At 40.2% G+C, this 288358-nt stretch overlaps 3 protein-coding genes and 1 long non-coding RNA gene across 8 annotated transcripts in view; 3 read left to right on the forward strand and 1 right to left on the reverse strand.

Moving 5' to 3' along the window:
- GUCY2C (guanylate cyclase 2C) overlaps window positions 1–17315 on the forward strand; it is an 81505-nt gene extending 64190 nt beyond the window's left edge. The window contains 8 exon segments of the mRNA XM_032221158.1: window positions 1223–1314; window positions 2141–2299; window positions 3517–3709; window positions 4005–4179; window positions 6396–6418; window positions 6421–6499; window positions 12786–12873; window positions 16617–17315. Of these exon segments, the coding sequence (XP_032077049.1) occupies window positions 1223–1314; window positions 2141–2299; window positions 3517–3709; window positions 4005–4179; window positions 6396–6418; window positions 6421–6499; window positions 12786–12873; window positions 16617–16791 (984 nt within the window). The 3' untranslated portion in view covers window positions 16792–17315.
- Window positions 17316–29969: 12654 nt separating this feature from the next.
- On the forward strand, window positions 29970–62954 carry PLBD1 (phospholipase B domain containing 1). Its single transcript, XM_032221945.1, has 11 exons — window positions 29970–30159; window positions 44130–44349; window positions 45559–45642; window positions 46200–46338; window positions 54660–54821; window positions 56846–56990; window positions 58477–58677; window positions 58774–58914; window positions 59352–59537; window positions 60002–60108; window positions 62702–62954. The coding sequence occupies exons 1-11, from the start codon at window positions 30045–30047 to the stop codon at window positions 62867–62869; spliced, it is 1668 nt and encodes a 555-aa protein (XP_032077836.1). The 5' UTR covers window positions 29970–30044; the 3' UTR covers window positions 62870–62954.
- A 397-nt stretch (window positions 62955–63351) lies between these two features.
- On the reverse strand, window positions 63352–163047 carry ATF7IP (activating transcription factor 7 interacting protein). 5 transcript variants are annotated; one of them, XM_032222115.1, is made up of 15 exons: window positions 162820–163047; window positions 127387–128462; window positions 115636–115716; window positions 113872–114014; window positions 111093–111230; window positions 109615–109680; window positions 107861–107934; window positions 107269–107357; window positions 91662–92309; window positions 89258–89340; window positions 80299–80377; window positions 76714–76875; window positions 68908–69093; window positions 68157–68269; window positions 63352–67575 (listed from the first exon to the last, which is right to left on the reverse strand). In XM_032222115.1, the coding sequence occupies exons 2-15, from the start codon at window positions 128453–128455 to the stop codon at window positions 67159–67161; spliced, it is 3348 nt and encodes a 1115-aa protein (XP_032078006.1). In that variant the 5' UTR covers window positions 128456–128462; window positions 162820–163047; the 3' UTR covers window positions 63352–67158. The 5 variants fall into 5 exon arrangements, with proteins under 5 accessions (XP_032078006.1, XP_032078005.1, XP_032078007.1 ...); XM_032222114.1 differs by lacking the exon at window positions 162820–163047 and adding an exon at window positions 162351–162441; XM_032222116.1 differs by lacking the exon at window positions 162820–163047 and adding an exon at window positions 148045–148310.
- Window positions 163048–204623: 41576 nt separating this feature from the next.
- Window positions 204624–221709, forward strand: LOC116511444. The gene is made up of 3 exons (XR_004255746.1): window positions 204624–204804; window positions 220345–220502; window positions 221603–221709. It is a non-coding gene; the product is annotated as an uncharacterized LOC116511444 (long non-coding RNA).
- Window positions 221710–288358: the final 66649 nt, after the last annotated feature.

Genomic DNA, 288358 nt, shown 5'->3' on the forward strand with positions numbered 1-288358 from the left:
CCTGGTTCCTGCCAGTTCTAACCTCTTCTATAGAAGAGGTTCCACAAATCTACCATGCTGTTTAGAACCGGTTCCAGCTCTCTCCCCCCGCCTGTCCGCACCACGCTTGCCCTGCCCACTGCTCACTGATTGGCTGGCTCACCAATCGCCCTGCCCGCCTCTAAGAGTCCTATCTAAACCTTAAAGTCTTAAAACTGTCAAGTTTGGACATCCCTGGGGGTTTTTTTCTAAAGGGTTAGGGGTGCAAGAGTCTTGTAACTTGACAGCTTTAAGACTTGCACACTTCAATGCCAGAGTTCCTGAGTCAACATGACTGGAGGAGGAATTCTGGGAGTTGAAGTCCACAAGTGTTAAAGCTGTCAAGTTTGAACACCCTTGGGGTTTTTTCTAAAGGGTTAGGGGTGCAAGGGTCTTGTAACTTGACAGCTTTAAGACTTGCGTGCTTCAAATGCTAGAGTTTCTGAGTCAACATTTTGGCTGCTAAGCAAGAGCGTTGTTAAGTGAGTTTCATCACATTTTACAAGTTGACCACGCCTACCCAGTCACATGGCTGGCAAACCACTCCCACTCAATAACATGGCTGGCAAGCCACTCCCACAAGGCAGGCCACACCTACAGAAGAGGTTCTAAAAAAATTTGAAACCCACTACTGGGCTACCCAATTGGAAGGTCAGATCTCCATGGTGTTTCTTTCGTGAGCTTCTGTTTCCTGCAAACGATGAAACAGAGGCTCATGAAAGAAAAAGATCTTACCTCGTGCTGCGCTGCCAGTGTTGGGATGCCCCACTGGCCAGCTGGTCTTCGGGTCTCTGCTGTGCATGCATGCATGTCTGTGCACATGTCCGTGCATATGCATTTTCATGCATGTCTGTGCATGCATGCATTCACGTATGTGTGTGCACCTTTCCATTTGGGCATATGTACACACGCACAGTTTGGGCACTCGGTGTCTAAAAGATTCACCATCATTGCTCTCGTGTCTTAAGATCCAGGAGGAAAGGCAGGCTATGATAAAATAAATTACCATAACTGCTTACTAGTTATTCAGTTTGCAAAGAAAAAGAGTTGGAACTTGAGGAAGTGGTTAATATTTGACACAATAGTTGTGTGCCAGGGAAGGGGAAATGAGTAAACCTTGCCTGAAGGGAAGATGCCATTTTGATATCTTATCATAAAACCCAAAATAGATTAACTAACCTTGGTTTGGATTATGCATTGCCAGATATATTGTCTAGTGAAAAGCTGCTGGGAAGAAGATCCAGAAAAGAGGCCAGATTTTAAGAAAATTGAAACTACTCTAGGTAGGATATTTAGGTAAGAAACTATTACATTAAAGCAAGGTTTTATATAGTAATATGGCAAAATGTACAGGACATGGGCAAAAGTAAATGATAATGTATTTAAAAAGTGTCCATGTATGAAAAGAAAACATGTAGAAGTGAATAAAGGGAAGAGAAATCAAGTAAAATAACACGATTATTTACTGTAAAGGTTAGTGATACAAAAATGCTGTTGGATCATATACTTGTAGGTTGCTCCAGCCAGGTTCTTTTCTTCTCTCTGTCTCTGTCTCTTTTACTCATTCTCTGCAGGTAGCTCACAACCTGCGAACATAATTGGGACTGGAATTTCAGTTGTAAATCATGATGGTCAGAACTCAAGGCACCAATCAGCTTATTGTGATTTCACCCGGTGGCCTCATGTAAATATTAATAGGCGAAAAGAGAGAACACTTAAATCCTGCAGTGTCTCACATAGTAGGCAGGCCCTCTTCTTCCCCAATAATTACTGATTAGAATCAATCCCTCCCTGATTATTCTCTCATTCATATGTTCTCTCTCTCTCTCTCTCTCTCTCTCTCTCTCTCTCTTCTTTCTCTCTCTCTCTCTAAGATATCTAGTGTAGCATTTTAAACCCTTAAATACTAATATTCTTACTTCTTTTTCTTTTAAGACTTATCCACAACTTTTAAAACCATTTCTAGCATGTCATTTTATATCTATTTATAACTATTATTCGGAGGGAGACAATTGGTGGATGTTCCTTTTGATTGTTTAACATTAAAGATTAGATTAATTTCCACAAGTTCTATTTGCTGTTTTCTTGAAAAATATCATTTTTGTTCTTACAATATTCCTAGCAACTACCACAACCAAAACAATGAGAGCTATATGGACACATTGATCCGACGCCTGCAGTTGTATTCGCGAAACCTGGAGCATTTAGTAGAAGAGAGAACCAAGCTGTACAAAGCAGAACGAGATAGAGCTGACAAACTAAATTTCATGCTTCTCCCACGGTGAGTCTTGTCCACCAGGGAATAGTACCTGCAGTATCAACAGAATTCTGCTGATTGAATAATTGTACGCAGATTTATATGTTTCTTTATTTTATTTATTTATTTAGTTTGTCAAACATGAAAAAGATAACAGGTATAAGTATAAACATAAATATGAACACAGTAAATGGGTACGAATAAATGGAGACAGTAGGACAGGTACAGTAGGCATGCTGGTGCGCTTCTGTACACCCTTTACAGACCTCTTAGGAATGGGGTGAGGTCGACAGTAGACAGTCTTAGGTTAAAGTAGTCATTGACAGGTAGGATAGTGTAGCAGATAATTTTGTGTACTATAGTATGTCCAAATACTTAAGGATAAGCTTTAAAATCTATGTTAAATATATTTGTCTTTTCAAAAACTTGTGCAATATTGAACAGCATAAGAGATTTATCTTGTTGTGTCTGGATAGCATGCAAAAATTTCTTCTGCTTCCATGCAAATTCTAGTCCTCTTCAAGAGATACGCAGATACCATTTTCAAAGATCATTCTTCTACAAATAGATACAGTGTTTTCCCCAAAATAAGACAGGGTCTTATTTTCTTTTTACTCACAAAATATGGCTTGGGCCTTATTATGAGGGGAGGGTTGATTGTTTTGGTGTTGCTGGGCAGCTGCTCTCTTCCAAGCAGGCTCCCAAAGAGCCGGGCACAGCATCATGGGCGAATAGCTGTGTTGCGCTGTCGCAGCAGCGCAACACAAAAGCCATGAAGTGACCACGCTCATGAGCAGCCATCCGGCAACCCCCCTTTCCAGACGTGCAGAGTGCCTTTCACTGGCATTTTGAAGGCGCCAAGCCGTGGGACCCGGGTAGCGGCGAACAGGCACTCACACGGCTTGGCAATATCCCTAGGTCAGTGAATGGCGCAGTGAAAGCCTTCTACAAGATATGCACAGCCATTTTGGTGAAGGGGGCGGGGTTTTGGGAGGCTGTATTCAGTGTATAAGATGCACCCAAATTTTCAGCCTCTTTTTTGAGGAAAAAAGTGCGTCTTACACTCCGAAAAATACGGTAATCATATCTCAACAAATTATTTATTTTATTTATTAATCACATTTTTATAGCTGCCTTCTCTTTCAAGGCGATTCAACAAGAGATAAAAGCTGTGACTATCATGCCAGAATTATGTTTGAAATTAATAAGCCTCGCCCTCTTCTCCCCCCCCCTCCCCGCAGGCCTGTGGTAAAATCTTTGAAGGAGACTGGACTTGTGGAGCCAGAATTATTTGAAGAAGTCACCATCTACTTCAGTGACATTGTGGGCTTTACAACCATATGTAAATACAGCACACCTATGGAAGTGGTAGACATGCTGAATGACATCTACAAGAACTTTGACCACATTCTTGATCATCATGATGTTTATAAGGTGATCCGGTTTGAGAACAAAATATAAAATATTACCTTGAGATGAAACAAAAGTAGTGGGGGCAACAGTGCACTAAAAAAGGCAAGAATTATTTTTATCTGTGGCCTTCCCAATTAAAAGGTTTTTCCAAAGTAATACAAAGGAGATACTTTTCTTAAAATTTAAAAATCCATACTCTCATGAAGTTTCACTCTAACAAGTTTCTTCAATCTGGAGTCCTCTAAAAGTGCTCGATTCCTGTGTACGTTTTCCCTAAGCAGATATATCTTGTGATTTTTTTCTCATGTTTCAACAGGTGGAGACTATTGGAGATGCATATATGGTAGTAAGTGGTTTACCAAACAGAAATGGTAACCGTCATGCAGTGGACATTTCCATGATGGCCCTGGATATACTCAGTTTCATGGGGTCATTTGAATTACAACATCTTCCTGGCCTTCCTGTATGGATTCGAATAGGAATTCATTCTGGTATGAGGATTCTATCAAACATTTGATCAAAACAAACAAAGCAAGCAACGATGTTTAATATCATGTTTACGTTTTCCTAAAGTAATAGTGGAAATTATTATAATAATTTAGAAATTATTATAAATTATAATAGTATTATATATTTATCAGGATTTAAAATATTACCTTTAAGGAAATTATCAGTGATGACCAATTATTCAAAAAAGAATATAGTGAATATTATAAAGATAATATCAAGCATAAATAGCTTCCTAATATTATTGATCAATATTTCCTTGTAATTTGTATTTTGTATACACTTGTATACAAAATTCAGAATTTCTGTACTGTTCATGAAAACTGCCCTCAAGAAAGCATTATTAATGAATTATGTTTTAATTAAGCCACCACAGACATTCCGCTCTAAATTCCTCTTCCTCAATATTGTGTAGTTGTTGTTTAGTGCTTTTTATGACATAGATTTGTATTTCTCCCCCTTTAATTTTTTCTAGAAATTCTCTTGTTTTTTGTACCGAATTCAATCTAAACTTCTGTTGTTTAAAAGTAAAGATCCACTTGGTCCTATCAAAATGGTATCTTTTTTCTGTTTAAACTTTTCAGGAAAAAAACTCTTTTATCTTGCTCATTATCTTGATCAAAATTTCTTTAAGTACAATTGCATCTACATTGTTAATCTTCAGTCTGATCTTAGAATGCTGCCTCAAAACATGGTCTTTGGTCTTCTTCCTGAAAAAGTACACAAGAATATCCCTTAATATATTTCTTAATTTTGCAAATGTATTAATCCTTTTTTCACCATGTCCATTCAACAATTCATGTGTGGTCTTTAATTCATGTGCTGTCTTTTGTTCGACATATTCCTTACATTTCTGTTTTTCAGAATTTAATCAGTTGCACCCAACAGTAAAATTTTCTATCTTCTCCTTATTCCAGCCCATCCACTCTTCCTTCAGATATTTTTTTTATAGTGTTTGACCAAATATGTCTTGGATTTCAGTGCAATATTTTTCAGACTGATATACCTCATTATATTATATAATCTCTTGCACAGTCACTACAAATCACTCATATTCTCAATTATCAGCATGATATCATCCGTGAACAAAGCCACATCCACATTTGTGTATGCAAATCTAATATCAGTATAAACATTTCTTAATTATTTACCTATACATACAGTATATTAAATAATCAAGTGACATCACATATCTTTGTTTTACATAGAATAAATTTTCACAGTCAAACAATTCCTAATAATCTACTAAAAAATTAAATAAGCAAGCAAGCAAAGAAACAAACAAACAATAACGGAATAAAGTATTTGTTAATTTTTGCTCAATGCCAGGATATTTCAATCAGCATTCTGCTGAGTATCTTCCCAAGCACATTTATCAAACCAGCGCACCTGAGATTTTCATTCACTCTTGTTGCCTTTTCCTTTATATGAGGGAACAGTGACAACATTCTTCAGTTATCAGGCAGAGATGGAATTTTCACACATCTTAAAAATATTGCATAGTCATTCATCTTTTATCCATCTTTTAACATTTCTCCAATTGCACGATCTATATATGGAGGGAGAGAAAGTATTCTTTACCAATGCTCTCGGTTCATAAAGTGATCAAATCAATCCTGCTACATTCATTCCTTTGTGATATCTTTTCATGAACACACACTAGGAAAATAACAAATACTTTATGGTATCTTAATAACTTAATTGTAGCATAATTTTTGGTTGACGATAGTTCATTCTACTCATATGATTGGTAATTGATTTTGGCATTTTTATACTCTTAACTCATGAGAAACAGTATTAATGATGGGTGTAAACATCCATGAATAAGTACACAACTATGAGTTACAAATATTGATACACGATTGAAGGATTGTAAACAGATTAATTAGACAATATGGCGGGAGGGGTCAAACTCTAATTCATTGAGGGCTGCATCAGGGTTGTGTTTGACCTCCGGGGCCAGGGTGGGCATGGTCAGCATGATGTCATTTGTGTTGGAGGCACCTGTGGTGGCCCGAGCGCTGTGCCAGAGAAAAACGGTCTCCTGCAACCCTCTCCCAGCGAAAATGGAGCTCGGGGGGATGCATACGGCCTTCTCGAGCTCCATTTTCATTGGCAGAGGCACCACGGGTCTTGAGTTTGACACCCCTGCAATATGGACTTACCTTTTCAAAGAATTTCTATTTTATCTTGTGTTCAGGTCCGTGTGCAGCTGGTGTGGCCCTTGGGATGTAAAATGCCCCTGTTACTGCTTGTTTGGAGACACGGTGAACACAGCTTCAAGAATGGAGTCTACAGGATTACGTAAGAACAGAGTTTCTAACTGTACAATACTTTTCAGTCAACTTCAGAATTTTCATATATAAAAACACTTTATCAAGATGATAAAAAGACTTACTATCATCATAGATAGCATGTAATTTTTGTGGATTTAGATACAAGGCACTGCAACATATATAACTCTTACCTACTTGATGGAAATGTACAATACAAATGTCACCATCAAACTTAGCCATTGTCTATACATTGCAGGATGAAGGCCTCTTGGCATGTTTCTAACTAATACAGTCCTGAGCTTTCTTTTGCAATTGGGCCCTGCAAAACTTGCTGAAGTCATCGATCCATTTTGTTTTAGGTCTCTTTTTGCGGATTGCTTTTTATCAAGAGGGATTCATTTTATAGCTTCCTTGGTCCACCTGCCCTCAGTTTTTCTTGCTCTGTAACCAGCCCATTTCCATTTCAATTCTTTTACTCTCTTAATACAATACAATACAATACAATACAATACAATAGCAGAATTGGAAGGGACCTTGGAGGTCTTCTAGTCCAACCCCCTGCCTAGGCAGGAAAACATTTCAGACAAATGGCTATCCAACATCTTCCAGTGTTCCAAGACTTCCAGTGTGGGGCATTCACAATTTCTGGAGGCAAGCTGCTTCCACCTGATTAATTGTTCTAACTGTCAGGAACTTTCTCCTCAGTTCTAAGTTGCTTCTCTCCTTGATTAGTTTTCACCCATTGCTTCTTGTTCTGCCCTCAGGTGCTTTGGAGAAAAGTTTGACTCCCTCTTCTTTGTGGCAACCCCTGAGATATTGGAAGACTGTTCCTCTAGTCCTTCTTTCATTAACTAGACATACATAGTTCCTGCAAACCGTTCCTCATATGTTTTAGTCTCCAGTCCCCTAATCATCTTTGTTGCTCTTCTCTGCATTCTTTCTCTAGAGTCTCCACATCGTTTTTTTACATTGTGACGACATAAAATGGTATTAACACTTCACGTGATCTTGATTCTATCCCTCTGTTTATGTAGCCTAGAACTGTGTTGGCTTTTTTGGCAGCTGCTGCACCATGCTGGCTCATATTTAAATGGCTGTCCAGTAGGACTACAGATCCCTCTCACAGTTACTACTATTGAGGAAGGTACCACCTATACTGTACCTGTGCATTTCGTTTTTCTTGCCTAAATGTAGAACTTTACTCTTTTCACCATTCTATTTCATTTTATTAGATAGTGCCCAATGTTCAAGTTTGTCAAGATCCTTCTGTATCTTAAGCCTGTCTTCTGGAATGTTGGCTATTCCTTCCAGTTTGGTGTCATCTACAAATTTGATGAATTCCCCATTTATTCCCTATCCAAATCATTGATGAAATGTTAAAGTACTGGGCCTAGAACAGAGCCTTGGGATACTCCACTGCATACTTCCCTCCATGTAGATGCAGTTCATTGAGGACTATACATCGAGTGCGGTTGGTCAGCCAGTTACAAATCCATCTGGTGGTGATGCTGTCCAACCCAACATTTTTCTACTTATCTAGTAGTAGGTTATGGTCTACCTTACTATAGAATGCAATAAGATTAGTCTGGCATGATCTGTTTTTGACAAGGCCATGTTGGCTTTTGGCTATTACTTGTTTACTTCTAGGTATTCGCTAATTCGTTGCTTGATTATCTTTTCCAGAATCTTTCCTGGTATTGAAGTCAGGCTGATAGGTCTATAGTTTCCTGGATCTATCGTTTTCCTTTTTTGAAGATGGGAACCACATCAGCTCTTTTCCAGTCCTCTGGCAGTTCCCCGGTGCTCCAGGATCTCTGAGTGGTTCAGTGGTTCTGAGATCTAATCTGCCAGTTCCTTCAGAACCCTGGAGTGTCCGGTCCTGTGATTTGAACTTGTCTAGGGTAGACAGGTGCTCACTTACCATTTTCTTCCTATTTCAATTTGTGTTCCTAATCTGATTTTTGTGGTGGTGTTTTGATAGGTTGGACTGTTTAATCCCTTTGTATAAAGACAGATGCAAAAAATGAGTTAAATAGTTCTGCTTTTTCCCTGTTGCTTGTCACCTTCTTGCCACTTTCTCCCAAGCAATGGACCAATTGTTTCCTTAACCCTTTTCTTGTTTTTAACCATGTTGGAGATGTTAAATATGTTTAACATGGTTTTTTTTTGTTATTTTTTACTTTTGTGGCAAGCCTTTCTTCATTGTGAGCCTTAGCTTTCTCACTTCAATCTTTACATGCTCGGGCTATTTGCTGATATTCTGCCTTAGCTATGTCCCCCTCTTTCCACTTTTATGCTTAACTTTTTTGTCTTTCAATTTGTCAGAGAGTTCTTTATGCAGCCATGCTGGTTCTTTTGGGAGCTGTTTTTCCCCCCCTCATTGGTATTGTGCTAGACTGAGTTTTGTAATCTCATTTTTCAAAATTTCCCAGCTTCTTGAGTTGTTTTCCCCCCCTTGAGGATTTTCATCCATGGAATTCTTCCCAACCCAATGTCTCTCTAAGTTTATTGAAAATAGCTCTCTTAAACCCAAGACTCTAGTTTGACTTGGTTCTACTACTTGTGTTTGATAATATTTGAATCCAATATTGCATGGTCACTGCCCCCAGGGTTTCTATAGCTTCAACACTTCTATCATTCTCTCTGTTAGTGAGAATTAAGTCTAATATGGCGATTCCCCTTGTCCCTTCTCTACTTTTTGGGAAACAAAGTTGTCTGCTAGGTTCGTTAGGAACCTGTTGGACCTTCCACTTGGTGCAGAGTTTGTTTTCCCAGTTGATGTCGGGGTAGTTAAAATCCCCCATTACTATTGTGGTGTGCTTCCTACATACCTTAGTTAGCTGACTAGCAAAAGTTCATCTACTTCCTCTGCTTGGTGGGTGGCCTGTAGTATAGACCTATGGCAATATCGTTCCCCCAACCTTTAATATTGACCCAATGCATTCAAGATAGTTTTCATCATAGTTGTGCTCTATTTCTGTAGAGATGTAGTTATTTCTTATATATAGTGCAACTCCACCCCCTCTTTTATTGGTCTACTTCTTTTAAATAATTTAAATCCTTCTAGCTGTATGTTCCATTTGTGAGTTTCATCCACCAAGTTTCTGTAATGGTTACAATATCGTATCTGCCCTCATTTATTTGAATTTCTAATTCACCCTGTTTATTCCTCATACTCGTGCATTGGTGTATAGACATTTGAGTCCATTTGATTGACCCTGTGTTTACTGTCTACATAACCTGTGTTATGCCTGACTGCCCCTATTTTCTTACTACTTGTATGATTCATGCACATGGTATGGCACTCACTATTAAATGCTTGGTTTGCTTGACAGCAGGAGTGATACTTACTCGCATAACATCTATGTTACATGCACTGATAACCCTATGAGTTTTAGATTGCTGGGGACAGAAATGTTCTATATTAATTAATTCTCTGTCCCCACTGTTCAGTTTAATGTTTATCCAGAAAATCTGTGAATTTAATGCCAAGTAACTCAGTCCCCTTCGTGGATGGTACAAACCATCTCTTTTATACAGTTTTTCATTGGACTAGCTGCAGGCATCATGACTAATAAAACCAAAGCCTTCCTTTTACACCACTCCTTTAGCCACACATTAAACTCTGCTAACACATTGTCCCTTCCCTTTTTGTTCCTTATATACTGGTAAACCTCTGAAAAGAGGTTTGAAAAGCCTACAACCTACACTACTGAGTTCATATCCCAAGCTCTGGAAATCATCTTCACAGAAAATACATCTTTTTGTGACAGATCATTTGTGCTAAGATGTATAATAGCATCAACGTCACAATCCTACTTGCATTCTTGACTATCTTAAGAATATGCCTCTTGTCTCTGCTCGCAGTAGCACCTAGCACCCTGTGATATCTGGGTCCCCATTTCACCTTTCCAAGAAAGTTCTTCATTTTGGACCCACGATCCCCTGCTTATTTGAGTCATCATTATCACAACTACCGTGACCTGTCTCTTTAGTGTCCCCATTAAGGTCAGCAAGGGTGCTATATCTATTATGCTGGGTCACAGCAAATGCTTTGTGTTTATGGCTCACACCCTGCCAGATCCCACGGTTGTCCAGACTGCTCTTCTCCTGCAGGATCTTTTGCGGTAGAGGGGGCTGATAGCGTGGCATTTCCATAGTGTGGAATGGCTTAATTGGGCACCTAATTTCTGCTTGGAGAGCACAGGGGGCTGATAGCGTGGCATTTCCATAGTGTGGAATGGCTTAATTGGGCCCCTAATTTCTGCTTGGAGAGCACAGATTAGAGATTCTAGATACATATTGTATACTTTTGTTTGTTCTCTAATCCATGTGCAGGTTTTTCTATCTTGTCTTGTAATGCTGAGCATGTGTCTTTCTACGGCTCTTTACGCCACTTGTAGTTTTTGTATTGATTGTGAGGTTACTATACATTTTTCACTGGCATATGTTAGAGCAGGTAGCACACACTGATAAAAAAAATTCTCTTCAGGCACAGGGGAAAGTTGTTCTTGAAAATTATATGCCTACCAAGCACATTTAACATGCCGTTCAATTTCCTTTATTGTATCATCTTCACATTGTATTCACTTCAGTACAATAGTGAATAATAATTGGACCTCAAAGACATCCACATTTAGATCTTTCCCCCCAATTTTGGCGGTGCATTTTGTTCGATAGGACCCAATGCTCAAGTCTGTCAAAATCTTGAAGTATATCTTGAATCTTGAGTATATCTTCCAAAGTGTTGGCAATGCTCCTTCCTCAGCTTGGAGTCATCTGCCGATTTGATGAGTTTCTCTTCTATCCCCTCATGTAGATCATTTATGAAGATGTTGAAGATTACCAGACCCAAACAGAACCTTGAGGTATCTCCTGCATGTTCTCTCTACATAGCTGTAGCTCCATTGAGGACTAAACACGGAGTGCATTTGGTCAGCCAACTGCAAATCCATCTGGTGGTGGTTCTATCTCTTCCACATTGTTCTATATTACCAAGAAATAGGCTATAGTCTATTTTGTCAAATGCCTTATTAAACTTTAAGTATACCATATTCACAACATTTCATTGATTGACTAACTTAGTCATTTTATCAAGAAGGCAATAAAGCTTGTCTGGCATGATCTGTTTTTAATAAGCCCATGCTTCCAGTAATCATCTTCTTCTTTTCTAGATGCTCCTAAATCCACTGCTTGATTATCTTTTCCAGGATTTTTCAGGTATTGATGTTAAGCAAATTATTCTATAGTTTTCTCTATCCTTTTTTTGGCCTTTTTTGAAGATTGGCACCACCACCAGCTCTTTTCCAGTCCTCTGGCAGTTCCATGTGCTTCAAGATCTCTGAAAGATTTCATTCAGTGATTCCAAGATCACATTCTGCCAGCTCCTTCAGGACCTTGGGATTTAAAACCATCTGGTCCTTGAGATTTGAAATCATCCAAGCGATAGGTGTCTTATCAATTCCTTGCTAATTTGATCTGCATTCTGCTTTTGTTAGGTTGGGCTACATTTTTCCCTTTTGCTAAAGACAGATGCAAAGAAGAATTAAACAGTTCTGCTTTCTCCCTGCTGCCATCATTTTCTTGCCATTTTCTCCCACTAGTGAATCAACAATTTCCTTGACATATTGAAAATAACTTCTCTCTTTTTTTGCCATTTTTGGCATTTGTTATAAGTCTTAGTTAACTCCATGCCTTCGCCTTCTTGCATATTTGGACTACTTGCTGGTATTCTGCTCTTGTTAAATGCCACTCTTTCACTTTTTTATACTGGTCTATTGTCCTTCAGTTTGCCAGAGAGCTCTTTATGCAACCATGCTTGTCTCTTGTTTTTCTTTCTCCTGGTATTGTTTTTGATGGGGTCTTTATATTTGTTTTTCAGAGTAACCCAAGCATCTCATGCTGTTTTCCCCTCTAGGATTTCCATCCATGGAATCCTTCCTAGTCTCCTAGACTCCTAGGTGTGTTGAAGGTCAGCTCTCTTAAAGTCTAAAACATCAGCCTGACTTTGTTCAGTTACCTGGGCCTGGAATTGTGGTGACTTTTAGTATAAATGTTATATGACCAATAAATACATAAAATCATCAAAGCTAATCCAAATTTATATTAGTATGTTCAGCATTACATATACTTAATTACAATGTTTTTATGAAAACAATGGTGCTTTGCAGATAACTGAATTCTATTGTTTTTCACCATTAAAAAATCAAGAATACTAAATATCAACTGTATAATTTGGCATAACCCAAAACTAATAAACTAATAAAAACTATCTTATAGTTTTTATTGTGGTTGTTTTATATGCTTACTTTTAGCTTTGCGGATTCATGTAAGTGGTTCCACTATTGATATTCTGAAGAGGACAGACTGTCAGTTCCAGTATGAAGAACGAGGAGAAACTATTTGAAGGTAATCTATAACCCATATATTCATAATTTTAAAATCTGTTTACAGTGAAAATTTATTTAAGAGGCTAAATAGCTTTTAAAATATAACTTTATAGGTTCAGTTGTGTCCAAACTACCTTAAAGGTAGGCTTCACTTAACATTCACTCATGCAGTGACCATTTGAAATTACAACAGTGTGGAATGAGAGAGATATTTACGACAGATCCTCATAACTATACCCATTGCAGAGTCCCTGTGGTCACTTGATTGTGATTTGGGTAATTAATGATCAGATCACAAATAGAACATCACAGCATTCCATGATTATATGATCACTTTTGTGACCTTCACTGCCATCTTCTGACAAGCAAAAATCAATTGGGAGGCTGGCAGGAGGTTACAAATGATAATCACGTGACTGTGGGATGCTATAATAACATGGGATTCATGGCAACTAATACTGCTGGAACATTCACTGTAAGTTGGCAAGTCACCTTTCAACTGTAATAACTCAGTGTGGTGCCTTACAACCACGACCTTTAGTGATGTAGTGGCTGGTCCCAGTTATCCTTGGTAAGTGAGGATTATTTGTAATAAATGTATTATATGATCTTGGATTGGGAAATGCATTCCTGATTTGCAGCAGTGAACTTGTGATAATTTTTTGAAGTTTTTTTGGGGGGCTGGGAGGTGAGGGAGGCCATTTATGTTAACATTGAGCAGTTTCACCACCCCAGTGATGTATTTAGCAGACTAAGCATGTGCTTAGGGCATCAGGGCCAAGGTGACACCACAAAGTGAGAAAGAAAAAACACCCAATGAAGATTTGTACAGTATATACAAAGGAGGCGGGGCACCAAGATTTGTCAGTGCTTAGGGCACCTGTGAGCCTTAACCTGCCACTGACCTCCCCCCAGCCCCATTTGCACAGATAGACCCTCCAAGTGGCTTCAAGAGCTCTTAGGGAGAGTGCTAATATCCAGATGACTGCCAAAGAAATATGATACTTTGAACCTCCCTCCCTTCATCCTGCCAGATAAGCTTCTTGGATGAGAAGCAAAATGTCTTCTTCCTCTCAGGAAACAATAGTCCTGTTGCCTTTATGGTGAACATTTTTGCAATTGATTACTTTATAACATAGCATCTTGTCCAAGGCCTTTCCTTTCCTCTCCTTCTTTTAATTGTCATGCTAGCAAATCCTGAGGTTGAATTAATCACAACATGTGTTATATATTTATACATTCAGTGGGTTTAAAATAATTTGCTTTTTTTAAAAAAAAATCATGCAATATAGTAATAACATTAATTATAAATTAATAATTAATTATAATCTTATCATTTCATATTAGGGCAAAGGAACTGAGATTACTCTATTGGCTGACAGGTGGAAGGATCAGCAATAATCTTCCATTGCCTCTTCTGCGTAAGAGGTTTTTTTGTTTTTATTAAAAAGCGTGATATTAACGAGTGTTCAATCAGGGTTGGCTTTTGCATTGTTGATTGATAGTTCTCATTTTCCTTTGAAAAAGGGAGAGAAGAATCTTTTCAGTATATGTTGTTCCTATTTGTTATTTTCTAAGGGTGAGGTGCTTTTGGTGACAGGTTCATGAATTCCCAAACTAACTTTGCCCTCTGCAAGATATAGACACATATAAAAAAGTACATTCTCACTCAAGAAGTGTATATGTGTAGCAGTGGTGGGCAATGTTCCCTCTAATTTTTTTCAGTGTGAGCGGAAAAGTATAGTGTTTTGAGCTGCACAGTTTCATGCCTGAGCACCTAAGAGAGCAACAGTTTGAACTGCTGTCACATTCTGCTGGACATTTGCGCAACATTACAAGCGTCAAGCGCGATTGCGAGTGAGGTGTCAGCCTGATGAATTGCCAGGCATGAAATGTGCCACTCAAACACTATACTTTTCCGCTCACACTGAAAAAAAAAGGCTCTCTGCTCAACTTTTACATTGTTAGACTGGCTAGAGAGAGACATGGCACCAACAGCCGGGGGTCCTGGCATTTTTCAGGCAACCTGTCCTCTCACATTCCTTTGGAATGCAACCCATCACATTTGAATTAATTTTGCAATTATCCTATTAAAAGATAATCCTATTATTCTAAAATATGATTAACTCAATATTAAAAACTGTAAAATATTTAATGCTGATAAATAGCAGTAATTGTTATTTAGTATAATTAAAATCAGTATTGATATATCAAGTATAATATCTATCAAAATTGACAATAAACACTAAATAACATACAAAATTATAATTTGGAATATAAATGTAATATATAATATATAATGCAACATAAATGTAATAAAATAGTTTATCATGAAACTCTCCCCCTTTAAAGTAGTAAGATCAATTAAATAGTCTAGCAAGTTTGGACTATATGCTATATGTTATGTTACTTAAAAATATATATACCTCAGAATCAGATACAACATCTACATCATTTCCCACTGAGTCAATAAAATCATATGCCATGCCAAAACTATTTTACATAAAGATATGAAATTAATCAAGTATTGCATTTATTTTTCAAATGAATGTACAATTTTTTATTATTTAAGTTTTGTACCCCATCTTTTCATCTTCAAGGTATTCAAAGCCAGCTAACAGATTTTTTTTAAATTGAAAATCTACTTAAAAACTGGTGTTAATCTAATAAAGCCTGGCTAAAAGGGAATTATCCTTTTCTAAAACCAAAAAAGAAAGAAGAACTGCGGCAGGATTGTATTCATAGTATTTAACCAATGCATAGCTTTCAAATGTAATCCAAATTATATATCTAAACAACATTATAAATCATTTAAATATCAGAAGATTCGAGCATTGTTTTTTCTGAACCTCTTGGCAGAAAGGATGTGTACTGGCATTTTATGGAATTTAAAATGATTAGTCCATGACACAAATTGTCATGGCACCAATTCCGCCCAAACTTTTTTTTTAAATGTTGTTCAAGACTCCTGTTTAGCTGGAGGGGGTTTCGTTTACGATTCCACGGCCATTCTGCAGAGTACAGAGACTGCAGTCCGTGTCCAGCAAATGACACTGCACGGCAGTGGGAAACTGCTGCACAATGTTTACTTGCCATGTGCGCGGCCTGCACCTTAGAGGGAACAGTGGTGGTGGGTTGCAGGCAGTATGCCCGGTACAGGTGTACCGGAGCCTGCTCGGAGCACCGTGTTCCGTTCCGGTGCTCCAGAGGGCCCGCCCGCCCAAGCTCCTTACTGTGTTTTAAAGCTGTGGGCGCTTCCGCACACATGCATGGCATGTACACGCCTGCACGACGCTCTGCCGAGCAGCTGGAGCATTGCAGAGGCTTGCCGAAGAAGTGTCGTTTCCAGCTACAACGCGCGCGGGGGGCATGTGCTGCATGTGGGTGATGCTGGGGGCCGTTCCAACTGTACTGGTTGGAATGGAATCCGGAACCCACCACTGATGTTTATTATCTTGATGTGTATATGTGTAGAATCCATGTTGTATTCATAAGAGTGGCTTGCCACTGTTTTCTGTTATTATTTGGTTTTATTTCACAATTTCTTCACCATTTCTATAGTCCTGGGATATTCTGATGGGTCTGTCACCCAGATGCCATCCAGGCCTCAACTTGCTATTATAAGATCAACTAGGTGTTGCCACTGCTGTATGAGCTCCCTCTATTCTCTAGCTTTTTAAACAGCCATTTATAGGGATAGAAGTATTGGTGGATAGAAATGTATAGATAATTAAAAATATTTACTGCTATTTCCAGGGAGAATCAGCAGCGTTTGCAGGCTGACTTTGCTGAGATGATAAAGGACTCTTTGCAAAAAAGACCAAAGGGAGATTGCCAGATGCAAAAACATTTCGTGCAGACTAGCTACTGCAAAGACACCCTGGAATATCTGCAGTTGGCTACTACAGGACACTCTGCCACTTCTCTGTAAAACTAAATAGGAACAAGTTAGGAATAAAATGATTTTGTGTTCCCACCATCGCCACCCATTTGCAAGATTGAAGAGAGCAAGACTAGTTAAAAACAAGAATGTTGCTCATCCTTTAAGTATCGTTATATCAGTAACAGTCTGATGTCACCTTTTCAAACTAGCAAGCATTATTTAAAAGACATACAAGTTTTCATCACTAGAGTTTATTTTTTTAATAGAATGTGTTAGTTTGCAACAATGCTTGGCTACCATAGACTAACATGGCTCTCTGTAATATCGTCTGTATTGTATTCGTCTCATTACATAAGTAATTAATAAACTGTGAAAAGATACCCTTTGCTGCATTTCCAACATGCAAATAATTTAATGCAAGCTGCTTCTGCTGACATTATTAGAGCCTTTACTAGTACCCTGCTTTTTGGATGTGCAGGTAGAAAAGGAAGAGACTGTCAACTACCAGTAGTATCTTTTAGACTCAGTACATTGCTTATGGTTATAAAGGAAGAATTTTATCTGTTATTTAAAATCTGTTAAGGCATTTTTTTTGATGATGTATTTGTTCTGTAACGTTTGGGAATGTAACCAATCTGTTTGAAAATGCAATAACACTTTTGGATATGAGTATTTTGTAGAACTTGTTCTTTCCCATGCTACAGATGAAACATGAATATCTATCCCATAACCACACCCCTCTTACTTGCGATATATTCAGCAGGCACACAATTATGTGGATGTTGGCATTTTGTTGCTATCCTATATAGTTTTTCATACATGATTTTATTTTGTATTTTATAACATTAAGATTACTTATGATTATGTACAATTGAGAGTACTTGTTTGGAGGATCATTTGCATGGCAAGAAAACAGGATTCAAATGCTGCAAAGAAAGAAAAAGCCTGTCCTTTTGGGGTCTCCACTAGCAACACAACTGGCAATATGGGTATCACTCTGTTATGCTATGATTTCATTTTCATAGCAGTATTAAGACTGTCTTTTGCTCAAGTATAGTGTTTGAGCAGCACATTTTCATGCCTGAGCACCTGAATTTTTTTTAACCATAATTGCAGATGTGGGGAGGGGGGCAAGGAGGAAAGGGTCCCTTCCCTTTCCCTCAGACCCCCAGGAAGGAAGAAGGGAAGGAGGGGGAGGGAAAGGAAATGGGAAGAAGAAAAGGAAAAGGAAAGGAAATGGAAAAGAAGGAAAGGAAAAAAGGAAAGGAAATGGGAATGAAAGAAGGAATGGAAAAGAGAAAGGAAAGGAAAAATGGAAAAAGAAAATGGAAAAGAAAAGAAACGGAAAGAAAAGGAAAAAGAAAGGAGAAAGAAAGGAAAAAAAGAAGGAAAGAAAAAGGAAATAGGAAAGAAGGAAAGAAAAAGGAAAGGAAAGGGTGGTAACGGAAAGGAAAAGAGAAGAAAGGAAAGGAAAGAGAAAGGAAATGAAAGAAGGAAAGGAAAAAGGAAAGGAAAGGAGAAGAAAGGAAAGGAGGAAGAAAGGAAATGGAAAGGAAGATAGAAGAAGGACAGAAGGGAAAAGGAAAGAGTGGAATGGATTGGTACTGCTCAAAAATGAAGTCTCAAGATCCCATGGACCCCTTTGGCTCAGGCAGTCCAATTCCACACTGCTTCCCTCTCTCCCCAAAATGAAGGGATTGTAGAAAAACTGTGGATCCCAGAATGGGCTTCAGACAATACAATGCCTGAGAAATTCCCAGATGTGCAGAGAAAAGCAGGCTGCAACCAGTAAATCCCGTTTTCCCAGGAAACCGACGGAGCCCCAGAGGACCAATGGGAATTCTTCCTTCGCAGCGTCATCGGTCTCGGGCAGAGTCTTCCTTGATTTCACCAATCACCAGATGGAGGAGAGAGTTCAATGCAGAGAGAGAAGGGAAGGATGGGGGGATATTTTCAGTCACATTTAAAGACATTAAAAAACACTGCGCTGCAGTTTGAAACTTCTGTGCGGTGTTTTATGTTACCTGCGTGGCCGTGCAGGCGCGCAGATTAGAGGGAACATTGATCCTGCTGTTTTGAGGATAGCAACAAAATGTTTTTTAAAGCTGCTTCATGGAACTGCCATTTATTTTTCTGTTACAATCAAATAATAGATTATCCTATGTCAAATAGATAAAATAAAATGGTTGCTACCATCCCACCTGGAAATAATTGTGAAATCCACCAAGTTTTGCCATAGTCTTAAAAATGTATGACATCAGTGTTAGTTGAAGCCAAATACTGTATATATACCAGAATATGAATGTACTTTCTTATTACTTAATTATATGGTGCCACTATAAAACATACACTATATTATATATAAAAGTATTCACTCACCCATCCACATAATCAGAAGCAGTTGTGAGCGAATACTTTTGGCAATATAGTGTATTTTACTTTATATTTTGCTTAAGTTACCCAACAATCTAGCAGGGAAAAAAACTTTTAAATCTGAAAGAATAGTTTAAATACAAAGGAAAGAGTACATAAAGGAAAAAATGAGAGAAAATTATTTATTTATTCATTTATTATCAATACATAGTGTTTCTTCTCAAATACACTGCAGTCCAGAGTTCTGTGAATTATTCATTTTACTTAATTTTGATTCAAATCCATATAGGATGAAGGCTGAGTAATCACACAGTGCAGGATTGACTGTCACTTTTTTTTGATGGGATTAGGTTCAACATGGCCTATAGGAGTCACATATTCTGACTCCAGCATCAGGTAGGGAGCATGTCATATCTGGGTAGGGTCATGACCTGGTAGAGTCTGCATCCAAGGGGAATTTGTTTATTTTGATGATGTTACTGATGAAACAAACAGAAAAGCCATAGTTAAAGTTAGTTATTACTGATTTTCTTAGCACGGGAAAAATAAAATGTCATCCTTAGTTTATTGGTGTACTACTCTCGCCCTTGGCAAGAGCTTCTTGTGGTTTCTTTGTACATGACATAAGAGACTGTTTAAATAGGCAAACATTTACTGTAAATTTTAGATCATAAGGAAGTAACTTGACCTTGCCTGTCAAAAAATAATAATGATAGAACTGCTTGACTTCTTTGGATCAGCTTAAGCTAATGATGGAAAATTACAGAATGATTCTTTTATATAACTCATGATAACAAAGCTCTTGAGAAAACGCCACCTCTGTATTATTCAGAATTTAAAATTGAGTAACTCAGATAATTCAATCAATAGACTTATATGGAGAACTGCAGACATTATTTTGGAGAAGATAGGTGAAGTATGTTAGCAAAACCCTGACTTGACATGGGGAAAACAATAGCATGAGAAAGAAATTTAAATTTAGTCTTGACTCTTTTCAGTGTAAGAGAGATGAAAAGGAACAAGCCACAGGTGGGTTCTAGCCGCCGTTACTGCTGGTTCACTTGTGGCACGCTTTGCGCACTGGATGCATGCATGCACAGTTCAATAGAAATTGTTCTCGCGCATGCGCAGAACTGAAAAACAAGATGGCAGCTGCAACTGCAGCGACTGGGGAACTGGTTTGGAGGCATGGCCAGCCTGGGTCACTGCGGATTCTGCGACCCAGGCCAGCATGCCACTATCGGTTCAGCTGAACCGTTAGGATCAAGCTATTAGGCTTTCAAAATTGGTGATAGCCATTCAAAATAGGCTTCATCAGAAATCAGACTCCACAATTAATACAGGAACTCCATTTTCATTAGCTATTAGTACAGGTAGTCCTCAATTTACAACAGTTAATTTAGTGACTGTTTGAAGTTACAATGGCACTGAAAAAAGGGACTTATGACCATTTTTCATACTTACAGCCTTTGAAGTATCCCTATGGTCACATGATCAAAATTCAGATGGTTGGCAACTGGTTCATATTTATGACGGTTGCAGTATCCAGGATTATGTAATCACCTTTGGCACCTTCTGACAAGCAAAGTCAATGGGGAAGCCAGATTCACTTAACAACCATATTATTAACTTAACAACTTATGTGATTCACTTAACAACTGCGGTGGAAAAGGTCGTAAAATGGGGCAAAATTCACAACTTTTCGCTTAACAATGGAAATTTTGGGTTCAATTGTGGTTGTAAATTGAGGAGAATATTTCTCTAAGATAATCTCTGCAGGTCTCTATAGTTTATCACCACTTAATGGCATAAATATCATATGGTGGCTTAATTTTTGGAATTGAATTATAACCATGCAGCCATTTCTTTTACCATTACCAAAATGTAATTTTGAAGAATTACAAAAAGAGAATTCTTATTAGATTCAATTTTAAAATCCTACACTTTTAGAAACTAGAATAGCTTTAAAATAACTAAAATTGTAAAAATAGAAAGGGAGATCAATCTCAGCCATATCACTTTTGGAAGCTGGCCTACAATGTTTGTTTTGAAAAACACCAGATCTGCCTAAGAAAAATTTGATAAAATTGTAATAGGGAGATCTATCATAACTACAGGAATTTTGCTTAGGAAAGTGATTTACTAAATGCTTTCAAGCCAAGGTTTTGCTTTTATAGTAGCATAGTCTTTATTGTCATTGTACAAAATAAAGGCAACAAAATTGGTTAAACAGCAATTTAACTATAGGGGTTTTTTTACTCATTTTTTAAAATCACACCTAGAAAATGCTTTTCCTTTTCACACTTTGTTGTACTTTTCTGTTATGATTCTATAAGCTGTCTTTAATACTGAAAGGCACATCATCAGAAATTGGTTTAAATATGCTTGAGATAAATACATGTCCATCATTCAACAAAACTAAATAATAATAATAATAATAATAATAATAATATAATAATAATAATAATAATTTTTTAAAATAATTTAATAATAATTCTTTTTCAGCCTGAAAGTCACCGAAAATCAGATGGTCAAGATCTTGTGGGATTTCCGTATACAAACCAACAAAATACTGGCGCATAATACACCAGACATCACACTGGTTGAGAAAAATAAGGTCACAATCATAGACATCGCAATACCAGGTGATAGCAGGGTTGCCGAGAAAGAACATGAAAAAATCGCAAGATACCAGGACTTAAAAATCGAAATTCAACGACTATGGCACAAACCAGCAGTGATAATTCCAGTGGTAATTGGCACACTGGGTGCTATACCAAAAGCACTGGAATTACATTTAAAACAGTTAAAAATTGACAAAATCACCATCAGTCCAATGCAAAAAGCCACACTGCTTGGATCTGCACGCATATTACGAAAATACGTTACGACGTCCTAGGCCCCTGGGTGGGGCCCGACTAGTAACCAATGCCAAATCCGGTGAAATAACTGGCCGCTGTGATACAATTGTATAATAATAATAATAATAATAATAATAATAATAATAATAATAATAATAATAATAGATGCTAGTAACTTAAAGAACATGCATGAGCAACGGCTTAAAACAACAAATCATAGATCGGCTAATCAGCTGCTGTAAAAAAATCGCGCAGACTGATTATAAATTGCGGCACAATTCAGTAGCACAAATGATCCATTGGAATTTGTGCAAAAATTATAATATTAAAACAGCAACAAACTGGTGGGAACATCAGCCTGAAAAAGTCACCGAAAATCAGATGGTCAAGATCTTGTGGGATTTCCGTATACAAACCGACAAAATACTGGCGCATAATACACCAGACATCACACTGGTTGAGAAAAATAAGGTCACAATCATAGACATCGCAATACCAGGTGATAGCAGGGTCGCCGAGAAGGAACATGAAAAAATCGCAAGATACCAGGACTTAAAAATCGAAATTCAACGACTATGGCACAAACCAGCAGTGGTAATTCCAGTGGTAATTGGCACACTGGGTGCTATTCCAAAAGCACTGGAATTACATTTAAAACAGTTAAAAATTGACAAAATCACCATCAGTCAAATGCAAAAAGCCGCACTGCTTGGATCTGCACGCATATTACGAAAATATGTTACGACGTCCTAGGCCCCTGGGTGGGGCCCGACTAGTAACCAATGCCAAATCCGGCGAAACAACTGGCCGCTGTGATACAATTGTACAATAATAATAGATGCTAGTAACTTAAAGAACATGCATGAGCAACGGCTTAAAAACAACAAAATCATAGATTGGCTAATCAGAAGATATAGATTGGATACAAGAAACATCAATGAAGCTGTAGAGATTGTAAAACAGCAGATAACAGCAACAGCTAGAAAAATTGAAAGATATGAGGCACGAATCATCCAATATAAACAAAATCAGCAATTTCGATCAGACCAACGGCGTTTTATCAAAGTCTTAATGTGAATGGTGACACCAAAAGTGAAAAACCAGAAAAACAGGCCACAGTTGAATTCTGGAAAGAATTGTGGGAAAATGCAAAGGACTACAACAAGGAAGCAAAGTGGATACATGACTTTGAGAAAAGCATTGGCAACAAACAAATGCAAGTATTAGAAATAACAACTGAGATGGTCAAAAATCGAGTTAAAAAGGTAAGAATTGGACATCACCTGGAAAGGACCTATTACATGGTTTCTGGCTCAAATATCTGACCAGTTTACATGCAATATTGGCCAGGCAACTGAATGAAATTTTACAAAGGGCCAAATTGATGAATGGTTGACAACTGGAAAAACATACTTGATTCAGAAAGATGCAACTAAAGGAACAACACCTGAAAACTACAGACCAATAACATGCTTGCCAACAACCTTCAAATTACTCACAGGCATTATTGCAGATAACATGATGGATTATTTGGAAACAAACAACATCTTGCCAGTAGAGCAAAAAGGCAACAAAAGAAGGAGCAGGGGCACAAAAGATCAGCTTCTAATTGATAAAATGATATTAGAAAATTGCAAGAACAGAAAAACGAACTTGAATATGGTCTGGATTGATTACAAAAAGGCATTTGACTCACTGCCACATAGTTGGATCATAAAATGCTTAGAAACAACTGGCATTAGCAAAATATTACATCCTTTACTGAAAAGGCGATGAAAGAATGGAGAACTGAGTTAGCAGTAGGGAATGAGAGCTACGGAATGGTTAATATCAAGCGAGGAATTTTCCAGGGTGATTCACTTTCACCTCTTCTCTTATCATCGCAATGATCCCACTATCAGTAATCTTTAAAAAAATGAAATTAGGCTACCAAACAGCCAAAGAAGCTGAAAAAATTTCGCATTTACTATATATGGATGATTTGAAACTCTATGGAAAGTCAGAAATAGAAATCCAATCATTGACAAACACAGTCCGAGTATTCAGCACCGATATTTCAATGCAGTTTGGCATGGAAAAATGCGCCACTGTATCCATAAAAAGGGGCAAAATCACTGCATGTGAGGGAATTGAAATGCCCAATGGCCAATTAATTAAATGCAAAGAAAATGAAGCCTACAAATACTTAGGCATTCTGCAGTTGGATAACATCAAGCATGGAGAAGTAAAAACTATTGTCAGGCGAGAGTACACCAACAGAGTTAGGAAAATTTTGAAATCTAAATTGAATGGTGGAAATACAATCAAGGCTATAATACCTGGGCAATACCAGTTATAAGATACACAGTTGGTATAGTTAACTGGACACAAGCTGATTTGGACCTTTTGGACCGAAAAAACCAGGAAACTAATGACAATGCACTACAGTTTACATCCACGTGGTGTACTGATAGACTATATCTGCCCCGAAAATCAGGTGGCAGAGGATTATTACAAGTGAAGCAAACAGTTGAAGAAGAAAAACATGCACTGGCTGATTATTTAAAAGAAAGTCAAGAACATCTATTAATCGAAGTAAAGAACAAAATCTACTGAAGGCCCAACAGACGAAACAAGAATACAGAAAAGATGTGATAAAATCAAGAATGGAGAGTTGGCAGAACAAAGCACTGCATGGCCAATTTCTGGAAAAAATAAAAGATAAAGTGGACAGTGAACAAACTTGGTTATGGTTAACAACAGGTACATTAAAGAAAGAAACAGAGTCACTAATCCTGGCTGCGCAAGAACAAGCTATCCGCACAAATGCCATTAAGGCCAAAATCGAAAAATCCTCTGATGATGACAAATGCAGACTTTGCAAAGAAGCTGATGAAACTGTTGATCACATCCTCAGCTGCTGTAAAAAAATCACGCAGACTGATTATAAATTGCAGCACAATTCAGTAGCACAAATGATCCATTGGAATTTGTGCAAAAATTATAATATTAAAACAGCAACAAACTGGTGGGAACATCAGCCTGAAAAAGTCACCGAAAATCAGATGGTCAAGATCTTGTGGGATTTCCGTATACAAACCAACAAAATACTGGCGCATAATACACCAGACATCACACTGGTTGAGAAAAATAAGGTCACAATCATAGACATCGCAATACCAGGTGATAGCAGGGTCGCCGAGAAGGAACATGAAAAAATCGCAAGATACCAGGACTTAAAAATCGAAATTCAACGACTATGGCACAAACCAGCAGTGATAATTCCAGTGGTAATTGGCACACTGGGTGCTATACCAAAAGCACTGGAATTACATTTAAAACAGTTAAAAATTGACAAAATCACCATCAGTCCAATGCAAAAAGCCACACTGCTTGGATCTGCACGCATATTACGAAAATACGTTACGACGTCCTAGGCCCCTGGGTGGGGCCCGACTAGTAACCAATGCCAAATCCGGTGAAATAACTGGCCGCTGTGATACAATTGTATAATAATAATAATAATAATAATAATAATAATAATAATAATAATAATAATAATAGATGCTAGTAACTTAAAGAACATGCATGAGCAACGGCTTAAAAACAACAAAATCATAGATCGGCTAATCAGCTGCTGTAAAAAAATCGCGCAGACTGATTATAAATTGCGGCACAATTCAGTAGCACAAATGATCCATTGGAATTTGTGCAAAAATTATAATATTAAAACAGCAACAAACTGGTGGGAACATCAGCCTGAAAAGTCACCGAAAATCAGATGGTCAAGATCTTGTGGGATTTCCGTATACAAACCGACAAAATACTGGCGCATAATACACCAGACATCACACTGGTTGAGAAAAATAAGGTCACAATCATAGACATCGCAATACCAGGTGATAGCAGGGTCGCCGAGAAGGAACATGAAAAAATCGCAAGATACCAGGACTTAAAAATCGAAATTCAACGACTATGGCACAAACCAGCAGTGGTAATTCCAGTGGTAATTGGCACACTGGGTGCTATTCCAAAAGCACTGGAATTACATTTAAAACAGTTAAAAATTGACAAAATCACCATCAGTCAAATGCAAAAAGCCGCACTGCTTGGATCTGCACGCATATTACGAAAATATGTTACGACGTCCTAGGCCCCTGGGTGGGGCCCGACTAGTAACCAATGCCAAATCCAGCGAAACAACTGGCCGCTGTGATACAATTGTACAATAATAATAGATGCTAGTAACTTAAAGAACATGCATGAGCAACGGCTTAAAAACAACAAAATCATAGATTGGCTAATCAGAAGATATAGATTGGATACAAGAAACATCAATGAAGCTGTAGAGATTGTAAAACAGCAGATAACAGCAACAGCTAGAAAAATTGAAAGATATGAGGCACGAATCATCCAATATAAACAAAATCAGCAATTTCGATCAGACCAACGGCGTTTTTATCAAAGTCTTAATGTGAATGGTGACACCAAAAGTGAAAAACCAGAAAAACAGGCCACAGTTGAATTCTGGAAAGAATTGTGGGAAAATGCAAAGGACTACAACAAGGAAGCAAAGTGGATACATGACTTTGAGAAAAGCATTGGCAACAAACAAATGCAAGTATTAGAAATAACAACTGAGATGGTCAAAAATCGAGTTAAAAAGGTAAAGAATTGGACATCACCTGGAAAGGACCTATTACATGGTTTCTGGCTCAAATATCTGACCAGTTTACATGCAATATTGGCCAGGCAACTGAATGAAATTTTACAAAAGGGCCAAATTGATGAATGGTTGACAACTGGAAAAACATACTTGATTCAGAAAGATGCAACTAAAGGAACAACACCTGAAAACTACAGACCAATAACATGCTTGCCAACAACCTTCAAATTACTCACAGGCATTATTGCAGATAACATGATGGATTATTTGGAAACAAACAACATCTTGCCAGTAGAGCAAAAAGGCAACAAAAGAAGGAGCAGGGGCACAAAAGATCAGCTTCTAATTGATAAAATGATATTAGAAAATTGCAAGAACAGAAAAACGAACTTGAATATGGTCTGGATTGATTACAAAAAGGCATTTGACTCACTGCCACATAGTTGGATCATAAAATGCTTAGAAACAACTGGCATTAGCAAAAATATTACATCCTTTACTGAAAAGGCGATGAAAGAATGGAGAACTGAGTTAGCAGTAGGGAATGAGAGCTACGGAATGGTTAATATCAAGCGAGGAATTTTCCAGGGTGATTCACTTTCACCTCTTCTCTTTATCATCGCAATGATCCCACTATCAGTAATCTTTAAAAAAATGAAATTAGGCTACCAAACAGCCAAAGAAGCTGAAAAAATTTCGCATTTACTATATATGGATGATTTGAAACTCTATGGAAAGTCAGAAATAGAAATCCAATCATTGACAAACACAGTCCGAGTATTCAGCACCGATATTTCAATGCAGTTTGGCATGGAAAAATGCGCCACTGTATCCATAAAAAGGGGCAAAATCACTGCATGTGAGGGAATTGAAATGCCCAATGGCCAATTAATTAAATGCAAAGAAAATGAAGCCTACAAATACTTAGGCATTCTGCAGTTGGATAACATCAAGCATGGAGAAGTAAAAACTATTGTCAGGCGAGAGTACACCAACAGAGTTAGGAAAATTTTGAAATCTAAATTGAATGGTGGAAATACAATCAAGGCTATAAATACCTGGGCAATACCAGTTATAAGATACACAGTTGGTATAGTTAACTGGACACAAGCTGATTTGGACCTTTTGGACCGAAAAACCAGGAAACTAATGACAATGCACTACAGTTTACATCCACGTGGTGTACTGATAGACTATATCTGCCCCGAAAATCAGGTGGCAGAGGATTATTACAAGTGAAGCAAACAGTTGAAGAAGAAAAACATGCACTGGCTGATTATTTAAAAGAAAGTCAAGAACATCTATTAATCGAAGTAAAGAACAAAAATCTACTGAAGGCCCAACAGACGAAACAAGAATACAGAAAAGATGTGATAAAATCAAGAATGGAGAGTTGGCAGAACAAAGCACTGCATGGCCAATTTCTGGAAAAAATAAAAGATAAAGTGGACAGTGAACAAACTTGGTTATGGTTAACAACAGGTACATTAAAGAAAGAAACAGAGTCACTAATCCTGGCTGCGCAAGAACAAGCTATCCGCACAAATGCCATTAAGGCCAAAATCGAAAAATCCTCTGATGATGACAAATGCAGACTTTGCAAAGAAGCTGATGAAACTGTTGATCACATCCTCAGCTGCTGTAAAAAAATCACGCAGACTGATTATAAATTGCAGCACAATTCAGTAGCACAAATGATCCATTGGAATTTGTGCAAAAATTATAATATTAAAACAGCAACAAACTGGTGGGAACATCAGCCTGAAAAAGTCACCGAAAATCAGATGGTCAAGATCTTGTGGGATTTCCGTATACAAACCAACAAAATACTGGCGCATAATACACCAGACATCACACTGGTTGAGAAAAATAAGGTCACAATCATAGACATCGCAATACCAGGTGATAGCAGGGTCGCCGAGAAGGAACATGAAAAAATCGCAAGATACCAGGACTTAAAAATCGAAATTCAACGACTATGGCACAAACCAGCAGTGATAATTCCAGTGGTAATTGGCACACTGGGTGCTATACCAAAAGCACTGGAATTACATTTAAAACAGTTAAAAATTGACAAAATCACCATCAGTCAAATGCAAAAAGCCACACTGCTTGGATCTGCACGCATATTACGAAAATACGTTACGACGTCCTAGGCCCCTGGGTGGGGCCCAACTAGTAACCAATGCCAAATCCGGCGAAACAACTGGCCGCTGTGATACAATTGTATAATAATAATAATAATAATAATAATAATAATAATAATAATAATAATAATAATAATAAAAAATTGCAAAAGGAAGCTTTACTTACAACAGCTTACATACTGCGACAATACCTTTAACATCATCAAACATTCACATCTGTCTATCCCAGGTGCTAGAAAAGGACTCAATAGGTGGATAAAAATGCAAAATCCAGTCTGAATACCTGGCTGACTGTGCAACAAACATATTGTAATTAAAAAATAATAAATTAAAAAGAAAACAAAAAATAAAGAGTGCAAAGGACAGATTTGATGGCCACTATGTCTTTTTCCACTGTTTGTTTTCTATGTTTCTAAGTTTGACATATTTCCATGTTTTGTTTACTCAAACATATCCACGAAGAGAAATTTAGGGGGGGAAAGGACCAATTGGCTAAAGAAAAAGGTTCCCCTCGCGCATATGTGCTAGTCGTTCCCGACTCTAGGATGCCGAAGAGCTAGCGCTGTCTGAAGCTGTTTCCGTGGTCACGTGGCCAGCAAGACTAAACGTGGAAGGTGCACGGAATGCTACTACCTTCCCACCAAAGGTGGTTCCTATTTTCCGACTTGCATTTTTACATGCTTTCGAACTGCTAGGTTGGCAGAAGCTGGGACAAGTAACAGGAGCTCACTCTAGCATCCATTAAAACCATTAAAACCCCAATTAGCTAGCATCCATTAAAACTTCTGTATCCCTCAAGATATAGTTGTGTTATGCCCAGACTCCCGTCAAAAGGTTACACCTCCGTATCAGATTACAACACTCCTTGTTGAGTTCAACTTCTGAGGTGTATGGAAGGATGCCATTCCTTGCCGCTGAAATACCAAGCAGACCTGACATTCCTTCCTTTCCAAACCCTAAAGAAAGGGTCGGCCAGGTGTTGAGATTTGCTTATAAATCATTCCGGGGTAATGACTTCCCCTTAAGAGTATGGAGACGTTACAAGGAGGTCAAGACGCCTTACTGTCCTTGGCTTCCTGACACTATAACAACCGCGATAATAATGATGATGGTGATGATAATAATATTGCTCGACAACCGGGCGGAGACCTTTTTCGCTTTCCAATCTACCCCGCCTAAGAGAGGGCGGACCTCTTGTGCCGCCCGGGACAGCGGCCGGGGAAGAGTCGGCAGAATAATCTCGCCCCACTCTCAGACCGCTTCAGAGGACTCGGCATGGTCCCCTTCGGCAGCGCCTCCCCCTCCTCCTCGGACAATCGCAGCCAGCGATGCTGGAGCTGGTACTGGGGGGTACTTTTACTTCTCTGGGCCGTGGCAGAAACTCGAGCAGGTGAGAAGGACGGGACAGGCGGAGAAAAAGCCCTTCTCCCGGCCACTTCGCCGCTGGCCCGGGAAGGGGCTCGGGCTGAGGCTGCCGCGGCAAGAGGCGGCTTTCCAAGGAGGAGGGCGCTTCCCGGGCCCCCTTCCCAGGGTCCCGCCAAGAGAGCGTGAGCCGGGCGCTCGGCAATCCCTGCGTTACAGGCGCCGCCGGGAAGTCTCGCTTTTGCTTTTCCTCTGCTCTGCGCCGTGGAGAAAGAGGGGCGCCTCGGTCCCTTCCTTTCGGATCTCCCCTGGCTTAAGCGAGCCTTTTTTTTTTAAGGCGTCAAAAAGCCCTCCGTTTGGAAATGGCGCACAACGCAAAGAAATCCAGAATTCCTATTCTATATTTCAAAAAGAAACGTATTTTTAAAACAACCAAAATAGAAGAGCACGTGGAACGGAGCTCTTTCGAATTCGCCTTTCAGTCTGTTGGGTTCTTTGGCCTAATGAGCAAAAATAGTAAAAGCAACAGGGAGCAACACTTTTTTGGCATTCTCCTTTTATGAGGGGAATTCTTTGCTGCATATATTATAAAGCCACCTTTCCTAGAATTAAATCCCGAACTGAACTGAAATCAACAATAAGCAGAAATTATTTAGAATTTAGGGACACTTTTTACAAAACAAAAATCATACAACTTTCAGTAAGTCTTCCATCCCTCGTTTATTTTCAAGGGGCAAATACATTCCTGTTCCATTATTGGAAACACTGCTTACAATATGTATAAGATAACTTGTATACAGTACATGGTGTGGATTCCGAAAAAAACTTTGAAAAGTACATTTACATTTGTAAACACAAGGTAGGACTGATCGTCTTCTGATTTGAATATTGTTCTTAAGAAACATCTTGCAAATTAGAAAAGGAAAGCCTGTTGATCCTAAGAATTATTACTGCAATACTAAAAGAGAGGATGTTTTGCGATATATCATGTGACCTTCAGTTTCAGCAAGTATTACAGTAAGGGCTTTGTAGGCTGAAAATATAATTTATAATGAATATGTACAGATATGTTGGCACCATGGAGTAAGAGAGAGTATAAACTTCCATTCTAATGAATGCTGAAATACATAAGAGATAAAATAAATTACCGTGGGAAAATGTTTTGTAACTTTATTTGAATATTCAGCCAGCACATCTGCAGTCAGTAGCCTGGATAGATTAGAGAATAGAATAGAGTGTTTCTCTGCCCATGAATTACTGACTCTTAGGGTTAAGTTTATTTATATTTACTGTATATTTATTTATATTGGTGTCTGAGTGTCAGTTACTTTACTCATATACTGATTTTATCTGTTTTCGTACATGTTTTTATCTTTGGATATAATCCATAAGCAGTTATTTGTGAGCAATCAGCATTGAATCTACTTCCTCACATTCATAGGATTTACTATTAATATGCCTGGAAAACTTACAAATGAAGATGATCATAAGTAACATAATTTTTTTTAATCTGTTGATAAAGCAGTTGAACTGTCCCAGAGTTATGTGATCATTTGTAAGCTTTCCAGCCAGCTTCCAAAAAGAAAAGAAGGGGAGGGGGAGCCAAATTCGTTTAATGACAGCATGTTTTTCTTAACAACTACAGTGATTTGCTTAACAACTATGGCAAAAAAAAAGGTTTAAAATGGGACTAAACTCGCTATAGCTGCGTTTCAATGAAAATTTTGGGCTCAAATATGGTTGTAAGTTGAGGAATACCCATAGATACACCATTGCCAGAAGTAGGAAGGTGTGAAGTGAATTCTCTAAGAGGAGCAACTGAGTAGTACTACCAAAAAGACCATCTATAATTCAGTTGATCCAAAAGGCAAAGAAGGCCCTCTGATAAGGATACTGATGGCTAAGATACATAATATAGACTTTTAAGCATCCTGGCTTAATGGAGTGAAGAATCATTAATGATTTGAATTTGGGCTGAATTTGGACCTAAGGCAGTGTTTCTCAACCTTGGTAACTTTAAAATATGTGGGCCAACTGATTTCTGGGAATTGAAGTTCATATATCTTAAAGTTGCCAAAGCTGAGAAACACTGATATAGGGAATGCCAGGACAGTGGACGAGAATGGTTTAACACTCACTCATAATAGTGTAATAAAAACCATATACTTCTATATCTTTTAAAATAATTTGATGATATAAGTAGATTAAATAATACCTATAAATTATGAACTTCTTCGTTAAGAGTGATTGTAAGATTTGGGGGACAGCTTCTTCTTGGATGAATTACAATCTACAGACGTGTTTTTTAAACTGTTTAAGTTTATTGATTTTTCTCCACTCCTTGACCATGTCACAAGCTGATTTACGATTTTCATCTGATTTGTTTAAAAGTTCTAAAATCAGATAACTTTTCAATTGAAGTAGTTTAGAAAACTTTAGTCTTATCAATGAGTGTCAAAAATGGTATGATAATCAATATGTGACCACTTCCTTTTTTTATGTAATATTCAAAATTTTAATTTCTTCAAATAATCAGAAATTATTTTAAAAATAACTAATTTTACTTTTATCCATATAATTTTATTAAAACCTTTAAGAAAGAAGATTTTTTTAAAAACTAATAGAAATTAATATAAAAAGAGAAAACAAGATCAAAGTGCAAAAACAAAGAAAGAAAATACAAAGAAGTAGGCTCTGGGTTTCTTTACATCAGTTATAAGTACAATTATAAATTATACTACTTGGTTGCAAAATACCTTATTTTTTCCCATAAACTATCCTGACTCATCATCAAAACCATAAATCTTAAGTTCATTTTTTCTGTTCTCACAAAAAGTCTATAAGGGGGTTCTAGTTAGCAATAAATATAGATGTTTTTTCTCTAATTAATAAGTCAATTTGGTTATTTCTGCAACTTCCATCATTTTCACCAACCAAATCTTTCTACCTTTGCACATGTAATAATTTTGGTGAAGTCATATTTAAAAACAAAGTTCCATGACTTTCTCCCAACTTACAAGTTACAATGGCACTGAAAAAAGTGATATGATCATTTTTCACTTATGACTGTTACAGCATTCCCAGAGTCATGTGAATTACCCTATTTTTTGGACTATTAAGATGCACCGTTATTTTGAAGAGGTAAATTTTTTTTAAAAAGTTTTTGCACTCTGCATGCCTCCCAAACCCTAAGCACGCCTCGTTTTTTGCAAAAAAAGGGGGGGCATGCAGAGCTTTGGGAGGCTTGTAGAGTGCTCCTGGGGGTTGGGGGGGGCAAATCCGAGCAAAAACCAGCTCCTTTTTTCACAAAAACGGGCCATTTTGGGGGAGGGAAAGTGCATGCAGAGCCTTGGGAGGCTTGTAGAGTGCTCCTGGGAGCTGGAGGGGCAAAAACAGCCCATTTTTTGCTCATTTCTTTCCCCCCCAGCCGCCAGGAGCACTTTGCAAGCCTCCCAAACCCTCTGCACATCCATTTTTACAAAGGGGGCGGGATTTCAGGAGGCCACAAATGCTGTATTCAGTGTATAAGATGCACCCAGATTTTCACCCTCTTTTTTGAGGGAAAAAGGTACATCTTATACTCCAAAAATACAGTATATTTGAATACTTGACAACTGACTCATATTTATGACTGTTGCAATGTCCTGGGGTCGTGTGATCACCTTTTGCAAATTTCTGACAAGCAAAGTCAATGGGGAAAACAGATTCATTTAACAACTGTTATTAATTTAATAATTGCAGTGATTCACTTAACAAATGTGGTGAGTAAAGTTGTAAAATGGGGCAAGACTCACTTAACAAATTTCACACTTAACAATATAAATTTTGGACTCATTTGTGGTTGTAAGTTGAGGACCAACTGTATTTATCACACTGATTTAGTGTTTGTATTTGAATACAAACTTTAGGACTTTTTTTACAAGTCCACCGAGGATAGTAAAACATTTCTTATTTTCCACTTTTCCAACGTACATTTGTAATTCTTTATACCTTTTAGGGAATTTCTCTGGTGATGTATACCAATACATAACTTTATAAAAAAAATCTTAAGATCATAACATAAAAAGGTAAAGGTAAAGGTTCTCCTCGCATATATGTGTTAGTTTTTCCCAAGTCTAGGGGGTGGTGCTCATCTCCGTTTCAAAGCCGAAGAGCCAGCACTGTCCGAAGATGTCTCCGTGGTCATGTGGCCGGCATGACTAAACGCCGAAGGCGCACGGAACTCTGTTACCTTCCCACCAAAGATGGTCCCTATTTTTTCTACTTGCATTTTTACATGCTTTCGAACTGCTAGGTTGGTAGAAGCTGGGACAAGTAATGGGAACTCACTCCCTTATGTGGCACTAGGGATTCGAACCGCCGACCTTTCTGATCGACAACCTCAGCGTCTTAGCTACCATGTCCCCCAAATATCATAACAAACAGTAATGTAAATTTCAATCTTTTCAACCACATATTTTCCCATTGTTTCAAACACCCAAAGTAGTTGAAATTTGTTGAAATGTTCATGATTAAAATACCTGAGTTTATTTTCAAGAAATAATCAGTTGTACTGTATATCTTAGTACTCTTAAGTTATACTGTTACTTTCTGTATATGTGTTGAGTGATAGATTGGAAAAGAATAGAGATGGATACGAACCCCTTACTGAAAACCACTTTGATATAGTGGTCGAAGCATCTGGCTGAAGTTTTTGAGCTCTTGTCCCAGCTGATACACAAAAGAGGCTGGTGATCCTGGGTCAGTCACTCTCTCTTAGTCCTAAGGAGGAGGTAATGGCAAACCTCTATCGAAAAATCTTGCCAAGAAAACGTCAGGGACTCGTCCAGGCAGTTGCTAGGAGTCAAAGACAAAACAACCCCTTACAGTGAGGAAAGAAAAGAGAATGCTTACTGTAATGTACTGAATCTGCTTTCCATCTGTTACTATTAAATGCTTAGCATTGTAAGTTCCATAATACAATATCAATATGGTTACAAAATATCTGTTGTTTAATTTCCGCAGTGTTAATTACATTTTGTTGGAGTGATGTTATAATAAGGTTGACTAACACAGAAAACACTTTAGTCTTAAAGAGCTAAACCCTTTAGTATGGAAATTGTAAGCCAAGATGCTGACCTTAGCTTCCATGCCATGTAATCAGTCAGCATATGTTCTGCTGGCTCACATATTGTGTTTGTGTAAACTTAATTTCCATGTCTACACATTCCCTTGGCCTTTTGGACTAGTCATTGTTCTCTGTGGATTTGGGACGGTATTGCAAAACCTGATTTTCTTGGTACATTTTCATTTTGATTAAAAAAAAATAACTCCTTGGTTTGTAAAAATACTCTACGCAACATAAAATCTATTGAGAAAAATATAGTGAATTTAAGATAGCAAAGATGGGTTTAAGAATTATGGATGATATGCAGCAAGGAGGGTATGAGTGTATTCCCCATATCTCCTATTTTTTTAAAAAAATTATTTATAAGCAGCTTCAAAATACCACAGCTTTCCAACACTGCATAAAGTGTTAGAAATTAATAATCCTGCATTAAAATACTTTTCAAAAGATGTTAGTCCATCCTGCATGTAGGCAATAGGAGAGGCTGCCAGAGGGGACGAGGAGTTTTATGGCCCCATTCTCTTGTCATTTTTCTTGCACCACATGGCTGATGCCAAAGAGGTGAAGTTGTTGCTGCACCAGTCAACTGCATAGTAGTCAGTGGCACCATGCAAGCACAAAGGTCGAGCTGGACTTGGGTTGCTGCTGCTGGCAAATTTTTGTGGTGCTCATTTATTTGGAAGCACATCTTGTGAATTTTGGGAACATAGGAGAAAAATCAATTCATTCTTTTCACTCTCACTTCATTGGAAAATGCAGCTGAATGTGAAAAGATTTTCCCAGACAAGATGAATTGCTCATTATGAAACTATGCCTGTAGTAAAGATCAAGGTTTGAAATACTGTGGGATTCCCTCCCCCACAAAAAAAGAGAGTCGATGACTTTGCTCTCTGCTATATGTGATTTTTCTTTCCTGACGTACCCTATGTTCCTGATATGAAGTTTTAGATGAGATTAATTAAATACAACAATATTTACAAACAGCTGGGAGGAACCTTGAACAATGTACAGTGCAAGCCCAAGCCTTAAAATTTGTTCCTTGAAGTTTAACACTCAGAAATTATGAAGAAATTATACAACAAGAAAATCAAAGGAAATGGGCATAAGCATAAGCATAGGGGGAAAAAAGAATAAAATATTGAAGAAGAATGCCAGGAGAATTGTAAGCACACTGGTCTTACATTGCCAGAAGAACTCTAAAGGAGAGAGTTTGAATACCTTGAACATTTTCACCAAGAACTAGAAACTTATTCTAAAACAATGGATCAAATAATATCAATGTTCACTATCATTCAGCCATTTTCTTTGATTTTTTTAGAAGAAGAAACACTTAAGAAGTTTTTCCCCACATAAACATTTGTGGGAATTTTTTGTGGTGAAAATATTTTGTGGTCATTATAAAAGAACAAGTGTAGCAGAATAGGTCATTTGGTTTGATACTTTAAAACTGCTAAATATGCATATAAATACTTAACACTATGAAATAAGCTGAAATATATATTGTTAAGGATTTTTCTATGTGCTTGGACTAGAGCCTGCAGTTTTCTTGGCAAGATTCAGGGGTGGCTTACCATTTGCTCCTTCCTAAGGAAAATAATTCCTAGATTTTTTTAAAGTTTGTTTTAAGTAAATATGTACAATAAATATTCACTAATATGTACAATAAATATTCACCAAATAGGACATTTATAATAAATATTCACTATAACAACATCTATTATGTATAACCTTAGTCCCTGAATTTGCCACTAGTAACTAGAAATTTTATGTATGATGAGTTACTAGATATTGTCATATTCTCATGTAGCAGTATTATTCTCTGCCATATATACAGAAATATACAACAATAGTAGTAATGTCATATTTTCAGTTCTACCCACATGCTTACATTACTCTAAACTTTGAAAAGTTCACTGTGATCGCTGCCAATTGTTGGCTGCTCTTCCAGCTAATTCAGGTCTCTAAAATGAGATTCTGGACCGAAGCAGAGGTCAGTCCAGAACCTGATTTGGGGAGAAAAATGGATTCTGTGGCTGAAAAAAACAGAATAACCGCAGAGAACTGTGGGACTAGAGAGGAGGAGCATGTGCCCATCAGAATACAATTACTAGGGTGCCAAGCAGATCCTGCTCGTTAAGGATCACCGACAATAAAATGGCAATATGGTTCAGATTGTACCCACAAACTGTTACATGTTGTTGCCTGCTTAAAGGGAAAGCATTATTTTGACATCAGAACAACTAAGGACAACTTGAAGCTGTCTCAGGTATTTGAGGATAAATTGAAGGCAACATTCATGAAAAATGGCAGAAAAGTTACCAGGGCATGTTTCTGTTCTGACTTAGTGTAATCAGGGAAAGGTCCTGGGAGAGTTCTGAACAGAGGTGGGTTTCACATAATTTTACCACCGATTCGCTGCGTATGGAAACTTCGTGAGCTTGTGCATCTTCTGCACATGTGCTTTGCATACACGATGTGGCTTGCAATCATGCATGCAGCTTAGAAAATGTGGCTAAATAGGACGGCATAGAGCCGGGGCAGGTGGACTGGCCCACCCGCAGGTCGCCCCTACCGGTTCGCCCGAACCGGCTGAATACTACCACTGATTCTGAATAGGGTTGCTAACTTTGGAAGTTGAACGACAAGCACCAGAATTCACCTTTATTCCAATACTGCTTGTTTCTTAACTGTTTAACTAGTAACTCTGAGAGGCAATTACCACTTTCTATCTGGAATTGGTGATCTTGGGGGATCCTTCTTTTAATTTCTGTACACTAAAAAGTAGTTTGACTGGAGAAACTCCATCTTTCTATTCGTTATCATGGACTATCTATATTAGGGCTACTGAGATTTGTGGCAATTCTATAAAAGGGAATATATTATGGAGGACAATTGCAACAGACAAGACAGAAAGGAGAATGTAAAAAAGGCTGAAAATCCCCCAAAATTCTTGTACTTATATAGGACCAGCAGGATGCCTTTAAGTCACAAACTAGATATGAATGTAACATCAAGGGATTATTTCACACCTGTAACATCAAGGGATTATTTCACACCTGTAACATCAAGGGATTACTTCAAACTTGAACCTGTTTAACCAGAATAAGAATAGTGCTAAACTGCAACTCTAGTGGGTACCGGAAAATATAAAGTTCATTGAAGCTATGGAAAAATTTGAGTCCAAAGTATGTTGGGTATCCCTGACTGCTTAGATTTATTGAATTCAGCAAAGGCAGTCAGAGGCATCAATGATGAAATACAAGTTATTGGATAGCAAGCAAAATAAGTTGGAGCCAATGTTGCATTTTATAAACACTTATTTGTGTATCTCAGATTCAAAGGTTTGAAAACTTTTTTGAGATGCATAAAATGTATAAAGCTGTATTTAAAAAATAAAGAACTGTACATTTTTCAACAAACCTAAAATAGTATCTCTGGTTTTTTGTATATTGGCTGTTAATTTTATGGCAGAAATGAAACTAGTAGTTTCATTTGTTCATGTTTTCTGTCTGTGGTTTTGTACTGATTTAAAAACTTTTGCAATAATGATGGGGAAGTGAAATTATTTAGTTCTTCTATTTGAAAGAATCAATTATTAATCATAGAAGCAAAAGTGTTAGGCAGATATAGTTGTATAATAGTATAATATTTTGAAAAAAAATCATAGTTGCACTTGAAAAAAAAAGGAACCTGTTTTCTTTCTGCTTTTTAAATGTGAGATTAGCAGTTCCACTTTTTGCTGGCTTATAATGAAATGGTTTTCTAGGATGTTTTTTCAGCAAAAATTTGAAACGTTTTCCCCCCCAAATGGCTCTGGAACCATATCTCATTTTTTGTTTTTTGTTTGTTATCTTACTCTTCACTGTGTACAGACCTTGAAGATAGTGTAGCCATAGAGGTGAGATAAGATGTACCTTCCAAGGATAGTTTCTCGTTAGATAAATGTGCTTTCAGAAAAGTTAGAGGCCCTGGCAAGCAAGGAAGGCAGCCTCATATGTGGAATCATGCTGAGATGGGGAACAAGTCAGTGGTGGAATTCAAATTTTTTTACTACTGTTTCTGTGGCCGTGGCTTGGTGGGTGTGGTGTGGCTTGGTGGGCCTGGCTTGGTGGGCGTGGCAGGGGAAGGATACTGGAAAATCTACATTTCCAACACACTGTAGGGGAAGGTTACTGCAAAATCCGCATTTCCTCCTGATCAGCTGGGACTCAGGAGGCAGAGAATAGATGGGGGCAGGGCCAGTCAGAGGTGGTATTTACTGGTTCTCCAAACTACTCAAAATTTCCGCTACTGGTATTCCAGAACTGGTCAGAACCTGCTGAAACAAGTAACTGAGTAGGAGGATGATATTTTGAAAGGCTGATTATAATGTATATAACTTATGCTGGTTGCTAGAGGTCTCTGTGGCTCCTTCATCTAACTTCCTATCAGAGATGGAATGAAACAGTTCCAGAGTCTCTTCAGTTAAAGTTTCTTAGAAACTGCCTTTTGTCTGGGGGTTTCCTGCTGGCATTCTCTGCTCAAGAAAATATCTAAGGACATGGCTTAGATATCAACACCCTGGACACAACAGTTTCAAAAAAGCAAAATAAGGATTACTCATGAAAATCCATTGCAGTACAAATAAAGAGTAGCCATGCTGATGTTGTTGAGTAAAATAATTCAAAATCCATGGTGGTGCTATTAGTAGAACTAACCTAAATGCTATAAAAAGTGTGGAAGATTTTGAGTTACCTATAAATCATTGATTGTATACAGCTATGTTTAGTTTTAATAGTAGATATTGAACTAAATTCATGTATGTACTGTTTATCTTCTTATAAGCATTTTATTATTGCAGTAACTTGTTTTTGAAGCTAGGGAGACAAAATCCTCATAATATGAATTTTTAAAAAGAAGTGTATAATGTATTTTATATTTTTAAAACTGAGGGTACTAGTTTGTAAATGTTCAGGCAAATAATTTGGCTTTCACAAAAAATAGAGTAAGATTTAATGTTTAGCTAGATTGAAGTGTTTGTGTAACTTGCATGTAATTATGCAATTTACAGCAAGCATTTCTTTTTAAAAAAAAATTGATTGAATGTTTTTAAAAATAAATGAAGGTATTCAGTTCATCAAAAGCATTAAAGTATTGTATATCTTAAGCTTATTTTTAACCCCCCCCCCCATTTGTTCATTCATTCAGCTATACCAGGGGTGTCAAACTCAAGGCCTAGAGGCCAGATTCGGCCCACAGGGTGCTTAGACCTGGCCCATGGGGCAACCCTGGAAACAGCAAAGGACCAGTCCATGGTGTCAATGCCAGCGAAAATGGAGCTTGGGAGGATGGGCCTTCCAAGCTCTGTTTTCACTGGCAGAGGGTTGCAGGTGGCTATCACAGTCGAAAACAGAGCACAGGAGCCTGTTTTCACTGGAAGGGCGCTCAGGCCGCCATAGGTGCCCCTGACGTCAAGCAGGCCACACCCATCCTGGCCATGCCCTCCCCCGGTAAATACAACTCTAATGTGGCCCTCAATGAAATCGAGTTTGAACCCCTGAGCTTTAATCAAGTGTTTGGTTGAAGTAACAATTCAAATAGATACTAATTATGACAAGGGACATGTATATCAACCTGAGGATTGCAAAGTGTTTATTTGGACCCAACAAAGTTAGTTGGCAGGCTTGTCTCCAATCCTAGGTAACAGGGAAGAGATGAAGCTTACAGAAGCCTATGAAGGAGCTTAGTTAATTTGGTACACTTGACAGATTTTCAGAGATCACCCCAATGAAATGAGAAAGATGAAGCTTCCTCCCTTATCTTCTATCTTGCTGCAGTTATGATCCAGAAAAATAATTCTTCTGGCATTTTGGCTTGAAAAGGCCGACTGTTGAAGCTAAAAAAGGAAGATTTTTTTCATTTGCTTCATTTGGCAATCGAGGAGGTGGTAAACACCTGGACTTTCTTGACCAGTCAGATTTGCCCAAATGATTGACAATAATGAAGGAAATAAAATGTGCTAGATTTTCTAATATTTTTTGTTGTTCTGAGATCAGTAGGAATGATTTTTAAAACCTATATTGTGAAATTTATTACACTGCTTTTAAATTGTCAGTTGCCTGCTATAAGTATTATCCCAAGCTATTCAGGTAAGAATGCTTTTCAATATTGTTTTAGGCTATACTAATTATGATGGGTAGTAAACTAATTATAATGGATAATACAGTAATTATAATGGATTAAGGGTTCTTGCACAATGCTGTTCTCCTGTTCTCCGGTTTCTTGTTCCACCCACAAATTTTAATAGAAGTTTAATGGGATAAACTTGGAATATAAAGGACACCTTTTTAAAAGAGAGATGTTTTCTCCATTCCAATGTATCGAAATATGACGTGTTGTATTAGTTAACTTGTTTTTTGCAAGATGACAGCATTGCTCAAAATAGTGTTGATCTTAACTTTGAAGCAGAGCCCCCATTAAGTTGTATTCCTAAGCAACTAAATCAGGGGTGGTATACACTTATCTTCCCCAGCGGTACGCAAATGTGAGCACGCATGGCCTAAATGGGATGCTGTTGAGCCAGCCCAGCTGGGCGGAGCCTCCCGCAATTTCCACTACTGGTTCGGGCAATCTGGTCTGAACCGGTAGAATACAACCTCTGAACTAAATATATTGAGATGTGATATTGTTTAATACATGGGGTTCATCTATAAAGCATACTCGATAACAGAAAATAAAATAGGTAGGATACAAACAAACAAGGCAGAAGAAAAGTAGTGCCTTATATTTGAAATGAGAAACTTTTCCAAAGAATTCGCCATTCAAAACTTCTTTTAAAAGGGCATAAAAAGATAGAGCACCAGTGCTGGCAAGTGCAGCCAATGTTTCTCAGTCTACAAGTAGTGATGATGCAGTTAGAAGTGTGTTCTTCAAGAGATTTAGTCAGACCTAGCTGTGATGTGGAGGATATTGGATCTGCTCTTTGTAAATGTGCAAAGTCAAACAATAGGCAAGAACATTGTGGTAGGCAGCTTGTTTTAAGAAACCACCTTATTTGTCTTCCTTGTTCATTCTCTGAATAGGATGTTTTTCATACCTTATTAACTAATTGTAATGTTTAAACAGAAAGCTGATGTGTGTGATTTTTCACAATATTTTTATTTGTTTGGTAAAACTGATTGTTTCAAATTAAACTCAACAACAAAGTTTTTCAGAACTATATCCTACTGAGTCTTTATTGCCATGTAAGCATTTCTAGAATTGCTATTGAAAATTTTTATTTGTATTTTTGGGATTTATGCTTTATGACCATGAGCAAGGCCTCTCGGTTCAGGAAGAGGTGCAACTGATGCACTAGATGAATCTGTGCAAAGGATCTCCAAGCCAGAGCTGCCATCTGCTCTTTGAGCAGGAGCTGTGAATCCAGGAGAACTCACAAATTATGCACCAGCTCAGTCTGGGAAGGTGCCACATTGTCCAGAATCAACGATGAAATATCATCTGGACCTGGGTGGGGGCCCCCAAAACCCCATAGCCACTTCATTTTGCCAGGGTTAAATTGAAGTGGTCTCCTCCCCATCCAGGCCTTTATATCCTCCAGACATTCAGCCAGTACCACCACAGTGTCATCTGTCCAGCTAGGGGTAGAGAGATATAATGGGGTATCATCAGCATACTGATGTTATTGGGCCTCATATCAACAGATAACTTCCCCTAGCAATTTCATGTAGATCTTTAAAAGGAGCAGTGAAAAGCTTGAGCCCTGGGACACACCATATTGAGCTCTCCTTTCCTACCAACAGCAACTAGAACCAGCTATGAAGGAAGGAGGAGGCCACTATAGCACAGTGGCCCCACTCATATCCCCTGAAACTGGTACTATAGGATACCATGGCAATTATCTCCAAAGGTTATCAACACATGACAATGCTGTTTCAGTGCTGTGCTTGAACGCAGACTGGAAAGGATCCAGGTAATCTGCTTTATCCAGGACCTTTTGTAACTTTGCATCAGCCACCATATCAACAGGCTTCCCTAAAAAAGAAAAATTGGAGACTGGACATTGTCTAATACTATGGGGTTCAAGGGTGGCCTCTTGAGAAGGAGGTATACCACTGTCCCTTTGGGGAGCAGGTGGTAACATCCTGTCCTGCAAAGAGCCATTAGTCACTGCTTGGATCACATGCTATCTCCTGGGAAGCCTTCTCTAGCCAGGAGGCGCATGGATCCAGAACATAACTGGTTGAGCTCACATCCTCAAGGAACCTATCCACTTCCTCAAGAGCAACTGTCCTACCAGATAACGAGACTCAAACATCCCCCCATCACTTCCACAGGGGTTCCCAGCCACAGTCTAACTCTCAGCAAAGTCTTTGTCTGACAGATGCCAAGAATATTAAAGAACATTCCTCAAAGTGATCCTACCAGGGGTCCCTTAGCTTTTCCTTACCCAGGAGGGACCTGGATACTGGAAATAGGGCTGCCAGCCATCTCCCCACAAACGCAATAAGGGTGGAGAAATAATTGCACTTCACCGCCCTTATTACACATTTTAGCCACAATTCCAATCAGACTTATTGGTCTATAGTTTTTTTTATTCACCTTTTCACCCTTTTTATGTAGGCAGATTATAATGGTGTCTTTCCATCTGACTGGAATACATCCTATATTGTTTATATAAGTGATTTTAAGATTAAATTAGGATGCAACCATCCTCTATTAAGCTGTCAAGTTCAAGACGGAAGACAAGAATGTTGCATGGAAGGAAACAGATTTCTAACTACAAAGACTCTTCCTCTTTATATTTTTTTCATAATCGAGGAATTAGAGTCTATAATTATTTCATAAATCAAGGAATTTGAGTTTTTTATACCATATTTTGATTTTCAATGTTCTTCTTTGTATCCTTACAGATCTCCACTACGCTACTGTATATTGGTTGGAAGCTGAAAAAACTTTCCAAGTTAAGAATGTATTAGACAAGAATGGAGATGCTTATGGCTATTACAATGACACTGTACAATCTACTGGATGGGGGATACTTGAGATCAAAGCAGGCTATGGTAACCAGCCCGTAAGCAATGAAATACTCATGTACGCTGCAGGTTTTTTGGAAGGCTACCTCACTGCTTCGTAAGTAGTTTGATAAACTAAATTGGCATTACTTAATTCAGTGTTTCTCAACCTTGGCCACTTGAAGATGTCTGGACTTCAATTCCCAGAATTCCAGGCATCTTCAAGTGACCAAGGTTGAGAAACACTGGCTTAATTGATTATCTAAAATGTAGGTTGGGCTTTTTGGATTTTTGAAAAACACTCCCTTGTTATTTGGCTTGCTGTAATCACAAGTTCCAAAATATCCTAATTAACCAAACTTTCCTCCAAAACAGAGACATAAATCCATTTTGAGCCATGTTTTTTAAATTTTGCCTTGGAGAAAAATGATGGACAAACCAAATTAATTGTAAACAATTTAGATATGGTGGCAAACCATGATTAGAACAGTAGGAAATAGGATAGGGGACTGTGCATGTGAAAGAAGTAGCTTAGTTACTTATAATATGTACTTTTAATACAGTGCATATTGAGGAAAGATTTATCTCCTGGAACAATAGACAACTATTGTCTATAGATGGACCAGACCAGAAAAAGATTCCATGGAAACCTAAAATTACCTTTTTAAAGATTGACTACAGTAACAGAATCTTGCAAATTTAATTGTGCTTGCCTTTCTCATGTGAATTATAATTTAACAAGGCATTAAGGCAAGTGATGCCTTGACTAAACTTCCCTAAGCTTATTATTATTCTAGATTTACAGGTTGAGAATTTGAGGTCCAAAATTTGAAGGGCGCTATGTTGGACCCAAAGGTACCTTTCCAAAAAAGGCAACAGACTTTGAAAATGTTTTGCTTCTCATTCAAGAAGCTTCTTCAGTTCTAATCGAATTCTAATTCTACTGTAGTTATTCTTCAATTTTTTTTATCTCTATGATATTTTACCTATAGCTTTGAGCAGGCAAACCAAGATTATTGGGCAGAATTAGCATGCTGCTTGTAGCACCAAATGAAAGAAGATTCAAGCTAATTTTAAAAAATATTATAAAAATAACTTGAAATATATAGTTTTAATTTGGATTACTGTGAGTAGGGTGGGGAGCCTGGTTATTGTTATTTTACAAACAGAATGAAATTATGTGCAGTCTTTCTTATTCTTTATATTGGAATATCACAAATGTTACTGTACTAAAGATACAAGTTAAGACATAAAATGTATTGTTGTGTTCATATTGACAAGGCAAGACAAGTGGGCTAAAATAATATTTCCTGCATATTTCTTTCAGACGTATGAGTGACCATGTTGCAAATCTGTATACTCAGATGATTAAGAATTTCATCATTGAACAAAAAGTAAAAGATTTTATGCAGTATGTATTCTATTGTCAAAAATGTTCTCATTCATAAGTAGCAATGAAACAAGTGCTATAATACAGCTTTAAGAATCCCCAGAGTTACTGAATGTTTTACTAAGCTAATTCCACTTGCTCCAATAATACATAATTAAATGAGGATCAGACAAACAGAATTAGCATGACTCTCTGCAAGAATTGAAGCTAAAGCATGTGATATAAGGAAAGGTTATGACATAATAGATTTACCACGTTTCTAAAATGACACAAGCCTTTTTAGTTTTGATGCAGAGTTGACAGTGTCTCCAGCACTTTATGGTCATTATAATTAGCAGAGGAAATGTATCTGTGATGTTTGAAATTATCAAAACTTTTAAACAAAAGAACATGTATTAATATGATTTGTCCTTTGTTCCCTGACTTCATTGTTTAATAGCTTGAGGAGATAATATAATCCTAAATATATTTATTCGCAAGAAAGTCCCACTGAGACATAGAATGGAGCAAACCTTAAGTATAAATCTCAGTAGTTTTGATCAAATATATCTTCTAAACTCAGATTTGTTCCTACATAGGAAACAGGATGAATGGACCAGGCAGCAGATTAAAAATAACAAGGATGACCCCTTCTGGAGAAATGCAGGCTACATTATTGCTCAGTTGGATGGGCTGTACATGGGAAACGTGGAATGGGCTAAACGGCAGAAAAGGACAGTAAGAAGCAATATGTTGTCTTTCCCTTTCAGAAAAGGAAATAGGGTTTAGTTCAAGATTTAAGCTAAGACCAAGTCTTTCCACTTTCTATACAGAATATGTAAAACATCCTTTATGTTGCAGCTGTTCCAGTTGATGTAGAATTTGGTACAGTGTCAGAGTGGAGCATTACTCAGTAATTCTCTAACCATTCAGGAAGCTTAGATAGAAGATGACCGTCTGTCTGCAGTTGCTATACCACACAGGGAAAGTGCTGTCATTATAGCCCTAATTTCAGAATGGGCTGAGTGACCTTCTGAGAGTCAACAGGATGTTGTCATTGTGAATTAGCAGGAGGAGAATTCACTGGATACAAATAGCTTTCACCTTTATTTCTATACTCAAGCACAGCATGACAGTAAAGACATCAGCAACTAAACAAATTTTCTTTTCTTGACTCAGCACTGCAAGAAAATACGGAACCTGAGGCTAATGGAATCAGGGTCAATACCACTTGAAGTGAAAATAGCATTTATCCCCTTTGAATTAATTTCCCTGCGTTAGATCGGGTAAAGGAGGCACAGTAGGCTTCAGTAAACAACAGCTCTTTATTTCAAGTCAAGTAAACATCCGGCTGGGGAATGGTCGGGCAGCATCCCCTTTTAAAGGGATCTGTCAGACCTCTTAGCCAATGAGATTCAACCTCTGTTCCCGCTGGAACAGAGGACCTTGGTGGAAACCTCTTGCAGTCTGTCAGTGGGGGGGGGGGATATCTAACACCCTGGAAATGATTTACAGAAACCGAGAAGAAGGAAAAACATTTCTTGATTTTATCCATAATGTTAATAAAAACATTTTTATGAAGTAAATGTAACATAGTTGAAAAGTATTGGCATCTACTTTTTAAGTTCAAAAAGTAAACCCAAATAATTGCCTGTGTTTTTAATTTAAGATGAACATTTGAGCTAATAGTTCATATTCAAAAGAAGGAAATGCCTATCCTTTTCGCCCTCACTGTATTAGTATGCATCTATCCCCCTTCCTTCCCCCAGCCTTAATTTAGCCTTATTTGTAAGAAAATCAAGAATGATTTGCCAATGATGCCACTGGCAGAAATTTTGTTCAGTGCTAAATACAAATGCAGACATCTTGTAAGTAGAAATGCACTCTTTTTAGTCCCTTATTTGTTAATATTATACATAAAAACCCAATGTTTAAATATGTAGTTTGTTTCATTTTTTCCACTGTGCCAGACAAAATCATGAGAACAGCATTAAATTATACCCTTTACAAATGATGAAAATAGAAACCAGTTAGACAAATAAAAGATTGTATTTATTTTTCCATGTTTTGGACAACTTTTATTGGGCAAAGAAAGCTGCATATTAAAAGATTTTATAATAATTAATATGTTATTTTTTAAACTGTATATCAACAGTCAGATAATGTTTTTTTGTCGAATTTGGATGTAAGTATTTTAGTGATAGATTTTAAGCTGGTAGATTCCTTAAAATAACAAAAATAAGATATTTGAATACTATTTGGATAGTTATGTGTAGATATATTTGGATACTTGTATGTTTACACCCAGCTATTTTGTTTGTTTTTCAATTTTAATATTGCCAAATAAATTAAATTCTCTCTAGCTCGTACTTAAATTAAAAGATATATATTCAACTTTCATATAATTCTTATCCCTGTAAAATGTGTAGAATTTCAATTTTGATCTGTATCTCCAAATTTAAGAAAAAAGCAATTTATTTTTTTCTTTATTACATATGAAGAAAGGATTTGAAATTTTGAATTTTTCAGTGCTGCATAGTGATTTTGACCAGGAAATTTATTTTTATGGTGGATTTATTATATTTTGCAATATTTATAAATGAATTGACAGTTTGCATTTTCTGTTAGGATTTTATGGAAATGAAATAAAAAAGAGGAAGTAAAAAGGATAAATATTGATACTAGTTTATATTATGCTGCACTCTTCATCACTTACATCCTATTCTCTGGCTCTTCTATGATGGAAACTCCTTAATCAGGGAAAACAGGTAGTCCTTGAGTTACACTCAGTGGCTTAACAGTTATTCGAAATTATGGTGGAACCCCAAAAGCTACTTATGTCCCAGACCTGCAGTTATGGTTGGGGCAGCACCCCCATATTCATATGCCCTTACAACAACCACATGGATGCTGCAATGCCACCCTACCTATCCTCTCCCCCATCCTGCCCACTGGGTCTCTGCAGGAATTTCCTTCTCCCACTGGCTCCCTGCTATCCTTAAGCCTGATTCCTACCTACTAGGATCCAGAGACTCCTCCTCACTTACCTTTTCAAGAGCTCTGAAGCCTTCTATAGTATTGGAATGGGTCACTTTGTCACTTGGCCACATGGCTTGATTCTAGAATTGTGCTGCATGGGTGAGAGACAAAGCATTCTGTTTTGCTGTAATGGCAAAATCAGGGTCTGCCTTTCTACTTACGTAAGAATAGGAGACGACACCTTTTCCATTGACCAGAGAAGAAAGGTTTATTATTTATTATTATTATTATTATTGAATGCATTCAAGAGACCAGTAGATTTGCACCTAACTGATCTAATTTAGGTACATTTTGACAGAGGTTTTATACCTTTGAAATGGTTATTACAAATCATATAAACGTCATATAGGCGTGCACTAATACAGGTCATAACTTCTCACCTCAGCACAAAGTTATTTCGGGTAAAATTACAAATATTTAAGGAAAATTACAATACATGATTACAATACATGATTCCCAAACCACAATAGGGAAGTAAAGTAAAGCTAAAAGAGAAGTGAATCTTGGTTACTCATGCAGAAAAAGGAAAATGTCAGAATGCCACCCAGATATATTGCTAAAAATATGGTTAACCTATAGCTTGTTTACAAGATGAACTTTGCCTTGGCATGAGCTGTGCCTATGACTAAGATATTGTGGTTAAGTCTTCTCCTACTTGCGAAAAGCACGCTTCCTGCGTTTCAAGCAAAATAATATGTTCCTTGTTCTTGTTCGTTAGGTGAAAGTGCATAAGCAGAGTTTTTGATTTTTAGGTTTTAGAATTAGACAAAGACAAGTAGCCTGATTAAGTATTCAGGGGTTCAATGATGGACCCCATGCTGTTTCATTCCCCCCTGTTGAAACTTCACCCAATCCTAAGATTATTGTGGAGTTTCATAAGTATCAGGCTCCCTATTGCTTATAAGCCCCACATATTCATGTTCCTCTCCTGTGTGTCCCATTAGCGTTAGGACCTTGGCAGTAGCCCGTTTTTCCACCATGAGAGATAAAGTACTGCTGATAGCACGAACAAAAAGAGGCATAATGCAGGGGATGATTATGCATCCGGCTGCAATCAGGCCAATAAAAGTAATGATAGCTTGCCATCCGGGCAATTTTGACAACCAAGAACTAAAATATGAGGCGAGATTCAATCCTTTCCATTCTTGCCCTGGGAAATGAGTGAGCTGTCTCATTTCCGTAGTCAGCTGTTTAATAACACTCCCAGTTTCATCAATTTGAAGACAACAATTTGATAAGTTGAACTTCCCACATACTCCCCCTTCTCTTGCGAGGAGGTAATCGAGAGCCAATCGATTTTGATATACTGCAGTACGAAGTTTGTCCGTGGCAGTGGAGAGAATATTCAAGGATTTGTCAATTCTCTCCCCAGCCAGGTCCAACACTGCCTGTAATCTCATGATCCTGTTTATCATGTAAATCGGGGTGCGGTATCCCCAAGACCCATCTTCAGCCCATGTGGCTCTTCCATACGTGCATACAATTCTCTCTGAACTCCATGTATCTGATTTCTCATATTCAGTAAGTTCCTTGCAAGGAAAGTTAGAGAAAGCTGTGTTTACCTCTCTTTTCTGACGAATGGGATCAATTGAGTCATATACCGGAATTCCTAACACTTGTCGTGATTGGATAGGTAATAAAAAGAAAGAAGGTTTTATCCATCCAAGAACACAGGATCCCACCCAGTCTGCAGGAAGAATTTCATAGGCAAGTGTGCCACAAATCCAATACATGTTCTCAGGGGCTTCCCATGGGCCATATGAATACTGTGGCTCCTTTAGGTATGGTAAGAGTGAGAGATCAAATTTTGTGGGTTGAGAGAGATTTGATGGCGATGACCACTTGGTATAAGTATCATCCCATTCCCCTAAACAAATTAGATGACCCACAGGATATGATCCATTTCGAGAGAAACAGCTGTGGCCCACCAAATTTGTAGTTAGGGTCCAAACAATACCCGTATGCTGTGTTCGTTGAGCGAGGTTGCCTTTTTGGGTCATATTGTTATATACCTCTGGGGTTGCTTCGAGAGCTTCCCATGGCCACTTTTCTCCCATGTTTGTTCCTCCACAAACAAAGCAATTTTTAACAGTTAAAGCTTTTGCTACTTCCTCAGCCATTTCTACAAACAAATTCACAGTCTTAGGGCTAAGAGGAAGAGGTTCCTCTAATTTCCTAAGGTTATCATATACAGACCATCCTAATGACTTTACCTCCCCTTCCTTCAAAGTTTCCACCCTTATTGTAATGTATGCCAGTGGGTCAGCCCCATCCCCATCAATTCCTATCCCATAACTTTCTTCCTCTGGGTGATCACGGGACACTTCAAAAGCAACTGAGTTTGAATTGTGGAGACTGCGAAAATTGGAAATATATGGACATCCCAGATGAGGAGAAGTAGGATACCCTCCTCCAGTATGTTGACAAACACAATCCCATCCTCTGCACGGGTTTCTTTCATCCATGCGATCTGCACAAGGAGGATACAAATCCCGACTTGGATTCTTACATCCTTGGCAGTAGACATGGGATCGGGGACAGAGATACTTATGATTGTGGTAATAAGTTTGTCTCCATCCCTGACTTCCACAGCTTCTGTAAGCCACCCTATCCATTGCAGCACATACACCAAATGATACGGTGATGGGCTTTTGTCCTTGTTTTAAAGCAGTAACTGTGGTGAGGTGGTAAAGCCGAGATTCCTTGGGGTTGTCAAGTAGGGCCAAGCCGGCCCATACACTGACTTTGATGCGAACTGGAGTGGTTGGCTGATAACAAACAAGCTGGTTCTTCTGAATGCAATAGTTATACATGGTACCGTTAGATACACATGTCTTTTTCTGAGGGGTGCAGTCCACTGGGGCCTGAGTGTGGTAGATCATTGTAACAATGGTACGAGGTCCCACCTTAGCTTTTGTAAGACATGGGCCACACTCAGACTCCTGCCTGGTGAATGTTGATAGATTGAGAAGAAATATGTCCCAAATATGTCCCAAAGGTTGAGTTAATACTGAACGGGTTGCTCCTGTATCTACAAGGAAAGAAACTTCTTTGCCCCCCATGGTGTCGGGGGAACTTATAGGAGCTTTTTCTTCTTTCTCTCCTTTATATCTTATCTGTTCCATGCTAGTAAGTACAGCATCTAATCCCTGCTCAATTCCTTCAATAGGTAACTGGCTTGTGGACCCCCCCGTGCTGGGTGTAGTTCTTCTGGTATAAGTCAGGGACAAGGATTGCGGTGTGACTGGCAAACCGACCCCTCTAGGTGCAACGTATGGAGGGGGTTGTGGCAATTCTTCTGGTGCACTAGCCAAGACTGGTGGTCTCTGCTTAGGACTTTTGGGGTCTGTAACTCTGACAGCCATAAGAATACATTGTTGTTTACATTTCTTTAACCAAGCTGGGGGTTGATTAACTAATTTCTTCCAAACATCTATATATGGAGCCTGAGCTAAGCTCCCTATCTTAGGATCAAACACCAACCTATGGACTTTTAAAACTAAGTGAGGATCAAAGGTACCTATTTCAGGCCACCCAATGTCATATCTGGGCCATTCTAATTCACAAAACCTCCTAAGCTCATGTTTACTCCACACAATTCCATAATCCTAACTCATAAATCCTTCTTTAAAATGCTTTAACATAGAATCCAGAGGAGTCTGACTACTACTTCCTCCACCCATAATTTTCCAAATACTGAATAACACAATTCTTAACACTTTAACCTTTTAAACACATACATATATTCTGGACAGTCCAATTCCCAAAACCTTTATACCTAGCAAGGTGGATCAGACCTCACTCTCCGGTTTAAAAAGAAAAACCGGGTCTTAAATAGAAAGCCCACAATTACTTGCCTGTTTTCTGTGGCTTTCCTCCTCCGGTGCTGGCCAGACTTTTGTTCTCCTTTTTCCTCTGGTTTTCCAAGGCTCTTGAGACCGCTAACCGCCGAGGCTGGTTGCTCCCCTCGCTGCCGGGAAATTCCCTCGGAACAAAAGGTCCGTTTGGCGCCAGAGAGGTTCCTGACCCGATGAGCCCCCAGCCCCCCGGGTTAGGGATCCCAGAGGGTCCCCAAAGACCCTATCGTCTCCTGCCTGGCTCGCCAAGAAATGTAATGGCAAAATCAGGGTCTGCCTTTCTACTTACGTAAGAATAGGAGACGACACCTTTTCCATTGACCAGAGAAGAAAGGTTTATTATTTATTATTATTATTATTATTGAATGCATTCAAGAGACCAGTAGATTTGCACCTAACTGATCTAATTTAGGTACATTTTGACAGAGGTTTTATACCTTTGAAATGGTTATTACAAATCATATAAACGTCATATAGGCGTGCACTAATACAGGTCATAACTTCTCACCTCAGCACAAAGTTATTTCGGGTAAAATTACAAATATTTAAGGAAAATTACAATACATGATTACAATACATGATTCCCAAACCACAATAGGGAAGTAAAGTAAAGCTAAAAGAGAAGTGAATCTTGGTTACTCATGCAGAAAAAGGAAAATGTCAGAATGCCACCCAGATATATTGCTAAAAATATGGTTAACCTATAGCTTGTTTACAAGATGAACTTTGCCTTGGCATGAGCTGTGCCTATGACTAAGATATTGTGGTTAAGTCTTCTCCTACTTGCGAAAAGCACGCTTCCTGCGTTTCAAGCAAAATAATATGTTCCTTGTTCTTGTTCGTTAGGTGAAAGTGCATAAGCAGAGTTTTTGATTTTTAGGTTTTAGAATTAGACAAAGACAAGTAGCCTGATTAAGTATTCAGGGGTTCAATGATGGACCCCATGCTGTTTCATTGCTACTTTAACACAGTTTGCAGAGACTTGAAGAAACTTTCTGCAGCACTGTATAATCCTGCTAAGCAATAAAACAGGGCAGGTATCCTTTGCCTGTATGGCAGAAACTCAGAAGCAACCATCAAAATGGTGGCTGTGAGAGAAACCACTGTTTTTCTGCCTTAACAAGGTTGCAGAAAGCTGCAGAAAGCTTCTGCCGCACTGTGCAAACCCCACGGAAGCAGCAAAACAGAGTGGTTTGTCTTGCATCTCCGTTGTGCAATTCCAGAAGCAGTGGCAATATCAGAATGCAATTCGATTGCTAAAAAAATGGCAACTGCTCCTAGAACCATGCCTTATGGCTGAGGGACAAAATAACCCATTCTGCTTCACTAATTCAGTCCATGTAGGATTTTGGAAACCTCTCAGGCTCTGGAAGCTCTGCTTCCGGAGTCATGTCACATGGCCGCTCAATGAAGCAATCTGTTCCAGTCTGCAAGACCTCATGGACCTTCACTAAGTTTTGGGAAGGCCAAGGCAGGTAGGCCTAGGCCTGTGCAAGGTCTCCAATGGCCTTATTCATCCCTGAGGCACCCTGTGGTCCATTTCATGACCTGCACATTCTTTTAACAATTGCCTTGGGGAGAACAGTGATGGGGGATCATTCAGTGAGATATCCACTTAATGGCCATTGCAATATGCAGCTATAATGAACAGGCTCTGTTTCTGCAGCATTGAGCAATCTTGTTAAGGGCAATTTGTCCCTCGCCTATGTGGCAGAGACTCAGAAGCTCGAGGATTACCTGTATGAGGTTTACCACTTTGAGCTACCAGAATCTGCTGGCAAGAATTCTCTGACTCTACTCATCTGCAGGGGCTGAACCAAGAAAACCCCCTTGCTCATTCATGCTATAGCTCAAGAAACAAATATTGTTTTTTCCTGTATCTGGTTATCTCTAAAGGGGGCCCTAATCAGTAAAGTTGTGTCTGAAAAAAGCATGTCGGGTAAATCAGTAATTTTACATCCGATTTTCTATTTGAACTTTCTTTATGAACTACTATTTCTTAATTTTAATATAAATGTTTGAACTAAAACATCACTGCTCTTAGACGTTCGGTTTTCAGAGTCCCAATTTGAAGGTTGGGCATGGATTATTTCTGCCTGTCATGTGTAACACTGATGTAGATAAAATGGAATCTTAGGCATATTGTTATCTTCTTCATTTCAGCCTCTCACTGCCTTTGAAATTAGTTTCCTAAATGCAGTTGGAGATCTGCTTGACCTCATTCCTTCCTTAACCTCAGACTCAAGAAACAATGATTTACTTTCTATGCCAGAAGTTTCTAGGATGTATCAATGGGATATGGGTCATTGCTCAGCTTTAATCAAGGTGAGAGCAGTAGCATTTTTAAAAAACCTTTTACTTTAGGATTACAAGGACTGATGAAACTGATCACAGCACAATCCAAGCAGTCTACAAATATTAATGCATTGTCAACACAACCTGATTATTCCCCATTATTCCCATTACCTGGGGTTTCAGGAGCACTGCTGTAACCAACTGAATTAGCCTACTCAAAAACATTGATTCCTGTCCTTCAATAGCTTAAAAGTAGCCTAATTCTATTTAATCAGAGGCCTTTCAATTTAATGCAGGATGTGAATCCAACAAGAAATTGAGGGAACCCGTTCTTCACACATTACTAAGTAGCACAAGTATCCATAAAATTTGGATGCATTTTAACACATTGGAATTAAATGGCAGGCACACAGTAAAATACACCTAAGAGATTAAGACATACATTTGTTTTTCAAATGTTTTGGAGCTAGATTCCTGCACTGGGCAAAGGGTTGGACTAGATGTTTATCCAGGTTCCTTCAGTCCTATGATTCTATTATTTCTATAAGCCCTTAGGGTTCAGATGTATAGCAAAGCCCATAAAATTGTTATTTCAATGATGGTTTTTGATGTTTGCTTCTAGTTTTACCCCTGTCTGTTGAATATGCACTGGTGGTTATGCTGTATGCTGTTGTATTATTCTTAATTGTTGTTGGCTACCCAGAACCATTATGATGAGATGGGTCACCTTAAAAATGTAAATAAATAAATAGTTCTGGTTCCATTCCTCTGGACTGGACAGCTTCATAAATTGAGAGTCCATTTGGACTTAAAACTTCTGCTTGCAAGTGGCAGCTGTGACTAGGAAGTCCTTTGCATAATCCCATTTTATGTGTCAATTCCAAACGTTCCCAGATCAGGAGATGCAATTCTCGACTAAACATTTCTAAATTGATTTACATGAGATTGTTTTTGAAAACTACTTGAAAGCTACAACAGTCCAGAATGCAGTAGCTTGAGTCTTATGCGCATTTCTTATTTTCTTCAGATCATACCATCACTGCAAGAGGTGTACTAATCACTCATTGGCTTTGAAGTTTAATTTAAAGTTCTGTTTGGCATTTTAAAGCCCTAAATGACTAATGATCTGGCTATCTTTGAGATTGCCTGCTCCCAGGGGTCTCTGACAGCCTTGCAAGGTAGTTCAGACAGGAAGCAAGTTCAGATGAATTAATTCTACTTTATTGTAAAATTACAGAAGCCGAATCTCGCAAGTCTGAAAATACATTTCTCCCCTGTTGCCTTTACAGTTCAAAAAATTAGGGACGGTCTGAGATGTTTGCCACACCCATATTCCAGCTGCAGACTGACCTGCCTCTTATCTGCTTGGTTGCCTGGCCTGTGTTTCTTCCCCTGTCTCTCAAAGTCATTTTACATACCATTACAGTCTCTGTACAATAAAATATTTTGTTGTAAGCAGCCATCAAGTCCTATATTTGGAAGTGTATGATCAGGGACCCTGTACACATCCTTTTTCAACTGCTATTCTTTTCCTTTAAACAGATCTCCACCTAAGGTTAGATAAGACCACACTTGTACAAAAGAGGTGAGCCTGGTTTGCACCATTGCACCTGCCATCTTGCCAATTTTCTCTCTCTCACACACACACACACATATACACACACACACCAGTTATGGTGTTCTGCTTTCTTCTGTGCAATGAATGCCAAGAAAGCTAACTTGAATAGTTATGACTTTTCAGCTCAATATGTCTGCTGAATACAATAGGGGCCCTCCCTCCATTCTTTCTTTTTTATTCTTATCCAATGGATAGTGTCAGGGGAAAAAACCCTCATTTTTTTTGTCTTTCCCTAAATCCTTAATACTTGCAACACCTTCAAAGTTGTGTAAGGCCAGTTCTTCTATTAATGTTTTAATTCACATTACTAATTGTATGCAGGCTATAAAAATACTAACAATTAATAAAATGATTTTTTTAATGTTAAATTCCATAAAAGAGAAACAAAAGTGATTTGCCTGCTATTTTTAGATAACTAATTCATTCTTTTTCTCAGGTCCTCCCTGGATATGAGAATATCTACTTTGGTCATTCTAGTTGGTTCACATATGCTGCCACTTTGAGAATATATAAACATTGGGACTTCAGAATTATTGACCCACAGACAAAAACAGGACGTGCCTCTTTCAGCAGTTATCCAGGTAATTTAGATGACTGAAACATGCCATGTATGTTTCTTAGTTTGTCTGCAAGCTATAAACATTTCCAATTGGGAGCTCTATTTACACATAAACCCAAAAGATTTCTCCCCGCTCATATTTAGAGTATGTACCATCTTCCATTGACTAGGCTAGCTGAAGATAATCCAACATAGCTCAACAGCACTGCATTCAGAATAGTGTTGTAGAGTTTTATAATGTAATATGAAACTACTTCAACACAGCACAAAAACAGTTACAGATCAATTGTACAGATGTCTACCGTATATACTCGAGTATAGGCCGACCCGAATATAAGCCGAGGCACCTAATTTTACCACAAAAAACTGGAAAAGTTATTGACTCGAGTATAAGCCTAGGTTGGGAAATGCAGCAGCTACCGGTAAATTTCAAAAATAAAAATAGATACCAATAATGTTTTTGAATATTTATTTCAAAGAAAAACAGTAAACTAGCGGTGTATTCAATGAAATACTTCACTCACCTCATGATGCTGATGTCCCGCTGTGATGATGATGTCCCATGCAGCCGCGGGAGCGATGTCCCGCCTCCTATGACACACAGCACAGTGATTCCTATCATTGGATCACTGTACCAGAGGAGGTGGGACATCGCTATGTGGCTGCTTGCCATAACAAGGAGGAGGTGGGACATCGTTGCAGAGCGGCAGGAGGGGGAGGAAGGGGAATCGTAAGACAGCCCTGCATTACATTAGAACGTGAGGAGGGGGGATGGTGCGGTGTGCGCTGCGCGGCAAACTGACACAGAGGGAGAGGAAACTCACAGGGGCACCGGGCCATTCACGAGTGTCACCCAGCGGCATGGCCCCGCCCCTTTTTCTCCTCCATTTCGGGCAAATTTTTCACTGACTCGAGTATAAGCCGAGGCGGCTTTTTTCAGCCCAAAAAGTGGGCTGAAAAACTAGGCTTATACTTGAGTATATACAGTAAATTAGAATTGAATCTTAAGTAATAAAATAAATGATTTTTCTTATGGTGACCCTTATGAGGCAAGGAAAGCTTTTCCCAAGACTAGTTGAAATCAGGGATGAATATGCAGCATTGAAGTCATTTATGCATTGTGTTTTCATCCCAAAAGATTGGACTGGACGTATCTCCAAAAGAATCTGGAATAGATAGATCTATCTTGAGTCCTCCTTCATCCAGTCCAATCCTTTCCAATCCACGTTTCTGGAAGCAATTGTAAAATGCATGACGGATGAACTTTAATCTTTTCACAAATAGGTCTGATTCACCACTTCCAGAGTCTCATTGTTGATAATATATAATTTAGCTGAATTTGGTTGCCTTTTCTTTTATAATCAGTTGATTCTGGTGCTGCTGTTTTTGTAGATTCTTTGTTTTTATCCATTTAATTTCCTTCCTTTGTGGAAATCAAACATTAGAATGAAAAAATATATGAAGGATTTCTTTTTGAATAACAAACTTTTTGAAAATTCTTGTTTCAGGCTTTTTGGTTTCCCTAGATGACTTTTATATACTTGGCAGTGGATTGATTATGTTGCAGACTACAAACAGTGTATTCAACCTTTCTCTTCTTAAACAAGTGGTACCTGAGAGCCTCTTTGCATGGGAGAGAGTCCGTATTGCCAATATGATGGCAGATTCTGGAAAGACCTGGGCCCAAACTTTTGAAAAACAAAATTCTGGTTGGTATATTTGAATGGGAATCTTTTCACCCATGATTCTATGGGGGGGGGGGGAAAGCACAGTTAAGATTTAACTGTTTTCTTACTGACCTCTAGGTACTTACAATAATCAATATATGATACTCGATACAAAAAAGATCAAATTGCGAAGACGCATTGACGATGAGGCACTTTATATCATTGAACAGGTTCCCAATCTTGTAAAATATTCCGATCAAACAGATATTCTCCGTAAAGGTAAATATTTACATAAGAGTTTTTGAATAATGGAATACAGGAGAGGGCCAAAGGTAAATGATCTCAGCTAAAGCTTCCTAATAGAAATTGCAAATAATCTCAACGTTAGTAAGTGCAATTTACCAGGAATTCACAATTTGTATATTTAGAAATTATTGTGTGTGAGAGAGACACTTTAGCACTAAATACAAATTTCCTTTGTGCTACAGATGGTAGACGATGTAAATTCACATTCTTTTGCTGAATTTGAAATTCCTTAAATATTTCACCTTTGCCAAATGTAACCCTTTTATGAAAATTTTCTACCATGCTAGTTTGGCTCACATTCCCTTGAGACGCAGTTTTTTAGAACTTGGTTAATGTTTCATGCAGTTAAAGTTAAGCAATGTACAAAAGCTCCAGCTGAACTCATTCACTGGTAAAGCCTTGTTTCGCAGGATACTGGTCTTCCTACAACATCCCTTTCCATAAAGTAATTTATAATATGAGTGGATATGGAGAATATGTTGAAAAGTATGGTTTGGACTTTTCTTATGAAATGGCCCCAAGAGCAAAAATCTTCCGACGGGACCAAGGAACAGTAACTGATATGAAGTCCATGAAGCGCATCATGAGATATAATAGTATGTCATTTTAAATTTTTCTATTGATTTTTTTAGATTGTGTTCTCTTCCATAATTAAAAAAAGCCCTCATTATCAAACATTTGTTTTGCAATAACAGTATCCGCTCACCTTTCACAATGTTAAACTCTTGGCCATTATCTGTTGAATCTAGTTAAAATAAAGAAATGTTGAGTTTTAAATACATTATATTTTTCGCTACAGTTTTCCAAGTCCATGAGTGACAGGAGCCAAATTTCAATTAGTTATCTTTAAACAAGTTCTCAGAGCAGACCCTCTTTTCTACTCTCTTATTCTAACCTGCTTCATAGATAAAATCCAACTGGGGTGGAAAGAAAATGGCTCCGAGTTTTTTGAAGGAGAGGCAAGAATCAAATGACAGACTTCTGACTCTACAGACACAGAATTAAATCATGGTTAAGCAAGAGCGCGAAAACCTACTTATCCCCTCCCCTTTATTTTCAGATTATAAGAAAGATCCGTACACAAGATACAATCCCTGCAATACCATTTGCTGCCGAGAAGACTTGAAACACAAGTCTCCAGTTCCAGCTGGATGCTATGATTCTAAGGTACACAATCCTAAAGGAATTACCCCACTACAGATACATGTGGGGTGGAGAAAACATTGGCTGATTCACATTATTTGGCATACACAATATTCCCCCCCCTGTACATCATCATACGTCGCTGTAATTACTTGTGCATTCAAATGCAGGTGCCAGCAGCTGCCCAAACGAAGCTACTTTGACAATCATTGATATCATTTTTATCATGCTTCCATTGATAGCAGCTTTGATTTTTTTTTGGAGTTAGTTTACTTTATTGATTAGCCCTTGGGCCATATGAAAGTGCAGAGTTCCAGACACAAATTATTATTAATATCAGATAAGAACAATTTAAAATGGAATTGGAATAAAATATGATTTAGAGTGAAACTGGAATAAAATACGGTTAAAAATGAAATTGGAATAAAATACGGTTAAAAATGAAATTGGAATAAAATACAATAATTTAATATATAAATAACTAAAACATGATCAGATTAGCTTTCATCTAATTAACAGTTAAAAATAAAATGAGAATTCAATGTAAATACTTGTTTTTGTGTTAGGATTGTAAAGTATAGCCATTTCAGAGGCAACTTGAGATCTATTCTAGTTTTGTGCAACAGACCAGTACAGAATGAAATGTTTAATTCTCCCTTTAAGATTGAGGCAAATCTTAGCCAGCCTGGCTAACTGCAACAGGCATTCAGAATTATAGTTTAGCAACCCTTGGAAGAGTCATAGCCACTCCTGCGCTTGAGAAATTAATATTATTTATTTAAGGAATATTATAGTCTCCGTTCTTAACCTGTGTGTGGGTTGCAGGATCCAATCTGAGTCAGTCACCAGGATAAAAGTTTGATTCTCCTAAGCTTCCGGGCTTGTGCTGGAGTTCATTATTGTGGAAACAGCACAAGCCCGAAAAGGAGAATAAACCTTTGTTTCTGGTGATCGACTCAGATTGGATCCTGCAACGTTATCCTGGGATATGTATATTTACTTTCAGTTGTATGTGTAGATTGTTTGATTTTCTGGAAGGAAGATTTAGAAATTCTGAACCCTGACCTGCCATTTTTATGCATCTACTAGCCGATGACCCAGCATTGTCTGGGTATTTATTTATAGGGGGAAAATGTCCAGAACAAACATAATTTCTAATGTTGGATTTTCCCCCTTATCAGAGGGAGCCCCCTTGTGGAGTACTGTGAATCCGTTATCATGGCAACTCTGCTGCGCTGTACAGTAGAAGTCATTTTACAGCAGTACAGTAGAAGTTATTTTAAGGCACAACAGGCTGTATCTTAACAGAACACATACCCTGAGGGTTTTTTGGGGCGTCTTACCCCCCACAATATTTTTTTCCAGAGAGTAAGTCATCTGTGTACCAAGCTTGGTTGAAATTGCTTGAGTCATTCCAGAGTTATGCTGGACATACACAGCCATTTTTATACATATAGAAGATTTTGCAATGGTACAGAAGACTCATACAGGAACAGAACATTGAGATATTTGTAATCACTCACTTTTTACTTCAGGGTGTCAAAAAGAGAAATAGATAATAAGAATTGTGAGGGGAAATGGTGAAAGGAGTTAATTGAAATATGGGCAAAATATGAACAGAAAGGTTGGTCGATCAATTGGTTTATTTAAAGCATTTATATGGCCATCCAACTCAAATAATATGACCTTTAAGTGGCATTTAAAAAAAAGAAAGGAAAAGTCAAAACCAACAAATAGAAAAAACCAACCTGTCTCATTAAAACCATGTAGGCAATAAATGGCAAACACAGCTGAAGTATAGCATAACTCCTATGGATGGGGACCCTATTCATGCTGGCCAAAAGGCTTGCAATGGTTTGCAGGTTCCAGCCAATTTATGCTGAAGAGAGGATTACACCAAAAGGGCCACCGTTGAGAAAGCACCTCTCCAGGGTCTCATAAGATTACATGGTTTCAGGGTAGGGATATGCCCCTCCAATTGCAATGTGTGGGATGGGGAGATATTTTTGGGAGCAGGCCATCTTGGAAATATCTTGGTCCTATGCTAGGAGGGCTTTTATGGGTGATAACCAACAACCTCAATTACACCCAGAAGCCAGCTCGTGGAGCAACAGTGTCACTTAGGTGTCACAAGAGTTTCCATTACTACTACACCACCACAATCAGGATCAATTGTAGGTTCTGGATAGTTTTCAAAGATAATTTTATGTACAGCATACATTACAAGACATCTCACCATGCTTTCATTGCTAGGGAATGTGGCTTAATATTTGATATATAATCTGTTTATAAAATCAGATCAAGACAAAACCTGGATAAATCCAAATTTGTTGTCATGGCTCCTTGTGTGCCAGCTTTCCCTTTTTATTTAGATATCCTTGCTTTACAGAGAATTAAAATACACAAAATCGCACCTCACCAGTATCAAATTTATGTTTCAGTATCTCCATTCTGGATTCACCTTGCTGAATAAAGGGGCCTGGTTTGGGGCATAGGCAATTCAGTTAACATGGTTTGAATTGTCCTGGGCCATTTCTGAATATTTTGCATGTTATATTTGTGAAATATCCATCCCATTTACTTCTCTTACATGACCTTTTTTAAAATTTTTGTATAGGTAGCAGATATCAATATGGCTGCAAAGTTTACAGCCTATGCCGTCAGTGGCCCACCTGTGGAGAAAGGCCTGCCTATCTTCAGCTGGGTTAATTTCAACAAGACGAAGCACCAGGGTCTGCCAGAGTCATACAACTTTGATTTTGTTACTATGAAACCAGTGCTGTGAATCTATATCTGAGCATTTGAACATGTGCAGGAAAATTGTGTTTACATTTTTTTTTGCCATATCAAATAAACAGACCTGGATATACCTTGATTTTACTCTTGGCTTCTTATGAGAAAGATAAAACCTATTATATGCAAGTAAAAATGGGCATAATAGCATATATAACCCTTGGATTTTGTTCATTTTAGATAAATGAACTCTGTGGAGCAAATAGCCTGATTAGGATGATGTATTGCAGATGACTGTTGATTCTAGATGAATTCTGGCAGTGAAATCTGCTTAGTGAGATTTCCAGCAATCTCATGTTCCTAATAGTGTGCTTTGTTGCCTATCTTATCATCTATCACCTTTGCCTGTCTGTCTATCTTGTCTTATATCTATTAGCTCTCTCCCTCCCTTTCGACTATTCTGGACTGTTATTTCCATTTCTTAAACCAAATGCTCTTTTGTTCTTCCAAACTAATCACACAAAACTCAAAAGATTAAAAACCCAGTAGTTTATTTCAAAGTATAAATTTCAGGCGTATCAAGACAAAACCCCACTACAATTAACACGTACAGACACTAGTCTACAATGCATATAAAAGTTAGGAGAACTTGCCACCGTCCTGCTTAAACTGGACTTTTTGGTACAGCCTACATTATTTACATGTTCATCTGTTGAAGAAGAAAAAAACCAGAGTGCAAATTTCTATAAGGAGTTTTGTATAAGTTTATTTTTCAGTGCTTATAAATTACTGATCTGAAGAGTACCTCAGGTTTTGGCTGCCCAGTTGCTTTATTTACAGTTAAAATTTAAACTTAGTCTTAAAATATATTTTCAAGCTAGCACAAGAAGGTAAGAAACCAATCATTCTGCTTTAAAATATAGGTGAGATCCAATAATACTGTAGAACACAATTTGATTTGCATTCTTGCATATTTGTACATTACTCTCAACGTAACCTCTATACTGCTGAAAATATTGTTATCCAATTTTCATATACCCCAAATATGAAGATCTTAAAAACAGCAAGATTTCATTTGCAAAATGAACGACGTTGCCACTGAATGAATGAGAATACTAAAGAAAGTGAAAGATGGCATCAACATAATGTAGCTTCATATTCTGGTTGTAATTCTTTAAGCCAATACTGTGATATTGCAAGTCAAGGGACAAATATAAAACTATTGAAGCACTAATACAATGTAATATGGATTCTAGAGCCATAGAAGTCCTGGACAAGTAGTAGCAATTGATTGGATCAGTCTAACATTGAATGAATGGACTGATTTAATTTATTGTGGTACCCATGTTCTAATTCTAGTGGGTTGTTCTCAGACATTTTGTCACAATTTACCTTGGTCTTTTTATAAATAATTTAAAGAGGCACAGAAATTGCCCAACATGCTGAAAATAGAGATTAATCAGGATGTTTCAGTAAACCTTAAACACAGTGTTTTTGTTCAGAGTTTTTAGGGCATGTATCAGTATCACTGAACATATCCTCTATCATTAAGTTGCTAATATAAAAAGTATGTTGCATCTCTTGCTCTCCACAATCTAAATTCAACCAATTTTTTGTATAAATTGTAATTTGGGGGAAAAAATGAGCAGAAATAAGCTAACAAGAATTCCAGACCGAGATAACAATTTTTTAGTTCGCTTTCAGAATTTATTTCATTTCTTCTGAAAACGAACTTGACTACTATTAGTAGCTGCATTCTCAGTATTAAAGAGCAGAACATTGCTGAAATATATAGTTTCACAGTGAAATCATTCTAGAAAAAAATGTCTAAGCTGGGCCAGTCATACACTGCAATAAAGTAAGTGTGGTAAGAAAAAAAATATCAACATGGTACAATGTAGACAGTGAAATTTTCTTTTCTTCTTTAAGGTCCTTTAAAAAATATCTCTTCTATCCATACTATAACAAGCTCACAGTGGTGAGTGGGATAGTTTCTCAATGAACACACAATAAAAATCCAGCATTAGTCCAGTTTGTTGCCATGCAATCCTGTTTATAGTAGTTTGATAGAAAAAGAATAAAGTTCCCATTATCTGTTGCAAGAACATATTAATTTCTACAGATTCAGATGTCTTTTTTCGGGCAAAGGCAGAGAATTAAGCACAGAATATAAAATATGTGGTTTGCCATTACTTATACATTTGTTTCTGCTTAACTGTATTGCTTTATATAACTTGTGTGGCATGCTCATTCTGTTTTGGAAAATGTAGCATCCTACTCGATCAGCTGCAGTACATAAATCTGAAGGCTAATAACTATCCTCCAAAATGTTAATTTAAGAAGTGCTGAAATTAACATCTGCCATAAACTTACTTGAACACGGAACGAGATCTGATACTGGAAACTGGAACTGAAACTTCTTGAATGTCTTCTTATGCGAAAGTTGTAGGTCCTAGTATCTAAACTCAAAAAAAAAAGTTGCATACCTTATAAAAGTATACTTTCCTCCCAGATGTTCTTAGATCTGACTTTATTATCCAAGTACCAAAAAAAATCTAAGAGAAAGGGCAAGCAACAATATATTGGCTACAAACAATAGGAACTGCCAAATTAAACTGGAGTTCAATGCTTCTTTAAAAAAATAAAAATGGTTTTGTAATTAAATGCTCCTTTCATTGATTTCTGATCCCTTTTTGTTGACTGCCTTTTGCATTTTTCAGCATTCAAATTAAGAGGTGGGCTAAATATACCCCTCCTTCAGTAAATAATAAAAATCCTTTTTGTGACCATTTCAGAGATGGGTTTCTAGCTAACTAGTTGTTTTATTTTCAGATTTTTGAAGGTAATAAGAAAATGTGATAAATTAATATGCCAATTACCAGCTGATTGATTTGAAGAATTCATAATACGGAGAATGAAATTTACCCACTCAAAAATAGTTTCTGACTACAACACGTAGAGACTAGCAAGTTTCCACATTATTCTGAGAAAAATAAGAGACAAATGGCACAAGACTATGGTTTGTCTTTACTGAAATACACCGTCCCACATAAACAGCATTAAGATCTTGTCTTCCTAAGATAGCTTCTGCTTGTGCCTTTTGAACTTTGCATTTCTTTTCCAACCCTATCAATTTCAGAACAGGAAGTAATAGGAAGTGCCAAGCAATGCAGTGAAGAGTTACCACTCACTATTTAATAGGAATTATCAACCAAGAAGATAATGTATGTCCTATTTTTCTCTAGAATACAGTATGGTTATTTCCATGCCAGGTTTAGCTTATTTGTTTTCAGTGGCTGTGAGCTTTGCTGAAATGGAAAAAGTGGAGGATCTATTCCATTGTTTTGACTCAGTGGATATAGAATTTTCATAAAGTTGTTACACAGAATTCTAGGTATTAGTGTGTTTGTTAGGAAAATGACGTTTGTTTTGGCTACCTACCATCTTCTTAAGAACAGCATGATGCGGCTAAACTGTGTGAGTGATAAATCTTCACAGATTAAATTAAATAAGTAATGTAAACATTAGCATGAATTATTGGAAAACCTGGGTATTACTTGTCAGGTGAATCTGCAATAAGAGATTATGACATTCTAGGGTTGGCAAAAGAACAGAATATTGAAAGGATGGCAAAGAAAGAGGAACACAGAAAGTGTGACTGCATTTATTTTGAAATTATTGTTTAAGGCACAAATTAAAATTATTTTTTAAAAAAAGAGAAGGATCATAAAAAGAGAATCAGGAAGCTATTGAAAATGCAAATGAAGTTTTCTAGAAACCTGGCTTTAGTGGTGGGCTTCAAAATACTCCCAAGTTCTGGTGACAAATAGAGTGCAAGCCTGCCTGGAACTTTTTCATTTCAATAAGCAGAACAAGAACTCAAAAACTGACTATAGATAAATGTCTTTGCCCTTTAGGAAGTAGGTTAGATGTCTTGTAAAGTACAATGGGCCACTCTTCTAGGACCAAGCACAATCCTGAATCCAGGCTTCCCACCTAACCTGGCTGTTATACTCTGCGCTTGTGCCAATGTGTGACATTATTGGTGGGCCACATGAAACATGTCAGCCAACTTCCCAAAACTTTCTTACTCACTATTTACTAGGTTCAGTGACTTGTAAGCAAAGGGGCGGAGACTATTTCATCAGAAATACAAGCTGTCTTGCTGGAGGTTATGAATTTATTTCAGTTTTGGTTGTAAGTTTTGTAGTGTATGAAAGAGCTCTCCAAAATAATTCTGCAGAGAAGATTTTACAATGAGTTTCATGCATGAGAACAAACTCAAAACTAGATCAAGCCACAGCCATGGGGCAAGAATGGAAGCTTTCAATGTCTTTAAGTTTAACTGCTTTGGGAAGCAATCACATCTGTTGACTGGGGGTCACAGAATGGTCCAAAACGTCCATAGATGTCTTTAGCACGCACAGCAAAGTAGTATTTGCTGCCAGACACAAACTGAGTAAGTGTGCATGCCATAGGCAGAGGAAGGGCTTTTACTTCCCCAATCTTTTTCCACTGAGAGGGTACAGTGGCACTTGGGTCCTCATGGTATGCATATAGGTGATAGCTATCCACACTAGCACAGCTCCGGTCCACTTCCAAAACACTCCAAGAAAGCACAATGCCATTTTGACTTTGCACTCGGGCGAGCTTCAGGTGTGGCTTCTGAGGCAAAGAATGGTTGGCAGCTTCTGGAGGCAGTCGAGAGGGCTGCTGGGCCTCTGGCAGAGGGGCTGGATGCACAGGCCGCAATGGCTCCTAAGGGAAAGAGAAATGGGGTTGTGAAGGTGGCAAAGAAGTTGCTTCATCATTTCAGAGACTACATGAATTGATCGCTCAATAGTTAATAGTCCTTGTCAAGTGGTAAGGATTTCCCAAAAAATGGGAGCAGTTACCAAAAATGCTGGCTTCAGAAGGAACGAGGAGAGTTCTTACAGAACCACAGATTATTGCAAAAGCAGGGTATTCTAATCTATGCAATTCAAGGCTTTAAAGATTAAAATCAGCATTTTGAATTGTATTGTTCCTACATTTGTCAGAAACTTCTACAGAATGAATAATTTGTGATCCATATGTAGCTCCAGATCTTTTTCTTATGATCTCAGAAATAACCAAATTTTTCTCTTTGATTTCCCCCTCAAACCCCAAACGGGCTCTAACTTTGTCTAGCTCAGTGATATCATCACTTTACTATTTTTTTCTCCAGCTATTAAAGTTTTTCACAGTATTGTCCCCAATTAGTTTTAAAATATTAATGATCCCTGCATAAATACATTTGATCTTCTATGTGGTTGTACCATCTTTTCTAAATATTCATGTTAATCGATAAATGTACTTACTGAATGTACTGGAGGAGGCCGATGATGTACTGTGAGTTGAGGTCCACCAGATCCTAATGTTAACCCACTGTTTACAACATAAGCTGTTGTTTGAGGCACTCGCACGGTTACACCTATAAAAGACATTAGTATCAATCTATTTATGCCTTACTTTTTGGAAAGCTATTATAAACCAGGCTATTTTAATAACATACAGGTAGTCCTTTACTTATGCCTACAATTAGAATTTGATCATTGAACAAAGCGGTTGTGAAGCGAGACGCCATGTAACTGCTTTGCTTAATTACTGCAATCCTGGCATTACTGGTTGTGGTAGTTACGTGATCTTGCAATCCACTAATTATTTTTAAAGAAATCAGACAGGACAACAGAAAAATCTAATTAAAACTCAAGTTGAGTTTATTTTTATTTATTTATTAAATTTATATGCCACCCATTTCACTATCCAAAGAATGAAGTCGCAAAGTGACATGCTAGCACAAAAATATATTGAATATCTATGTTATAAACATTTTAAATGTTTTTGGTTGAACTATTTTTCATGTCAAACATTTATGAAATCAAATTTAACCATACATATCTGTTAGTAAACTATTGAATCAGAAACCAAATTAAAAGTTTAAAAAATTACTACCTTAAAAATTGAGATTTATATTTTCAACATATTTTATGATTATCGTGTTTTTATTAGCAACTGATAATTATGTTTCAGTTCACAGCTTACAAATGTATTTTTGAAAACGCTTCTTACCTGAATTTTGTGGGTTGATTTGCCTTAAACCAGAATTCTGCATAACAGTGGTTCGCATAGGAGTCTGTCCTGATGGTGCAGGAAGAGTAGTATAGACTACTTGATGGTTAGCAGGAGCTCTTGGTACTGGGAGTCTAGCTGTAGCCTGAGTCACTGGGCGATGTGTTACATTCACAGTTGTCTGGGCTAAGAGAGGTAAAATAATAGTAAAAAACTTTTAAAGAAATGGCAGCTATGACTTCACATTGTTGTGCAAATATCTTTAGTCCCATCAAGCAGCATGTGCCTACCCTTGGTCTAAACATCTGGCTGATGTGTGAACAACCATAACAATAACATAGAAAACATATGGAATCAAACCAGTTTAATAGCCCAATCATGTTGGCATTTTAGAATAGGATTTGTTGGTGTGGTTATTTCTACAGCAATCTGCAGTCAATGTAATGATAAAAAATGCTGGTGATTCACAAGTTTCTAACAGTCATAACTTCAATGTTATTCTGTTGTCTTTTTAAGGAAAACACTGTAACATAAGAAATAAACCAATATATTACAATGGTGAAAAAAATCAACAACTATCAACTCTAAATGCAAACATAATTTTTGTTGCAGCATTCTGATTCCCACTGTTATTTCTAGGTTTTGATGGAAAGCCTACCTCTTTATATATGGCTAGAGATATACCTGCTACTTTTCCTTCAATTCTCTCAGTTCAATGAAGCAGTCCTGGAGGTAAAACATTTATCAGAAACAAGTGCAGTATGGCAGAAACTAGATCTGTGATGGCGAACCTCTGGCACACAGAGCCATATTTGCCGGCATGCGAGCCATCAGCTCCAGTCAGCTGATTTTCAGCCTTCTGGAGGGCTGGGGTGGCCGTTTTCACACTTCCCAGGCTTCAGGAAAGCCTCTGGAGCCTGGGGAGGACGAAAAACAGGCCCAATGGGCCAACCAGAAGTTCGGAAATAATCTGTTTCCGGAGGGCCTCCAGGGCGGCGTTTTTCGCCATCCCCAGGTTTCAGGAAAGACTCCATAGTCTGGGGAGGGTGACAAACAGGCCCAATGGGCCAACCGGAAGTTTGGAAACAATCAGTTTCTGGCTTCCAGAGGGCATCGGGGGGGAGGGGAGGCTGTTTTCGCCTTCCCCAAGCTTCAGGAAAGACTCCAGAGCCTGAGGGTGAAAACTCCCCCCCCATGTGGGGGGTCGGGTCACGTATGCATGCACAGGTGGGTGGGGCACATTTCATTGTGGGTGTGGGCACACACAAACGATTTTGGCACGCCTTTACAAAAAGGTTCGCCACACTGAACTAGATGAACTACATTCTGTAAATGTACAACTGTTCATTCAAGGACCACTTGAGAGACAAGTTATTTGTTCATCTTTATCTTAAGAGACAAGTTGTTTATCTTCATCTTAATCTCTGTGAATAAAATATTGTAACTATGTACCAAATACCAAGCTTATTTTAAGTTGTGGTCCTCTTTAGGAGAGAACCAAAGACAATACGTTTCTCTTGAAGGAAACACTTAGTTATATGTGGATTTTCAATTTGTAATGCTGTGTGATCTGTTTATACAGAGGATGTGATAGAGTGGGAACTTTCATTGTCTTGTGCAGGCATCAAAGACTACAAAATGATGGAATGTCTATCAAAAAAGCTAAAGTTCACTAAGATTGTTGTCTTATGTATTTTAATACAAGAGAAGCTCAGGAAAGAAAAGAAGGGATGCTAGGGAGAAAAACAATTTAAGTACAATGTAGATTATGTAGAAATCCTTGTTAGTATTGAGCAGGTGAAGATAACACAGAATCTCTGCAAAGGATTTTCTTGCAGGAAGTACTACTACGATAATAGTTTTTCAATGTTCTTTGACATGGATGTTGTCTTAATTTTCCAGGACAGCAGATCTTCTCAGAGAGGGAGTTGCAAAACCACTTCCCTATAAATCTGCAGAAAAGCTGTGAACCAGGATGGCTTGAGCAACACTCGTGGTATTGTATAGAGCAGCGATGGCTAACCTTTTTGTTCTCGCATGACAAAAGTGCGTGAACGCGATAGCATGCCCACACCCATAACGCAGTGCACGCATGACCCCCCTCCGTGCCCCCTGCCCCTCTGTGCATGCGTGTGTGACCTCCTCGCGCCCCGTTTTGGGCCTAGCAGGCTTCCCTGCAGTCTCCTGGGACCAAAAATGGGCTGCAGGATGGAGCTGTACCCTCTCATGTTTCCCCCCACATGCACACCCGACTCCCCGTCCCACGCATGAGCGTGCATTTTTTTTTGACATCCCCAGGCACAGCATTACATCAAGCAGCTCAGGCCACTCAGGTTTGTCACAGGTGGAAAAGGAGTGTCAGTGACAGGAAGGCCTTTGTCTTTATTGTAGAGGATGGGGTCATATGGCTGCCAAGTGTCCTACGAAGGTGAAACTGCCAGTGGGAAACGCCAAGAAGCCCAGCCTAGAAGGCTTAATAGGTCACGTTCACTGGCAGTGGGCCAGTCTCAGTAATCAAGTAATTAAGCCTTCTGTTGCAATTATCGGGGGCTTAATGAAACCCGGTCCAAAACCATTATCCCTTGGCCCCCAATTTCTGAGTAAGTGGAGAAGTGGCAGGCTAAGATCTTTATGAACCTGAGAGGAGCCTACAATTTAGTGCAAATCTGCAAGGAGAATGGATGAATGGAAAACAGCCTTCTGGCCATTTTCAGTACACGATCATTCGGATTCACCAATGCCCCTGGGGTCTTAATGTACTTTATGGATGATGTGTTCCAGACCTACTGGACCAATTTGGAGTTATATACTGTGACAATCTTTTGATCTACTTCCCACTGCGGAAGGAGCAATGGGACCATGTGCACATGGTGCTACAGTGTCTCTAGGAACACCAGCTTTTCACAAAGCATGAGCATTTACCAATTTGTACTAACCACAATTTACATGATCTGTATCACCAGATCTCTCCAAAGGATGTTGACATGACGTCAGAACCTATGCTCAGACCCCCTGACCCCATGTAATCTTTTGTTGTTGAGACTAACGCATCACATATTGTAGTGGGGGCAGTATGATTGCAAGCTGCTGCACCATATAGAAGCTTATTTCCTTGTGTCTGTTAATCCCATAATTTAAACTCAGTAGAGAAGCCCTACACCATCTGGGATAAAGAGCTTCTAACAATGAAGCTAACCTTTGAATTATGGAGAAATCAACTCAAAGGAACAGCATCAGATTAAAGTCCAGATGGATCATAGAAACTTGGAACATTTAAAGACAGCGCAGAGGCTTAAATATTAAGTTCTAATGGTCACGGTTCTTCATCCGTTTTAACTTTAAGGTAACATATTCCAAGTGAACGTAATCAGCAAGCAGACAGGGTCTCAATGACTATGAATACGCTTGTGCAGATGGTAAGTTCTTGCCTCAGTCTGTCATTCCTGACAAATTTGCAGTTGATCAAGAGCCTGCGGACTGGAGGGCATAGATTTGGGATGAGCAACAGTGAGACCCTTTTATGAAGACACAGTGAAGGGAGTTACACCAGGGGACAGCCTAACCCTTGGTCATGTGAGGACAACACATTCTACTTCTGCAGGTGTGTTTTGTCCCTGCAGGTCCACTACAGGGGCTCTTTCCACATCATGGTCATCACAACCCAGCAACTTTAAGACTCTTCATTTGGTTTTGTGGATCTTTTGGTGCCATAATGTGAAAGGGTATATGGTTTCTTGTGTGGAGTGTTCATAAACCAAAAACAGTACTAGTGCCACTCCCAGATTGTTACAGTCCTTGCCACCCCCTTAGAGGTTCTGGGGCGCTGGTTTGTTTGATTTTATTACAGATTTTCTGGATTCCAAGAGATATACAATGATCTTGATCTTAGTCAATATGCTGACCAAAATAGCCCATTTCATCCCATGCCAGACTTCTGACAACATAGGAAACCATGCAACTATTCATCCAACATATATTTCAGTTACATGGGTTACCCGAGTCATGACAGATCACATGGTTCAGTTCACAGTCCCGTTCTGACAGGCACTGCTCCAGAAAATGGAAGTCCAGGTCTACCTTCTGCCTATCATCCAGAGAAGGATGGATACACAGAACGAATGAATGCAATCCTGGAACAATATTTCTACTGTTTTGTAAGTTTCCAGCAAGACAACTGGTTGGACTTGTTGGCAGTGAATTTGCTTATAACAATTTTCAGCACGCCTCAACGCTTCCTGGCAAATGACAGATTTCAACTGTACCTTTTGTCTCTAGCACTGTTGGACTCTCCTGTAATTGCTGTGATTAGTTTCCTCCAGGAATTGATTACTTTGCACCAAATTGTAAAGCATCAGTTAAACAAGGTGAAGGAGGATTGCAAATGGTTTGCTGACCACCTGTCAACTTGTAAAAAGTATTTTAAAAACTCCACCATCAATGCGTCATCCCATCTTTGGCCGTCAGATTCAGGTTTGGCTATCCACCCAGCATCTGCCTACTTTGTGGCCCTCCAAGGAGTTGGATCACAGTTTCTTGGGCCCCTTTGCCATAGAGGCGGTCATACATCCTGTGGCGTTCCATTTGAAACTACTTCCTTGCCTGTGGGTTCACCCTGTCTTTCACCAATTGTGCAAGTCCCTTCTGTCCTGTGGCACCACTACTTGCACATGTCACATTACAAGATCAGCTGGAATATGAGGTGATGAATATCATGGACTCTTGCTGGTTTCGTGGCCACCTGTAGCACTTGGTTAATGGGCAGGCTATAGCCTTGAAGACTTCTGGGAAGATGCTCCTCACTAAATCCATCAATTCCACACTAAGTACCAACAGCAACTGAACCCACAGTCACCCGGGAAAGAGGGCCATGCAGGGGAGTAGTGTTATGTCTCCACCTGAGATTGGGTCTGATGAGAATGAGCCAGAGCAGAGCCATCAGAAAGGGGTGACATGGGACTTCTGGAGACTATGAAGTGTGCTGTTGTTGACAGGGAGGCACTTCTGGTTAATGTCAGGGAGAGGGATGAGAGTTTGATCAAATGAACAGCTGCCATGCAAGCAGAAGAACAAGAGATTGGCAAGGCATAGTGGCAACAGATTAATTAATGAGGAACAGATGCCACCCCTACCCAATCTGCAGACAAGGCTGAACCATGAGAAGCACAGTGGAGATTAATGAAGCTATGATAAGAAAGCAACCTTGTCCTTAACAAGAAACACTGGCTGGGAATGACTTAAGCTGACAGAGGGGATTGGTTGGTTGTTGGAAACAACTGTTTGCAATTTATTTCATTTGTGCTCTTGACTTCCTCTTGCCTTAAACCTCTTGACTTCCCATTGACTTTGTTGTCCCTTGAACTTGTGGAACTGAGTTTGCCTGTGCTGTGCTTCAAAACTGGAGAGTTGGGGTGATTTACCTGGCTAATGTTTCTCCTGCCCCTATGCCTTAGAAGTAAAGAGGACTGTGGTTTGTTGGAACAGATTTCTGAAGGACTGCACTTGCAACTGGGACCTGGAAATGACAAAGGGGCTTAACCGGTGAAATAAATATGTTGAAACTTGTGTGTGTGTGCGTGTTTGCGCGCATTTTCATGTGTGGACACAGGACACCATATTTCTACACAGAGAATCCATTTCTAGGTTCCTTTGGCGCCGAGGCTAATTTATAGCTATTTATTCAGAGTGAAATGCTCTAGTCCTGGAACTGTACTATGCTCTTTATTTACCACTATCCGCTATAATCACAGGGCCATATTTTGAGCACCAGGCAACTGGATTGTCTTTACAATTGGTTTCAGCATCCTGTGGTCATATGACCATAATCTGCAAGTTTTTTTTTTCATTTGCCAGCAAAAAAAGTCCACTTGGCATTTATAACTATGGTAATTCCTCAATGACTGCCACAAAAAATATTGTAAATTTGGGTTTGGTCATCTGAGTATTTTGACTTACAACTGAAAATCCAGCCCCAATTATGGTCCTAAATTGAAAATTAGCTGTAATGGAAACTGGATACCCCGTATGTTACTAAATTTGTTAGGCAACATCTTCTGAAGAAGTGTGGATGCTGTTTCTTGCTTCACTGATTCAGGAGAAGGGTGCAGATGTTTCACACTATTTTGCAAACTGCCTTAGTCTTTGAGAAGCTCATTATATTTCAAGATAAACTGTATAGAATCAGATATATGACTCGATAGGACATCTGGAAGTAGTTTCTGAGGCTGATCCCATTGATTATGCTTATGTTTACATTGGCCTATGATAAATATCTCACCACTAGAGGCCCTCTAAATCTGTCTTGACCTTTTTTGCTTATCAGTATGCATGTATCTCATTTTGTTTATGGTGTAAGTTACAGTGGTGGCTTTGAAATCATTAAAGGGTTTGTTGTACTTTCTCTGAAGTCAGAAATATTAATTCCACAGCCGTAATGGCAAGCAGGAAAATTGAGAAGGGTGATCATCCAAATTTCTGTAAAACAAGCCAGAACTAGATGAGACAAATTTGCCAGGTAACCTCTGCCTGTACTAAAGTCTGGTAGCGTATAGATTTTTTTTTTACAGCATAACCATTTCTAAGACAGAAAAAGCAAAATGAATGTATGCCTTTCGGAAGTAGGTCTTTGGAAATGACAGGCAACAGTTAAGGTAGGGAAAGCAACATAACAGCTTGCTGGATCTCCAGAATGAACTGGCATGTACATTTTTTAAAAACATCAATGGAAAAGGAAGCTAAAGAAATAAACAGCACAATTTAAAACATAATGGAGCAGGTGAGATATTTCCAAATATACAACTGCTTACAAAAGCACTTTAAAAAGTTTAAAAAGGCCTAGACAAAATGGGCCGAACTCTCAAGACATATTCAATGGGGACCCATGTGTCTCACACAATCTCTGCTACCAAAGATTCTGATTAATTTCTATGCAAGTAGAAACCCTACATATGAGCCATATAGAGATCATAATGAAGCATCCTCTATATCTAGATTCCTAAAATTGCTTACAAAAGATTAAGGTAAGGTAAATGTTCCCCTTGCACATATGTGCTAGTCATTCCCAACTCTAGGGAACAGTGCTCGTCTCCGTTTCAAAGCTGAAGAGCTAGTGCTGTCTCCGTGGTCATGTGGCTGGCATGACTAAACGTTGAAGGTGCACGGAATGCTGTTACCTTCCCACCAAAGGTGGTCCCTATTTTTCTGCTTGCATTTTTACATGCTTTCAAACTGCTAGGTTGGCAGAAGCTGGGACAAGTAACGGGAGCTCACTCCGTTATGTGGCGCTAGAGATTCAACCTTTCTGATCGACAAGTTCAGTGTCTTACAGAAGATTACATCCCCTAAATACTGGTCAGCTAATACATCTGGCCATAGAACTGAATATACAAACAGGAGTGAACAGCTGCTTTCCTTTCCAAGTTACAACTGAGATTTCAGTAGACATGGGTACAGCCTATCTGTCTGCAGTTGATAAAGTTTTATATATATGTGAAGGTTTCTAAATAACCCACAAGTACTATTGATTAAAAGAATTGCAACAATTTACTGTTTTGAAATTTATATTTTTTTATAATGAACTATTAGTCGCTTAAAATCAATGTGAGCATATACTGAAAGCTGTAAAGGATAAAGGTTCTGCATGTTAGAGAAGTTATTCACACTGCACCAATGAAAATCAATAAAGTCTCATCTGACAGGATTAGTGAATTTTTAACAAATCAAGTAAGACCGTTCTTCCTTCCACCTTCAACAAAGATGCTCAACATAAAGCTTTAAAAGCGTTGTTTTTTTTAAAAAAAAAAACATTACCTGTGGGGAGAACATGTATGGTAGCTTGTGAGAGGCCACTTGTTGGCAAACCAGCTTGTTGGAGAGGGGTTGTCTGTACTTGATGCAAGGGGCGAGCAATAGCTGGGACTGATAGGCCCATTCCAGAGTTGTTAGATTGGTTCTGGTTCTGCTTCTTGCCATCTGTTGGAATATAAAGCCAATACAGAAAAAGTATCTGGAAAAATGTCTAGTATTGTTCAAATGCAAGTAGTCTGGAGAATATTTGCCATTCATCTTCAATTTTTTTTGTTTTTTGTTTTAAATAAAGACATATATTCTGATTATTCTGCATAGTTTGTTGGCCTCCATCTTCAATCTTTTATGCCAAACCATTCCCTGTAGTATGAATAATAACTGAGATCAGTCAGGGTTCTCTGACATAACTATTGCCATTCATATTAGATAATGCTATTAATCTTCAGGAATAGAAAAAAGGAGGAGAAATTTGCTAGATGAACAGTCTATGTCTCTTCTTAATGAAAATGGTTGAGACAGCGCTTGGGCTTCAGGCTCCAAAAGGATCCCGGAAGGGATGGATTTTTCTAGACCCAATTCAGTTAGGCTTCAAGCTATGCTTCAGTACAGAATCAGCACTGGTCCCATTTGCTGATGATCTATGACACATCCAGGATGGAGGTAGTGCATTTATCATGCTCTTTGATCTCTCAGTTTATTCTGATGTCATCAATTATGGTATTCTTATGGATTGGCTGAAACATTCGGGAGCAAGGGGTACCATTATGTGGTGGTTCTCCTCCAATTTGTGGCCAACTTCAATTAGTGTCAACAGGCTATGTGGAGAGATCAAGTGCACAATGCCTCACTTGTGGGTTACTGCAGGGCTCAATGGCATTACTCCTTACTAACATTACATGAAACCTCTAGGTAATGCCATATGTCCGTTTTGTGATAATATCTCAACTGTAACTCAATCCCAAGCCAACAAAGTGATTCTGTCAAAGTCCTCTCTTAGTATCGGGAGGCGATGTAGATTTGGGTGAGGAAGAATAAACCCAGGTTCAATCAGGACAAAATCAAATGGCTGCAGATATATATTTGGGCCTTTGGGCCCATCTTTGGACCCTGCTTGAAGAATAGATGACAACTGTGATAAAGATTGCACAGATGTCTTTAGAGTGCTAGCTGTGCCCTTATCTGGAACAGAATGCCTTCAGACAGTTGATCAGCACATTTAGATAGTCACTTGATTACTCTCATGACTTCATTACTGTAATGTTATCTATATGGAACTGCCCTTGAAGACTTCTTGGGAGCTACAGAATTCATTGGCATAAACAACGATGGACATTCCTCATTATGCATATGTGACATTATTGCTTGTACGGTGTGCTAGTTAGAGGTTGGCTTCTAAGTGTGATTCAAGATACTGGTTATCTTCTATTAAGCCCTGTGCATGAACAGGTAGTCCCTGAGGTATGACCACAATTGAGTCCAAAATTTCTCTTGCTAAGTAAGACATTTGTTAAGTGAATTTTGTACCATTTTATGATTTTCTTAAGATTCACTTGTTAAATGAATCACTGCAGTTGCTAAGACAGGAACATGGTTGTTAAAGCCGTTTTCTTTAATATTATACAATACAATACAATAGCAGAGTTGGAAGGGACCTTGGAGGTCTTCTAGTCCAACCCTCTACCTAGGCAGGAAACCCTATACCGTTTCAGACAAATGGCTATCCAACATCTTCTTAAAGACTTTCAGTGTTGGGGCATTCCCAACTTTTGGAGGCAAGCTGTTCCACTGATTAATTGTTCTAACTGTCAGGAAATTTCTCCTCAGTTCTATGTTGCTTCTCTCCTTGATTAGTTTCCACCCATTGCTTCTTGTTCTACCCTCAGGTGCCTTGGAGAATAGTTTTACTCCCTCTTCTTTGTGGCAACCCCTGAGATACTGGAATACTGCTATCATGTCTCCCCTAGTCCTTCTTTCTATTAAACTAGACATACCCAGTTCCTGCAACCGTTCTTCATATGTTTTAGTCTCCAGTCCCCTAATCATCTTTGTTGCTCTTCCTGCACTCTTTCTAGATTCTCCACATCTTTTCTACATCGTGGTGACCAAAACTGAATGCAGTATTCCAATGTGGCCTTACCAAGGCATTATAAAATGGTATTAACACTTCACGTGATCTTGATTCTATCCCTCTGTTTATGCAGCCTAGAACTGTGTTGGCTTTTTTGGCAGCTGCTGCACACTGCTGGCTCATATTTAAATGGTTGTCCACTAGGGCTCCAAGATCCCTTTCACAGTTACTACTGTTGAGCAAGGTACCATCTATACTGTACCTGTGCATTTCGTTTTTGTTGCCTAAATGTAGAACCTTACTCTTTTCACCGTTGAATTTCATTTTATTAGATAGTGCCCAATGTTCAAGTTTGTCAAGATCCTTCTGTATCTTTAGCCAATCTTCTGGAGTGTTGGCTATTCTTGCCAGCTTGCTGTCATCTGCAAATTTGATGAGTTCCCCATTTTTCCCCTCATCCAAATGATATGCATTTCTTACAGATGACTGTTCAACCATTTCTGTATCCATCTAATGGTAGCATAATCCTGTTAATCCTTTGTTACCTTCTCCACTAGACTTTCATGGCACACTTTGTTCAATACACTATGTCCATTGAATTCCTGAACTGTCACTCTATCAAAATTGGTGTTTAGATGACTTGGAATGATTAATTTTTGATAAACCCATGCTGGGTTCTGCCAAACCATATACTCTTTCTCAAATGCCCATGAATCAACTGCTTAATAATTTGTTCAAGGATTTCTTGGAAATAACATCTAGCTGAACAGTCTGAAATTTCCTGAGCTTTCCTTTTCCTCTTTTGGAAGATAGGAACAAACATTGTCCTACTACAGTCTTTTGGTATTATATTTGTTCTCCATGATTTTTCAAAGATAAGAGAAAAGACTTCCACAAGCTTCATGAAGACTCTTGTATAACTTGTTCTTGGATTCTTTAAGTTTGTTCATGATAGCCAGGTGCTCCCTACCTTCTCTTCCTTATCTTGGTTTGCCTCTCCTTCCTTTTGTCTATTGGCCAATTCATAGGAAGCAGGCAGATAATGGCAGATAATCAAGTATGTTTAGTACTTTGAAACTCAGCATCGGAATCTTAAATTGTGTCTAGTAAGCAACTAGTGGCTGGACTTTGTAAAGGCATTATATCATCCCCATACCTTACATTTTTTAAAGTCTGGCTACTAAATTTTACATCAATTGCAACTTCTGCCATTTTTCAAGAGAAAACTCATATAAGAACTCTGCAATAGTAAAAAAAAAATGCTTACTAATATCTTGGGCAAATAAATGTATGAATGCATAAACATTCATGGGCTGCAATAATCAGATGCATTATGTGTTATCATGAAATTTTAAAACTCTAAAACATTGTTTTGAACAATGTTTATGGTAAAATTATTTTAATTAACAAATGTTTACTTTTGATTTTAATAACTTCTGAAATTAATATGTTGCAACATAGCTTATTCTTATTTCCATTAACCAAATCCTATTTTTGGTCAAGTATATTTTTTCACTTACCTTGAGAAGAACCAAAATCTTCATCATCTAATGTGAGATCAATTACTCCAGCTCCAGTACTTCCTGTAACTTTTCCAGTCTGGAAAATGTAAAAAGCAAGCAAACAAACAAAATATTACCCACACCCATTATTTATAATAGGTTTTCAATTCCCTTTTAAGAGTGTTAAAAATGACAAAGTATTCATACAGAGATCCATGGGATTTTAATTACTCTACTGAAATGTACAATTAGTTTTAGTGGAGCTAACTCTAATACAACTAATTTGATGCGACATAATAAAAAATACCTAGATTAAGAACGCTGAACACGTGTAATATTAAGAATTAGAATGCTTTAAAGAAATGTCTATTAAGAACTAGAAAGCCTTGCAAAAACCTTGATTAATAGTGGCATATTTCTAAACAGTAGAAACATAGAAAAGAAAGACCGTTGGCTTACCTGAACGGTCGTTCTCAGGGCATTGCGAAGAGAGCCCAAATGCCGGGGTTAACACAGCCTATCTGCCCTTGGACTGAGTGATGTTTTTCTTGACCACGCCTCCCTTTGCCTGCACATGCTCAATTCGAAAACGAAGGAACCGTCCTGTAATCAATTACAGTCAATACAGCCACATCGTTCAAAATACAAACACCCGGGTGGGTTTGGGCTCTCTTCGCAGTGCCCTGAGAACGACCGTTCAGGTAAGCCAACGGTCTTTCTCCAGTGCACTGCTCAGAGAGCCCAAATGCTGGGACATGCCCAAGCTATTGAGTCCCAGGGTGGGGAAGCGCCGAAGCCTCTGGCATTTCAGCCACTCTTTGTAATACTCTTCTGCCAAAGGAGGCTTCGGCTGAGGCAAAGGTGTCAATCTTATAGTTTCTAATAAAGGCCGTGGGGGAAGCCCAGGTGGCCGCTCTACAAATGTCTAGGATAGAGGCCTGGGTTGCCCAGGCTGCAGACGTTGCAGCGCTCCTGGTGGAGTGAGCGGTGATTCGTCTCGGAGCCGTCTTGCCCTGGTGCTCATATGCCAGTTTGATGCAAGCACGTAGCCAACGTCCCACAGTGTGAGAGGAGACCTTGCGGCCCAGGGACGCAGGGAGGAAGGAGACAAAGAAGCCTCTGACCGGCGGTAGTCCTTTGTTCTCTTTACATACGTGTGCACGGCCCGTCTCACGTCCAGCTTGTGCCACTCACGCTCCTTAGGGTGAGAAGGATGGGGACAGAAGTTGGGCAAAATAAGTTCTTGAGTCCTGTGAAACAGGGAGTTAATTTTCGGAGCAAATGACGGATCAAGTCTCAATATTACTCTGTCCGGGTGAACTACGCACAAATCCTCCCTGACAGAGAGCGCAGCAAGCTCGGCTACCCTGCGAGCGGATGTAATGGCCACCAGGAACGCGGTTTTGATGGTGAGGTAGCGCAGACTGGTCTTTTTCAAAGGCTCAAATGGGGCTTTGGTCAGGGCCTTAAGCACAAATGGAAGATCCCATGACGGATACCGGTGAACAGTTGGAGGGCTGATGTTCGCTGCTCCCTTGAGAAAGCTCTTGATCTGGGGGAGCTGACTCAGCGAGCGAGAGGAGCCCTTTGCCAGGATGGTAGACAACGCTGCAACCTGGCGTCTGAGGGTGCTGACTGCAAGGCCCTTATCCAGACCCTCTTGCAAAAGTCTAGGGTCTGGGGGATCGAGGCTGAGGAGGCCTCTATGTTCCTAGTCTTGCACCACCGTGAGAAGGCGGCCCAGGTGGCATCGTAGATTCTAGTCGTAGAGGGCTTCCTGGACGCTTGGATTGTTCGAATGACCTGGTCAGAGAATTTTTGCTTTCTCAGGAGCTCCCCTTCAAGTGCCAAACGGCTAGCTGCAGCCACTGGGGCTCCGGATGGGTGATGGCCCCCTGGCTGAGGGCAATCTTGTCCCGGGGGATTCTCCAAGGTCTTTGAACTGAGAGGCTGACCAGGTCTGCGTACCAGGGCCTTCTGGGCCAGAAGGGAGCCACCAGAATGAGGTCTGCCTTTTCGGTCAGGAGCTTGTTCACCACTTGAGGGATGAGCGGAAGTGGAGGGAAGGCATACAGAAGTCCCTGAGGCCACGCTGACCTCAGAGCATTGGTTCCCTCCGCCTGGGGCGAGTGGTAGCGACTGAAGAAGCGTGGGAACTGTGTGTTGTTGTGTGTGGCAAACAGGTCTACCTGTGGCTTGCCGAACCTCCTCACGATCTGCTGGAACAGGTCCGGGTGCAGGCGCCACTCCGTGTGGTCGATGCGTTGGCGGCTCAGCCAGTCTGCTTCCCGGTTGCTTACGCCGGAGATGTGATCTGCACTGAGAGAAGCCAGATGACGTTCCGCCCACCTGCCCAGCGCTTCTGCCTCGAGCATGAGGGCCTTGATCGAGTGCCCCCTTGCCGGTTTATGTGCGCTTTTGTCGCCACATTGTCTGTCATCAACAGTACATGAGCCCCTCTTACTAGGGATGCGAACTTTCTCAGCGCTAGGCGAGCTGCCCTCAGTTCCAGCCAATTGATGCTGTGGGCGGCCTCCCTCTGAGTCCATCGGCCTTGGGCTAGGTGGCCCTGACAGTGGGCGCCCCACCCCAGGAGGCTGTCATCCGTGGTGACAACTAGTCTCTCCGGCTCCTTGAACAGGCAGCCCTTCCTGACTGCCTTGGACCTCCACCATGCCAGAGACCGGATCACCTTTTGTGGGAGCCGAACCCGCCTGAGTGAGTTGCTGTTCCTGGCCCTCTGCACTGGCAGCAGAAACCACTGCAGCTCCCTGGCGTGAAGGCGAGCCCAGGGAACCACCCCCAGGCACGAGATCATTATTCCTAGGAGTTGGGACAGCTGAATGATGGGTACCGACCTGGCAAGGCTGCAGTGCTTCACTCTGCGTCTCAGGTTCGACAGCCGGTCTGGCGAAAGAAATACCTGGCAGGAGGTGGAGTTGATGACCGCACCCAGGTGCTGTATACAGGTGGATGGTCGGAACTGGCTCTTCTCCATGTTGACAGAGAAGCCATGGTACTGCAGGGTCTGCACAGTTAGAGAAACATCGCGGTGTGCCTGCTTGGTGGTGAGAGAGTGAATGATTATGTCGTCTAAATAACATTCCAGACGAACCGGTGGTAGGCCTCTTTGAGATCTATTGATGTCAATAGGTCCCCCTCCCTCACACAGCCCAGGATGGAGTGGAGTGACTGCATCTTGAACCTCTTGTAAGCCAGATGCTGATTTAGGCTCTTGAGGTCCAAGATGGCCCTCCACCCCCCTGAACTTTTGGGCACTAGGAAGAGGATCGAATAGAAGCCCCTCCCCTGCTGATCCCTGGGGACTGGCTCTATTGCCTCTATCTCTAGGAGATGGCAGATTTCTGCCCTCATGCGTTCCCTCTTTTCTGGGTTCCTGGGGGTAGGACAGCGGATAAACTTTCTTTGGGGAAAGGATAGGAAGTCCAGGAGAAGGCCCTTGCGAATGGTGTTGAGGACCCACTTGTCCGATGTTATCTCCTCCCACCTGTCGGCATACAGCCGTAGCCGACCCCCGATGGGGGGATCCCTGTGACCGTCACTTTCCCTTACGAAAGGGCCGGGATCCACCACTGTTGTTTCCTCCTCCTCGGAATGGTCTCCGAAAGGAAGACTGGGATTGGTTGGCATGAGCCCCGAAGGATCTGTCTTGGTGCCTATCCCCCCCTGCCTGAAAGGGCCTCTGATAGGAGGAAGGGTGAGAAGATTGCCCTGTTTCCTGGCTCCTGTAGGGTCTCTTACGAAAGGACCCCGCCCCTTTCCAGTCACCCCTTTTAAAGGTTGCCGGAAGGATCTTGCGTTTGTCCTTGGTTTCGGTGACAAACTTGTCCAGGGCCTCTCCAAACAGAAAGCCCCCTTTAAATGGGGCCGATGCCAGCTTCCATTTGGCCTTCATTTCGGCCTGCCAGTGCCTGAGCCATAGGAGGCGTCGGGAGGTGATATTGGAAGCTAGAGCTCTGGAAGAGAATTTTGCTGCTGTCAAGGTGGCATCCGCCGAATACTCGACAGCGGTAATAATCTTGGTTAGCTCATGGCGCCACCTAGATTTCCTGGGCGGGAGTCTGGACCTGAGTTGGCGCAGCCAGAATAGGGTGGCCCTAATAAAAAAGGAGGCAGAGGAGGATGCCTTGATGGCCCAGGCAGACGCCATGTGTGTTTTCTGACATGCCTTTTCTGACCTCTTATCTTCTGCCTTAAGTCCCTCTAGGAGCTCAGCTGGCAGGTTGGAATTGGAAGTCAGAGACACGACTGGGGCATCTACTTCTGGGAATTTGAGGATTTCCTCCATTTTATCTTCTACTGCATGTAGAGTTCTATCCCCCCCACTGGGATTGGTCAGGGTGCCTGGCTGTAGCCACTGGCGCTGTACCGCGTCCATAAATATGTCTGGCACAGGAATAACCTCGGGAGTTTCTACTGTCTCTTTGAACAACCCATGCTTAAGATCCTTGGAAGTGGAAGCCTGAGAGGCCTCAGGTCTGGAAGTGGGGCCTAACTCTGTGGCCGTCATGGCTTTGTGCAAGATAGACTTGAATAATGACGGTTGAAACAGGCCAGAGAATTTTGGCTTGTCAGGGGTGGGGTTTTCGTCTTCGGAAAGGGCGAAAATCTCCCCTTCTTCCTGCTCAGAACTTGATAACCCAGAGTGAGAGGGGCTTGAAGATGGGGAGGAGGATACAGGCTCCTTAGAGGTGGAGGCCCGAGGTTTGCGTTTCTCCTTTGGGGCCTTGCCCTTGCGAGAGCCCTTGCGCTTAATGCCTTCAGCTATCCCATGGGAGATGGCTAAGGCAATTACCTCCCTCATTTCATCCGAGAGAGCAGGACTTCCCCCCCCCCCTTTTTTTCTTTTCTTTTTTTCTTTTGCTTACTGGGCCTGCGCTGGCTAGGCCTGCCTGAGCTGGATCCACCCTTCCCAAAGGGGGAATTCTGGACAGAATCTCATTCCTCTCCGATGGAGGAGCTAGGGGAGTCGGGGTACCCCCAAGATGCTTCAGGAGATGGATCCCTGGATGCATAGTTATCCCCAGACAAGAATTCACTGTCCCCGGGGGATTGGGCCTCATGATCAGGGGAAGCTGACTCCCTGCTGCGACGGTCTGGGCTAGGTTCTGGCTGAAGGGGCCTTGAAACCTCCCTGGGATCCACTGTGGCTCTTGGAGAAGACCTTTCAAGTGAGCCTTTGTGCCCTTTGCCTTTATTTACAGAGGGATCCAGCTTGCAGCACTTGCTGGAGGGCCCCACCTGATCCCCTAAGGCCTCCCTGCATTCCTCAGCCATTTCAGGTCCCCACGAGGCCTGGGAGATAGCTGGAGTTGGGATGGGCACGCGCTGGCCTTTGCAGTCCAAAAGCGCTGGCAGAATCTCCAGGAGGGAAGGGCCGCCTTGGGGTCGGATTTCCTTCCTCCCACCGCCCTCGGTTCCCCGAGACTTAGCTTATTTTCCGGAGGGAGAGACTAGCTGGCTTCCCAGACTAGCCCCCAGCCTCCCCGCGGCGTTCTGCAGTCGTTGAGGGCTCGCTGAGGCTCAGTTGGCTGGCTGGGCTCTTCTTGCTGCCTTGTTCCTCGCACGCTCTGAGCTCTGCCGCTCTGCCCAGTGAGTCGGAGCGATCCAAAATGGCGGGGGGTGCGCACGCAGCCGCTTCCTGCTCTTTCCAGCCCTGAAAGGCGCGCGAAGGCTCCAGCCGTCGCTGCTGTTGCCGGGCAAAATGGAGCAGGCGAGGGAATCCTAGCAATCCGGCTCACCTGCTTTAGAGCCTTCTCAGAGCCTTGCTGGACTTTTCCTCCCCCTGGGACGCCCCTGTTCCAACAGGGAACTTGGTTTATCCCACTAAATGCTCCCTTGCTAGCCAGCCCCCACTGTGCAAGCCTTTTCAACCCCCTGCAGTGCTTGCAATTAGCAACAGCAGGGAAAACCCGGCAGCCCTTCTCTTAAAGCGACGGAAGCCTCACTGGAGGCAAATAGACAGACCTGATGTAGAAGCGTGATTTCCTCTATCTGAGAATTTAAACGTGGTCCAAATTGGGAAACTTTTTCCAGCCTTTCTGCTCTTAGACTGGAGCTCTCCCAAAACAGCCCTAACTCGGGCGGACTGAGTTTTCGAATTGAGCATGTGCAGGCAAAGGGAGGCGTGGTCAAGAAAAACATCACTCAGTCCAAGGGCAGATAGGCTGTGTTAACCCCGGCATTTGGGCTCTCTGAGCAGTGCACTGGAGAATAGCCAATTTAATTTTTGTATTACAGAATACTCCATCTTAATTTTTTTTGTACAATAATAGTTTGGATTAAATGTTTTTAGATGACCATACAGTTCTAAAATATTGTACCTGGTTTGTTACAACTAAAACACAATTTGGTTTGCGGATTCAAAATTAAAAAATTAAGAAAAAGTAATAAATATGTTCATAATACTGTGAGAAGTTGTTTTAGAAAGAATGCTAAATCACTCTATACATCTTAACACATAAAACAGCACATAGCGATGAAAATTTTAAACAAAAATACTTTTCTACAATTACAGTGTCCGTGATCGTTTTGAAAAAAATACAGACATATGCTTATAATAATGAAAATGATTCTAGGTAGAAGAAACTGCATATTTGTTTTTATAAATATTCTTAGCAATCTAAACATTCAGTTATGTGTTATATAGTAAGCTAATCTTCTAAAGAATTATCTAGTTTAAATTTAAGAATAGTCCCTACCACCGACAAAATGACTCAGAATTCAAATTAAATACTTCAACTGCTGTTGTGTATATACCAAAGGTGGGTTGCTCCTAGTACCATATGGTACGCCAGAAGGGGTAGTAAAAATCTGGTATACCAGACAAGACCGGTAGCGATGGTGGCCTGGCCATGCCCCCGTACTCGCGAAAAGAAAGAATATCCCGCCCTCCCAGGAACTGGTCACACCATGCTGGGGAGTTCTGCTGCATGGACACACCCGACAGCAGCAGCGGCAACAGCAATGGCAGAGCACACCCTGCCTTCGGGGAGCCGTTCCCCCAGCCGAATCAATCATGGGCCACCAACCAGCAGCGGGAAAAGGAAGAAAGTGCTCCAGGAGGGCAGGCGGTGCACATGTGCAGCAGCCCCATCTGTTGGTGCCGCTGCGGTTGATTCAGCTGGGCCCCCTGAAGGCAGGATGTGCTCTGCGGCCGCTGCTCTGAGGTACGTCCATACAGGAGAATTCCCCAGCACAGCACAGTACCGGGATGGCAGAGAGCCCAGGCAACCTCTCCCTCCTACCGCTGCCGGCGCATCTTAGGCTGGAGGGGGCTTCAACGCTGCTCTGGCCTCAGCTCCTCTGAAGAAGCCCCTTGCCCGCTTTCTTCTCTTTGAGTAGCAGCTTGCAAAATGGCACTTCTCAAAGAGAAGAAAGTGGGTGCGGGGCTTCTTCAGAGGAGCTGAGGCTGGAGGGGGCTTCGTGGATGCCTCTCCATCACTTCTGCCGCCAGCGTGCCCAAGCAGTGTGCTAAAAATCCTTGGGAATTTGGGGATGCCCTGCCACTGCCACTAGCGTGCTCAAGCCATGCACTAAAACTCCCTACTGCCAGCTCTACAGTCCTTCTTGCCGATGAAAACAACCGGACCGTGCCCCCCCACTGCTACCACCACCAAGTATGGAGAGCTCCAGATTGGGACTTGGCACACAGGGCATTGCTGAAGCTGAAGGGGCTAGCCTTCCTCTCTGCCACCAGCTGTGGGAGGAAGGTAAAGCCAAAGCTTGCCCAGGGAAGAGCTGCCGGCACGAGTGGGTGAGGCTGTAGGGCGAACCTGGCTGGAAGTTGTTTGTAAATCTCCCCAAAAGAGGGAGGGGAGGAAGTTCCGCCGCTGTTCAGGTTGTTCTCACCAAAAATGCAATTTAATGGAGAGTAGAGTAAGATTTTACAGAGGCAAGAAAAAATGTATAGAATAGGTAGTGGCTGGCTCAACTGGAAGTAACTGTGAGACAGAAACATATCAAACAGATCCAACCTAGAAATGAGAAATTTCTTGACAGAATTAAAGAAATGGGATGCCTTCAGAAATTGTGGGTATAAAATCACTAGAGGTTTTTAAGAAGAAATTTGTCCATAATAGTATAGGGTCTCATCTCATACTTCAGCAGGGGTTGGACTAGAAAACCTCCAAGGTCCATTTCAACTGTTATTCTTTATAAATCTCCCCACTCAGTCTTACCAAGAGAATGGTGATAAACAATATTTGGAAATGTACATCAGGCAGTCTTCTGACAGCAAAATCTCATCCTATCAATGGGAGGATGACTTTGAAAATGCATCCCCTCCCACCATAACATGCAAGACAGGCGAGGACTAGCTGGGAGGGGAGGGGCAAGGAGAAGCCAGGGTAGGTGCCCCTCCATGTGAGTGACATCGAGTTAGCCATGCCCACCCAATCACATGACCATACCCACCTAGTTATGCCCACCCAGTCACATGACCAAGACGCTCCCACAACTGTCACACCAACAAAATAGGCACCACCCACAGAATAGATAGTAAATTTCAAACCCACCCCGATCTGAATCTATCAGCTTCCCATATGGACCAGTTAACCCAAATGTTGAATCACCTAGCCTAGCATTTTGAACATAATTTATCAACTGATGTTCCCCGCATAAATGTGGCTCTTGCCAGAGCAGTTGGGAGTCCTCCAACCCCACCTTGGCTAACAAATAGATGGGAACTTTGTAATATTTGAACAACTTTCTAATCGTTACTACTATTATCTGTCGCTTGTATAAAAGAACTGCTAACTGCTCTAGGATTGACGGATTCTGTTGTTCAAAAATTATGTCATATAAATAAATAATAAGGAATAAGTAACATTTACTTTTTATTAATAGCCTGAAATAAAAAGTAAATTATGTGCCCAATTAATTATAACACATGACCTGATTTGTTGAGTGAAAGGAAAATAAAGTAGTCTCCATAAAAACAAACAAACCAGCATACCTGCAATGGCACTTCAGCTGCTTTCTTATTTGCTATATTATCTGCTGGTGGTGGAGGTGGTAACAATCTGGATGTCTGATTCTCTAAGGAGATCAAGGAACAACTTCATTGCATTGCCTTACAAATATACTTTAAAGACATGTAACTATTTTAATAGCAAAATGCAGGAAAAACATTAATTTTCTTCTCCCCCCCCCCTAAAAGATTTGTTTGCTTTTCAATTGAATTGAATTTTACAGCTTATATATTATATTAAAGGTGGGAAAAATTATGAAGTGATTTATTTTGATCTGATTATTTTTACATCTCAAAAACCTGATATTTTAAAGGGATGTGTGCACTTTTTGTATCTACTTTATCTGTTGCAGGTTAAGTGCATGATGCAACAGGCATTCTTTCGTAATGTCTAGAGGCTTCAGCTGATCCTTGATAGAACAGAATGGCTGTGGCTAGGCCACTCTATATTCAGTTTATCTTTGGTCTTGAATGGGGTTACATTATTCCAGACAGACCTAGGGGTTTTCCTGGACTCACAGCTCTTGCTTGAAAAACAGGTGGCAGCTGTGGCTAGGAGGGCCTTTATTCAGCATTGTTTTGTGTGCCAGTTACACACTTTCCTGGATAGGGAGGCTCTCTGATCAGTCATTCATGCCCTGTCCTTTGGACTACTGCAAGAAGCTCTAAATGGAGCTGTCCTTGAAAAGTATCTGAAAGTTTCAGATGGTACAAATGTAGCTGTATAGGCAATTTTAGGCACCCAAAGAAAGGCACATGTGAGACTTTGCTCCACAAACTGCCCTGGGCACCAGTTTGCTTCCAAGTCCAATTCAAGGAGGTGGTACAGCCATCCTTCCATTCTTGACCTCTCGGAAGCTTTCCATACCATTCATCATGGTGTCTTTTTGGGACAATTTATGGAGTTGGAGTGGGTGGAACAATTTTGTACAGGTTCACCTCCCTCCTCCGAGGCCAGGAATGTCATTGTTGATAGAGAGACACAGCCTGCTATAGAGCTCAATGCAGTCTCTGCTCTTTTTTAACATCTACATTCAACTACTTGCCAAGATCATCGATCACCACAGGATAAGGTATCAGTAGTATGCTTATGATACCCAATTATATATCTCCATCCTGGGTGAAATGATTGATGTTGTGGATATTCTTCCACGGTGCCTGGAACCTCTGGGGGCCTGAATGGGGAAAACAGGCTTCAGCTGAACCTAGTAAGACCAAATGGCTATGAGTAGACCTCTATATCCAGGAGTTTATCATCTGTGATCTTGGATAGAGTTGCCCCACCCCAGCCAGACCCGATACTTAATTTCTCATTTCTCTCTCCCCTTTCTCTCATTTATTTCTCTTTTTTTCCTCTTTCTCTCCTTCCATCATTTTCTCATTTCTATATTTTTCTCCCCTTCCCTCTCTCATTTCTCTTTCATTTGCTTTTCTTCTCCCTCCCTCCCTCTTTCTTTCTTTCTTTCTTTCTTTTTCTTTCTTTCTTTCTCTTTCGTCGACATCGTTGTCCCCCCCCCGGCTGGAGCTCACATTTGGCGGGCTGGCCCCACCCTCTCCTCCCAGTCACTCCTTGTGTACCCTGAGAAGGCAAGGGTGATGGCAGGGATGGAGACTTGCTCCAAATGAGAGGGAAGCACCGCTGTACTTGTCTTTCATCTTGCAGAGGCTTCTTCTGGCGCTTCTTAGTGCTGCACGCACCTCAGGCGCTTGGGGAGACAGGAGGCTTGCTCTCTGCCACGAGACGCTGGCCTGGGTCAGTGTGGCCGATGCTCTGTGCTGTAGACGGTGTCCCCTCCTTCTCATTATGACACAGAGCATCGGCCACAGCCAGCCTGGGCTAGCATCTCGGGGCGGAGAGCAAGTTGCGTCTCCTCAAGCAACCGAGGTATGCACAGCACTAAGAAGCCCCAGAAGAGAGGCAAGTACAGGGGCGCTTCCCTCTAGTTCAGAGTGAGTCTCCATCCCTGCCATCACCCTTACCTTCTCAGGGTACGCGACAGGGAGCCACAGCAGGGGGACAAAAGAGCTCCATACGTCTCTGGGGCCGCAGGTTGCCAACACCCAGTCTAGGTGATGAGTCTTCCCTGCCATCGCCTCCACTCTATGGGACATTATTCCCCTGGAGGTCAGACAGACTGCAACTCTCCTGAAAAGACATGGCTCTGCACCCTCACCTGAGAGGTACATAGGCATGGGGCTGGTTAGTCCTTTGAAAGCCCTTCCTTCATCTTTTAATTAATTTTAATCAATTTACCTTTTGAAATTTTTAAAAAATTGTGTTTAAAATACATATACATACACACACATATATACACACATACACATTTGATTAAGATAGGCAGTTTCTAAATATCATATGTAAATACATAAAAAAATGAAAACAACTCACCAATTCTTGGTGTTGTAGTATTTACTTCAGAAGGAGCTGAAGTATTGAAGGCTGATATGGGAATCTTCATCTGTATGGAGTTCCTATTGATGGGAGGAGTATATATTCCTGAAGTATTCACAGTAGCCAAAGCAGTCCTTGTGGCTTGTGCAACAGGATGTGCTGTTGTTACAGCTTGCACTGCAAGAGTTGTCCCTATTGAACAGCCAACACTAGCTGGAGAGTTCCTCTGAATGCTTGAACTGGACACTGAAGGGTTGTTTGGTTTTGCTGAATTAATTGATGATAGAGATAAAGGGGTTTTGGTTAGATTGCCAACATTTGTTTGGCTTTGGACAGGTATAAATTCAACACTGCCAGATTGCTGATTAGTAACCAAGGTTCCTGTGTGACCTTGCAGGAGTTGAGGCTGAGAGGACATTGCAACAGGTACATGCAGGATTACTGGCAAAGACTGAAGTGAAACAGACATTGGCTGTGTATTCCCACCAGCCACTTGGCTGGTACCAACTACTGTTGCAGTGTTAGCTGTGGGAAGAACAGATGTTGTCAAAGAGCCAGATGTAAGGGATGCAGAAGTAACTGGTGTTTGGGGCTTTGGGTGTCCACTGACTGGTATCTGTGGAGTAGCAAGAGAAGCAGCAGACACTATAAAGAGAAAGTAAAAAAAATGAAAATTGAATTTAAATTACAATTTTGTCATAGCAATCAACACCTTTATTGTACTTTTTATTCATATAAAAGCATAGATTTTATTACTATCTGATGTCATCAAAATAAAAAAAAACATAAACCATTATAATAAAAAGACAGTTTTGGGGAAGTATTGCTAAAACCTATTTATTTCAGGCTTAACATGCTGTAAAAAGGTGACAAAGAAAGCAAAAGGTATTTATGAAAATTTCTTTTTAATTTGGTTTTAAAGATATTTTTGAATATAGATTTGCAAGCTGAATAAACCACTGGACATATTTTTTTTCAAAAGTTTTGCTTCCTGAAAAACTTTTTTGTGATTATGACAGACCCTTCAAACTGAACACAAAAATAATTTCAGAGTAACTGTATCATGAAGGAATTTTGAGAAATATGAAATTAACTTTAATAATATAATGTATTTAATTGCCAATTTCCAACATGCTGCATGAGTTCAACAGGGCTAAAAATGTTTTGCTGCTGATTTTCATCGGTACTCAGTGTCTGATGCATCTTGTTGCAGTATCCAACAATAATCACTCTGGGTGGATTTCAGTTGCCTTGTACTGTTTTCAATTGTGGCAATGTCCTGGTGAACTTTTCAACATATTTGTTACTCACTGAACCTAGAATTTTAGTGTGAATGCTGAAGATGAATCTTCAGTGACCTATTGCACTATAAGATATTGTATGTTGTAAGAAGGTTAGTCAACCTGCTGAATGTAGTTTGGTGCACTGTAGCTGCCAAGAAAATTCTCAATGACATCTTTGAATGCTTTTCAAGTGATTTTTTTCTGGCCCCACCCAACAGATCTTTCAACCGTTTGTCATTGATGATGATTCTGATCACTGGACCAAGCGAAATGTCTTCCTTAATCTTGGTCTCAGTTATTCTTGGAGACTTCTGTCTCAAATAACAAAAACTTCACCTTCTTTATTCAAGATTTCTAAAATAGGTTAAATTACATGTTATTTTCATGACAAGCAACCAAAAATATATAAAGATACACTCAAATATGTTCAGGAAGAAAAATCTTTGTTGTCCTGTGGAATTTGCAAGATGTTAAAGAAAGTAAAATATCATGCAGAATCATGGAGAGAGACACAGAGGTAAGATGAACAGTATAGAAATTAGATGAATAAAATAAAAATGTCCCTTATTATTATGTCCCAATACTAGTAAATGAAAACAATACATTTAAACAAGTAAAATCAATTTGATATTTTGAACGAAGCAAGTAAAAAATTACAAATTAAATCAAAATAATAAAAATTGACAAGAATTCCTAACTTAAACAAATCTTTCCTTTATCATCTATCAGAATTTGCTATTTCAAAATTTTAAGACAAACCAAACCTCAGCTGTCTATGTGCAGAATTATAAATCATAAATGGTTTTGAAGTTAGTATAAGACATTTTTTAAAATATGAGGTCATTTTCCATGTGTAAACTAGGAGCATAGTTTACCAGTCTTTTTGAAGGAACTTCAGGGGGAAATGAGTTAACTATTGAAGGTTTGAACAAGAATAAGCTTACTCATAACATGACAGTGCATTTTGTTAAGTCTGCATCTTGTTAGTCTGTATCTGATAGCTTTTGGAAGAGCGACATCTACTGGTGAAATCTGGAATTTTCTTTCCCCTATGGTATACCTCAAGAGAAAATAGAATTTTTGGTGACTATACTAAGGTGACCAGATGTCCCGCTTTTGGTGGGACAGTCACGATTTCGCACAATTTGTCCTATGGCCCACGACGTTCTTAAAAAGTCCCGATTTTTTTTAAAAAAATTATCTTTACCAATGTAAAGAGGCTTCAAGGCTGTGGCAGATATGGGCTGCCAGCGGGTCTTACTGATTTTCTAGGATACATACAAGTTGCCCACTATGTCCTCCATATTCGGGGAGAGACACTTGCTCCCATGTAGCACTATCACGCCGCAGGTTTTCAAAGCCACACTCTTGATTGGCTTGCAAACATCACGAGAGACGGCTTCCGAAGGAGGACAAAAAGCGCTGTAGCTTCGCCTAAAGAATAGCCGTCTCTGTAGGAACGAGAATGTCACTCATCCCGGGAACTTCACAGCCTGTCTCCTAGGACCTACTAGGTGCGGTACGGACAGTATTTTGCACTGGCCACGCTTGGTCCCCAAGCTGTCCCGTGTTCTGCTGGAGCCAGATGGCAGCAGCAACAGCAGGAGAAAGCCTGAGCTTGTCAAGCCACCACGACGAAGAGTCCCGGGAGGAGTCGAGAGCGTTGATAGCGAGCAACTTCCACCTGAGGGAAGGCAAGAAGGCGTGGGGAGGGAGCTCGGGTGGCTGCCACAAGTTTGCTGCAGGGGGGGGGAGAACTATCCCCCACCTCCTTTTTCTCCCCCTCTTCCTCCTTTTTGTCCTTTTCTTAGCAGTAGTATGGAAATTGTCAGTTGCTTTTGGACAATTTTTAATATCCCACTATCCCCCACCACCTCTTCCTCCTTTTTGTCCTTTCTCCTCCTTCCACCCCACAAAGAGAAAGAAAGGGAGAAAGAGGAGGTGGGGAATAGTGGGATCCTTGTTGCTTTCTGAGCTTGGTGCAGCAAGGATCCCACTATTCCCCCCACCTCCTCTCTCTCCCTCTTTCTCCTTTTTGTCCTTTCTCCTCCTTCCCCCCAAAAAGAGAGAGGGAGAAAGAGGAGGTGAGGGGGATAGTGGGATCCTTGCTGCTTTATTTTCTGGATTAATTGGTGGAAATGTGCTCGCATTCATGATCCATTCCTATGACTTCGTATATGTCCTGGAATAAATGTACAATAGTTATTGTTTCTTTTTCCATCATATTTTTTTTACAAAAAAGATGAAAAGGACTGTTGATGGAGCTACCTGGCATTTGGAAGGCAGGATTGCTCAGGTAGTCCTCGACTTATGCATGGTAACTGTGTGACTGTTCAAAGTTATGACAGACCCCTCCCTCCCTCCCAAAAGGTACTTATGACCTAGTTCGAAGTTCTGACGCCTCATGTCTCCCCTGCAGTCACTCCATAACTGATCCACATTTATAGCCATTTGCAGCATCTTGTGGATATATGACTGTGGCTTACATTTTTAAAAATTCTATGCATAATACTTTGAAATGTATTGTGCATAGAATTTTTTAAAATAGTTTTACTTCAATTTATTCTGTGTGGAATTTGAAATGTTTTACTTCAATTTATTCTGTGTGGATTCTTTTTTTAAATTGTCTTAGACTACCGTATTTTCACGCATATAACCCGCGGGTAATGTGCGTTTTTTACCTACACAGCACGCCCCCGCGGGGTATAAAAGTGGGCGGGGTATACGGAAAATATTTTACACAGATTAACTAAAGGGAGAGCTTGGGACCACCACTTTCCTCGTGGCAGTGGGCTGGGATGCAGATCAGCGGGCGCCCTTTGCGCTGGCCTAATGTTTTCCACCCTGACAGAATACTACTATTTCTGAAAGGCAGCCTGTGAGTTTAGCGGATGAACGGCGGAGGCGACGCTCCCGGGATGCCGAGGGAGTTCGAGGAATTGGGAGGCAGCTTTACCTCGGCTCCCCGTTCTCCATCGGGGGCACGTGCAACCAGACTGGAAAGGGCTGGGGAGACTTGGCTCGGCGGCTCGTGCTCCTTTTCTCCCTTTTCCTGCTTGGGTTTCGGGACGCCTTTGTGAAAACCCCGCCCCTGGCTATGGGCGAAGTGACCAGGAAGAAGCAGGAGGCGAGAGGAAGCGCAGGCGGTGCTCGGCAGCCCGGATTCTGCTTCGCCGCCAGTTCAGCAGCTCCTCGCCTTCTCTGGCTTGGAAGTCCAGCAGGAAGGGAAGGGGAGGCGGCGGCTGGCCTGAAAACGGAGCCACAGCCGCGCCGTCACAGCCGCCGCCTTCCTGCCGGACTTCCAAGCCAGAGAAGGCGAGGAGCTGCTGAACTGGCGGCGAAGCAGAATCCGGGCTGCCGAGCACCGCCTGCGCTTCCTCTCGCCTCCTGCTTCTTCCTGGTCGCTTCACCCATAGCCAGGGGCGGGGTTTTCATGAAGGCGTCCCGACAGGAACGGAGGAGAAGGGAAAGTGCTGAGGTCGGGGAAGGGAGGGGAGGCGGGAACGGAGAAAGCCTGGGCGAGCTGGGGAGGGAAAGTGCTGAGATGGTGGAAGGGACGGGAGGCGGGAACGGAGGAGAAAGCCGGGGCGAGCTGGGGAGGGAAAGTGCTGAGATGGTGGAAGGGACGGGAGGCGGGAACGGAGGAGAAAGCCTGGGCGCTGGGGAGGGAAAGTGCTGAGATCGGGAAGGGACGTGCTGTGATTGCGGGTTATATAAGAAGGCGGGGTGTATAAAAACTTTTTTACATAAATCTTGAAAACCTGCGGGTTATTTGCGTGGGCGGGTTATTTGCGTGGGCGGGTTATTTGCGTGGGCGGGTTATTTGCGTGAAAATACGGTATTTAAAAAAGATTCTATCCAAAATAAATTGAATTAAACTATTTTTAAAAATTCTATGCACAATAAATTTCAAACTATTGTGCATAGAATTTTTAAAAGTGGTTTATTTCATTTTATTTTGGATAGAATCTTTTTTTTAATAGTCAGGAGTCATTGATACTGAATTTACACTTTTAATAATAAGGAAGCACATACTGAGTTTCTTTGAAAGAAAATCCAATAATTTAAAAATCCAATAATTTGTTTCCTAGTATAATTTGATTGCTTTTTAGTAACCTATGACTATCACTAAGTGTTGTAGCTTATGATTTTTGATGAATGTATTCTATTTTTTTTTTTTAATATACCCTGAGAGCATATTCACCAAAGACAAATTCCTTGTGTGTCCAATCACACTTGGCTAATAAACTATTCTGCTCTGCTCTGCTCTGCTTTACTCTATTCATTTCTATTTCAATTCTAATAAGGAGTTTAGCTTCTCTCTCTTGAAAATGTAAGCTAGCATAAGGCATTATAATGCAAGCTAGCCTTAGCTTTCAAACAGTTCATTTAGTGACCAAAGTTACAATGGCATTGAAAAAAGTGACTGATGACCATTTTTCACACTTAGCGACCGTTGCAGCATCCTCATGGTCACATGATCAAAATTTTGATGTTTGGCAAGAGATTCGTATTTATGATGGTTTCAATGTCCTGGGGTCATGTAATCTCCTTTTGTGACCTTTTGACAGTCAAATGGGGAAACCAGATTCACTTATGTTACTAACTTATCAGCTGCAGTTATTCACTTAAGAACTGTGGCAAGAAAGATGGTATAATAGGTTTAGTGACCAAAGTTACAATGGGATTGAAAAAAGTGACTGATGACCATTTTTCACACTTAGCGACCATTTTTCACACTTAGCAACCGTTGCAGCATCCTCATGGTCACATGATCAAAATTTTGATGTTTGGCAACAGATCTGTATTTATGATGGTTTCAGTGTCCTGGGGTCATTGTAATCGCCTTTTGTGACCTTTTGACAAAATATAAAAATTTTTATCAACAAACCCCCCCCCCCCCCCCCCCCCCGGTCAATGGTGTCCCTCTTTACCAATCTGAAAATCTGGTCACCTTAGACTATAACCCTTGGATAAGAGAGACCTGACTATAGGGGAACATTGATGTTAATCTTTGGACATTATTAAAAGAAACGATCTGAGAAAGAGAAAGAAGAATTAATGGCCCAAGGGGACTCAGAATATCTATATAATTACTTAATACAGGAGGGTCATATATAAGGTTGAACTTAAATATTAGGAATTAATGTTATAATACTACTATCAAAGAAACATATTGTTATTGTCATTGGGTTTTGTTATTGCTATAAGATTATTAATTTCACTGTTTTAGATATTATTGGTATTAGTATTGACTAATTAAGGAGATGGTTTGATTACAATATATTTAATAATTATAAGGAATTCACTCTTAGAATTGACTCTTAGATTAATAGAATAGATTAATAGCAATATAGAAATACAGGAATAGCATAAGAGTCATATATACATACATATATATCTATATATCTATATCTAAATGTTTTCATAGATTTTCACGGGTATAGGTATGCTGGTCTTGTTGTATTCGGGTCTTTTCCCATGTAAGATTGATACTGTGTTGGCAACGTTTCGGCGAAATCTCACTCGCCATCTTCAGGCTGGTGTTTTCGAAAACACAGCCTGAAGATGGTGAGTGAGACCTTGCCGAAACATTGCCAACACAATATCTATATAGATATCTATATCTATCTATCTGTGACCCGACAAAATAGCGATTGACAAAATAGCACCAACAAAATAGCGCCGATTACACCGCAACGTCATAATTGTGCCGACAACTTTGTGTCGATATAATCGCAACGACAAAAGCGCGACTATTAAAAGATGTAGAAATTTATTATGTTAATAAATAATTTAAAAACTCAGCAGTAAAAGTTTATTATGTCACTAAATAAGTTAAAAATTATGCACTAAAAATTTATTATTAAAAATTATTGTGTCAAATTAATTTAGATGTCAATATTATGACATATGGCACACAGATAGTCCATACGATCACGCCCTGCATATGTAGGAAGAATTGCAGCAAGACGTCTTGATAGTTGCACATATTTAGACTTGTTTGCTGCCTGACTGTTGGTAATTCCGCTCTGTATACGACTGATGGTTTGTTCTGTCACGTCTTGTTCACGACGGAAATGATGAACCAATGTGTAAATGGTTGGATGGTGGCATGCTACAGATGACTGGAATGCATTATGCCACCCCTCGATTGAGTTATTTGTTAGAGGCAAGCCATTAGCAACACGTCCTCGCATGTTCCACATGGTGATAGGAAACAACGGCTTAGCTTGTTGCTTGTGTCTCAAACGGCCAATGTAATTGTCTTCCCAGTAATCATAAACATTCTGAAGATTGTCTGGTTTACTATCATTCAGTTCGTCGAAAGCGGACCCAACATCTTCTGGGGGAACGAAACTCAGTGCAATTAGCATTTTTGAGTACAGTTTAATGTTCTTGTTGTCGCGATACAAATTAGATAAGCCTTCGTTTTGTATACGACGCCATAAGGACTGACCAAGGTGAAACAGACAACCAAGTATGGTAGCATGTGGAAATACAGTTGCCAGTGCATTCATAGTTCCTTGTTCAAAATCAATTAGAATGCTGTCAGGCGCGACAGAAGGTTGCAATTCGATCACTTTGCGGAAAACCCTCTCATAGTCAGCCTGTGTTTTTGTTCTCATGAGCACATATATTAATGGAATTGAGCGATTGTCAATTAAAGCATGTATCGTAAATACTTGTAGAAATATTTCGGGAGCTACCTTGAATGTTCCGTCCATAAACCAGTGTGGATATTGCTCCAACAATTGCAAATTTGCTGCAGTGCCGAACATAAACATTCTGTTTGAGTCTTGATCACCCGAATCCCAGAGAAGAAAATTTTCACAATGTGTTGTCACCTTCATAGTGTCCGGAAGAATAATGTCTTGAACAGAATGTGGCCTAGGATTGGTGACATCAGGCCTCTTCCGTTTACGCTGGCAAGTCCGTTGGCTTGCTGAATACGACGGCAAAAGATGGGCTACTTCCAGCGAGACTCCTGCTGTGCTGCTCACAATAATTTGATGAGGTTTTTCCACACCATTTTCAGCTCGTTCGCGTATAATCGCTTTTATTTTTTCACTTTCATTTTTTGCGGTATCTGGAGCATGCATGTGTTCAGTACTTGCTTGTAACGTCCCGTCTGTTCTCTTCTTAAGTCTGCCGGCACACTCTTTTTTAGTGCATCTCCACGAAGACGATCCATCTTGGTTTAACTTGTCGCGTCGATATCTATATCCTTCATACAGCAGTTGTTGTTTTCCTTTCTGTGACTTAATAATATCCAGGGCTTCAGTATAAGCAAAAGTAATATTCAGTTGGTGAGTGTTGACTGCATTATAATGGGCGTTTTAATATACTTATACGTGTTCTACCAGCACACGATTATGATTAAAGGCACAGCATGCGATTTTGTCAGCGCGCTACTGTCGCAAATCAATTAGCAATTATAACAGCGCGCATTTGTCCATCGCGTTTCTGTTGGCGTGGAAAAGACTTTTACACATTTGTCAGTGAACCCTATCTATCTATCTATCTATCTATCTATCTATCTATCTATCAATCATCTATCTATCTATCTATCTATCTATCTATCTATACAGCGGGGTATAAGATTACATTGTTTGATTTGAAAAGAATTTATTTGCAAATTATGGTGGAAAATAAGTATTTGGTCAATATCAAAAGTTCATCTCAATACTTTGTTATATATCCTTTGCTGGCAATGACAGAGGTCAAACGTTTTCTGTAAGTCTTCACAAAGTTGGCACACACTGTTTCTGGTATGTTGGTCCATTCCTCCATGCAGATCTCCTCTAGAGCAGTGATGTTTTGGGGCTGTCGCTGAGCAACAGTCTTTCAACTCCCTCCAAAGGTTTTCTATGGGGTTGAAATCTGGAGACTGGCTAGGCCACTCCAGGACCTTGAAATGTTTCTTACGAAGCCACTCCTTCGTTGCCCGGGCGGTGTGTTTGGGATCACTGTCATGCTGAAAGACCCAGCCACATTTCATCTTCAATGCCCTTGCTGATGGAAGGAGGTTTGCACTCAAAATCTTACAATACATGGCCTCATTCATTCTTTCCTGTACACAGAACAGTCGTCCTGGTCCCTTTGGAGAGAGACAGCCCCAAAGCATGATGTTGCCACTCCCGTGCTTCACAGTAGGTATGGTGTTCTTTGGATGCAACTCAGCATTCTCTCTCCTCCAAACACGACGAGTTGTGTTTCTACCAAACAGTTCTAACTTTGGTTTCATCTGACCATATGACATTCTCCCAATCCTCTTCTGGATCATCCAAATGTTCTCTAGCAAACTTCAGATGGGCCCGGATATGTACTGGCTTAAGCAGGGGGATACGTCTGGCACTGCAGGATCTGAGTCCCTGGCGGCGTAGTGTGTTACTGATGGTAGCCTTTGTTACGTTGGTCCCAGCTCTCTGCAGGTCATTCACTAGGTCCCCCCATGTGGTTCTGGGATTTTTGCTCACCGTTCTTGTGATCATTTTGACCCCACAGGGTGAGATCTTGCGTGGAGCCCCAGATCAAGGGAGATTATCAGTGGTCTTGTATGCCTTCCATTTTCTAATTATTGCTCCCACATTTGATTTCTTCACACCAAGCTGCTTGCCTATTGCAGATTCAGTCTTCCCAGTCTGGTGCCAGTCTACAATTTTGTTTCTGGTGTCCTTTGACAGCTCTTTGGTCTTCACCATAGTGGAGTTTGGAGTGTGACTGTTTGAGGTTGTGGACAGGTGTCTTTTATACTGCTAACAAGTTCAAACAGGTGCCGTTAATACAGGTAATGAGTGGAGGACAGAGGAGCCTCTTAAAGAAGAAGTTACAGGTCTGTGAGAGCCAGAAACCTTGTTTGTTTGTAGGTGACCAAATACTTATTTTCCACCATAATTTGCAAAAAAATTCTTTCCAAATCAGACAATGTGATTGTCTGGATTTGTTTTCTCATTGTCTCTCATAGTTGAAGTCTTCCTATGATGTCAATTACAGGCCTCTCTCATCTTTTTAAGTGGGAGAACTTGCACAATTAGTGGCTGACTAAATACTTTTTTGCCCCACTGTATACATACATATACATATACATATATACATACATATTGACAAGTCTCTCTCATTCTCTTTTTATCCTATGATAGCAGTTTTCACTTAATATACTAATCTATTGATATATAGATTATAATATGCCTTAATACTTAATACAAAATACTATTATTGAGTAGAGGAAGAGGGAAAAGGAGAGGGAAGACAGGGAGGGGGAAGAAGGCAGAAAAAAAGAAGGAAGCAATGGCTGTGGAAAGTTACAAGTGAGAGAAGAAAGTGGGAATTCTGGAAAATAACTAAATTAGGGATCCAATTCTTTTTAAAAATGACAAGCGTTACAAATCTAATGAAAATTGGCATGGGGAGGAAGCCAGCATCCCAGTTGTTTCTAGCAGCCGCTAGGCCTTTGAACCAAAGATCCCCTGAGGATATGCTCCAGAAAGAAAGATCTAATTCAACCAAGGAGCTTCATATGATATTACTGGTTATGCAAGAGACAATGGCTAAAAATCACGAAGAATTGAAAAAGGATATCAGAGAAATAAGAAATGATACTGGGTAACTAAAGGAAAGGATGCAGAAGATAGATGATAAATTTGAAAAGTTCCAGGAACAGATTAATAGAAACAAACAAAGAATAAATATAATAGAAGGAATGATGGAAAAGGAGGAGGAAAAAATGGAGGAGCTGAGTTCTAAATTGATTCAAGGCAAACAAAGAACTTGCGTTACGGTCCTCACATTAGAATCGGAGAAAGTGGTTCAATTTCTATGCTTTCAGGATGTAAAGGAAGAAAAAGGCAAGGATTTACTGGATATGATGGCAGACCTTATGGCAAAGGCTTTGGGAATAGGAAAGGATGAGATGGCAAGTGAGATCGATGAGACATATGGAATCCAGACAAACTACACAAAAAAGAACAATCTCCCGAGGGTAGTCCATATAAAGTTAGTTAAAAAAGCAATACCCGACGAGGTGCTGAATACAACAAGAGAAGATCCAATAGTATACAATCAATGACAACTAACAGTCCTAAAACAGGTACCAAGGAGAATCAGAGAACTAAGAAGGCCCTATCAATTTTTAACATCTTTCTGAACAAATACGAAATTAACTTCAGATGGTGGATGCCGGAGGGCATACTGGTAACTTGGAGAGATAGAAGATTCAGAATAGACACGGTGGAACAAGCGGAAGATTTCTAGAATAATCTTGTTGGGCAGGAGGATGAGGAAAATGAAGGAGAACAGTTGGGAGCAAGGATGCAAGGATTCAGGGCACAGATAAGAAAAGGAACTAGTGGAGATAAGAAAGGAGAAATAAGTTGTTTTAGAGAAAAAAGGGGAAGAACCAAAAGAAGTGAGAGATAAGGGCAACAAGAAGCACATGACCTAAATACACATAGAATCATGTTGGAAGAAATCAAGATTCTATTATTGAATATCTAACTCGCCCCAGAAAAGGAAAACAACCCTTAATAAACTAAAATGTTTGAATTACAATATAATTGCAATGCAAGAGGTCCACATAATGAAACGACAGATCCAGATCTTGGAATTTCCTAGACTGGGTAAACTTTACTCAGCATTAGCTGATCAAAAGAAAAGAGGAGTAGCCTTATATGTTAAAGACATGATCCAGACTAAACTAACTTATCATGATTAGGACGCGAGAATATTAATTGTATAAATAATGTTAAACCAAAAAAAGGTGTCACTGGTTGTAATATATGCTCTTAATGAAGGTTAGGAAAATTTTTATTATAGATTATATAGCATTATTCGAGAGATGGGAAATGAAAATGTTTATTTAATGGGTGGTTTCAATGCTATAGTTGACTAGAAATAGGACTATAAAAGTGGAAAGAAAAGGAGGTAGGAGAATTTTGCCCAGATCATTCTTCCAAATGGCCAAAAAATTAAATATTTATGATGTATGACGAGAAAGATGTCCAGAGGGAAAGCAATATACCTTCTACTCGAATAGACATGAATCCTGGTCAAGGATAGATATGGGCTGGATGTCGATGGAGCTAATTTCGGAAGTGAAGGAGATAGACATAAAACCCAATTTATGGCCTGACCACAATCCCATGAAGATTATATGGAAAAAACAAAAGGGCAGTTATCATTGGTTATTCAATAGAACTATCCTAAAGGATCAGGAATATATTGAAAGAGTTAATCAGGAATTGAGATTTTTCTTCAAAGAAACTGGCCAGGAGACACATCCATACAAAACCTATGGGATGCACCTAAGGCATTTATAAGAGGGGTCACGATATCGGCTACAGCTAGGAAGAAAAAAATTGAGAATCAAAAAATAAGAGAGTTGAAAGAAAGTTATAGAAATTTAGAGAGTGAACTTCAAAAGAAACCACAAAATAGAAGTATAAAAGGAAGTATGGAATTGATTAAACATAAATTGGCTATATTTGAAAAAGCAAAATTGGCACAGTCTATTAAAAAAGCAAAACAAAATTTCTTTGAGAATGCAAATAAACTGGGGCAGTGGCTATCCTATGGGCCAAGGAAGCAGAAACAAGGGAATTGGATCAATAAATTACAAGATGAAAAAGGCGAGATCTGCTATCAACTAGAGGAAAAGAAAAGGATTACCCAAGAGTTCTATGAACAATTATATAGAGAAAACCAAGACTATACAAAGGAAGGAATACTACAATATCTGGAAAAGTCAGATCTGCCAAAGATAGCAGAGGAAATAAAAGATATGCTCAATGAAGAAATTAAAACATCAGAGATAATTGAGGCCATACAAAGATAAAAGACTAATAAAGCTGCCGGGCCGGATGGACTGCCAGTAAAAATATATAAAGAATTCCAGGGCATGCTTGTTCCAATGCTGTTGGAAGTTTATAATGCTGTGTTGAAAGAGGCGAAGATACTGTTATCAAGGACAGAGGCTAACATTGTATTATTACCTAAGGTGGACACAGATCAGATGTTTATACAAAATTACAGACCAATCTCACTGCTAAATGCAGATTACAAGATTTTTGCTCTAATAATAGCAGAACGGTTGAAAAAATTCCTTATCCACAGAGATCAAAATCCCCCCCTCTCAGAATACAAATTAAAAACAATATGAAAATTATGCTGGACATTCTTGCATATTATGAAGTGCATAATGAAAAACAGGTTGCACTATTTTTTCTCAATGCCCAAAAGGCATTTGATAATGTGAACTGGGAATTTTTGCATTAACAATTGGAACACATGGAATTTGGGGATAAATTTATAAACACAATTAGAGCAATATATACAAATCAAAAAGCCAAAGTAATAATTAATGTTGAATTAACGCAAAGTATAGCAATTCAGAAATGTACAAGACAAGGTTGTCCTCTATCCCGGCTGCTGTTTATATTAATCTTAGAAGTTCTAGCAAGGAATGGATGTAAAGAGGAACAGATAAAGGGACTAGAAATAAAAAAGGATCAATTTAAGCTACAGGCTTTTGTGGACGATCTAGTTTTCGTATTAGAGGATCCTATAAAGTCTGGTATGAAACTCATTGAGGAATTGACCGAGTATGGGAAAGTAGTGGGTTTAAAGATAAATATGACAAAGACTAAAATGCTGGTTAAAAATTTGACATCCAAATTGAAAGAAGAGTTAACGAAGAAATTGGGTATCCAAACTGTCAAAAAAGTTAAATATCTAGGTATACATTTATCTGCAAGGTGTGTCCATCAAAGAATACAACTAAACTAATTTGATCAATAAAACTAAGAAAGACTTAGAAAAGTGGAAAAACCTACAATTGTCCCCGATGGGTAGGATCGCAGTCATAAAAATGAATGTATTACCGAAATTTCTTTTCTTATTTCAGAATATTCCCATTAAATTAGAAAAAGGTTTTTTTAAGGATTTGAATCAATTGGTTTCAAAATTTATTTGGCAGGGAAGAAAACCAAGAATAAAACTCAAAGCTAAGCAAGACACTAAGAAAAAAGGAAGATTTGGCGTACCAGATTGGGAACTTTATTATACTGCAGCCACTCTAATATGGTTAAAAGAATGGATAATGTTGAGAAATAAAAGATTACTCAAATTGGAAGGTCATGACCTCCAAGCAGGATGGCATGCCTTCCTTGGTATGAAAAAGGATCTGCACACAAATATTTCAATAGACACTACATCAGACAGTCCCTTGTTAATATGTAACAAAATTAAACACGACACCCATTTGGCTATCTACGATGGAAGCATACATACACCCAAATTTAATTAATATGCAAAATATAGTTACATATAAAGTTATTGACCAGACGGGGAGATTAAAACTAGATTAGAATTGGCATCACAAGGGGTACAAGTAGAATGGTGGTCCTATTTACAGATACAATCAAGGTTTCCACAGAATAGGAAGAAGGAAGGTATTGCCAAAGATTACACAATATTAGATAAACTTTTGATACAGACAGAAAATAGGTTGATCAAAGTGTTATATAGATTTTTGTTGGAACATAAGCTAGAGGAAGAACATGTCAAAGAAACTATGGTTGCCTGGCCGAAAAAATTCAATTATAATGTGGAATTGGCTAAGTGGGAAAAATTTTGGATACTTAATCAGAAACTTACAATGACTACGGCGTATAAAGAAAATCTTTATAAGTTGTTCTACAGATGGCATCTCCTAGGTATAATACCGGAAGGGTTTAAGAAAGATACACTTTATCTAATTATACATGTACTAACTGTGGCACGCATAACCTATGCACAATATTGGAAAAAAGGAAATACACCATCAGAGCTAGATATAATCAGAAAAGTGTTGGCCTGTGCAGAAGCAGATAGGCTCACTCTTGAACTTAAAAATAAAGGGGGAATCAGAATATTTTGAAGTCTGGAACAGATTTTATGATTGGTATAAGACAAGGTGACAAGACTGGAACAAACTGTATATATTGTGATTGGATAGAAGGATAAACAATGTATTAAGTAGACTAATAGTTAATGGTTAAGACTAGTTGCATATAACGTGAATGTACACAGTCACTTCGATTTCGTACTGCATTGTTTTAAATGTAAAAATTATATATATAAAACTGTATATTAAGTTTAAGGACAAGACTCTACGTATTTCATTTTAAGACTCAGATATTGTTTGATGGGTTTAAACAAGACAGCATGTTATTTTCATCTAAATCACTTTCATTTGGCTGAATTATATCAAGTCAGTTTTTACTTATTTGATTTTAAAAATGTGCCATAAAAGTAATTATATAAATAATTGAGATAGCGTTTACCTGTATTCACAGGGGATTGAAAAGTAGTTGATGAAGTGTCTCCTACATTTCTCTTGGTCTCTAGCATTTGTCTTACTGTGCCAGAATTTCTACAGAACAAAGATTTATGTTAGTTGTATCAAGTAGAGGAGGTATAGTAGGAAGCCCAAAAGAAAAACTATTGTAAAATTTAAATAATTTAATATTACTCATTTTTTTTCTAAATCATTCTATATCACTGAATTCTGCATACCTACTGTATATGCAATACAAAGCCTTAAAAATTTTTTTGAACAAACATAGTTCTCAGTTTAAAACAAGCAATCTCTGGCTTTCATATATTGTGTGATGCTAGCTGCCATTATTTCTCAACAACTAAGGCATACAGGAGTTGAAAACTACAAGCTGCCCACTTTTGCCCTAAGAATTTCCCATGCCTAGTTATGCTTTTCATCATTAGAATGGATTAACATATATTTGGGTAACAGGAAAAAAGGGCACATTTATAAACAAAATGTGAAATATAGTTGCCATCAAAATATTGTACTTTTCTGCAGGTTATCTTTCTAACTAAATTTCCAAAAAGTATAATAACTAGGGAGTTGCAGCTTACCGAAATGTCACACTATTGACACTGCCTGTATCACTCACTGCTTTTCCTGGGGAATGAGCTGTGTTTTGTAGAATCTACAAAGTGACACAAACCAATGTGAGATTTGCAACTTAAATTTTGTACTTCATAAATGATAGTTCTATTTTAGGCACACTTCTCTTTCAGAAAATCTCAAGTTTATATTATTAGATTTCATGATACAATATAAATATATTTTCTCCCTTGAAGTCTTTGATATACTAAATGAACTGACATATCTAAACTATCAAAACAAGCCTGCTGCTTGATAATGTATTAATGTAGCAATAGTAAACATCTATCAGGGACTATATCAAGGTAAGGTGTTTTAGCGTTCCCATTCTTATTTTAAAAGTTAAGATACTTAAGCATCTTTTTGGAACTGATTTTTCCCTTGCTCATAAACATGAAGATATGTTAGAATTATGAATGCTCTTTTTTCTTCAAATAAATTTGTAATACAATTAATTCTGAAATATACATTATATTGCCAAAAATATTTGCTCACAACTGCTTCTGATTATGTGGATGGGTGAGCAAATATTTTTGGCAATATAGCATACATAAAAACACCAAATTATCCTCTATGGTCCAATGCAGGTGTATCCAACCTTTTGGCTTGCCTGGGCTGCATTGAATGAAGAGGGATGATCTTGGGCAACATATAAAATATATAATATAGTCAATGTATAGATATGGGACTGGCCCACCCCACCCATTCTGGCAAAGGAGGCATGCTGCAGACCCCAACAATTAAGCAATTTCAACTGGCAAGCTCCAGGAAAGGGGCCTTCTCTGCCGTGGCTTTTGTCTTTTGGAATATCTCACCCCTGAGGTGAGATTGGCTCTCATCCTTCTGATCTTCTGTAAAGACCTGAAGACCTGGCTCTACCAGATGGCTTGGGGCCCCAACAGGGTAGCATCACATTGGAGATGATTGATGAATTAAGAGGCAATCCCACCTCTCCACGCACAGTACATCCTGCTCCCTTTCTTCTCATCTTTTAAGTATAATTTTATCTTTCTAATTCCATTCTTATTATTGTTTTATAAATATTTATCTTTTATGGTTTTTATTGCTTTTAATGCTGTAAACTGCTGAGAGTTGCTTTGAAATGATAGGTAGAAAATCAAACAAACAAATAAATAAATGTATAAATAAGGCCACATTACTAGCTACTCAGGGCTGCATGGGAACCGCAGGCCACAGGTTGGATATGCCTAGTTTAATTATTTAAAAACTAAAATTAAAATAACCTGTTTTAAATGTAATTTTGCAGCCATAGTTTAGTTTTAATCAATAATATGTTTAATGGGATGTTTAATCCTTTAATTTTCTTCTAGAAAACTCAGCAAGTAAGAATTATTATAGTGTACTCGTTAAATATTGTGGGTATTAACAAGTGATCACACTAATCTGTCAGTTACAGCTAAACATTCAATAAAAATGACACTATGGCATTCATCTTACTCCAACTGGGAAACTCCAAAAGGTTTTGTTATCTCATTTCAATTTAGAAATACAAGTCCACAAATTTATGTGTATTACCCAATAATTTCTCCAAGTTAACACATAAATTCATAATTATACAAAAGAATGGACCTGATTCCATTGTTGTATTTTAGCTTAAAACATACATGAATAAGGTACTGGTATACTAAAATTTGCATTATTACAAATAATAGTTGTGAGCTTAATAGTCAATCAACAATAGAATAAAAAGTTCTGTTCTTACTTCTGGTTTTTTCTTTGAGTCTTCTCTAGCTGCTCCAAAACGTTTTGTCAATCTTGCAATTTTAGCCTCAAAATGAGGGGGAAAAATGAAATATAGTCTCAATAAATTAATGATATAGTTCAGTTTTATAATGTTGGTTTCATCAAGAAAAAACAGTGGTTTTCTTTTTTAAAAAATGTGGTAGAAAAGGAGAACAGGCTGGACTACTTGGAATAAAAGTGATCATCTTTTTTCAGACGATGAAGCTATTTTCCTTTCATCGCTAGATGGTAACCTTCACAACCAGCCCATCATTAGCTCCACTAGTCTTACACTAGAAAAGTTAATGGTGGGAGGGGGGAAGCATATCTCTACTTCCTACAAATTGTGAGTAGAGGCTGTAACAGAATCAGTGCAGGTGTTCAAACTTCTGTCAACACAGAGTGAGCTGAATCCATTAGGAAAGGGGTAGGGAAGTGCTGATGCCACCAAATTAGAACTATCAGAACAAGTATGAGTCAGAAAAGTTTAAGCAATATTATCCATACAATATCTTTCAAATAAATAGTCTGTCAAATGACTCTGCATTTTAAGATTATCTCCAAAAATACCTTTTCCAGCCCAAATCCTGGCTGATTTTGCAAAACTTCTCTCCTTTCTTTTGACACTGTTTCCCCCCGTATATTGTATATTTATGTGCCAGGTTCTTTTCTGTCTAAATCGGGGGTGGGGTGGGGTGTCAAACTCAAGGCCTGGGGCCAGATCTGGCCCGTGGAGTGCTTAGATCTGGCCCGTGAAGTTGCACTGAAAACAGCAAAGGACCACCCCACAGTGCCTCTGGCAAAGAAAATGGAGCTCTGTTTTTGCTGCCAGAGAGTTGCAGGAGGCTGTCACAGCCGAAAACTGAGTTTGGGAGCCCATTTTTACTGACAAGAGTGCTCGGGCCACCACAGGTGCCTCCGACATGAGTGACGTTGAGCTAGCCATGCCTATCATGGACACCCCCACAACCCTGATGCAGCCCTCAGTGAAATTGAGTTTGACACCTGTGGTCTAAATAGTCAAGTGTTTCTTGTGATACATTGCTGTTTTTCACAATTAACTGTGGTTCCATTCAGTGCAAGGCATTTGGATGAGAGACCTGTACTTGTTGAACAGAAAAGGAGCCTGTTTTCTTCTCCAGCTATCCCCTTGTATTTCTTCTGAATAGCTAAGATTATCATTCAAATCAAATTTCATTGAAAGAAGGTTGACTGAAAAATGTCCTTGAACCTATTCAGCTACTCTAGTCTTATGTTAGCAAAGTAAATAGTGGATCTGATAATATTTTTTTCTTATGTCAGTAGCTAGCATAAAGTGAACAGTAGATTTAATTTTGAAACAAAGAACAAATGGGGATATTTGTCCGAGGAACATATTATTTAATTAACAAGTATCTTGCATTTTAATATTGGAGGAAAAATAACCCTATTAAGTATCAGACATATAAACATAGATACCTGTAATTCTGTAATGACGGTTTTGTGTCTCTTATTGCATTCAATTTTATCTATTCTGCTTTTCAAATCTTCTAGAGTTTTATCAAACAAAGCACATTCCATGGCACTAAATTTCTCTTCTAGAAAACGATGGATGACCTGTAAAAATATAAATGAAAAAGTAAGCTAGTTAAGATTAAATTTTGTTTTAAATGTTAGCATTAAAATGTGTTTCATTTTAACATCTAAGTAAAAATGAAATAAAATTAATTTAAAATGTTTATTTGCTTATTATATATAGTTATCTATGAAAAACAGATCTTAAATATATTTGCATTGATGACACATTCAGTGAATTCTATTTTCAATTCATAGCCTCACTTATTAGCACTTCTTAAGTGAAGATCAGCAAACGTTTACAATATTTGTTAGACTGGTTTTTTTCATGGTACTATACAAGCCTAGATAAAATTACTCTTAGTGGAAGTGTTTAGATTGCAAGATCTGCTTACTAAAGACTAGTTATTTAAAAATAGCTAAAGTGTAAATTACCACAGGCTGGTATTTTCCATTGGCTTTAATAAAATTGAAGCACATATCTAGATTAAAAAACATATCCCTGAAACCAAGGAAACAAATAATTGAAATTGAACAATTCAGATCTGTTTCAGAAAACCATTCAATTAATATCTTCCATAAATCTAAATGCTTTCCCTATTTTTGCTCTCTGAAGCTATGCAATTACAGACACTAAAAACGGTAACCAGCATGTACTTTTCTTTATCATACAATCTGTTAATTAATTTTACACATGTACTAAAAAGAAACTTCCTCCAACTTCCGGTTGGCGTCACGGCGATATCAGACACAGGGAACAGGGCTCTGCGTTTGTGGGCTCAGTTAAATTTAATGAAACTTGTTCAATAAACAGCTTTTGGTTCTAATATAGAATTCAAATAACTCAAATATTTATTGGATTCAAATATCAAATGTTTCAAGTTGTCATATGGTAGTCTCTAGCGATCAACCTTCTAAGTTTTATAATCAGCACAAAATGAGATTTTCACATGTGAGAGCATCTTTTTAATTCACCTCAAAGTCTTCTTTTAAATCAATTTCATTGATTCAAACTCAGCATTTAAAAACTTTCTTGATATAATCATCCTTTTCCAGTATATTTCAAAAAATTTACAAAGCTGGAAAAATGTAATTTTCTTCCTTTTTAAATAGGTTGAATTCACCCAGTGAATGCCAAACATGCAATTATGAAGATTTTTCAATCTTTAAAAAAGAATGTAAAAATTAACTTCCAAAGTAATGAAGATAAGCTTTGATTTAACTTTGAATCCTTAAAAGGCTGCATTAACAGCTCAGATGATGGAAGCTGTGATTCTCAGTTGACTACAAGTGATTATAATAACATCAGTTTCTGCCATTAATTTGTAACCCCACTCCCACCCCAAGCTGTTCAGAATGCCTGAGGGTAATTTTAAGATCTCTCTTTAATTCAGAGAAAATTCATGGCAGTCTGGATCTCATATTCAACTGTCTTTTGGCCACAATGTCTCCGGCTGTGAGTGGACATCAATTTGCCATTCCCCACCAGAAGTGCCTCCACATTTATGAATAATTCCATATTTTTTTAAAAAATGGCACCAAAGATGGATATAGTGAGCCCTTTGAGATATGCCACTCAAGAAGTGGACTTCATAATAAATACTGGACCGCTACTTTATTGAAATAGACTAAAGAAGCAAAAATTTTAACGCTTAAAAGTATTTTCCCTTTTCTATACCAAAGAGAGTCAAAGCGGGACAATCTTAAGTTTCATTCGATTCTGCTATCTTGTCTTCCTGGCCTTGAATGAAATTTTGCTAAAAGTCTTCAAGGTCAACTATACGATTCTCTATAGGAATATGTTAATTTAGGGCTCACAGAATTTGTTGGGTAAGTGTGGATTGTGGAGGTTTGTTGCTGAATTAGGTTTAGCTGGAGGTGGCAGCAGCTGTTTTCAGAATTGGTACAGCACAAAAACTTGAGAATAGCCTTCTGAAAGACCAGGAAAGTGGAGTTGCCTGGTGGCCTGCAAATAAATGGGATCTGGTCAGGACCATACATATGGCTGTAGGTCATGGCTGCTAACATAGCCACAGGGACAACATCAGATAAGAATTTATACTACCCCTCTAATCTAGAGTAGGGATGGGCAATTAATTTTAAATAATTAATTAGGAGTCCTGATGGCATAGAGGTTAGAAGGCAGTATTGCAGACTAACTCTGACCACAAACTGAAGTTTGATCCTGATGGGCTTGAGGTTGACACAACTTTTCATTGTTCTGAAATCGTTAAAATGAAGACCCAGGCTGCTGCGAGCAATATGTTGACATTGTAACTTGCTCAGACGGTGTTGTAAAGCATTATGGGGTGGTATATAAGTCTAAGTGCTATTGCTATTAATTTTCCCAAGAGCCATTGAAAAACTGGGAGTGTTGTGGATAGCTACTCCACCTCTGCCACAATCCCTCACATTACCGCAGGCTGGAAAGGGATCTCAGATCTCATGGGTAAAAGGAAAAATGGGTTTGTTATTCAGCCAATGTTAAAGAAATACGACTTAGGCAAGAACAATGGAACATAGTAGCATCTATAATTTTCTTCTTTATAAAGCATATACTCCTACCAAGCATTTATTTTCAAGATTAAGGATTTAAAACTTTCAATACAGCTGGAACAAAGAGAAAGTATTTTAAATTAAAAGGCAAAAAACACAGTGCCCAAATCAAGAATGTTATATTTACCTTTTCAAGTTTCTGATGAACATCTCCTTTGGTTGTAATTTTTACTTCAAATTCTGCTTCAAAATCTCCCAGATACCGCCGGCGTTTAGAATGAATACTATCCATATCTTCTGATTTAGAACGCTTTCTTCTTGATGCCTCACCTAAAATTTATTTTGATTTTTTATAGAGACTTCTTAGTTGCCCTTTTCAAGACCATGATTCTCTCAACAAAAAACAAAAACTCTCAAATCCTCAAGTAATTCAGCTTCATCAAATTTGAGAAAAAGCAATTTAAAAAAGGGTGTGATACACCCTTAAAAACCCAATGGGAAACAATATTTATTTTTCTTTGTTCATAATAAATAAAAAATATTCAATAATTCTCAACCATGGGTGTGCAATGTATTAGATTAATTTTTAAAATTTATGCTTACAAAAATTAAGATAGAAATATTGAAAATAGTTGTAATTATTCCATTGCATTGAGCAAACTGGTGGCAAGATGTGACCCCTTTGTTTCACTAGAAACAATGTGAATATGAATCAGGCATGATGTTGCTATGTTTCTTAAAATGATAATACCCAGTAAGAAAAACTGGTAACATCTTGTAGATGGAATAGGTCAGTGGCAGAAACCTAATTTGTAATTCCATTTGCTCTGAGCCATATAGCACCACCAGCTTTATGTAGGCAAGATGCACTAATGAAAGAATAGTGAAAAAAAAATTGAATAACCCATTCCTACTGGTGCATGCTGGCATTCCTCATTTATCAGCTGTAGGACTCAAATCCAGGAAGCCTCCCCTGCACTTACATAATATTTGCCCAACAACCTTAACATCAATTCCCAATAGAAAGCCAAATGGCTTGCTGAACTCCCAGATTTAGGAAGACATATAAATGACACCACAAAAGGTGCCAGGCTTTGAACTCTGATGTCAGCAATTGACAATCTTGAATAGGATTTGTATCTCACATGGCCTCTGTCAGGACTCTCTGAATACCTGGGGCATAGTATCCTCCCCTCAGTGTGACTGTAAGCTGAGGACATACTGGTTCAGAATCTGACTTTTTAAAAATAAACAATGCTGCACTTCAATGGTTAGATGGTCTAGACATTGGTAATTGAACAGATCTTTTTAACTTTTATATTTAATGTGTTTTACTAATCTAGATGAAATGTAATATATGTTGGTAGTCCATGTATGATATGGTATACGCTAAATAATATTTCTTGCCAATCTTGCATCATATATGCACATACAGTATTATGGTATAAGATTTAGCATGGTCTACGGATTCAGCAGTGATAAGGCAGCTAAATAATTTGAGAACTAAAGTGAACTTGAAAATGTTTGCTTTCCTACTAATTTTAATATTTGACACAACGAATGGGACTTCAGTCCTATGAAAAACGTTTAACACATTGATGTGTTTTTCTGCATTTTAAGCATATTGTATGCAACCATGAAATTTCACATAGTAGATAATTCAAGTGACAGAATGGCTATCAGTAGAAAAAATCAAAAATAGGACTACCCAAAAATAAGGTGGTGATTTTAACATAGAACCCTAAAGCATCCAGAGCATATAGAATCACAAAACATGATTTGAAGGTAGCAGAGGGGAAGAAAATGAGGAAGAAACAAACAGCATTTAGTCATTGTTTATAATAAGAGTATGCAGACACATATAAACCATTTTGAAGTATAGCCAACATACAAAAATAGTGCAACGTAATTCCTGCAAGCGGTATGAATTTCTTATTTTTGCTATACATACATTTTTCTGGAGGTTTCTCCTCCTCCTTGTTGGGCTCCCTTTCTTCTATGTGATTCAGTTCTTTTTTTTCCTCACTGTCTTCTGTGAGAAAAACCAATCATTTTTTAATCTTTACAGACAAAATCATTGTACCACAACTATTATTTATTTATAAATATATATATAATAAATTGAAGCTCAGAAAAATCTTAAGATAAAATACCTTAACGAACATTTAAAATTACAGTATCTTCTAATGCTGGATAGCTATACAATTATTGGAAGGCAAGCCAATACTGCCTTCTGGCCCTTTTCCAACTCTGTGCCATTAAAACTTGTACAATCCAAATTTCTTTTTTAAAAAAATTATTATTAAGTTTTTTTAACATTAAAAAACAACACAAATTTCCATTCATTACAGTGAGTCCATATCAGTATTGTAGATATCATTTGTATTTACATAAGTTCTATTTCTGTATTCTCTTAATATATTCTATATCATATAATCACTTAAAATATATTTACAAATTTATACAGGTTTATCATATTTGTCATAAATAATACTTAGTTTTTATACAGTATCTCACATCTATCGTCCAACCATTTATACTATCTGCTTCACACTTTATAGTACTCAGATTCTTCTCTAACCTTCAGTTTCATGGTCAACTTATCAATCTCTGCACACTCAAGTATCTTTCTTACAATCATTGCATCTGGAGGGATATTGTTCCCCTTCCAATTTTGAGCAAATACTATTCTTGTTGCAGTTAATATATGTAGTGTTAAATATTGAGAAAAAGGGTATAGTTCTGCAAGTTAAAATTGCCAACAATAGATGATTTTGCCAAGAGGAAAATGTCAAAATCAAATAACTTTATAATTATTAAATCAAAAGACTGGAACACTATCCTGCAGCTAAAAGGCTACAGTTGAGGGGAAACTCAACTGAAATAGCAGTAAAGAATTCCAATTGGACCCAGCCAGAAGCTTCCATTGGAGGGCAACAAATCATCGAGCAAGGAACAAGACAGAACCTTAGCTAAAGTTAAGAGCCATCAGACCAACTTAACAACCAGTCCTATACAATACCACCTTTGCAAGGTGCAGATACAAAAGCAATGTGCAGTGGAAGACTAGTTTGCTCTCCAACATCAATTAGATAGTGTGAACAAAGCTACCTGAAAGACCCAACGTACAAGAAACACAGGAAGATTGATATTTTCCCCACACTGAATGGTTAAGCAAGTATCCTGTTCAAATTACTTTTCACCACCAAGTTTTCACCCTGCTCTAGAAAAGGAGCCCATCAGCTGGAGATCAATAAATATAAATTTGTCCATTCCAAATCTCTGGCAGAACTTGGTAGCAGAGGACCAAACCCAATCACCCTCAGACAAAGTGGCTCAACCACATACTAAAATGCTGAAGAAATCTCAAAATCTAAAGTACTAGGATATTTGCTTTCTTATTTTAGGTTCATGTACACCACAATCATCTACAGAATTCAGCCATTTAGAACTACTGTATGGGAGATAGCGTTGGTATGTGTTAGATATAGTAAAGAAGGATTGGACTAAAAAAAACAGAGGGTCCAAAAAAGCAGAGGGCTACATTACTAAAGCTAAGACAAATAACACAACAACAATTCGGCTGCCCCCAAGTCATGTACCCCTGCAATTTTGGAAGCCGCGCCAGTCTTGCCTTTCTCCTGGGCCCCTCAGGCGAAAGGCAATCACAGAAGCCATGGTCCTGCCTGGCACCCAATTGGGGCTATTTGTCCCATACAGCCAAAGGCCCATGTCAAACACTTTCTGGGTGAATGGGAAGAACAAAGGGCCAGGGGCCCATTAGCCATGAAGAATGGGTGGGGGAGGGCCAGCAGAGATGGAAAGCTGGCTGTTAATGTGCTGAAACGGGTGGTTGGGGGTGAAGGAGGTGCAGCTAAAGGTCCGTGCCTAAATGTCCCATTCCAAGGAGGAGCAATGCTTTCATTTCTATTAATGCAAACTTCATACAAAATGATATTCAAAGCTGTTGACAGAATGGGGCCATAAACCACAAAGCACACTTGTATTTAAAATGAGGGTTGAAAAGGTATTTACAGGTAGTGCTTGACTTACAAACATTCATTTAGTGACTGTTCCAAGTTACAATTGTAGCACAAAAAAGGCATTATGCATCACATCTGTAGAAACAGGGATCTATCACACTCCACTTAGAGAATAGGTTGAATAAGATTTCCTACATTGAAGTTTATTCCAAAGAAATAACTAGCACAAGCATTAAACGATGCCAATATTGTAATATCAAATATAAGAACCAACTCATTGCAAGAAACAAACCAACTAACGTACAGCACAACTGCAGCTTTAACTGAATAGCTGTAATGTAAACTCAACAAAGACAGAGTCATCTTCTGATCTTAGAATAGATCCCACAGTTCCACTACTCATGAAGCATGAATATGCCTACAAACTGTAAACATCCCAACAGATATGCCTCTCTGGCTAGTTTGTTGATGCTTTGCCTTAGTTTTTTGTCTGGAAAAAGCTGAATAGCAATAACAATAAGACTTATAAGACTTCACAGTGCTTTCCAGCCCCCTCTAAGCGGTTTATAGAGTTAGCATATTGCCCCCAACAATTTTGGCTCCTCATTTTACCCACCTCGGAAGGATGGAAGGCTGAGTCAACCTTGAGCCTGTGAGATTCAAACTGCCAAATTGCAGGCAGCCGGTTGTCAACAGAAGTAGACAGCAATACTGCACTCTGATCACTGCGCCACCATGGCTCTAACATGTAACATTCATGAAGAAATAGTAGTCCAGGCTACCAGTAATATTTCATGTGCTCATTTCAACACATTGTTCTTCCTTCAACAATACTTCTATCTCCTTTAAAGACCATTAATTTGGACATTATGACTATTCTTATTTCATTAATACTAGAAGTATTGGTAACCATTACTTTATCTCCCTGAGTGGAAAGTACATTAGAGTTCACTAAAATAAGGGATGTTATCGCTTGGCCAGCTCCATCTGCTCAGTTATTTCAATTAAGACATCCAGAAGGGAACACTGAGATCCATGGCACTCCCTGTAGGAAGCATCCTTGTAATTCTTTCAAAGACAATAGCCGTTGGGTTGCTAAGATACAATTCCAAATAGAGTGATTTGTTGACTTACGAAGCATGTCTGAGAATGAGTCAGCATTAAGCTCTTAAAGGGAGGCAAGGTTTGCATGATGTTTTCATCCAACAACTGGCCCACTCCCCATCTAAACTTAATGAGGAAGGACTCAGGCTGTACATCTCAAGACTCTCTTTTCAATATCCCAAACAAATTTTGAAATATCTTCCTCATTATTGTAGAAATTTAGGGCTAGGAACCCTCTTTCTATTGTAGTTCTTTCGGGATAGTTGTCACTTTCTTTCCCAAATCTTTTTCTTGTATTCATTGAATCTCTTTTTGCTCTGGAACATGTCAAGGTGGAGGATGGAAAAGAGTGATTTTCTGCACTCTTTCTTTTTGTCTGGAGCAGCCTATTTAAACTTGTATGTGACTTTGATCTGAAAATTTTCCTATTAAGAGGTATATTTGCTGGAGCTCTCACATTTGGGCATAATTTTAGTTTACTGCTGCCATTCTGGAAACAGAAGAAAAGGTGATCCATACTGTTTCTGGCCTAGAAAGGTTGGTTGCTATTGTACCCTCTTTGGTGGATATGGTTGCCCATTGTTTGTGCTATCTGATTGGCTGGTTGTTGGACAGTTACTGTTGTTGGTACTATGCCTTGTCTGATGTAGGAAGAACTGTTCTAAGTGGTCCTCAGTCCTAATATATTACATATAGACTTTGTCATGCCCCCACCGGGGGTGATGAGCTGGAACTAGAGATCAAGGGAGCAGCTTCATTGGCTTCAGAGGAAAATGGGGAGGAGCAAGGCCAAGCCTCTCAGGATTAGGACAGCTTGTAGGCAGGGCAAGAGAGGCTAAGCAGTGAACATGTGAGACAAGAGCTCAGGTGATGAGCAAAGACCACCCTCTCCTGATTCCTGAGCACGGAGAGTGGAGAGAAGGCAAGAACAGTGCATACCGAGCCAACTACTCAGGAGGAGTGCACCCCGCCCCTCTTCACAAGGCACACCTGGGAACTGAGACTTAAGGAGACGCTATGGGGATGGGCATTTGTCGGGAACAAATGCTGAATTCCTGGAATGTTTAGTTTTCCTAGAGTCCTTGCATTCTTTTTGGATTTCTGGATTACTTGCCATGCTCCCTTGCTTCCAGGACTCTTCAACTTGCCCTGCTGGATTTCTTGCTGTGCAGCCGTGGTATTCACAGTGTCGGGCTGGACTATTTGCAGCCAGAGGCTACTTGAGGTGTGTGTGTGATCATTTTGCTCTGGGACTTGCCAGAAAAGTAGGAGCATTTGGAGAAATTTGGAGCAATAAAAGGGCGATTTGAACTGCCAGCTGCCAGTCTCTGTGCCGTGCCCCAGGTCACCACAAATTTGTTGCTGGATTTCCTCATTCTGTTACTTTGTGCAGTCATACATGGAGCCTGTCACTTTTATGCTTGGGCTGATACTTGTTGAAAGCACATCAGGCTGTTTCATCCTCTGACTAGCTGTGTTCTTTGGTCTCTTATTTATTTGGCAATTAAATCACACAGTTGCTGAGTCCCTTTTGCTTGCTGCTTAATTCTTTACTTTCATCTATTCAATGGAAAAGACATTGCTCCTGCATACTATTTAGAAGAGGTGGAATTAACCCATTCCTAGTCTCCAATTTCAATGTTGCAACATTTGAGTGTTTTGATTTAATTTGAGCATTCCTGGCAAATTAAGTACACTATAGTTTAACAGTCTTCTTACCTAAGCTGACAGATATATGCTGAAGAGTATGGCCTTGGGAGACTAAAATTCTCAAGTTAAGACCAACTTAACAAGAACAAGTGTTTTTCATAATCATCATGGCAATTGTAGGGCCAAATGATATACCAATTTATTTGCACACTACGAAAATCAGAAACCTTCATCTACAGCTTCTCAACCAAAACGTAAAGGTAAATGATTTGGGAAAGAGTATCTTCTAAAATAATATCCTATGTAGAGAATAATCTCCCTAGGGCTGTTTTAATTGCTTTGGTTTTTTAAACTTTATTTTTTAATTTACACTATGTATTGTTGTTTATTCCAATACTTGAGGGAGATGAATACAATTATAATCAATTATATACAATTATAATTTAAAATAACAATTAAAATCTTTTAGCAAAATGTATTCATTTTATCAGTTTTTTAAATACTCTAAGAGCAGTGGTTCTCAACCTGTGGGTCGGGACCCCTTTGGGGGCCAAACAACCCTTTCACAGGGATCGCCTAAGACCATCGGAAAATACATATTTTTGAAAAAAACATAAAAGTATTTTTATGGTTGGGGGTTACCCCAACATGTGGAACAGTATTAAAGGGTCGCGGCATTAGGAAGGTTGAGACCCACTGCTCTAAGAGTGTAAGCTAAATGCATCTCCTCAGAGAGCGGACTCCATAACTGGTTTTTAAGACAGTCTTTTAAAAAATAGTTTGCTTGGCTTATCATTATATTTTTATTACAAGTAGTCCTTCACTTACGATGGGTCATTTACAAACCATTCAGTTAGGACAATCTGAAAAAAAGTTACTTATGACCTACCCTCAAAGTTACGACTGCCACATTAGACCCACCTCATAATTTCAGGTACTTGGCAATCAGCTCACATTCATGCCGGGCTGCAGCATCACAGTAAAGTGATTATACTTTGCAATTTTTTTGCTATTCTCTGGAAAAAACATGTTATTAGATAATCCAGATTCAGATTTCTAACCATGCTATTCACTTAAAAACTATAATTCTTATAGCAACCATTATAAAAACAACCTTAAAATTGAGTCTGGTTACATAATAACTCAACAGGGCCAGAAATTTAGGTTCAATTAAGGTTGTAAATCAAGGACTACCTGTATAAACTGCTCTCAGAATATTTACACTGAATTGACCAATAAACAAGTCATAATTAACAAGAATCCATATATGCAAGGTAATATTGCAGCAAATGTATAATCTTAATGGAATCATATTTGGCATGGTTCCTATATATCAAGATGGCAGTGTAATCAGAAGTCCTGATTACAGTACTTACTTCAGGTATCTTACCTATAGTTTTACCTAGAAAATGGATAGATCGCCATAATAACTGATGGTATGATAAAATCAAGATAAGCTATTTTATATTACTAGTTAGTATATTACCAATCTCTCAAACAAGTTCAGCTAGTATCTATATGGACACAATATAAAGTATTATATTATTATTTTGAAGTTCAGTTAAAAGTATTAAGCACTCATGTTAAGGAAATATAAATATTTTAAAAAATCAAATTGGATGCCAAAATAAATATCAAGAAGAGCATGTCTAAACAGGAGAGAGAATATTAGATCATTATTTGTAGATTTATTTCACCTTTAGTAGCTCAAGGTGGTATAGATAATACTGTGTACAACAGCAGCTCTTTGATATAGATTGGGCTCTGAGTGATAGGCACAAGGTCACTCATGAAGCTCTGTGGCTAAGGGGGGGGGGGGAATCAGAATCTGGATTTCCCCGCTTCAAGTCCAACACTTTAACCACTACACTATACTTCCCCAATCTTTAAAAGCCATCTTTTATAGATACAACTTTCAGATGGGTTTATCAGGATATAATTCTCATGTTTGAAGAAAACACAGATGGCATTACATTATAATTAATGAAGCTAAGCAAAATAGGCAAAATTGCTTAGCAGTTCCATTTCTTATTAGTGTGTGCATAATTCTAACCGAATAGAACTTATTTGTTTAGGCAGATACACCTATATACGATCTTCATTGTCATCCTCAGTGCAATTGTCTGCTGTATGCAAGATCCAATATGAGTTGGTCACCAGGACCAGAGGTTTAGCCTTTCAAGCTTTCAGACTTGTGCTGGAGCCCATCCTCAGGGAACTACTTTTTCTCCAGAATATGTGCACTTTGTATAGTATTTATGTGGTGCCTGGTTGTGTGTGGCTTTTAGTTGTTAATTGGGGTGTTGATGGTTGGTTGGTTGTTTCCTTTTGCTGCTGTGCCCTTGGCTCCTAAGTAATGAATAAGCGGGTGGTAAATCTGTACTCCTGTTGACTGACAAGGGATCTATTTTTCAGGCTTCAGTAATTTCCCTGGGTATTTTTGTCCTGCTCAGCCAACAATTTTAGTAGCTATGAAATTGAATGCATGTCCTTGTTTTTTGCAATGTGAGGTTACCAATGATTTCAGGTCCTTTTGTCTCTGGCAGTTATGTCTATAATTTTAAAAAGAAGCTTGATGATTCAGGAACAGATTTGGATGACTTTGTAATACAAATAAGTATGCTGCAATAAGAAGTTACTGACAAAACAAAATGCTATGTTTTCAATTCTCATTCATGTAAAGTTGAAAACGCTCACTTCACTGATATGGTTTAGTGACTCCAGCCAAGATCCATGCAACAAAACAAATGCTATACAGAAACTGCTAATGTTGCACAAGTTGTCAGTTGCGAGATTCTGTTCCTGAAGTTACTTCATGGGTGCAATTGGGATTGTTGCTATGGGTTTTCCTGAAGTTAGTTCACAGGAGCAAGTAGGATTGTTGCTATGGTACCAGCTTCCCTGCTACCCAGCAACTTCCTGCCTGAGCTGCTGGAGACTATTTCAGGGCGGTCTGTAGAATTCCCCAGACTTATGATACAAAGTAAAAGTTTCCCTATCCAGTTGTATTTGATTCTAGGGAGTAGTGCTCATCTTCTTTTCTTAGCTGAGGGAGTCACTATTATCTGAAGACACTTTTATGGTAATATGGCCAGCATGCCTATATGCTGAGGTATACAGAATGCTATTACCTTCTCACTGAAGTGGTGTCTATTTTCCATTTACATTCACATGCTTTTGAACTGCTAAGTGACAGGAGCTGGGGTAAGTAATGGGAGCTCATCCCATTGCATGGTGCTTGGTTCTTGAACCTGGCTGACATCTTTCCAGCCAACAAGCCCAGCATCTTAATCACTGGACCATTGCCACCTCTCATCGCACACACTTTATGATTCTAGGGGACCTCAATTTGCCATTCCGAGATAGACCTTCAAAGTGGCTCAGGAGTTAATGGTCTCCATGACAGCCTCAGCTTCTCCCAGGTTATTCTTAGCCTGACTCAGGACGGTGATCTCATCCAGGACTTGGTTTTCTTGTCAGAGCAGTGGCAATGAAATGCAAGGGAAGAGTTTTCTTTAACCCCTCTCTCATGGTCAGATCACATCCTGTTAGCGTGGTTCTCTTGCACTATTTCCCTCTGCAGGGAGGCTGAACCAATTCTAACCCAGTGAACCCATTAGTCTACACCCGGCAATTGATGGTCCCAAATGGATTTCAAAGGGGAGCTGAAAGAAATACCTGCTGCTACTTGGTCCTGCTGAGGTCCTACTGGTTGCCTAGAGTAGGGAGTCTGCTGCAGCCCTAGACAGGATTGCTCTTATGAAACCAAGAGTGGCTCAAGTCCTGTGGAGATGCTAAAGGAACAGACATACCAGCTTTACGGGGATTGTTCAACCTGAGGAAATGGGCAGAGTCCTGTAGGGTGCAATCATCACCACCTGCATATTAGATCCATGCCCCTTCCGGCTGGTTAACGCTACCCAGTGGGACCCCATGTGGATGGGTCCAAGCAATGGTGACTTCATCCTTGCTGGAAGGAATGTTTCCGACCTCTTTTAAAGAGTCACTGCTGTGCCCCCTAAATCAAGAAGCCATCGCTGGACTCTACCGTGCTGGACAATTTTTGTGTAATCTTCAACTTTGTTTTTTTAGGAAAATTGGTTGAGGTGATGATAGGACCTCAGAGTAGAGAAAAAGCATTATCTGGACTCTTTTCAATCAGATTTCAGGCCCTGATATGGCTCTGAAACTGCATTGGTTTCACTCATGGATGATATCTGGTAGTAATGGGAGGGAGGTTGTGCATCCATCTTTGTTCTCCTTGATTGAATATGGCATCCTTTAGGGGTGATCTTGGTGTGTGTGTGTGTGCTAGTTCACCTCTTTCTTCAGAGGCCAATTCCAATTGGTGTTAATAGAAAATGAGAGATCCAGTTCATGGCCCCTCCTTTGTGGGGTGCAGCAGGGCTCCGTGTTTTGTCCGCTCCTTTTTAACAGCTAGATGAAACCACTGGGTGAGATCATCCATCACAATAGGCTGAGGTATCACCAATATGTTGGTGATGTCAGGATACATATCTCTGTCCTAGGTGAAGTGAGTGGTGCACTAATTGTCCTTTCGCAGTGCCTGGAGGATTTGGGGGTCTGAATGGCGAGTAACAGACTTCAACCGAACCCTGTTAAGATGGAGTGACTATAGATGGCGCTCTTGTATCCTGCTTTCATCCTGGGACATGGATGTGGTTGCACTACTGCTTACAGACCTGATGTATAACTTGGGGGGCCTCACAGAACCTGCTCGAAGAGCAGGTGGCAGCTGGGACAAGGAGTACCTTTGCCAAACTCCACATTGTGCATCAGTTACACTCTTTCCTGGACAGGGAGGCTCATGGCTTGGTGATCTCCTGATTGGACTATTGTAACTTGCTCTACATGGAGATATGGAGCCCCGTTTTTTTCATTCTGCTCTTTTCACTTTCATAACTAGAGTTCTATTTCTATTTAGTTTAGTTTATTGTCATTGCACATCATACAATGAAATTAAATACCATCTTCAGTGTATATTATAACTATAAAAAAACCAGAAACACACATCCTTCATTTGCTATATAATTTAAATTGAAAACCCGATATTACATTACTATTGCACTATAGTGTAGAATTCAATATAATGACTGCCCTGGGATAGAAACTGTTTTTCAGCCTATTTGTACTTGTTTTTATTATTCTGTACCGTCTGCCAGATGGTAATAGTTCAAAAAAGGGTGCCTAGGATGAGATGGATCTTTAAGAATGTTTTGAATTTTCTATCAAAACATAGCTATCAAGATACTGTTATTAGCATAGTATAGTGATATTTCTTCTTCCAATTTTAAACTCCTAATTATTTTGTAATTCAACTTCCTTCAATATGCATTCCACGTATAGGTTGAATAAATAGAATATGAAGCAGTGGGAGCAGCATGGTGGCCTAGTGGTGAAGAGACTCATCTCCCACTTGGAAGGTTGAGAGCTGAATCCTAGATAGTGGCAAATGTTTCTCCCTTAGGGCACAAAGAAAAAATATCTGCTGCAATCTCCACATAGGTGTCAGAAAGAGTGTATGTGCCATGTAGCTGCTCTAAGAAACTTACATCTAAAAAACAGATAAATTATTCAAATTGATAATATTCTTAATAGGAAACAATATTTAAAGAAGCAGTGACCAGCATTATTAAAGTAAAATTTTGATTTAAAAATGTATTTTCATTTACATTTTGGGCCGCGTTTTTTTTTAAATCTAGTATGGCTTTTTAGAGTTAAGGTTTGATATTTATTTATTTATTCTATTGTTCCATAATTTAAATTTAAATCAAATTTTATTTAAATTTTAAATAATACAATGCACATCTTAAATAGGGTCAAAGGCACAGGTAAATTTGAAGTGAAATAGAATTAACAATTTGAGCATTTTTTATTTAGATTAGAATTACACAAACAATGGTTTTTTAAGTATCTCAGACATATTTGAAATACTGATCAACTAATTCTTTTCTGTTACCTTGAAGAATTTTGGAAATTATTCTGTAGTGGTTTGAGTATTATTTAATCAGATACGTCCAGAAGATGATGCTGTATTATTTTTGACAAAATTTTCATCAGAATTCAATCCTTCTCAACAGAATTTAATGCTTATAAATGATACCAGCATAACAATGGTTTTTTTGAGGAACACTTCAACCCTGAAATTTTTAAGGTACTTTCCAACACTCACAAAAAAAACCATTTTTGAATATCAAACATTATTAGTAATTTTTATTACAAACATATTACTGCTGAGAATCAACACTGAGAATCAAATTTTAATATCAAAACAGATTGGTAAGCAAAGTAGAAAAACAAGTAGAAATTGAGCAGTTAATATCAACTGATTCAAATATCCTACTAATGCAGTTTGATCTTATACACAGCAACAACATTAAATCTAGTCTGAATATAGTACTGTAAATATAAAAATAAAATTCAGTCACCATAAGTAGGTATCAACAGCATGAGTCAAGTGCCTCTAGAATAATTTTTGCTGCATTTTCTGTAGATATGGTTTATTTGATTTGATTTGGTATTCTAGGATTGCTGGGAGTTGGGTGGCACATGAATTTTTAAAATTACGGTTGGTCGCACAGTCAGCAAGATGTTTACCATCGATTGGGTATCTTTACCCACCTATTGAGTCCTTCCCAAGGATCTGGGATAGGCAGATGTTGCTGTTTGATGGTTGTTATTACTGAAAAGTAGATTTTGAAGGATTGAGTACTATTGTATGGTTATTGTACAGTATTATTCTTATGTTTTAATTTTTAAACAGCAAAATGATGTTGATATTGTGACTTTGAAACATTGGCAATAATTAATGTTTGTTCTACATTTAATGTAACTAATTTATTATTTCACAGATAAGGCAATTATTTTCCTGCATTTAAGTTCCAAAATTGAGTTGTTTCAAACGATAATTTAAAATGGAGAAGAAGAAAAAATATGCCACTCACCTGGAGGATTTTCATGTTTTGGCATTAATACTACAGCTTCTTTTTCACAACAAACTTCTTCTTCATCAGAAAGAACCAAGAAAGCTTCTTTGGGCAAACTTTCATTGCTTTCATGTTTAGATGGAGAATTTAAAGAATTTGCTACCTTTTCTTCTGAACATAAGCTAGGAGTCTCTACAGGAAGCAAGGTGGGTTGAGAGAAACAATTTAATGCATTTGCTGGGGCCAGCTTTTCTAAAATTGGAATAATTTCATCTGTTTCCATTCTAGCTGCACTTCCCAACATATTCTCAGTTGGTGGTTCTTCAACAGTTTTTTGAGCCATAGTCTCTACAACTTCTGCAGATTTGATTTCATTCTTTGAACCTTCAGCTGTATTCAAACTACTAGATATTGCTTCCTCATCAACATCCTCTTTTACAACAGTTTCCTCTGCATTATTTTTTTCCTCCATAGACAGTTCAGGAGTAATAGCCAACTCATTTGTTTCTGCTGGTTCTACCATTTGGTCATTAATGTTACTTTCTTCTTCAGTATGACTTGATGAGGATTTCTGATCCAAATTATCAGGTACACAAAGATCTTTATAATTCAGATCCTCTTTTATAGTGATCTGTTCCCGGATGTCACTATCTTTATTACATTCAAGTACTTGACTTTCAGATCCAGGACTCAAAGGTGGGCTACTATTTTCATGATGTTGCTCAGAAACAATGTTTTCAGGAGATAGAGCTTCAAATTTTGTTGTTAAGTCATCATGCTGGTTATCCTTGTTATCTGGACTTTTGACATCAGTGATTTCATCAGATTCTACTTTATTGTTTTCAGGATCAAGACATACATCTTCTAGGCCATTCACCTCACTTCCCTCAATGCAGTCAGAATTTAATAAAGGAGAACTGATATCTGAATCCCCATTTTCATGTTTTCCATTTAACAGTTTCAGGTCAGCAGTTTTCAAAAAATCTTCTTTTACTTTATATACACTTTCAAGCTGTTGTCTGTCACTTGCTCGCATGGTTTTACGGGCCTTAAAAACTTTTTTTTGAGGTTCTTCACTGTTTTCCATCTTGATGCTTAAAAGTAGTTTAGGATAAAAAAGAAAAACAAGGAAAATCCATCAGTAAAAATCTAACATTAAGTACAACAGGTTGTTTTTTTCAAAATCATTGGGGAGATGATTTAACAATGACTGTCACTGGAACTTTTGTGGCACAGAATCTCTACTTCAGGAAGTTATTAAAATTTGATCATGAAGATAGATGGCACCATACTGAAATATCATTACATAAATTGTCATCTTTCTAGTTCAATTGAGATAGCAAGTCTGTAAAAATTGGTAGAGATGATAGGTAATCCTTGCTTAACGACCACAATTAGGGTCAGCAACTCTGTAGATAAGCAATGCAGTTAAGTGAGACATCACGTGATTGTGATGGATTTAAAACTTAACTTCGGCTACAATTGTTAAGCAAATTACCCACTGGTGCTTAACTGATTTGTGATTTTACTGCCAGATTCTCCATGGATTCTGCTTGTTGGAAGCTGTGAAAATATGCAAATGGCACCACATGATTGTGTGGTAATAAATGTGACTGATTGTAAAGTTACTTTCTCAGTGTTGTCATAACTTCAAATAGTTGTTAAAAAGGGCAGCTGTTAAATGAGATCTACCTGTGCCTTCTCCAGTAGCAATGTCTAACTGGTAATCTTTTCAGTATTAACATCCACAAATATTAAGAGATATGTCTTACCAAGAAGAAACAATTTCTGAAATTCAACAGCCTTATTTTTGCATTTTAAAGTTCTACAGTTCAGAACCATATGACAAATTAGGAGATAGGACTATGCAAGTGCCATATTTTTCAGACTAGAAGACGCTCTGGTCTATAAGATGCACCTAGCTTTTGGCAAGAAAAAAACCTGCCTCTGCCTCCCAGCAATTTGCGTCCTTGCAGCAAACAGTCTGGTCAGCTTCAGCACTGCCTGATTTAGCATAGCAGATGATTGGTGTTTAGATCTGCCTCTAGGAATACCGCCTATCATCTGTTCCAGGCTGCAGGGATTGCTGCCACCCATCGCCACCATCATGGCGCCTGGAACAGACTGAAAATGGGGGATGCGGAAACCAAAAATGGGATATGCTGATAGGTGGCAGCGGCAATGATTCCTGCAGCCTGGAACAGATGATAGGCGTTATTCCAGGAGGCAGATCCAACCGCCAATCAGCTGCTTGGGCTAAAGCAGGCAGTGCTAAAACTGATCAGGATGTTTGCTGTAAGGAGGCAAGTTGCTGAGAGGCAAACGCCAAAGGGTGGGGGATGGCGGGTAGGTGGGGCTTTGGCAACATTCACTCTATAAGACGCATAGATATTTCAACCCACTTTTGGGGGAGAGTGGAACTTATACATCAAAAAATACAGTAAATCTTGCTTACTTTTGCAAAAGCTTATATACAATATTTGCCTATGCATAATACAATTCATTTCATAAATATTAAACATTTATGCCATCTACCAGAAGAAATTATTTAAATCACTGTCACTTTTACTTGATGAAAAGTTCTGTCAATACTGATGTAGTTTTCAGTGTGTGTAGTTTCTAAGTGATGCTCCAAAGTGTCCTTGCCTTCATAATTAGGAACTTCTCCTTCTCTTTTTTAATATTTTTTTTGAAAAGCAAGTTCATTTCTACATGTCAACAAAGTTAGGTATTAGAATAGCTGCTATGAATTAATCCACACTCATGAAGTAATATTAGTAGTTTAAAAGGTTACCCAATCACTTTCCAGCTCAAATGTATTTTACATGGCAAGAGAGGAGACAGAGATCACAAAAAGACAATATACTGTATGAGACTCAGGACAGTTCCATACGTGTTACAAGCATTCCAGGACATTTCTATTACATTTTCAAAAGCAAAGTGTTTCTCCAGCAAACATAACCCAGTTTCGAAAAAAAATTATACAAACAAATAATGTTCACTATTAAGCAGTTTTGCATAAGTGTTGCCTGCAAGTTAATTAGGAAATCCTCGGTATTAGTACCATGTTCTAGATGGACTATAGACTCCTGTTCTAAAACAGGGTCAGACATTGCTCAGCGGTCTGTCAAAATGCAAATGCATACTTGTAGAATGAATTCTACTTTGCTATGTCAAGAATACACGTGGATGTTTTGAAATAACAGGCAATTTTCATACATTTTCATAATGTTACTTTTGGTTAAAATTACATTTCTTCTTTCTTTAAAGTATTTGCTGGAGTGCTCAAGTTTCTTAATAAATATCTGCTAATTTATGCCCTCATCAAATTAACAAAAATTATACACTTTAAAAAAATTACATTATCTTCCACACAAGCTGAATTACTGTATATCTGTATTAAAAGGTAGTGCTTACATTATAGTTCCCCATTTTTATTAAGAAAAAAAATAAGAACTACAAGTCGTGAATAAGGCTTCAAGAATTAGTTTGTATAATGGTTGCCACTTAGGTTGAGCATAAATCAGGAGGAATAATGGTAGGTAAGAACAGCATTAGTATTCCTTCTATTTCTTGAACTCCTGCAGTATCAGAAGCATACTCAAGAGGGAGTTAGCTGTACTCACATATTTCTGTGACTTATCAGACAGGAAAAAATTGGCAGCTGTGCTTTGTTGTTACCAAGCCGTTTCCTGTGAAAGTTTTATCTTATCCTATTGGCTCGAGAATGCTAATCCTGACCCACCAGTTAAAATCATGAAATCTCAGTTCTGCCCAGCAACAAGAAAATCAAATAAAACTGAACATTTAGAATGGAATGAAAAAAATAAAATTGCTGAATATTTATAAAATGTACAATCTTTTGCAATATTTTGAAATATCCTTCTTCAATATATAATGTTAAGGGTAACTGTAGCAGTAAGATTGGAAATTGTTGAAATTTCCATATAACAGGTTATAAAATTGAGAATTTAACCTAGTTCCGAATTTTTTTATTTCAAATAGTATGCATTTCCTTCAAACAACACAAAAATAAATGCATTCTGTATTAGTTTCCGAGCAACTACCATAAAACCATAAAATCATTTAGATAATTGCTAAAGCGCTAATATACAATTAGAAGCTACTATAAAGCCTATGCAAATCAACTGTGCTATATTAATCAATTGTGGTTTATTGCTATTGTTATTATTGGCATATTCTTTCAAATACTTTTGCAACATATTTTTATTTTGCTAACCATCTTTGCATTATTTCCTATAGTTTGTATTTCCCATATTTGGATTTTAAATAAATCACCATATCAGCAGGACATTTGCTTGGTCGCAGAAGCATTCCTTTAGTTTTATAAAAATGATAAATAGCCTTCAGGGTAACATTATGGGAACCTGTGTTAGTATAGTAATCAAAGCATGAGCTCTTAAATTTGTAATACAATTTCCTAAAATGATAAATGACTACATGCAACCTCTCTCATGAATGAAGCCAAAAGAAATAGATTTCTTGTGAATGATTTAGACATCTCTCAAAACTTGTTCCAAATTTCCAAACAGGAAAATTTGACAATGGCCTCTTACTGTGCCTCCATTAAGAAACCTATTTTAAAGCAGCAAATAAATATTTGATACCAAAAGTTATATAGCATTTGTTTTTAACTAGGGGGACAATAAGACTACCAAAAGCAAAATACAAAACTATGCATATTTACATTTCAGCTGATCTTATGTGTAACTTTACAATTAGATTTGGTATCTTACCTTTTTATGCCACCAAGTGTCACCCTCTGGAAACACAAGGGAAATTACATAGAAATACAACAAAATTCAAAATTTCAGTATTTAAAAGTAGCATTTATAAACCTCCAGAAAGCAATCTTTAAACTTAAATTGTTTCTACTGATTTTCCAAAAAATGTTGACCATTTTTTGAGAAGATTTCATTGACAGAAATGAAATACATCTGTATGTGCACAACCACAAACAATACTGGCTTATACCAAGCACTGTACAAAATAATAAATGTGGATCAAATAGATACAGTTCAATTTTGGAAAACTTCACAAATCAAAATTTGGTTACAGTACAGATTTACCTCCCCTCATCATGGACCCAATTAACCTACAGATTTACCTTTTGGCATTTAACTGCCATTTTAAAATGACAATATATTTTCTGATTATATAAAAACATGTCCTAACAAGAGCCCCTGAAGCCATGCTGCCATATTATCAGCAAACCTAATAAGAGAAACTATACATAAACAAGATATAACAAGTCTTGATGTCAGACAAATTACTGAATATTACTGCAATTCCATTGGTTGGCAACTAAAGACTGGTTTGTACAAGCCCAGCAATACTAGAGGCTGAGAATCAGCAGGAAGCAGGAAAAGATCTGCCTGGCAACAAGGCTAAAAATAGCACACCTCCTAAGCATTAGCACTACTCTGTGAAATCAGCAGAGCTTCATGAAATCTTCCTGCCTCTATCCTTATGCACAATGGATTGCTCTTCATAACAAAGTTAAACTATTATGCTCTCCCACAAGAGCCAAATTAGCACATGAGTTAAGCATGTAACAAATTTTCATGCAGTTTTCTTTACTCATAGAACACATGACAGGTTTTGCCCATTATTTCTTTTTAGTCATAAAGACAGAAAATATAGCTCTATATTTAGAAATACAGTTAAATTCAACTACAAATTTTTAAAAATATGATTATTCTGTTTTCATTCACCATTAAACTCTATGTACATATGCTAAATATAAATATACCTACTTATAATTTCATCAGGGGAAGCATTTCACAGGTTTAACTAAAAATATTAAACATCTGAAAAATTGCCCACTTTTTCAGTTAATAAAACCCCAATGCTTTTGAGAAACCTAAGTGGAAAGAGATCCTTGCCTTCCATGATGCATAATCATTCGTACCTCAAAGCAGAGTTTCTCCTTCCATGTTTAAAAAGTATTAACAAATCATTGTACTTCAAATTAAAAGTATTTCTACTTGTTTTAAATTGTTACCTAAGCACATACAAATTTAAATCAAGCAAAATGAGCTTCACTTAAAAAACAATGTAAACAGACATTTAATAATCAAATAGCTATATATAGCAAACGGAATGTAAAGACTTTTTATCTGAACAGCAAGTTCAATAACACTGATACCTGGAGAACGGGAAACATGGTGGTTAAACACAATCTCTCTCTCTCCTTAAATAAAAGCAATTAATACTCAACAATAGCATCCATGTTTCACATGACTAAAATCTCAATCCCAACATCTGTAGTAAAACAATCTCTCTTAATAGTACTGGAAATTATTTGTTTCTATTTGGTATCTTGAAAAGGTGACTGCTAGTATGCACGCCAGCAATAAGATAAACAATTTAGCTCAATATAAGAAGAATTATATCAAGCACTACACTGACTTACCAAAGAGAAGTTATGCACTGCATCTTAAATCCTAACTTGAACACTTCTATCCATAGAAGTGTAGAGCAGATTTGAAGTGGCCAACAAATTTTTGATTATTAAACTGGAATTGGAAACCAGTAAAGAACTGTTATTTAAAAATTTCATTATTGTTAAAAATAGTTCCTACTACTAGTCATTTAGAACATTTCATGATGGAGGAACAGTTGACAATGGTTAAGGCATCAGGATTTGGCATGCTGCAAAGATTTTCACTCTTTCACTAAGTGTGAGAATATAACATTTTAAACTTAATTAGCCAATTTTATTCAATCATAGGCTTTTGTTCTTGAAAAACCTTTTGGAAATGGAAGCAGTTATTGAAACACCATTTCTAGTGAGATGACATCATCTATAATCACAATATGGAGAAACATTAAGACAAGAACAGAATTTCCCTTAGTGTAGGTCATATCAGTACTGTGTGGTAAAGCTCTCAGACTTTTTTCTCTACTGTGAATGGCCCTATACATTGAGACGTTTGAAGAAAAATTTGTATAGAAGTGAATAAATGAAGCCATGGAAATAGAATGTTTAGAAAACAGTGACTGAGCCCAATAACAATGGGTTTTCCTTCCTGGTTATTAATACTGTTGTTCATAAGTTTTAAAACCCACCATCTAGATTTATTCGTTCTGTTGATATAACATATTGTAATAAATGAAATCCCACTCTCTTTATAAATGCTTAGTTTTCAGTATTCAAAGCAGTGGAAAAAAGGTTTTACCCCTTTTTTATTTTATTTTGCTTGCAACTTACTATACAATTGCAATTGGTCCTGACTGATGCTTCTTGTTCTTTCTTCAACAAATTGGTTCTGCAATTTGAACCAAGAGGAATGTATACATAGATGTGAATATGACCACAGATAAACAGTATTAAGATAAAAGTTATACAAAACTGGGATACATACTTGTCAATTCTGAGAGGTGGTGATAAGGGAAGGAAATCCCAGCTGTAAAGGAAAGCCTGGGTTTACTCTAATGGACTCAAGTGGAACTTCATTTTGTTTGTCAATAAAGAGAAATAGAATTCCAAGTCTATATTGACAGTAGCAATATAATTGAGAGGCAAAATATTATCTTATTTCTACATCTAGCTGGCCTAAACCATGACATCCTGTTTAAGAGTCTGTTCCAAAGGCTTGCATATTTAGACCTGGTCTATGGTTATTTGTAATAATATTTTTCTGAACTATGCAAACAAATTATGGAACAATAATCATCTAGCTGGGACCACCTAGTCTCTGCTTCTCTAACTAGCCTGGCCAGACTCTGATTACAATGTACAAAGTGGATATTAAAATATAAGACCATCTGAGTTCTAACGTTTCTCCCTAAGGCCACTAATTAAATAATTGGTGGGTTGCTTAATTATAATATTCAATAACATTAAGATTTTGATTTACAAATGAATTGTTTAGTTATGTAATATTGATAAACTATGAACCATTTCAAGCTTTGTTACTATGAAAAATGGATAAACTAATAGACTAATAGTGAGGTCTCCTTAGTGAAGTTTTGTCAAGTGTTCAACACCAAGGGAAATCTACCATATTTTTTTAAGTTTTAGAATTCAGAATTTTATAAACATCCATTTTTTTTAACATTTTGGTTTTCTTTTAGCAGTCGGTTATTCTACACACAGAGAGAGAGAGACCTATTATAGATTAATACATTTTACTTTTAAAATAATAAAAAAATCTTAAATATGGTTTTTAAATTATTCAAAGTTTCAATCTGTAATTTTAAATATATTCATGATGTAGACTTCTGTCAAAGGTAAATTAGAATAATGAGATGAAAACATTTCTCTCTTTGGTCACGTGCAGTTTTAAGCTTCTCCTGTTACTCTTAGATGTATTCTATAGTGCTGCCACTATCATTATTCTTGTTCAATGAATGCTGTTTCCCAAACATGTCATAGAATTAAACACTAGAAATAATGAACAAATGTTTTTGTTAAAACTGAAAAAGACAATGCTCTAGAAGCTATGCCAAATATTTTGTACAATATGAAAAATAAAACTTAAAGATTATTTCCATTCACTTATCTAAAATATATAATTGATGTGTTTTTAATTGGACATAGGCAAAAAAAAAACCCTCTAAAATGCTGATTAATGATTGCTTTTAAACTAAAATTCTTTATTTGGTTTTTATTCTATTAGGAATGTGTCACTGTAGTTCCAAAATGTACTAATGTATACTTGAGAGCTAGAAACTTTAGAGTAAATCTCCAATGTCACAGGATTTTTCAATCTAGAGATTAAGCAAATTCTTCCTGCTATGTGAGGAAATCGATCACTTTTTCAAATAATGTCTGAAAATCTAATTATATATATATATATATTTAATACTATCAGACATTAAAAAAATGAAAAATAAAAAACTCATCACTGTTTCTGTTACTTATTTTGAAACTGCAATTATATTTAGCGATAAAAATATGGGATAAAACTAAAGCCAAACTCTTTTTTATGAGAATCACTAAACATGCTCACAAATCTCATCAGAGATACAACTATGTAAATTACTCCCTTAAATAATAAATTTGTGGCTATCTCCAACAATCCTAAGCCCTCAAATATACTGCCATATAACCTAATCAGCTTTTTAAATCTTGAAACTATAATTAAATTAAGCTATTAATTAAAACGTATAAATATATTTTAAAAGATTATGAAACTACTTTACTTACCTGGAGACAGCTTGACACTCATCAAATGAACTTCCTCCTCAGCTTAGCTGCTTATTTATCAAAACAGTAGAAGAACACTTCTAGGTCAGCCATCTTGAGAACAGGCTTTATTTGTCTTTACATAAGCAAAATATATTGTATGTTTGTTGAACCTGTCTAATGCATAATTTTTCTTTTAACTATCCACATTTTTGGAAAAACGAATGCCAAGATTTTTATTTACACAACAAATGCTCCTAGAGGAATCGCATTAGCTCTCAAATACAGTCTAAAAATGTCAGCAGCACTAGAAAGCTTTTAGAGTGAGATTATTGGCGATGCTTGCTGCAGTGCTACCAGTTGCCTCCACAGAAATGTGTGCAATGTGATGTCTCCCTTATAATAGCAGAAAAAATGCATATTGTAACACAAGAGGAAACAACACATAGTTAGCAATTTAAACTTTGCATACAAATTTAAATTTTTGTTCTTTTTTGCATTATTTTAATAACTACTTTAAAAAAAATGATATCTATTTTATATATTTACTTTTATTCCCCTTCCATCACAGCAAAAAAAAAACTGCTTGGATATTCCAGATGGGGTAGACTCTTTACTGCCTGCCTGATAGTAGAAATGTAGGTAAAACAAGCATCTATTTCCTAAAGTAACTGCAGCAAGATGCTGCTAGAAAATGTTCACTATGTTTTATGTTCAAGGATGAATAGTTCTAAACAGAACTGAAAGTTCAATGACAAGTTGCCTTAATCAAAATAAAAATTATCAATATTTTCAATGTATAATAAAAATAATTTGTTCATATATTTTATATATTTATATACCTTTTAAAAAGTTCTTTCATACATGATAGAAATAATTAATGGTAAAGTCTAGTTTGTTTAAAGTTATTTTGACTTTGTGGTACATATCGAATAAAATAAATCAGTCCTGCATTCATTTTTATTCTTTTACTAAATTATTGTAAATATTTTATTTATTCTTTGGAACTTTTAAAATCTAAAATCTAATTTGGCATCAAGTTTGCATTGGATTATAAATAAAAGTCACAGCTATTTTAATTATGTATAACTTAAAACATGGATATTTTAATTAAGTAGGACTTAAAACATGAATAATTCTCCATTTTCAGGATAATCTGTTAACCTAGTTCCTCAGGAAACATTTCCCTAAAACAGGGTTGGAATTCTTGGCTGACCACAAGCTTGACATTCTTCTATTCCTGTCCCCAATTAAGTTTTATATTCCAGAACAGCAGTGTGAACAAATACCACTAAAGCTTACTAAAGTTGCTACTGCGTTTCCTACTAGAGCTCAATTTTAACTGTAGCTGAATCTCAATTTTAAGTTACTAGCTTTACACTAGTTTGGCATTTTATTTACCTTCCCCTGCTGATCGAGATCAAACCTCTGTATGCATAATATGAATCATTGGGGGGAGGGGAATACTTATTTAAATAAATGTACAGTCTACCAGTGAAAACAGGGGGTAAAATGCATAATATATTCTCCCTCTTCCTTTCTGTCTGTCTGTCTGTCTAATCTCCTAAGAAATACTTGTAATATTAATACATATTTTAAAGCTACATCATATAATTACAGAGCTGGAAGGGACCTCGGAGGTCCCTCTAATCCAACCCCCTTGCTGAAGGCAGAAGTCTTATACCATCCAAGACAAATGGTTGTGCAGTCCATTTTTGAATACCGCCAGTGATGGAGCACCCACAATCCTATGAGGTAACCTGTTCCACTGATTAATTATTCTGTCAGAAAGTTTCTCCTTACTTCTAGGTTGGATCTTTTTTTTAACAAGCTTCAACCCATTACTTCTTGTCTTGCTCACTGGTGTCTTAAATAATAAGTCTAATCCCTCTTTTTTGTGACACTCCCCCCCCCCAGTACTGGAAGATAGTTATCATGTTCCCCTAATCCTTTGATGGGCTAGAAATACCTAGCTCACTCAAGTGTGACCCTTAACCAGTGAAAATGACTGTTGGCTTTTCTGAACAGTCGTTCTCTGGGTGCTGCCGGAGAGTCCAAGCATGGGTTAAATTCAGTCTATTCGCCCAACGACTGAGTTGATTTTCTTAGCCATGCCTCCTATCCACATTGAGGACTAATTCAAAAATGAAGGCATTGGTCTGTGATAGATATGTGCAGTGTCTCCTCCGGACCCGTCAACAATGTCTTTGCTCCACACAGCCAGATGTGAGGAAATAAACCCCAGGGTGAGGTTGGACTCTCCCACAGTGCCCAGAGAATGACCGTTTAGGTAAGCCAATGGTCATTCTCCTGTGTGCTGCTTGGAGAGTCCAAGCATGGACATACCCAAACTATGAGGTTCCAGGGAGGGAAACAGAAACTTCCAGGGTGCGTGGAGTCACTACAACCCGCTATAACACTCTTTTCCTAAAAGAAGCTTTGGCTGCGGCGTAGGAGTCAACGTGATAATGTTTAATGAATGAGGTTGGGGACGACCACAGGCGCCTGTGTCATCCACGGGGCCGTGGTGGCGGCACTCCTCGTAGAATGAGCCGTGATTCTAGGTGGTACTGCCCTGCCCTGCTGCTGGTAAACCAACTTAATACAAGCCCTCAGCCAACGACCGATAGTAGAAGGGGAAACTTTCCGTCCCATGGTGCCTGGCTAAAAGAAAACGAAGAGTGATTCGGAGCAGCAAAAACCCTCCGTCCTCTTGATGTATCTGTGAACTGTCCTCTGAACGTCTAGCTTGTGCCATTCATTCCTTGGGATGTTGAGGGTGAGGGCAGAAATTAGGGAGTACCACCTCTTGAGTTCTGTGAAACATTATGGAACCTACTGGCTCGAATGGAGTCTTGGTCAGAGCCCTCAGAACAAGGGGGAGGTCCCATGTGGGGAACCTGTGAACAGTGGGCGGATGTAGGTTGGAAGCCCCCTTGAGGAAGCTTTTCACCTGAGGATGCTGCCCCAAGGACACTGAAGAATGTCTAGTTAAGATGGTGGACAGGGCAACAACTTGAAGGCGAAGGGTGTTGGGGGACGAACCCTTGTCCAACCCCTCCTGTAAGAATTCTAGCAACTGTGGAACGGTAGCTGAGACTGCGACGATGTCATGAGTCCGGCACCAGGTAGCAAAGACGGCCCAGATGGCATCATAAATCCGAGTCGTAGAGGGTTGACACGATGCTTGTATGGTACGAATGACCTTGTCAGAAAGATTGTCTTTTCTCAGGAGTTCCCCCTCAAGTGCCACACAGCCAACTGGAGCCAGCTGGGATCCGGATACAGTATGGCCCCCTGTCTGAGGGAGAGTAGCTCCTGAGGTATCCTCCATGGTCTGCGTACCAGGATCTCCTGGGCCAGTGAAGTGCTACGATAACTTCCGCTTCCTCTGCTAGAATCTTCTGGACCTGGGAGATGAGAGACAGCTGCAGAAAAGCGTACAAGAGGCCTCTTGGCCAGCAGTAGCGCAGGACGTCAGTCCCTTCTGCTTGCAGAGTGGCATACCTTGAGAAGAACCTCAGGAGTTGGGAGTTGGCTGGACTGTGAGCTGATAGAAGGTTGCCGGATGAAGACACCATTCTGTGTTGTCAATGGTCATCCAACTCAGCTAGTCCCCCCTGACATTGTCCACTCCCGAGATATGGTCTGCTTGTAAGGCCAGATGACGTTCAGCCCACCTCCCCAGCGTCTCCACTTCTGCCATGAGGACCTTGGACCTGGTCCTCCCCTGGCGGTTTATGTGGGCCTTTGTTGCTATGTTGTCTGTAAGCAGCAACACATGGCGATTCACAATGTCCCTCCAAAAATGGTGCAAGGCTAACGTGGCCGTGCATAACTCTAACAAGTTTATGCTCTGTGCTGCCTCTCTCTGCGACCACTTGCCTTGAGTCATTTGCTCCTAAAAGTGAGCGCCCCATTTTGGAGACTCACGTCAGTTGTGACTACCAGCCAATCTGGCTCTCTGAAGACACAACCTCTCGTCACTTTGCAATTCCCACCACCGAAGGGACTGTTTCACCTTCAGGGGTAGCTTGACACGCCTGGGAGAGTTGCTGGCCTTCACCTTCTGGATGGGAAGAAGGAACCATTGTAATTCGCATGTATGCAGACGTACCCAGGGAACTATGCTTATGGAAAAAATCATGAGTCCCAGAAGTTGAGACAGTGACACAATGGATGCAAACTGGTTTACTCACGTGGCCCGTGCGCGGGTTGTGAGGTTGCGTCTGCAGTCTGGTGACAGGAACACTTGGCAACAGTCTGAGTCTATCAGCGCACCGAGATGCAAGATGCGGGTGGACAGCGTTAGCTGACTCTTCTCCCGGTTCACCCAGAACCTGTGATGTTGTAGAGTGGTGAGTTGGACATCTCTGACAGCTTGGTTGGTGGATGCTGATTGAATCAAGATGTCATCCAGGTAGCACAGTAGCCGTATTGGAAGGGAGCACAGGTGGGTTGCTACAACCGCCAATATCTTTGTGTAAGTCCTCGGTGTGGACGATAGGCCGAATGGCAGAGCCCTGTGCTGATAGTGTCTGCTGTCATAGTGGAACTTGGTCTTCCAAGTTGACTCATAGATTCTATTGGTTGATGGCCTCCTGAACGCCTGGATTGTCCGATCACCCTGGTAGAAAAGTTGCCCTGCCCCACAACCTTCCATTCAAATGCCATATAGTCAATTGAAGCCATTGTGGTTCTGGGTGGACTAGAGCCCCCTGACTGAGGGATATTCTGTCCTGAGGTATCCTCGATGGCCTGGATACAGACAGACCTACCAGATCTGCGAACCACGGTCAACTGAGCCAAAATGGACCCAGTAGCAATACCTCTGCCTTCTCCGTCAACACCTTCCTGATTACCCCTGGGATCAGGGGAAGAGGGAGAAAGGCATATAAATGACCTCAAGGCCATGGAATGCAGAATGTATTTGTCACTTCCGCCCCCAGTGTTGGAACCTGGAGTAAAACCTTGGTAGGTGGCTGTTTGACGGGGTAGCAAACAGTTCCAAGACCGGAGTCCCAAACTGTTCTGACAGCTCCCTCAATAGGTCTACATGCAGTCACCACTCCGAGTGACTTACTGTGGACCTGCTGAGCGAGTCCACCTGCACATTCTTCCCTGATATGTGTTCCATCCTGATGGAGAGAAGGTGTATCTCTGCCCAGAGGCCCAATTTCTCTGCCTCTCGCATGAGGGGTCTTGAGTGTGTGCCCCCTTGCCAATTTATGTGAGCCTTTGTGGCTACATTGAGGATGTGAGACCTTATCCTGGAACGATGTGGTGGACTGCCCTGAGTTCCAACCAGTTGAGGTTGTTCATTAGGTCTTCCTATGACCACTGTCCCTGTGCCATCTGTGATTGGAAGTGGACCCACAACCTTTGGTAGGGCAGGAGGAACCACTGCAAGGTCTTGGCGTGTAGATGTGCCCAGGGGACTATTATTGCAATAGTCCTCTGGGCATGTCAAGATCTTGCACAAGATACCATTTTGCCAGGGGCTGTGAAAGGAGGACTACAGCAACCAACCAGATTGTCCGAATCCAGTTCACCAATGCCCTTATGCAGCCCCTATGCTCCTGCGATAGGTAGATCTTGCATAATGAGGTATCTATGATTACCCCCAGGTGTGGTAAAGGTGTGGAAGGAGTCAGGTGATTCTTCTCGTAATTGATGGAAAACCCATGATCCTGAAGTATCTTGATCTTGACTTGTGGGTCCTCTGCTGCCCCAAGGTGGGAGGGGGACTGAATTAAGATGTCACCCAGATAACACTGGGCGCGGATTAGGACTCTTGGTTAAATTAGACTTCCAAAGAAGTCTATTTGACTATGGTGCAAAGGGATCCTCTTTGCTTCCTTCTATAAAAGGTAACTGTGGAGATAGTTCTCTGGAGCCCACTGGTTGCCGAGCGCTGAGACTCTTGTCTTTGTCACTCAGCTTTCCTCTCAGCCTTGGAGATCTCCTTCTCTGACACTCTCTGGGCATCCTTTTCCTCAGCTTAGAGGCTTTTCTGGAATGCAGGGCTTTTGCCCTTATTTGGGCAGCCACTCTTTAACTGCCCGCTCCTGCTGCTGAGGGACCCTTCTTGTTAATGTGGGGTTGCATTGCCCTCCCTTCTTCCCCACTCATATGAGCCACCTCATGGTTGCTTGAGGCAGCAGTATCCTCCATCCTTTGTTTCTCCTCTATGCTCCTGTATGCTCCCTGCTGTGGAGGCGTCAGGACGTCTGCTGCTGAAGACACACCAAACGTCAGCTCTTTGAATGAGCCAGAAGATGGCCAGGTGCTGGGAGGAAACAAAGATGCCAGCCACACTGTTCTCTCGGCTACGCCAGTTCTGGAGCGTAATCAGGAAGCTCTCTCGGTTATGCCAGTCTTGGAGCTCAATCATTGCAGTGACTTTGCCAATCAAGTGGAGAGCCAACCAAATTGTTGCAGGGGCTTTGCTGATCAAATGGAGAGCCCTTGAACCATTGCAACAGCTGCTTGTTAAACGAGGCTATTTTGGGGTGGCTTGTTGTTATTGCAGTGTCTCTCGTCTTTAAAAGTTTGGTTAGCCAAGATGTTCCTTGGGTTATCTCCATTGTGTTGGAAATGTGGAAGAAAGGATGGCACATTCTACCATATTTGGTGGTCTGTACTGAGGCCACGAAATATTGGAAAAGGATTAAAAAATGGTTAAAAGAGGTTACCGGGGCAAACATGGAATGGAGACCCGAGAACCTTCTACTAAGCATTAAACCAGAAAACATAAGCAGTTCAATATGGCATTTGAGCCTACATATAATTGTGGCCGCAAGAATAACTTATGCACAATTTTGGAAATCCACTACCATACCGTCGGAAGATGCTATAATTAAAAAGATCTATGAATGTGCAGAAATGGACAGAATGACGGGTTGGCTGAGGGACAAAGGAGAAACGGAACATTATCTTAGCTGGAACCTATGGTATATGTGGGCGACAAGGAGAACAGCAGGGACTTAAAATGGGGAAAGTTAACATGGGTATTGTAATAGATCCCTGAACTTTGCAATGAGAAGATGTGGCTTAGAGACCTAACAATGAGGAAGGAAATAAAAAGTTGGGCTGTGAATGACTGTCACCGCGGGGGGGAGGGGAGGGGGCTTGTATGTTTAAAACGGTATTTGTATCTGTATGTTTTACACTTTAAAAAAATGTATAACTAATGAATGCCGATACAAAAGGCTGTATATTTACTTTATATTGTTATGTATGATTTGTCTTTTTTATGTTGTTGTATTTTTCTTTCTGTTTTTTAAAGGTAATAATGTTTAATAAAAATTATATTTAAAAAAAATAACCAACACCACGCCCCCCCTAATAAATGCTGATTTGCTAAAAAAAAAAAAAGTTTGGTGAAAAGCGGCTGATGGGAATTGCTCCTTCCTCCTGACAAACAGCTGATGTGTAAGGTGGCAGTAATATTCGCCCATCTTTGTGCTGTTCTGCTCAGCTGAATTGGCTGGCTGAATTGCTGAAGGCCATGCTGTTTTCCGAGAGACAGCAGATTGAGTTTAAATCCTTGCCGCTTCCGCGCCCAACAGCTGCGGCACTCTATTGATTGCCCAGAACCTTGTCACTGAAATCACTGAGAATCCAAAGCATTAACTCTGTCCTTTTCCTTCCAAGGAGCTCTTCCTAAATGCATCTCTCTTGGACTTTAGACTGAGTCAAAACTGGGATACAGCCAAGAGAGACATGGCTACGAAGTTTAGGACGACTCGGTCTCTAGGGCAGAAGGGTGGAGTTAACCCATGCTTTGGATTCTCTGCTCAGCGCACTGGAGAACCGTGCTTTTAACCTCAGGAAAAATGATTCTCTAATATTGGAACCTGTGAATGTCTAATTTGCAACTAGTTTAATACAAATAAATGATAATGATCAAACCTCAATTAATGGATAAGACTCTGAAATGGAAATAAGTTTTGAATTATAGAAGACCTTATAGAAGGAATATGAAATCTGAGAATGAAGATTTTGCTGCATTATTAATTTGCAGTATTCTTAGCATCAGTTATAAGGTCTGCAGCTACAGCTCATAAATTATTGGTGACCTATTAATACTTGTGACAATATAAAACACCTCCACATACACATTATTTTAAAAGTCAGTGGTTACTTATGACAGCTCAGTGAGGGTTGATAATGGAAAATGTCCACTCTTATTCAAAGCCTAAAATTAGAAAACTTTCTGCCCTCTAGGAAACTAAAATTTCTCCCAAAATATTTCGGGGATTATTAAAATTATTGATTGGGTAGATCATAAAAGCAGCTTGAGTATGAAACAAAATTCAGGAACTGAATGTTGGAGATCACCAAGAAGCCAACTTTAGGCGTAGGATAGCAAGGAGGTCCATGTGTTAAACTGGCAACCTACTTTTTCATAAATTGCACAATTAAAGTGATAATGCTGCATCTGTAGTATTTGACCTTTAAAATAACATTGATTTTGCCTCATTTTAACTCCTTTCATCCTGAAAAGTATTTCATGAAAGTCATGTATTCATTGGAGTATTTTTTAACCATGATATATTTTAAAAGGCATACAAAACATTGTTTTAAAACTCAAGCATCCAAAAGTAACTGTAATTTAGCGTACTGTTATGAGAGTAACCCAACAATTTGTTCTAAATTCACATTGCATTAGAAGGAATATTTTAAAGCATAAAATAACTAGAATGAAAATTTTAGGTGAGTTTTCCAAAGCAACCTAGTTTCCTGATGAAACCTTCTCACAAATGTGTTGCAGATTACAAATTATCTGGTGGAAAATTATAGAGTATAAGCAGTGAGAGAAAAAGCAATTTATCAAAGTTGATTCTATCTCATTAAAAGATTGTATAAGCAAGAGTAGAAGCTGGGTTGTTGCAGAGGTCAATGTGCTGAATTTTGGAGGTGGAGAAGGAAGAGAAGTATCGTAAACACCAGATTTAATGTACAACTTTAAAACAATTTTTAAATGGAAAGTATATGATGGTCAAGATGTACCTTTTTTATACTGACAAATCAAAAAGCAAGAGTATAAAATCACTGAATTATTTCAGTGGTTGTATATTTTAATAAAACCTTTTATTGCAAAATGATTAAACCATACAGTGAAAGAAATTGAGCTAACAATGGTGATGTTAAAAGTCTAGACAAGATTGTAGCTAATCTTCCACTTCTACAGACGCAATGTATCTGAAACAATGCATTGTTGAAATCCACTATTTCCAACAGAAGAATTAAATACAAGCTGAAATTTCACATTGAAATTAAAGTTAATATAATAGACTTTTGATAGAGCCTTAGACCAATTACAAAAGAAACATTGCTTGTTTTAATTCCACAAAATAACTGATGAAAAAGATTTTTTTAACATTTTTAAAATAGGTCTATTCTATATTCTTTTAAAATCATGAGAGAACTTAGCTAAGTAAAAAGTAGAGTATTTGTGCCAATTAAATAAACACTACAAAACACTGGAGAGAAAGAAAGCATTATACGAAGTGGAAAAGTACAAAGCAAAATAATTCTATCTTGTTTCCAGATAATTATTTGCTTTCTTCCATTGAGTTGCAGTAATTATGGAAAATTCTAGATTTTGGCATCACCACAAAGGAACATTTTTTTTTGATATTTTAGGTAATAAAGTAAAAAATAGCTTACATCTGAAAAGATTCAACTATCTAAATATATTTCATATAAAGAAATGTAATAAATATAAATAAAATGTAATATATATTTTGCAAAGCATTTTTAAAAATTATTGAAAAGATTGTCAATATTCATAAAGTATGCAAAATAATAAAAAGGTATTTTGTAACAGATCATGTTTATCAGTAACATTTTTACTGTTTGCTTCTATAACTATCACATTTGCCAGACTATTTATCCCTTTGAAACCCATGTAATGATAAATAAATGTCTAACTTACATAGAAATCTTACTTAAAGAACAAAAATGAAATTGAAACCTTTTTATTATCTATTTTATAATAGTGCACATTTTGCTGCTGGAAAATGTGACTTCAAACATATAATTCATATATTCTTAACTTACTCAAGTTATCTTTAATTAGGTATTTAAGGAGGAACAAAAAGTAGTATCCATTAATTTTAACAGGTTAGTGAAGGGATGGTTTGATTTCCTTGATATGATAATGAATGTGAACATGTTGCCTTTCCTCATGAAACCTCATGGAACTGCTTCTTGAAAACAGACATCCCTCTTGTACTAACACCCACTGATATTCTGATACGTGCAAGCACAATCACATCTTGCAAAAGGTGTAGGCAGGTTTTGCCCCAGGTATGTGCACAGTGGTTTGCTTTCTCTTCACAAAAATAGCAGAATTTTCTTAATTAAAAAAAAATACTATTAGTATTCAGATAAACAGTCACATACACTCAATTACAGTATTGCAGAATTGAATAAAAGGAATTGTTGTTAGGTAAACCTGATATATAATATATCCTACAAAAATTATAATTTAACAACTTTTTTTATAGAGATATATTTATATGAGATGTTAATGCCAATCTTACAAGTAATAATTAGTAATCTAGTGTCCTGGGAGGTCTATCAAACATATCCTCCTAAAAGCACATTAAAAATTGAAACAACATAATATTTTTTCCTTCGGTAGGTGGCAGTACTGAACTTATCTGGTCTCAGAAGTTAGAAGGGGCAGGCCTGTTAGCACATGGATAAAAGACAATCATGGAATACCAGGCCTATACGCTAAACTAGTGAGTTGAAAAATTTAAATGAAAAAGGCCATGGCAAATGCTCATGAAGACAGCAGATAACAAACTCAAGAGATTCTATCTTAATATCTCATTTCTGAACTTTGCGCTATTAATTATGCTTCAAGGCAATGCTCATGCAAACCTAAGATATCATTAATAAATAGTGTACAACAAAATAGGAATGTGGGTCATTATATTTTTATGTAAGTGAATCTGTATCTCAAACAAATATGACCAAAACTTTTTTTTAAAAAATCTAATACTATTTTACAAAATAGCAAATACAAAAATTTAACAAGTAATTTTAACATCATATTTTAATGCAACATTCCTAAGTGCTATTCAAAAATATACTGTTCTATTTTGTTTCAGATGTTGAAGAATTTAAAATTATATTTGTAAATATAGTTATATCTTTTATAAACCTTTATGAATGATTAAAAATAATCTCAATATATTTAAAACTGAATACAAATATTAACAAACATACCATATCTTGTTTTTTGTCTAAATCAGCTGACATGAATGTCAAAACAATTATTACAATATTTATAATTTTAGATTAATGTGACCCTTTGACCCCATTCCTTCACCAAATGACTTTTGCAAACCTGCTGAAATAACCAAACTCCCTAAAATTCTTAATCACAAGCTGAAAACTGAAACAGAAAAAAACTTCTGTTCAATAGTTTACTTCATAGTCTAATGTTTGTATATATATATCCCGAACTAATTCATGAAAAAGAAAAACTTAATTGCTCTTACCTCTAAATCTGTAACATGTGACTGCATCAGATTTGCTCATTAGCATAGTCATGCTAAACTGCTCCAGAGACAATTTCATCAGCCATTTTGAGACTGCACTGTTTCACCTACACTGAAAGTGTGATTAAAATGGCTGCAGTGTGTATTCAGCCTCAGCCAGTAAGAACGTAGCAATGTGTGAAACACTTGTCACAAAGCACCTCCCTCCTTATGGAGTATACACTATTAGTGCTATTAGTGCATGTGCTGCAGATATGACACAAGTGCTGGAAGTAAAAAACTCACAAGGCACAAAGGCTGTCTTTGTGAACCAATCGGTAGCTCAGGATATAATATCTAATCCTGAACTGAATCCAAGCAGCTGCAAGTCCATGTCACATATTATTGACTACAGGAATGAAGCCAAATATTACTGGCAGGCAAGGAATGCTATGCAGGAGGAGCCTGATTTAAATTCCTTTTTTTCTTACAGCATTATAAATTCTGCTTAAATCATTTACACTACACAATGTTACAAAAAGAATTTTTTATAAGATGCTACACAGAAAGATAAGTATTAGGTTATTTTTAAACAACTACATGTTTCCAACATAGTGCTTTAACTGAAAGATCCAGAGTAAATTTTAATTCACAACAAAACAATTTTTAAAAATAGTAAATTGCTATAACCTCACCAGGCCTGCATATTTGCTAAATAGTTATATTTGATTTCATGAGAGGAAGGGAGGGAGAAAATATATCAAACAGAATCAACTAAACTGATAGTAAATTAAATCATACAAACCTGTCCTAATGCAACATTAATGAGCTTTTTTCACAATGTGGGATAAAAAAAATCTAATAAAAATGTTCTTAAGAGTATATATTACAGAAATATTAAATTCTATACCCGAATTATGGACAAGTTAGAAGTTTGTTTCGTATCCTAAGGAGTTGTTTAGCAAATTTCATTGGCCAGATATAAATATATTACCATATTTTAAGTATTGGCAAAATATGTTTTACTGCCCAGTGCCTGAGAATGAATTGCTAAAATTTAAAATAATCAACTGAAAATTATTTTCAGTGATATTGAAAATGAAAACAAACATCAGTACTACTTAAACGTCAAGGTGCTTCAATTTCATCAGGGGTATTATTAAGATATTGATATAACGCCCGTCCCTGCCTCTCTTACCATTAGACATGATGGATGGGGTTATTCAGAATTGGAGATTAGCAACACAGATTTCCTATCTCCAATGTAAATAATCGTAATCTTTACCCTCATTCTTCAGAGACTGAGACAAAAATAGTATTTTTATATAGATTAAAATGTATATGAAACAACATTTTATCCCATGAGTACTTTGGGTTGGTGTCAGTAGATTCCATATTCCATCTAACCTTTCTTTAGAGCTTCTTTAAGTGAGAGGTTCTTTTAAGTCTTGCAAAGAAAAAGAATGCCTCCAGGCCCCATACTCTTTTTTGGAAGAGTTTCCGCTTGAATGGGTTACATGGTGTGCTATAGAAGCTGACACAACATAACCTCATCAATAAACTTACTGGCCAAACAGGTATTGGTAATTGATTCTGACCACAGTATCTATTTTTGAACATTACTGTTTCTAGCATTAGTTTTTATTTAATATAAATTTATACTTAAATGTTGTACAGACAATGAAAATTTGAATTTGAATTTACTTTATTTGTATGCCGCCCTTTTCCCTGAAAGGGACTCAGGGCGGCTCACAATTCAAAATCATACCTCAGTATAAATATCATTCTGTGTATCTCAATCAATTTTACTACATTATCTAATTCAAGCTACTCAGTTACATGAACCATGGCAGCAAATAAATTTGATAAACAAGCAATCACTACCGTAACAAATTCCGGCGTGATATTTATTAAATTTATCTACTGCCCATCTTTTGGTTCAGGCAACTGAATGGCTTGAGTTAGATAATAAGTATAAAAATAGTTCTAGTTTCATTATGGTCCTGCATAGTGTTTAGGGGCCTTTTAAAATCTTAGGAGATAAGTCTTTGTAACTTGAGAGTAGGCACTTCCAAAGAAGAGCTAGATGGGGAGTTTTAAACCATGAAATGGTGATTCTGACAAATGGCAAAATAAGCAATTTTAATTGTACACTGAAATATGAGTTGCAATCAGATTGTTTGAATCACTTGTAAGCAAAGCCTGGAAATTCAATACCAATACTTTGAACTGGCACAATCAATGTAGACATGTGGTAAGGAAGAAAAAAAGGGATACTGGAAAAGGTTTAAGACCATATGGACTGTGTTTATTTGGACCAAAGACAAACACAATTGAAAGAGGAATTGCTTGACTACCTCAACAGCAGGAAATGGTCAAATGTTTAGGGTCACAAGAGAAAAGTTGCAGATTCACGTTGTTTTATTAATAATCACTGATAAAACTCCCAATTTTACACTGTCAGTGATAACAATGGTTGATAGTTTTGAAAAGAACGAAAAACAATTAGAACAAAAAAAGAGGGCACTAAACTCAATTTGTCCACATTAATCTGAAGCAGCAGGAAAACATCCACCTGGAAATCCCAGGAAGACAGTTGGAAGTCTATCTTCACCCAAGACAAGATCAAAGAATTACAGCTGAGCATCACTGTGACAGATAAACAACAAGGAAAGTATCAGAAATCTGAAACAGATAATATACAGTAAACAACTGTGGGTCTAAAACCGAACCTTAAGGCTCCTAGTGGGGAGTGTCAATACTATATTGCAATTCAACATATTGGAAACACAAGCAATGGAATAAAATCAAACTTGGAGTCTTGGACTTTAAGAGAGCTGATTTCAACAAGATTATAGAATACTTGGGAAGGATTTCATGGATAGAAAAACTCAAGAGGAAATCAAACCAAGAAACTTGTGAAACTTTAAAAAGTGAGATTATAAAAGACCAGTCTAGCACAATGCCACTGAAGAAAAATAAGAGATCCCAGAAGAAACCAGCATAACTAAAAAATTCTCTGATAAACTGAAAGGCAAAAAGGATAAGTATAAAAATAGAAAGAGATTTGAGTTCAAATCATCAGACCAAGATGGATTACATTCCAGGAGCTGAAGGACTGAAAGACAGGATCTTACAGCTACTGAACTATGATTCTGAAGAACAGGGAAGGGAAAAGAGCTGATGTGGTTCCCATTTTCAAAACAGGGAGGGGGGGGGAATGATCCAAGAAACTACAGACCAATCAGCCTGACATCAATATCTGGTAAGATTCTGGAAAGAACACCTAGGAGCAAGCAAAGTTATAACTAGAAGCCAGCATGGATTTCTCAAAAACAGATCATGTCAGATAAACCTTATTGCATTTTTGGTAAATTGGATGAGTGAAAAGCTGTGGATATAATTTATCTGGATTTCAGTAAGGCATTTGATAAAGTAGACCACAACCTACTACTTCATAACATAGAAAAATGTGGGTTAAACAGCATCACTATCAGATGCATTCACAACTGGCTGATCAACTGCATTCAAAATATAGTCAATGTTACTATTTATTAGTAATTAATTAATTAATTAATAGTATTAGTAATTAGTAACTCAATGTTACTATTTAGAAAAGTTAGTTGTGGAGATTGTTGTGTGGCACCATTTGGTGGCCGAATTTGGGAACTGGGTCTCTCCTGTTTCTGGTTATAACAAACAAAGAGTGGGAAGTGAAGGAATTCTCCCCCCCCCCCGCCAAAGGCTTTATCAGTCTCCATATCTCAGCTAGCCTCTCAGCCTTTGACATCTCCTTTTCCAGAGCTTTTTGATACTTTTCCTCAGCCTTGGAGGCTTTCCTGGAATGTAGGGCTTTTGCCCTTATTCAGGCAGCCACTGTTTTACTGCCCTCTCTTAATGCAAAGGAATCCTTCTGTTTAATGTTGGCCTGTGCTGTGGCCCCCCTTTCTTCCCCACTCACATGGGCCATCTGGTGTTTCTCTGAGTCAGCAGTATCCTCCATTATCTGTCTCTCCTGCTGGGAAAGCACCAGGAAGTCCGCACTGAAAGCGTGTCAAATGTTGGCTCTGTCTGAGTGAGCTGGAAGATGGCGGGGGCTGATCCGAACAAACACTCCGGCCATATTGCTCTATGGCCTGAGCCGGATTGAGCTAGAAGTTACAGTGGCTATGCCAATCAAATGGGGGAGCCAGCTGAATTGATGGGGCATCTCTTTAACCAATAAGTGGCGAATTCGCGCTGTAAAGCTGTTCTGGTCTACGAAAAAGAGCTGATTTCTGAAGCGCTGCTTCGTTTGTCCAAAAAACAATCAAAGAAAAGCCGAGAATCCAAAACTTTTAACTCTGCATTCTTCTCCTTTTTCTAAATCACATCTCACTTGCACATAGACTGAGTCAAGAGGGGATACAGTCAGGAGAGGCGTGGCTGCAAAGTTTAAAAGGACTCAGTCTCCGGGCAAGAAGGCAGTTAACCCATGCTTTTGGATTCTCGGCTCATGACATCAGAGAACTACGTCTACATGGAGGGAAGTATGCAGTGATGTCTTAAACATCTTCATAAATGATTTAGATAAGGGGATATAAGAGGAACTCATCAAATTTGCAGGCAACATCCAGTTGGTGGGAACGGCCAACACTCCCGAAGACAGGCTCAAGATTCAGAAGGATCTCGACAGACTTGAACATTGGACCCTACCCAACAAAATGAAATTCCATGTAAGGTTTTATATTTAGGCAAGAAAAACCAAATGCACAGGTACAGAATAGATGGTACCTGGCTCAAAAACAGTAACTGTGAGAGGGATCTAGTAATTCTAGTGAACAACAACAGTGTTCTGCAACTGCCAAAAAAAGAAAGACAACAGTAGTAAGCTTAATTAACACAGGGCTAGAATCAAGATCACTTGAAGTGTTGGTACCACTTTACAATGCCTTGGTAAGACCACACTTGGAATATTGCATCCTGTTTTGATTGGCACGATATAAAAATTGAGACTCTAGAAAAGTGTGTGGAGTAGACAACAAAGATGATTAGGGCTAGAACATATGATGAATGGTTACAGGAACTGATTATGTCTAATCCAATGAAGAGAAGGACTGGTGGTGACATATCAGTCTTCCAATATCTAAGGGGCTGCCACAAAAGAGGGAGTCAACCTATTTTCCAAAGCACCTGAAAGTAGGACAAGAAGCAATGTATGGAAAGTTTTCAAGGAGAAATCCACTTAGAAATAAGGAGAAATTTCCTGACAGTGAGAACAATCAAGCAATGGAACAAATTGTCTCCAGAAGTTATGGATGCTTCATCACTGAGGTTTTTAAGAAGAGATTGGACAGTGATTTGACTAGAATGACATAGGGACTCTTGATTGAGCAGAGGGTTGGACTATAAGTTCTCCAAGGACCCTTCCAACTCTATTATTCTACATAATCCCGAGGAACACCCAAAGATAAAGAGAAAGGTTTAGAGCAAAGTCTTTTCGATATAATCAAAGTACAATGGGAAATACATAGCATTAACCATATAATTAACACTTATTAAAGCTAAACAAAATAGAATTCAATGATCAAAGAAGGCTCCTGTGACAAATTCAACAACAGCAATACTGAATTGATGGCTTGCCTTACTTACCAGCAAAGCAGTTGAGATCAAATAGAATAGCATACCAGAACCTGGCTGAAATGGCTCAGGAGGTTATTTACTGACAGATAAGAAATTAAGATAGACTTATCAATGAAGCATTCCATGAAGATATTTTTTTAAACAGTAGGAAGGTAGTAGGCATGCTTCAGGGAGTTTGGAACTTTTTTTTTTTTTGCATAACCAAACAGTTGACCAGGAACAATAGAAACAACAAAAAAGGGGAACAAAAGAAAAAAGACACACATAAAGAAACGGAAAAAGGATTTGATGTATTGGAAATTTCTAACACTATTACACTTCAACTTACAACTGCAATAGGGCCTGGAAAATTAGTCATTAAGCGGTGTAATCATTTGAGACATCATGAAATCACACCCAATTTTTGCTGTGATCATTAAACAAATCACTGATTGTTAAATGAAATATCCTGTGATCTCAATTTGTTACATTCTTCCATTGATTTTCCTTCTCCAAAGTTCCAAAGTTTGCAAATATTAACTGAGTACAAGACATTGCAAGAGTTATAAGTGCAAGGACTGTTGTAAGTCACTTTTTAGCACCATAACACTGGTCACTAAATGAATGGTCATTAAATGAAGTTAGCTACATTCTGGCTAGCAACAAAAATGCAAAAACAATGAAAACTACGGAGGACTGATCTCTAGAACATTTTGACTTTAGACTGAACTCTTTCCTAAAGTCCTTTGCTGTAAGTGAAGAACTATTTAATATGTTGTCTTTGTCTCGTTTTCCCCCTTTCCCTTGTCTTTTGTGAGCCGCCCGGAGTCTTCCGGGAGTGGGCGGCATACAAGACAAATAAATAAATAAATAAATATTTCTGGCTGTTGTACTATTCTCAGTCACATGATAAAAATTAGAACACTTGGTTACTAGCATATATTTATGATGGTTGCATTATGTGACTGCCATTTGCAGCCTTTCCAGGGAGCTTGCAAAAAGCAAAGGGAGTAGTTGAATTAGATTTGCTTAATCTTGTGATTTGATTAACAACTGAGGCAAAATGGTCATAAAATTGGGTACATTGCTGAATGATCGAAGGTCCAGTCCCAACTGTATTTGTAAGTTGAGGGCTATCTGTAGAACACAACTTGTGCTAATTGGCATTTATCTTGGGAAAAGGTTACAGCAAGTACTCTTATTACAAAGGATTAACAAAGTTTTAGTTGTAACAGAAAATAAAACAGATTGATTAGATAATCAGATAAAACTGAATCGTTTTAATAATTGAATAGGCAGTCCGCAACAATTCGTCAAAGAAGAAATCAACAAAAGGGAGAAAACTACAGGATTCTATGGTATTTTCAAAACAACAATCTAATAGGCATATAACAAATTAAAAAAATACAACAATGTACTAACACAAATGTAGGAAAATAACCAATGTAAATAAGTCTATTAATGTTAAGGAAAAAGATACACTTAAATGATGAAGACATTTGATGTGAGATGGCATAATATAATGATGCAATTCTTAGAGCCACATAAAATAAAAATAGTTTAAATAACTGATATTTTGAAATAGGAATGTAGCCACAATAAATTAAAATGAACAAATCAGTAAGTAGCATCCACTTGATTATCTTAAGAAAACAGTAACAACATTGCTCCTAATTCTAAATGAACCCCCTGTTCCGTCAAAAACATGCAATTTCGGTTGGGCCAGTTTTGTTTATAAGTAGGATTGTTAATCATAGATATGTGCAGAATTGTAAGAAAAAAAGGTAGAATATTGAAACTAAGAATATATTGAAATAACTAGTAATACTATTGGAATTATCAACATTCAATGTCAAAACTATTTTTTAATTGGAGAATTATAACACCCTTCAAAATTTTAGAACTAAGTAGGTGGAAACCAGATTTTCAACGGCTTTTCTGCATTTTAATACAAGGCAGGAAGACAGGGAACAATGTTTAACAATTATTCTGTGTATATCTACAGAAATGCTCTGATCAGCAGAAATCCAGCACCAAAAATTTGCCCAGCAGCAGGCAGCTATTTAGTAAAGAATCTATGAATAATGGTTGGATTATATTTGCTTTGCCACTCAATATTCATTATCCCATAAATAAGAGGGTAAGACCATTTAGATCTACCTTTGTTATTATTATAAACATTATCTCTCCTCTCAGTAGATGCAATTATGTTGTAGTAGAACACTATATACTGCAGGAAGAGGAGATGGGTAGTTTTCAAATTGGACTTCCAAGCTTATTTTGATTTCCTCTAAAACATTAGCTTTCAGTGGATCCAAAGATTTTCCTTAGTAAAAATAAAGCATTAAAAACATGGAGACAAAATAAATCTACATAAATTTGTTCTGGATTCGATGTTGAATATATAATTCAAATAACTTTTTGAAGGGGGAGGGCGAAAACCTAGTACCTGGATATTCTCCATGCTGTGAGAATATTCTGCTGATCCAGACTGCTTACTTGTAGAACATCGAAACCTAAACTCAGCAGTAAACTGCAGTTATGTCCATAAAAGGCAATTTTAAAGAACAATATAAAAAAATCTAACCTAAGGGGCTAAGAGAGGAGATCCTCCAATTAACTAGTTACAATTCATTTTTACCAAACACTGAGTATGGTTCAAAAACACAGTAAACAATAAAAATGAAACAATATTTAAAAATATGTTGACTGATTATACATCTGAATTACTTTCTACTATGTTTTGTTATTTCTCCCAAAACAGTTAATTAGATATATCAGTTTCCTTAACTTTTGATGAAAACTTCATTCAGCGTTATTTATTAATCAAATTTGTATTCTGCCTTGCCACCAACGTCTTAGACAATCTAGACCTATAAGCATATATTTATATAATTAATTTCTATCATGATTGCTCTAGGACCCTTTCAATGGAAAATATTTTACTCAGTATGTTCAAGGAGCAAGATATTAATGCAGATCTTGGAGTTCTGTGTCTGATAAATGTAGAAGACTTCCTGTAAAAGCTTTGGAGTTATTAATATCTACCCTCTGAAATGTTAGAGAACAGACTATATTTCTGGATGTACAATATATTTTAACTTGCCTGAATTGTACACTTTAATCAATATTCAAAAATATTCATTACGTTTTGAATAATCAAAATGTAAGCGTTGCTATTTGTAATATAAATTTTATATTAATATTTATAAATATATTCAAAAAATAGTTTCCATGTGAACTAAATAAAATTGTTTACATGATTTATTTATTTATTTTAAATTATGGCTATAGTCTTCTCTTTGCTATTTAAAAATATTCTGCACTTTTTCATTATTTTTATTAATATTCCAAGAAAGAAGCAGGGATAGAATAATTTAAACTTTTAAAAGTTCATAAAATTATGTTATCTTCTGTTGCTGAGAAAGACAAGGCCTATCGCACATATTCTGAAATACAATTGCATCAACTTTTAAAACAAAAGTTATAGTCTTAAAATCAATGAAATATTGGATTGTGAAATTAAATAGATCTGTTCAATGATACAGGAATACATTCAATGGTAATACTAAATATTTGTAAATATTTCTGTTTGGAGTCAATAAATTGCTGACTGAAAAGGAGCAATATTAAACTCATTTGCAAATTAATATATGATGAACTTTGGAACTGGTCACAATTCAGCAAGATTATTTGTAGAAATATCTTCTCTATGCTGTTTTTAAGCATAATTTTATAGATATGCTTATACTTGCATGTCGCTTAAAATACTGATAGCCAAAACCAAAACTACTCAAATAGACTGCCATGCAATTATTGTCTTAAGAAACTTCACTATAAAATTAATTTAATATTGTTAATTTTATTAACTAATTGATCCAGACAAGTGTTTCTTGTTATGCTGCTTATTTTTCACTAATGAAGCTTCCTTTTAAGTCTTGTATAAAAAGACATTGTTATTAATGGTGAGATACAAACTAAAACAACTAAGAAAAACTAAATACCCAATTTTTATACACAAGCTGGAACCTCAGGGGAAAATTCTGAATACTGTAGAGGGAAATTTCTCAGCAGATAGTTTTTTTTTCCTCTGTCAAGCAACATTTGTTATATATTATAATTTATGAATCCCCACAGAAACAATTTTTACTTATATATTGCAATCTATGTGTTTCCTAATTTTAAATAAAGTAACTTTTAAAAAGGTTGATCATTTCTATTTTAAATATTTTGTTTAAAAATATGATATATTAGATAATGAAATTATGCAAAAATTGGCTTTATTTCTATTATCCTATAGTGTAGACTGTTTAAATAAAAATGACATTTTGATACTGCTTTAAACAATGATGGGATCCCAAGTTCCTTAATAGGTATCAACCCTGCAATTTTAATTTTTAACAGCAACTGAAAATGCTCTTATTTAATAATTTACATCATTATAGTAGTTGATCTTAATGACATACTTTAAAATCACTAGTAAGATTTCAGCAGAATAACTTATGGTGATTGGAAGGGAAAAAATCTATCACATTAGTATGTTGAATTATTAATCAATCACACTTAATGTTAGGTTTTGATTGTCATGTAATATTTTGTGGATATGTGTATAGTACATGCTTAACAATATTTTCTCCTGAAATGGAATTCAATTACTAAGCAATCTTTATATTAAAGAGACACAGAACTTTATATCATTTGGATGTGATCACTTAACAGCATATAAAAAGTAAAACAAAACACAGCTATCAGCCAGTGAGGAGATAGCTGCAAATGTAGAACATTATAGAGTATTGCATAGTTTAGTAAAATGCAAATATTTAACTTTGTACATACCTTTTTATTCATACTACTTGTTCTGTTATTTATAGTATTGTAAGCTGCTGCCCATAAACATTTGGTAGTGAGATGGGTGGGACACAAATTCATTAAAGAAATAAATGAAATACTACTTCTGCTGCTATATTTGCAGTTTGGTCCATGTACTGTAGTTTAATATAAAATACAAAAATTATAAAAAACAAAAATGTCTCCAAATTCGCAAAATATACCACCCTTCATATTGTAAAATGTTAGAATATTTAAGTTTGCAATTTGGAATATTTAGAAATGTATGAAGAACAATTTTAATGAATTTTTCTTGGCATTTTCAGTCAATATAATTCATCAGATTTTCAAGGATCAAGCAGACTTCTCTGACATTGTAGGTGAGGGAAGATATGTGTCTGTTGTTTGTTGACTAGGGAGCATTCAAACAGCAAAGCAGAGAACAGGAAGTCGGATCAACCAATCACTATGCAGGATACATAGTGATAGCTAGCATACATACTGTGACAGCTATGGGCAGTTGTAGGAAATTCTAAATCAGCCTTAACACTCTCCTGGATTTTACTGCTTTTTCAGCAAAATGGTTTCTTCATACCGCCTAAATATTATAGAGGATTAGGATTCAGAGCAACTTGGAGCATGTGAAAGAAACGTAGAAGAAAATAGAAGCTTCACTGCATGAATGAAAATAATGTTGGACATAGCCTACGACTTAAAATTTCCTAGGTTAAAGTAATCGCCACAATGAAGTGTTGCAATGTACAGTATATAAATACATGTCAAGATTTTAATTGTCCATGTTCTCTTCATAAATTCTCTATTACCTTGCTTTCCCAGTCCTTTCATTTAGCCAGCAGTCATAAGTACTGAGAATTCAACATCTTCAGGGGCTGTTTGGAATTCTCCTCTTTATCCGCTTTGCATCTTTTTTATTATCTTCTGTATACCTGCAAACATTAGGGATTCTCCTAGCAAACCTCATTAAAGACCCTTATTGTGTCTGGATGGTAGCTTTTTTGACTGACAGAATGAATCTAAGAAAATAGTATTGATATTAATTTACAAGGGTAGTAATTTATTATACATTTCTACTATCATTATTTATTAATAAATAATTACTATCTCATACTATCATTGGCTATTTGGGATCTTTGTATATTTTGATTTATAAGTTTTTGTTTTTTCTTATCTGACATAGTTATATGAAGGCATAACAATAAAAAGCATAAACTTTTATGAAGGTTTATCAGATACTCTTTCTAACTACATGAGTATCAATAATAAGTTAGAATACTTAAAAATATAATTTTAAATTTAAATACATTAGGGCTTACTAATCAGTTTTGAAAGGACTGATGAAAGCTTAAGTTTCCAAACATTTCTAGTCAACACAGTCATTCAGAAGAGGCTCATGCTTTGTCTTACCCTTTCTGAGAAGAGCAATTTGCTACATATGGAATTTTATGCACACACTCAAACTGCTTCAATGGGGCAGCTATGGTGACATCTATTTTACTGGAAGGGAAACTGAGCATGTTGTTCCTAGTCACCTCCATAGCCTCAACAATGCAAATCATATTGGTTACCCTGCTCCATTGAGTAGCTTTAGACAAAAGAATTTATGATAACCCAAAATATTGTAAGCCAATCTAAAATATGTTCTTGGCAAAGCATATCTTTTCCAACAAAACAGATTAACAGAGTTGGAAGGGACCTTATAGGTCATCTAGTCCAACCCCCCCTGCTCAAAAGAAGTCAATGCAGTTTTTTTTTTAAAGGGGGGATTGGAATCAGATTAATCCAGCAACAACTGAAAATACCACTTCCCCTTTATAACTAAACATATGAAAAAAACACTTTAAAAGGTTTTCCTCACTGTTAAAGAGAGTACCTTTTTATCCCCATTAGAAGTGAAAGTAATTTAGAATACTTTCCCAGTATGTTTGGCCGGGAAGGAAAAAATAGTATTTACAACTTTTTCCTTTCATTACAGCTCTAGAAACGAAATTAACTAAAAAATGAGTGACACTTGGGTTTTTCTCATAATAATTACATTAAACTTGCTTAGCCATTCTTACACTATCAATAATGTTAACCTACTTCACAGAGTTGTTGTGCATATTAAATTTTGTCATCATTGTAATGTAATTTGAGATCTTTTGACAGAATGGAAGAATATAAATTTAAAAATAAAGCTTCCTCCATAGAACAAATCAGAAGAGAAAGAATATCATTCTCTATAAGAACAATTAATATTTTACAACAAGCCATTTATAGAACTTTTAAAGCTAAATGTGAAATAAACATAAATTGATATATACAGAGTAGGCTTTTCCCCAAAACATACAGCAGTGTCCACACACACATCCAAGTAGGTCACTGGTATGTCATTTCCCCATTGTGCTTCTTGCACTCAGACACCAAGACATAACGCCATAACGAATGATCAATGTGCATTTCAACATTCACTCTTCTTTGCATTGCAATGTATATAAGAATGAACGATATATACGACATAGTTTTTCTCTTACTTCGCAATAAACTGGTGCATAATCCTTGAATACAAAACAAGATTTGGAACCTTTTAAGTACTTATTCACACAGAAGATTGTGGCCATAGTTTGAGGTTTCATAAAAATATAGCAGTTTAAATCTCACCATCAGTGTATTTTCCACAACAGAAACTAGAAACCAGCAACATTATCTACTATGTTTCAGAATGATAGCATACTTACTGTTAAATTCAGATAATTTTGCTGATAATACTACACTCGCTTTTAAATAAAAGCAAATAAAGTTATTTGTGAATAAAACACACACTAATAATGCAAAACAAAGGGAGTTGTCTTATTTATCTTAGAAAAAAAACTAGAGGCCATATAACAGTGTAGCAATTTTAAAAGTTAAATAATATTTTGATACAATTGTCATATTTATAAACATGGCAAAATTGCCATACTATTATATACCACTTTCCCAGAATTAAAAAACCCATAAATCAGCACAAATAGTTCCAGAAAATACTTATGTGAGGCATTTGGATTTTAAACTACAAAACTATAGTAATTTTACAGGTTTCTATGTAATACATAAATGAATGAGAATTAAATAATGATATCCTAATCAAGTTTCTATTTTGTACTCTAGCAGTATTGTATTGCCAAGTAGTCTCTCATCTCCTTTAAAATTGTTTTTGTCAATATTTTAGCAGCAAAGTTTTAAATCCATACCAAGTATCATTTCAAGCAAATATATTTTGTAATTAAGACTATTTTTATTTATAAATCAAAACAACTATTCTTCTCTTACATACATGTGAATATTTTGTGTGTCCATTTGTGTATACACACACGAATAAACAAAGGCAGAAAGATTAACATATATTAACATTATATAGATTGCAAAAATACACAAGACAGCACTCTTCTTGAAAATCCAACTTTTGAACACAATCCACAACTGGGAAAATATCTCTTTTACTGTAATGAAAAGGTTAGTTTAATTGTTGTCCAATCATCCAAAGAGCAAAATGAGTAAACTGTTATCTTACATAATACTAAAAAATCTACCTTATAAATTGTATTATTACTTTCTAAATTTAGTCTACTTTTTACGAATGCTGTCAAGTACTTTCACTTTGTGTATTTAGCGCCTTTTCAGGGTACAAAATAAGGACATTTTTAAAAACTGAACATAAACAACTAATCAATATCCAAATATTTACATTTTAATGAATAAATAAAATTAAACCTGTGTTAAAAGACAAACAAAATTGTCCCACGTACTTACCTTAAACTCAAATAAATAGAAACATAAAAAACAGCATAACTCAGCCAATGTAATTTCAGACAATCAGACTTCAACAGCAGAGATGTAAATTAAAATAATACAGTACTAACCGATTACATGAGACTAAAACCAGGTGTCCTCGATTGCTCATAAACCAGGGAAATGGCCGCTTCCTCTGAAGAAAACCTCGTCGTGCAACACTAAAAACGAGGGTTTGAGGCGCGCTTATGCAGTGCGCATGCTCGGGCACATACTTCCTGCCAGGATACAGGAAACCGCCACCCATCGACCAGCGGGGGGAGGGGGAGGGGAGGGATGGGAGCGAACGGAAACTACCGCCAGGAGCGGCAGTGAGGGCTCCGGCAATTTTTCACCGCGTCAGCGTTTTGGACGAGGCAAGTCGGAGCGGGATCGACAAAAAGGAGAAAGTCTTCCTTCATAAAAGATGCCTGAGGAAAATTGTCTTTAGGTGTATTAGTTGCTGCTGGCTGCCACCGTTTCCAACACAAAACCTGATCTGTATCCAACACCCGCTCCCGCTCCCTCCCCCTCCCCCCCCCCCCGGGATTGCAGCAGTACCTGCGAGTAGAAGTCGTTCCGCCGCCAGTGGTTCAGAGCGCTGCCACAAGTGCTCCCGTCCGCTTCCACTGCCGCCGATGATTCAAAAAAAAAAAGCACACAGCCTACAGCATGTGCTGGGCCGTTATGCAAATGAGCTGTGATTTCCCCTCCCACTCTCTTGGCCCCACCTCCTTTGGAAAAAAAAGCTGAGGGGGGCGGACGTGCGAACTGCATTCTTTCGCCGGCCAATCCGCAGATCGGCCGTTTGGAAGGTTATGCAAATATTCCACAATTACTTAGCATATTTTGCTGGAAGCTCCTCCCCTTCTTGCAGTAAGGAAATTATTGGTTTGAGCGGCAGATAGTTGATAAGCGAGTTAAGGTGGAACGGAAGCCCTTGTGGCTTGTTAAGCTAGAAATTGACGCCAGTGGCAGCAGGAGAAAGTGGTGCTACAGTTTACGAAGCTGACCGAGGTAGCGTAACCTGCCTCGGCTGGATTGGTTGGAGTTCGTTTGGTGTATCTGGGTAGCTTTGAAGTCGGCACGTTCTTGAAGAGAAGCTTCGTGTTTTATACTGTTTCAGGGGAGTCCTCAGTGTCAGTTAACAATTTCTGTATTCCATGGTAAAAGTAGTGAATAATGTTGCTACCCTTTGGAGGTAACTATTGTAAAATTAAGCTGCCGTAGAGCACTCGTGACCTATTTGGAATATCAGTTACATTCTGATATTCTCACAGGCAGTCCATAGCGTCTACTTAAGAATCAAGTAAATGTTGAGTTCGCTTAGGGTTATTCCTAAGCAAAATAAGTTTACTGTTCAATTGATTTGTGAGTTGTATGTTCTTTATCCACAATATATCCATTGTCAATAAAACGTTATGTAATAAAATAGCTTTAGTAATAAGTTGAATGTATCCATCGTATTGAAGCACAATATATTCTTTCCACATTTTGGTCTTTAGTTGCAAAAATAATTTTCAGCTAGAACATAGTTGAACTGTTATTAAATGGGAAATAGGAAAGGCTAAACACTAACATACCTTGTTTGTTTTTATCTTACCAGCTGCTTTTTCCACTCTACAGTGATTTTCCACACCCTTTTCCCACAAGTCTTTTCTTCCACATATACAGTACCTTCCTACTTCATTGCCTGCAGCAATGCTATCTTAAGGTATTCTGCTGGGACAAAACTACTCATTTATTCTAAATACTTGTTTGAGTAAAAAGTCTTAATGTTCCCGTTTTAAATTTGAAATGAAATTAAGCAGTAAACACCACAAAACTTTTAATATTTAGACATTTGGGAGAGGTGGAAAAATGGAGAAGTGGGAGATGGGAATAAAGCTAAATAGCCAGAAAGAATTTCCCCCCACAGTGCCACCAACTCTAAGCATGCAGAGGAGGAGAGATATGAAAGGCACAGGTACATTTGCCATCTACTTGTTAGCTTCCTAGAAGCATAGACAATTGATCATTGAAATAATAAAAATTGCCTCATTCATTTGCACTTTACTCTCCATTTTCTCTAATTTTGAAGACTAGTAATTTAATCCCATTCATTCTGTAAGAGAATAAGTAGAGGCCATGTAAGCAGGTTATCATCTTGGTAAGCACCTAGTGATGGGGCAACCAATACAGGAAAGAATTGCAGAATCCATGACCACTGTCTTCTGTAGTATAAAATAAAGGGTATAAATTTACTACTAATAAATACAATACCAGTGTCCATAATTTTGCATTGTAAGGTATGGGAAGAATTTGATTCCTGGATAAAAATGCTACCATAATTCTACTCAGTGAATTCAAGGGGGCAGATAAGATGATGAAATCATTGATGATCACCTCTCAGTATTGTACTCTACAAAGGGACAAGTAAATGAGCAAGTGAAGTGCCTAAAATGTATAAAAAAGAGAGTAGATGGGAGCAAACATCTGTTGCATATTTCATCTCCGGAAGTCAGAAGAGAAAGGATATATGAAGAGATTGCTATTTTTAAGAGCAACAGCTAAACAAAAACAGGACACACTAAACTGGTGAAAATCAAAGAATAAATATGATGGAACATAGCTATGCCTCAAAAGGTATATATGACCTTGATAATTGGTAACTTTTATAATGGCAGTGAAAGCAGTTTTATTCCATCAGGAACTTGGGGCCTAAATTAGATTACATTAATTTGCTTACCTGTGGGCTATTAAAAAGTGAGGGATAGTAAATGTCTATTTTTAGCCTGATAGGCTAGGAATGGTATTTGGAGGTTTTCTATCAAATAGTTTTCTAGTTTACTGTATGTTTTTTTATTGTGAATTTCCTAGATTTGGAAATGCATAGAATATAGATACTGTACTAAATAAAAATAAATTATCCCATGTTTTTGTATTAGCTGGTAAAGAATAGTGTGCTTACGCTGGATTTTCTTATCAGTGGGCAAAAATATTGACATAATTTCAGATTAAAGTTTGTTTCTATTATGCTACATTTTCTTCTTTTGGAGAAGGATCTTTTGTTGCTTAGCTGCTGTTTCATCTTGACCATTCTACCTATTTCAGTTTAATGGCAGAAGAAGTGGGGGGGAGGAAGTGGAGTTAGCTAGAGAAGCAAATAAATAAAATGGTGTTGCTTCTTGGGAGTAAATTAGACTATTTTCATTTTTTGTCACTGGTTGGTGTGAAGGTTGGACTCTTTGAGGCTAATTCATATTAATACATAACTCAGGAACCAGAGATGAATGAGAAGGTGAGATAATTGCATATTGTACACTACATTATTAAGGGGAAATGTTGAGTGGGTAGTGATGCCTACTTGTATTCTCATTAAGCATTCACTGTCTTATGTATATTGGAAGAAAACCCCCAAGTCCAAAAGGCCCCCTTCCCCCCCTGCTGGGTTTGCAGAGACAGGTGATGGAATTGATTTTCCTCCCGTTGTACATGCTCAATGAACATTTGAATTAAGATTTGGCTGCCTCTCCTGGAGGACGAGGGGGGGATGGGGGCTGCTGTGAGCTTGGAAGCAGAGGGGGGAGAAACTTTCTTTGGGCCTTTGCTCCGGACTGACCACCGGAGAGGGCCAAAAGGGTTCCAGCTTGTGTCTCTGGACTCAGTGGGCATTGAAAGGGACAGGGACGAAGCAGGACAGGCAGAGAACGGGGGGGGGGGGGAGGAAGCAGAGTCCCTGGCTGTGCCTAAGAGGGCTTGCGTGGCACAGGGAACATTTCAGGTGTCTTCAAGGTGAGACCTCCCTGGGCAAGGAGGCTCCAGGCTGAGCTTCTCTTGTGGTTGTCATCATCACATTTTTGTCATCGCAATTTTATCGTCGATTTTTTGTTGGCGTGATTATGACATTGCGTTTAAATCTGCGCTATTTTGTCGGCACGGATATGTCCATCGCACAATTGTCAGGTCACGGATAAAAGAAAGAACTATCATGCAAAAATGCATGAAAAGTAGAAAATTCTATGTATATTGGATAAGAAGGGAACTTTGTATTTTAGGGAAACAAATATTGTATGTGGACTAAGAAGTATAAATATTTAATATTCATACATAAACTAATATTAAATTTTATACTTATTAGTCCATACATATTATTTGGTTCCCTAAAATATAAAGTTTCTTTTCTTTTAATCCCATATATGTTAAATATAAATGTGTATACCATTTTAATCAATTTTGCATCTATTTTACATTTAGTGGGAATGTGCTATACTTTTCATGTGTGCTGCTCCACTCACTCATACATACATGTAAGTGTGTTTTAGAGAGTTGATTAATGTTCCCCAGCAATTCCCTTCACCTAGCCTCAGAACTGTCCCAAATAACGTCAGTCACAAGCAAGTCAAGGTTAGTATACAAGGCAATGGCCAATAGTCCATAAAACAATAGAAAGTCACTCCAACAAATAAATCCACCAAACAAACTTAATCTATCAGGCCAAATTGAAATACACCCACAAGAGATCACTTGGTAAGAAAAATTCAGAGTCTCCAAAGTCCAGCAGGAAGCATGAGGAACAAAGCACACAGCCATAAACCACACGTTCCCAACAACACTTCCCTCTGTGTGTTGTGATAAATAGTTTTCTAATGCAGCCCATCAAGTCAGGCAAGGCCTTCTCCCAAGTAATCTGGCAGATCACCATTGCTCTTGTCTCTTCTCTGCCCTGCATGCTCTCAGATCCAGCATGGAAGGTAGCTCCTCCTCCTCTTCATTGACCACCCCTCCAAGGTGTCCCCAGCTGAAGCCCCCTGTAAATCTCTTGACCGGCTTTCAGAGTCATTAATTAACCCAGTTCCTGACATGCCAGGAATGAGCTCATCCTCCCTTGAGCCAACCGAGGAAGAATCTGAGGAGTCATCCAAGGGAGACATCACATCATGCCAAATTTAAATACTTAATTATCTTGTTTTCAAGTAGAGCTATTGCAACAATGCAAGAGCAAATGCTCAACACTATATTGAATTGATAACAAAAGCAGTTTTTTAAACAGTCTAGTTCAGCAGTGTCAAACTTGCAGCATCACGGTGGCATCACATGACTTTCCGCTCCTTCGCTAAACCGGGAATGGGTATGGTTAGCATGTGATTCATGCGGCTCATAGGCCGCAAGTTTGATTGCCCTTGGACTGCAAAAATCAAACATTCAATTGGAATTATTTAAGTAGATTGATATTAGTTTCTTTGTTCTCATTTCAATGGCTTACAAATTAGCATGCATATTTATTCTTTTTGAGACCATACCACGGTTTAACTAGGTGAAATTCATTATTATTCAGCATAATTTACTATATGTTATTTTTAATTTAAAATTTTATAGCATTTTTTTAGAACTAAAAGCAGTTCCATTGTAGAATAACATAAACTAAAAACATAAAAATAAAAAGTGACAGAGAGTCCTGGATAAAGTAAATTATCTGGATCATTTCCCTTTGGTTTTCAAGCCAGGATATAATATGGAAACAGCATTAGTTATGCTGGTGGATGAACTCTAGTGAGGCTGGGACATCTGTGATGCAACTTGGCTTTTCATAAGGTCATGACATATTTCTGAGCTGATCATAGGGTTTATGACTAGAAGGCACAATGATAGTTCTCCTTTTTCCTCTTAGGCCTGTTCTATTCAGTGACATGGAGGAGAAGGTAAAGCATTTTCTGCAGTGTATATCAGGGCTGGACACTCTAATTGGTTTAACATCTACATGAAACTTTCATCAAGGTCACCAATAAAATGAAGTGCAATATTATTAGTACACTAATGATATTTGATTTTATATTTCAACCTAACAGTGCTTTCCAGAGCATCTCACAGTGAAGATCCGGATGGAAAGACAGAAGCATAAGTTTAACTCTGAAAATATGGGAAAGGCTGTGGGTCCTAGGGATTTGCTATTTTTACTTCTTTTTCTAGGGAGTGTTTATTCCTAGACAAAACTGGCACACAACTTGGAGATTCTCTTGGATTCTTAGTTAATGCTTAAAGAGAAGGTGATAGCTATGGCTAGATTCATGTGATGTAGTGATTGCGCCATTTTCTGGATTTGGACTTCCTTGTCACTTATGCCTTAATCACTAATATTAGGATTGTTGCAACACGCTCTAGATGGGTTATCCTTGAAGAGTATTCAGAAGCTGCAACTGTTATAGAATGTGGCCTTAAAAACAATTATGGGTGTGCCCTACTATGCTCATATGGCAACTTCATTGTGTGAGCTAAACTAGTACAGTTTAATGTGCTGCTTGTGATATACAGTTGCAAGAAAAAGTATGTGAACCCCTTCGGATTACGTGGAATTTTCCATGAATTAGTCATAAAATGTGCTCAAAACTTCATCTAAGTCACAACAATAGAACAACACCGTCTGCTGAAAATAACACTACACAAACATTAGATGTTGCCATGGTTTAATTGCACATAACATGAAAACATTCACAGTGCAAGGAGGAAAAAGTATATGAACCATTGGACTTAATAACTGGTTGACAGCAATAACCTAAACCAAATGTTTCCTGTAGTTGCAGATCAGACATGCACAACGATCTAGAGTAATTTTGGACCACTCCTCTTCACAAAACTGTTTCAGTGTAGCAATATTCTTTGGATGTCTGGTGTGAATCGCTCTCTTAAGGTCATGCCACAGCATTTCAATCAGGTTGAGGTCAGGACTCTGACTGGGCCACTCCAGAGGGCGTATTCTGTGCTGTTGAAGCCATTTTTGTGTTGGCTTACTTGTATGCTTTGGGTCATTGTCCTGTTGCATCACTCATCCTCTGCAGAGCTTCAGTTGGCGGACAGATGGTCGTACGTTTTCCTGCAAAATGTCTTGATAAACTCTGGAATTCATTTTCCCATCAATGACAACAATCTGTCCAGGCCCTGAGGCAGCAAAGCAGCCCCAAACCATGATGCTCCCTCTGCCATATTTTACAGTGGGGGTGAGGTTTTGATTTGGTGTGCTGTGCCTTTTTTTCTCCACACATAGTGTTGTGTGTTTTTCCCAAACAACTCAATTTTGGTTTCATCTGTCCACAGTATATTTTGCCAGTAGTGCTGTGGAACATCCAGATGCTCTTTTGCAAACTTCAAACGTGCTGCAATATTTTTTTTGGACAGCAATGGCTTCCTCCTTGGTGTCCTCCCATTCTTGTTTAATGTTTTCCTTATTGTAGATGTGTCAACAAAAATGTTAGCATGTGCCAGAGATTTCTGTAGGTCTTTAGCTGACACTCTAGGATTCGCTGTGCTCTTGCAGTCATTTTTACAGGACAATCACACCTAGGGAGAGTAGCAACAGTGCTAAACTTTCTCCATTTGTAGGCAGTCTGTCTTACCATGGACACATGAACATCAAGGCTTTTGGAGATAGTTTTGTAACCCTTTCCAGCTTCAGGCAAGTCAACAATTCTTGATCGTAGGTCTTCTGAGAGCTCTTTTCTGCGAGGCATGGTTCACATCAGACAGTGCTTCTTGAAACCAGTAAACCCACAACAGGTGTGTGTTTTTAAAGGGCAGAACAGCTGTCAGCAACACATCCAATATCATCACACTGATTGGAGTCAAGGTTGGCTCACTCCTGGCTCCAATTAGTTCTTGGAGAAGTCATTAGGCTAGGGGCTCACATACTTTTTCCTCCCTGCGAACTGTGAATGTTTACATGTTATGTGCAATTAAACCATGGCAACATTAATTTAGTATTTTGGTATTTATTAATGCTTATAGGCCGCCCTTTTCCCTGAGGGGACTCAGGGCGGCTTACATAAAATAAAGGGGGGGGGGTATACAGACAATAGACACAACAATACATAGAAGTAAAATAGTAAGCAACATTCATTCATCATTCGGGTGGGGACAGTTATCTTTGTCCCCAGGCCTGACGGGCTAGCCAGGTCTTAAGGGCTGTGCGGAAGGTCTGGACGGTGGTGAGGGTACGAATCTCCACGGGGAGATCGTTCCAAAGGGTCGGAGCTACTACTGAAAAGGCTCTCCTCCGTGTAGTTGCCAGTCGGCACTGACTGGCAGATGGAACTCGGAGGAGGCCTAATCTATGTGATCTAATTGGTCGCAGGGAGGTAATTGGCAGGAGGCGGTCTCTCAAGTATGCAGACCCACTACCATGAAGGGCTTTATGAGTGATAAGTAGCACCTTGAAGCGCACCCGGAGATCAACAGGTAGCCAGCGCAGCTCGCGGAGGATAGGTGTTATGTGGGTGAACCGAGGTGCACCCACAATCACTCGCGCAGCTGCGTTCTGGACTAGCTGAAGTCGCCGGATGCTCTTCAAGGGCAGCCCCATGTAGAGCACATTGCAGTATTCCAGCCTAGAGGTCATAAGGGCCCGAGTGACTGTTGTGAGGGCCTCCCGGTTCAGGTAGGGTCGCAACTGGTGCACCAGGCGAACCTGGGCAAATGCCCCCCTGGTCACAGCTGTCAAATGGTGGTCAAAAGTCAGCTGTGGGTCCAGGAGGACTCCCAAGTTGCGAACCCTCTCTGAGGGGTATAAAGTTTGACCCCCCAGCCTGAGCGATGGAACACTGATCGAATTATTGGGAGGAAAGCACAACAGCCACTCGGTCTTCTCCGGGTTGAGTACAAGCTTGTTAGCCCTCATCCAGTCCATAACGGCCTCAAGACCTCGGTTCATCACGTCCACCGCTTCATTGAGTTGGCACGGGGCGGACAGATACAATTGAGTATCGTCCGCGTATTGATGGTATCTTATCCCGTGCCTCCGAATGATCTCACCCAGCGGTTTCATGTAGATGTTAAATAGTAGGGGGGATAAGACCGAACCCTGCGGCACCCCATATGTTAGGGGCCTGGGGGTCGATCTCTGCCCCCCCACCAACACCGACTGCGACCTGTCCGAGAGGTAGGAGGAGAACCACCGTAACACAGTGCCTCCCACCCCCACCTCCCGCAGTCGTCGCAGAAGGATACCATGGTCGATGGTATCGAAAGCCGCCGAGAGGTCGAGGAGAACCAGGATGGAGGCATGGCCTCCATCTCTGGCTCTCCAAAGATCATCGGTCAATGCGACCAAAGCGGTTTCTGTGCTGTAACCGGGTCTGAAGCCTGACTGGAAGCGGTCGAGATAGCTTGCTTCCTCCAAGGACCGCTGAAGCTGGAAGGCCACCACCTTCTTGACAACCTTCCCAACAAATGGGAGGTTGGAGACTGGACAGTAGTTGTTAAGGACAGCTGGATCCAAAGATGGCTTCTTCAGGAGGGGTCTCACCACCGCCGCTTTAAGTGCGGCGGGGAAGTGCCCCTCCCGAAGAGAGGCGGTAACAACCGCCTGGATCCAGCCTCGTGTCATCTCACTGCTGTTAGCAACCAGCCATGAGGGACACGGGTCCAGTACACAGGTGGAGGCACTCACAGCTCTCATTAATGTTTGTGTAGTATTATTTTCAGCCGACTGTGTTTTACTATTGTTGTGACTTAGATGAAGTTCAGAGCACATTTTATGACCAATTCATGCAAAACTTCACGTAATCCCAAGGGGTTCACATACTTTTTCTTTCAACTGTATAAAATCTTGTCATAGGGCCTGGTTCCTTAAAGAACTACATTTTCCCCATTAATTCTGCCTGCCCGATAAAATAGGGCATAGTAGCATGCTTAGATTTCATTTAAATAATGTCACTTGGTGGGTCCCAGGAAGTATGGCTGTCATGGAACCTGCAATTTAGAAGGGAGCCCCTCCAAGATGTCTATATTGTTCCGACCGTTATTCTTTAAGCGAGACTTGAAGTTTTTTTGTTTCTGTATCTTTGAAAACTACATAATAAACTACAGAAAAATGGTGGTTGTTGCTTTGAATTACAGTATGTTTTCAAGAGTACAAAAGATTATTATTTTCTGTATTCAGTTTTATTTTTAAAATAGTTACATGCATTAACAACACATTCGTATATACACTGTGGTTGTACATTACTCAAATAGATGATCACTGAATTTACTTGAATTTAACTCTTAAGAATTGCCATCTTAAGCACTTGTACAAATGCATTTTCTGATAGTGCTCACTTTATGTACAATGATAATTGAAAATATTTGTTATATGAATAAGAAAGGAGCTTCCTTGTTATTTGGATTCATAATTAAGTAAATTTGATGGTAATTATAAAATAAAAATAAACATCAACATAAAGGTCACAGCTTAGACAGCATTATTATAAAGTCTGATGTTTCATTATTTTATAGATTATAAATAACCACAGCATATGTAAATACATAACTTGCTTTTTGTTATTATAAATGCTCTTGCTAATTATAAATGCTTTTCATAATTAAAGTTTATTTACTGTCATGGACAGAATATTGGTTAGTTTGATTAAGTGAAATAAGTATTGTTTCTGAATTTGGAGTTCTTGATCAAATCAGTCATGTTTTATGTTCGGGCCAGTGCCCAAATCAGTGAAATGGGAATAAATGGGATCTGCATCCAAGAATTTATTTAAGAATTAATATAAATGGAAATTGTAAAATGTTTCCAAAATGTAATATAATAAAGAACATTACTTTGATTGGAGAGCAACCAAAATTAAAAATAAATTTAAAAATATATTTGACATTAAGAAAACATTAGGCAAGGTATCAGATAGTTCATTAAAAAGCACCAGAACAAGACAAAAGTAGAATTAATTCATGGTAGATTTTGGCTGCTCCCTGCCACAGATGGTTGCATTGACAGGGGTACTATGGTAGCAAACAGCTGAAAAAAGTAAATGGGGAGAGGTTGCCATAGCAGCTAGCCACATGGCAAAATGAGGAATGTTGCTTAGCAACCATGAGGGCTTCAAGGCACAAGCATTCCATAGAGAGCTAGGAAAGCAACAACTGGAATGGCTGGGGGAGGGGAAAGAATTAAATTGAAGGAGACAGAAAGAGTGCTTAAGTGAAGACAAGGAAAAACAGGGGAAAAAGGCAAATTAGCAAGAAAATCTAACACCAGAAATAACTCTGGTGGTGGGTGAAATACTGTAGGAATATTTTCTTTACAATAACATTTTGATTCAAGATATTAAAAGTTACTGCAAAATTGGACTTTTGTCTGTTGTTATACATCTGCAAATAAAATACTCTCCATGAATAACCGAAAAAAGGAACTTTTAACAGGCTGCTTAATTTTTTTTTAATTTATTTTTTTTACAAATTAATATAAACATAATTTATATGATAATCCTAATTCCTATTGCACTTGATAAGAGGTTCGTCATTCATCCTTATTAAGCTTTGGAAGTGAAAGACGAAAACCTTAACATGTACAGTAAGTTTGTGCCTTCAGACAAAAAAAATATAATTATTTGTCAAAAACAAATGTTTCTGAAATTATAACACTTTTCAACCATTTTTTAACTTTTTGGAGACCACCTGAATTGTTAAAAGATATGATAATTAATTATATAATTAATTTACAAAAGACTAAGGGGCAGAATTGGTCTTGAGCAGACCAGAGATTTACAATCAAAACTAACAAGTAATGATATTTGTTAGTACAAATTTCTAGTACAAGTTATTCAGCTATTGGTTGGAGCAAAGATACAACTTATTTCGGAATGTTTGCTAGATATTATCCAATTTGCTCTTGTGAGTCTTTGAATCATTTCAAAGCAGGCTTAAATTAAATTTAGAAGCGCTATCTCAATTTTCATAAAAACTTGCCTAAAGTTTTCTTAAAATTTGGATAGGTAACCTAATTTGTAAGCCACCCAGAGTCCCCTTGTAGAGGGGACAGGTGGCATAGAAATTTAATAAATAAACAAAAATAAACACCTCTTAGCCATGAATAATGTGGCAATATTGTCCTGAGGAAATCTACTGATGCTTCCCATGGACTGGCTCTTTTGTATAATTATGTCCAATCTGAAATGGACAGATACATTATAAAAGCAACAAAAGGTTAAAAAAAACATTGCTTGAGTCCAATTGATAGGTGTAGATTATGAAAATGCTTGGCTTGCTTTCTGTAATAATGTTTTCAACATTTTGGGACCTCAAGTGAGAATTCTGGATTTATTTATTTATTTGTTTTCTTGGCTGTCTTAGATGTCTTCTCTAGCACCAAAGTTCAAAACTGTCAATATTCTTTTTATTTTGCTTCTCCAAAGTCCAGTTTTTGCTTCCACAGAATATCTTTATTACTGCACAATTCTGATCTTTGTAAGTATAGACATGTCACAGCGTTAGAATATCTTTTCCAGGGTCATTGTTACGCTATCAAATGCTAGCCTGTGGCCGCTGTTAACACATGTTTTATAGATGGCACTTCCCCCAGCAAGATTTGCTAGAATGTTTAAGAATATGTCTGCCAAGTGTTGGAAGTGCAATCAAACCCCTGGCTCGTATTACCACATGTGATGGACATGTACAAAGCAAAAAAGTACTGGACTAAAATACACACCTAGAAAAAATACACACCTAGAAAAAATACACACCTAGAAAAAATGATAAAGGTACATATAACCGGAAATATTTCTGTTGGGCATCATACCAGACAAATACAGTAAAAATAATGCATATTTAATGATACATGTGTTAACAGCGTCCAGAATCGTGTGTGCAAAACATTGGAAGGGCGAGGAGTTCCCCACAGAAGAAAAGATAATAACAAACATTTGAGAATGTGCAGAAATGAATAAACTAACATTTGAAATTAAAGAAAAGGAAGACACTGAATATTTTGAGGTATGGGATCTATTTTATCAAAAGTTAAATAAGAGAAAAAGAAGTTAGAACTTCTAAAACTACAAGAGAAAGGTTAATTTTATTATAGGGGTTGATTATTGTAACTAATTTTGATTAATTCTGATTAGTATTAACAATATGTATTAATATTATGAGGGAAAAATACTGTTATTATGAGATTACTATTAGAGAACACTATTATTATTACTATGATTAATATTACTCAAAAGAATTGTAACCAGGCAACACACTGTCTATATGGATTTTGAACATGTTGCTCTTTCTATTTATATTAATGAAAATTTTTTAAAAAAGAATTATGATTTAGTTGCTGATGTAAGGAGATCAAGGAGCCAGTCATGATGAAGCAAATCTTAACATGCAGTTCAAATTCAAGCATAAGAATTTGTCCTAGGACTGGTACCAAGAAAAGATAACTTTGCAGTCCTCCAATATCGCTCCATCCATCTATCTTTTCATCCATGCCTAACTCTAGGAGCAATATAAGAGAGACAGAAATATTAATTGTCAACATTAAGCTAGAAAGTTTGGTTGGGAAAAAATGAAATTCACTACATCAAACTTGTTTGTCTACATTCTGGAAAAGGGGAGGTGGAGCTTATGTCACCACAGTAATTTACTGTATAACTTTCCCTTGGTTTTGACTTGAAAGGTAGTTTGGAGAATCCCCAAAAACGAGTCAACAGAACATAGATGTTTTCATCTTTTCTACTAAAGGAGTGAAAATGCCCATACTTCTTTCTTCATAACAATAAACAAATTGAAATAATATATTTTATTGGCTCTCTAATGGATTGTAATCTTTTTTTAAAAAAATCAGTTCTTTTATTATGAAAGAACTGATTTTTAAAAAAAATATATAATCCAAACAAATCTTAGTGCGGGATATTGTATGAGGAATGGATATCAGCTCTAATTCATGCCAATCCTAGGCATTGGAAATAACTCCCTTTTAGCTGTTTCTTGTTCATACTTCTCAGCTCAGTCACTTAAAAGATGTTGTCTTTGACTTAGATCTGGATTTGTCTTTAGGCAGAAGGCTTTGCCATGTTTCAATTTGCTAGAGTACTCCTCTCTGCCCTCTAAAACAGAACCGCAGACCGGTACTGGTTTGTGACTCATTGGGAACTGGGCTGCGCAAGCAGTGGGTAAGCACCAGAAATTTCATTTGTGCATGGGTGGAATGGAATTAGATTGTGTGTGCAAAACCATCCCCTCACACCTCACTACTGCCACCGTTATTGTTGCTGCCAGTCTCTAAACCAGAAAGGTTGGGACCGCTACTCTAGAACAAGCTGGTTCTTCCCTTTTTTAAAAGATTACAGTTCCAGCCATTAATCTACATTAGCCAAAACCATTTCTTTTGAAGACCTGTTCTTGTCTTTCATCTCTTCCCAGCCTTTTAGTCTCTTTGAGTCACTTGAATAGCCCTATGCCAATTTTTGAATGCCAAAGTTAGGTGCTAACAGCTGTGGATATTACATACCTGGTCTTTGCTGAAGGAGAGAAAAGAAAATATTGCAAACTGATAGCACATTATAGTCTATTATTATATTTCCTTGCTTCATTCAATTATGAAATAAATTTATAGTGGAAATATTTCCTTCAAGATATATTCACACTAATGTGAAGGAAGGAAGGAAGGAAGGAAGGAAGGAAGGAAGGAAGGAAGGAAGGAAGGAAGGTTAAACTAAAACAAGAGAATAGTATTTTTTCAACATTTTCCCCTGGTATCCATCTTTTCTTCAGGAGAGACAAAATAATTTGTATTGTGGAATCAAGATATAGGACCCAAAGCAAATAATAAAAGCTCACTACAGTATTTATTTTTATAAGTTTATATTGGAAGAATTCCCTAAAGAGCACAGTGGGAAGATCTTTTGCAGATAAAGAGATACACTCATATTTATATATTTTAGAAATAAGAAAATGATAGTTATACATATGAATAAGTAATAAATGATGTCATAAATATTCAAACTGTTACTTTCCTGCCCTTCCACAGTTATCATCTTCAGGAAAGAATTATTGTCATATACATACATACATACATACATACATAATCAGTTACGTTGCTATAGAAATTTTGATTTTTTTAAAAAAAATTCTGTGCTCAGGATTAGGAACAAAAAGCAAATAAGCACATTCATATATCTGGTGGTCTGTGTAAATTAACTTAGAACAGGGCTGGCAATATTCTGCATAGGGCCAGAAGCCCTGACACTGCCGTTTTCTCCTCCTCCAGGTCACAGCTTGCTCTTGTTCTTGTTAGCACCAGGCCAGGGACCTGTACTGGGGTGACTGATGAAACCATTGCCAAAATGGCTTCTCAGAGGAGAAGTGATGACTCCCCAGGATGCTTTCCCAGATACTTCTCCAGATGTCAGCTCGGAGGAAGATGACCCAGTTCCAGGCAAATCAGCAGGGGAGTTGGTCAATGGCTCCAAGCAGCTGTCTGAGAGTGATTTGGCTGAAGCACAGCTGCAGAGGCTTCAGGTGGGAAAGCACACAGCTACAGCTTTTAGTGATGATGATGAGGAACTGCCTTCTGTTCCTGATCTTAGAACATGTAGGGCAGAGAAAACGTGGCACGACAAAACCGCGGTCCACTAAAGCGCGCCCGATTAAAGTGCGTACCTGACGTCATCAGCAGCGCGACAAATACGACCGCAGAGAAAAAAGGGTGCTTTAAAAGCGCTTTTAAAGCAAGCCGATTCACGTAAAGGTAAGGGTTAGGGTTAGGGTTAGGTTAAGGGTTAGGGTTAGGTTTAGGGTTACGTTAAGCATTAGGGTTAGGTTTAGGGTTAGGTTAAGGGTTAGCGTTAGGTTTAGCGTTAGGTTAAGGGTTAGGTTTAGGGTTAGGTTTAGGGTTAGGTTTAGGGTTAGGTTTGGGGGGGGTTAGGGTAAGGTTTTCGTGTTAATTTTAACTTTACCACTCACAGCGTGATGTTTTCATCGCGCTGTGATGACGTCAGGTACGCACTTTCGTCGAGCGCGCTTTAGTCTACCGCGGTTTTGTGGTGGAACCAGAGAAAAGGTAGGAGCAGTGAAGGTCAGTTAGATTACTCATGAGCAGGCAGCCTTGCCCTTCTTAGTGGGCTGCATCAGAAGTTGGCTATTTAGTACAGCAGATGGAGAGGATGCTGGGAACAACGTGTTTGTTTTCTTGCTCTGCATTCTTGTCTTGAACTTTGGATTGTGTCTCTTATGCTGTTTCCTTTGCCTTGCCTTTGCCTGTGTATTTGCCTTTTCCTTGGGAACTTGCTTTGGCCTAATGGACTGGACTTGCCTTGAGGACTAGTATTGGCTTTATTTGAGTAGCCTGTTGAACTCATTGGGGGTTCAGCTGGTGCCAGCACAGGGAATTGTTGAGGAATACAAATTCAGACTCGGAAGGCTGAATATAGACTCCTTACATCTGTGGTGTGTTTTTGCATGAGTGGAACAGCACAGAAAATGGTTAGTACTCTCTCCCTCGTAGGGTGGAGAAATATATTTCTTTTTGGGACCTCAGCTCAGATGATTTTGGATGGAAAGTCACATTCAGCTCACAGGCCATAGATTGACTATGACTAGAATCACCTTGAAAGTGATGCCTTGGATGGATCATTCTAAGATAGCTGCTTGTGTGCAAAACAAATAGTCTCTTCTGCAGAATTTCTGTAACAACTATCTTTCTCTTTTTGTATGTATTCTATAGGAATGAGATCAGAGTGGCTCGATTGTATAATGGGTCTTACCATTAGGCTGTAAGGCTATGTCAGTGAGGCACTGCTAGCACTGGGATAATTGAGGTGAAAAAAGAGGTGATGGAGGTCAACTTTCAACCAGAAAAAATAAAGGGGGGGGGGAGAAACTGAAGGAATACCAGTAGCAAAATTGAAGTTAGGACTGAAAAAGGAGATTTACAATTGGTCTTTGAAGTTGCACCCATTACAGCACTTCCATGGCATCCTAATTCAGGCATTTGCAATTGACACACATTTATAACCATCGCAGTGCCCCATATGATCACCATTTGTGACCCCCAATAAACAGCTTCTGACAAACAAAATCAGTAGGGAAGCTGAAAGGAAGTCACAGTCATGTGACATTACATTTAATGACCACAGGTGATTTGCTTAACCATTCCAGAACTAACAAACTAATGTCCAAGACAGGCACTGTCACATGATGCTTCTCTTAACAACTGTTTTGCTTAATGATAGAGTTGCTGGTCCAAGTTGTGATTGGGAAGAGTACGTGTGCTATTAAATAGGGAAAAAAATAGAACAGTGACTTTTAAAAACCACAACATTTTGTGGATTGAATTGGATTGACAGAAGAGGACAGGAGAACAAAAGATGAACAAATAAAAGAAATAATATGCAACTGATCTCATTCTGTATTCAACTTGGAAGAACAAGAGCTTTGTTGTTAAAGGTGGAGGCAGAGGTGGAGATCGTTTATTGTTGTAGATAGGTTGGCCAAAAAAGAATCTGAGCAGATGATCCAGAATGGAACACTGCAGCAGCCACTACATTCCACTCCAGCCATACATGGAACTCATTCTGATAAAGTGACTTCATCCTTAATTAGTTAAACACATAACAATCATACTTACACATTGTATTTATAGTTGATAAAGACTCAGGAAGTACAAATTAAACATTTTTTAAAAATTGTAATTAATAATCTTATCATCATCACTGACTCTTCAGTGTTATTAGACACAATAATTCTGGAAAGATTCTAGTCTCAAGAATCATATAGAGATTTCAAAACACTCAGGGCAGAACACTCAAGGATTATGAGCCAAACAGAGATGACATATATATTTTAATCATAATAAAATATATGAATGTATAACATGTATAATATTTATTAGAATACTTTAGGGCTAGCCATTACCGGGGAAGGAGGGTTCGCTACGTCACAGCGATCCCACCTTCCGGCCCTATTAGTTCCACTCAAGGCCAGATGGCGTGAGTACTCAGGGCCCTGGTCTCAGGCTGCTGTTGCTAAATGCCAGGTCTGTGGTTCACAAGGTTCCCCTTGTCGGGACCTAATTTTAGACAAGGTGGCAGACCTGGCATGTATTACTGAAACCTGGCTGGGTCCAGAGGGAGGAGTCCCCCTCACTGAGATGTGCCCAGAGGGTTTTCAGGTGCTTCATCAGCCGCGGCCTCAAAGAAGGGGTGGGGGAGTGGCTATTGTTATCCAAGGTTCTCTAGTTCCTCGTAGGATCCCTGCTCCAGAGCTTGTCGGATGTGAGTCCTTGCTGGTGAAGTTGGACCTTGGGGGTCAAGTGGGCTTGTTGTTAACGTACCTGCCTCCCAACAGCGTTACAATAGCCCTCCCCTCGCTCCTCGAGTCAGTAGCCGAGCTGGCAGTTGAATTCCCCAGGCTTATGGTACTGGGCTTATGGTACTTATGGTACTGGGGGATTTCAATTTGCCTTCGCTCGGTGAGCACTCTGGAGTTCATGGCTTCCATGACAGCCATGGACTTGACCCAAGTAATTCGGGGTCCGACTCACTCAGCGGGTCACAATCTCAACCTGGTATTCCTCTCGGAGCAGTGGAGACGTGATCTTGATTTGAGGGGTACTGAGATCTTGCCCCTGTCATGGTCGGATCACTTCCTACTGAGGCTTGACTTTCGAAGGCCAATCCCCCACTGTAGGGAGGAGGAATCGATTAGGTCAGTGTTTCTCAACCTTGGCAACTTGAAGATGTCTGGACTTCAACTCCCAGAATTCCCCAGCCAGCGAATGCCAAGGTTGAAAAACACTGGATTAGGTGGTTCCACCCCAGGCGCCTGATGGACCCTATGGGTTTTCAGACAGCGCTTGGTGTAATACCTGATACTCTCGTCCACAGTCCAGTGGGGACCTTGGTTGCTGCTTGGAACTCAGTGGCGGCGGAGGCCCTAAACCGGATTGCGCCTTTACGGCCTCTCCGAGGTAGCGGATCCAGGAGAGCGCCTTGGTTTACCGAGGAACTCCGGGAGATGAAACGCCAAAAGAGACGCCTAGAGCACCGCTGGAGGGCCAGTAAGTCTGAGTCAGACCGAGCACTGATGAGAGCCTATATCAGAGCCTATCTCGTGGCAAAAGTGCACATTTTGCCGCTCAGATTTTGTCCGCTGAATCGCACCCAGCCGCCTTGTTTAGAATAACCCGCTCCCTCCTGAAAAGGAGGGATGCGGATGACCCTTTACAAGGTAGAGCTGAGGAGTTTGTTCAGTTTCTAGTGGATAAAGTCGCTCGGATTCGGACAGACCTGGACTCCAATTGCTCAGAGCCAGCCGAGGTACTGGGGGAAGGTCTTGAGCGGAATTTATGGATTGAGTTTCAACTTGTCATGCCTGAGGAAGTGGACAAGGCCATGGGAGCGGTGAATGCCTCCACTTGTATACTGGACCCGTGCCCTTCCTGGCTGGTTGCGAACAGCAGGGAGGTGACACGTGGCTGGATCCAGACGATAGTTACCACCTCTCTTCGGGAGGGATCCTTCCTGCCCCTCCTAAAGGCGGTGGTGGTGAGACCCCTCCTGAAGAAGCCGTCTCTGGATCCAGCCATCTTGTGTACTATCGTCCAGTTTCCAACCTCCCCTTTGTTGGGAAGGTTGTTGAGAAAGTGGTGGCCTTTCAGTTCTGGCGGTCCTTGGATGAAACCGATTATCTGGATTCCTTTCAGTCTGGATTCAGGCCTGGCTACAGCACGGAAACTGCTTTGGTCGCGCTGATCGATGATCTCTGGAGAGCCAGGGATGGGGGACATGCCTCCATCCTAGTGCTTCTTGACCTCTCAGCGGCCTTCGATACCATCGACCATGGTATCCTTCTGCGGCGGTTGCGTGAGGTGGGTGTGGGAGGCACCGTTCTTTGGTGGTTCTCCTACCTCTCGGACAGGTCGCAGTCGGTGTTGGGCAGAGGGCAGAGGTCGACTCCTAGGCCCCTTAACTATGGGGTGCCGCAGGGTTTGGTCCTGTCCCCCCTCCTATTCAATATCTACATGAAGCCACTGGGTGAGACCATTCATCAGCACGGGATAAAATACCACCAATACGCGGACGATACACAGTTGTATCTGTCCGCCCTGTGCCAACTCAGTGAAGCAGTTGAAGTGATGTGTCAGTGCCTGGAGGCTGTCAGGGTCTGGATGGGTGTGAAAAAGCTTGCACACAATCCCGACAAGATCGAGTGGCTAGTGTTATTCCCTCCCAAAGATTGGCCTTGTATTCCATCTCTCAGGCTGAAGGGCGAAATTATACGCCCCTCAGACAGGGTTCACAATTTGGGAGTCCTCCTGGATCCACAGCTGACTTTAGAACATCATCTGTCGGCTGTGACCAGGGGGACATTTGCCCAGGTTCGCCTGGTGCACCAATTACGTCCCTACCTGAACCGGGGGGCCCTCAGAACAGTCACTCATGCTCTTGTGACCTCAAGACTGGACTACTGTAACACGCTCTACATGGGGCTGCCCTTGAAGAGCATTCGGAGACTTCAGCTTGTCCAGAATGCAGCCGCGCGAGCGATTGTGGGTGCACCTCGGTATACCCACATCACACCTATCCTCCGCGAGCTGCACTGGCTGCCTGTTGGTCTCCGGACATGCTTCAAGGTGCTAGTCGCTACTTTTAAAGCCCTACATGGTATTGGACCTGGGTACTTGAGAGACCGCCTCCTGCCAATTACCTCCCTACGACCAATTAGATCCCACAGATTAGGCCTCCTCCGAATACCATCTGATAGCCAATGTCGATTGTCGACCCCTCGGGGGAGGGCCTTCTCTGTGGCTGCTCCGGCCCTCTGGAACGATCTCCCCATGGAGATCCGGACCCTCACCACCCTTCAGGCTTTCCGCAAAGCCACTAAAACCTGGCTGTTCCGGCAGGCCTGGGGCTGATGAGTTCCCAGCCCCACTTGAATTGTTGTGACTGTTGCTTTGTTTTTAACTTGTTTGTCTTTTTGTTGTGTTGTTTGTATTCCCCTTACCTTTGTTTGTTAGCCGCCCTGAGTCCTTCGGGAATAGGGTGGCATACAAATGGAATAAACATTTCCAAACATTTCCAAACATAGTAGATTACACATCTATATTACAGACCCATCCCAGGGAAGATAATAAAAAAACGAGATATAGACTGCTTGGTGGTTCAGGGAAAAATGGGAAAAGAAATACGTAATGGGCAGAAGGAATAATTTGAGAAACAGAAGGAGGATTTGCAACCAAGAAAATGGTCAAATGAAAGAAATCTAAGTCCTGGACAGAAACGTAATTTGAAAAAGTGACTTAGATATGACTCTCCCTGGTTTGGTTTGGTTTTTTGTAATTTTTAAATTAAAATGTATAATTACAAAGATAAAAAAATGAATACAAACTGAAGGATATTTAAATTTTCCCCCTTCATCATAAGTATAAACAACTTCAGCAACTAATCACTTTCTCTGATACTTTAAAGGCTTGTTATTTGTTCCTATTCAACAAAAATCTGTTGAGAGCTACCAAATGTGTGTGTGTGTGTGTATGTATGTTTATACACATGCACACGCACACAGACACACACACATACATAAGTGGTGGGGTTCAATTTTTTTTACTACCGGTTCTGTGGGTGTGGCTTGGTGGGCATGGTGTGGCTTGGTGGGCATGGCAGAAAAAGGATACTGTAAAATCTCCATTCTCACCCCACTCCAAAGGAAGGATACTGTAAAATCTCCATTTCCTCCCGATCAGCTGGGACTTGGGAGGCAGAGAATAAATTGGGGTTGGGGGCAGTCAGAGGTGGTATTTACCGGTTCTTCACACTACTCAAAATTTCCGCTACCGGTTCTCCAGAACTGGTCAGAACCTGCTGAATACCACCTCTCATATACATATAATACACATATACATACATATATACATACTCTGATCAAATAAACCATCTTTATATTCCTTCATTTTACTTTTACGAATCTCAAACTTTAGTCATTTTAAATAGTGCCCCAGAAATTGGTTTCTTTTCATTTTCTATTTCTTTCTTCTCAGTATATCTTTCAAAACCTTTAACAAATCTCTTTCAAAAATTTAAAAAGTGAAAATTTTCTGCTACCAACCACCCTGTTTCCCCCAAAATAAACCCTACCCCCAACATAAGCCCTGCTTATGAACTTGCACAGCCAGTCAGCACCCATTTCATCTGGTTGTTTGTGATGCCGCAGCTGTGAGATGAGACAGGTGTCGGGACATGGATGGCCTGCCTGCAGGGACCCTGAGCTAAGCTGGCATGGGATGTGTCAGACAGCTCCAATCCCCCTACCTTGCGACAGTGGCACTGCTGTGTAGCATAGCCTCCTACCCCACTACGAGCAAGCAGAAGTGGCCCTCCCATACATGGAAAAAAATAAGAGACCCCCCAAAAAAGCCATAGTGCTTATTTTGGGGTCCAGAAGAAAATAAGAGCTGGTCTTATTTTGGGGAAAACATGGGTATTTATTCCTAATATTCAGGTAGGAGGTTTGCTGATGTTTCAGTAATGGTTTAGACACACACTATGAATATCCAGATGAGGATGATATATATAATTTTATACTCTCCTGGGTTTCCCTTTTTCCAACATTAACCATGGCTTAGTGTTACATTTTAACAATGATTAATATTAATAATGGTTAGATTTGGAAATCAGCTTAAATCCTGGCTTCAATTGTCTAGTGTCAACGGAACATTGTACCATTATTAATGCTGAAAATGAAGGATAATTCACATCACACTGAGAAAAGAAGTGGCAGAGGTATGCAATAATACATCCTAATGATTGTTAATAAACATGGAACATTTTGCCTCTCCCAAACTATTCTTTCAGAAATATTTCTGAATGGTTTTGTGTTTTTTTTTAAAGAAGATTTGGCATGTAACTGTTTCTGTATTAACTTTTAATTTCACCACGCCTGGAACTAGATGGGGGCAATGTTTCAAGAAGTTTTGGTATATCTTCCAAATGGAGTCTTACATCTTTTCTTCTTCCAAATTAATTACTTGTTTCTGCTACTTCATCAGCTCTGCATTTAATGACTAAGAGCAGGATAATTGACATTGTTAAGCTTTTACTTTAACAAACCAAGTTAATGTATATTAAGAAAACTGTGATAATTTCTTGGGCTTCTGAAGGTTAAGTTGCTCAGAGCAGAAATGAAAGATAATATGCTAGGGAAAGGAAATATTGTACTGTACATGTAGCTGCATCAAATGCTTTTGCACACAGCCCTAAAACCTACTTTTGCACACAGCTCTTAACAATTCAGTCAACGAGAGAGAGAGAGAGAGAGAGAGAGAGAGAGAGATAGAGAGAGAGAGAGAGAGAGAGAGAGAGAGAACTCAATGACTGTTGCTGTGATACCATTGGAAGCAGATTATTTATTTTCAAGTGGTTATAAACTGTACATTTCAAAGTATACCGTGTTTCAATACCATTCCAGAGAGGTGTAGTCTTAAATAGATTTAGCAGTTTTTAATAGAGGTAAAATTAGTTTCAGATTCATTTAAATCTGAGAAGTGGGAATAGAACTGAAATTGATATGAATCAGGTGCAAGTCTCCAGAATAAAAATTTCAATTTACCATTTTTAATAATAATTTTACCAATTTTTTGTTGCTTTGCTTAACAAAAAAACATAAGACTCAGTTTGCTGTTAAGGATTCCCGCTAAATGATAACATCCAGTATCTGTTTTTACCACATCCAAACTAATGAATAAACTGTGGATCTAAAGTGTTCACATAAACAAAAAACAGATGCACTTCTTCAAAATCAATTCTAGATAGCTGAGCACATTCTGATATTGATTGCCTCCCGCATTGGCAATATGTGCCTAGAATAAGATTTTGTTTATCAGAATAATACGTTTGGATAATATTCATTTAAATTATATTGATTATACCTCTAAACAGATAAAAGGTTTGGCTAGAGTGCACTGACTATTCTGCTTTAAGGGTCAACCTGGATTATATAATGAAAGTGTGAAAGTGTAATTTTTCTTGGCAATTCTTTACATAACCAAAGCAGGATAGAACTCATTTCTTTGACACAGAAGGATCTATTGTCAAACTCGATTTCATTGAGGGCCGCATGAAGGTTGTGTTTGACTTTGGAGGGCCAGGGTGGAACGATCTACCCGCAGAGATCCGGACCCTTCCCACTCTCTCGGCCTTCCGAAAAGCCACTAAAACCTGGCTGTTTCGGCAGGCCTGGAGCTGTTGACCCCATGAATGAGGTCCAGCACCATCTAGGTTGAGTGTATGGTGCGCTGCTTTTAAATCTGTTTTCTCTTTCCCTATATTTTAACTTTCATTTTTACTCTTGTATTTTGTAAGCCGCCCGGAGTCCTACGGGATTAGGCGGCATATAAATTTATTAAATTACAATTACAATTATGACATCACATGTCTGGAGGCACCTGTGGTGGCCCGAGCACTATGCCAGCCAAAACGGGCTCTCGGCCTCTATTTTTGGCTGCAACAACATTCTGCAACCTTCTGCCAGCAAAAACTTCATTTTCATTGGCAGAGGCACCGCGTGCCTGTCCTTTGCTGTTTGCAGGGTAACCCCTCAGGCCAGATCTAAGCACCCTGCTGGCCGGATCCGGCCCCTGGGCCTTGAATTTGACATCTCTGAATTATTGAAAGACTCCAGAGATAACATGACTTTCAGATAGTTTATCCATCTAACATAGCTGTCCCCTACTTTTCAGGCTCTGTGGACTGGCAACAGTGGCAACTCTGGGAGAGGATGGCTTCAGCTGTGTGCCCACCACTTGCGTAAATGGAGTTTAGTAGGCTCACACACTCACCCGTCGCCCAGTTCCAAACAGCTGAAGACCAGTACCAATCCGCAGACTGGGGGTTGGGACCCTTCATCTAGCACAAGAGTCCACACTTACAAAAGTCTTCTCACACAGTCAATTCTTCTATAAATATTCAAGGTGAGTCTGCTCCCATTTATAATAATGAAAATTCCATTGTCCAGCATGCAAATATATAATGGAGATGAGCATAAAATCCTGATCTTTGGATTCTAGTATTAGAAGTTAATGATATAGCACAGAGAAACCATTTTCTTGGGCCATACTACATGCTAAATGCATCTTCAGAAAGACTATCAAAATTGGGAGATGGAACGAAGAGAGGCTTAATCTATTTCTCTCAGTTTGTAATTACAAAAACATCATACAGGAGTCCTCTAAAAAATAAGCTTTTGTTAGCACGACCAAAGGCTTATATCTCTTCAAATATGCAGTGTTATATTAACAAATCAGGTTTCACCACCATTATATTTTTAATTGGCATACTTTCAAATAAGGACTTTAGGATTATATCGACTTAAAATATTTTAAAAATATATTTTCTGTTATGCCACTATATGGTATGGACAGGGGTGGGTTTCAAAATTTTTTACTACCAGTTTGGTGGGTGTGGCTAGGTGTGGAGGCATGTGACCGAGTGGGTGTGGCCAACATGACATCACTCACACACATTCAGTCACATGACCCCCACCACCACCAAGCCACACCCACCGAAATGGTGATGAAATTTTTTGACAAGTGGGAGGGGCACCAGGATGGGGGTCTTCACTGTCTCCTGGACGGCACTGGGAGTGAGCTGAGTCTGCTCTTGAAGTGGCAGCTGTGGCCGATGGAATTGGTTCTGGGCTCTTGTACCTTCTGTCCGGGATGCTCCGTTTGCTTGGGAGACAGAGCTCAGGGAGGAACGAAACGGCCATTCAGGTGGTCCCAGGGCTCCCAGAGCTCATGGTTGCATCTCGCCCCGAAGAGCGAGGGGGTCTGTTTTTCTTCCGGGGAGGCAGGTGGGCCATGGCTCAGGAGGGCTGATTCGCGCTGCTGAGGCAAAATGGCAGCCTTCGGGTTGCAAAGGTGAGAGGCGCTCGCCCACCTTTGCTGACAGGCTTTCCTGATACCGGCCTTCCATGCAGCTGCTGGGTCGCAGTAGTTGAAAGTTATAGCAAGGGAACACCTCATTTGCCCAGAGGAAAAAGGAGTGGTTGCTCCAGCTCCTCTGGGCTGTCTGTCACTGCTCAGAGCAGCCATGTTAATATTCAAAATGAGCCCCATACGCACACTTCAGCCCTCCCTCCCTTCTCCCAGCTTTCTCTCTCCCTCCTCTTTCCCTTCCCCCAGAAGAGTTGCTGGAGGAGGCTGGCAGACAGGTGTGGTGCGCTTCTTGTGTACTTTTGGACTGTTTATTTAGCCCAGCCTGGCTGTTGCAGCTGCAGAAGAAAAACAAACCCCCTTGCTCTTCAACATGAGCTCTGGGACCTCCAAGGCTTCACAACCACCTCCTCCTCCAGCAGAGTGCCCTGCACACATGGGCCGCTCCAGGTGCTTTTCAGGCATCCAGCTTGCCAGGCTGCCCCCATGCCCATTGCAGATGCCAAAGGTGAAGGGGACCTTCTTTCCTGGCCTCCTGCAGTGTCAGTCCACACTGAGGCGGCCGGGAGCTGCCTTTCCCAGAGCCAGAAGAAGCAGTTAAGGGCAGAGACCATGACACTCCCCGGCACAAGCGAGAAAATAAAGCTCCTTTTCTCAGATGGGGTGGGGTGGAGTTTAAAATTAACCGGAAGGGGTGGTGGCCTGATGCTTGCTGCTTCTTCTGGCATGGGGAGAGGCAACACGGCTGAGTCGGGGCCTCTCTCTCTCCTTCCTTGGGTGGATCTGGTGGGATGAGTGGGCTTCCTTGCTGGGCTTGAGGAGGGGAGGAGGCAGAGCTGTTGCCCAAAGACGAGATCAACCCTCTGGGTTAGGGTGGAGAGCCGCATTGAGCCTCCCTCTCTCAATCTCCTTGCGCCGGGAGCATCCTTCTCTGGGCAGGGGCAAAGAAGAGCTGCCATCCTCCTCTTCCTCCTCCTGTGGCTCCTGCCCAACGCTCTCTCTTCTCTCTTCCCTTTGCCTCCCCACACTTGTTTACCTGTCCCAGAGAGCTCGGGGTATTTTTTAGTATTTTTTAGTATTTTATTAGAATTTATAGGCCGCCCTTTTCCCTGAGGGGACTCAGGGCGGCTTACAATCATTAGGGAGGGGGTGCAATTCAAAATAAACAATATGTGAGCAAAATAAAATAATAAAAACACAACTTGCATTCAACATTCAACACTCGGGTGGGGCAAATTAGAGGCTTATCCCCAGGCCTGTTGGGATAGCCAGGTCTTGAGGGCTGCGCGGAAGGCCTGGACGGTGGTGAGGGTGCGTATCTCGACGGGGAGATCGTTCCACAGGGTCGGAGCTGCAACAGAAAAGGCTCTCCTCCGTGTAGTCGCCAGTCGACATTGACTGGCGGATGGAATTCGGAGGAGGCCCAGTCTGTGCGATCTTATCGGTTGGAGGGAGGTAATCGGCAGAAGGCGGTCTCTCAAGTACTCAGATCCACTACCATGAAGGGCTTTAAAGATGGTCAACAGCACCCTGAAGCGCACCCGGAGATCAACAGGTAGCCAGTGCAGCTCGCGGAGGATGGGTGTTATGTGGGCGAACCGAGGTGCGCCCACTGTCACTCGCGCGGCCGCATTCTGAACTAACTGCAGTCGCCGGATGCACTTCAGGGGCAGCCCCATGTAGAGCACATTGCAGTATTCCAGCCTAGAGATCACAAGGGCTCGAGTGACTGTTGTGAGAGCCTCCCGATTCAGGTAGGGTCGTAACTGGCGGACCAGGCGAACCTGGGCAAATGCCCCCCTGGTCACAGCCGACAGATGATGGTCGAGAGTCAGCTGTGGATCCAGGAGGACTCCTAAGTTACGAACCCTATCTGAGGGGTATAAAATTTGACCCCCCCAGCCTGATAGATGGAACATTAGCCAGATTGTTGGGAGGGAAACACAACAGCCACTCGGTCTTGTCCGGGTTGAGTACCAGTTTGTTAGCGCTCATCCAGTTCTTAACGGCCTCAAGACCCTGGTTCGTCACGTCCACCGCTTCATTGAGTTGGCACGGGGCGGACAGATACAATTGCGTATCGTCCGCATATTGATGGTATTTTATCCCGTGCCTCCGAATGATCTCGCCCAGCAGTTTCATGTATATGTTAAATAGTAGGGGGGATAAGACCGAACCCTGCGGCACCCCATATTTTAGGGGCCTCAGGGACGATCTCTGCCCCCCGACCAACACCGACTGCGACCTGTCCGAGAGGTAGGAGGAGAACCACTGCAAGACAGTGCCTCCCACCCCCACCTCCCGCAGTCGTCGCAGAAGGATACCATGGTCGATGGTATCGAAAGCCGCCGAGAGGTCAAGGAGAACCAGGATGGACGCATGGCCTCCATCTCTGGCCCTCCAGAGATCATCGGTCAATGCGACCAAAGCGGTTTCTGTGCTGTAACCGGGTCTGAAGCCGGACTGGAAGGGGTCAAGGTAGCTATGCCTCCCTCCAACCTGGGCACCTCCCTCATCGGCATCGTTCCTGAGTGAATTCTTCCGTCCTTGGCTGTTGCGAAGAAGCGGCAGCTCTGGTTGCGCAACGCCCACTTCATTCTCTTTGATAGCTGCTTTGCACCTTGTTTGCAAAGTGGCTCTCAAAGAGAACAAAATGGGTGTGGTGCACCCAGCGTTGCCACTTTTTCAGAACAGCTGAGGACCTCTTCCGGTTGGAGCTCCAAGCTGTGTGCAACGCCAGCAGCTTCAGAGGGCTCCTTCCCTCAGTGGTTCATTTTCTTTCCTCTAGGTGGCTATTCCGGCTTTGTTCTTAAAGGCTGCTGCTCCACGCCTTTTGATCTTTCTCGGGTGCGGAGAAAAGTGATCCTGTGAAGGGACCGAGCCTGCTGCTGAACTTGAAAGCCAAGAGGCTTCTTTTCCACCCAGCCACTGGTGCAGGGTGCCAAAAACACCTCCGGTGCTGCCACCATCTTTGGGCACGCGTAACTTTCTTCTCACCAGCTGGAGGACTTTTTGGCGCCCTGTGGCCAGCGGCTGGGTGGAAAAGAAGCCTCCCATCCTCCAGCACTCAAAGAGGTGGCTGAGAGGCTTCTTTGCCAGTCAGCAGCTTCCCAGCTCTGGTCAGTTTGACATCAGACAGACGTGGGTGGGTGAGCGAGTAGCGGACCAGGGGACCGGTTTGGGGGCGTGGCCATCCTGCCGGTACTACTGATCAGAGAGCCAGCCCCGATTTTTACTACCAGTTCTACCGAACCAGTCCGAACCTGTAGGAACCCACCTCTGGGTAACGAAGAACTTCTACTAAAATTATTGTTGAAAGAAACTGATTGCACAAATTTTGTTTGGCAAGATTTAATGGAGAAAATGCCACACCAATGTACTATGTACTATGCCTTATCCATATTGCAGAAATACGTGGATGATAGAGTAGCTCATGTCCTGTTTCTAGTCATAAGTTTAATAACTTTTCAACAGAAATGTAGTTAAGGATAACAAGCAGCAATTTTTCAAAATAATTAGGTCACAAGGTAGGAAAAAATCTTCAAAAATGCTTTCTGGTCTATATATACTTTCTCAGAAAAGTTAGATGGTTACTTGAAAGCTACATAAAGTATACATACTTCCTTTTTATTTTTTAATTACGATAAGCTATAGAAAAAGGTATTGAAATTTCCCCCCCAAGACTTACTTTCTTTTCAGAATAGTATATGGCTTCTGCTTAGCCCTTCCCCTTTTGTTATCTGTGGCAGAGTTGTTAAATGAGTCATCACTTAAATATGCACTGAGGAGGAAGGGAAGCAATATAGCACATACAGACTGTTTTCACATTTTGGAGTAATACCATTTGAATATTATTGCTTGTGCAAGGAATACTTTTATATGTAGATTAAAAGTGATTTGTGGCAGTTTGTTTGCACTCAGTGAAATGAGCTATTTCTCTTTCTAAATAAGTGTATTACCCTGAGCTGTGTAATAAATAAGTGTATTCCACCTATGATTCCTATTCTATCTTCAAGGTATATCTTAGAAACCATAATATTTGCAAACTTAGTAAACATTTATTATTTTTAATTCTCAGAATCATGGTTTCAAATCCATATAATTCTTCCATAGATTCTTTTCCTTGAATGTATAATATGTACACACATATATGTGCAATACTGCAAAAAAATATAAAGCAGGGTTGTCACAAGTTACATGGTTTTTATTTTTATTTTCTACTGTACATAATTTTTATACTGTTTTGGTGAAAAATTGAAACCACAAAATTCCCCCCCCCCGCCTTTTTTTTTTAACTTTTTACTCAAAGTCAGAGTATATAATTTTGAAAATAATTCCATTGTGAAAATAATAAAAACTGATCAGAATGCCAAATAAGATACTTTAATCCAGGGGTCACCGACTTTTCGGACATCAGGGACCACTAAATTCATAATTTTAAATTCCACTGACCACTAATATGAGTCCAGTGCGCCTCTCGCTGAAGTGCCTGGACTCTCAGTGACAGGATGGGGGTCCTTCAGGCACTTAGTTTGCCTGTCTGTTTCTGCAACCTTAAACACTCAAACAGCCATTTGGATCCGTTTCCCACCAAAAACAAAACACCCGGATCTCTCATCTCTCCCTCTCCCCTCTCTCCCTCTCCTCTCCTGCTCTGCAATATAGAGTGAATCTCCATCCCCCACCCTTCCCTTCTCAGGCCAGGCAAGGAGAGAGTGGGAGGGGAGGGCGAAGGCCACACCAGTCAGTGATTGGTTCAGGCGACAGGAAGCCATAGCAGGGGGACAAAAGAGCTGCGGATTGCTGATACCAGTTGCTTGCCTGAGCCTGCCTGAGCCACAAACCTCGCTCCACCCCCAAGCCACAACAGCAACATTACCTCGTTACAGTAAGCGAGGGCTGTGCTACTCCTTGTATGTTGCTATATATATAATGAGAACATATTCAACCATCTTGTTTCATCAGCCATAAATTTCTCCATGCTGCTAAAATCATTATCTGCCATTGAAAATCTGCATTTTCAATGCTGCTGCACTCTAAAATCTTGTAGCCTAAGAGCTAAAGATAATGTCCATAAAGACAACTAACTTTTAATAAATAACCAGGCTCAATAACCAATCTTTGTAGGTCAAAGATTCACGAGGACAACATTCCACAAGAATTTTTTTAGCCAAGAAGGCAACTAAGCTTCTATGACTGCTTTGTTCATCTTTTTTCCACCACTTGAAGACATTAAGCATTTTACAATGGCTTACTTGCCAATCTGAAGGGAACTGAAGTTTTGGTAAACAGAAAAGCTGTATTACTGTCTCAATATTGGTCTCTTATGATAACATTCAATGTGGATTTTAAATTTGAAACTTTTATTTAGGCCAAATACCTTAAATAATGATTAAACTCCTATTTCAGTATGTTCCAGATAAGGAAAAAAAAAAGATCAATCGAAGATTGATTAAAGTTAAGGTCTGGATTGACTATTTGGTAGAAATAGAAACAGATTTGTTTGAAGTTCCATCTTTATACAATTAATTAGTTTTGCACGACAGTCACAACATGAAATCAAAGATAGGGGTCTGCAGCTTAGATGTATAAAGGCCTATTAGAAACCCTTGTTGTTGTACATAATTGGAGTAAGAGGGGCATAAAGCTTCACTTTCAATTTTATTGATTGATTGATTGATTGATTGATTGATTGATATGCTGTCTGTCTCATAACAAACTATTCCAAGTGGCCTATAGCCTAATATACAACATTAAAATTGTATATGGATATAGATATAGATATCTCTAAAACAATAAAAAGAGAAGACCCAATCATGATAAAATTATAATTAAAAGATGACGAGGGAGGGAACAGGATGCGTGAGGGGACACAGGATTGTCTCTTAATTCATCAACCACCTCCAGTGTGATGTTCTCTCACTTATTAATATGTGAACATGGATGGCCAATTGCGATGCCTAATATTTCTTGCTGAACTTTTACATAATCCTAATGTGTAATATTATTCAATAGACTGAGTCCTGTAAGGTATGCAAAGGGGCATTTCAAGTATGGGGGCAATTTTAAAATCAGAATTTAAAGCTTTTAGCTTCTACTCCTGAGTGACTAGAAAAAGAAAATTAAAAGACAACTGCCAGGAGAAAGAAATCCCGGTAAATAGCGCTAATAATTTCTACATTACAGAATAGTGTACAATAGTGACTCCTTCACAAATTAATTACCAGCTTATAATTAATTCTGTTTCATAACTAGTTATCATTTAAATATCAACTCTTTGTGTTTTAGAATCAGCACTGTATTCTCACATCACTGTCTGTGTGAGAAAACTGAGCTAATTTAGTTCCAACTCAGCTGTGATATATCTAAAACGGAAATTAGCAACCATCTTTCTCTTTACAATGATAAAATTTGCAGAGCTTGAAAAGTCTTATTTTCAACAGATGGAAGCTCTTATTGTACCCATCTTCTCATCTCCCAGGTTTCAGCTGATTTAGCATTCCGTTTGCTAAAAGTGGAAAAGTGTCATCTTTATAGCTAATGCCACCAATAGCAACCATTGAGATTTATTTATTTAATGCATATAACCAGACACAGTTTTCTGGTGATTCCACTTTAAAACACACCCAGGATTAATGTTGACTGTTGTGAGTTTTTGTAAATTTTTGTAATTGTTCCTGGGGGGGGGAGGGAATTCAAATCTCTCAAATCTGTCAGTTTCCTCCTTTTGTTCAGCTGAGCCCTTTCATACAATGTTGCAAATGGTTTGATGGAAAGGCAAGTATCTATATCTATATCTACACACACACACACACACACACACACACACACACACACACACACACCACTCCTCTCAAAAGAGAAAAACTAATAAAGTATTATCCAGATATAGATAAATAGATAGATAGATAGATAGATAAGTGATATATGAGAAAAACTAATAAAGCATTATCCATGTACATACATACATACATATACCATGTTCCCTCCGAAAATACGACTTGTCCTGAAACTAATGCCTTGCCACATTTTTCGCGTGGGCAAAAATATAAGCCCCCTGGACAACCCTCCCCTTCGGCCAGGCAGATCACCGCTCACCGACCTAGCGGTATCCCGAAGGCACCAAGCCGCGGGAGACGGGGGAGGCGCTCACATTGCTTGCCGCCTTCAGGATACTGCTAGATTGGGGAGTGGCGTTCTGCCTGGCCAGAGGGGGGAGTTGTCCAGGGGGTTCCCTGCAGCGCCAGGGTGCTGCCACGCTCCGGCGTAACGTCTTCTCTGGCTTCCAAACTCCAAAACTTGGCTGCCGAGTCTTCCAGCAGCGGCCGCTCTAGGAGTGTGCTCTATAGTTGTGGGCTGGCTGCTGGAAGACTCTCTGTCCAGAAGACACTCTGTCCGGCAGCTGGCCCACAACCATAGTGAGCACTCCTAGAGCGGCTGCTGCTGGAAGACTCGGCAGCCGAATTTTGGAGTTTGGAAGCCAGAGAAGAAGTTATCCTCGGAGCGTGGCAGCACCCTGGCGCTGCAGGGAGAGTTGGGCCAGGGCATGGTGAGGCTGGGAGGCGTGCTTGCTGGGGGCAGAACAGGCGCTCATGCAACTCCCTTCTCCAGCCGGGTACAGCTCCGTGAACTGACCTAGGGGGTATCCCTAATGTGCCAAGCCGCGGGAGCTGGGGAGCGAGCAGAGCACCACATGCCTTGGTGCCTTAGGGATACCCCCTAGGAATGGTGCTCTCCCCAGCTGGAGAGGGGATTTGCCAGGCGGTTGCTCATGAGCGTGGTCACCTCTTGGCTACTTCGCCCCTAAGGCTGTGCTCGGCTCTTCGGGAGCCAGTTCGCAAGGGAGCAGCTTCCCGGCAACCCCAAAACAATAAGCCCTCACCTTATAATAAGTCCAAGGCCATATTTTGTGGGGCAATAGAAAATTAGACCCTATCTTATTTTTGTGGAAACCCGGTGTATGTATGTATGTATGTATGTATGTATGTATGTATGTATGTAGATAGGTAGATAGGTAGATAGGTAGATAGGTAGATAGGTAGATAGGTAGATAGGTAGATATAGATATATGTTCTGGCCCCCACCTAGCCGGTTCCAAAACTAAACTCAGACAAAGCTTGCCAAAAGAAAGCCTTTATCAGTCTCGGCTTACGCTGGCTGCGAATCCAAAATAAACATAGATAAAGTCTTTTGCAAACAAGGGTTACGCAGCAGAAGGCAGAAACAAAACTCTTACAGTACCAAGTTTTCAAGAAGCAAAATCACTTATCCAAGTGTCTCACAAACTCAAACAGGAACGGAACTGAATTCTCCATAAACGAACGACGAACCACGAACGAATGAATGAACGTTGACTTCTACAACCAGGGCGTGGCACTGGCAGCTCAAGGTTGACTCAGCTTCCATTCTTCTGAAATCAGTAAAATGAGGACCCAGATTGTTGGGGGAAATATGCTAACTCTGTAAACCGCTTAGAGAGGGATGTAAAGCACTATGAAGCAGCATATAAGTCTAAGTGCTATTGCTATTAACAGCTGTGGCATTCACACCTGACTGTATTTGCTTAACAATTGCTGCAAAAACCTAGTAAAATTGGGTTTGTCCCTTGATCAATCCCTTTTACAACTTTTATAACATATAACCATAATAGGCAGGTTCCATTATGGTTGTAACTTGAGGACTATCTGTAGTGCAATTGCTATGTTAGCGGTAATTAAAGACTAGCTTACTTGTAATGATAACTATAAGGAAAAAGCAAAAGAAAGTCTGAAGCAGAGGTCTTATGCATATAAGCAATGTTTTAAAGAAAGGGCAGGGGAGATGGATGGAAAAGGCACCAAACTCCATGGCGAATGGTAACCTTTGAACAAAATGAACATCACACAGAATATAATGACAGCTCTTTCTACTACCGGTAGAAAATAAACAGAGAACTTCAAAAAAAAATAGAGAAATACAACTCATAAAAAAGGAAGCAGGAAAGTCATAAATTTCATATACTAACTATAAGCAAATAAATAGAGTGCAGAAACCTAGTAGATATTATTTGAAAATAATCTACTAAACGTATGTATGTCATCCTACTCCCAGATATTCTTTATTATTCTTTAAAAAAACAACTTATTTGTTCTTAAGCACTTTGGTAGGATTTGGATCTGAAATATAAATAAACCATTTGAGCCAAATTGTCTGCCAGCAATTTAAATTTTCTCAATATACAGTATATAATATAGAGTACACACACAGTATATATAACATATAAACACATACACAAAACACATACACACACACACATACACGCACGTGAATATGCAGTGTATATATATATACACACACCCTGTTAAGTTTCCTGTTAATTTAATTTTTATATACTAATAATTTACATTCTTACATATGCAATAGATGTAATAAATAGATTTGACTAGTTTTTTAAGCAACTTACTATTATACATAGTAACCATGAATCCTTGATGATCTCTGTGTTTGGTTGTTTGGTTGCAGACATTCCTCCATTACCAGTCTAGGTTACATCATCAGTACTAGTGAACGTAGAGTTTGTTCCCTGTTCTTGCCTTATAAAAGTTCTTTTAGTGACTGTTGGTAAGTGAATTTTGAGACAGTTGTTGAATTTTGTATACTATCTATATAGTACTCCCATGAAGGATGTTTCCTAATTTAAAATGTTAAATGAAACAGTCAACATTTATTTATGTCAAGACAAGTCCATTTTTCCTCACTTGATTGGTTTCCCATTCTCAGAGCATTTGTGTTTAGAAAACAAAGGCAACTCTTTCTTCACACTGATATCCAAGAAAGTCAAGACAGGGCCATTTCTTTCTCTTAGAGTTTGCAGGCTAAGTTCATGTTTGACTAACAATTGCCCCAATTTACCTTCAGGGCCATCGTTATACTCTTATATAGCTAATGCTATTCCTTATTTTGTGTTGTTGATTCTCACTTACTTCCTTTAGTTACAACAAGGGATAATTGTCAGTGGGCTTGATAAGTTTTGAAATCTGTGACATCCCTAATCAACGTTTCTGTCTAATAGAATATTTCACAATCTTATAAGACCAGTTGGTGCAAGTTTCTCTTCCTTGGAATAGTAAGTTAACAATCAGCATTAGTCTTTGCTTTGACTTGTTCCAGGGCACAAATGTATTTCCAGAAATCCACCCCTCCTGTCTCAATCCCAAACAATAAAGTGTGGTGAACACAGGCTGTATCAAAAGTACATTGTTCCAAATGTTTGGATAGTAGTGGCATTTTCCCCTTCTTTGCACTGGGGTTTTCTGACAAATGCCACTGCTGCTTTCTGCTTCTGCCCTCCTTTCCTACCAATTACTTGTTATGGAATGCAAATAAGGCCTTACATGACGCTGGCCTCACGTCTCCTGCCTTGTTTTTCCTTACCATTTGCTACTGAGTTGGGCTGTGCTACTGACGGAATGTGCAATCATTCTCAATTGATTGCTGCCTGTCAAATTTACATTCCTGTGTGGCAGTTCCCTTTGCCACCGTAGCTAGACAGCAGAGCAATCAAGGCAAGGTTGATGTTGTTCAGTGTAATTTCATCTTCATTACTGTTAGATGGGACTGCAAAAGAATATTAGGAAAGGAGAACAGAGGGAGGAACTTCGAAGTGGTTCCATCAGCCAGCCCTGTGGTGAGCTGATATACTTTGGCCTGAACCAAGATAGCATAGTGAGGCAGAGTGCAGGTCACACAAAATTATCTGAATGGTTACATGTGGCCCATAGATTCCAAATTTGGGACCACTGTTTTAGGCTGCTTTTTTCTGTCTAAAGATCTTGACATTATTTGAGTTATAAAGTTGTAGAATATATGTTTCTTTATCTAGGTTGCCACTCATTCACTAGGCTTGGCCCTTTCTTTCACTCTGTTCCTGATGGACAGTTGTTTGTCAGTGTTGCTCTCAGGTTAGTCAAGTATTTATTATTTCTTAGAGGGAATATGTTAGACTGCAGAGTTGTCTCACTGTTGTCTATTGCAGACAAAATTTGTGCCTGCATTCCCTTGAACAAATTTATCATTGTCTTGGAAAGTAATCTGCCAGAGACACAGTGTGGCTTTCAGCCAGAACAAATACACATAGTCCTTTGCATACAATCAATCACTCAATAACCTTTCAAAGATATCACAACCGCTCAAAAGCTACCTACAATCTGTTTTTGAAATTATGATGGTCACATGATTGCATTTTGGGTGCTTGGCAACTGGCTCACTTTTATGGTTTTTTTTGTAGCATTCCATAATCACATGAACACAATTACAATATTTTTGTCAGTTTCTGCTGCTTAATTCTGGTTCCCAGCAAAAACACCCATTGTGGAAAATTGATTTGCTTAATGGCTGCAGTGTTCACTTAATGATTGGTAGTCCTTAAGTCATAAGTCAAGGACTATCAATACAATAGGCAAATTCAGGAGAAGTAAATTGAGCAGAACAAATCTCTTTATTCTGTTTTTATTAACTTAGATAAGGCATTTGACAATGTAAACTGGGAGGCTCTCTGGATCATTTTGAGGCATTATGGGTGCTTGAGGAAATTCATGAAGTTGATTCAGAATGAAGATATATCTATAGCATTCCTCTAATCTAAAAAGCTAAAAGTCTGTTTTAAAAATTATATAAATTTAATTTAGGATGTCTTGTTATATGAACTTTTGTATCATTGTTATATTTTCAAAGGGAAATATAAATGAGGATAGATTATTTGAAGACTCGTCTCTTTCCAATCACATCTACCCGTCGCATCTAGTCTGGCAGGAAGGATATGTGGTTCCCATCCATGAAAAAAATGCATCTGACCGGATTTAGGTAAAGAGTCTTTTCTGACATGACATCCATCTTTGGGAGCATCATACTCTGAGCTCAAATTGACAACCTTGCTGACCTTTTGGAAGGATATGAAAACATGAATTTGGTATCTAGCCTAGGGATTTAGGTGTGGTGGTATGGAGTTCACTAAATGCCTGTTTTGTTGATTGTACTCTCCCACAGATTACGTTTTTATTGCTTATTAGTTTTTTTAAGTGTTTTAACATTTTAAAATTATTCTTGTGATTATTTTTTGATTATTTTGTTGTACTATGTTTTTATGCCATTGTATGGCATTGTACTATGTTTGTATGGCATTCAGAGACACATATATACTTAGAATAACTTTATTATCACTTTGAATTTACACTAATCGCTATACATTAAAATGAAATTTCATTGCATACAGCTCTCAAAGGGTCTCCACCTCTAATATACATTACATAAATATAACAAAATAAATAAATACCGTATTTTTTGGAGTATAAGACACACCATTTCCCCTCAAAAGAAGCTGAAAATTTGGATGCGTCTTATGCACTGAATACAGCATTTTTTGCCTCCTGAAGCCCTGCCCCTTCACCAAAATGGCCGTGCAGAGCCTATAGAAGGCTTTCAGAGAGCTCCTGGGGGCTGGAGAGGGCAGAAATGAGTGAAAAACAGGCTGTTTTTTGCTCAATTGCCCCACCCCAGCTCCCAGTAGTACTCTATAAGCCCCCTAAAGGCTATCTGTGCAATTTGTTTGACAAAAAATGGGCTCATTTTCACAAAAATTGGGCCATTTCCTCCTCATTTTGGGGGGGGGGCACCCACCAGGAGCATTCTGCAAGCCCCCTAAAGGATATTCATGCCTTTTTTTGGGAAAAAATGGGCCTGTTTTAGTGAAAAATGGGCCATTTTGGGGAGGTTTGCAGAGTGCAAAAAACTTTTTTATTATTATTTGCCTCTTCAAAACCTTGGTGCATCTTATATTCCGGTGTGTCTTATACTCTGAAAAATATGGTAAATGCCATATACCCACATATATGGCTGACTGCTTAATTTTGTTCTAGAACCTGTAAATTATCAAATTCAAGTTGACTACATAATTATTAGAAGCCTTCATTTTATTTTGCTCCTTTAGTTTCCATTCATCATAGTTCTCTATGTCACTTTCTTCAAGGAACTCTGGATCTGTATACACTTTCTGATGAATAGTGCAAATGGAACTAAATTTTACAAGACAAATTTAAAAACCATAGTTTACACTTTCATAACATTGTACGAAAGAAACAGTGAATCTGAGGGGTAGCATGTAATCTCCTGAATTTATCCTTCAAATTCTCTCTTTTTTAAAAAAAAAACTTTTCCCTGGTAAAACAGTAACATTCCAGTAAAGTAAGTAAACAGTAATTGGAACTTTCTCAGAGAGTGCTAGGCAGAACGGAAGAGATCCCAGAGAGAGAAATATGAGGAGAGAGTGCACAAAGTAAAGGGGGAGGGGAGGAAAATGAATCCATCAAAGTTTATTAAAAGAAAAGCATAGTAAACTATATTTCTGTAAATGTGCACAAATTACTATTGATATTTTCTCAGCAGAAACAACTTACAATAATTTTATATCCAATATTAATGGTAAATAAACATTTTAGTTTTTTTAATCAATTGGTTCTCTGAGCAAACGAGAGAATCAACTTCCACATAAGATGCTACACTATCAGAATAAGAGAGAAGGTAACATCAATATACGAACTTGTAAAGGTTGTCTAACCCTAACAAGATTTTAATCGTATTTATTTCAAAACAAATTTAAAATAAACAATTTCATTTCTGATCATATAAATCCAGTTGTGCTATTCCCTCTAGCAGGGTTTCTTAGGCATAAAGAAATTTCCCCCTTTGCGCCTAACAGCACAGGAACACTTTCGATTCAAAAGGAAACAGTGGCTGGGGCACACATGGACACACATATACCACCTGAAATTGCTCTTCAAGTCAAATTTATGTTTCCCTGGGATTGTGTTGCAATTGCAGAGTAGGAAATGAAGCAATTGTTTGAAAGAGGTGCTAACCTTTGGATATTCCAAACACCTCTTCCTTTGAATCCAAAACATTGTGCAGCCCGCTCACAACAGTGCAAATTTGCCCTTTCAGGGTCTTTATTTCATCTTTTCCCTCGCCCATAAGTGAGGCAGATTTACAGTAAGCTAGTTCTACTACGATAAAATAGTTTGTTTGTTTATATATGCCCCATTTTATTTTATTTTTTTTACAAATAATTTAAAGCAGCGGACATTTCCACCCATTTTCCTTTTCCTATTTTCATCACAAGAGTCCTGTAAGGTGAGTTGAGTTGAGAGAGAGGGTTTGGCCCAAGATCACTCAAATCGTTTTATGGCTAAGGCAAGATTAGAACTCATTGTCTCCGACTGGTGCCTTAACCGCTAGACCAAACTGGTTCTAAAAAAACATGTCTATATCAATATGTAGTAACTCCCTCAGGATCTAGGTGTCTTAATGGATTACCACTTAAGTATGAGCCACTAATGTGCTGCTGCTGCCCAAAAAGCCAATGCAGTCCTAGATTGCATTGACAGAAGGCTAGCATAAAAATCATGAGAAATTACAGTGCTTCTTTATACTGCGCTAATGAGGCCACACTTGGAATACTGTGTCCAATTCTGTTTACTGTGATACAAAGATGCTGTGATCCTGAGAAAAGTGTCGATAAAAGCAACAAAGATGTTAAGCGGTCTGAAGTCTAAACTGATTCTCACCTAGTTATGCATTCATCAAGCATGAAACGGGAACATATGTTTATTGAATTAATGTATTCAAATCAGTATTTGAAATAGTTCTAGAAATTGTATGATAATACCATATTCCTTCGTAATGTGAATTGAATGTGGAAATACTGGTTTTTAATAGGTCAAGCCTAAAGGTTACGCACAGAAGTCCAAATTCTGTCGGCTGCAACTTAACATGGGAGCACAAAGTCAGACACATTTATTTTTATTTTCACTTCCTGGTTATTAATTTCTTTTGTGATGTATTAGAAATAAATTATGTAGACCTGATCTACATTAAACCAGTTCCCTAGACTAAGATCAAGGAAATGGATTGCAAAACTTTTACATACTGATTCTCCCCCCTCCCCCAAATCTTTTGTTCCTCAAAAAAGTGCCACATTAGATACTGGCAAAGGAAGTAATATTTATTTCTCTGAAACTGGACTTTGTCTCTGGTCTCAGAGGGTTACTTGACCTTATGCTGGATAATTATGATGTGAACCTATCGCCTGTGATATTTTTTTGTTTATAATTAACTTTTTTTCTGAGGTCCAGTTTGCTGAAGTGAATGATTTTTTTCCCATTTTGGGGGGCAACTGTTAAACCCTTGTAATTATAATTAACAATTGAGAAATTAAAACAATTTTCATGATATAATTACCTTAGCACCATATATTACGCAATTTACTGCATTTTCCAGACAGAATTCTGTGCCACTACCCAGGCTCAAACTGCTGCTTTTAGATTGGCAGTAATGTGGGCCTCTATGTCCAAGATTCATTTCTTGTTTTGTACATACATTTCTGGTGTAATACCACCTTTGTTTTGCACATGGACACTCTTGATTTTCTGAATACTGGAAAATCTCACCTAGCTAGGATTAATCTCATTTTTAAATTATGGGAGGAGTTGTGCAGTTAGTGTGCTGTTCACACATGTTTACAGCAGATTATATTTTACAACTGTGATTCCCCCCCCCCCCCCGTTGTATGTTTTTTTTATTTTTGTGTTAGCACAGCACGTTTCTATTGTGAATACGTTTGAGACAAAAGGAGGCTGTTCCCCTCCCCCCCAGCTGTATCACACTGAATCTGCATTTGCAGAACAACTCCCACCCCTCCCCCACATTCTGGTTCTACAGCAGCTGCTCTCACTGAAAACCGATATTTGAGAGGCCCCTTTTCTCCCTAAACCAGTTCTAGCAGGAACTGGAGAGAATAAAAACCCAGACTGGATTTTAAGTTGGAGTCCCTGCAGCTTCTTTTACTGAAAGCAGGATCTCCAGTTCATGTAACGAACTAGTCCACATCTTCCGTTTAGCTCTGCTGCTAATGGCATTTACTTTGGCTCCAGCCGCATATTTTAACAAGGGGACTGCAGCTCTTGGTGTTCTGTGAAGAATCCAGTCCAGAGATTCTAGTCAGCCCTGGTGCGGCAGAACCTCAGCCTAAACAACAGTTGATGTCTCATTCCAGCTCAGAAACCAGTCTCATCCGGCTCAAACCGGCTTTGGCTGGATGGATTGGCAAACGTGTCTGAGCTCTCTTTTTTTCCTCCTGTGAATTTCGATTGCCCCACCCATACAGAAGAAGCACAGAGAAAAGGCTTATTTCTATTTTTATGTTGGGATTCAGTGCTGGCCTTGAATTATTTCTACTACACCCTGTAGCAGGCGGGGGTGCCAAATTCTTCTCAGTTCCCCAACCCCAATTATATTTTTGTGACAGAAAAAATTGCCTATTTTTTCCCTCCAAAATCTATACAAAAGGGTGTGCTTTCTTTTTCGCAGTGCCCAACCATTTTGAGAATACCTTCTATTTTGAGAGAAGAGACTGACTTGTTTGCTGGACCTTTTCTTTAAAAACAGGCAGTGCTATTATACCAGGGGCCACCTTAGTTGTCTTATAGAAAGAAATAAAACTATATCCCGTATATTACGGACACCTTCACTGTAGACAACACTACCTTATGTTGCCATTTCTCAACTTCCACTTCACCTTGGTAATGAGAGATTTACTAATATTTCCCTATGTGCTGTGATGACCATGTTGTCCAGAAAAATCAAATATTGCCTGTCCTTGCTCTGTAAACAGCCCCCAGTAAAAAGGATACAGTGCCCTCTTTACCTTCCTTACAGAAGAGGAAAAACGGGGGTTCATAGCAAAATACCCTAATAAGGCGGACTACAGCATCTGCTTTTCTCCCTGATGACAGCAAAAGAAGCCTATCCAAGGACACCTCATTCCTAGTTCAGTAAGATAAGCATCTCTTGCCGTGGTTGTAAGTAAAATGAATGTTAATTTCTGACCTTATTTCAAGGTACTATAGAGTTGGGGACATTAGTTACACAATTTATTATTATTGAGATAACAATCTCTCGGTTTCATTGAAATGTATATATTTTTATAATAAAGGTCATAGCTGAGGCTTGAAGGAAGCTAAAATTAACAGCAATGGGAGATTTCCTCTATTTTATGCCCATAGGAGGAGGCATACTCAGTACTTATCTATCAGAGGAATAGAAAGGTGTTAAGATTAGCCCCTCCAGTCCTAGGCTGCACACTCTTAACACTTTGCTCCCATCTGATGGCCACCCAGAGTTTTGCAACCTAGATCTGGTAGCTGTAAATGAGGTTAGGGGAAAATCTGCCTCCCCACTGCGAGCTCTTTAACAGTTTTGACAATAATTCTGAAATATTGAGATGGAAAATCAAATTCAAATTAGCAACATTTGTTGTTACTGCAGAGCACATTACTCTTGTTACTACCCAAGCAACGACTGACATGCCCTCACAAGCTGAAAGGTAGGATAAGAAATTATTTCTGTATAAATTTATTTCTGCTTCACTACTTTTTTCAAACAATTTATGCTCGCAGCACCCCTCTGAGGTAGGAATAGGATATTACATGAGAGTATTTAAGGAATACTTTATGAGCTAGCTCTGAAGGAGGAATATTCAGTACTGAGAAAAGAGAAAGTACAGTACTGAGATACAATACACAATATAATTTGCATCAGGTAATTACGGTAGTTTAAACTTAAATTCTCCTTCTCCTGAACAGAAAATAATGGACAAAATATACAAGCATTTTAGTGAAAATGAGGTTTATGATCATTCTGTAATGGAGTTTAAGCTTTTTGGATATGCTCAGATATAGGTACAAATATGATAATTTTTCCATTTGACGGTATGAAGCAACAATCAAATTTATCTACATGAAATGAAAATCAGAAGTCCAAGAGATTAAAAAACCACTATTGGAGGTAAATTGACATTAATTGTTAGAAAGTTAAACAAATTGAAAATTTATTTTTCCTAGTAGCTATGGGGGAAGAGAAATATAAATCTAGGAAAGCCAAACCATTGTTTACTGTACTGTACATTTCATGAGTTTTGAAAAAGTATTCTATCTTGTTCTTAACTTATATGCCAGTTTCTAGCAAATATATAGATTTTATCAAAACAAAAGCAATATTTCTGTCTTTTAATTAAATTATAAATGGTGTTTGTAGATGTTGTACATCGATTATTTTTATGGCCCCAGGAAACTTTTTTTAAATGCAGTTATAAAGTTTCCTTGGCTATCAAGTGATACAAACTTTTAAACAAGAAAAAGTCTGGCAAATCCTTTAAAAACTGCAAGCTTAATCTAATTCCAAAACAGTACTTGGTTTCGTGCAAAAGGAAATTATCTCTCTGTAACTTGAAACTGATGCATGGATTCCAGATGGTTTCATTTAAGAGAATAGTTTTTTAAAATAAAATAACTTTTCTTTCCTGTTTATGATTGTTATTTTTTTAAAAATCCCTTCTTACCCTTACTGGGTAGAACAGTGATGGAGAACCTTTTTCGCCTCGGGTGCCAAAAGTATGGATGTTCGTGTGACCACCCCATAATTTAATGCCCTCCGCCTTGTGCCCCCTGCGAATGCGCTTGTGACACTGCATGCTGCTGCGCATGTGTGCAAGGCTTTCTTGGAGCCTGGAGAGGGCAAAAATGCCCCCCTCCCCTGAAGGCCCCAGAGAGGCCGGAAACGGCCCATTTTCTGACTTCCAGTGGGCCCAGTAGGTCTGTTTTTTGCCCGTTCCCTGGCTCTAGAGGCTTTCTAGGAGCTTTGGGAGGGCGAAAATGGCCTCCCTTCGGAGGCTCTCTGGAGGCCAGAAAGGGCCCATTTTCTGACTTCCGGTGGGCCCAGTAGGTCCAGTTTTTGCCCTCCCCAGGCTCCAGAAGGCTTCTAGGAGCCTGAGGAGGACAAAAAGCAGCCCAACACGCAAACTCGAAGTCCGTTCCCGAATTTCCAGTTTGTGTATTGGGTGTTTTTTTGCTCTCCGGAACTTTTGGAGGGCAAAAAACAGCCAAAAATTAAGGCCGAAAATCAGCTGGCCAGTGTGCAAGCACACTGCAGCTGAGAGGCAATGCTTCGCATCCCTTCAGAAATGGCTCTGCGTACCACATGTGGCACACGTGCCATAGGTTCGTGTTCTGTCCCCCCTTCATGGCTCTTAACAAACGGCAGACAATTAAACTTAAAAGGAACTTTTGTTTATCAGTTCTCGGCTCTGACTGGCTTCGAGCCCAAAAATAACAAATACAGTCTTTAACCAGATAACGTAATGAAAACAAATCTTTCTTATGGCAACTCAATTTGAACAAAACGAAAGCAAAACACTTCTTCAAAAGTCTCTATGATTCAGGGTTACAGAAATACAGAGCACTTATCCAAGTGAATCTTACATAAACCACGACTGATAATCAAACAATGTTGTACAAACCAAGGCACGCACGAAGGAACGTATGTTGACTCCTGCAACTAGGGCGTGGCAGCATCCGTCCTTTTATCTCCAAACCTGCCTCTACAAGCCCCAGCTGCATAATGAATCTTGTATCCCGAAAAGACTCACAGCAGACATCTGCTGAGTCACAACACTATCCCCCACCGCAGGGCCCTTTCCCCGGGGTCTGATGTTCTGGCTGCGGTGGGAATGTCGTGTCCACAAGATGACCCGCACCCATTTCCCTTGGTGCCTTTTTCATGAATCCCAAACCTCTGGAGGCATAGCCCCTTTGAATCGGAACTCTTTAGGTATCCGGTGGCCACCATGTTTCCTTCTGCCCTTCCTGGCGTCGACACCCCGTCCAGGGTCATCCACCCTCCACAAGGCCAACCCACCAGCCCCCCTACTGTCGGAGGTTGATGGCAGCTCTACCAGCTTCGGTCGAGCCTTAACACCCTGTCCAGGGTCCTCCACCCTCTGCAAGGCCGACCCACCCACCCCGTTCCATCGGAGGTTGACGGCAGGTCTATCGACTCCTGCCAAACCACCACGCAATCCCCTCCCGCAGAGCCCTTCCCCTGGTTTCAATGATCAGGGTGTGGCCCAGAAGGGTTGGGGATGGCCTCCCGGAACATGGTCCAAGACACTGGGACCCCACTGGGACCCTAGAGACAAAGTCCAGTGTTGCAGGGACCAGAGTCGACAACGGCTGGAATCTTGGCGGAGTTCTCTTTGTAGACCTGGCCAAATAACACTGGACACATGACTTCACGCACCTCTGTACGTCATTTTTCAGATGGCGCCACCAAAATTGACGGGAGGCCAGGCGCAACATCCGAACAAACCCCCAATGTCTTGCTGCAGACGTGCATCTGCGCGAGCACCCGTCGACGGATGTGCCCTGCGGGAACATAGAGCCGGCCCCAACACTTCAAAAGGTCCCCTTCCAAAGTCCATGGGGATGCCGGCCCCACTTCCGCCTTTTGTTGCTCCACCGAGTCGTCACCCCGCTGTGCATCCCGTACCAGAACCTGCATGCTCACGGGATGACAAAACGGCAGCGCAGGATGCAACGGGTAGAACAGTCCGAGGTGGAAGCGAGTTCACAGGGTCGGAGTTCTTTACTTTTACTCCACAGGGCATCCGCCCTGGGGCTCCACACACCCCGAACACACGCTATCTTGTGCGAACGGGGTAACACGGCCGCACCAACGTGCTGGTTGTCCGACTTGATCATGCGTTGCTGAGGGACGGCTGCAGTCCGTGCAACCCTTCTGTTCTTCTTGGGGCGGCTCCACTGTTCCCTCTAAGGTGCGCGGCTGCGCGGCCGCGCACATGGAAAGAAATCCCCGCGCAGGAGTTTCTAACTGCCGCGCAGAGATTTCTACCAAAGCAAACGTGGGGAAGTCCTTTGCAGGCGGCTAGAACTGGCCGCCCGCAAAGGACCTCCCCAGACTTGTTTTGATGAGCCGCCAGTCCTCTTGCTTCTTCTCCTTCATCAGCAAAGCTCCCACTGGCGCCCCCGCCCATGGCAGTGGCAGTGGTGCCTCTCCCTCCACGCGGAGCACCTGAGCTGGCTCCCGCGTTATCCCTCCCCCTTCCTCCTCTGCCGTGCTTTTGAGGCCGCGGGAGCTAGTAGGAAAGCGGCGGTTACCCCTGCCGCCGCCTCCACCTCCGCCGCTTTCCTACTAGTTCCCGCGGCCTCAAAAGCACGGCAGAGGAGGAAGGGGGAGGGATAACGCGGGAGCCAGCTCAGGTGCTCCGCGTGGAGGGAGAGGCACCACTGCCACTGCCATGGGCGGGGGCGCCAGCGGGAGCTTTGCTGGTGAAGGAGAAGAAGCAAGAGGACTGGCGGCTTTGAAATGCAACCCCCTGGTCCCGCCGGCCGTGGATTTGATTCGGCGTAAGTGGGGGCCGAACACATGCTGAGCCGACTTTGCGCAGTGAGGCGGAGTAATTCAACCCCCCCCAAAGAATGTGTGTGTGTGTGTGTGTGTGTGTGTGTGTGTGAGAGAGAGAGAGAGAGAGAGAGAGAGAGAATTGGATCAAAATTGGTGGCCAAAGGAGTGGAGGGAGGGAGGGAGGGAAGGAAGGAAGGAAGGGAGGAAGGAAGCCCTGCCCCCTGTGAAAAAAACTGAAGATGGAGCAGTGAATGAATAAACCATAAAAGCAACAAACAGTTAATGCGTAAGTAAGCTGAGGAGCAAGTTCTCAACTAAGGAAGAAATATAAGAAAGAAATATAAAAAGCTCAATATGCCAAAACACTTATTTTAGTCTTCATTTAATTACTTGTATTGTAGTCCGATGTAACATCTTTTTAAAGTTAACGTTAGTTAGAAAAGATAGGGTACAAAACTTAAATAATAAAAAAAATTGTACATTCATTTTGAAAAATAAATGCAATACTTGATTAATTTCACATCTTTATTTAAAATAGTTTTGGCATGGCATATGATTTTATTGACTCAGTTGGAAATGATGTGGATGTTGTATCTGATTCTGAGGTATATATATTCTTAAGTAACATAACATATAGCATATTGTCCAAACTTGCTAGACTATTTAATTGATCTTACTACTTTAAAGGGGGAGAGTTTCATGATAAATTATTTTATTACATTTATGTTGCATTTATATATTATATTTATTACATTTATATTCCACATTATATATTTGTATTGTTATTTTAGTGTATATTGTCAATTTCGATAGATATTATATTGATATATCAATACTGATTTTAATCATACTAAATAACAATTACTGCTATTATTTATCAGCATTACATATTTACAGTTTTTAATATTGAGTTAGTCATATTTTAGAATAATAGCGTTATCTTTTAATAGGATAATTGGCAAAATCTAATTCACATGTGATGGGTTGCATTCCAAAGGAATGTGAGAGGACAGGTTGCCTGCAAAATGCCAGGACCCAGGACCCTGTTGGTGCCATGTCTCCCTCTAGCCAGTCTAACAATCTAAAAGCTGAGCAGAGAGCCTTTTTTTTTTCAGGGTGAGCGGAAAAGTATAGTGTTTGAGTGGCATTTTTCATGTCTGGCATTCATCGGGCTGAAACCTCGCTCGCAATTGGCGCTTGACGCTTGGAAGGTTGCGCAAATGTCCAGCAGACGCGACAGCAGTTCAAAATGTGGCTCTCTTAGGTGCTCAGGCATGAAACTGTGCAGCTCACACACTATACTTTTCCGCTCACACTGAAAAAAAATTAGAGGGAACATTGGGCAGCTCCCTGCCAAGTGTCCAAGATACCCACAGTAAAAACACAATCCCTCCGCACGTCGTCTGTCCATCTCTGTCCGTGACACTCGAGGAAGGACAGCACCCAACTCCATGGGCTCCTCCCAGTCCACTGCAGTCCCTTGCTGAACCGGCATGCTGGTGGTCTGGAATACACGGCGAGGCCATCGCCTCTGCAACCGGGCGTCTATCCGGAGGCACAGGTGGACCAATGCGTCGAACGTCGGTGGCCTGTCCACCCTCTCCAGTTCATCCTGCAAGGCTTCAGACAATCCATCTTGGAACGTGTCCATTAGAGCTGGTTCATTCCATGTGGAATCCTGGCTACGTAGCCTGAATTCAGACACATAATCCTGCAATGACCCAGTCCCCTGCTGCAGTGATTTCAAACTTCTGGCAGCTGTTTCCCCTTTGATCGGATCTTCAAACATCCATTTGAAATGCTGGCAGAAGCCCTGGAAGTCATCCAACAAAGGGCTCTGCTGAACTAACAAGGGGGTGGCCCAACGGGCAGCTGTGCCTGAGAGCAAGCTGATAATGAATCCCACCTTCGTCCAGTCAGTGGGAAAGTCCTCCGCTCTCAGGCTAATAAACAGCTGGCATTGTCCCAAGAATGCTGCAAACATGGCCAGACTCCCATCATATTTATCTGGCATGGCTACTGGGCACTTCCTCCTTGGCTGGGTTGGGGGGTCTTACAGCTCTCTGTAATTGTGCCATTTGGTCTGTCAGGACAGCCATTTGTTGCGCGAGTTGCGTATGTGCAGCATGTAATTGCTCCATAGTTAATGAAATGGAGGCTTGTCAGGCAGGAGTCAATCTGTTCTGTCCCTCCTTCACGGCTCTTAACAAATGGCAGACAATTAAACTTAAAAGGAACTTTTCTTTATCAGTTCTCGGCTCTGACTGGCTTCAAGCCCAAAAATAACAGAAATACAGTCTTTAACCAGATAACGTAATGAAAACAAATCTTACGGCAACTCAATTTGAACAAAACGAAAGCAAAACACTTCTTCCAAAGTCTCTATGAATCAGGGTTACAGAAATACAGAGCACTTATCCAAGTGAATCTTACATAAACCACGACTGATGATCAAACAATGTTGTACAAACCAAGGCACGCACGAAGGAATGTAGAGATTTAGAGATTTAGAGATTTATTAACATTTATAGGCCGCCCTTTTCCCTGAGGGGACTCAGGGCGGCTTACATAAAATCAAGGGAGGGATATACAAACAATAACGTAGACAAACATAGAGTAAAATAATGAGCAACATTCATTCATCATTCGGGAGGGGCAATTATCTTTGTCCCCAGGCCTGACGGGCTAGCCAGGTCTTAAGGGCTATGCGGAAGGCCTGGATGGTGGTGAGAGTACGAATCTCCACGGGGAGATCGTTCCAAAGGGTCGGAGCTACTACTGAAAAGGCTCTCCTCCTTGTAGTTGCCAGCCGGCACTGGCTGGCAGATGGAACTCGGAGGAGGCCCAATCTATGAATTGAATTGAATTGAATTGAATTGATTTTATTTGTAGGCCGCCCTTTTCCCTGAGGGGACTCAGGGCGGCTCACAGAAACCAGGGAGAGGGGAATACAAAACAATACAATACTAAAACAACAACACATAATAAAATAATACACAACATGCATACAACATTCGGGCGGGGCAATGGTCCTTATCCCCAGGCCTGACGGGCGAGCCAGTTCTTCAAGGCTATGCGGAAGGCCTGGACGGTGGAGAGGGTGCGGATCTCTACGGGGAGCTCGTTCCAAAGGGTCGGGGCCGCTACTGAGAAGGCCCTCCTCCTTGTGGTTGCCAGCCGGCATTGGCTGGCCGATGGGATGCGGAGGAGGCCTAACCTATGAGATCTTATAGGCCGTAGGGAGGTAATTGGCAGAAGGCGGTCTCTCAAGTATCCAGATCCACTGCCATGTAGGGCTTTATGGGTGGTCAATAGCACCTTGAAGCGCATCCGGAGATCGACAGGTAGCCAACGCAGCTCGCGGAGGATAGGTGTAATGCGGGTGAATCGAGGTGCACCCGCGATCACTCGCGCGGCTGCGTTTTGTACTAGCTGAAGTCGCCGGATGCTCTTCAAGGGCAGCCCCATGTAGAGCACATTGCAGTATTCCAGCCTAGAAATCACGAGGGCCCGAGTGACAGTTGTGAGCGCCTCCCGGTTCAGGTAGGGTCGCAACTGGCGCACCAGGCGTACCTGGGCGAATGCCCCCCTGGTCACAGCCGCTATATGATGGTCGAATGACAGCTGTGGATCCAGGAGGACTCCCAGGTTGCGAACCCTCTCTGAGGGGTGTAGAATTTGACCCCCCAGCCTGAGTGTTGGATTAATGGCCGAATTTTTGGGAGGAAAACACAACAGCCACTCGGTCTTTTCTGGGTTGAGCACAAGCTTGTTAATCCTCATCCAGTCCATGACGGCTTCGAGCCCCCGGTCCATTACGTCAACCGCTTCATTGATTTGGCACGGGGCGGACAGATACAATTGAGTATCGTCCGCATATTGATGGTATCTAATCCCGTGCCTACGGATGATCTCTCCCAGCGGTTTCATGTAAATGTTAAATAGTAGGGGGGATAAGACCGAACCCTGCGGCACCCCATATTTTAGGGGCCTTGGGGACGATCTCTGCCCTCCCACTAACACCGACTGCGACCTGTCCGAGAGGTAGGAGGAGAACCACCGTAACACGGTGCCTCCCACTCCCACCTCCCGCAGTCTTCGCAGAAGGATACCATGGTCGATGGTATCGAAAGCCGCTGAGAGGTCAAGGAGGACCAGGATGGAGGGATGTCCTTCATCTCTGGCTCTCCAGAGATCATCCATCAATGCGACCAAGGCGGTTTCAGTGCTGTAACCGGGTCTGAAGCCTGACTGGAAGGGGTCTAGATAGTCTGCTTCCTCCAAGGACCGTTGGAGCTGGAAGGCCACCACCTTCTCAACAACCTTCCCCAAAAAGGGGAGGTTGGAGACCGGGCGGTAGTTATTAAGGACAGCTGGATCTAGGGATGGCTTCTTCAGGAGGGGTCTCACCACCGCCGCCTTCAGTGCGGCGGGGAAGTTCCCCTCCCGAAGGGAGGCGGTTACAACCGCCTGGATCCAGCCTCGTGTCACCTCACTGCAGTTAGAAACCAGCCATGAGGGACACGGATCCAAAGCACAGGTGGAGGAACTCACAGCTCTCATGGCCTTGTCCACATCCCCGGGGGTAACCTCTTGAAACTCAACCCAGAGCTGTTGTACTTGGTCCCCCTGAGTCTCGGCTGGAACTGCAGATGTGGAGTCCAAGTCCGTCCGAAACCGAGCAATTTTGTCCGCTAAGAATTGGGCATATTCTTCAGCTCTGCCCTGCAAGGGTTCCCCCGCCTCCCTTTTGTTCAACAGGGAGCGGGTTATCCTAAACAGGGCGGCTGGCCGGGACTCTGCGGACGCAACCAGGGAGGCTATATATGTTCTTTTAGCTGCCCTAAGTGCCCTAGTATATTCCCTGGTGCAGGTGGTTACCATTGCTCGGTTCGATGCGGACTTATCGGACCTCCAACGGTGCTCTAGGCATCTCCTCCGGCGCTTCATCTCCCGGAGCTCCTCGGTGAACCAAGGTGGTCTCCGGGATCCGCCGCCTCGGAGGGGCCGCAGTGGCGCAATCCGGTCGAGGGCCTCTGACGCTGCCGAGTGCCACGCAGCAGCCAGAGTCTCCACCGGACTGTGGGTGAGAGTATCAGGAATAACCCCAAGCTCTGTCTGGAACCTTACTGGCTCCATAAGACGCCTGGGGCGGAACCACCTGGTCGGTTCCTCCTCCCTACAGTGGGGGTTGGGCTTCCGGAAGTCGAGCCTCAGTAGGCAATGGTCTGACCACGACAGGGGTATGATGTCACTCCCCCTCAGACCAAGATCACACATCCACTGCTCCGAGAGAAATACAAGGTCAAGCATGTGTCCCGCCGAATGGGTTGGGCCTCGGATTACTTGAGTCAAGCCCATGGCTGTCATGGAAGCCATGAACTCCAGCGCCCCGTCAGAGTTTTCACCGAGCGTCGGCAGATTAAAGTCCCCCAGGACCATCAGCCTAGGGAACTCAACTGCCAGCTCGGCTACTGACTCGAGGAGCGAGGGGAGGGCTGCTGCAACGCTGTTGGGAGGCAGGTACGTTAGCAGCAAACCCACTTGACCCTTGAGGTCCAACTTTAACAGCAAAGACTCACACCCGACAATCTCCGGAGCAGGGACCCTACGAGGAACTAACGACTCCCGGATAACAGCGGCCACACCCCCACCCCTTCCCTGGGCTCTCGGCTGATGCAGCACCTGAAAACCTTCTGGGCACAGTTCTACGAGGGGGACTCCTCCCTCTGGGCCCAGCCAGGTCTCAGTAATACATGCCAGGTCTGCCCTCTCGTCTAAAATTAAGTCCCGGACGAGAGGTGCTTTATGTACAACAGACCTGGCATTTAGCGACAACAGCCTGAGACCAGGGTCCTGATTACTTACACCATCTGGTCTTGGAGTGGGACTCCTAGGGCCGGAAGGAGGGATCTCTGTGATGTAGCGAACCCTCCTTCCCCGGTAATGGCCTGCCCTAGAGTCCCCGCCGTATCTGCCCCTCCCTGTCACGACCGCAATACCCCGACCCTCTCCCGTGTCTTTAGCCCCCTCAGCCACCCCCATAGCCCCCGCAATTCCCGGCAGGTCCTCCGAATCAAGCACACTCATTTATACACTCAAGCAGTCCCCACGTGATAATTAAAACACATAAAATACAAGAGTCATAGGGTAATAAAAGTGGGATCATCCAATTCACACATACAATCACATGCACTCGCCATACCATTTAAGAGTGTGCGCAGCGTGCGTAGATCTTATAAAAGAGTATATATAGAAGGGGGAGTAGCCTTCGTCCCTTCTTATGTATTTGGGAAGGTCCCAAAAAGTCCAGGCGATTAGAAGAAATCGTTAAAGCTGTTAAAGTCCGATTTATCGATAGTGTCAGTGAAGGCAAAGTCTGGGCAGTTAAGATGGTTTCCCTTGGGCGATAAAAGATAATATTGACCAGATGGATGCAGTTAGTTCGTACGTGCAGAGGCCTGGCAGATGTAATTATAGATGTAATTGTAGGTGGAGTGAGTAGGTGGTAATTAAGAAGGCGGTAGAGATGGTAAAAATGATGAAACCAGCCAAGAACTAGAGGAAGCGCCAGTAACGGCCACTGGAGGGAGTCAGAGGTCCACATATGCTGCCTTTCCGGAGTAATGGTGTCCAATACAAGATGGTCTGGTAGACCGTTTTGCCTGACGTGGCACTCCTGAGGCAGCAACAGCAGCAGATGGTACCCAACACAATAAAAAGTTTGTTGTTGCAGTCCTGGGATCACAGTCCAGGAAGGTAGATGGTGAATAAAACCTTGCAAAGCCCAGTGAAAGCAGCAGCAGAACCCAAAGGAGATGTCGTACCAAGGGGAAAGAAAGCAGTCAACAGGGCCGCAATACCAGACAGTAAAATTGTGGTGGGGGTAGAAACCAAGTCCTCCGGACCAAACAGGCACTTCCATGCAGCTCCTTACCCTCTGATCAGGGCACGGAACAGGCTCCCCAGGGTAGCGGGGCAGCTTCTTGGGACAGCGGGGCCAAAGCCACCGCCGCTCATGCAACGCCGCCACCACCGCCACCCAGCTGTTCAAGAGGGAGCAGTCAACAGGGCCGTAATACCAGGCACCAGAATTGCGGTGAGGGTAGAAAAATAATCCTCCAAACCAAGCAGGCACTTCAAAGCACGGATCCAGCCTCCCAGGATAGCGGGGCAGCCTCCTAAGGCAGCGGGGCCGAAGCCGCCGCCGCTCGCGCAACGCCGCCACCGCCGCCGCCCAGCTGATCGAGAGAAAAGTCACCGAGGGAGGTAACGCCGTCCCGGGACCACCCGCAGGCAGCCCCCTCCTCAAAAAGTTACCTTCCCTGGAAGCCTGACAGCTGATCGTTTGCGAGGACCCCTCCGTTGTCATATTCGGGGTCCTCGTCGCCTGGAATTTTCCGCTGTTTCTTTTCAGTAGCCGGAGCGTTAGAGCTCGGCGGCCATTCCCATTCTCGCGCATGCGCATGAGATCTAATTAGCCGCAGGGAGGTAATTGGCAGAAGGCGGTCTCTCAAGTACGCAGATCCACTACCATGGAGGGCTTTATGGGTGACTAATAGCACCTTGAAGCGCACCCGGAGATCAACAGGTAGCCAGCGCAGCTCGCGGAGGATAGGTGTTATGTGGGTGAACCGAGGTGCACCCACGATCACTCGCGCGGCCGCGTTCTGGACTAGCTGAAGTCGCCGGATGCTCTCGGATGTATGTTGACTCCTGCAACTAGGGTGTGGCAGCATCCATCCTTTTATCTCCAAACCTGCCTCTACAAGCCCCAGCTGCATAATGAATCTTGTATCCCGAAAAGACTCACAGCAGACATCTGCTGAGTCACAACAAGTTTGCCATCACGGGGGTACAATGTGTCTTTCTCAGTCTCTACAAATGGCCTGGGAGCTTGAGGGTTCTGCACAGTATCTTAGCTATTCATGTACTTCAAGAGCTCTGAAGTTGTTCCTGAGATCTATTGGAGCCACTCTCCCAGCTCATAGACTCAAGTATTCCTACTACTACTGGGATCAAGATCACTACTGGGTGTATATCTACAACACACACAAATGGGTGAACATTCTGGAATGATTTCTGGAAAATTTAATGAACTAGTTAATGTAATAACCCAACTCTATATTTCCAGTCTTGGTGACCCAAGTGATGCTGTGGCCATCCTCTTGTAGTCCCTGGAGGCTGTGGGGGCCTGAATGGGGAATAACAGGCTTCAACTGAACTCTGGCAAGACCGAATGGCTTTGGGTACATAGGACTCCGGGATCAGGGACTTCGGTATTTGTGACTCTAGATAGGGTGATACTGCCCAAATTGATCTGGTCCGTAACTTGGGGCTTCTCCTATACCCACACAGCTGGCAGTTACAGTTAGGAGAGGAGCACGTGGCACTCGCGGCTAGGAGAGCCTTTGAACAACTTCATGTTGCATGTCAGTTGCGGCTTTCCCTGTATTAGGATTCCCTGTGGTTAATCGTTTAGTCCCAGTTATCTCATGGTTGGACTATTGTAATGCCCTTTACATGGGGCTACCCTTGAAGAACATTCAAACATTACAGCTGGTGCAGAGTGTGACAGTTTGGACAGTTTTGGGAATCCCGAGAATGGGCCCTGTAACACTAATTCACCAGGAGTTGCAATGGTTGCTAGTTTGCTTCCAGATGTAATTCAAGATGTTGGTAATCACCTTTAACGCTCTCCATGACATGGATCCTGGTTACTTGAGGAACTGCCTCACCCCACTGAGATTGACCCACCCCACTGGCAGAGTGGCAGAGGAGTCATGTTGCCAGTCCCATCAGCCCAATTATTCCGGCTGGTGGGGTCCAGGAGGAAGGCTTTCTCTGCTTCATTCCTTTCCTTTGGAACATCTTGCCCTCCGATGTGAGATTGCCCCCAACCCTCCTATTTTGTAAAGTAAAGAACTGGCTCTGCCAGTTGGCCTGAGCCCCAATGATGAAACAACACAATGGGTTGTTGATGAGTAACAATAAATCCCACCTCCCCCCATTCTACCTGCCCTCCTCACATGTCTTAGATTTTTAATTTACTTACGTTTTAATGTATATATTTTTTATGACTTTAAGCCAGAGGTGGGTTGCTACTGGTTCTCACTGGTTGGGCCAACCAGTAGTGTTAATTTGGCCTGTGTTGCAGAACCAGCAGCAACCCAGACTGGCCACACCCCTGAACTGGTTCCCTGGTCTCTGCTGCCATTGCCGGCATGTTTTTCATTAGTTTTTAATGGTCTTTGCACAATTTACAGTGAACTGCGCCTGCGCAAGCAAAGCACGAGCGAACCGAACCAGTACCGACTCTGCTAGGAACCCACCCCTGCTGTATATTGCCGAAGGTTTCCTTTGGTAATATGGGCAGCCAATAAATTTTATAAATGAATAAAGCATATTAACCCTTTATGCAAATAATTTGCCTTCCCATTTTTATTCTTCTCCCATTTTATTTATTTTTGTATTTATTTATTACATTTTATATGGCTTATATTTTGGGGTTTGTAATTTAGTACTTTCTATCCATGTATTATGCATCCTCCTCTCTCACAACTCTTTTACTGCTGCAGAATAAGTAAGTCCAATACATCTATCAGATACTGATTATGCCTTTGCTGAGAAACTTGCTCAAAATATGAATCTTTTCTTTTGACTGATCCCTTCAGTTGTGCCCTGTATAGGAAAGGAATAATTCTTGAAATTCAAGAAAATTGACATATTCTTGAAGTTTTTCATGGGTCTTCCTTGACTGGATTAAGTTATTATTTGTTTTTATATACATTTTCAGAGGTTTTCTATAAGTAGTAGATAAATATTCTTGGAAGTATCTGGACTTTTGCCCATTCAAACATATTTTAGTTTCCTATTTATGAATTATATCAATGTTAAATGAGATATATAAAATACTTTAAATATAGCTGCAAATATTACTTCCAGATTATTTTAATGGAAAAAATAAATCACAGTTAAGGATGAAACTATTATCATGTGTTAATTTCAATATGAGACATGGGAAAGATGCCAAAAATAGTAGGATGAACAGATCTGCTTAGAGAAAGAAAAGATTTATAGATAAAACAGGAGGAAAACTGACAGGATTTGGGATCATCCAGTTCAGGAAATTCTGATTTCAAGAATAATAGCGTATCTATTATTATTATACAGTTCCACTTATCAAACTGCTTCATTCCTGATGCAGAATAAAGGAGGGATCAGTGGTGGGATTCAAAATGTTTTACTACCGGTTCTGTGGGCGTGGCTTGGTGGGCATGGGTGTTGCTTGATGGGCATGGCAGGGAAAGGATACTGCAAAATCCCCATTCCCTTCCCACTCAAGTGGAATATTACTGCAAAATCCCCATATCCTACCTATCAACTGGGCCTTGGGAGGCAGAGAATAGATGGGGGTGGGGCCAGTCAGAGGTGGCATTTACCAGTTCTCCGAACTACTCAAAATTTCCATTCCCGATTCTCCAGAACTGGTCAGAACCTGCTGAATACCACCTCTGGGAGGGATCACTTGGTGTCCTACTTTCCATCTCTACTCTGCTGATATTATGTACACAAAGAGTCAAAGCTGGAACAACCAAAGGCTCCCATTCTGTTTGGGCTGAGCATTTTAATTAGCCACAGTATTATTTATTTTAATTGTCTCTGAAAGGTTTTATGATTTTTTGACTTTGATATAGATAATGGAAATTTTTACCGAATGTTCATGCCTCTCTCTCTGCTTTGGGTGGTCTTTTGTCCCATTTTTGTCAGTTAACTATTTTGATGTTTGCTGATCAAGCTACATTTTTTATCAAAGATTTGTTTATTTCTATGGAGAAGCACAAACACAGCTACTTATTTTAAAAAAAATCCATAAAATGCGCAGATAAACAGATATGAATTATGGATTAATATGTCATACTTAATATTTGCATGCAAAGCTTGTGCATATCTGAAGAAAAATATATATTAAATTTAAAAACCTAGTTAATAATAATGCTAAGCCATCAGATAAGAACATAGGGTTTTGGATTTAAAAATGGAAAAAATAAACACATGCAGTGCTGCTCACTTCAATAAAGTATAACCATAGATGAGTTGCAATATTTACATATTTGTGCCAATCATCCTTGTTTTGCCAGTTGCACCTGGATCTACTTGGGAAACTCACAAAAGGAAACAGCAAAGAAGAATAACAATGAAAGTCACATATTATAAAGAGTTGGAGGACAATTGTTAAAATGAGTGAAAACAACAACAAATGAAATTTACAGAGGCAATACCACAAACATGGGAAGAGGTATATATCACTTTGATACACAAAGAAGGGAATGATGCAGGAAAGAAAACCATAGTAATACTATTGTCCTTATTGAAAGTTGATTATAATTTTTATATTACAATACCAGTTGAACATTTAAAGAAATGTGTACCCAAATATAATGCATATATATTAAACAGGTCATATCCCTAAGAGAGTATAAGAACAACAGTAAAATTATAATGAATACAACAGAATATATTACTGTAATAACAAGTAATTTATTTTTTAATAAAAAAACGTATTTTTTTAGATAAAGAAAAAGCCTTTGACAATTTGTAATAGCCATTTCTACTTGCACTATTGAACAAAATAAATCCTGGTGAAGAATTCAAAAGCTTGGGTCAAAAGCATATATCAGCAACAGCGAACCTTTTGGGCACTGACTGCCCAAACCAGAACGCGCACCCTGGAACGCCGGAAACTGGAAGAGCGGGTGACTGGTGCACATGTGTGTGCCAGCCACCTGGTCTTCAGGTTTCCAGCGTTGCATGTGTGCTGGCCAGCTGGTCTTTGTGTACGCTGGAAACCGGAAGACCAGGTGGCTGATTTGCATGTGCGTACCAGCCACCTAGTTTTCAGGTTTCTGGTGCATGCATGCCAGCTGGTCTTCATGCATGCTGGAGTCATGAACACTGGCCACCTGGTCTTCTTGTTTCTGGCACGTGGCAAAACCAGCTGGCTGGTGTGCATGCACATGCCGGAAACCCAAAGACCAGGTAGCCAGCGCATATGTGCACTGGCCACCTGGTCTTCCGGTGGCTGGTGTTCCGTCGCGCAGGAAGACCATCAGGTGCTCCAGAAATCCCAAAAGCAGCTGGCCATGGCACATGTGCCCACAGAGAGAGCTCTGTGTGCCACAGGTTCGCCATCACTTCCATAAGACATCACTTTTAATTTAATTTTCACATTCAGACTCATTCTTATCTAGTGAAGCTTGCTCTTTTTCCATATCATTTTAAAATACATTCTGTGTATAATGTTAGATATTTTAAAAATTAACTTCTGGATCTATTGTTTACAAATATTCTTCAGTATATCCTATGTTAACTTATTTTGTTCATTTATATATTTACTAGCTGGATATCCATGCTTCGCGACAAAACTGTGATCGGGCAATTCAGGAGAAATCTGGTTCACTCCGGTTCAATCCGTTGGTTCAGTGGTGGTCGGTGATTGAAACACAAGGGAATATCGCACCCGCCACCTTGAGTCTGGAAGCAGTTCCATAGGTAGAAGGCATAGACATTTTGGTGAGGTTCTGATATTTAGTACTGTAACAAGCCCCAGGTCACTCGAGTGAAGGAGTGGAACGTCTGCCAGTTTGAACTGAGATAACGGAATGTGAAGCAACTGGCAGTTTGGAACAATTCTTTTCAGGTGGGGAGGGGGAGTAGAACTCCTGAGCATCAGAGCGTGCTAATTACTGTATAAGAAATACTAATGATCTGATGGTCATTTTGAAAAATCCTTTCTTAGCGCACCTAGAAGCCAAGAGATACATGGGAAATTTCAAGTTTGTAGGCTTTATGGTTCTGGAGATTTCGTGATGAGTGAGTGATATTTGGCTTTTGTATATAGAAATTAAATTTATTGGTTGCCCATCTCTTACTGCACTCTGCACCATTTGGAGCTTCCAAACGCTCTTCAAGAGTAGCCCCATATGGAGTGTGTTGCAATATTCAGAAAGCGAGGGCTTGAATTACTGAGTGCAGGGACTCTTGATCCAAGAGAGGTCACAACTGGTGCACATCCCAAAGTTGTGAAAAGGCTCTCTTAACCATGACTTCCACTTGCTCTTTGACCAGGAGTATGAGTCTCAGAGAACTCCCAAATTGTAGACTGGATCTGTTTGGGGCAATGCCACCCATCCAGAGTTTAAGATGTTAAAATTCCGAATCTAGGGATTCCATTAAGCCAAAATCATTTTGTCTTGCCAGGGTTCAATCAAAGTATGTTGTCCCGCATCTAGGCCCCCGTAACCTCCAGGCATTGCAAGAGGGCAGCTAAGCATCACTTGAGTCACTTAACAGCAAAAGTAAAGAGTTGAGTATCATCCGTGTACTGCAGATATCTCAACCCACGTTGATGGATGATCTCACCCAGTGGCTTCATGTAAATGTTTAAAGAATGGAGAGAATACCGAGTCCTGCGGCATGCTACAAAATAGTGGCTGTGGGCTGGATCTCTCATTCCCTGTGAAGTTTGATTTGGATCTGCCTTGGAGAAAGGAGACAGACAGTGCCACCCAGCCCCCATAGTTGGCCCAAAGACCATGGTCGATGGTATCGAAGGCTGAGAGGCCAAGGAGAGCAAGGATGATTGCACTACCCCCATCCCACTCTCACTAAAGATAATCAACAAGCAGGATCAATGCTGTTTTCATCCCATAACCGGAATGAATCCTGACTGAAATGGGTTCAGATAATCTTTTCAGCCAGGATTCTCTGAAGCTGCCAGGCAACCATCTTTTCCACCACTTTCCCTAGGAAAGGAAGATTGCAAACAGGACAATAAGCAGATGGGATAAAGTGATGGCTTTTTAAGGAGGGAGCGAACCGGGACCTCCTTAAAAAAAAACCTGGAAATATCCTCTCCTGTAGTGATGAGTTAATTACTGCCTGAGTCCACCTGTTAGTGACTGGTGGAAATCCTGGAGATACTTGTCCCACCATTCAGGAGGGACAAGGATCTAATTTACAGACGGTGGCACTGAGATCGTTGAGGACCCTGTCCACTTCCTCTGGTCCAACAGGGTCAAACTGTTCCCAAATAACTGGGCAAGACCTTTCCCCAGACATCTCACATGGACTTTCCCCATGCATGGGATCTAACTGGGAACAAATCCAAGCAATTGTGTCCATTAGGTATTGGACATATTCCTCAGCACAGCCCTGAAGATGATCATCCGAGCCCACCTCACCTGAGTGCAGTCAAATTAAATCGAAAGAAAATAAGATTTAAAAAACTGGGTGCTAAAATGATATTTAAAGAATTAACAAGATACCTAAATTTCTGCAGAATATTATAAAATGTAGATGCTCATATAAAATGCATATTAGATTGAAGGAATGTGTCATATATCCAGTAGGGTGACCAGGTAATTAATGTGCAAACTAGAAAAAGCTATAAAAGGCAAGCTATAAAGTTCTATAAAATATTTATTTAGAACAATAAAAGATGCTTAAACCTAAACTGCTGTTATGATTTAATACAAATAAAAATATTTATCTAAAGAGACTAGAAGCAGCAGTATATTAATCATTTTTATGACAAATATATGAATATATTACTGAAGTATAATGGTGAGATTGCAGAAAAGCTTTTAAAACTTCCTTAGTTTTTTAGTCAGAGTCTGAGGAATCAAAATGAGGTAATGAGAAGTGATTTGAGTCTGAGTCCGACTGATACATTAATAGTTTAAAAAGTCTTTTTAAATAGTTTAAGAGTTTAAATAGCATTGATTTTAGAAAACCCAAACCTGTTAACTTGATGATTTTCTAATATTAATTTCCTTACTTGAATAATGGTAAATGAGCAATATATCACTAATTTTTAAATAGATGGAAACTCTAGGTCTAGTATATATATGATTTGATAAATTGTAAGTATTGCAGTTAGAAATGTTAGATACATAAAACAAAAAAGGGTGTGGAAGAAGAAACAATAACTTTTTGATATCACTCTACAATACTCAAAACTATCTTCATCTAATAAGGATTGGTATATTTGGGTTTCCTATAAATTTTTGATATTTTTAAAAATCATTTCCCCCCTGTAATGCCAATAATCTTTCAATGCTCAGTTTATATGGTACAGGACAGTTGGAAATAGCATGGGACAATTTATATCTTGTTGCTTTTAGCTGAAGAGGCTTTCTGAGGTTCCTCAGGATCCTGGAGTAGGTATTTTTTATAGGAGAGTAAAAGTCACTATCATTGCCAATTCCATGTAGCTTTTGCTTTTTGCCAGATGAGATCAGCTTTATCCTTGGCTTAGCAGGCTATTTTAGGATATTGTATATATTCTTCTACAGGTAGTCCTCGACTTACAACTACAATTGTAAGTATGCCCAGAATTTATGTTGCTAAGCGAGAAATTTGTTAAGTGAGTTTTGACCCATTTTGCAACTTTCCTTGCTACATTTGTGAAGTGATTCACCACAGATGTTAAATTAGTAACACAGTTGTTAAGTGAATCTGGCTTCCCCATTGACGTTGCTTGTCAGAAGATTGCAAAATGTCACATAACCCGGGACACCATCATAAATATGAACCAGTTGTCAAGCATCTGGGTGTAAATCATGTGACTATGGGGATGCTGCAATGGTCATAAATGTAAAAAATTATCATAAGTTGCTTTTTTCAGTCCATTGTAACTTTGAATGGTCACTAAACAAACAGTTGTAAGTCGAGGACTATTGTCCTGAGTTTCTAGAGCACTTCTACAGGTGTTTTCATTTATAATCAAAGAATATGCTATGCTAATAGTATGAGAGTTGACTTAGAACAAAGTGTATATTTTAAATAGTCATATTTTAAGACAACAAAAATAATACAAACAAGAAAATACTTGTGTGTTATACTGTGGCTTTGGAGATAAAAAACTGTAAAATGCTATTATTTATTCTGATAGAATAGCATAAAATGAAGCAGAGGATCTAGCAACAATACCAACATTGATATCCATAGAAAGTTACCAAGCATAAGATCACATGAAACCTTACAAAAATATATACATGTTGTTAATTTTCATTCAGCTAATTTAGTTTAATACATATTTTTGAAAGCAATCCTCCGTGGTCTATATACCCATTTTACAATCTGAAAAACCTTTTCAATTAAAGAAGAATTTTATATAGGGCTGCCCCAATTTGCCTAGTCTGACTCAGATTGCAAAGACTCCTTTTCCCTTTGAGAGTTGTTATTCAGATTCATGTGAAGAAAGATAATTGATGGGTAATAAATATAAAATCTGTACTACTAGTGTAACAGTTCCTCTTCACAACATTGTCCTTGGTCTGTCAGAGCTGTAGAAAGCATTTTTTCCATCTTATTTCATTTCATGAAGAAGCCATATGATTTGTCATGTTTTGCTATAGATTTCCACAATTTTGAGATGAGATACATAGATTGCATGTCATATAAACCAAAAGAAAACTAGCCTCACTGGAGAAAGTTATTTCTTTTTCCCAGTCCAGGGCAATAATCCAGTTACCATATCTTGGATTTTGCTAGCAAGTCAGAAATTATTTTGAAGCTATGTCTTCTTTCTTAAAAGAGCTTAGCATAATTAGGAAGGCATACCACAGTCTTTTGGATAATGAAAGCTAAGTTCCATGTCTTCCATGTCTCATAGATTCAGTTTATCATATGTTATAGGGCAGTAGTTTCCAACCTTTGTGGCTTGGCGGCCTGGCAGAAGGGGAAAGAGTAACTAGGCCCTGCGAGTGGCAAGCTGGTATGCACAAGTGTGCAGACCTCAACTTTCATGAGCACATGCACATGCTTATGCAGCTTGATTTGCACATGTCGAGCTGCGTGCTTGTGTGCACGTGTACCAGCATGCCACTTGCACAAATCGAGCTGCATAACTGTGTGCACTGGCCTGTCACTTGAGGGGCCCAGTTCCAAATAGGTAATAGCCTGGTAGTGGGCCATGGAGTGGGAGTTGGGGACTCCTGCTATAGGGCACTCTGTGATGTCATATCAAAAATAGGGGCATGTTAATATTTTTTGTACATTGTCCCATTTTGAATTCTGTTGCCAGCAGGTAGAGTTTCTTGTAGTTTATATAGCTTGTTCTGTTTACCAATGGAGCCTTCTGGTCAGGGGTATATTTTAAGGGTAGATTTGCAGCAATTTTTGTGTCTGTCCGATCTTCTTAAGCCTCACATACATACACCCCAAACAACTTGGACAGATCAGTATTGGCCAATTTATAGCACTGTTATTTATAGGCCTGTTAGAAGATTGATGAGCAGGATTCTGAATGCTCTAATAGAGCCTCTCCTAATGTGATCTGATATACCGAGATTTTCATCCCAGAAATCAGAAAATGAGGCATACAGGTGATAAAGTTTTGTAAAATTATTATTATTAAAAAAAATATTAACTATTTTAGTGAAGAAAAATGACATCTGTGAACGGTGTTTGTGTGACAAAATGTGTTATGATATCAAAACATATTCTGCCATAATGTATTGATATCTGATATCACAGTTAGTTAGGGCTTGCATTATAATGTCACAATGCATATTCATCATTTGGCATCATAGCTAGTAACAAGTATTTAAGAGCCAGGTTCTATACTGCTGTAATGGGCCCATTGTAATCCAATACATGAGGAGCAAATCAAGTTGGGGAATACTGCTCTAATGTGTGAAATGCAAAAATGTGATTCTGTTACTTTTTGCTTTAAAATACTGTGATGTTTGGATTGCTGAATAAGGCAAAAAAACTGTTGTCCACGAATTTCCAGCAGATAGCTAAATTTTGAACACACACAAAAAGCAAAATACGTTAATTATTGTATAAATGCTGCACACTACAATGTTGGATAAATTACTGATAAAATATGCCATTTTTTTCAAATGAAATAAATTTGAGGAACAATTCATTGTTTTTAATGAAGTGATAAATTGATAAATCAAATTTAGAACCAAAATATGAAGCAATGATTACTGTAGCTGATTTTCTTGAACAACTTTATGCCAATGCTACCATCTGCTGGACAGTTGTTAGTACTAGAATTTCACAAATGTTTCTATAAGAAGAAAGATTTTAAATTTTTGAGAGAATAAGAACTTTTCCATTTGCCATCTTCCAACATTCTAGAATCACCAGATTCCAGTGAGATTCTAAGTGCCTATTAGCTAGCTCATTTATTTTTGGCTTGGTTGGAGTGCAATAATGGAATACAATTGAAAAGATTCTCCTTTTCAGGTGTTTTCCTATTAGTAAAAAAAGTCTACTTGTATTATCCTTGAGTGAGATGGGTGGTCTAAAGGCATGAAATATGGTATAAATAAAAATATTGCGACATTGCTCCTGGCACCTGGAATCAACTATGCTTCTTCCCTTCCTTCTCTTTTTCCCAGAGTGAGGATTTATGCTAAATGAAATTTATTTGTGACTAAGCGTAATTTTAGCATAGGAAAATTATGTTAGAGATAGTAACACTGTGTGTGTGTGTGTGTGTGTGTGTGTGTGTGTGTGTGTGTGTGTGAATAATGATTCCAAAGAGGTTCTTTGGTACATGTATGAATATGAGCACAGCACCTCTGTTATTTGTTAAAATATCATGTCTTTTGTCAAATTTCCATGTACCAAATGTGCAACTCCTTTAAGAGGTCAAGTCATGAAATGCAATGCAATAAAGTAGTAGCATCTTTATTTCTCAGGTTTATGCAGATGCTTGAAGACAGACAAATTGGTTTGATAATAGTAGAAAAGTGGTATGCCAGCATTCCTTTCTAATAGTTAATATATAATGTGTATACAGTAGAACCATCATTATTCTCCTTCCAGATAAATGCAGAAAAGCAATGTCTCAGTAGCACTTAAAATTCTAATTCATAAGAATAATAGCTTAAAAAAAATAAACACACATACAGTTATCTATTGGTTGCAAAGTCTGAGTGTCTTTGTTTAAAGAAAGCATCAATGTTGCCCATGTTGGAATTTATACCATAAACACAATTCTTCTTGAATTAGACTGAAATTAAATTGGCAAGATTTTAATGTTACAGTTACATTTTACTTCAGTTAAAACCTGTGGTACCATTAACCTAATTAATTTGGGACTATATCCAAAGGAGTTACTGAGGATGTGTCAAAGTACAGCTACAAATGTACCGTTTGTTATCCTCCTCTGTTCAAATATCTTTTTTTCAATTTTATTACAAATTATACTTCTTTAGTTCTTCAAAACACTGGTAGTTTAATTCTGTAAAAGCTGTCAACTCGTAAAGTTGCCATGGTGAGGAAAGGGGTAAGCGCATTTCATGCATACTTTCAGCTAGAGTCGGATCTCAGATTACTGCAGCAGGCTTGGGAGGGGTGCACCTCATTGGGGAGTGTGATTTATGACACAGACTGAGGGAAGGGAAGGAACGGGTAAAGTTCAGCCATAATTCAAATCAGGCTCAGATTTGATTGCAATAAGGTCTTGCCAAAATGATGCTCCTAATAAAGGACTAGTTTTCTTTTGAAACTTGGCTTGGGACTCATAAATCAATTAGGGCATCTTTTGGAAATCTGGCAGAAAGTCAAATCTATATTTTAAAATCTATTAAGATTACCAGATGTGCTGAATTCTGGACTCCCCAATCGCTCCCCGATATCTGGGGTGCCTGGAGGGAAACTCGGGCAACCATAGCAGAGGGCCAGCTATCAAAAGAGAGCATGATTGCAGCCAGAGTGCAGTCTGACTTCAGACATCAAAGCTGAGATGCCTGCTCCAGCAGTCGAAGCAAGAGGAGATGAGTATTTAACCCTTAAAGCAGCTAAAGTTGAGCTCTTCCACCCCAATGCCCAGAAAAAGGGAAGGGCCCTGGGCGAGCTGGGAAGAGTGGAGTGGATGCTGGACTGGAACCAAGCCAGGCTCCCAAAGCCCCTGATGGAGCCCCTGGGGAGTTCCATAGAGCAATGGAGGGAGGAATTTGACTGGGCCACCCTCCGTGAAGAGAGGAGGAGCAGTGGATCCTTTTGAGGTGGCGAGAAGCAGACAGGAACACAGCTCTCCTTCACCCATCAGAAGGAGGCTGAAACCAGTGCCTCTTTCACGTAGTAGACAGGCTGCCCAGGGCAGACAACTCCCTCCCTCCCTCCAAACTAGACCTGAGGAATATGGCCAGACATATCAAGCACAAGTATACAGAGGCCAACAGGAGGAGGGAGGAGCAGTGCTGAATGAACTGCCGTGGTTCAGGGGAAAGTTTGATGGGGGCTCATACCAGTTAGCCTTATTCCTTGACTCAGCTGAGATCCACCTAGAACACTATGGACACCTCTACTCATCCCCCAGAGCCATAATGAATACTATCACAGAGACTAGAAGGAAAAGCAAGGGAATGGCTAGTAGCCCTTCACAAGAGGAGTGCCTCCCAACTGCAAGGCATAGATGACTTCCTACAACTGCTAGAGGCCAGATTTGAGGAGGTGGAGGAGGACCCGTATGTGGAAGATGAGCTCAGTGACCTAAAGCAGTGGGGCTGCCCCATCAAAGAGCACACCTGTGAATTTAGGAGAGTCATTGGGAGGCTACCCCCTTTACCAGTTAGTGCATTTTTTCAGAACAAGCCTGGACAAGCAGATTGCCCAGGTAACTGCTTACCACGACATCCCAAACCGACTCTCTGAGTGGTTCTGAATAGAAATAAAAGTCGATGGCGTACTAATGACATGAGAAAGCCATCGGACATGAAAAAGAAGTCAACCCAATCTGAAACCGCCCAGCCGATGGTGACCCACAGCAACACAGCAGGCCCTGAAACCACCACCCCTCGAAGTCCGCTGAAATGCTTCAGATGCGGGGGGGACACGTGGCATCTGTGTGCATGACTCCAACCCCACTCTCGGCCTTCCGAAAAGCCACGAAAACCTGGCTGTTCCGGCAGGCCTGGGGCTGTTGATCAAGGTTCAGCCCCATTTAAACGGAATGTTTGGTGTGTTTTTTTAAAAATTGTATCTCTTCTTTATTTTAACTTTAACTTTTATTTTTGTTTCTGTAAGCCGCCCAGAGTCCTACGGGATTGGGCAGCATATAAATTTATTAAATTGCCAATTGCCCATTGCCCAATGCCAACGCCAGAGCCATCACCCCAAACCCGACTGGAACGGGGCCCCAAATAGGCCACCAATGCATCCTGGAAGACCCTCCAGAGGGGGACCCCAGGCAATATTGACCAGTTGCCAGAATCCTATGATAGTGACGAGGAAGAAAATGGCCCAATGGTGAGAGGACCAGTTCACCCTTTTGTTTTTCCAATATGCCTCTCAGCCCCCAAAAAGGAAGCTAGGGGGCTTTTCAAGCCCTAATAGACCGAGGCTGCAATAGATGCTTGATCAACCTGACCACAGTCCTGAAACTCGGGATCAGAACAAAAAGACTGGCCCATCCAATCCGGTTTGAACAGGTTGATGAGTTTCTAATTGGGGGGGGGGGGAGCCTATGCCACCCACTTGATCGAACCAGTGAGACCAGAGCTAGCAAATCAATGGGAAGTTATTCGATTTGTAATAGCCCCCAAAATGACAGATGCAGTCATACTGGGACTCTCTTGGCTAGACAAGTAGGGATTGACCATATGGTGGCAAGGGGGTACCTGCAGAAAAGGGGCCCAACCTCTCCACACCAGCAAGCAGAAACACCACACAGGAAGGGAACCCCCAAAAGAGCCAACCAGAACAACTGGCAGCCACATCTGACCAGAGACAGAACAAATCCCAGGGGAATATCAGGATCTCGCAGAAGTATTCAGACCGAGTGCAACATTCTGCTCCCTCCCCATGAGGCAGATTGCGCCATTGAAATCCTCCCCAAGGCAAAACTACCCAAACCCAAACTGTATGCCATGACGCCCTGGGAAAAGCAAGAAATGCACAAATACATAGATAAAAACCTAGCACGGGGATTTATCGAGCCAGCCAAGCCACAAGTCGCAGTGCCAGTCCTCCAAAGAAAAAAAAGTCAGAACTATGAGACTGTGTGGACTTTAGAGGAACCAATGCCATGTCCGTACACAACCTATACCAATCTCCCCCTTATGAAGGACATGCTATCTCACCTGGCCAAGGGAAAAGTCTTCACCAAACTAGACCCTCAGAGAAGCATACTACTACAGATCAGGGAAGGAGATGAGTGGAAAACAGTGTTCAACTGCTCCCTAGGGATCTTCCAATTCAAAGCAATGCCTTTTGGACTGCAGGGAACCCCAGAAGTGTTCATGCAGTTAATAAACGAAGTGCTGCACAAGCAACTCTACAAGAGGGTCCTCGTCTACCTGGATGACATCCTCAACTACACGGAGACCATGAACAACCATATACCCCTGGTCTGACGGGTACTGGAAAAACCTCTGGCAGCCAACCTGTACATCAAACTATCAACATGTGAATTCCACCATGCACGGCTAGACTACCTGAGTTACCAAGTGTCAAATGAGGAAGTAGAGATGGATCCAGCCAAAGTACAAGCAGTCCTAGGCTGGCAACCCTACAAAGCTTCCTAGGGTTTGGGAACTTCTATAGGCAATTCATCCCCTCCTTCCAAACCCATGACAGACTTCCTAAAGACAGAGAGCCCAGGAACAAAACCTTGCCTGGGACAACCTCTACAGTGGGATCTAACCTGCCAAGAGGCTTTTGAAACACTAAAAGAAATGTTTGCAAAAGAACCGGTGGTGAAGCATCCTGACCCCGAGCAACCCTTTGTGATCCAAGCAGACGCCAGTGACATGGCAGTGGGAGCAGTGCTACTCCAAAGAAACAGCCAAGAAAATTTACAGCCCTGCGACTACACCTCCGGCAAGCTCACAGACACAGAGAGACTATGGGCCGCATGGGAAAAGACTGCTTTTGTAGTGAGATGGGCACTGCTAAGCTGGCAACACCTATTGGAAGGGGGCCAGAAACTGCTCAAAGTCTGGACTTACCACAAAAATCTGGAGGCTTTCAGGACCCCGTGGAAATTATCACCCAAACAAGTCTGATGGGCTCAGTACTTCAACTGTTTCAACTTTGTACTAAAGCACATTCCAGGGGAGAGGAACTTTCTAGCTGATGCCCTCTCCCGCATGCCCCAGCAGTGATGTGCAGTCACTAGAGGCAGGGGAGGCGGGGCCTCACCAGTCTCCTAAGGAAAAGGAAACAATTTTTAAAATAATTAAAAAGGCCAGGGTAGTTGCCCCCAGACTCACAGTGACTCTGAGTCTGCTTAGTGCAGTTAGTAGGAGGAGGCTAGAGAACTATGGTCCTCCTTTTGCATAAGGAATTTTTCGCCTTTTAAGAGTTAACCAAGGGTTAAAAAGCAAAAAATTCCAGACAGCGCCGGGGAGGAGAGGAACTGCGCGGGTCCCGCCGCTGACAGTACGGGCGAGGGTTGGCTGGCTGGGGGTGGGGGTGGCTGTTGCCGAGGCCTCCAGCCATGCAATCCTGGGTGGGGAAGGTGGAGGTTCACTCTGGAGCTGCGGAAGACCATTGCACCGGGAGGCCTCCGCCCCGGGGATCCCCTGCTCCCCCCATTCGGATTACCCCCAAACCCAAAGGAGCCTGGGCGCAGGGGTGCAGGCCAGGGAAGACGGGGTTTGGGGGCATGGAGGAGGAAGGGGCGATCTTCCCCTCCATTTATCTGTCCCGCTGCAGAACTCCTCCCGGGGGAGGGGGAGGCGGGGAGTGCGCTGATCCCCGTTTGCAAGACCAGACCTCCGCCTTTTCTCCCGTTGGGAAGGGGGGGTGGGAGACAAAAAGGGGGCAGGCTGGCCTCGCCACTTGCATTTCCCCTATTCCCCCCCTCCCAATATAGGTGCAGAGAAAGAGCCAGGCTTCAGAAAGGAAAGGATATTTTTAATAATTTTCTTTGTCTGAATATGATTTCCCATTGAGGAAAAGGGGAGTTTTAATTCCCCACCAGTAAAAAAAAACATTTAGTCTTTGAAGGGCCCTTGTGTGACATCTGCCTCTGTGTGTGTGTGTGTGTGTGTGTGTGTGTGTGTGTGTGTGTGAGAGAGAGAGAGAGAGAGACACATCAGTGCCTCACCAGCCATAAACCTCACCGCATGTCACTGTGCCCCAGTACAAATGTGAACGGGAGCAGGTGATGGATGCCATCATTTCCCCTACTCAAATAGCTGCCCAAGTGACCACCAGATGAAAACACCATGACCGGCAAGACCAACCAGCAAGTGACCTAACCATGAGACTCAAAACTAAACTGCTAGCAGACCCCTGGTTCTGAGACAACCAACACATCTTGACAAAAAGAGATGACCTTGCATGGAAAGGGATGAAACTCTATGTCCCGGAATCCCTACCTGGGGACAGGAGCCATGATGCCAAACCAGCAGGCCACTTTGGGTTTCTAAAGACTTTACACGTAGCACAGAGGCAGTTCTGGTGGCCCGCCATAAAGAAAGATGTGGACAGTTACATGAAAGGTTGAACCATCTGCGCCATAATGAAGAAACGGCTGGGAAAAATCCCCAGACTGCTGCAACCAGTAGCAGAGCCAACAAGGCCATGGGAGGAGATCGCAATGGACTTTATAGTAGAGTTGCCAAAAAGTGGGGGCAACACAGTGATTTGGATTGTAATAGACCTGCTTTCCAAAGAGGCACACTTCATACCCTGCAGCGGACTACACTCAGCTCACCAGCTGGCCAAACTGTTCCTGAAGCACATCTACTGCCTGCACGGAGTACCTTGAAGAATTATCTCAGACAGAGGTGTCCAGTTCACAGCTATGTTCTGGAGGGAGTTTCTGCGGTCCATTGGGTCATCCCAGGGCCTTAGCTCGGTTTTTCACCCAAGTACCAAGGGAGGGGTAGAAAGACTGAACGCCGTGGTAGAGCAGTAGCTGAGTTGCTACATGAACTATCAGCAGTCCAATTGGGCAGACCTGTCTTTTTCTGAGATTGCATACAATAATGGTGTTCACAGCAGCACGGGACTAACACCGTTCAAAGTAGTGAGCAGCATGGACGTCGTCCCAATGTCTGAGTATCCAAGGGATCCCCCCTCCTCAATCAGCTTGACTGATTGGATGTCAATGCTAAAAGCAACCTGGGAGAATGTGAAAAAAGTGCTGGTTAAAACGGCACAAACCTATAAGAAACAGGCAGATAAACACCGAGCTTTGCAATGGCCATTCCTGGTGGGAGAGAAGGTTTACCTCTCCACAAAATATTTGAGGTTAAAATTTCCTAGCAAGAAACTGGGGCCAAAGTTTATGGGACCATTCCCCATAGTAAAGATCATCAACCCAGTCACATTGCAATTGAAACTGCCCCGACTGCTAGGGCAGATACACCTGGTAATCCATAGGAGCCTCTTAAAACCTGTGGTTGGATCCACTCTGAAACCACTATTCTGGGAGCCCCCTTGCCCTGTGGTCATAGCTGGCCAAACCCATTATGAGGTGCAATGAATCCTTGATTCGAGATGGCACAGGAGACAACTCCAATTGGAAGGGCTACCACTTGTCAGAGGTATCTAGGGTAAAGAGTAGAAATATCCAGGATGATCGCCTTACAGCAAAATTCTATGCAGAAAATCCAAACAAGCCTGGGGGGGGGGGGAGTCGTAGCGTAAAATCCTATACCTGTACTCAAATTGTTTTTGCTTTGCAGCGGTTGCTTTTGAAAAGTGAGGGGAGCCTAAGGTCAACTCATAAAGTTGCCATGGTGAGGAAAGGGGTAAGCGCATTCCATGCATACTTTCAGCTAGAGTCAGATCTCAGATTACCGCAGCAGGCTTGGGAGGGTGCACTTTATTGGCAATGTGATTTATGACACAGATTGAGGGGAGGGAAGGAACAGAGGTAAAGTTCAGCTATAATTCAAATGAGGCTCAGATTTGACTGCAATAAGGTCTTGCCAAAATGATGCTCCTAATAAATGACTAGTTTTCTTTTGAAACTTGGCTCGAGATTCATGAATCAATTAGGGCATCTTTCAGAAACCTGACAAAAGCATGGTAATACAAGTAGCCCTTGACTTACAACCTCAATTGAGCCAAAAAATGCTCAACAAGGCTAAGTGAGTTTTGCCCCATTTACCATCTTTTTGTCATTGTTGTTAGGCAAATCACTGCAGGTGTTAAGTGAATCATGTGATTATTAAGTTAAATGTTTGTATACTGGAAATAGTTCCAGTATCCCAAGTTGATACATATAGATCATGGTAGCTATGTAGAAGTTGACATCACATTGTTAGCCTTAAAGACATAGACTCCCATGAAGCCTACTTACCCCACCCAGTTCAAAGACAATTTATTTACTGTTGGCTGAAGATATGTCTTCATAACATCACCTTTGTCTTACTATCATACTAGGCGTGAGTCAAGGTGAAGTGAGGCAAAGAGAGTTGCAATTTTAGATGGTAGCTTCCAACATCAGTTCTAACGCCTCTTGAGTAAGAACATTTTGACGTCTCTCATTTAAGCAGGGCTGTTTTTTCACAAGTAATATCACTGACCTCAGATACTCCTCCCTATGCTCTGGTCTATGTACTCTTGCATTGGGAAAGTGTGGCAATTTGTCTTCCTGATTGCATAACAGCAGCATTTGTTCCCTCTGCCTGCCTGACAGCCCTGACTGGTGCCCCCAAAGCCCACTGCTCACCTTCCAAGGACATCTTTGGAGCTGACTCCCTGTCAACATCAGACTCAGATTCCAAAGCCTCCATAACATCTACAGTGGGATTGCTCCCTTGCATCATGTTGTATGGTTCTATAGACAGTTTTGAAGCAAATATTCAGAAAACATATGAAAACAAAGAAGACAGAACTGAGTCCTGGAAAGGGAATGTTGTTATGAAGAGACTCAGGATGATTATTCCCTGATTTACTGGTGTATAAAAAGGAAGGGAGAAGACATAAAATATAGATAGCTCTTGAATTGTGACTATGTCAGGCCTGCAGCGGTTCCTTTAAAAATCTTTGGCCTGCCACACACTCATTAAAGGGGGAGAATAGCAAGGGGTAGAATGTTGTTTTCAAATTAAAAAATTCCTTTCTAGAAGCTCAAGGTCATCTTTTGTCTCCGCACCTTTGCACCTGATCGGAAGCAGTTGGGCGTAGGTGCTAGCGTAGAAGAAGAAGATTGGACCATATGATGGATTGTGGGTGTGGGGACAAGATCATGAACTTTTAACTGGGTGGGATTCTGATGTAATTTCCAGAATTGGGATTTCATAGCATAATGCCAAGATGTATGATTTATTAAATTGGAACTTTAAGGATTGCTTTGCCTTGGACTCTGATTTAATTCTACATGATACTTGGAACGCTGACAGACTATTTGTTTAATGGCAATTCACAATATGATGGTGTTGGAAAAAATGATTTACGACTCATCCTCAAAGTTATGACCATCACATCCCCACAGTCATGTGATCAGAATTTGTGTGCTTGACATCCGGCTCACATTTATACAGTTGCAGCATTCTGCAATCACATAATTGAGATTTGTGAGCTTTTTACTCTGCTTCCAACAAGCAAACTCAATGGAGGAAGCTGGAATCACTTAACAACAAAGTGATCCACTTAACAAGGCTGGTGATTTGCTTTATCTCCATGGTAAAATGATCATAAAAGTGGATATAATCATGTGACCCTTCCACATGTTGAACTGGCAAGAGTGTGCCTGATGTATCCAGACATTTCTTCATCCATCGCCCTGGTACCACACTGAGAGTCCTGAACTCTCTGTTTCCACTCCTCTGGAGAGGGATTCGCTATCTTCAGGAGGGAGAAACAAATCAAACAGAGAAGAAGACATTGTGGATACAGATTATAATTTCACACATGTGGCAGAGGAGAGAAAACCATACTTCCCCAACTAGAAAGACCTCGGTGTTCTGATCAGAGACCTTGGTCTTACCAAGTCCCATGCTGAGCTTCTGACCTCTAGGCTCAAGGAATGAAACTTGTTGGGTGAAAGTGAGAAAGTCACAGATTAGAGAAAGCATCACCAAAGTTTTTCTAACTTCTTCAGTCAGCAAGATGCACTGTGTTTCTGCAACAATGTGGCATGTCTATTTGAGGCTCTAGGAATAACCTGTAGGCCCAAGTGAATAGCACCTATTCATAGGGAATTCATCCAGGAGCCTCAGAGTTGTGTTGCTTCATAACGGGAACAAGTACTTGTCTCTCCCTATGGCACACTCTGCATCTCAAAGAGGACTACACCAGTGTCAAGATTTTGTTGAGTGTGAGTGCCTTGAAGTATGGTGACTATGACTGGGAAATCATTGGAGACTTCAAAATGGTTTCATTCCTGATGGCCCTCCAAGACGATTTCATAAAGTTTTCTTGTTTTCTTTGCTTCTAGGACAGCCAGGACACTAAGGTGCACTATCACAGAAGCGACTGGCCACAGTGGACCAAGTTCTCTTTAGAGAAGAACAACATAAAGTGGAAGCCACTGGTAGACCTTTGGAAGATGCTGATGCCACCACTACAAATCAAGTTAGGCCTCATCAAGCAATTTGTCACAGCTCTAGACAAGGACTTGGCATCTTTCAAGTACCTCCAAAATCTCTCCACAGCTTTCAGAGGCAAAGGTTAAGCTGATATCTACATCAGATCACAAATAAAGAAGATCGTAGAGTGTGACGAATTCACCAGAAAATTGAACAGGATGGAGAAATTGGCAATTTTCTAGGCAATCACAAGGCTTAAAACTATGAGCAGCCAGTTCAGACTCTCATAAAGAACTATACCAAAATGGGATGCAGAATGTCCCTCAAAGTCCTTATCCTTGATGCTCATCTTGACAAATTCAGGGAGAACATGGGTGCTTACTCAGAGGAGCAAGATGAGTGCTTTCACCAGGATATACCAAGGATAGTATAATGAAAACATGATAGAGGAACTATGTTTGGGGGCTTCTTCGAGAAAGCAATTTGCAGTATAACTACAAATCTAAAAAATCTACTGATTTCTAAAATCTTTTAAGTGGTTTTGACTGTCTTTGTGTATTTGCTGTGCAAGTATATATTATTTCTCTGTTTAAAAATATAAAAATTTGCCTGTTTTGTCTCTAAATACGAAACTTTTGTAGATTGTAGTCAGATAAGTAGTCATATCTGGAACCTATTCTGAAGCTCCAGAGTATACATTCCTCTATCTATTTGTTCCTTCTACTTTTTTCTATCTCCTGAAATGCTTGTTGAGGCTATTGTCTTTCCATAAGCACTTCTTGAGTCATTTTAAAAAAAACCTCTCATCTTCTGTGATAAGCTGGTAATGGTGTCTCTGTTCTCTGTCTTTTTTCCAGGAACTCAATCATCTTCCAGTTAAGTCTGTCAAGATTTCAACCAAACAAGCTCAATCGAGACTGTCCAATTTCTTTAGGAGAAGTTTTATTGAGTATATCATTTTGGCACAATTAAGGCAAAACCAGTCCTGGCTATTTCCTGCACAATCCTGTATAATTAAAGTATAGAATTCTCCTTCCCCGTCTTGGTGTAGGTCACATTGTCCAATTAAATGTAATAGAATTGTTATGAAAAAATACTTTTGAGGATCTTAGCCACCTACTGAAGTATACTTGATTCCCACCCTTTGCTCACCTCATGTCTGGAACTTATATTTCATTTCCCCTATCCCTTTCCCCTTAATTCATTGGCAAGCTGAGGTGATAATAGTTGCAATAGCGTAAGCGCACTTCAAAGCTTGACAAAGTCCAGTACCCAAGCCCCCTGCTACCTTGGAAGAGATACCTAGCTCCGATGAAGGTGAAGTCATACCTGAACCAGATGACGAATCAAGTTCTGACTTTGAAGATGATACAAGACCAAAATTGTTTTCTCAGGAGGAGATGAATGATTTGGTAAGAGACTTGAATCTTCCCAAAGATGCCGCTGAGTTACTTGGATCAAGGCTGAAAAGCAGGAATTTATTGTTGCCAGGAGTGTCATCTTCATGGTTCAAACATCGTGAAAAGGAGTTCATGCCTTACTTCGCCCAGGAAGACAAGTTGGTTTATTGCATCAATGTCGAAGGTCTGATGGGTCAATTTAAAATCCAATATGATTCAGAGCAATGGCGTCTTTTTATAGATTCTTCAAAAAGAAGTCTCAAAGCAGTTTTACTCCACAACGGTTTTTACGCTTCCATACCTGTAGGTCATTCCGTACACTTGAAGGAAACCTACAAGAATTTGGAATTGGTTCTTCGTAAACTTAAATATGAAGACCATGGTTGGCAAGTGTGTGAGGAGATGCATGCTGCTCGGGCAACAAGCTGGGTATACCAAATACCCTTGTTTTCTGTGTCTATGGGACAGTCAAGACCGACAAAATCACTGGACCATGAAGAGTTGGCAGCCGAGGGTGCTAACAGTCGATGAAAAAATGTCCTCCGAGAAACTTTGGTAACTTCCATAAAGTTCTTCTACCACCTCTCCAGATAAAATTGGGATTGATGAAGCAATTCATAAAATCACTTCCAAGAGATGGAGAACGCTTCAAATACTTGGTCACCAAGTTTCCATGCCTGTTGGAGGCAAAATTGAAGGAAGGTGTGTTTGTCGGACCAGTAATTAGAAGGCTTATAGTTGATCAAGAGTTTGTCAATACCATGACGGATCCTTAAAAAGAAGGATGGATTGCATTTAAAGAAGTCGTACAGAAATTTTTAGGCAATAACAAAGATCCTCATTATAAAAAGATCGTCGGAAGAATGCTGAAAGCATTTTAAGCTTTAGGTTGCTTGATGAGTTTGAAAGTGCATTTCCTCCAGTCCCACCTTGACTACTTTCCTGAAAATTTGGGAGCTGTGAGTGAGGAACAAGGTGAACGATTCCACCATGACATTAAAGAGATGGAAAGGAGATACCAGGGAAAATGGAGCATTACAATGATGGCAGACTACTGTTGGATGCTTCAGAGAGACATTCCAGATGCTACTCACAAGCGTAAATACACCAAGAGGAGCCTCACAAGGAAGAAGAATCGAGTTTAGTGTGTGTAGGTGAGCTCATTTCAGTTCAAAAAAGGATTTTCATGAAAATATTGTAATAAAACTTTAATTTTGTAAGTCTATTTCCATTTATTTTGAGATATTGCCTTATTTAACATAGTTACCTAAATTGTCAGGAAACGTGATGTCCTATGACAATATGGAAGTCATTTTCAGATTCAGCGCACCAAAAAACAAAGATTACGTGGAATAACCAAAACAGCTCTCGAATTTTTTTTTTTGCAGACCTGTGATAATCTGACTCGCTGTGGATGTTCCTAAACCTTTGATCTTTAACTTGTCTTGAGCCTGTTGCAGTCATGTTTGGCCTTTGTCCCGCTTTGAACTGGGAGTTCTACTTTGAATTTTGGTTTTTTTTTTGGTTTTGCCTTTATTTGTATGCCGCCCTTTCCCCTGAGGGGACTCAGGGCGGCTCACAATTCAAAAAGGGAGGGGGAAAAGACAAACAATAGACAATACAGCATATTAAAAAGAACACAACAATCGCACAATTCGAGTGGGGCTACAATCTTAGCCCCAGGCCAGCCGGGACAGCCAGATCTTTACAGCGGCGCGGAAGGACTGGAGGATGGTAAGGGTCCGAATCTCCACGGGGAGTTCGTTCTAAAGGGACGGAGCAGCCACCGAGAAGGCCCTCCTCCGGGTAGTTGCCAGTTTGCACTGGCTAGAAGATGGGATTCGGAGGAGGCCTAATCGATGCGATCGAATCGGTCTAGTGGAGGTAATTGGCAGTAGGCGGTCTCTCAAGTACCCAGGCCCACTACCATGAAGGGCTTTATAGGTGATAAGTAGCACCTTGAAGCGCACCCGGAGATCAACAGGTAGCCAGTGCAGCTCACGGAGGATAGGTGTTACGTGGGTGAACCGAGGTGCACCCACAATCGCTCGCGCGGCCGCATTCTGGACTAGCTGGAGTCGCCGAATGCTCTTCAAGGGCAGCCCCATGTAGAGCACATTGCAATATTCCAGCCTAGAGGTCACAAGGGCACGAGTGACTGTTGTGAGGGCCTCCCGGTTCAGGTAGGGACGCAACTGGTGTACCAGGCAAACCTGGGCAAATGCCCCCCTGGTCACAGCTGACAAATGATGTTCGAAGGTCAGCTGTGGGTCCAGGAGGACTCCCAAGTTGCGAACCCTGTCTGAGGGGCGTATAATTTGACCCCCCAGCCTGAGAGATGGAGTACTTGGCCAATTCATGGGAGGGAAACACAGCAGCCACTCGGTCTTTTCTGGATTGAGCACAAGCTTGTTGACCCCCATCCAGTCTTTAACAGCATCCAGCCCCTGGCTCATCACATCCATCGCTTCGTTGAGTTGGCACGGGGCGGACAGATACAACTGAGTATCGTCCGCATATTGATGGTACTTTATCCCGTGCTGTCGAATGATCTCACCCAGCGGTTTCATGTAGATGTTGAAAAGAAGGGGGGACAGGACCGAACCCTGGGGCACCCCACACGTTAGGGGCCTAGGGGTCGATCTCTGCTCCCCAACTAACACCGACTGCGACCTGTCCGAGAGGTAAGAGGAGAACCACTGTAAAACAGCGCCTCCCACCCCCACCTCCCGCAGTCGTCGCAGAAGGATACCATGGTTGATGGTATCGAAAGCCGCCGAGAGGTCAAGGAGCACTAGGATGGAGGCATGGCCTCCATCCCTGGCTCTCCAGAGATCATCGGTCAACGCGACCAAAGCGGTTTCTGTGCTGCAGCCAGGTCTGAAGCCAGACTGGAACGGATCGAGATAACTGGCTTCCTCCAAGGACCGCTGGAGCTGAAAGGCCACCACCTTCTCAACAACCTTCCCCACAAAGGGGAGGTTGGAGACTGGACGATAGTTATTTAAAACAGCTGGATCCAAGGATGGTTTCTTCAGGAGGGGTCTCACCACCGCTGCCTTTAAAGCGGGGGGAAAGATCCCCTCCCGAAGAGAGGCGGTAACAACCGCCTGGATCCAGCCTCATGTCACCTCCCTGCTGTTTACAACCAGCCAGGAGGGGCACGGGTCCAGCACACATGTGGAGGCACCTACAGCTCTCATGGCCTTGTTCACATCCTCAGGGGTAACAGCCTGAAACTCAATCCAGCGATGACTTACCATATCATCCCTTAGTGCCTCGGCTGGTACTGCAGAATTGGAGTCCAGGTCCGCCTGGAGCCGAGCAACCTTGTTTGCGAGAAATTGGATGTAGTCCTCAGCCCTGCCCTGCAGCGGATCGCCCGTATCCCTCCTATTTAGGAGGGAACGGGTTATCCTAAACAGGGCGGCTGGGCGCGACTCAGCAGACGCAACCAGAGAGGCAATGTGTGTTTTCTTAGCCGTCCTGATTGCCCGAACGTAATCTCTGGTGTAGGTTGTCAAAAATGCTCGGCTCGATTCGGATTTGCTGGACCTCCGTAGGTGCTCTAGGCGTCTCCTTCGGCGTTTCATCTCCCGGAGTTCCTCAGTGAACCAAGGAGCCTTCTGGGATCCACTGCCTCTGAGCGGCCGTAGAGGCGCAATCCGGTTAAGAGACTCCGCCGCTGCCAGATCCCAGGCAGCAACCAGAGTCTCCACCGAACTGCGGGCGAGAGTATCAGGAATAACCCCAAGCTCCGTCTGGAACCCCGAAGGGTCCATAAGTCGCCTGGGGTGGAACCACCTGGTCGGTTCCTCCTCCCTACAGTGGGGGTTTGGTCTCTGAAAGTCAAGCCTCAATAGGTAGTGGTCTGACCATGACAGGGGCAAGATCTCGCTACCCCTCAGACCAAGATCACAATTCCACTGCTCCGAGAGGAATACGAGGTCAAGCGTGTGACCCGCTGAGTGGGTTGGTCCTCGGATTACTTGGGTCAAGCCCATGGTTGTCATGGAAGCCATGAACTCCTGCGCTCCATCAGAGTGTTCACCGAGTGAAGGCAGATTGAAATCCCCCAGAACCATAAGTCTGGGGAACTCAACTGCCAGCTCGGCTATTGCCTCAAGGAGCGAGGGGAGGGCTGTTGCAACGCAGTTAGGAGGCAGGTACGTTAGCAGCAGACCCACTTGACCCTTGAGGTCCAACTTCACCAGCAGGGACTCACACCCGACAAGCTCTGGAGCAGGGATCCTACGAGGTGCTAGAGACTCTCGGATAACAATAGCCACACCCCCACCCCTTCTCTGAGCTCTCGGCTGACGGAGCACCTGAAAACCCTCTGGGCACATCTCTACGAGGGGGACTCTTCCCTCCGGGCCCAGCCAGGTCTCAGTAATACATGCCAGGTCTGCCCTCTCGTCTAAAATTAAGTCCCGAACGAGAGGAGCTTTATGAACTACAGACCTGGCATTTAGCGCCAGCAGCCTGAGGCCAGGGTCCTGATTACTCACACCACCTGGCCTTGGAGTGGGACTCATAGGGCCAGAAGGAGGGATCTCTGTGACGTAGCGAGCCCTCCTTCCCCGGTAATGGCCTGCCCTAAAGTCCCCGCCATATCTGCCCCTCCCTGTTAAGACCGTAATGCTCCGGCCCACTCCCGTGTCCGTAGTCCCACCAACCACCCCTATGGCCCCCGCGTTCCCCGACAGGCCCTTCGAATCAGTCATCCTCTCACACAAACACAGCCACTCATCCATGCATCCCCCACATAGGTCAGTTAAAAACACAGAAAATACAACAATAATGAAGTTAAAAAAGTGGGTACAATCATCAATCAAACATACCAGTCACACTGCATTCCTAAAAGTTTTTTTTGCGCACTGTGCAAGAGAGGAAAAAAAACTTAATATTCTTGATCTTCTCCTCTGTGAAGTCCAGCAAAAATGGCAAGTCCCAAGAGTTTAAAATGGTTGGAGGGTTAATGTCAGTTGGGGGGAGGTGCTAAGCAGGCCCCCTGCCCATGTCCTATTCGTCCCCTGCCTTCTTCTTTCTGCAAGATTAAAGTGCAGGATGGTATACAGGAAAATGTCTGGGGGTCTCAGCGAAGCCGGAGGTGGATTCAAGTATCCCGGCTCACTCCAGAATGTTGGTCCTGAGGGTAAAGGCGGGGGTAAAGCCGGTCGAAAGGCGAGGACAGTCAGGCGTCTAAAATGGGGGCTCCTAAAGCAACCACGGATAGCAGCGGCAACAGCAACATGAGCCGAGGGGCAGGCCATGATAGTCAAGAATTCAAAAGAGTTATGATGGAAGGGGGGTGCGTTTGGGTCGGCAGCAATAACAGCAGCAAGCCTAACCCTTCGGCCCACGGCGTCCCAGCAGCAAGCTCACCAACCCCCCTGGGGACAGCACACCCAGCGTCTCAGCAGCATAAACAAAAATAGGGCCGTGGCAATCCGGATCCAAAGCTGAGCACTGCGTCCACGATGAAGAGTGGAGGAAGGGGGGGGTGCCCAGTTCAAAGGCCCAACGGCGCCACGCAGAACAAAGGCAGGGCCGCGGCAATCCAATACAGCGCTGGAACTGCCATCCGCTAGAAACCACCGTCCGCAAGAGGAGGGGGGGAGGTTTCACGTTCCAGCAGCTCCGCGGCGTCTCGCAAAGGAAAGGCAAGCCGCGGTGATCCGTCAGCTGGAGACCGCCACCCACGCCATCTGTAGGGGGGGGAAGGCCGCCCGCAGTCTTCTCAGCACCGCCCAACACCGCTGCAACGCCCAAAGCCGTCCGAACAGCGTTTCTCCAGGCGCTTGTTTTTCCAGCACCCTCTCAATATCCTCTTACCCAGGCTTCGCCCTTCAGCAGTCTGGCTACAGAAGAGGCTCGGGTTTTTTCCAAAGTTTCCTTTCTCTTCAACCCCGAGCGAAAAGCTCAGGCAGCCATCTTCCTCGCACATTGGAGTCATACTTGCCTTCGTCCTGTATTGAACTCATTGCGAGATTTGCTTCATAGCTATTGGAGATGTGTTGCCTTTGTCCAGCTTTGGATCTGCCTCTGCATTGCCTTCAACTGGTGGGGGACTGTGGTTGTTCTCGTTGAGCTGGGACTTTGGGAAAAGATTTAAACAGGACGTCTGTAAGACATTGAACATATAGAGAGGGCTTATGGAATTTCTGTGGTTGTGTAAATAAATGCATCTAATTCCCTATCTTGTTTTTGTGCATGTGGACTGAGACAGGACAATTAGCTTAAAAAGATTGCAGTAGTCCTAGATAAAACCCAGCATTCAACATAGAATAAATTAAGACTTCAGTTTTCTGAATATCTACTTCATGCCTGTTTTTAATAGATGATTACAGTCTGACTAACCTACTATTACTAATATATAATATAGCGTAGCATAGCATAGCATAGTATAATAACATAATGTAATGTAATGTAATGTATAGTATAATATAATATAATATAATATAATATAATATAATATAATATAATATAATATAATATAATATAATATAATATAATATAATATAATAGTGTAATAGAATAACATAACATAACATAACATTTCTTAGTGCAAGATTGGAAAATGTTGAGAGACCAGGCTCATAGCATCACCAAGAGACAGATTCTACTGAACGGATAACATTATCATCAATAATGTTTTAATATAATCAGTATGCTGATGATACTCAGCTCTATATCTCCACCTAAGTGACTGTCACTGCTCTCTCATGGTGCCTGGAAGCTGAGGGGGGCTGAGTGGGAGACAACAGGCTTCAGCTAAAGCCTGGCAAGATGGATGGGTGTATAGAGCTTCAGGGTTTGGAGTTTGACATCCTTAGTTTTGGATGGGATAGCACTACTATAGACAGACTTGGTCCACAACTTGGAGGTTTTCTTGACTCATCACTCCTGCTGGAAGGATCTGAGAGAACCACATGCTTCATCTACATAAGGAATTTTTCGGCTTTTAACCCTTGCTTAACTCTGCTCAAGTCATCATAAAGATAGACTAAATGAGGCACGTGGTTCTCCCGCCTCCTCCTGTAAAGGGCACTTTTTAAAGAGGCTTTTTAAAACAATTAAGCACTAAGCAGAGCCATCCACTGTGACTCTGGAAGCAACTACCTCAGCCTTTTTCCTTTTACATTTTTTCTTTTCATGATGACAGTGGTGAGGCCCTGCCTCCCCTGACTTCATGTCCCTGATGTATGGTTCAGAAATGTGAAAAATAAATAAAATAAAAATTAGTGACACAAGCATATACTTGCCTTGCATGAAATGATGAAATCTTAAAATAGTTGCTGCAATCTTACGTATGCTCTGTGTAATATAATAAGTCTGTTTATTTCTACTATCTTAGAGGACCACTCCTTGGTATTTAAAGCATAATACCTATTCAGTAGTATTACCATTAATAGATCAAGAGAGCTTGGGGACTGATATCAAATGCCATTATTTTGGTTTAATTTCCAATTAATTTCCATTAATTTCCAGTTGGCCTTGCAATGCTGTACAAAGGCATTCAAAGTTGTCTTTAAGTCCAGTATAGATCCTCGAGAGGATTGCTACATCATCTGTATTATAGGAGTATAGCAATATGTATCTATTGTCAATTTAGGATTCATTCATATTATTAAGCTGGTCTATCATATCATTATAGAGAAACTATATAAAAGAAATGCTAATGTGCAACTTTGTTTTGCACCCTTGCCAATTGGAATAAGTGCCATCAGATAGCCTTGAAAACTACATCTTACTCTGTTATGATTTGTCATGCAATACACAAATAAGAAATAACAGTAATTTATGGTGACAATGTGCAGATTATTCCATAACTTAACGTGAGAAACAGAATTAAATCTTAGAGCTTTAAGATCAATTATGGAAACATAGGAGGGGATGTTACTTTGAGGCTAAGACACTGATCAATTGTACAGTAGCCTTCCCTCTAATAAATGCTATGCTGACATTGTTTTGTGCCAATTCCAGGATGCATGGATAGCACTTTTGTGGGAAAATGCTACTAACATATTCTGTAAACTGGCATCACAATATTTATGTTTATTTTCACTATTCTTTATGGTCAGTGCAAAAAAAAACTTTATTGTACTATCTTAGTAGCAATAATTTTAATGTTGGAAATATATATTTGATATGTAATGGCGAAAATGCTGTACTAGAGTAGGGAGGTTTTTATTAGTAGGTTGGGAGAAAAATATGAAGAAGAGAGAAAGCAAAGCATTTTTTTTTGCTTTTTACCCCAGCCTCCTGACACACTGAGACAAAGCAGGCATTGATGACTTTGCTTCCTCTGTAATTTTAAGAACAACAGGGAGTTGGCGGTGGTGTTTCCCCTTTTGTATTCTTATGAAAGTGTTGTGTGGATTATCCTCCCACCAAGAGCTTATCCTCGCTTCAACTTCAAGACAGATAAAACCATGTTGTTGAATCAGGTATTTCTGTTACCTCAGTGCCAGGGAACATTGCTCCAAAAAGGAATGGATGTGTTATACTATGATATGGTAGAGTAGGAAATGCTTAGGGAAAAAGGAAGCTTGCTAGGCTACTTTTAACAGAGGAAAAAAAATCAGTTTGCATATGTTTGCTTTCTGCGTAGCAATGTCCACTTTGAATAGTTGAGTAATAAATCTGTTAATCTGAGATATGACATTTTACACCTGTTGAGGATTGAGCCCAGCATGCCCTTGTCACTAGGTAACATGCCCTGCCTTATGTGATCGTGAAATTGCCTGCCGACTCAACTGTACTCCATTTATGATTGAGTAGAATTTACTTAATCATAAGACTCTACACAGAGCTTTTCTCATGCAATATTCCGGATGCAAAATGGACAGGAAAATACTGATTTAATCCATCACTATTACTTGTGAATTCACATGAATTAGCTGTAGGTTGGGTGTGGAATAACATGCATTGCAGTCTTTCATTAGTTATTATAAGATTTAAATTGTAATAGTCATATAGTATTACATTACACATTCTGCTAAGGCCATTATATATTTACATTTCTCTACTGAAGAGCGGGTAATTATGAATTGGTAATTGGTGCTGTTAGATGGACAATCAGATATCCTACCAAAACTGTTCTCAATGATGGATAGAATTTGAAGACATGTATATTTAACTGAAATAAATCAACTTGCAAATAGAACTTAATTAGCCAGACAAACTGAGTAGTTTATTTTATCTGGCAATAGTAATTCATATAGAAAGTGTATTTGGCAAAAAGGATAATAAACTGCTAGTTAATGTTTGCTTTATATCTTAAAATGCAGCTTTCTACAGAGAATAGTTATCTTCTACCCATGCACAGAACTGTCACCATAGTAACCTGTTAGAATTTGTGGGTGTTTTGTGACTGCTGCCTATAGAATTATCCCTCAAATGTTTATTTTTAAAAATTCTGACAAAAACCAAATAAAGGGCAGTGGGTTTATACGTATATTTAAGTAGAATCTCAAATACTAACTTTTCTTTTATTACAAGATACCTTTTGATCCATTGTACAGGTTTATATATTTCTGTTCAAAACAGAGTAAAATTGCATTTTTTCTTGAAATCTGTTGATAATATTTTCTTTAAATATTGGAGATCTTTCACTGGTATCTGCTGAAAACTGTAGAGACAGGAAGAAGTACAACCTATACCACCAAAAAAATAATTATTTAATATGATGTTCTCTCTATGTTATTATATAGTTTGATTACTGTCCTTAATGCTTAATGCATAACTGTGTTGTCCTAGATATAGTCTTCTCCCATTTAGTTCTGGAAAAGTTAAATACACTGAGCTTGATGTAGAACCAAGCATTCTAATAAGCCTTAGGTTGGGTTTCCTTCCATGTCACACCTCATATGGTATTGTATTTGCAGATGCTTGGTTGGGATCCTATTTTGCAGGTAGGCTATCTCCAATATTCACTTGCAAATAATTTGTATTTGTATTTATTTGTCTTGTATGCCGTCCACTCCCGAAGGACTCCGGGCGGCTCACAATAGACAAGGGAAGGGGAAAACTAGACAAAGACAACATTTTAAAAACAAAAACCGCAACATTCACAATGTTGTGTTTTGATGCATGCATAACATCTTTCTGAGATAGCAGTTTTTTTTCCTTTTTGCTATACTAGTCAATTCTGGGTCATACAGCAGCATGGTCTGATTTCAGGTACTCTTCCAAACACCTGATTTTTGTTCACCGAAGCCACATGTTCTTGAATTAATTTCTCCAGTACACGACTCTCTTCTTTGAATGTGTAAGTGGTTGTACAATAATTATTAGCTGCACTTCACTAGATTTGAAGTCCTTTTATTAAATTAATGTGTGAACTGCATATGGATTCATGTGTCCCATTTTTCTGTGCCAAAGTTTTCAAATACTCAATTTTGTAGTAGCAGATGGAATCTGGGTTAGCTTTGATTCATTACTCTGAATCTAATCCAATTAATTGAGAGTCCAGTACATAAGAATGGGCACTTGCAGGATTTGGTTTTCATGTTGGCAACATGATCCGTTACAGTCATTTCATTTTCTGATTGCCCTTTGATGCTCTCTGTCTCAGAGTGGCTGGACCTATTGGTTAGTCCACCTCAGTGATTAATTACCCCATTGGTCTGATCTACCTGGTGGAACTGATATTCACAGCACAGTTGTTACCAAGAGTAGGTAGTAGCTCTTGTTCCAGGAAGGCTTTTGCACAAATTTGTTTTGGGCATCAGTTGCATCATTGTCTAGACTGGGAGATACTGCTCATGGTCAATTCATATCTTTGTTACCTCTCAAGGGGAGTATATTATTACAAGTCTACATAGGACTCTTCCTGAAGACCATTTAGAAGCTGTTAATTGGTCCAGAATGCAAAGGCACAGGCATTTATGGGCACACTTCTGAATGTCTGAATACTCCTCAGTGAATTTAGAGAATACACTTTTGAATACACCTCAGCAGTGTTTGCTGTATTAGGTCCCAGTCTGCTTAAGTAGTTGTCTCTCTTTCAAATTTAAACAGCTACCCATCTCCCCCAAGGGTGACTCTGGGTGGCATACAATATCATTGCATATTTCACATCCTTTCTGTGTTATATAATTTGTTGAAAGCAGATTTGGCTCTAAATATATATATAATGCATTTTCAAGTTAAATTGATTTCCTCTTCTTTACTGAGGACATGAGATAATTTCACTGATCCTCTGCCTACTGAAAGTTTCTCTCTGACTGGTAAGTTAATTGCCAATTGCTGTCGATGTCAACTTCTAAAGCGTTGCCATGACTATTATCAGACTGGCATGGAAGGGGAAATTCCATGCATGCCTTCTGCCGGAGTCGGATCTCATGTCTACAGCCTAGTTGGAGAATATGAGTTATGACGCAGGACAGAAGGGAGGGGATACAGGGGTAAAGTTCAAACGCAATTAAGCAAAAGCAGTTTTGGCTCCACAGGAGTCTATGCCAGAATGTTGATCCTAATAAATGACTGGATTTCAAATGCGGAAAGGAGAGCTGATTTTGCGATGGCACGATGTATGATCTTGGTGCTCCAAGATCGCAGTTGAATTTCTGCTGCTGGATGGTCCATTTGGATCTAAACCGTCCCGCAGAGACTGTGATTGAGAAGGGTACCTCCTGCTGATCTCAGGGACACCACAAAGTCCCTGAAAGATCCAGGAATAGCCCTTTTTTCCAGTGACAGAAATGCAGCTAATGAAGCTGCTGAAATTGGGACAGCTCCGGAACGGGAAGAAAGCGGAAAGAGAAAGTGTGTCGAAATGGTGAGGAAATTTTATTATTAGAGGAAGAGACTACACAAGAAAAAAAATTAAGTTGATTGAAGACGAAGACTGTAGGCAGCAAGATTGATCTGCATTGAATTTAGTGTGTTATCCAGTTTCTAATTTTTTTTCATGAATGGAACTTTTGCAGGGCCTCCCTATTTTTTAAACTGAATGGATTCTTTCTTCTTTTTTCACTTTTGCTTATACCTATGGATTAAAATTCTCCTTTTTTATAATGCTTGATTTGATTGATTGGATTGTTTTTGATCTCCATTTAAGGTTTTTCTTTCTTAAGCTTGGAATATAAAGAAGATATTAAGGATTATAAAGAGGGTTGTAACAACAGGAGGAAAAGCAGTTACACTGCCACTTAGAGGCTGGAGGCAGGATACATTGTTTTTTCTTCTTTCTCTTTGATCACTTGAGATTCAAGGTTCTTTCAGTTTGTTTACTGACAGTGGTAGTGGGAAGAGCACAAATTGTTTATATAGGTACCTTTTGGAAGTTCTATCACTGGATATTGGAGGGAAGACAACATTTTGACTTGAAAGATAATAAATGAACCTGTTTGAAGTTTATTAAAATAGCCTTGAACCCTGTAGTGGGGGTATCTGCAAAATTGAAAGAATGGCTCAGCAGGAAAAAGAAACTGTAACATTGCAAATGATTATGTTTGAAATTCAAAATCTATTAGTTGTGACAGAGAGAGTTGAAAAGAGATTGGAGAATATGGAATACAAAACAGAAAAATTTGATGGAGAAACTGAGGATTTTTACCAAATGAAGAAAGTGGAGGACAGAGTTCAAAAAATGAAAGAAAAAAATGAGCAAAGAGATAAGAAAACTGTGGATACTGACAACAAAGTGAGCGTGATTGGTAATGGCAAGAGCAGAATATGGAAAGGGAAGATAGATTGATTGGAACTCTACCCCAGACTTCAAAGCACAGAAGAAGAAAAGAGAGAAAAATTGACAGAGATAAGGAGAGAAATCTTGATAGAAGCACTAGCGGTAACCAAAGATAAGCTGATGGAAAGAACAGATGTTGGGTTTCAAGTTTTTATGAGATACGAAAGGAATAACATATTGCCAAGAGAAGTTTATACAAGATTTATTAAGAAAGTAACTAGAACATTAATGCTACAAATGGCAAGAGATATAAGACTGTACTATTACTGGAAAGATACAGGTTGATGCAATGAAAATGTATAATAAAAAATTAAGCTAAATTTAGTTTACTAATAGTATGTATAAAATGAAGCAACAATAGCTATAGTTAAATAAAGATTAATAATGATAATAATACATATAGATATATTAGTTTGATAATCTGAAATTTTATATAAACAACACATGGAGATTATGAGAGGAGGTTTAAAAGCTCTATCTAGAATATGTCATAAAGATTGTGATTGGATGATTTTAGGATGATTGAATGGAATGTTATCATATAATCCTATTCTAGATTTTGAATATTATATATAAAGGGATGTAAAAACAATTATAGTCAAATCAAGGTTGAGATATAATAATTATGATATACATGAATATAGGTGAATTTAAAATATGTGATTTGATATGAAAAGTAGGTCGTGACTATGGAAGAGATGCATAGAAATATTGTAACCAACTGATACACTTTCTACAATTTGTAATGGAAGATGATTTTTTTTATTTTATTTTTATGTTTGTTTGTCCTTGTTCAAAAACACATAAAATTGTTTTTTTTAAAAAGAAATCTATACAAATGCCATCTTTCAACTGAGAAAATGAGATTTGGGAAATTTTTGTGTTTAACTCTTTTGGCATTTTATTTATTTGCATTCTGTTTTCTGCCATTCTTTCACTGTGCTGAGACGACTCATATTGTTTTGGATGTAGGAGATCTGCTTGTTTATTTGTTTATTTTGTCCTGGTCTTGCAAATGACACAAGCTATCACAACTGAGGCATCACCTCTCCCTATGCTGGGCTTTGTAAGCTAGGTATGGAGAAAGTTTGACTTTTCTCTCTCAGAATATCAGATATTTCATGAGAAGAGTCCTCCACTCCTCTATTCGCAATAGAATACTTTATGCCACCAGACTTGAAATTTTGGGCTTAGACAACTTAGAACTTCACCAATCTGACCTAAGTGTAGTACATAAAATTATCTGCTACAGTGTCCTCAGCTTCAACCACAACAACACACAACCACACAATAGATACAAACTTATGGTAAACCGCTCCAAACTTGATTGCAGAAAATACAACTCTGATAACAGAGTTGTCAATGCCTGGAATGCACTACCTGACACTGTGGTTTCTTCCCCAAACCCCCCAAACTTTAACCTTAGACTGTCTACTGTCGACCTCATCCCATTCCTAATAGGTCTTTAAGGGGCATGCATAAGCACACCTGTGTAACTACCGTCCCTCTTCTAATATTCCCTTGCATTTGTATTCATTTCATGTATTCATAATCATGTTTATACTTATATCTGTTATCTAATTCATGCTTGATGAAATAAATTAATAAATATATAAAATTATTCAAATCAAAGTCTTCCAGATGGTTCATTACAAAGTTAAGATCTGTTCCATCTTTCCTTCTGCATGAACAATAACAGAAATCATACTTTTTTGGGAAGTAAATATAGGACAGTGGTAGGTTCCAGATCCCATTGCAACCGGTATGGTGAAACAGGGCCCGGCATCCACCACATGAACGAGCGCAGCACACGTTCACAGTGTGTGCCTGCGTCCTTACCTCCTGTGATGCTCCATGACACCTCCATTATGCTCCAGCTGCTTGGCGGAGCATCATACAGGCGTCATACGCTGCGTGTGCTGAAACGGCGAAGAGCTCAAATACAGGTAAGGAGGGCAAGTGGGCGGGTGGGCCCTCTGGAGCACCGTACTGGAACGGTACCCGGTGCTCCTGGCAGGCACCGGTACGCCAGTACTGGGGCATACCGCCTGCAACCCACCATTGATATAGGACCAGGGCAATATTTTCAGGTTTCATTCTCATGTTTTCCTCTTCAATTTGCCTATCCATTTCACATATTTTATTAATATGCAAATTTAGATCTTTCTCTTCACCTGCTCATTGCACAGCCTCTAAAATGTACTTTTGAAACCATCATTTTATCATAGTGTTCATAGTGTAGTCCAACTCTTACCTATATAAGGATGGACTTGCTCACACCTAGGCAGATCATTCCTGCTGCTCTGTTTGGAATATCCCAATCACATGAATCCATGAGGTTTTTTTGGGACTTCATTTTGAAAGAAATGGGAAAAATGATGATCCTTCCAACTTTTCCACAAGGTGAAATTTTACTACTTTTCTATCCATTTTGAAAAACCATGAGCTCTGTATTCACACAATTGTTCACATTGCTTTGGGCCCATAACCGTACCAGAGGAAGCAATTTCAATATGTCCTTGGAAAATGGGAATTTAAACTGAGTAAAGACTAGTGAAGCAGCTCATTGTAATTTTCACAGAAAAGATTTCTCACAGGAAATGAGTGATGGGAAGACAGAATAGGAAAAAGTTACTTCCTAACTGGCTATTTTCAAGCAGAGAGTCCAGATGCAAATGAATTGGGAAGAAGGAAGAAGCATAAGATCTAGCAATCTCAGAGAAAAAGAAGGGGGAAAAAAAGGAAAGAAACAAAATGAAATACAGAGGAAACCACAGTTCTCTATATCTCATTGCCCCTTCTAGACAGTAGATTGTCAGTTACTAAACAGTAAGTAGACTGAAATAATATTTTCAATGTTTGATATGGTCAAATAATAAATACTCCAGGTTGAAGTAAAAAGTCACCATTCTTAGGCCGCCAGTAGTGTTCAAGCAATTTACAGGAAAATCAGGAGTAGAATTATGGAGAAAAGCCAGGTTTCCACAGTACATTAAAAATTTCATCTCGAATCCTGCCAGAAAGCTATTTATAGTATATTGTGTTCTTTGCTAACGCTCAAGACAGTTAAAGGGATTTTGTTACCCAGATTTATCCATATCCTAATCATCTGGAAAGATTTAGCTGAAAGATATTTACTGTTAATAATAACCATAAGGCAAATAGAAAATTATGTCTGTGACATCATGAATTTTACATATTGTAACAATTGCAAATAATTCTCAATAATTATTTACCACCTTAAGGTACCAAATACTTTCAAAGACATTATTATATAATTGAGGCCACTTATTTACCAAAAACTTCAGGAGGACCGTATCTTTAGAAGTTTCAAGTGAGCAATAGAAATTTCTTGTACTTGAATTTTAGCTTTTTTAGTTAAATTACTGTTTGTTTGTTTGTTTGGTTGGTTGGTTGCCTATTTAATATTTCTGTATCATGTCTACAGTCAGGAGAATTTGCTGTGATTTATATTGAAATAATAATGAACAGATGAACAAAATAAAAAAAAATATACTATTTCCTCTTCAAATGTTTGAAACAAAAATACATTAAAAAGCAGTTATTCTTCATTCGGTGACTGTTTAAAATTACATGGCCTTAAAAATGTGATTTATGACTTGTCCTTGAAGTTGCAGCTTCCCTGCAGTCATGTGATCATGATTTTGCATTTACAATGGTCAGAGTATATCACGGTCATCTGATTGCTATTTGTGAACTTCATAGATGGCTTCTGACAAACAAGTCAATGGGGAACTGGCAGAAATTTACAAGCCAGAGTCATGTAACATTGTACTTTATGATCCACAGTGATTTGCTTAACTGCAACTACAACTGTCATTGTAGGTCAACATTCTCATGTAGCATCATACTTAATGAAAGTGTCACAGCGATGGAGTTGCCAATCCCTATTGCCAGTAATAAGTGAGGACTACCTGTATTGATAAAATCTTTGGCAAAAGAGTATCATTTTTATAACTTCTTTTTCAGCTATCCAAAATGAGAAGATTACTTGAAGTACACCTGTATAATCGCAATAGCACTTAGACTTATATATCGCTTTATAGTGCTTTACAGCCCTCTCTAAGCAGTTTACTGAGTCAACCTTGAGTCTGGTGAGATTTGAACTGCCAAATTGCAGGCAGCCAGCAGTCAGCAGAAGTAGCCTGCAGTACTGCACTCTAATAACTGCGCCACTGCTCATAATAGTCATTTCAGCTTCTCACTAATTTCATTCTATATCTCACTCAGTTTCTACCCTTACCACAAGCAGTTAAATCAATATGAAATGCCACATGAAAATACCAAATACTTATTAACGTTTAAGGTTTTTTTTAACTCCTACATCTTCCTCTCTCCACTCCCCTCAAGATTCTTTTTCCTTTTCTTTGTAAAATTTGGGGTTGCTGAAATTTTCTTCGTGTACACGATGAAACAATTCTAGGGACATGGCTGAACAATATGATTGTATTTTTATGTTTTAGGTTGAGCTGTGTTTCAGATATTTTTGTTAACTGCTTTCTAAATAGTGTTGTAAAAAACTTCCGAGATGAAAAACTCCCTAAAGGAAAGAGATTTTATTTTCAGATATAAGAAAGGTATTAAACAATTTCATACAGCATTTTGTTGCCAAGGTGTGGGCAGCCATTTCATTTTCTACATTATTTTAAATGTTTGATCATTCTTCACATTTGTAATTTTTTTACTTTTCTATCTTTAGACTGAGGGCCTATCTGCATTGCCAGGTTTTTGTAAGTGCAGCCACAACCAATTTATGGATGAAAAGAATGGACAAGAATGGTCTTTTACTGTCCTCCAGGCTACCTAAACATGACTTCTAGTTTATTTATTTTGCACCTGATCACAGACCAGAGGAAAAAGAAGAAAAGCCAATACAATTTACAATTAAAAGAGATTACAAACACATATACAGCATATGACATTTGGAGCACAACAAAAATCAACATGAGTACTTCAAATTTGGTAAATAAATTGATATGGAAGATATTGAGGTTGTCTACATAAATTGGTGGGAGGAACTGGAACAAGGTAGTCAACTGTTATGGAAGACAAATCTAAAAATATATTATGTCACTATTATTGTTACTTAATAAAACTGGACTTTCTGGAGACTTTTTGAAACATCAAATCTTGTACTAGAGTATGTTGCTTCATTGTTATATTTTGTACTATAATTCCCAGAATTTTTATGGAATGAGCAACTTTAAATAAACTGTTATTCTGAACATATTATCAACTGTTGAGGTAAAAGTCCATACATATTTTCATTACATTTAAGTCTGTCCTCCATCTCTTTTCTGCAGTAACATTGACTGTTTTCAGTAGATTGCATACTTCTATTTCTCCCCCAATCCCGCTGGCTCATTAGTGATATTTCTGGAGGTCTAGTTTCCACAGTAACAAGCAATTACCATTATTCCATAGACTGCCAAAGTTACCACAAGCAACACAGAGGGAGATGCATTACTTTTCTATATTGGGATAAAATGCTTGCACACTTCATGTAGTCAATGCGTGCCAGTTCTGACGCATATTCTTTGCTATTGGTACATAATTCTCCTTGTGCATCATAATATTAAAAGGAAGTTAATGCTTTCATTTTACAAGCCAGTTACAGCTGTAAAAGTCAATGTTCTTCAAATAAAATATATGAGAAATATGGAAAATTCATTTGATGAGATCTGATTCTTCAATCGTGTGATATTTATTACTTTCAGAGCATTTGCGTGCATTTTAGATTAGACACACCTAGAAAGCTAAAAGAATAAAAATCTGTTACATTTGCCCTCATATCTAATCTTGATTATTGGTGTTGGAAATCATACATAATCATCTGCACAATATTGTATAATCTTTGTTCAGTATTATTAAAACATCTAGCAAAATATCTCTAGCAGATGTGATTTAAAAAAATAACAACCAAGGATCATTCTTTTATTACAGGAAGAACATTTTGATAAAGAAAAGACCATGTTGGGCTATTATATTCCACCAGAGGAGGAAGAGCAATAGGGAGCTTGCTCCCTGTTCTTCCTGCCAAAAGGAACGCTTGTCATAGGGAGTGAAAAGGCACTTTTGACTTCTTTTACTGGTCAAAAGCCATTGGCAATTTTGATATGTAATTGAGTGAAAAAGGGAATATACTGTAAATAAGATTCTTTAAAATATACATGGATGCTTTGTTTTCTGAAAAAAAAATCCTTTATTTACTTTTTATCAATAATACTAATTTCAGATTCCTATAATACTGTCACTTCTTACTTGATTTTAATGGAAAGACACTAGAAATAAGCTGCTCCATTTCAATAGTTTGAAAATGCTTGGTAACCTGAATAGAGGAAGAATTCTGAAAAAACATGTATACTTGCTTTATAACGTGCAGTATATATTTAGAATGTCCATTAAATTCAGCTAATTGAGTTATACTGATTCAAAGCATATTCAATCCAGAGCTTCTATAGTTTTGTTAATGATTTGGAATTCGAAATGTCTAGACAATTGGTTTCATTTGAAAAAGATTGTGCTGTATTTTATGTTAAGTATACTCTGGAATGAAGGAATATGAATGTGGTTGATATTTCTGTTATTTTGTGGTTGATAGTTTCAGTTTTTAATCATAACTATAACTCTTTCATCACAGCTCTCTAATCACAATGCTTTCAGGATTGAAATATTATATTGTAAGAATACGTATATGCCCAGTATTTTTTGAGGACTGTGATACATGAAAGCTCATCTAGTGATACATTTTCATAAGACTAAGATGGCTGCTGTTCTAAAAAGTAGGGGTTTTTATAATTTCTCTTAGAGGATGGAAAGGAAAAAGTATTTTCATGATATCTAAGAGGATATCACACTTGGTTAAAAAAAAGGTTCATTTTTTTTGCTGCTAATATTTGCTCTTCAACTATTGTCCATCCCAATTTTATTGTAGTTCCTTCAACTTTGATTCCAACTAAGCAGAACACAAAAATTCTAAACATATGTTTCATTGGCCATAACTGCAGGATCTACAACTGTCCTGAAAAAGGAAAGAAAAGGCAAATCAGAATTTGTTTGTAAGTTATTTGAGACAAAGAAAGAAAAAGGAAGAAAAAAAAATCAAAGTAAAACCTTCACCAGTCTTCCTGAAATTATATTTATTTCTTAGTATTCTATCCCATTTTTCATAATAACCCTAAAAACAATCCTGAAAATGTAATTCCATTTTGCCACATAGAACAAAGTTATAGTTAAAAGTCAATATTTTAAATATAGAAGGATTCCTGAAATATGATTCTTAAGATTTTTCTAGTTCAGAAGTTCTATGGACACTTCGATATCTTCTCTACAATCCAATGAATGAATGAATGAATGAATGAATCAGAATAGAGCTGGAAGGGACTTTGGAGGTTTTCTAGTCCAACCCACTGCTCAAACAGGAGACCCTATACCATTCTCCTGTGTGCTGCTTGGGGAATCCAAGCATGGGTTAACTTTGTCCATTAGCCTAGAGACTGAGTTATGTAAATTAGTGACCATGCCTTATCTGACTGGATGGGTCAGTTTTTTAACTTAGTCCAGCCAGAAGAGACGTATACCAATTTTCTCCAGACTAATGAGACAAAATTTCTGCTTCATGTTGGATTCTACAAGTGGATGATTGTGCTTTTTGGATCGTTATTGTGAGACAAAGGGGGAGGCGGCAGTTCGCTGCCTGCCCAGCCCTTCCGTGCCTTACTACTTTGTGGCAGGTATTTTACTGGCTTTTGGAGCCGTTGGATTTGAGGCTTGGCGGCAGGCTCTTGGAGCCGTTGGATTGAGGCTTGGCGGCAGGCTCTCCAGGCCGTTGGTTTGAGGCTTAGTGACTGTAGCTGCCACGTGAGGCTTATTGCCGCTAGTTCCGCTTCCCGCGCCTGACACTTCCCCGCTGTGTCGGATGCCTGGGAGACACCCGCCGTTCGCGGCGTGGTTTACCCGAAGTCATCTGGGAGGCACCCGCCGTTCGTGGCGCGGTTTGTCCAGCTCCTTAGCCGCTATTCGCTGCGGGAGTGTGCCGCCGCTACCGCCGAAGCAATCCACGTTGTGGGAGCCTCAGGGCGGCTTTGCTGGCTGAAGGGCATTTTTAAATTTGGCGCCCGAGTTGCGGTCACCATTTTGGGGCCATTTTGAGCACATGTGCTTTAGGCAGCCAAAGTTTGGAGCGTTGCATTTCTTCGCGCCCAAAAGGCTGCTGACTCATCGGCCCTCCCACTTCCCTCACTTCGGCCCTGGTTGTCCTAGTGAGAGGATCGCGCTAACGCTACTCCTGATGACCACGCGGCCCGCTTTCATTACATAGTAATACCTGTGCTTCTGTGCCTTTTGAGTCTTTTCGCTTCTAACATTGCAATGGCTGACCAATCCACCTCAGGAGGTATAGCAGAGCCCTCTACCGATAGCCAGCATTCTGCCCAAGTGGGGGTTAGCTCGAGGCCTGGCAGGGCCACCTCTAGGGCCACCAGTCAGAGGCCCAGGGAGTCCTCCGGGGCTCCGGATAGGTCCCATAAGAAAAAAGACAAAACCAAGGAAGTGACTAAGGCCTCTGGGGAGGATAGAAATTCTCCCCTCCCACACGCTATTGCCTCAGCGCGTTTCACCAGCTCTGCAGCCAGCAGGAAGCCAGGCCTGGTCTCCTGATCGCCCTTTGCCTGTTATTTCTGAGGTTGGGTGGCGGGGTTGGGGATCCAACTCCCTCCAGTAATTACTGAGGCCCATGTGGTCTCGGCCTACTCACTGCCACGTGCTGGGCCTTCTGCAACCTTTACCCCCACGGCTGCAGGCCTGAAGCCTATGGAAGGCCATGACCAGGGCCTTTCTCCAGACCTCTACCAGATGATCTCTGCAGCTATATCCAGGGGGGTGGATGCTGAACTGCTCCGTAGGAATCAGGCCCCTGTGGTTACCAGCGCCCAAGGTGGGCCTACTCTCCAGGCTCCACAAGTAGATCTTCCGGATCTGCAGGCAGGGCCTTCTTCACCTCTCCCCTCTACTTATAGCGAGGATTCAGCCTTGGTGGAGGAAGGGGAAGTGATAGATAGAGATTTCTCTGATGATAAAGACCTGATATTTGATCAGCCTAATTCCTCTGGCCTGTTTCGCCCCACGCTATTCAAGTCCCTATTATATAAAGTTAAAGCCACTACCCATATGGGGGAGGTGGCTCCTAAGGACAGTTCTGCAGTAGGCCTAGATACTACTGAGCGCCTCTTTGCTGAACCAGTCTCACTGCAGGAGGTGATTCTTTCTCCAAAACTTTCTGGACCTTATTCAAAAGCAATGGGACCAACCGACTGCGGTTGCCCCGCCCAGCAATGGAGACAGGAAATTGTACACTTCCACTCCTGACTTGGAAGGCATTTTACAATTGCCAACTGTGGATCAGCCAGTAGCTGCTCTAGCCTCCCCTGCTCTAATTCCATCATAAATTTCTGAGGGCCTGAAGGCAGAGGATCGTAAAGCTGAGACGGTCATTCGTAAGACCCACCAGGCTGCAGCCTGGGCCTTGCGCGCTGCTACTGCGGCATCATTCTTTAATAGAACCTCTGTGCTTTGGCTCAAACAGTTGCAGGAGAGACTGGCCCCTGATGAGGTACGTCTTCACCAAGATGTTACCAAGATTATGGCTGCCCTGGAATTCTCGGCGGATACCACTCTCAATGCTGCCAAGTTCGCTTCACGAGCTGTGGTATCCAATGTGGCATCACGACGCCTGTTGTGGCTCCGCCATTGGCAGGCTGATGTTAAGTCAAAATGGCGCCTGGCATCCACGCCCTTCAAGGGCGGTGCATTATTTGGTTCCATCCTTGACTCCATATCATAGAAACCAGGGACAAACGCAAGGTTCTTCCCTCCACTGGAGGGCTCACTAACAGGAGGCAGCAGCCATATAACAGACGACAGCCTTTTCGGGGTGGTTACTCTGGATACACAGCGGCTCCCTATGTTCCCCACTACAACAGGGCCTTTCACCAGCCACAGGACCACGGCCAGGACTGTGCGGGGGCCAGGGATAGGGGTCGCCAGCAACATCAGGTGCAATCCCACAACAGGAGACCATTTTGTGGGTCTGGGAACCGGTCCTTTCAGAGGTACTGGTGACTCCCACGGGGAGGAGCTGAACTGTGGGTGGGCGTCTCCTGGCCTTCGCTCATCAGTGGGCGGAGACCACGTCCGACGCCTGGGCCCTTCAGGTGGTGAGGCTGGGCCTCACTCTAGAGTTTCTCTCCATCCCCCCGAGACGGTTTATCAGGTGCCCTGTCCCCAGATGCTCAGTGAAGCGGCATCTCCTGGAGGCCGAAATACATCATCTCATATCCATCAACGCCATAGAACAGGTTCCAAAAGGGCAGGAAGGCCTAGGATTTTACTCAATCTTATTTCTGGTACCTAAGAACTCAGGGGGATGGCGGGCCATTCTAGATTTGAAAAGACTCAATTGGTACATCAAGTATCAGAAGTTCAAGATGGAGTCCTTAAATAGCATCTTGGCATCCATCCGCCAGGGCGACATGATGACATTTGTCGACATCAAGGAGGCGTACCTCCATGTGCCCATCCATCCGGCACATCTGAGGTTTCTTCGTTTCCATTTTGCGGACTGTCATTTCCAATACCGGGCCTTGCCCTTCGGCCTTTCATCGGCCCCTCGAACCTTTACCAAGCTCCTAGCGGTTGTGGCGGCTTCGCTGTGCTCGGTCCCGGTGAGAGTGAATTGTTACCTAGACGACATCTTGGTCCTGTCACCGTCTCGGGAACAGGCCCTATGGGATCTACAGGTAACAATGGACTCCCTGCGGAGGCACAGCTTCGTACTGAACCTCCCCAAGAGTCATCTGCAGCCAACCACATCGCTGCTCCACCTAGGGACCATCATCAATTCCTCCATGTGTGAGGTCTTCCTGTCCCTGGAGAGACGACAGAGCATCCAGCGACTGGCAGCTCAGGTGTCATCTCTGTGGCTTGTGCCCTTGGCCCTGCTTTCTCAACTGTTAGGGAAGATGATTTCCTGCATCAACATCATTCCCTGGGCCAGATTCCATGCACGTCCGCTGCAATGGTTCCTGCTCCCCTATCAGAGGTCCCACACCAGCCATACCCAACTCAAAGTTCGCCTCCCACCCAAACCTCTCAGATCCCTTCGGTGGTGGGCGTCCTCCAAGCTCCTCAAAGGGTGCCTGTTCAAGGAGCCGGACCGCATCCAAGTTACGACGGATGCCAGCCTTTTCGGATGGGGAGGCCATGCCCTGAATCAGGTGGCGCAGGGTCGTTGGTCGAATCAGGAGCTGACCAACAGCATCAATTGGTTGGAGCTCCGGGCCATCCAACTGGCCCTATGAGAATTCCAGGACATTGTGACTCACAACCATGTGCTGATTCTAACTGACAATGTGGCCTCCAAGGCGCATGTCAATCGCCAAGGGGCACACATTCCAGGGCCCTGATGTTGGAGGTGGAGAAGTTGCATCATTGGGCAGAGTCCAGACTGTTATACCTTCAGGCGGAACACATATCCAACATCCAGGCGGATTGGCTGAGCAGAGCCACAGTGGATCATGCAGAGTGGCAACTCCACCCCGATCTCTTACAACAGCTCTCTCGCCGGTTCGGCCGTCCAGAGGTGGACTTGTTTGCACAGCCTCACAATGCGCAACTGCCTTGTTTTTACTCCAGGTACGTGACCCCCAGGGCGGAGAGAGTGGATGCCCTGTGCAGCCCATGGCTGGCCGGCCTCCTTTACGCCTTCCCACCGTTGCCAATCCTCCCGTCGGTCATCCAGAAGATACTGACAGAGCAAACGGAGGTCCTCTTAGTGGCCCCGATGTGGTCCCGGCGCCCCTGGTACGCCGACCTTGTGCACCTGTCGATCTCATGTCCGTGGAGGATCCCGGATGACCAGATCTAGCTCAACCAGGGGGCTCTCATACACCCGAACCCCCAGTTGCTGCAGTTAGCCGTGTGGCACGTGAGCGGGCTATTCTAACCGGTCTTCACTATTCCAACAAGGTCATTGACACGATCCAAGCGGCCCGTCATCCCTCCACCACTCGTATTTATGAGGCCACCTGGCAGGCCTTCTGCAGGTGGTGCTGCCGTGCCGGGGCTGATCCCCTCCAGGCTTCGGTGCCCCGAGTCTTAGACTTTCTGCAAACTGGACTTGACAAAGGTTTGGCGCCCAACACGCTTCACAGGCAGGTCGCGGCCCTAGCCACAGTGATTGGGGGCGGCCAGGGGCGTTCCTTGTCTCAACATTCACGAGTCAAATCCTGCCTGAAAGGGGCGGCTAACATCAGACCTCAAACCGTGCACCGTTACCCTACATGGGACTTGGCGTTGGTGCTCAGGGCTCTTATGCCCCCCCCATTCGAGCCTATTACATCTATCAGTCTGTGGCTACTGACTCTTAAGACTGTGTTTTTGGTGGCAATTACATCGGCCAGACGCGTATACGAATTGGCAGCACTGTCTGTTCGCGCGGATCTCTGCATATTCCATCCCAACAGAGTCGTCCTCCATTTGGACCCAACCTTTCTTCCAAAGGTCAACATGTTATTCCACAGGGCTCAGGAGCTCGTCCTTCCGGACTTTTGCCCCAACCCCTCTCATCCGCAGGAACGCCAGTGGCATCACTTGGATGTGCGCAGGACTCTCCGTCACTACATGAAACGCACTGCGTCCTTCAGGCGATCGGAAGCGCTCTTTGTGTCATTTCAGCCATCATCCATGGGACAGACGGTGTCCTCCCATACCATAGGCCGATGGTTGAAGGCGTGCATCGCTCTTGCTTATGACAGTCAATCTCGACCGGTTCCCAGGCGCATCACTCCTCATTCTACCAGAAGTGCGGCCACCACGGTGGCCTGGGCCACACAAGCCTCGGTGGAAGACATCTGCAGAGCGGCTACCTGGTCGTCACCATCGCCATTCATCCGACACTACAAAGTTGACGTGTATGCCTCGGCTGAGGCTTCCTTTGGGCGGTGAGTATTGCAACGGGTGCTCCCATCTACAGGGGACCCTGGCCAGCCTAGTTCCTGCCCTGACTCTTAATTGCTTTGGCATGTCCCATGCTTGGATTCCCCAAGCAGCACACAGGAGAACGACCGTTGACTTACCTGAACGGTCCTTCTATGTTGACTTACCTGAACGGTCCTTCTATGTGTGCTGCGAGGGGAATCCAAACCCGCCCGCAGCTGGCCAGGGCTGTTCGTGACTCTGACTATGACTGACTTTACCGGACTTATGACTTGACTTGTTCTGAAGTGACTACACCAACTTATTGGGCTATGGCCATCATTGACATTGCTATACATCATTACCCGGCTGACTTCGTACAAAACTGACCCATCCAGTCAGAGGAGGCGTGGTCACCAATTTACATAACTCAGTATCGTTCAGGTAAGTCAACAGTCGTTTCAGATAAGTGACTGTCCAGTCTCTTCTTAAAAAAAACCTCTGGTAATGAAGCACCCACAACTTCTGACGGCAAGCTGTTCCATTGGTTAATTTCCTCACTATTAGGAAGTTTCTCCTTAATTCTAGATTGCTTCTCTCCTTGATTAGCTTCCATCCATTGTTTCTTCTCCCGTCCTCGGTGCTTTGGAAAATAAGTTGACCCCTCCTCTTTGTGGTAGCCTCTCAAATACTGGAATACTGCTATCAAGTCCCCCCCCCCAGAGTAAAAAGACAAAGAGAAGCACTAAATGTATTTTAAAAAATACTTATGTTTCAGAAGAAATGCATAACACAATAACATATCTTAAAATCTTATTAAACATTTGTACAGGTAGTCTTTCTTGCCACAGTTGCTAATGAATCACTGCAATTGTTAAATTAGTAATACAATAAAGTGAATCTGGCTTCCCCATTAACTTTGCTTGTCAGAAGGTCACAAAAAGTGATCATGTGACCAGGGCATTGCAACCATCATAAATATGAGTCAATTGCCAAGCGTCTGAATTTTGATGAATGGGATGCTGCAATGGCTGAAAGTGAAAAATGGTCATAAGTCAATATTGACTTATGTCAATAACTTTATTGTTATTGTCGTTAAAACTTCAAGCAGTCACTAAATAAACTGTTTTTAAGTTGAGGACTACCGGTACATTCATTTTAAAACCAGATGAGGAAGAAACCTTCTTTCTTGCTATGAAGCTTACAAGAACACTGACCAGAGTTTTCTGTTTTAATCTATTATTATCTAGAGTAAGTTGCAAATTGCCTTTGAGTTTAGGAAATACATACTGTATCTTCAAAGTTTATTACTTAGTCTAGAAATGCTGTTTGCAATGATATTCTGTGCCTCGTGTTCCATAAATTCAATAAAAGGTCTTTCAGAAACATTGAAGGGATTCAAACTGGCTTTTTTAGTCCTAGAATCAAATCTAGGACAGCTCTTGAAAGCTGAATTAGATGTGATATTTGCTTATGTTAATAAAATAAATAGCTGGGGGTGGATAGGAGCTGACAATTATGGCATATAAGAGGAAAACTTGAAGCTTCTGTCTCTTCAATCAAAACCAGATTTTCTTCTGCCTACCTGCTGTTCACAGTGGTAGGAAATCTCAGAAGATGATTTATTTTCCCCCATTACAAACGAAAGGAACACAGAGTGAAATTATTCCAATCAGAAATCCTATTCTATCTTCATCCTGATATGGATCTAATTCTATTAACCCATAATATATTTCTGTTGTTATGCTTTTGGCCCTGAATCATTCTTTTCTTGGAGATCTTCACTGTCAGGCCATTTTGTCTTGATCCCAACTGTGACTCTGCTTAATAGAAATATAGGTTTGATTAAACTCAAGCATGTTTTTGAGCAACAATTTACTTAACATTCAGAAATTTTATATTCTATTTCCTCACTCCTTGTGGTACTTTTATTTGTTATTCCTTTTAGACAGCTTATTTTTGTATGAACTTTGATTGAATTGATCTTCAGAAACAATTTCCTTTTTCCCATCCTGGCTGTAGCTTCATCGCTCTGAACAAGCCAGACCAAGTGCATCTTCCATCCTTTTCTTGTATTGAATACCAGAAGGCCAAAATGTCATCCTCTGGTTTCTTTGATTTTAACTTTGTAACGCCATCAATTCTGAGTATTGCACTTCTGAAGCAGAGTACTGATATCACAGGGAGCTCATGCCTTCAGGCTTTTCTTGTTTTCCTCTGGGCATTTTTCTTCCCAATTGTGAGTTCCTGGTTATTGCTACTTTTATTGTTTGAATTGTTGAATGGCCTGTGCTTATTTTTTGCTATTGTTTGTTGGCCAGATAAATGTGTGAAATAAATATTACTCTATGCTTTGTCTGTCTGTCTGTCTGTCCGTCCGTCCGTCCATCCATCCATCCATCCATCCATCCATCCATCCATCCATCCATCCATTCATCCTATTTCATTTTCCTCTACAATAATAAAGACTCCTGGTGACTCACAAAAAAGACAATAACATAATCATGAATAATACTATGCAATATATGGAAACCCCACAACAATACTGGTGTCAGTGCCCAATTCCGTCTTCAGATGTTTCTGGAAAGTGGATAATATTAGAATCAATAGAACCTCTCATGGAAGGCCATTCCAAGTTACTAGCCTCATTATGGGAAAATAATGCTTCTGGACTTTGGCCTCCACAATCTCCCGCAAATGGTCAGCCAACTGATTTACTTGGCACAATCAGAGTGCTTGAGCGGATTCAAGAAGGGAGATGCTGTTCTGCAGGTAATCCAGCACCAAACCATAAAGATTAAAACCAGAACATACAGAGCCCACAAACTATATGTTTACATCTAAAGTTTACATTTAAAATAGCCATTCAATGATGCCTAAATGTCTAGAGGTTCTCAGTTATCCAGGTGATGGTTGTCCAAAAGCTTCTGACTGAGTCAGAGCTGAAGAAGTTTCTCAGATGAGAAGTGAAACATCTTCAAAGAAAAACAAGTCCAGTTGCTTCTTGGAAAAAAAAAACACTTTTGGGACATTTAATGATGTCAAATATTTTACTTTCCAAAGATAAGTTACCTTGGTACTACAGAGATTGGTGTTGTGAAAGCTAGAAATCACTAGATGGAGCAATTGGGCTGCAAGTTTGCATTCTATTTGGGGAAAATGTATTTTTCAATTGAAAAACCGAACATGTGCTTATTTTTAGTGTGAATTTTGTTGGACACCCACTACAATAGAAAAAAGATACATAGAAAGAAAATCTATACATACTTTTCATTCATGGCTAATATGTTTTCTTTGGCTTTATTATTGTTTAAATAAGTAGATCGGTGAAGAGGAACAGTTTGGGTTTTATTGGTTATCTGCTAAAACTCCATTTTAGAGGACATAAATATGGAAATGCTATATTCAGCCCTGAATCAACACTGTTCACAAGGAAGAATGAGTAAGAGAAAGAAAGAAAGAAAGAAGGAGAAAGAAAAAGAAAGAAAGAAAGAAAGAGAAAAGCAGTTGTCTTAATATAAAGTGTCATGATTTGTGTGAGTGATGAAGTGATATAGCAGAAAGTCAAAACTTAAGGAAATATTATTTGTTCACAGTATTTAGAAAGCCAATCCATGCCGAACAGACATATAACATGTGAAATAATAAAATAATAAAACTCATATAAAAAATTACCACAAATCAGATGATATATCACAATAAAATGGCTTATGTTCTAAAAGACTATAATGGCAATTATGATATTGAATTTAGATGGTTGATAAAATAAAAGGAAAAATGAGAATAGATGGCTAACATTAACTGTAATTATTTTTGTTTTATGTATAGCATGGAAAAATTTAAAGGCCCAGACAATGTAGGGAAAACTATATATAACAGAGAATGTTAATAGAAGAGCCAAGCTTTTAAGGCTTTTTAAACCATTAAAGAGTCAGGCTTTCAAGGAAACCTCATGATAGAGGACTGGTATCACAATAGTGAATGCACTCCTTCAGGGTTCCTGTAGATGGCGCTCCTTCATTGAAGTAATATAGAAATGCCAATCCTATTGGATCGACCAATCAATAGATACCAGAGGAGATAGTCCTTCAAATAGCCCACCTATGTCATGTATAGCATTCATATGGTATCCATAGGTAAACTGGCAGTGCAGCTTATTAACAAGGATGTCACATAGGTATGTGGAGGCATGCCCCGAGGTGGGTTGCTCCCAGTTCGGCCCGGATTGGGCGAACTGATAGTAGTGGTGGTGGGAGGCTCTGTCCCCCGTCCAGATGCCAGTAGTAAAAAAAATAGCCTGCACTAGGCCTCCTATGGCTAATCTAAACATTTGTTTAACAACTACATCAGGGAGAGAAGAGGGTGGTGGTCATTAAGTGATGCTGTCTTGCTTAATATACATCACCACTTTTGACCATAATGGGCAAGGTCCATTATGGTTGTAAGTTGAGGACTACCTATAGAGAGAGTTGGAAAGAGAACTAGATAATTTGGCTGAATTGGGATTGAGAGAGAAGGAACTTTATTTGAGACTTAGAACAAATTGATATACAAAGTTGTTGTGACTCAGCAGCAGTCTTCTGTGAGTCTTTTCGGGATGCAAGATTAATTATGCAGCTGGGGCTCGTTAGGGGCATATTCTGGGGATAAAAGGACGGATGGTGCCACGCCCTAGTTGCAGGAGTCAACATTCCTTGGTTCGTTCAACATTGATTGATCATCAGTCGTGGTTTATGTAAGATACACTTGGAAAAGTGCTTTGTTTTCTGTAACCCTGATTCAAGAAGACACTTGGAGAAGTGCATTGCTTGTAAGAGTTTTTGTTTGGTATTCTGTTATCTAGTCAAAGACTTTATTTATGTTATTTTTGGGCTCGAAGCCAGTTTGAGCCAAGAACTGATAAAGAGAGTTCCTTTTAAGTTGTTTGCCTGTCGTCTGTTTAACGAGCGGAGAAGGGGGGACAGAACACAAAGTATATAGAATAAATTCAAGGTTTGTGAGAACAGAAGTGATCCAAAGGATGTTTTGGTACAGTTTGCCAGGAAGAAAACAAGGGATCACATTTTGCATCCGGATTTTAATATTAAAGATTAATAATATAAATATAATCCTCCTTAAATAAATTCCTATCAGAATTTTACGTAAGAAAAAAGAGGGATTTTTTTTGACAAAGAAGTTAAAACTGAAAAATATCCTATTTCAAGAGGACAAATTTGAATGTGTGATTTTTAGTTTTAAGCAGCAGAGATTTGGATTTCATCCAGAAGTGAAGGGCCTCCTCCCACAGATGCACTGCACCCTAGGACTGGATATGCACAGGGACTACCTGGGTATGTTGCACTTGCTCCATGGCTTTGCTGATGGAATGCATTCCTTGGCCAATGAGCCATTGGGACTCCACGCTCTGGCTTACCCAGCCTTGAGGACTTCTAACTTGAGAAGGTTCAAACATAAAACAAGACAAGGCCTACTGCAATTCTCCTGTGGCGGGTTGGTCACAGAGATTGTTCCACGGTGAGTTGGCTGTGGCAAGTCGGCTGGAGCGAATTGTCCTAGACCCAAAGCTCTGTGTTTGAGTTGAAAGGAAAAAATGGAGATAATTCTCTTTCATTTCCAGATTAAAGATTGCAATTTTCAGAAAAACAAAATAGAAGTCCAATAAAACTGAATCAGAAGAAAAATATATATTCAAGAAAGATATTGTTGGTTTGAACAAATTCTTCAGGGAAAATTTATTACCCTATTGCTGTCTCATTTTTTTTAATTTTCTATAATAATAGGAAATCACCACTATCTTCTGGTCTGCTAGAATTCTTATATTTAATTTTATTTTGTTGGATCCTTTACCTGGTTTCATTCATTTGTAGTTGCTAGATCAGAATCTTAAGAGATTTTTAAGATTGAAGTAGGGAAAGTCAAGAAATAGGCACAGCGGGGATTCTAGGAATGCTTTTTGTTGTTGTAGGATAGAATAGCAGACTCTTAAAAGCTTGTTGAAAGTTCTCTCTACCCCAACGCAGTCCAACAAAATAAAAGCTAAATTATTTTGAGTTTCTTTTTTCTTTCTCAGCTCTGACTAATATTTTCAGAAATCCGCCCTCCCCCCAATGTTTGTTCATGCTATCCCCATTCCAAGACCACATTTACATTCCTTCAGGCAGAAAGATAACATCCCGCAGATGCATATAATCATGAACTGCTTGACCAAGAAATGTTTGTGATGGGCTCTTTATATATCTAGGCTCCATAGTTTTCTATAAAAATCTACACTTGTTTTTAAACACGAATAGTAGACTTTGGAAAAACAACAGTGCTGTTTTTTTTAAGGTTTGATGTTCCAGTTGTTTTAAGCTGGAAGGAGAACTGGATTCTGCAAGTGATTTTTTCTTCTTCTCCCAGTTGAATGCATTTCAGATTTTCTGCTACTTCTGCTTAGCAAGTTCAATACGGCTGTATTTTCTTCTTAGTTTATTAATTGGGGAGAGGAATGCTATTTTGAATAACTTATGGGTTAATTCTGGGTGCTATTGCCGGTGGCCATATACTACTAGCCAGTGCCGTGCCGTGCCGTGAGGTTTATGACTGGTGAGGCACTGACACAGGGGTTTCAAATTTTTTTAGACTTGTGGACTTCAACTCCCAGAATTCCACAGCCAGGCATGCTCAGTTCCGATTTAAAGCAACAGCATTTGTTTTTCTCCTTTGCGAAAAAGTTTTCCTTCATTCTTTTTCTTCTCCCTCCCCCTCCTTCCTCCCCCTCCTTCCTCCCCCTCTCCCTCCCTCCCCCCTCTCTCAAATAGATACATACACAGAGAGAAGTTGGATCCCTCTCTCACTCACTCTCACACAAACACAAACACAAACACAGAAGTTGGATTGGATATATTTTCCAATGGCTTGAAAGCAGCTCCTCTGCCATACCCCCCCCCCCATTCCCCTGCTGCCTTCCGATCTGAGCCTTTGATTGCAGGTGGAGCCAAGTTGTCTTTTCAAACTTGTAGTCAGTGAAGCTGGGCTTATATACTTTTATCCAGCTGTGTGTGTGTGTGTGTGTGTGTGTGTGTTTGAAAAGGCAATGTAGCTCTGCATGCAATCAAACTTTTTGAATTCTTCCCCCTCCCTCCGACCCACCCACATACCTTTTCCAGCTTATTCAGAGAGGATTTCAACTCTGCTCTTGTCTGCCATCATGAAAAGAAAAAAAAATGTAAAAGGAAAAAGGCATGAGCTGAGGTCAGTCTGAGCTAGTTGCTGCCAGAGCCTCTAAAAAGCCTCTAAAAAACGCCCTCTACAGGAGGCAGGAGAACGACATGCCTCATCTACGTCAGTAATTTTTTGGCTTTTAACCCTTGCTTAGCTCTGCTCGAGTGATCATAAAGTCAGACTAGATGAGGCACCTCGTTCTCCTGCCGCCTCCTGTAGAGGACACTTTTTAGAGGCTTTTTTAAACAGTTAAGCACTAAGCAGAGTCATCCGTGGTGATTCTGGCAGCAACTAGCTCAGCCTTTTTCCTTTTACATTTTTTTCTTTTCATGATGACAGTGGTGAGGTTCTGCCTCCCCTGACTGCACGTCCCTGCTACTAGCACATAACAGTTGGGACTGTTTCCCTTTTTGATAACTTATTTAGTATATTGTTCCCCAAATTGCTGAATTTTTGAGGGAGCTGTTGGATAGTTAAGTAACACTTTTCCATAATTCATCACAATGTTGCTACTCACTAGGCAGTGTTGGATAGTTGCTGCAGTCTCCTGGATCTATGATAGGACAGTTGCTCGTACAGACATACTTTCTGTAGATAGCCATTAACTTTATCTAATATATTTAGCTGAGACATGTCTTTATCTCTGGCATATAGTGTTAGTAAGTGAGCTAGGAGGTCAAAGATCTCTTGTGTATATCTTGATAAAGATTCATGACTATGACTAAGTCATGGAGGTTAATATAGAAGGCAATATTTGAGTTGAAGAGGTCAGTTTGCTTAGTGTGTCAGCAAACCAGCAAAAATTGGTAGCAGTAGAAATAATTACATTCATTTAAAAAGAAATGTCTTTTAAAAAATACTATGTTTGACAGATTATTTTTTTAAAATGGCATGAATCACTTGAATCTGTACAAGAACATATATTAAGGAAACTTTTAGATGCTTTTATGTACAAGTAACAATCATGGGAAAATAATGAGATATTTTCTGTTAGCATTACAAAATAATATATAATACTCCATTTTAATTGTGTTATATCAGATTAATATGACAGCTCTTCTGACAATTTATTTCAAACTATCTTTTTTTTAGATAAATCTCTAAACTTTCTGATTGAAATGTTATTAGTTTTTGAAAAAATAGGCCATTCTAGATCATACTGAAGTCAGTTTTGAAATATCCCTGTGGCATATCACAGCAGGTAGCTATTTGAAATTGGGGCTCCAATTCAAGTTCAGCTTGCCTTCTACTATAAGCACCAGAAGGAAGTCATTGTTATATTTCTTACTGCTTCAGAAATTAGCCAAAGTTTTTGTATAGTTCGTGCATTTAATATATAATACAGGCTATTATGGAATAATTTTATTCGTTTGTCCATTCATTCATTCATTTCATTTATATGGCACCCATCTTGCCATATCTAGGCAGTTAACAGCAATCAAACAATGTAATAATAAATATGAACAAAAAGTGTGCAGCACCCAAATATAATATATACTTAAATAGCGGTTGTCAGCAATAAACACAACAACAATATAAATCACAATATTACATGGGCTCCAACTAACTTCTTACCCCTATGCCCAGAAACACAACCAAGTTTTTAAGGCTTTCAAGAAAACTGGTAAGGTTTTGGAAGTTGAACCTTGGGGATTATAATGTTCCAAAGTATTGGTGTGCAACTGAGAAGGTCAATTTTCTGACATCAGCTAGGTAACAATATTTGATTGATGAGATCCCTAGATTGGACTTTGTGGAATTGGTAGAAATGGACAAAGTCCATGCTAAACATTTAGCTCTCTAGCCCAATTTCATAACTTTTGTTATCTGTACAGTATCATGAAAGAAGCATGTTAGCAATTACAGTTTTCCTGCCCTTCTAAGATATTGCATCAATTAGGCGTGAGCAGGTTTGGCTTAAGCCATTTTTCTCTGTTAAATTTGATAATGTATTCTGATAGCTTCAGAACCAGTTAATCTTACTTCAGCATTAGTAGTTGAATATATTCCATTATCAGAAATAATTATGTAACTAAATTTAGCAAATTATTTAGGACTTTAGGGCAGCTCTTTCTGATTTCCAACCTTCAGCACCTGTTATCCTATGCTGTGTTAATGGTCTTGGTCATGAAAAATAAACAACTGGTATGTAGAAAAGGGTGTGAGTGTATTTATTTGTTTTATCAATCAATCAATCAATCAATCACACTTCTATGCTGCTCAATCTATTGACTATGATCTGTTTTTTTTTTTTTTTGGCATAATATCTTATGTGAACCGAGGCATTGGAGTTTGAAAATAGTGGCTTGTAGTTCAGCATGTGCAAAAATCAGACAATTACGGGTTATTCACAATTATTAATTAAACCATAGTTTAACACAATGTGTATATCTAGTAATAGTATTATTGCAATGATTCTGTTTTAGCTAACTTTGTAATAAATAATTTTTAACTTATAGATGATAATATTTCTATCATTTGAACTGCTTCATCATCCTGTTACTTTTTAAAATTTAGATATTCTGTTAGTTGCTATCAGATAGTTAACTGTATATAGAATTAGAGTTTGTATTAAATAGAGTTATTGTATAGGACAACATATTATGAGAGTTTATGAAAATTGATTGATCTATCTGAATAATCAGTAAATAACTATGTACAAATTTTGTTTTGAAGAAGCTTCTTGGATGAGAAGGGAAATGTCTTCAAGGAAAAACAAAGTCCAGCTGCCTTTTGTAAAAGCACCTTTGGGTTTCCCAGAATGAAGTAACTATTTTTTATTCATTACCCCTTTCTCAAGGCTGAAGCTAAATTTCTATATACAACATGATCATTGACAACTATTTTAAGAAGGTAGATATCAAAAAAAATTAAACATAAATTAATTTAGAATAAAAAATGTGGTTGCATTCATAGTTCTTTTTCTTAAACAGGAAGCAGGTCTAGTTTATAAACATATTTGTTTCTAAGTCTCTCAAAATAAAATTCTTAATTTTATTTTCAAGATTATATAATGTTACAGATTTTACAACCAGGTATTCTCAAGATCTGTTGAACTAAAGGATTTATACTCTCAGCTTGTTTGGGAGTGAAGTCATGACTAATGTGCCAGAATGATTAAATGGGAATTAAATGCTTCAGCTTGAATCCAAAGTTAGGGTATACTGTATCCCAGCTTTCTCAACATCTCCAAGAGATTAGGAATCTTATTAGGTATCAGCCAAAGAGGATCAACTGACAAAACTAGGAACTAGAAGACAGGCCGTTTCTGCTATATCCTCTGTTTTGCGGCAATCAGAATGGCCCCATTGTTGGCCTTTGGCAACATTGTAACAACATGATTATGTACCTGAGTCTGGTGTTAAGGGCCCCATTTCTCACTGTTCGTTGGTTGGTTAACTTTCTTGGCTCCTGTATGTATTTATTGTCTGCATTTTTATTGTTTTATTGTTTTTAATTGTTTTAAATATTTTAGAGTTAGAACTGTAAGCCACCCAGAGTCACTAGGTCGGGATGGACGGTTATAGAAGGAATAAATAAAAATATTCTCAGCACTTTTTGCAGGTACTAGCTTAGATATGGCAAATATAAATTGTTCCATTTTTAGTGTCTAAATTTTTTATTTGCAGAATATCATCTTCAGAACAGGTAGTCACTTCACTTACAACCATGATTGAGCCCAAAATGTTTTTGCCCCATTGTACGACTTTTCTTGCCACAGTGGTTAAGTGAATCATTCAGTTGATAATTAAGTAAGATGGTAATTAAGTGAGTCTGGCTTCCGCATTGATTTTGCTTGTCAAAAAGGTTGCAAAAGGTGATCACATGACCCTGGAACACTGCAATGGTCATAACTATGAACTAGTTGCTAAGTATCTGAATTTTGATCACATGAGCATGGAGATGTTACCAAGGTTACAAGTGTGAAAAAAACAGTCACAAGTCACTTTTTTTCAGTGCTGTTATAACTATGAACGATCCCTAAATGAACTGTTGTAAGTCAAGGACTACCTGTATTCCTTGATGCTATACGGTATATCTTGTAGAGTGGGAGGAAGATCAGAAGTAACAAAATCGCAGCTCGATAGCCAATTCAAAAATTGCAATCAATATTATGGAGAACCATTGCTAGTGCAAACTTCTCTAATAATTATTTTTTAAAAAAACCAACAATGCTAGAGTATCAGAAGAGGTTATAAAAATGAGCCTCAGATAGAAGTTCCATTGAGTTTTGATTTTCAACATTTTATTAGTTTATCAGAAAATAAAATACAAAAGAAAAAAGAAAAAAAGGGAAATTAAGGAAGGAAAAAGGGAGAAGGAAAAAGTGTGTGGTAGAAGGGGAAAAAGAAAAAAAAGGCATTGACTTATGACTCCTTTTAGCAGAGTAGAAGATAATAACATTATATTATTGTGTAAAAGAAGTTCCATTGAATTTCAAGAGAATTAGTGCAAGAAATATCTAGCACTAGTTTTTTTTTGTTTTTTTGTTTTTTACAAAATGGACTACCAAGCAACACTAAATCATAACTTGTCTATGACAAAGCAAATTTTGTAGTCTTGGCTGACTTTGTCTAGTGGAATGTATGGATGACAAGGGGGAATGAGGAGAAGAGATGCTTAGCAGTCAGAGAAAGAAACTTAGGAAAGACCTACCCTAATGGATCAAACAATTTAACGTGGCAGCAGGAAGTTTGTAGTTTCAGACTTACAAGATTCTGCTAATATATCATACAATAAAGTAGAATTAGTTCCTCTAGTCATGTTTCCTGTCTGGTTTACCTGGCAGGGCTGACATTTTGCCCCTTTTCTGTCAAACCTTAAGGGAGAGAATTGTTTAATTTGAAGATATTTCTGGAACATATTACAGTACAAGTAGGACAGAGAATCAAGCATATAAAAATATATCACTGGAAGTTAAAAGAGTATAAAAAAACATTTCATTTGATTTGTTTTGCTGTCAGAGGAAAATTCCCTTTGATATAATAATGTATTGGCATCGTAGATACGAACACAAATATTTGAGAATAAAATTAAAATATCAATGTTCCTAGTATAAACTCTAATATTGATCCTTGGTAATTGTTTGCGTAGTTTGTACTTGCTTTTGTAAAAAAAAATGTCATCTCCTTCTGTCCAAAGTAAACATCTTTATGCCAGACATGAGAAACTGTTTTTGTTTTACTTTGTTTTCATCTGTTAGCTTGAAAGGAATTATTGATCGTGGTGACTGTTTAATAATTCAGGTTTCCCATTCTCAAACTGTGAGATCCTTTAGTTAAGTGTATCAGATAGTAGGTCAATTAAATGCATTCATAATTGGCCATACAAAAGACAGCATTACTGAGGTGAGAAAACTCCAACGTGAAATATATCTGCGGTGTCTGGAGCTATATCAGTACATCTGCATTCACTTACAAGAGCTAACTAGCCCCAATCATGCACATTAAAACTAGAAAGAAAAGATTTAACTTAAAACTACTTTGAAAAGGTTAAATGTAGTTAAAAGTATACCTATATTTTATGGCTTGCTCAAATTATGTTAGAAATATTGTCCATAATTTTTGTTCATTGTGTTTATGTAGCAATTAGAATTTGCTATTGAGGAACTTTTTAAAAATTAAAATAAGAAACGCAATGCTCTCATATTTCTCAGTCTGATTTTAAAAAAAGCAAATCTCAGGTAGTTTAATCCTGCTTCTTTGTAGACATTTTCAAACAGTCTGGTATGATTCAGTCTTCTAGGTTGGTGGACTTTATCTCCCATTGCCCTCCAGTTACTATGAAAATCACATTTATAGGGGTCATAGTATGCTAGCATTTAGACAACATTTGTTCTTGATGTTTAAGTATCCAGGGGTAAAAATACAACAAAAAAAAGTTTCCTCAATTCTCCATCTCACAGATTTTCCAAAAAATGTTTCTTTTCATAATTTGAAAGCTCAATTCTAAGTCCCTGATCTTGCCACTTGGAGGACTAGTGATTCACTCATTCCACTTCACTTAAAGCATCTTTGGTAAAATTAGAGAAGGTTTTTTCTTCTAGATCTGAAGCATCTCAGTAATGGCCTTAACATTGTCTTTTAAATTTGTAAGGTTGCATGCATCTTTTAAAAAGTCCAATTCTTTCATTTCAAGCTAAAAATAGGGTGACAGAGGGACTGTGGGATAAGCAGTTGGAGTGGAGCGAGTTGGTTGCCATAGTAACCAGTGAGCCACTTAGCAATACTTGCTTTGGTTGTATAGTTGCTAAGATTCTTTTTTTCTGCCCCTCTATCTATGTGGGGAGATGAGAAAAGAAGTTGCAAAACATTATGCATGTTCAGTTTTCCCCTTTGAATTGCTAATAATTCTCTCTCTCTCTTCCTCCCTCCCTCCCTCTCTCCCTCTCTCCCCCCTCTCCCTCCCTCCCTCCCTCCCTCCCTCTCATCAATGGTTTGGGAGAAAAGTAGAGTGGCTATATAGGTATGGTATACATGTACATTTCATTTCTATTGTACCAAAAGTTTGCTGTTCACTCAGAGGAGAAACTAAAGTTCATTTATGAGACAATGAGGGTAACTATATCTCAGAAAGATAAGTGTTACATAGAGTTTCTTAGTTGACTATTTATTATTATTTATTTACTATTTATATACTATTTATTACTTAGTCTTCAATTTTATACTTCGCTATGTTCATCTCAGTTAATATCAAAGATAACATCATTGTCACTTGCCAAGGCCAAGATCCCAACAATATCTCATGCCAACACCTGGAATTCTTTGATCTGGCTACAATTCTGTCACTTGGGGTGGTCTAATTTTTCTGAGCAAGATCATAACAGTAGGAAGAACAAAATTGCTCTTTTGTTCTTGTATACAGTATTTTGTACCAGAAAAAGATGCCCAGAAATACTGTCTCAGAAGGTGCATTCATTTAATGATGGGATTTGTTAAGCACACTTATAAAGTCTAGAATTGGAACTGATATGAAGTGCTGTTCAGCCATGATAATATGGATAGACATTAACCTAAGGTGACCAGATGTCCCGCATTTGGCGGGACAGGCACGCCTTCTTATAATTTTTCCCGCGTCCCGGGCCATTCCCAAAAGATCCCGCTTAATTTTGGCACCTTCTTCGACTCGCTCCCCCGTCCATCCGCTGCCGCTCGCATGGGCGGGGTAGCGTAGCGAGTGAGCGGGCAGATGGGCGGGGAACGAGCTCGCCTTTCCAGCCCCACTTCTGGACAAGCTGTGGGAAAGCCTCCGCGAAAAGAGCCACCTGGGGCCGCTGCTTCTCCGAACTCAGAGTGACGGGCGGGGCGAGTGAGCGGGCGGATGGTGGTGGGATCGCTGCCCGCTGCACTGCAGCTGACTTGCCCCGGGCAGGCTGGGAGGCTTTGGGCGTCCGGGCGGGAAGAGCGCGGAGGAATGCAGAGCGGCGCTTGACGCGACTCTGCTACTTCTGCTGGAGGAGGCCTAGATAGGGAAGGCGGGTGGCGGGGCGGAGAAAGGGAGCGCAAGCGGCAGATCCCAGGCTCATATGCAGACGGAGCTCTCCAGGCACAGGAGCGCTGGAAAAGTGCTCTGCTCATGCACCCACCGGGACAGAGCATGCTCGCTCGCTCGCTCCAGCCACTCCCGTGTCCGATAATTGTCCCTGGCTGCTCATCACCGAGCTGTGTCACGCTAGGGTTGCGATGCAAAGCAGGGAAAGCTAAAGTCCACCTAGCACAGAAACCGTGCTTGCCAACATAGGGCAGCCTTTCGAGAAGTGATCAATCGTTGCAGCAGACGGGGAGGGGGGGATTAATCAGGGTTGCCTAGGTGGGGAACGTAGGAGGGCAGAAGGCAGGCCGCTTGCCAAGAAGGTAAACTCCAGCAGCAGCGCGTTCCGCCCTCTGGTACTTTGGAAAATAAATCGACCCCCTCCTCTTTGTGGCAGCCTCTCAAATGCTGGATAAATAAAATAAAGTAAAAGTAGTCAAAAGACCTCCTCTAATTCGGGACGAGTGCAACACCAGGGGCAGAGAGACATCCCCCCAACACACAGAGTGGGCGTATCTTGGGGGCTATTGTTTTCGACGGGGACTGAAAGAGGGCTCTGTGCCTTTAAGAGCGCCCGTGGCCAGGTTGTTGCCACCGGAGGCTGGGAAGGTGCTGTCGTCGAGGAGAGGCGCTCGCGTCCTTGTGCCCGTTCAGGCGAGATGGGGGCAGGGCAGGGCCGCGTTCCCGATCGGAGATCAGAAAGAGCCAGGCGAGGAGGCGCGGGGTCTGGGATCCTCTCCCCGTGGTGACTCCGAGAAGCAACATGGCGTTTCCCTGGAGCACTTGGGCTCTTTCTCTGGGCAGAGTTGGAGCCTCTCCTCCTCCTCCTCCCAACGGAGGGGCGCCCTAAAAAAAAAAAGGAGCCAAGTCGTTTCAGAGATGTGAAGGGAAGCTCCGGGCAAGAAAGCGGCTTTCAAAGCTCCGTCGAGCCCCATGTGTGGATTTGTTTATTATTTGTTCGGGGATCCGGGCCACCTGTTCCTCCGGGGGCAGCCTGAGCCTTTGAGCAGCGAGCGGAGCTTTCTCCCGAAACGGCGCTGCTGCTCCCCTTTGGCACTTCGCTCTGGGAGAAAAATGGAGCGCGACGGACTTTCCAGCGCGGATCAGAAGCTGATCCGGGAGAGCTGGCAGAAAGTGAGCAACAGCCCCCTGGAGCACGGCGTCGTCCTGTTCACCAGGTAGGGCAAGATAGGTTGCCAGACCGGAGGGCGCAGGTGAGAACTCTTGAACGAGAGAGAGAGGGGTGGGGTGGGGGTTGTGGTCACCTGGTCAAGTTTGAGGCTGGGCGTTTTAAACATCGGAAGTAGCCCACCATCCTCAGCGAACTTAATTCAAAGCTCCCTCCCCCAGGAATGTACCCTCGTGGATTGGCCAACCGCTGACTTGGGCTAAAGCCTTGGTTTCCTTCCCATTTCCCTTCTTTAACTTAACCCCTCCCTCCCCCGCCTCTAAATGCCTTTTCAGGGCATCTGCTCCCTGTTCAGTGCCCTCCAGATGTGCTGGATTACAGCTCCTCTCATCATCATTTCTAATAAATTGCGCCGGAGAGGATGGGAATCGAGAGGTGGTGCTCTGAATAAAGGCTATTTGGGAGCACCACATGGGGCTTTGGTTGCTGGACAAAGGTTAGAAACTAGGCTGGTCTTCTCCTCTCTTAGCTAGCTGGGAGCAGGCTCCCTTTTCTGTTTTCCCCATTTCTTGATTCTTGAATGTCTCTTGTCCTCATTCAAATAATTCTCTATTGCTCTCTATGGGAAGCTAGCAATGATGCAGGAGGGGGTGCACAGGTAAACCCACCAGTGGCTGGCCAGGTTAGGTGGTCTTAATAGAATGGACCTTATAAATTCATATTAGCTTGGCTTTTCATTCTAGTGCCCTGGAGTTCCAAATTTGACTTTTAGCTGGAGTGAACTTTCTCTCCAACTTCCTCATAAGTATTAAAAATAGGGCTGAACAGTGTGGCAAGACCCTGTAAAGGAGGGGCACAGGAAGCCAGGCGTGGGTGAGAGATAGAACAGAGGTAAAAACTGCTGACAGCTTAAGCCATTATAGGAACTTCCCTTTTTTGTATTTTCCTATGTACTTCTCTGTAACATTCCAAATGAACTTCTTTTCGAAATGTCATGCTTGTCTCGTGTATGGAAACGCCTTGAGAATGCACAGTGTGGAATATGGCATAAAAGTAGCATCCTGGGCAGAGCCCAGGCAGTTCAGAGTTTGGTGTGTGAACACGCTGAACTCGATGCATCAAATAAACCTGTTTCTCTCACCTTCGTGGTATCGAGTCCTGATCTTTCGTAAGTAGATTACAAACCTCAATCTGCTGCAACAGCAAAACAAAACAAAAAGTCTGGGGAGAAAAACAGAAACTGTTCTTCACATTTCCCATGCATTTGTGAGTTTGCTCCATCAGTTGATTTTAGAGCAGGATGCACAGTGGAGAGAACTCTGCCTGGCTAAATTCATATACATGACAGCAGAATCTTCAAACGTTAAGAGAAAGGAGGTAGCTGGTTTTAACCAACTTGGAGCTTTAAGACAGAAGAGATTCCATTTCCATGCTGTGTTCTTAAACTGAGAAACCTACAAACACAAAATGTAGGAACTCACCTTTGGCCCAGTGGTAAATTTATGGAGGATGTGAGGCTCCAGGAGTATGTCCAGTATGGCGCTTACAAAAAAAATGATGCAGAAGGGGAAATCAGCAGCGGGGGGGGGGGGGGAGGGGGGAGAATGTGAATATTTTGGACAGAAGCGTTCGTGACCAGAGGTTCTACTGTATAACATCTTCACTTAAGACTTAAGATTCACTTAAGATATAACATCTTCACTTAAGATTCACTTAAGAACTGTGGCAAGAAAGGTGGTATAGTGACCAAAGTTACAATGGCATTGAAAAAAGTGACTGATGACCATTTTCACACTTAGCGACCGTTGCAGCATCATGGTCACGTGATCAAAATTTTGATGTTTGGCAACAGATTCATATTTATGATGGTTTCAGTGTCCTGGGGTCATGTAATCGCCTTTTGTGACCTTTTGACAAAATATAAAATTTTTAATCAAGCCCCCCCCCCCCCCCCCCGGCGCGGTCAATGGTGTCACTCTTTACCAATCTGAAAATCTGGTCACCTTACATTAACCACATTATAATGTACTTCCACCTTTGAAATAAGTTTTGTTGTATACAATATAAAACAGAGTATAACATTTTTTCAAGATGCCGATGGATAAGATAATCATTAATGTGGTTATAAGGATGAAAAATGTTAGAGACATGAAACATTAAGATTTGGAAGAAGATACGTAGTTTAAAATGTGTAAGAGTTTGTGAAAAGAAATTGGGGCAAATAATATGTGTAATGTATGTGTAATAGATGAGTATACATACAGCAAATAGGTAGAGACAGACCTTGGATCATATTGTTCTTGATTCTTTTTATCTCCCCCTCCCATATGAAATTAAAGGGATTGAGGATAATAGATTTGGGCAGTATTTCTTGACTTGTGACCCCTGAAAGACCCACTTGGGGATCCACATAAACAAAATTATTTTCCAGCCTATTCAGTATATTGAAATATAATACAACATTAAAATCCCATCAAACAATTGTGAAAAGCTGTAGCATCAGTAAATCAATTTTAAATTTTAATGTGGTAAATATCAATAAATATAACCAATGCAAATAAAAGCTCTTTTGGGGTCCTGCATAATTCTTAAAAGTGGGAAGGGGTCATGAAGGAAAAAAGTTTAACATAGGCCAGATGATGTGAAGAAGTCATGGTGATGATTCATATATGGTCGTGAATGAATGAAAAACAACTTCCTGATCATAAGTATGTTTGTAAGGTGTGATTGTTCTGTGCAACTGAGCAACACTCATGTTGGGAGAGCATGGGAAATGGGGCATCATTTAGCTATAGTATCCCAGTTGGTCCCTGTCAACTTCCTCAAGGTATAGGCACACAGCTGTAGGACTCTGCCACATCACTGGTGTCTGCCTGAACTACAAATGGTTTAGTGGGTTCTGGATGTTTCAGTACTGGCTCTTGTGCAAACAGGGACTTCAGACACTCAAACGTTTGCTGACACCTGTTGTCCACACAACTGGGCTTCCCGGTCGAGGGTTTGTGGTGAGATGTTTTGTATGTAAGAGGTCAATTAGTGAAAGGACCACTTGGGCAAAGGACAGGATGAACTGACGATAGAAATTGGCAAACCCTAAAAAAACTCTGCAACTGCTTGCGGGTTTTAGGAGCCTGCAAGTCCAACACTGCTTTTACCTTCGCGGGGTCCATCTCTCCCCTTTAGGTGAAATAAGGAACCCAAGGTAATCCAATTGCGTCCTGTGGAATTCACATTTAGATAATTTAATGTATAAATGTGCATCCAGTAGCTTTTTAAGCACTTGATGTACCAGAGTTACATGTTCCTCCATGGTCTTGGTATATATAAGGATATTGTCTAAATAGATGAGTACCTCTTGATATAGATGCTCATGCAGCACCTCGTTAATTAGCTGTATGAACACTGCTGGGGCTCTTTGCAGTCCGAAGGGCATAACCCATAACTGGTAACTGCCCAGAGGACAATTCAAGGCTGTCTTCCATTCGTCATCAGCCCGAATGTGTACCCTATGTTACGCCTCCCTTAGATCTAATTTTGTGAATATACGTCCCTCTATTAACCTAGCCAGCATGTCCTTCATTAAAGGAAGAGGGTACAGATGTTCCACACAGATGGCATTAAGGCCCCGGAAGTCGACACAGAGGCATAAGCCAGCATCCTTTTTCTCCCGGAACAAAACAGGGGAGGCTACCCTTGATCTAGCTGGTTGAATAAAGCCCCTTTTAAAGTTCTTTTCTATATATGCCCTCATCTCTGTTAGCTTCTGCGGGGTCATAGAATACATCCGGGGCTTTGGCACCTTAGCCCCAGGGAGTAGTTCCACGGCACAATCAGTGGGACGGTGACGGGGCAAAGTATCACATTCCTGTTCGCTGCATACATCTTGTAAGTCTGCATATACCTGAGGGAATCACTCCTCCCCCACTGAATGTACTGACGGCACTGTAGCTCGCAATCCCACTGGGTCCTGGGCCGTGGTTTGCACCCAATGAGGAGGGGTGTCAGGACTGAGGCCTATTCTGAAATGCCTACTACCCCACCCCACCATATTATGGGTCCCCATTTGTCCAACCATGCCAGGCCTAGTACAATCTCCTCTGTAATGTTTGGAACCACTATAAACCACAAGACCTCCCGATGGGGCCCTATACCACCTGATCAGTTACATATGTGGCTGGTTGGTCCCCCCCAATATCGACCCGTCCCTCTGTTCGAAATGGATCAGCCTAGCCAACTTCCTGAGGCCCACCCCCAGATTATCAGCCACTATGGCATTCAGTAAGCAATGAGTGCACCCTGAATCGATCAGGGCTATACATTGTTGTTGCCTGGCCACTTCCACCACTACCTGTATCACAAACAGTTTGATAGGCTTAGTTATCATTGGGTCGGAACCCTTCCCCCAGTCACTTCTACCGGTATTGACCATATCACCTGATGGACTGGAGTCAACTGGTATAGGAACTGGTTGACTCCCCCGTGTGACTTCTCCTGGCTGTCCCTCATGCTCTTCCTGGCCCTCTCCTTTCCCTGGTATGCTCACTGACGCTGTAGGACCAGTCTCATGGCAGACTGCTGGTCTGTGCCCCGGCCTCTGCATCGAAAACATGTTATGGGTGGGCGTTATTACTGCAGCTGCCATTGGGAATAGAGGTTCCCCCATGGAAACTGCTGTGGGTTGCAGGGTTTTTGGGGCAATTCTGATAGGATGCCTCTGTTGCAGTCTTTGTCCTCGTCTACCCCTTTCCCTTCCTGGCTTATCCTCGTGGAACTCTATAGCTAATTCCGTGGTGGCCTGGAACCATGCAGTCAGTCTAGGTGGCAACCCTCTGTAGGCCCAGTGTAGTGTTCGGTCAAGACCAGCCTTAAAGTAATGTACCACCAACCTCTCTGGCCACATCCTCACTTTGCTGGCCAGACGCCAGAACTCTCTGATGTATTCAGCTACTGGCTTCCCTTGTTGTCTTGTAGCCCGCAATTCCGCTTCTGCCCGCTGGATCCTGGTGGTATCTTCAAACCTCTCCTGCAGTGTCATCAGGAACAGGCCAATGTCCATGAGTTCCGCAGCATGTTCCCAATACAGATCAGCCACCCAGTCAGCAGCCTCTCCGTCCATCACTGCCATCACGGTCATCACCATGTCCCACTGCAACATATACATATGACTAATGATCCATGTGATGTAACACCTGGCCTAAGAAGAGGGCCACTTATCCTGGGCTATCGTCAAAAGTAGCCTGTATTGCTGGTGGGGTCCAGCATCCCATCACTCTAGGCCCATAACCATCAGGAGACCCCCTCTGGGTAAGGAGAGGGTGAGGTTCATAGCTCTCTCATGCCGCTCATCTCTCGCAAGTGTCCTATGTAGCTTGAGGTAAACCTACCCCAGGCTGATGATCTCCTACTCTTGCAACCCCTTCAACACCATACTGTTCTGGATTGGTTATGCTGGACTGTCCAACAACTCCCCCTGCCTGTTGGGATCTGTGTTCCAGGGACCCTGCTGCACTATCTCCAACCACTGCCACGTTCATTATCTCAGAAGCCCACTGCCCCAAACCTTTCCTGCAGCATCTGTAGAGTTGGGCTGTCCACCACGGTGGTGTAACTCCAATCGTCATCTGAGCTGTGCCTTTCATGTCATTGGGCAAAATGGGTTCTAGAAGAGGTGAGCTGGGGAGCATGGGGTGGTAAGCCTCTGTAGTCCTGAGCTGGTGGCAAGCCCAGAAACCACTCCCCCGCATGGGTTTGGCCCATATCGGCCTTTAGAGGTTCTGCTGCAGGCTTCCATGTCACCAAGTGGTCCTTAAAAATGGTGCCTCTCCTGCTGGCTCTGACAGCCTCCAGCACAGTTGTATCAGTTCCCAGACTCCTCCAATGGCAGACTCCTCCAAACCCAGAGTCTCCAACCCAAGCACTGTACCTTCAGCCATGGTGTGAGCTCTGGTGTGAGCTCTAGTGTGAGCTCTGACAAACTGTCAGGTTCCAAAGGGTTAATGAAAACAGCCAAACACAGAAACAGTTTGTAAATGCAGTTTGTATTCTTCCTCCGGCACGAATTGACCAACAAGGCACTAAGGCGATGAATAAATTGTCAGAGCTGCCACCCTGTGCTTCCCACCACCTTTTATAGTTACATTGGTAATTAAGATAAACTGCACCCCGTGCGCATCACCTTGTGACCCAGAGCAAAAACTGCCCAATTAATCATGGATTGTTAGCTTTGTAGTTTCTTCAGCTTGCTGAGGAGGGAAAGTAAGTCTTGGCAACTGGCCCAGTCTTCTCCCCTGAATGGCAGCTCTAGGCCTCTGGGCTGGCCAGAGCTGATAGTAAAAAAATATTGAATCCCACCACTATGGTGGATGAACGGGCAGCTTTAGCCTGAAATCTGCGTGGCTAGGTTTTGGGTTCTTCATCAGCTTTGAGGCCAGTGCTGGGGAGAAGAGTGATTCTGATCTATCAGGACACTTATCTGTGGTTAGCATGCAATTTAGTGAGCTGTTTCAACAATGGGAGACTGAATGTGCTTGTGTTGGGCCCTAGAAACTAGTAAGGATCCTCTTAGTGTACTGGCTGCCCGCAGCCTGGTTAGGTCCCTCTTTGGACTATTGTTGGAATACCTTGCCTTTTAGTGCTGAGCATTGGATACATATACATCTGCATCCCTCAGATTAAGTCCCATCCTGCAATATGTGATTCCTCTTCAACCAATGAAAATGATCCAGAAAAATTCTTGCAATTGTACTGGAATACCCCCAGGGGTAAAATCCAGCAGATTCTGACAGGTTCTGGAGAATCGGTAGCAGAAATTTTGAGTAGTCGGAGAACCAGCAGTGGAAATTTTGAGAACTGGCAAATGCCACCTCTGGCTGGCCCCAGAGTGGGGTGGGAATGGAGATTTTGCAATATCCTTCCCCTGCCATGCCCACCAAGCCATGCCCATCAAGCCACACCACACCCACCAAGCCATGCCCACAGAACTGGTAGTAAAAAAAAATTGAATTTCACCACTGAATACCTCCTTGTTTATTCCTATTGTTTTGGGGATAGATAGGCTTCAAACACATACTCCTGCTATTAAGCAGGGATACTTTCTTCCTCTCAAAAATGCCAACAACATCATATGCAGGCATTGGACTTCTTTCTCTCCTTTTTGCATCATTTCTTGAACTTTCCTCCCTGCAAGTAAATTATGCAGAACTGGATGATATTTTACAAGAAGAAGAAGCAACTACCCTCCTAACTGGGTATGTGTGTCAGCCTCTGCTTTGCTGCTGCTTCGGCTGCCATGAAACGGGGAGGGAGGGCATGAAGATTCTGGAGTTCTGCTGCCTGTCGGACTACGCATGCGGAGGAGGTTCCTGCCAAGGCTAACGGCACCGACATTCCATCTTGGTGATACCTTTCGAAGTTATCTCACACCTGACACTTAGGAGAATTATGATTGGACCATAACTGGGATGCCAAGGGGTGGGGAATGGGTTATTTTATATATCAATCACTTTCGCGCCTAAATAATCAGTCTTCGCTTTGCTACGCCTTTAATCATTTATAATTAGTAAAAGTACACTTGATTTCTACCTATGGAGTCTCGTGGTCTTCTTTCCTAATTACTCAATGAAGAGGTGCTGACAATGTGACTGTACTATAAACTTAAGACCTAGAATTTAATCCCAGCTAAAAGACTGTATCTTATATTTGTTCAAGAATTTGCAGCTTTCAAGGAATTCTAGACAGCAA

This window comes from Thamnophis elegans, chromosome 7 (genome assembly GCF_009769535.1).
Source record: "Thamnophis elegans isolate rThaEle1 chromosome 7, rThaEle1.pri, whole genome shotgun sequence".
In the NCBI taxonomy this organism is placed as follows: Eukaryota; Metazoa; Chordata; class Lepidosauria; order Squamata; family Colubridae; genus Thamnophis; species Thamnophis elegans.

What these genes read in the sequence shown, in the direction of transcription:
- PLBD1 (XM_032221945.1), top strand. Translation starts at nt 30,045, where the DNA reads ATGGTCCCCTTCGGCAGCGCCTCCCCCTCCTCCTCGGACAATCGCAGC. An exon ending in AAAGTAAAAGATTTTATGCA is followed by an intron (nt 45,643 to 46,199) that starts GTATGTATTCTA and finishes GTTCCTACATAG; the next exon opens with GAAACAGGATGAATGGACCA. An exon ending in CTGGATGCTATGATTCTAAG is followed by an intron (nt 60,109 to 62,701) that starts GTACACAATCCT and finishes ATTTTTGTATAG; the next exon opens with GTAGCAGATATCAATATGGC.
- ATF7IP (XM_032222114.1), bottom strand. Translation starts at nt 162,391, where the DNA reads ATGAGCAATCGAGGACACCTGGTTTTAGTCTCATGTAATCG. An exon ending in AAAACATGAAAATCCTCCAG is followed by an intron (nt 115,717 to 127,386) that starts GTGAGTGGCATA and finishes TTTTTCTCACAG; the next exon opens with AAGACAGTGAGGAAAAAAAA. An exon ending in TTCATCAGAAACTTGAAAAG is followed by an intron (nt 111,231 to 113,871) that starts GTAAATATAACA and finishes ATATTTTTACAG; the next exon opens with GTCATCCATCGTTTTCTAGA.